Genomic DNA, 253,213 nt, shown 5'->3' on the forward strand with positions numbered 1-253,213 from the left:
CATCTAAGAATAACGGAGATACTGAAATGAGAAGACCTTTTTTGCTTCCATTCCAGCAAGCAGATTCTTTCTTGTAGTTACTGTCATTGCTTCACAGGAGTTGCCAGCTTGGTGTATTATTCCTTGTTCCTGACAAGAATCTGTACATATATTCCCCAGCAGGGCATTTCAATCACTTCTACTTGAAAATACAGCTCAAATAGTTTGCCCAAGAGAAAGAAAACAGTCCCAGATTCTGCTACATTCTTCTAAAATAAAATCAGTACACAAAACTCAAGCTATTACTATAGCCGAGACCTCTTTTGGCCTAGGTTTGAAATGGAACATAAATTATGTTACATTCCTTTATTTCCCAAATCATGCTTTTTCCATGCTTCTGGAAAATATTTTTTTTTAAAAAAAGACATAATATATTATTCTTCCTCTTGATTTTACATTTATTTTTCAACAACCCACACATGGCCTATTCTGTACAGAACAGAGCATGGCTGGGGCCAGAATATGTTTATATACAATGTATATGATACGCCAAAAAGATTTTCCCTCAAAAATGCAGATGGGCATTGTTCGCATATTCTGAGAAGAGGGTAGAAGTGACCTCAAGGAGGGTAGCCCATGTGCTATCAGAGTTAGGCTTAAACAATAAGACATGTATCCCGTCTCCTAGGTATCTAGTCTAAGATGTGATTGCAAAAACTGATGATGCTCATCTGAAATGCTGATTCCTATTCATCCATCTGGTAACAAATGATACCTGAAGGCTTGACCTCCAGTATATCAAAAGTGACTTTGTGACTTAGGACTCCATTGATGTTCTTCTCAATATTTCCTAAGGGAAAAATTGAAGCATAGATATAATCAACAAAGGTTTGGGTTTTCCATCAGTGTCTCAATGGGCTGCCCTGCAGAGACTGAAAACATCTCACCATGGAAGAAAAATATAGATAACAGTGGGCTAAGTAGGTCAGCAGAGCTTTAACAAAAATACAAAAGGGTTAGGAATGTATGGCAGAGAAATGCTCACTCAACAGGATCATTGCTTAATTCTGACCTCAAAATGAGCAAAACAGACAGTTCCATTTGAATGTTTATATTTTTTTTAAAAAAAGTCATGTTTTGCTTTATATTTATATCCTACCACAAACAAAACAGATCTTAGAGGTTTTACCTTATGAAAAGTTAAAAAACAGGAAGTTAGAGTGTTGCAAAGTAAAGAACTAAATTTCAACCCCGTTTTCATTTCAAATACATCCTTCAGTCAAAATGAATTCAACAGTCTTCCTTAACAAAAAAAAAATATGTCTATTTTTTCAGGCCTTGGCAATATGCCCCTCCAAGTATAATAGAGGTACTTCCTCTCTATTAAGTGGATCATTTAAACATTCCTGTACTTGACCGTGTCACTTACACCTGCTTTTAACTAGTCTGCAACATCTCCCTATTTCAAACATCCTTGAGTCATACCACCTTTCAGGGTGAAGCAATTTTTTTGTAGGCAATGCCACAAGCAGAGGCAGGAACTGGTCCCTGAGCAAGAACTTCTAATATATAGGCATTTCCCCAGAATTGGCTTGCAGACAAACAAGATTAAGAAAACTGAGAAAGGCTCACAGAAAAGTCATCATACCAATATAGGACGTTTGCGGGCTGGTCTGGACAGGGTTTTTTAAATTATTTTTTTATTTCATTTACATTCAACTTTAAATTAGCATTTAGGATTACTCTCCAGCCATGCATTAAATCATTCTGTCACATTCTGTCTGTAATGGTGTTTTTCAAACTTGACAATTTTAAGATATGTAGGCTTCAATTCCCAGAAGGAGGTCCACATATCTTAAAGTTGCCAAGTTTGAAAAACACAGATGTACAAATTGTGACAATAGTCAGAGGGCCTCTGTTTTGTGGGTTTTGTGTGACTCAGAGGCTTTAGGTCAAGGACAAAGCTCACCAGCAGATAAAAAATGCTGTTCCCCCTGTATTACCATTTCCTATGTCTGTGCCTTACCATTTAAACAATATGTGGCCTGCCAAATCAAAATGTATTAATAGATTTCTCACTGCAAAGTAGCATTTAGATGAGAATGCTTTGATTCTATTGCTATTCCATTTTATTGTTCCATAGTTCGTATTTATCTATATCATTGGCCATAAGATTACATTAGCAATAAATCTGTTCTGCTTCTTTCCTTAATTAGCATTCCAGAAAGATGTCTGTGTTTAACTGAATCAGTCCTTTTCAAAGGCAAGCAGCCACATCCTCTCTGCAGCTGATGCTTTTGTAAGGAAACAATATCCACTTTTTAATCACCAGTCTGAACGTATGATTGCATTTCTTGCTCTTTGCCTATAATTGCACTGTCTGCTGCAAGGTGCCTCATAGGGGACTGTGAAAAAGACACAGCTACTTGGGGAGACATATGTGTGCGCCAGCTGAAGTAACAATAAGACTTTTGATTGCAATTTTAGCGTGGTTGGAGTGATCCTAAAATGTCACTCATTCCAGGGGAGAAGACTTTTCAGCTGTTTTTAGACTAGCCAAAGTTATGACGTTATGACAAATGGATGAGCTCATTTTAGCAAGTTCACATAGCAGAGTGCCTAAGGCTTAGCAATACGGTAACTGAAATCTGAAGATGTTAGCTTTTTTTGTTCAAAGGCCTTTTTAACATCAAAAATGTTCTTACACTACAGCTTAACAATATGAAATTTAATTAAAGCTTGGAACCTCTGAGCTAATTCTTTTGGTAGGAGGGAGCGGAGAGAGAGGGAGAGACAGGGAGAGAGGGAAAGGGAGAAGAGAGAGAGAAAGAAGAGAGAGACAGAAAGAGGAGGGAGGAAATTTGATGGCATTTGGATGCATGCAGACACTGACAATCTTAGATACTTTCTCACAGGATAGTTGTGAGGGTAAATAGAGAGATGGTGAGGACCCCATCACTTGGTAACAACTAGTGTTATGTGAAGAGTCCAGTCAGTGATTAGTTTCACAAAACTTCAGCTGGGTTACTCCGTGAAAACAGATTTGCAAACAAAGCCTTCCAAAGCAGGATGAAAAGATCTGAAGTCTTCTCTACAATTTCTGAGGTAGTTTCAGGCAAACATGAGCTTAATTAGCTTTACACTTCCAAAATAGAATTGCTATTACATTCCACAAGACAACAGTGGGAAAAGAGAGAGAAACTCAGAACATTATTGGATTCTATATTAAATAAATTAAACAGTCTAATATTGCGCTCTCTATTAGGAATACAAATGGATGCCATACACAGATTCCAATTTCATTAATCGTTAACCTTTAAAAATATTCTGAATTATATTTATCACATATATGACTGCTATATATTTTTTGCTTCAAGGAATTGAGACTACACAATGAAATCTGTAAAATCAGGGAAGATTTGAAGATTTTCAAGTGGATCAATATAAAAAGTGTATGGAATTTTATTTATCAGAAGCTCCTAGTGAAGCTTAGTTGAATCAATGACTGCATTTCATTTTTAATGAGGCAAACATTTGAGTTACTTATAAGATAGGCAAGGATTCGATCCTGTTCTAATTATAGAACTATTTTCTTGATAAATATGTATGTTAAGATTTTAAGAACTACTACAGCCTATTGATTACAGAATGTTTATGGCAGTGTACTCAGCTCAGGCAAGATTTACACAGAGCTATCAGGCTTGTTACAATAACAAATTTTTCATAGACGTTCTTGCTTTAATTAGACAAGACCTATAAGCTACAGTTTTTGGATGCTGAGATAGCTGTTAATATGATTTCTTGGAAGTTTATTTGACTCAACATTGTAAAGACAAATCCATCTAGGTTTTGTGATGATTCAGTAATCATGAGCTGGAGAGTTTTCCAACTCAATTATGTGAATCTAATTTGTTCAATTTACAGCTGAAAGAATTTGATTGAATTCAATGAAATGCTCTCCTAGGGCCTTGAAATGCAAAATTGGAAGTTTGACTTTATATAAATTCAATTTTAGGTGCAGTGAAATCAAGTTGTTGAATAAGAAGGTAGGATTGGTGTTAACTAATTTCTGTGCAGCTTCCATAATGATTCATTGAGAGATGGCTAATAATAGAATTAGGATTCATGGGTTTGTTTGGAATCTGATCTTTAATTGCAATACTTCCAAATTACAGGTTTACACTTTGTGCTTCAATTTTTTCCATGCTGCATCATAATCATAACATTATCAAATATTAAATTTCTCATGCAGAACATTGACAATCATATAACACATGCAATATTAACTTTGGAAAGGGTGTCACTTAGCACGTGTCACATTTCCTTAACTGTAGCTGGCTGCCATTTTTGGCAGTGGCTAGTAGAGTAGAAACTGTCTGTTCTAGTTGGCAACAATTTTAAAGCATTTCATTTATCTTCTCATCTGTTACCTAGTCCTGCTATGTGAAAATGCCAAATAAATTTATTCATAGAAAGTACAGTATGTGTTCTATCATTGAACTATGATATTCATTACTGAGTGGCAGTTTTTAGACATGTGATGATGTTCATATCTACAGTTAACTGTAGGAAATATCTATGGAGATTCTCAATCATCCAGGTCATGGATGTCCCAAAGATGCTTTTCAAAAAATTTTCTTTGAAAACTTCTGTTTTCATCCAAAAACCTTCAGTTCTGGCTGAATGGTGGGGAATGGCAGGATTTATATTCTTAGCAGTCATCTATCATTAGCACTCTAAAGGTTGGTTATTATCTCTCTGAGAGTCAATGAGGTCACTTGGGGGTTCATCTGTATTCTCAAGATCACCTGAATCAGAGGGCAAATGGGTGTGAAACCTTTTTGGTACTGCTAAAAGGACTGCGTTGCAGACAGGAAATAGCTGGTGTCATCTCCCTCCACTTCTGTTGAGAAATGGCTGTTCAATTTTAATATAGATGGCCTCTTTGAGCCCTCTTTCAAACCAGCGAATAGGATTTTGCTATCTTTAATGTAGGAAATATCATAATTCCAAGGTAATCCACTGGTCTTGGTTTTCTCTGCAGTCTGGAATTTTACAAATGATGGTATTGATTAAATGTGTTTAATCACTGAAATATTAATTTATTTATGTCTTAATGATTTGTTGTACAGTGTAGGCACTTGATGGATGGTTTTATAATTACTACAGGTAGCTCAGTGAAAATATTCTAGGATTTATTCAACTGTCAAAATGAAGGTATTTGAAAATGTAATATAAAAAAAATCTAATTTACCTATAATTGCTTTTGATCTTTTATCCATTTGTGATAAACACCAATCAGTTTTGGTAGTTAACATTCAGCGTTGTATGGATTTTTCTTTTTGCAAAAAAACAACAAAAAAAAAACCCACAGGGCAGATTATTTTTGAATAATAGAAAAGCTTTAAAAAAGTATAAAATTATATCTTAAAGACTTGTTTTATATAATAACACTGAAATTGTTTCTATTGTGCTTTCTGGGTTCTATCATTAATTAAGAATCTATATTGTGCCAGAATAAACATTAAAAAAATGCTTTGCCATCCACTACCTTTTATTTTAAATGATGACCCATTCAGAAAGTCATAACTTATTTTGCTAAGCTTCAATATGATTTCATTCAAGAATAAGGCCACTTATTATGTCTTGTATTTTATTAATCTAAACTTTTCCTCTCTACTTCTTGAGAGGCACATTGATTTTTATGAATTTCCTCATACAAAATTGGTAACTGAGAAATTGATTGTTCAGCACTATCTCCATATTCTTGATTTATATAGCAACAGAGGTGATTTTTACCTGTGAAAGCTATCCAAATGAACCTCACCTCACTTTACCTTACCAATACAGTTTAAAATAACATAATAATTTATTTCCATGTTTAAATTGATGCATAAATGGACCCATATATACTGTATATATATATAGTTCATTTAAAAACTGAGCAGATGAATTTAGAAAGATTATTTGAGTAGTATCTTACTCATGGCATGTTAGTTTAGATTTTTATTTTTGTTATTGTATTTTGCTTGTTTATAAATGACACTGAATCCTGGAAGTGGGTGGTATAGAGATGTGTGTGTGTGTGTGTGTGTGTGTGTGTGTGTGTGTATGTATATTTTATTTTATTTAAAACATTTATGTAGCCTTTTAAAATCAAATCTGTGCAGCTCCCAATCAAAAGGGAACACAGCATAAAACCCATATTAAAACTATAAAATTGCTACCGGAGTCATGTCAGGAGCACCAAAGCATTTCCGGGTTGAAAAGATTGAATGGTGACATAACTGCTGCTATGGGGGAAACCCAGTAGGGGGATCCTTTCATATACTTGTTAAATTGCCTACCAAAGTGATACCCATCTATCTACTCACAGTCACCCACTTCCAAACTGCTGGGTGTGTGTGACTGGAGCTCATCCTGTCCCACAGCAGCAACTGGATCTCGAACACGAGCCTACCAATCATAAGCCCAACAACCTAACCTTGTGAGCCATAATACTCCTATAACTATATAACTAAAAACATCAAAATAATCAAAAGCAATAAAAACTTGGCACCAAATCAAACTTCTGTGCATCCACTTAATCTTATTCCAGTACTTGGGGGACAAACCAGGTCTTCAAAACTTTATGGAATGCTAAGACAATAGAGAACCACTGAACCTGAGGAGATGTACCATGGAGTGTACCATGGAGCAGGAGCTGCTATGGAATAGGCACACTTCCCAGTTCCCGTCAGATGGCAATATTTAGAGGAAGGAACTAGGAGCGTGTCCACCCTATCTCATCTGATAGGATGGATAGATATTCTTAAGGAAAGCCAGTCCTGCAGATAACCTGGCCCTGTATAATATAAGGCTTTAAATGTGATGTCCAGAAGCTTGAATTTAGGGAAAGAAACTGGAAGCAGCTCACATTCTTGGTCAGTTGAAGTTTCCAGGGAAATCTTAAGGACAGCCCTATGAAGAAGACATTGCAGTAATCCAAATAGTTATATTTGGATTACTGCATCTTGCAGATTTTGGTATTCCCTGTGGATGCTGCAACTGAATAATGCTGTTAATATAACCCATACATATCACTACGCGGTATCCTGATGAGATGAACATATATATTCAAAATCACATTATTCTTCAGCAAATGACAGTTCCTTTGCCTTTTTTCCATGAACCTAATGAGTCTTCACTTAGCTATCTTTATCTATAAAAAGATTTACAATACATGTTGTATTGTTGGTTTTAGAAATGGTCTCTCTGGTGAAAAAAACTTGGGGATGGGGATGGGAAAAACATCAAAATGGTGGCTGTAACCATGCAAACAAAGCCTTGCCCTTTTAATGTTTGTTGCATGCAAAAAGGGAGTGGGCTTTCATTGCATAATCACAATCTTGATTGTTTTGACTCACTGCTCAAATGATATCAGCATATATTTCTTCAATACCTTTTCCCTTTTGACTACTACAATAATATCTAAACCAGTGGTTCTCAACCTTTCTAATGCCACGACCCCATAATACAGTTCCCCATGTTGTGGTGACCCCCAACCACTTATTCATCACCGGGTGCCAGGGGCGTGGCCAAAGAAAAGGGGGAAAAATGGCGGACACCCTTGTTTGGCGACCCCCGTGAAATGTTCGTTCGACCCCAAATGGGGTCCCGACCCACAGGTTGAGAACCACTGATCTAAACCAACTGATTTGTTTTATTGTTGTGCATGGTTCACAGAGATAGCCTTTGTTGCCTTGCAGACTCAGCCATGGTCTTAAATTTCTTTCCATGTATTTAGTATGAATTGTATATTCATTAATTACATTTTTGTTCAATGAGCATTCCTTTTGGTATCTATCTCTTGAGGTCAAATGCCTTTACTGTGAAAAAAATGCACATACAGAGGAAAATCAATGGAATATACACTTTCAGTTTATATTTAAACAGTTTTGAGAAAAAGGAAAGGAGAAAAGAGCTGAACAGATATTGGCACTTGAACTGATTTCTCCAGACATCTGGATTGATTCAAAATGTTGGAAATGAAGGAGATGATATCATGAGGTTCTTCCTATTCCACAAGGTTGGATTGGAAATTTAATTCAGTTTTAAGAAACTATGATTCCCTTGACTACCCCTTTTTATATCTCTAGCCAACTAAGCTTTACTAAATTATTTTAGGGATTTTTAAAACTTCTTTCACCATAGAAGTGATGAGCAGATGGCTTAGTTGAACAAATTAAGTGGTTTACAGGGATTACTTAGTCTTGATTGCTTCAAACTAAGAAAAAAGAATTGATTACAAAAAGGGTGGCTGTTTTGCATAGATGCCAAATGCGAACTATTAAGCATCCATGAGATTATTATAGCTGGAAACTTGGCCTTGGGCATTTGATCAGCAGCTTTTGTTTTATGCTTCCACATAAAATGAGTCTTCAGTTACCTCTCCCTATGTCTATAGTCTCATCTCACCAAGCAAAATACTCATGTTTATTCATGAAAAAGTGAAGAACCTGTATCTTTTAAAATCAAATGATATATTTTTAAAGTAAAATTTGAATGAATAAAATTTAAAAATGTCTTATTTCACTAAGCACTTTATGCTAAAAAGTAGTAAATAATAAATAAAAAAGCTTTACATATGTACTGAGGTGAGCAATATAATAAAAAGGCATATATCACTTCTTGGGTTCTATTATTTTCAAATTCATTTGAATTTAGATTTAAGTGCTTCATTTCCTTGTGTTTAATTAGAACTTGCAGCATGTGTGTATTTGTGTGTTTATGTATATGTATGTGTGTGTGTACACACACACACACACACACACATACTCAAACTTTAAGAGGTTATACAGTAGAAAGATTAATATATACTAAGAGAGAAATGTGTTTGAGCAAGCAAATATTCTTAGAAAAGGAAGTGCTCCAAATTTGCCCAGTTATCAGGAGATAGTTCCATTTTATCTGCAGAGATATAATTAGTATGAAGTCCTTGGTTTTATCTCCCAAACCTGAAGCTGTTGTCTGCAAGCTGAAAAATTATAAGAATGAAGAGATGTAATATTTATGATATCATCTTATCATATGTGGGACTGCCACAATCCACAACTAGAACATTAATTGCATATGGCAGAGTTGGAAGACTATCTGGAACATTTATCACATCCAAGGAATGTGGCGGCACTATGTCAAATATCTATTAAGTCTGTAAAATATTTGTTTCCTGAAATAACCACGCAGAAGCCATACTGAAGCTAATATACAGTCAAAGCAATATCTTTCAATGTAATAGTCTGATAGGTAAGCAGTTTGAAACACTGCATTTACAATATATCTGCTTTGCCATGTTCATTTTATTTCACTCACATTGGCTCTGAAGAGCACTGAAACCAGTCAAACATAGTAGCTACAATGTGGTTTCTTTACCAAAGATAGACTAATATAACTAGCTCTAAGACTACTAATCATACAGTAGAAACGAATCGGAAGTTGGCATGTTGTACGATGGATAAAACCATACTTATAACATGGGGGAACATTAGAGCCCAAACATTAGGCAAGCTGAGCAGATTTTCTTATATAATAGCTATTAGAGGCAGAAAGTGGAGGGTGGGTTTGTGGGGAAAAAGCTATATATATTTTGCAGTCTGCTTTGAGCTTTCTAAGCTAGCCTGTTGCTTTTGGGTTGTATTAAACCCAGATTCAGTTGCCAGTCCAGTCAATTTATGTAGGTGAAATGGTAAGATATTAAGACAGCATTTTGGGCTGGTCCTGATGGCAGAAGGTTGTAGCTTAAATAAAAGTGCATGCTTCACAGCCAAAAGGAAGAAGCTAACCTACCGAACTGCAGACCTGATTTTTTTTACTTAATGTGCAGTTAGACACACTATTTGAAAAAAAATGGTGCACTGAACAATGTTTTTATGTAGTTGAAAACATGATGTGAATAAAAACAGGAGTTGTAGAAATATAAGAGAAATAAGTTAAAGAAATAGAAAGTGGCATTTTTGTTCCATTCTTATCTTGTTTTTTCCTTCTTTATTTCTTTATTAATTCACTTTTTTAATTTCAAAAATCTTTGGAAAGTACTTGTGGATTGGATTAGGCACTTTCTCTGCAGATGGAAGAAACGTCTGCTGTAGTTAATTTGAATTAAATAATTTATTGCTATGACTTCATAGGAAGCAATTTTGTATCTTTATCAATCAGAATTTAGCATCTCTTTAATCTTCATGGTATAAGCATACAAAAGACTGTCAGATAGTACTATTAATTTTTGAGTTTGGAAATTTGCTGAATATCTCTCAATAACAGTACATTGTATATTCTTTCTTTCCATTGTTATCATGTATTAATTTTTGGTTCTGTTGTTTTATAGTATATTACATTTATTTATATTTTTCTAATAACTGATTGATTTTTGTTATCTTTCAATACACATCGTAGCCACATAATTCTCTAGGAGTTACATGATGCAGTAAAACCCCAATGAAAAGAGATTCATAATATATGGTAAATTATAAAAATAAAACCAAACTAAAAGCAGCACAAAACACTAAACTATTAGGATTCAGTCAGTGAAACTAAATAGCTAATATAATTGTTCAAAAACAGATAAAAGAGGAGTTCAGTTTAATTGCCAACAAGATTTCTTTTAACCTGTTTCCATTTCCCAAGCCTTAGAACAAATAATTTTTTAAGATATGACTTTGGATGTACCTGGGAAAAGGGATTCTATCAAATAATTAAACCCTAAATCATAGGAAGTATTATAGATCCAAGCTTTTAAACCTAACTTGATCTTAATGGACTTATCAGTTGCATCTACTAATTAGTCAGGCTCGGGGCATTCTGCTACTTAGATACTGTGGTTCCTGTATGATCTGAGAAATTGATTACATGTCATCAGGTTGGTGTTGACTTTCAGCGACCACATGGATAGATTTTTTTCTAGAAGCACTTATTTTATCTATAACATTTCTAATACACACACAGAGATACATACAAACAAGCAAACAAAAATCACTAAGAAACAGAACTTATGCTAGCAGAAGTGGAGGTTTAGGCTTACAGGTGATCTACAAATAACAAACCAAATTAATGCAGAAAAGCAAGTGAAATTTAAACCTCTGTATCACACATTTAGTTATTTACAATGGGGTCTTTCTTATTAAAAGTGAGAACTATTTGAATTTGAAGATAATATAAAACTATTTGTAGAGTTTATTAAACACAAACACAAAGGAGATAGTGGAGCTTTCTAAGTAGTAATTAGAAGTAGCCGATGTGTGTCCAATGCTTTCTTCAGAATATTTTAAGCAGTAAATCGTGATCATGCATGTTGAACTTTCCTGTAGAGCTACAGAAAAGTACATATCAATGCTCTGTCAACAATAGTCACATTAGGACTGCAGAAATCATAGACTCTTAAAAAAAGATCCAATAATGTTTCTTTCACCATGTCCCTCTTTTTAAGAAGAAATGCACAGCTTAATTAACAGCAAGAACAAAAAAAAAGTTTTGTCTTCATCGTGTTATTTTAATATTACCAGAGCAACAAGAGAGATTGTATTTAATAGGATAAATTGGGTTCTTTTCTATATTTTATTGCTACTTACAGTAATTCATCTTTAGAGCATTAAAATATAGCTCATAGCTTACTGATCCCGTAAAGATTTCATCACACCTCAAGAAAAAGATGGTATCAGCGGTTCCGGTTCGCGGCATCCCTAGTCGCACATCGCGGCATCCCTTGTCTCCTTGTTGGCTAGTTTTCCCTCCTCCGGTAGACCCTTATGAGGGTTGAAAGTCGCCCTGGAGTGTGGGTCTTCTGTCAAGGAGGCTTTGCTCGGCTGTGGAGGAGCGGCGGCTCCTCCAGCTGTCCGAACTATCTCTGAGGGCCAACGTAGAAGATCGGCCAGTAAAATGGCCGATCACTCTGCCGCTTCAAACCTGCGTGGTGAATCCGGGTGAGACTTTTCCTTGCTACTATCTCTACTCTATTTTGTTTTTTCTGCCTGTAAGAGCCTTGTTAGAATTATTTCCCTGACTTGAAAAAGCAGCTTCTACATGTTTGGGAAGAAAGGCGTTGTATAAAAATAGAACAAAATTTTAAAGAGTATATTTTATTTCCATATTTTTGGGGGGTACAGAAATTTTTTCTTTTCTCTTTCTAAGAACTGTACTATCATCTTATGCTGGAAGATTATTTCTTTTTTCACATTATACTTTAAAAGATAGAAAAAAGAAAATGGTGTCTGGAAAAGATCTTTTTTTAACCTACTGAGGACATCTTGTGGCAAAAATGTAATACTGCAACTTCTGGTTACTCGTTGAAGATGGAATAGATCTGACCTTCAAATTATTTTTGAAGAGAAAAGATAAGCTGTGCAGCTGTGGGAATTGTGGGGGTGGATACTGCCTAACTTTTATTAAATATAGCCTGCACAAAAAAGAAAAAAGAGACTCTTTAAAATTACTTTCAAAATGGAGAAACCTCAGTTACAATTAAACTGTAAACTTATATTGGAAAAGATTTATGAGGCTACTGCAGAAATATGTGCTACAATGAAAGACTTTACTACAGAATTAAGATACAGAAATCACACTTCAAACATTCAAACTGATGTCCAGACTACATCTGACTATTCTATAAATCAAAACATACTAGAAGAGGAATCAACAGAGATAAAAGAGGAACTTATTCTATCTTATAAACTTTCCATCTGTAACTTTGAGGAACAGAAGAAGCAAAGACTGAGACTTGAAACTACAAAGCAACGATGCTTTAAGGATGAGAGAAATAGATGCCTAATGCAGAGGATGGGATTCCTATCCTTTCAAAGACCACTGCAAGCAACAAAAATAGATATACTGGCTGAAAGGGAAGGTTGGCACAGAAAAAAAGCCAGAATCAGACTGAAAAGAGAAATTTTAAATTGTGTAATGTATTAAAAGGCAATCTTGGATTTATGGACTCTTTTAAGGATTAAGACTTCGAGTTAGAAGTAAGAAAAAAAATATATAGGAGGGTGATTATTAGAATAGATATTTTAAATAGATTAATAATGTACCTTTTGAAATAATAGATTTATTTTGATGAAAATTATTATGTATTGGAATTGAAAAAATGTTGATTTTTTAGATTTGGATGGTTTCAATAATTAACTGAGTGTTTTAAATTAGTAAGATGACCTTTTTGTATGATAACATAGAAGTGATAAGGTATGATAATCAATTGGATGAAATTTGAATTTTGTTTAATGAATTAAAACGATTTAAGGTTTAACATTATTTTGTTATCTTAAAGAGATTGATCGATTGTGGGATTATATATGTATAGAGTAGATTAATATTTTATTTTAATTAGGATAGCTATTGTGTAGTGGAAGAAGAAATAAATGAGATTGGTGATAAAATGAGGAATGTGAGAGATTAAGAATTAGAATATATCTGGAAGGGATAACTGAACTGATAGTTTGTTGATTTAAAGTTAAATTTGATTATGGTAATTGTAAACTGATAAAGTTTTAAAACAGGTTTAGCAGTAATAGAAATTTAAATTAGAAATGGAATATTTTAAATGTATTGTGCTATTTGAGGGAAATAGAGAGGGGACAGTGAATGTATTGAGTTGAGTTGTTTATATATGTTTTCACTTTTGAATATTTGATTACCCAAACACCACGGTGTGTCCTGAGTACCTTTTCCTAAGAATTAAAAAAACCAATAAAATGTGTTTAAAGAAAAAAGAAAAAGATGGTATCAGACTGCAGTGACCAGATTTAACATTCTTTTCCTCTCGATAAAATGGAATATTCAGTACGGTATGTAATTAATAAAAAATAAGCTGTGTGAAACACATCCATGGATAAAATATATTACTTAATGAAGTAAAACAATCATGAAGTTCCCAGAGATTTAGCAATCTAAGTGGCCAATAATTATTTTAGAAATAAATGAAACACGGGAAAAAAAAAAGAATATTCTCTTTGGGGAAAAAATGTGAGCCTGGCTATTAAGAAAACAACAAAATTGGCAAGATATCAAACTGGTACATGATTTTTTTTTTTAAAAAAATAAAACATCTCTGAGTGTGTATGAAGTATCTAAGGGCCAAAGTAATAACATAACATGTGTCTACATTTAAAGTATACTTATTTAAAAAAATGCAAATAGCAGCTAGAGAAATGACAAAGAACCAGAAAACTGTCCTAATTATAATAGGAGATGAGGAAAGGATTTTAATTATTGGTAGATTTTTGTCCAATAAAAAATAATAGCTTCAAAGTAAAGGACCGTGGCAAGAGAGAAAAGAGTTGAATTTTCTAGCCCGAGTGCCATAAAACCAGTAATGAAGGTTTAGTTTGGAGCTCTAGAAGCTGCTATTATTTGCACAGACTAAAGAATTACTAAGATAAAAGTTACATCCTATTAATGAGAGCCAGTTCAAAACAGTGGAGAAGACAAAGTTTTATGCTAGGATTGGAGAGAGAAGTATTGAAATCCTCCTCCAACCATGGAAGATCATGAAAGGAAGACCTTTTTCCATTCAGCTTGATCTCACAGCATTGCCACTGCAGGAGAAAATGGAAGGAGAAGAACCATGTATCTGCTTGAGTTCCTGAAAGAAAAGTAAATTGCAACTCTTATGAATAAACAGATCAGAGGAAATTCTGTGAAATTAGTTCTGCTATGGACAAACATCTTGTCTTTGCTGCCAGGGAAAGCTAGATAAAAGGAGAATAAGTAGTATAAAGAGGATCCGAAACTATTACTAGTTGGCAAAGGTGCCAGCAGAGACAGGAGGAATGTACTGTTCCAAGGTATTCTCTTACTGATCTTTCTAAATAGAGAGGGTGAGGATTCATCCCGGGAGTGTTTGTGTGTCAAAAATGCTGTATCAATAGGTCACCTAGGCTTTTTCTCTGAACTCTGTTTAAGAGAACAATATGAATAAGCTGTAAAATAAAGACATACATTTGCTCATAATTCCTCCTTCCTGCCAGATTAAGTGATGTCTTACAAAGCATGGAAAAACAGTAAGTAGTAGTAAGTTAAAAAGAATAAAATCAGGAGATAGAGAAAAAAAGAAAGAAAATCTAAATAATTTACTTTATATCCACAGAGTACCCCATATTTTTTCTATCCTTGCAAGCCATCTTTGCTACCACCATGTCCATTACACCCATCCATAAATTCTTAGATTGAATTATGCTTTTTAAACTTTCACCTTAATCTTATCAATGCCATATAAATCTTTTTGCAGACATTGTTGTCTGCTGATAACCTTGATGATTATTTGTTGTTTTGGTTGTTGTGATTGTCACAGCAAGAGAAAAATGAAGAATGAGATCCATGCCAGGAACAGCACAGAAAATATGTGCACGCTAGAAAGACACAAGAGTAGAAAAAGATGTGTCAAAAAGAAATCGATGCAAGCTGCTCAGCAAGGAACAGACAGGATGATTAAAGCCACTTCCAAGAAAAGAGAAGTGACATCCTTGCCGTGCTATCATAATCTGTAGGAAATAAAAGCCTCTCTTCTTGTCTGAATCCATTTTGAATGTAAACATAATATAAGATCAGAAGGTGGTGAGAAAATGGCCATGAGAAATCTCTGGCCACCAATGGAAATAGAAATATGGTCTCCCAAGATCTTATCAGCAGATTGTATCCATTACAATACAATTTATTTTAGAATATACTAAAAACTTGGATAACCACTAAATGGCAGTAGAAGGATACATAAGATGCTACATCCAGTGGCTAGCAGATGTTTTGCAGTTCAGATTGAATAGAGTCAGACTGTAAATCTGGTACAATGAACCAAGACTATTTTAATAAAATGGAAGTAATAGATATTTTTGATTATTGACTATTGTTACTCTGTTGTCTTGGTACACTGAGACCTTCTGCACCAGAGACAAAATCCTTGTGTGTCTAATCATACTCAAGCAAATGAACTATTCTATTCTGTTCTGTTCTGTTCTGTTCTCTGGGATGGGTGGATGGATGGATGGATGGATAGATGGATGGAATTATCATTCTTCATTGTTAATATTAAGAAATCACAGCATTAATTCAGCAGTAAAATTTGATTTAAAGTGAAATGGACAAATTTCAGTATAAATAATACTTTGAAAAGAGGAACCTTTACCAGAATCATATTAATATTTCATTTCAGATATAAAAAGTGTGCAATGTGGCAAGTATAATAATCAAACTGCTTCAGCATCCATACAATATAACATGATGCCATTATGAACATTTCTAAAAGGGGGAAACTAAGCTATTTTAGCCATCCAGATATATATACGCATGTATACAAACATCCATCATATTATTATCTTTTGGGATAAGGAATATAGTGCAAGTGCAAAAAAGATTAAAAAGAAATTTGCAGAATAAAATGGATGAAGAGTTGACCTTTGTAAATCATTTGTTAATTGAAAGCTCAAAACTCAAAGAGGGCTTGATTAGATTCAAATTTCTAATTCTTTGATAGCAACCTTATTAGAGCTGAGCTGAAAGATTTGATGTGAAAAAAAATTGTTCATAGCTGGGCTGTTAAAATCCAAATGAACATTAGATGGCAACCCAATTTTTCTGAAACAACTCCCCTGTTCTCTAACAGCAATCCAAATTATTGTAACCAATATATAATCCATGGAGAACTTTAGCCATGCCTCAGGCTGCTTCATTTTTGGCATAATGTGTAATGGTATATGGGAATGACTTTGGGAGAAAGGAGGAAGATCTGCAGCCAAGACAACATTTGATAAATGAATTCTGAGTCTGAAGGAGGAATGGGGGGGACATGGAGAAAAAGTGTTTCAGAAAGGCCCCTCCTTAGTTTTGGGGACAATAAAACTAAAGGAAAGGAGAGGTTCTTTCAGACTTGCAAGATTTTGTTACTCTAATCTTACAATAAACTTAGTGTAAATACTCCTGGCTAGTGACTTTTGTCTAGTTTACTTGGGCTGACACCAATCAGTGTCTCTTCTTCCTGTGTCCCAAAGTCATTTTCATATACTATTCCCAATGACATTAATTCTGCCAACATTTCATTTTTTTTGTTTAGAAATGCTTTATTGATTTTTTACAATAACAATCCTTAGTGCCTAGTGTACAGTGTGTTGCCTTGGTTCATATATTTTGAAAAAAGCAATCAATAGCAGTTAATTAACAGTCAATAATAATTGATTTTTGTAATTCCATAATTAGTATATTAATTAATAGTATATTTCTTTGGTCTTTTTTCCTCTCAAATAATATTCTCCTTCTTCAACCTTAATCAAATATAATTCTTAATATTTTCAATGCATAAATGGCTAAATATAAACATTTTTTCAAGTTTGTATAAATAATAATAATGTCCATGTATGACATTATTTTTTCTTATCAACTTGTGTTGTTTTTATAAAAATCATCTTATTAGTTCACCATATATCCTATTTTCACAATTCTTATTTAAACTTTATTTTTCCTTAATATTCAAACAATTCTTATCAGTCATAATTTTATCAATATTAATTATCTAAATATCTAGATTTCCCATTTAGATACATCCCAATGTTTTCATATTTCATGCATTATAAAAAATATTATACTGCTTATCTATCTTATGACATCTACCTATAACATCTTTTCTGATCAGTTTATATTTCACTTATATTTGTAAAAGTTAATTTGTTAAATCACTATATATCCTATTTTCAAAGTTCTTATTTAAGCTTAATTTCCCCTTAATATTTCAATCATTTCTTAGTCCTAATTATCTTCAACTTAATTTACCTTTAAATTTCAAACTTTTCATTCACATCCCAATATTTTTACATTTTATATATTTTGAAATAAATATATTTATATATTTTATATATTTTGAAAAATACTATATTACTTATATCTCTTATCCCTCTTATTGTAAGGCCCCTTTATATACAAAGTTTTCTGTTCTTTTAACCGTATGCTGTCTTCTGAGAGTTATTAAAGTTCAAGGGAACAGATTATTCTTTATTTCTGGGTATCTTGCCAATTTCTGAGTTAGTGTTGTTAATAGTCTATGTTCTAGTTCTCCACTTAGTAGTTGTTTGTTTTCCAGTTTTTTCAGACAAAAAATATTATTATTTTTTATTATTTTTATAGTTTCATCAAAACTCTTTAAAGTATAATCTTAGCAGTTGTTTTTAATTTCTAGATTTATCCAGACTGTAGTATTTTAACTTTGATTTCAATATATTTATAATATATTTCAATATTCAATTTTGCAAGATGCAAAACACTGAATTATATAAGATGGGTGAGGAGATAAACAGAAGTACAGTTTTTTGGAAGAAGTAGATAGGCTCTTCCTGCCTGCAGATTTAACTTAATTAGCCACAGTTCTAAAGTTGTGGGAGGATAATACGAAGGGAAAGAAGCTAATCTGGGAGAGGGAAGAGAAAGAATTAGCTCAGAAACCTCCAACAGTTCTCTTGTCTCTAGACTTTACCCATCAGTGTGAAGGAATATGGAGAACCTGAGAGTGCCATAAGCCTCTTCTTTCTTTTCATGTAAACTTTGATGCCTGAATGTTTCCTTTATTGTTTTCTTCTCAATATCTGACTCTTTGCAAATGGAAATATATTTTTCACTCTCTTTCTCTAACACATACTGGTACAAACATACACACTGTACATTCAGGACTTAACTTTATTTCTTTTAAGCATTTGGTCTCCTATTGCCAATATGTTTATTGCATCTTCCATATCATTGACTGATGATATCACTTTCCTAATTTTCTTTTTCACCCTATCCTTGATTTCTATAAAATTCATCAACTAATAGCAAATTCTTTGTACCACCATCTTCAAATGCTTTTTAAAATATGCACCAATGCCAGCCTGTAATCTTTAGTTCTTTCTCTCAGCAAAAAGTTATTATTTATTGCAATACCCTCATGATTAGTTTATGTTGGCAGAGCCAAAAACATTATCAGCTACACAAATTTCCAACCATTTTTTTCAGCTGTGTGTGTCTCATTTGAACTTCTAATTTTCATCCCATTCACAATAATGTGATTAATAACACTCCTTCTCCATAATAAATAACATCATTTATTTTAATCACTTTAACATCTGCATGCATTCTTAATAGAATATTTAATAGGCAGCATCTGGAAAAGAGTGATATTGATGTTTTTTCAACATCAGTATCAAGGAAATTATCTAGATCTCTTCTCATATTTTCTTTTTAAAAATCCAGTATTTAGATTCTTTATCTCCCATAATTCCTTTGCACTGAATATAGTGCAAGAATATAGCAAGCAGAAATATCTGTTTGCAATGAAACAGTTTTTTACCCCATTGCTCAGTTGATTAATTCTGAATACACACTTTCCTTATCTATAACATGTATCTCAGTCCCCAAAGACTGGAATCTATAGAATCAGCAAAGCTCCTAAATCACCTCCAAAAAATTGTTTTCTGACCTGCCTTTCCGTTTAGCAGCTAGTCCATCAATACTGCACTTGAGAATAGTAGGCAAGGGAATTTGAAACAGATTTCCTGGAACAAAAAGGCTCTGTTTTTCAGTTGCATCAATGGGCAAACTGTTTGATGATGGGACTATATTTTAATCATTATCATCAACACCATCATAATCATCATCATCTTTGGGGGGGGGGTGCAGAGACTTCACTGCAATAGCAAATTGCAGTGCTGAGGCAGTGCTAGAAGAGGTTTCAGTAAAATGATTGAAAGTTTCAGTGGTGTCTTAATAGGCCTTGTTTACTATTTATTGGATAAAAAATGAAAAACTGTAGAAAATTGTATTAATGAATTTTGATGATTTGTCATCAGATTTCTGTGGCACATTTTTGATGACAGACTGTGTTAAATGTGGAGCAGAAGAAGGGCCAGATCTGCTGTTCCTATTTTTTTCCAGACCTTTGAATACCTGCTGCCTGAGGAGACTGCCTCTGTTTGGCTAATGCAGGGATAGGGAACCTGTAGTCCTACATATCTTGGTGTAACCCAATTCTCCATTATCCTGGCCATTGGCAATTCTTCTGGAATGTAGAGGATTGTAGTTCAGTGGTGGGATTCAGTCAGTTTGCACCACTTCGGCAGAACCAGTAGCTATTTTTTTGTTGCTCAGGCCCAGAATGGACTTCCAGAAGCGGCAATCACACAGAGAACCGGTTGTTCACATATTTGAATTTCACCACTGTTGTAATTCAACAACATCTGGAAGGCTACAGGGTTACCACCTTTGCCTGCCTATAGAAGTGGTTATAATTAAGATCAGAAGAAAAACTTCTTCCAGATTCCCAAATGTTATTTGCAGACCAGGGGTTATTTCTAGCAGAGGGATGCATCACAGAGAAGAAACCTCAAGGATGTCTAAGTGGATAATTGTGCAGTTGCACTTTATTCTGTTCATAGATACATTCTGCTGTTGTCAATGATGTCTATGTTGTTTCTCAACATGTAGGTCATGGTTGTTCCAAAAGGCCTTTTCCAAAAGGCATTTGGATCTTCTTGGCTTTTTCCTTTGAAAATATTTTGTGTCTCATCTGAGAAACTTCTTCAGTTCTAACTTAGAATTATTAAAAATGTTCTAACTATTCTAAGTTAGAATTGAAGAAGCTTCTTGGATGAAAAGTGAAATGTTTTCAAAAGAAAAAACTAAAAAGTCCTGTTGCCTTTTGGAAAAAGCACTTTGGGGACTGTTGTCATTGAGATTATTCCACTGAATTAATTGCAGCCTAGAATGATGAATTTGTCAAACTTAAAAATGTATAATTGTGAGAAAAATTATTTTTTCGTTAGGAGAATTTGGGACAAATGAAGTTCAGATCAAAAAACAGACTTTTATAAGGAAAGTGCCATCATTCCATCCTATAAGAAACATTTCCTCTTTTGATTATATAATCTTTGCTTGTGCAACATATATCAGTGCCGACTCTTCTTTTGAAGAAGATTGTTCTCCCAGCTTCTGGGAGCCAATTTCTTCTTAATGGGTCCCTGTGGTACACCAACTAGGGCAGTGTGCACCTTTTGATCCTAAAGTACATATGACCCACTGAAAACCTTGGGCTACTCCAGAAGTTGCTACTAATTATTATTTTAAATGTGACCAAAGGGGAAAAATGAATAAAGATATAGAGAGTAATTATATAAATTGTATTTAATTCATTTTATTCAATTCTAGTTTAAATTCAATAAAAATGAAATAAAATTAGGGAGTTTCATATGTTGATCATGGCATCCAAGTTAAACATCCGGTCAAATTTTGGATTAGAGGCATAATTGATGTTAATATTAAAAATGAAGGTAAAATTGTTACATTAAATATTATTTCTGTCTTTTTTCTCTGTGTTAAACAAGAAGCAAAGACTTTCAGAGTACTTCTACAGGTCTTCAATTCACTCACTTCTAGTGTAAAGAACAAAGGTTAAAATATAAAATTTCCCCATTTTTATTTCTTTACTTATACATTATTGTAAATAGAAAGACTTAGCTTTTAACATGCCCATTTAATTAAAGTTTACATTTCTGTAGAAAATTTGATCCATATTATTTTGTGATCTTTCAGCTTCCCAGCAATAACTTCTTCACTGACCAAGTAAGAGAAGTGAAGGAAGTCAGCCTTTTATTGCACTATATTCACTAGCCAGGCATCCAGTAATCTGATTTTTGCTCACGGATGCAGATGACAAAGAAAACATCTAAACTGACTTTATAAAATTAAATAGACTTAAGTTCAGAGCTGAAGCCTCATCTTCAAATTTCCCCAGTCTTTACTGGCAATATGAAAAATAGATTGGGGAGATTACTATGTAGTTTAGTATAGTCTTTGACCATATAGTCTTGGCTATCATTTTCACATTTACCCCTACCTTCCAAAAAACCCTCCATCCACACTGATAAGTTTAGTATCCAGCCATAAATATATTGCCCAGTATCTCAAGAGCCTGCAAAGGCCCTAAATAAGTGTATATCACTGCTGCTTTTGTGTGTGTTTTTTAAGTTCTTCATGTCTAAGCCCACTTATTGTGGCATTAAAGGTTATCAGTCAGATCCTGAGAGCTCTCACTTTATCATTTATTTCTATAGATAAGTGGCAAGTAAGAGGTTCAAAAGCATCAAATGAGATTTTTGCATAAAGAATGCAAGGTGGCTGAAGTACTTAAATATCAGCAATTATAACAATAATAGGGGATAAAATGTGTTTTTCTTGACAATCAGAGAAGACACTAATGTTCTTTTCTCTCTTCTTCAAAGGCAATTATTATTATTTTTTAGAAAAAAACTGCACACGTAAAGGATAAAATGAACACCTGCTGAATGCTTTTAGAGCAGGATGAATTTAATGAGAGTTGCAGGTGCTTAGCATCTCTCTGAGATTGGCCAGAAGACACCATAAACACTTCCACTTTGATCCCATGACATCTTTGCATCTCCATATCACAGCAAGAAGTAGGGTTGATTACTAAAACATTTAGTACTAACACCAGCATTGCCAAAGAAAAACAACCTTTTAAAAAGTTTCTATGTCTCTTGGTTTGCTTTTTACCCATGGCAGCAATCTTTTTGAAGGGCTTATCAGTGCTCATTGTGAAAAGCAGCCCTGCTCCTAGAAGACTGCATATTCTGTGAAATTGCTTTAAAAAATTTAAATGACTATTTGTGATTTGTGATTATTGTAAGACATTATCTCATTTCAATATGATAGCCAATTATAAATGGACATGTTTGTATGTCTCCTTCCTTCCTTCCTTCCTTCCTTCCTTCCTTCCTTCCTTCCTTCCTTCCTTCCTTCCTTCCTTCCTTCCTTCCTTCCTTCCTGGCAGGACATATGTGCTTTTCAAAGCTTCACTATGGGCAAAAAATCTCTCATCTTTGCATTAACCAAAGAGTTTAATGGAATCTACTGGAATGAATATAAAAGACATCAGAAATGAAGAAAAGAAACAGCTATGTACAAATGTGAGAAGGAATAATAATAAAAAGATGGTTTATTCAAAGGAGAAAATTCCGGTGTATCAGGATCACTGCGACCTTCTTCAGGGACAGTGTTTACAAATCAGTAAAATACTGGCTCAGTAGGTTATAGCACCTGACTGCAGGGGCATGCTTAAGGTGGGCTGGCATAAAAAAAGTCCAATTGTGCCTGTGACTGCACATTCAAAGTCCCACTACATTTTTTATATGTGTCATGCTCAATGCATGTGTAAGGGTGGTGGAGTTGCATGTCCATCTTAATTTTTATTGTTGTTGTTGTTTTTTTTACCTTGTCCCATGGCCACTCCTGCCTGGTTGACTTTAGCTCAGAAGCTAAACCAGGTCAGGCCTGCATAATATTTGATAAGAGATTGCCAGATAATTTCAGTGCCACAAACTAGACTGGGATTTAAAAATAAAATAAAATCCCAGGAATATGCTACTTGATACTATTATCAAGAAAAATGGCTGGATATCATAAAGTATCAGAGAATTAAGTTCCATTCAAAGAGGATTTTAATACTTCATGAAATCATATATGCAGAAAATTTATTTCACATTTATCCTACAGGGCGTTACGTATGAACAAACCAAAGGGACACTGATGGGGTCTCCCATCTTGGGTGTCATTGCGGAGGAGGTCCTACAGCAGTTGGAAGCTGTGGTGATAGCCAAGTACCGCCCCAAGTTTTGGGTCCAATACATGGATGACACGTTTGCAGTTATCAAGAAACAGGATAGTGCTAGCTTCATGGACGAACTGAATTCAGTGTATCCTGACATCCGCTTTACGGCAGAAGAGGAGACCCAAGGTGCTCTTGCCTTCTTAGATGTACTGTTCATCTGTCAACCCAATGGCACACTGCATACGACCGTCTACTGCAAGCCGACACACACTGATAGAACATTATATTACAGGAGTAACCACCCTGTGGCGCATAAGATCAGTTGAATCAGGACATTGTTCAAGCATGTCAGCTCACACTGTAACACAGGTAAAGCCAGGGTTGAGGAAAGGAGCCGCATTTATCAGACCTGTAGGTGTAATGGCTATCCTGTTAAGTTCATTAGGTGATATAGCAGGCCATATGAACCTCGTGGCAGTCCACAAGCCAGCATGACAACAATACGGATTACACGAACGACTGTCCCATATATTAATGGTGTGTCTGAAGCAATGGCACGGCTGTTATCTTCCTTTAATGTAAACATTACCCATAGACCAGATCAGACCCTGCGTACTAGGATCATGCACCTCAAAGAGCCGCTCACCAATGATGAAAGATCTTCTGTCATATACAGAATTAAGTGTAAAAATTGCCCATGCAATTATGTTGGGGAAACAACTAAAAGGCTCAAAACCAGGATCCATGAGCATGAGTTGGCGATCAGAAGACAACAGCAATGCTCACAGGTATGGGCTCATATGGCCAGCTATGGCCATATGTTTGTTCTTGCCAACGCTGAGGCCATATCCCGTGATGCCACCAAAGGTGGCCGACTGCTCAAGGAGGCCTGGCTATCTGACGAGGACTCGATTAATTGATGCATAGACCTACTACCTACTTACCAGATACTCAGGGGATGGGAGTGACAGTGCCGTAACTCACGACAAATGCAACCACCCCGTTCCTTGCAGGATCAGAACAGTGTGGCTGTAGATGAAACAACTGTGACCCCCAGGGAGGACAATGAATCTGTAGTGCGTCCTGAATTTAACTCTGGGATGGATGTTCAGGCTCAGTTAGAAGAAAGGGGGAAGGGGAGCAAAGAGCAAAAGCGGCTGGATAATCAGCCTCTGGGAGTTTGCACATGTGCTAAGAGAGCGACTGCGGGTAGGGGAACAGCTTGTGAACTCGCCAATATGCTGATAGGTACAGGACGACCAGGAGCATTCTGGCCGATCAAGGCAAATGGACCGGTGACTCACTCAAGGAGCAGGGCGCAGAAGCAGCTGGCCATATAAGTAAACTCCCAGATCCTTTACTTTCACTCTGACGATGTCAGCAGTTTGGCCGACGAAAGCTAAGTGGTTTATATTAAACAGTTTTGTTTATACTTTTATCCTGGTGCTTGATTTCTTTTGTTTTTCTAACATGCGTTTTTAATGCAATTAAAGACAAATATATACATATACATACATACATACATACATACATACATACATACGATATACATATACGTTCAATAATATACAATATACAGTCCTCGAACTCCGGGAGAATTTAAAACAATAAAAGCAACTATTTACAATACTATATGTGTGTGTATGTATGTGTGTGTGTGTGTGTGTGTGTGTGTGTGTGTGTGTGTGTATATATATATATATATATATATATATATATATATATATATATATATATATATGCTGGAAAATTTGCATAAAAATACGACTCCTGGGCATGTCTATGGTACAAATAAAATACGAACACCAGGAGAGTATAAATATAAAAATATACTTTACTAAAAGCTGCCAAGCTTTCGTTTGGAAACTCCAAACATCATCAGGGCTAAGGAGCCAGTAAACAATGATGACTTAAATGGGTTTTGCTGGCATCTGCACCCGGCTCATGGACCGCGTCACCAGTCCCGGCCGGTTAATTAGTGTTCCAGATGTTTCTTTATTACTCTCCTTGCGCTTCCTTCTATGATTCTTCTGGATCATTCCTTCCACTATCTCATTACTAACATTCATCTCCTCCACCACCCCTTTATCCTTATTTCCTTCCATAGTACTGACCCTCATCCCCTTTTTGTTTTCATTTTCCACCCTGGGGACATCCGTTTCTCCTCTATCAGTATTACAGGTCTCTCTGGGCTCACAGACGCTCCCACACACACACACACTTTTCTCAATCCCTGCTCCACACCCTTTCTTCTCACTCCTTCACTATCATGAGTAACTTTCATATGGGTGTTGTATATTTGGGGGTCTATGCCCTCCTCCTCCGTCCTGGCAATCTTCGTGTTGACAGTTCTCCACTGTTCCATTTGTTTGCTGCGTGATTGGGTGCTTACTCCACCTCTCAATTCATCGTCCTCCCTTCTCCCTATCACACACTCTTCCCCATTGGTGGTAGGAACGGCATTCAGGCAGACGCCAGGTCTCCGGATCTCTGCATTCTGATTCCCCGCGTTCTCACTCTCCTCTCCTGTGCTCGTCTTTGGAGGGACTTCAAAGTGTTTGTCCCAGGGGGAGCTGGATTATTGGTGCAAAGGGTCCAGGCAGAACACCGTGTCTCTCCCTTTCACCGTATGCCTAGGCAATCGAACCGTGCTTTCGTTCTTCTTCTCCTCCCCCCCTTTTTTCTTTTGATCTCCGTCGACATTCCCCACAGGGAACACAAGTTGGCCATAAGGAGAGGAGAGCAGTACTCCCAGATCCTTACGCATATGATGGACTTTGGGCACAAGTTCGATTTTGAGGGTGTGACTGTGGTTGCTAGCGACGTTACAAAGAGTGGCAGGTTGCTTAAAGAAGCGTGGCTTTCGCAAGAGGAGTTGATTAATCGGCATATAGACTTGCGCCCTGCACACCTAACATTAAGAGCGTGGGAAGCCCGTACCCATTCACTCCATTACTGGCAGCCCAGTAAAGATAACTTCACTCTACTGCCAGAAAGGACTAATATCCAGTCAAATGATAGCCGACGGCTTGAGACCCCCCGGAGCACCGCAATAGAAATGTGATCACTATGCCAAGAAACACCTGCCGAGGCTAGGGATTTAATTCCCGACACATTAGGCATCTTCTCCACCTCCTCAGAAATTCCCGGGATGACTAACACGCATGTCGGCCGATCAGAGATGCACTCACCTCCGTGGAGTATAACGAGAGCTCGGATTGACAGTTTGACCACACCCCCTATAGACATACGAGGAGAAGGCTACCGTAAACCCCCTGCTGAAGGAATAATCACACGATCTCAGAGGGCAGTATTACTAGCCGGGGTGAATGGTAGCATGTGCATTTCACCAGGATCCGCTTCGCGTTTTACATCACACCCCTCTCTGGGGAGAAGCGAGGAGAGCCGACCCACTGGAGTTTGCAAGCCAGCACCTTTGGAGATCTTGACTGGCCAACATGATTTACATTCCAACCCCCACAATGTGTTGGCAGCTGTTCAAAAAAAGGGGAGAACAACTGTTACGGAACCTAGTGAGGCTGGGAATACTGGGAAAATGGTGCATGGGGGAGAACCATGCAGTGAAAGCATAAGTACATTACCCAGATTGAGGCTTCATTGTAAAAAACATCATGATGTTAAGGGTAGATGTCAGAATGGTGGAGAAGGGGAGGGCCATAAACTCACAGAGAGTTCAAAGGAAGGGGGAAGGGGGAGACGACTTAGTGGTGGGGATGACATCTCGAGTTGGAATAAGTTCGAGGATCCTCCTAAACCACGGATATGGATGAGTGGAGAGTCGGAGGCTTGCTTAAACTCTGATAAGGGACGCGTGATACAAGTAGATGAGTCACTCAATCATGCAGCAATTGATTGGCCGACCTGGACCTATTACACGGTCCAGGAGTCAAGCACAGGCGTCAACTTACATATAAATGTTCACTCCCATTGATTTGTGTACGCCCTGATAAAGTTGGCAGGAGCCAACGAAAGCTAGGTTGCTAATTTTTTAAAACTTTTAATGTTTTTATTTAAAACTTCTGTTTTATATTAAAACTTTTAATGTTTTAACTTTTCCTGGTGATCATATTTTATTCTCACCATGTATACACCCAGGAATCATGCTTCTATTTTTAATATCCTTTATGTGTGTGTGTGTGTGTGTGTGTGTGCGTTTGTATGTGTGTGTTTGTGTGTGTGTGTGTCTTGAATGGTTTTTTTTTGATGCACCCTGTTTTTTTGATGGACTTTCCCAAATATGGGAAGATGAAATCTAAAGCATACACCCCACTTAGGATAGCTAACAGACAAAGTAAGAAAAACAGGTCAAAACCATAGAGTTCTACAACTGAAGGGGTTGAAAAGCCTTAGAAGTAAATAAGATAAACAAACAACTAAACAACTAGATTTTGTTTTGCCTGTGGAGTGAATATATTTCCAAATTAGGAACCTCTACACCAGTCAGCAAAGAGCAAACAGAGAATGTGTTAAACTGGCCTTCAGAAGAGAGAGGGAATTTCTGGCTGAGAAGCCCCTCCTCTTGTAAACCATCTATTTTATATTCTGCATACAGTAGACAGTCCACATGAAAATTAAATGTACATTATATACTTAACAGTCACAGTAGATAGTGTGACTGTTAAGTATATACATATTGCAATGTGTTTCTTCCCATACTAGTGTTGTCATACTGGAGTATGGTTTGCCTAATTAATCTTTCTAACAGAAGTGAAGGAAAGTGCTGATGTTATGGCACAAAATGGCAACAGACTTCTGCAATTCAATATTGATGTATTACTTTGAATTTGACTAAAGCCATATGACTCCTTTAATTAGTTATAGTAAGTAGATTTATACTACCTAAACTGGAAGCACTTTAAAAGATTTTTATATAGGAAGAGTTTCGAAGTATACCTACTAAAGTATAGAAAGAAATGCTCATATTTTTAAATGATGATCATAATCATACAGTGATAAATACTTATCACCACAGATCTACCAACTTTTTGCAACGGGGAACCACAACAGATTTATAAACATTTCAAAATCCAGAAAAATTATCAGATATCAACTGCTATTTCTTGTTCAGAGAGTACTGCTATCTATGTCTTTTGATCCCTTTATATTAATTGTACAAAGCTGCAGGATTAATCTTTAGCACTAGCAAAATATATGTGTAAAAGAGCAGAATGTTCCATAGATTCAAGACATTTTTTTTAAAAAAAAGGAAACTGCTTGAGATGAAATAATATGGGCTATCCACAAGTAAATTAAATGAAAACACAGTAGGGAAGAAAAGTGCCATTGTATGTTACTAGGTGGCCACACTAATCCTTTCTCATATCTTGGTAAATGGAGAAAGAAAAGAGCAAGACTTCATATGCTCTGTAAACACAATAGATCATGAGAATGAAAAGCACGTATTACAGAACAATAGAAACAAAGAGGTCCTGATCATTGAAACAACCCATTAGTCACAGCCTAGCCATGGGACAGCGGCAGGACTGCCAAGGAAATTGTTTGCACCATTGGCCAGAAGCCTTAGCCTGCTGCTAAGAAAGTAAAAAGCAAAACCAAATGTCATTCAACATTGTTAGCTGTGTGATATTTACTGCCCTTAGAGAATAAAAATAATAAACAGTACAGTAAGGAACTTCCCTGGGACTGGATTGCTAACAAATATATTCAACATGTTCAGCAAGGAGTGTTTCTGTGCTATTCCAATTGGACACCTGAATGAAACCCAACTCCTTTCTTAGTGAATTCCTTAAAACAATCCCTTCTAAGTTTCTACTAGCTGGCACTGTTTCTAGTATTCATGGATCAGTAGGAAGCAAGTAGAGTGCTTTACTTTATAATCTAAACAGCTGTTAGCAAGGCAGTCACAGCTGGAAGGTCTGTGCAAAGATTACATAGTGCCTCTTAAATTTAGCACTGGGACAGCAGATTGAGCATGCCCAGGGATCACTATGTCTTCCATCCTGTAGTGAGATATTGCATAGTTCAAATTACAGATAGTCCTTGACTTTTATTTGAAGTTATGACAGACTCTGAAAAAGGGACTTATGATCTGGATTTGAAATTCCACTATACAACAGCAACAGCAACATTTATATCCATTTGCAGTGCCCCACAGTCATGTGCCTGTGATTTACAACATTTTTGGTGGCAACTGGCCTTTACTTCCAATTTCCAGCAAAAACTGCCCCATAGCAAACAATGAATGTGCTTAATGACTATGACAGTCATTTAACAACTGTGGTGTTTGTTTTACAACTGCTACTGTCACTTAACAGACACTGCAAAAAAGTCATAATATCGAAAGCAGTCACATGTTGACCTGCTTTATAACTATCATGACCTAGGATCAAAATTGGGGCGCAATTACTGGGTATAAGTCAAGGACTATTCGTACATTTTTTTATATATGCACTTTTTCAACATCAGGCAACATAAACATTCATGTAATTTTCTTGGCAACAATAACAAAGTAGTAGTTAATTTAGGGAAAGGGGTTCTAAAGCAGGAGGGAAGGTAGTTTTTTTTTTAAAAATCAAGATGGTGGCAACTATATGATTGAAACACATTAAAAGCAGGTAGTTATTTATTTGTGTGGTAATGTCTGCCATGTTGATTTTTGTATATACATATCCTTTCCAACAGACACCCTTTTTCTCTCTCTGCTCTTGGTATTCCTGTTGGCTGCTTTATGTTATTGTAGACTGTTTTAATATTATTGTTAGCAGGAAATTAATAGAAATAAAGAGATAGTTATTTTCAACAAAATGAAAGAAGAAAGCTTGTTCTCTTTTATTAGGTTTGTTCTTCAGAGTTGGAACTGTTGGGAAGTTTGGTTTTGGAAGACCTAATGAGCTTTTGCAGACTGGCCTTCTAGTCTTCTGTCTTCTGCTTAAAAGATGTTCCTGTGAATGTGAGTCACGCTTATGACACATTTCCATAAACACATACAGAGATTCATAAAGAAAGACTATAATTATGGTAATACAGAGTAGATATTTTTCTCTCTGCCATTTCTCCATTGCGTTTTATATGATGTTGCTTGGTTTGAGTTTTAAAGGTTAGTACATGCTGAAACCTGACACAGTAGCTCATTTCATTTCATGTACTGTCACCATTCTCCCTCAGATAGTCTTATACATCTTTTTCAGTAGACAATCCTGGGACTAGTAAAAGAACCTTGTTATCTCCATTTTAAAAGGCCTTGATGAATTGATTGGATAGAAGTCAAGAACAGGCAAATTTGTCATCCCACTATGATAAGGCTGAATTATGTCTTCAGAGTCCTAGAAATCTAGTACCATGGAGCTAAATAATTTGTCAAAATAAATGAAATTGGACAGTTACAAGCTTCATTGCTCCTATATTAGCCAGATATTCAGATAGCTCTCTCTTTTGTAATCCCATACTTGTGGAACATTTATTGATATCATTTAGCTAGTTATATTCTTTTTCAAAAGTTCATTAATAACATCCATATCATAAATTACTAGATGGGATAAACAAATGAATTCTGAAGTAGATTCCTGACTTAGCAATATTTAACTGAAGCCTTATTTTGTCCAGCCAAACTGGCTTCATAGTTTCTAGCAATGTAGCTTAATATTATGCTACCATACTGTAACTATAATTGATCTGAATTCACAAAATCCTAAAATCATATCATTGTAGTAATCAGTCCTTAGTCATTGCAGGGTGCAAAGAAAATGGCTACTCACACGTAGCAGTTTATTGTTTTTATAGCAGATCACAAGAAGCAAAAGTTTCTGCATGACAATAGCATTTCATTGGCTAAACTCCTTGCCAATCCTCAAGAGTAAAAAGTGCAGAGGCCATAAACAGGGAATAGTTGGCAATCACATCTTGTTGTTTGCGAGCCAGCCGTTATCAAACTGGCCAAGGTCACACAGACCTGCATACTTCCACATCACTATAGTGATGTGAAGGAATGAGATAGATCCAGAAGGAGGGGTACACAGGCTTTGGAGGGGCAGTGTTCTGCACATGACCTTTGCCTGTCTTTCACTTCTACATCTCACTCTTTTTTGTTTTGTTAGAAGAAATATCGTCGTACATGGGGTTATCCTGGCAGTTGTTTATATAGGGCCAAACTTGACCCTGAGGCAATGTGGGAGAGAATTTGGGGTTAAAAGCTCTAATACATATATTGCAAAATGAAAGGAACACATTACATAAACAGCACCCACAAAGATCCTAAGATACCAATTTTCAAATCAGGCCAAACTGTGTAAAATATAAATCTGGTGCTGGATGGTTCGTGAATTATCAGAAATATTGAAACAATACATTTCTCAAAACTTTCACAACCCAAATGCTGGTGCAGAAGCAAATAACCAATTGCAGCGTGATTTTGCAAAATAGCTTTTCTCAAATTTTGCAGTTCATGGTTGATCACTGAAATAGTTGAAGAAGTAGCATTAATTGTTTTTGCCAAATTTCATGTAATAGCATTAATGTTGAAGTGAGCATGAACAGCAAGTCCTGGCATGCCCACTAGAGATATAGCCAATGCTACAAAGTAAGGTTGTCTCAGAGTCACAAGTACTGTCTAGTGTGACACCACGTGGAGAATGGTTCGTGTGAACTTGTTGTTTGGAAAGCAAAACGGGAATCAACTGGCTGAGGCAACATTGTACTTCATTAATATTAGCAGGAATATAATTTAAAGTTTCTTGACCACACGTAAAAAACCATCCTTGCAGTAGCCAAGCATGTCCAAAATGAAAGAAAGTCTCTATTGAAGCTGTGCAGTTTAAACCAGGTGAGCCAATGCGATGACAGTGAGGTTTTTTAAGCAATAACCTCCCAGAGTCAGTGAAGTTTTGAATTACTGCAGAAGGGGTGCAAACAAAGACTAAACATGTAGAAAGCAAATTTTCCATGTCATACATTTCAGATAAACAAAAGAAGTCATTTTGTGTGATGTTAGATTTTGCTTCATTCATTGCTCGAATGATTGTTTGAATGGGATGACAGTTGCTGTTGTCAAAGGGCAGATGTTAACAATCAGACATAAACAAATGATGGATAAGAAATTTGCAGTTGAAACCGCAAAAATGGCAGCACACAGGTTCTCAGGGATCAAGTTCTTTACATCTCCCCACATTACTGGCTGCCTGGCATTTCAGGATTGGATTGGTTGCTGTGCCATCTGTAGAGTCATCCTGGCCATTTTCGGGACTGGATCCAGGGACTGGTGCCACGACATCCTTGGCTGGGCGAACACAACGCGCTGAAATCCACACTGGTCCTGTTGGAGTAAGCACAACAGCATAGCCCCGCCCCCAAGTGATCAGAAGGACTAGTCCCAACCATGCTTTGTCTGGTAATGCCCGATAATATACCAGTGGTGGAGGCAAGCTTGTTTTCTGTTGAAAGTGTCTCTGATAAGCGGTCAAATTTTGAATGAAAATATTCAATTGGTGTAATATAAATAATACTTTTTGAACCTGTTGTATTACCCACGACAAATTGGGTACCCTAGATAATCCGTCCTTTTTTATTTGTTTGTGAAGGCAGTCCTTGAAGGACCGATTAGCACATTCCACGATAGCTCGATCCGTGGAATTATAGAGAAGACCATGAGTAAAAACAATATTTCAGGTTGTATAAAATTGTAAAAAGGCCACTGAAAAATAGGCTGGCCCATTGTCAGTTTTTAGGGAAGAGAGCTTACCCAGGGCTGTAACGGCCAAAAAAAAGAACAAAAATGAAAAATAACATGTGAAGCTGTTTCCCCTTGTAGAGGTGGGGGAAATTGTTCCTAAATACCTATTTATAAATATATTTCTAGGAAGCCAAAAAGAGAGAACATGGATAACATCCATTTGTCATAGTTGATTAGAGGCAAAACCACATAAAAGACATAAAAAAGACATACAAAAAAGAATTTAGGCCCAGGAAAGGAGGAGTGATTGTGTATATAAGAAACAAAATTATAAATGCTTTCATTTCTGGAGCAGCTGCTGCAAAGTTAAAAACAAAGTCATAAGATTGGGGTCAATCCTGGGTGTGATGTAAGCACCTGAAGGAGTAAAAGTAAGTTGGCACACATAATGAGAGTCAGAGATTAAGTTAAAAGACTGTTGAGAAAAGGTTTTAAAAGCTAAAATAACAGTAGATAATTCTGAGGATTGCATTGCAGTGTAGGACCCTTTCCAGGTATCATCATGAGGATCCTTGTAAGCAATTGCTCCTCTTATTCACCCTCCATCAGAAAAAGCAATAACTTGTGGCAAGGGAGAAAGAGGAAGCAAGCAGTGGCTGGACTGGAAAGGAAAGAGTCATTAAACAAGCAAGTCAAAGATCTTTAGGCAAATGATATGAAATACAGCCTATATAGTCAGTTAAAGCACATTAAAGAGATAAGTTATTTTTGAAAACAATATTAATAATAGTTCCTTTTTGACAGCAAGCTCTTGTGCATCCTAAGGTTATCATTTTAGCAACCACCTGGATAAAAAATAAATATTTTGTGATGGGATGTGGGATAAGTAAATATTATTCAATCCAATATACTTTCTGCACTTCTATTACAGTTAATACTCCATTAGGTAATTTACTAGTAGGAAAAAATGAAAAGTGTGGAATTCTGTCCACAAATTGAGTACTCATGATGTCATCAATTTGTGCAACTATATTTTTTCTGGGACTTATTGCAATCCTAAATCATTTTATATTTCTGAAAGCCAATTAAATAGTATCTTTGGTGCTTCAATTTAAGCAAAGTTCATTCAGATGGAAACAAATTTTATATAAATAGGTTAAACATTTATAAATCTTTAACAAAGTAATTCAGTTAGTTTTTTGGGTTGTTGGATATAAAAAAAATTGTCCAACAAGTACTGTTTCCTCTTTTGAGTAAAAATGTATTTGCCAAAACTGCATAAGTGAATGTTAAGTTTCAGATTCACTCCACTGTTCTCAGATTTCAATTCTAAGCAGAGGGAAAAATTTTGTTTTAAAATGAACAGCTCCCCCTCCTTCTGTCTCTCACTCTTTAAGCAACGCAGCCAGCCGAAAGAGACCGGGGGGTGGGGGGAATCTCACCACCAAAAAATAGCTTTCTCTCCTTCATATGCATTTTTCAATAAATTCTCTCATACATTCTCCATGAAATTCTTCTCATACAAATATTTACTATTATTTTCACAGTTTGGGAGAAAATGGGTGGGTTTTGAGGGCTAACACACACTTCAACAAATTAACTCATTCAGTTCCATACTGACTGTTTGCATAAAACCATTCCACATCATCTCATACTTTCTCCAGGCAAACCATATATTCTTAGCAAGGCTTTTTTGTATTGTTATTATCAGAGAGGGTTTTGACCCTCTTCCAAGTCTTGGAAATAACACAGAACAACACAGACAAACGTATATACACAAATACTGTTACAACAACATTTATTTAGACATATAACTTGTTTTGCAAGAAGCGAGAAAAATGACAAGGTGATTTCAACCAAAAAGTGGTTTTGAGGGCCCTTAATCATCTCCCATTTTTCTCACCATTCCAAGCCCAAGCATAATGTTCTGAGTGGCCACACATACACACATAACACAAAACACAACCAGACATTTGTCTGACAGGGTTGTGCTTAACAGATTGTAGAGTTTCAAAGCATTCCGATTGCTCAAAACACTTTACAGAGGGAGTACATTTTGATTTATGTCTCTAACTAAACAGCAAACGAATTAGCCTCTTCAGAAGAAGCTGAAGATCCAATTAAAGATGTTTTAGGAGGGAATAAATTTTACTTAGTTGCAAGCAGAAGGTGGGCTGGTAGTTAATTGCTGCCCTTCTGAAGTATTTTGAGCCATATCTTTTCCCCTTGCCTGATGGGACTGAATACTATCGATGTTTATACTGGAGCTCAAGGTTCAAGATGTAATTTATGCTCTATCTTTTAACCTAAGCGTCGGATGCTCAGGATTCGAAGAACACTGTTTTCCTATCTCCGCCCACCAGCTCCCTTGTGTCTGCCCCAGGTTGTAGGAGGAATCTGAGTTCCTCCATGCCTGTCTTTGCCTTTGCTGGGGCTGAGATAACTTGCAACCCATACCTATCACTGAGAGTGCACTTAGGGGTCTGTTCCAGATGATAGTAAATATGTTGGCAGCTGCTTCTTCCCGTAGGGGTCCCAAAACCAAATGTCCCTATTGATCGGGTGCCAGCTGTAGTAATCAGTCCTTAGTCATTGCAGGGTGCAAAGAAAATGGCTACTCACACGTAGCAGTTTATTGTTTTTATAGCAGATCACAAGAAGCAAAAGTTTCTGCATGGCAATAGCATTTCATTGGCCAAACTCCTTGCCAATCCTCAAGAGTAAAAAGTGCAGAGGCCATAAACAGGGAATAGTTGGCAATCACATCTTGTTGTTTGTGAGCCAGCCTTTATCAAACTGGCCAAGGTCACACAGACCTGCATACTTCCACATCACTATGGTGATGTGAAGGAATGAGATAGATGCAGAGAGGAGGGGTACACAGGCTTTGGAGGGGCAGTGTTCTGCACACGACGTTTGCCTGTATCTCACCTCTACATATCATATTTTAAGCTTTATTTTCTGATATATGTCAAATTTTACTATTGTTTGTATAACCTTGTCTTATATTGCTACTGTAAATTCTGATGATCATATTTAGAATAGAATAGAATAGAATAGAATAGAATAGAATAGAATAGAATAGAATTCTTTATTGGTCAAATATGATCAGATACACAATGAATTTGTTTCTGACGCATAAGCTCACAGGTCCTAAATCATAGTTACAATCGTTAATCCTAAGTTGATAAATCATAAGATACCAATAGGAAAAGACAGTAGGAAAGATGAGAAGATGAGAGAAGATGAGAATTGAGACGGCATTGTGGGAATTCAGTGTTCAGCAGAGTGATGGCACGGATCTTTATGTCTGATTGTTTTGGCATGCAATGCTCTATGGAGCATCCTGGGGGAGAAGTTGAAATAGATTATGTCCAGGATGTGAGGGATCTGTAGATATTTTCTCAGCCCTTTTTCTGATTCATGCAGTATATACTGTAGATTCTCAATGGAAGATAGGCTGGTTGTGATTGTTTTTTTTGTAGTCCTCTCAGCTGAAATCTATATCTGTCCTGTTTGGTTGATGTGTCAAACCACACAGTTACTGAAATACAAATGACAGACACAATAATTCCTCTGTAGAACTATATCAGCAACTAGATCCTTGGGCAATCTGAGCTATGGCAGTCAGATCCCAGAAAATCCAGCAAAGCTTGGACGTCAACCAAGGCCACAAGTGCAAGTGATCAGAAAAGTTGGATAGTCCTGCTCAAGTCTTGCAGGGTACAATTGCAAGACTAGACTAAAGGTTATTATAGTTCACAGTTGCGGTATTTTAATAGAGAAAGTTAGCAGTCCAATTCCTTAAAAAAAAGCATTCCTTGGGACAGTTTCCCTATAGTCCCTCATAGAAATATGGGGACTTTGAAGATCCAAAGTAGATTAGGAGAAATACCTGTTCTGTTTATAAGTATAAGCACAGGTAGTCCTTGACTTATGATTGCAATTGGTACCAGAATTTACATTTCTAAGCAAGGTGGTTGTTAAGTTGAATCCTGCCCAATTTTATCACTTTTTTTTGCTGTGGTTGCTAAGCAAAACACTGCAGTTGTTAAGTGAATCATGACTTCCACCCCATTGATTCTGCTTGTTGGAGGATGGCTGGGATGGTCACGAATGGCACAAATCCCATGACCCGGGGGGGATGCTGCAACTGTCATAAATACAGGCTGGTTGCCAGGCACCCACATTTTTATCACATGGACATGGGGACATTACAACAGCCACAAGTGTGAGGAACCATAGTATATGTCCCCATTAGTTTATATGCTTATAACATTTATTTTGGATAAACAAAACTCCCACATAGAGAGCTCTGCATTTTAAAGAATATTTTATCTATACTTGAATGACTGCCACAGAAATACAGTATTTAGATATTTGGAAGCAAAACATCAGACCTTTGGAAGATGTGTATTTTTACTTCTATATACACCCTTTACCTGTGGAGAACTGAATAGCCCTTGTATCCTCCCAGACGTACACAGCGTTGACAGGAACTGAAGATCCCGCCTGATTTTTTCTAATCTCAACTACCTTGTTGTGTACAGATGGGTAACTCTGATATGCCAAATTCCCTGATAAGATTGATGGTACAAATGGTGATGCCTGAAGCGTGGATGGAAGATCAGGTCTAGCAAAAATGTGACAAAACAAAAGAGTGAAAGTACAGCCAAGAGAATTGAATCTCAACTATATTAAGCTCCACAGAATTGTCTCTGCTTCTGTTTGAGGAAGGTTCAAGTCACAGAATAACAGCTCTATTCAAAACTAAGGTCAGAACAGTCCAAGATTATGTACATCAATTCCACTTAATTAGCTTCTTATGTGTTTCACATTTCCAATACATTAACTAATTAACAGCTCTTCCAAACCATTATTTCTATATTTCTCTGGAGTGAGCTGACTAGCTTGTAGTCCCTCATATTCTCTGCCTTGTTTTATGTAGTATTTAGCTTTCAAGACCCAATTCCCTCTAGGCATGCTATAGCTTTCCATTTAACATTCTTCAATAAAAAAATTTCCCAGAGAGACAATTAAATCTGTGAAATTAATTGGAGTTTATATAGTCCTCTGTCAGAATGACTGCTTGCACAATATTTGAACCCTTCAATTGAAATGTATACATTTTGTTTGCAATTTACAATATTCATGAATCATGATCTTCAAATTAAAAATAATGGTGTTTTTGTTGATCAACCCATTGAGGGGTATTTATGAGAATGTTTTACTCCTAAGAAAACTTATAATGAAGTGTCATTGGGTTGAGTTGCATTAAATAAGAAGCTTGGTAGATAGGATGCAGAGAACAGACATGAAGCTAAATTAAACTGGAGAATCTGCAGCTTCTTAGGAGTAAATAAAAAGTAACCATCATTTCTTAATTGCTTGAATATTATTTTTTGCTTTTCCTTCCCTCTAGAATTGAAAGTTGCTAAAAACAAAGTTTAAAAGCAACTAGCATTCACTAAGAAAAAATATTTTTTAAAAGGTAAGTTTGTATTTAATGTGTGTGTGTGTAAACATATATCCACGTTCCCACAGATATATCTCTAATGTTATTAATAGTCACAGATGCATGACAGTGCATTTTTCTACCACAGTGCCACAAGAATACATTGAGACTAGCATATAATGTAGGTAACACAAAAATGATTGTCAAGTGGCCAAGCTCAAAAGGGCTGCCCTGGCTGCCATTTTGCTTTTAGCCAAAAATTGGAGTCAGCAATCACTTAGAAAATAAGTCTTGGAGCTGCTGAGAGGGAGGCTCACTCTAGAAATTGTTGGGGAATATTCCTCTCCTTCAGGACAATTACTTCCCCAGAGTATTGCCTCTGAATAGGCAGAAGAGTTTAGGAAGGAAACTGGGCTTATTTTTCTTTCATTGGAAAGTGTAAACCCTCCCTTATTAGCTAATGAGACCAATTCTTACCAAATGCTTACATTTTTTCTGAATGTCTTTCAATTATTTTCTATCCACTTTCTCTGAAATTCTTTTTCGAACATAAGCATGGTCATTTAAGATTTAGCTGCATGCAGTACTATATACTGTTGCCCAAAAAGAAATAATGAGATTTTTTTTTAAAAAAAGAAATAAAATAAAACAGTTCAAGTCAATGACTGATGAAAATTATTGGTACTTTTTATCAGGTGATTCAAATTATTATTAGATTATCCTTTTGCACAGGAGGTATATAACTGTATCAATTGCACCAAGAGTATTGATATTAATCATGAGCATGATAAACTCCAACCATCATTCCACCAGGTCTCAGTAGACAGAAGAAAAGCAGGACTACCATAAGATCCCTAGATAAGCAATTCCATAAACCCTTTTTACCATTGTTACCCTTCCATCTCCATTTTCATCCCTTGTCTAGTTTTCTATATCTTTATATTGATCTCTAAGCCACCTGGTAGCCTTTCTATGTGAGAGGTAGGATGATTTTAAGAAAAACTTAACATACATTTCTTGTAGAGGATTGCCTTGAGATGCTTTTAAGGTACCTTGAAATTCTTTTGTGGAATATCTGAAATTAAATACAGGAAGATCTTGCTAATAGGGTCTTCATGCAGGGTACTTCCAAATCACAAAGATTAAATTATAAAGTGGAACAATCAGTACAATACAAAGAGAATTGTATTTCTTTTATATTTATGTCTGTGATAATTTTGTAAAAGTCTATTTTAAGCTACATTTCATTCAGCCAGCACTGTTCTGTAAATACAAAGCCTGAATTTTGTGCAACATTTTTTATAATATACACATGTATAGAGCTTTTATAAACTTTTTGTCAGGAAAGTTCGCACATATTTAGCTTTTTCACTCTTCAAAGGCCTTCGCCTGGCTTAAGACTCAACAAGATAAAAGAACTAGATGATCTTGCATTCGTTCTTCTTTGACTCATGCTTCAAAAACCAGTTTGGTGCCTTTTTGAAATACATAATATTACACTTAATAAACTCAAGTTTTTTAAACTCTTAGGGCATACTTGGGTCTTATCACTTGGAAGGCTTCCTTTCACATTGGTTGTTCAGTTATATTAAACACTCATGTCTATACTTTTTTTAGTATTAACACATTTGTATTAATTTACATTTCTTATTTAATGAAGTTCCAAAGGTGCTTTTCAAAAGGCAACTGGGCTTTCTTGATTTTTTTCTTGAAAGCGTTTTGCTTCTCATCCAAGAAGCTTCAGTCAGATGAGAAGCAAAATGTTTTCAAGGAAAAACCAAGGAAGTCCAATTGTCTTTTGAAAAGCACTCTTGGGACAACCAAGATGATTGGATGATTGAAAATCTATACAGATATTTAACTGAAACCTTATTTTGTCCAGCCAAACTGGCTTCATAGTTTCCAGCAATGTAGCTTAATATCATGCTACCATACTGTAACTATAATTGATCTGAATTCACAAAATCCTATTGTTTCTCTCATGTCATATTTTAAGCTTTATTTTCTTGTACATGTCAAGTTTTACTATTGTGTGTATAATCTTATCTTATATTGCTACTGTAAATTCTGATGATCATATTTAGACTAGAATGGAATGGAATGGAATAGAATAGAATAGAATAGCTTTGTTGTCATTGTGTAACTCACAACGAAATTAAGTGCTGTCCACAGTGCACACTACACAATAATAAAAACCACAAATAAGAACATACATTATATACATACATCCTTCACATTCTATTCACCATTGCACTGCCCCTAATATTGCACTTCAATGTCGCACTATACTGTGGTACTTAATATGGTTACAGCTCTGGGATAAAAACTATTTTTCAGCCTATTTGTCTTTGTTTTTATTATCTTGTACCATCTGTCAGATGGATAGTTAAAAAAAAAGTATGAGTCTTAAAGAATATTTTGAGCTTTCCTAAGACAATGAGAATTGTATAGTTCATCTGGCGGGTTGAGAGAGGGCAGCCAATAATCCTCTGGGCGGTGGTAATGACCCTCTGGAGCATTTTCCTATCTGCTACTGTGCAGCAAGCAAACCACACACAAATGCAATAGGTTAGAGTGCTCTGCATGGAGCAACAGTAGAAGGTCACCAGCAGTTTTTCATTCAGTTGTTGTTTCCTGAGAAATCTCAAGAAATCTCTGCTGGGCCTCATCTAAATTCTATTTGAAACAAAATCATCATCATCCTTTGATAGAGGATTTGCTTTTGAGGATTTGCAAATGGAGTTCATCCAGGGACATGCATGGTAGCCCTAAGCAGGTTCACCAAATCAGACATTAATCATTAACATTAAGTATTATAAAATATGCCGAAATCTATTTTAGGATTCAGATTAGGATGGTAAAAAAAATGCTCTAAAATGGCCACTAAAAAATGCAGAAAGATCTAATATGGCATACACTAGTGAAGAGAGATGAACTTAGATGTCTTGGAAAGACTTCTGAGGACATTTTAACATTTATGCTTTTCTCTCATTCTCTTTCATTTGTCAGTTTTATTCAACAGTAATAGAATATCTTCAATTGAGTCAGTGAGACTGTGCCAATAGATACAAATCCAGGACCCTGTAATTTGAAAGGACCTCAAACACAATGCCACATGCGTTCTTAAAAAAAAATAGCAACAATACAGGATTTCCTATTATGTAAAGATCTTCTTGAGAAACAAACATGCTAAAAAGAATTATAGCTTTGCTCTACAGTGGATCCAAGCTTTTATTAAAAAACAAAAAAGTCATGAAAGCAAGAAAAAAAATGATATTAAAAGGTTGTAAAAACAGAAGAAGAAAACATTCCAAGACTAGGAAAGAATTAAGAATGAAAGGAACAGGAGGGAAGACGGAATTTCCAGATGTATGCATAGGCTATCTTAAAAGAAAGTAAGAAATGCGTAAAATGAAAATAAAAAAGCCGTGGGCATATATGTTAGGACTAGTAGTAAGATGATAAGATTAAGATGGCATTCTTGAAAGTACTGCACATTTCCCCTACGAATATTTTCATTTCTATTTAAGCAAACTAAGGTAATCATTATGAAAATTGGATTTATATCTGAATAAATTAAATTTCAGTGCACTGAGGACATCGGAGTCAGTGTCTTCTCTTTAAAAATGTGAACATGCTGCTAGTTTCCTGACTAAACCTAAAATCAATCTGTAGAGGTATAGAAATATTTTCTATAGGAAAACATCTGTGAAAATACATTTTGGTAAATGTCAGAGATTTGTTAAACGTTGACATTTGTCACAAAGATTTGTATAGGCATAGTGGGAAATGTCAGGAGATTCTGGCATTTGCCAATAAATGTTATTTACAAACAACTGAGTACTCTTAGTAAATAGTCCAAATTTCAGATACATTACTATTATTTACTACAGAATATTATCAGTGTTAGGGCTGAACATATGAAAAATAATGCAAAAACATTCTCCATCAGGCCTTATACACAATAAATGTCTGCATTAGTTTTCTGGCATTTAAACATTAGAAGCATGCAGCAGGAATGTTCAGAAATCTTTTTACTTTTTACATTACTTTCAAATAATCCCATATTTGGCTCTTCATTCAGTCTTCAGTGTATAACATTATTCCTTCTTTCTGTCTTCAATGAAATCTATAGAATAGAATAGAATAGAATAGAATAGAATAGAATAGAATAGAATAGAATAGAATAGAATAGAATAGAATAGAATATTTTATGTGGCCAAGTGTGATTAGATACACAAGGAATTTGTGTCTGATGCATAAACTCTCGGTGTACATGCAAAACAACAGAGTAATAATAATCATAATAATAATACCAATAAGAGAAGATAGTAGGAAAATGATAATAGTAATACAGCCATACTACATTGGTAAATACTGTATACTTAGATATAAGACAATACTGTAGGAATTAGGTATTCAGCAGAGTGATGGCAAGAGGGAAAAAACTCTCTATGTCTAGTTATTTTGGTGTGCAATGCTCTGTAGTGGCATCCTGAAGGGAGGAATTGAAACAGTTTATGTCTAGGAAGTGAGTAGTCTTGAGATATTTTCTCAGCCCTCCTTCTGACCTGTGCAATATACAGGTCCTCAATGGAAGGCAGGCTGGTTGCAATTGTTTTTTCTGCAGTCTTAACTATTTGTTGAAATCTGTAGCTGTCCTGTTTGGTTGCTGTACCAAACCAGACAGTTATAGAAGTACAAATTATTCCTCTATAGAACTTTTTTAACAACTCCCGGAGCAGCCTGTCTGAAGAAAGCTGTAATAACTGTGAAATAACTAGAAAATTATTTCATACAAGTTACCTTGTATCAAATTCTCTTGGCATTCTCCAGCCTGCCAATATTTGCCTGTGCTCACTTTCATTATTCATTTGTGCTTTCTCATCTTGCTTTTACATATCCCGAGGGGACTACATTTTTGGTACACATATAAAGACCAACCTGGAGTACACAATATAGTTGCCCTATTATGGCCACAGTGAATATTCTTCTGCTTGTGCAGACATTTTCAATTTTATCTATTACAGGAAAAGCATTCACCTAAGAGAAATTATTATCAATAAAATATTTATACAGCACTACAACCCATGATCCATTGGGTTATCATTTCAGATATATTTTGTTACCTAAAGAGAGAAACAAAATAACCAGTGTGAGCCAAAAAAATCATGAGGAGAGGGAGAAACTTCTGATTTCTTTGGCTTTCCTATTGAATTTCCTTGTTGAAAGCTGGCAGTGAGGATCAGAAAATTTCCTTTCCTTTCCTTTCCTTTCCTTTCCTTTCCTTTCCTTCTTTCCTCATTCCTCCTTCCCTTCTAGCAAATAATTTGCTGCTACTGGGTAGGGGAGAGAGGTATGGATTGAACAAATGGCCAGGAACATATGAGAGAAAAATGAAAGGGAGATATCATATGACTGCAGTAGTGTGGCAATGATACTGAAGCAATAGCAGCACAGAAACATGGCAGAAGCCACAACTTCCCCCAATTTCATTATCATGGGAATAAGGGGTCCTTCCATTCTTTACATTAGCCCATTTGATGTACCTTAGTTGAAAAGCTTTTGCCCTATGATGCACCATTTGACTTAGATAAAGGTTACATACTTAAAAGTTTTACTCTTATGAATAAATTGAACTTTGTTCAATAAATACCAAATCTCTCTCATTCTCTCTCTCTTCTCTCTTTCTCTTTTTCCTCTCAACCTCCAATTTATTTATTTTCTCTATTGTATTTATGTCCTCATAGATTTATGTCCACACAGCAGTCATATGTCATTGCCACATGAAAATTATTCTTTTAGAGAACAACTAGAGATCTGAAAGCACAAAAATTGGGAGCTGCCCAGAATTGGTCAAAAGATAGGTAGGTAAGTCAGTCAGTCAGTCAGTCAATAAACAAACAAACAATTAAATAAACAATTAAATAAACTGTGTGAAATTTTCATTTGAATGAATAAAACTACCTGATTTAATAAAACCAAAGAATTAAAAAGAAAACTAACATGGGTTATGTTACAGCTCTACTATACACCAATAAAGTAAAGAAAAGAAAGTAAAGTAAGTAAATAAATCTTGCAATACAGAATTCATATTAATTATTTTGCAACATTACAAATATATAAAGTGAAACAGAAGCAGTGGTACTATAGTAGGCAACAAGTCAAATTAATTGAGAAAAATGAACACAGAGTCCCAGTATTCCTGTGTTCTCACAGTCAGCTCTTTCATACCATCCAATTACACCCAACATAATATAAAGATTACTTGGAACTAATTCGCCATTCCAGATAAAGCATCCAAAACATGAAACTGTCTGATCTTTGCCTATACTATGAACATTTGCATGGTTCACTTTCCAAATCCTGTAACATTTGGGATCTTTATCAGGAAATAAAGGTATATTAATAACAGAATAAACAGAGTTGGAAGGGACCTTAGAGGTCTTCTAGTTCAACCCCAGCACAAGCAGGAAACCCTATACCATTTCAGACAAATGGCTGTCCAATCTCTTCTCAAAAATCTCCAGTGTTGGAGCACCCACAACTTTTGGAGACTACTCGTTCCATTAATTAATTGTTCTGTCAGGAAATTTCTCCTTGTAGTTCTAGGTTGCTTCTGTCCTTGATTAGTTTCCATTGCTTTTTCTGCCTTCAGGTGCTTTGGAGAATAGGTTGACCGTCCTCTTCTTTGTGGCACCCTTTCAAGTATTGGAACACTGCTATCATGTCACCCTGTAGTCTTTCTTTTCATTAAACTAAACATAGCCAGTTCCTACAATCGTTCTTCATATGTTTTAGTCTCCAATCCCTAATCATCTTTGTTGTTCTTTTCTACATTCTTTCCAGAGACTCTACATCAAGCTTGTCAAACTCGCGATGTCATGTGACATGACGCGACATATTGGGACTTTTCCCGCATTGCCAGCAATGGTGTGGGCGCAGTTTTGGCATGACGCCTCTGGCCCACGGCCCAGCAGTTTGACATGCCTGCTCTACATCTTTTTTATATCGTGGCAACTAAAACTAGATGCAAGTATGGTCTCACCAAAGCATTATAAAGTGGTAATAATACTTCATGCGATATGATTATAAGACTGTAGTGAAAATAAAAAACTGAAAGGTGCATTAAAATGTTGTCTAGAATTCAGTGCTCTAGTTCAATGTTCCAGTCAGCCCATTTAGCTTTCATTCAGGTTACTCCATCCTATTCCCCACCTCTGTGGGTTTGCTGGTGTTACTTTTCTCAGAATTTTCTCTCTCATTTTCCTTCCTTTAAAATATCTTATGCTCACTCACAATCTAACCCAGTTTCTTAACCATTAGACCAAAGGCTCAAGTTGCCCTTCTTAAGGATCCAGGTTGGAACCAATCCTAGATGCTTCACGTTCCATGAGCTAATCCTATGCATAATTCTAACCTGATGTATTTTGTGCCCTGAAGAAGGGTCTAAGTTAAAAAGGCCAACACAGTCTTTCTGCATGTTTAACATGCCAATATCATTTTGTTCCTGAGACTTGAAGTAGATCATTTCACTTGGCTATATTACAGTACTAATCCTGACTGTGCAAATAGCAGCTATGGTGTAGGCCTGCCAGCTGTTAACCACAGATGCCTCTCAGTAAAAATAGTGTCTGTCTCAGAGGTTCACTCTAGTTTTATCTTTAAGAAATGTGTGTTAATAAAGTAGGTCAGGCAAACATGTTAAACATGTCCACCAATCCAGCCTCAAGTGACAGGCAGCTAAATCTATATAGCAATCTGGTTTACACATGCAAATGAGACATGTCTCTGAACTAGGAATAGCAGGGATTGAAATAAAATTATCCAGAATGAATCTTGTACAGATAAATATATACCACTGTGCTTGGAATGTAACTAATTTTATGGGACATCTTGCTGTTATCATCCAATTAGGAAGAAGTAGAAATATTTGTAAGCTGCTGTGAATGGGGAGTGGGTGGACAGAGCTAAAAAAACTTTAATCTTTTTAGGAAACATTTCAACCCATCTATAGACTCTTCCTAGTGTCAGCATCTATATGTATTGCTCCAGTTCTTCAATTGGTAGAAAGATATGCTGACAATTTGTGCTGTATCAATGATTTTGTGATATCTGCCTAAATGGCAAGGCTAGTGACTTAAGGGCCAATATTGGTAGATGTTTCTGGATGCACTTCTCTATCTATCAATTATGACCTGCTGCAGATGAAACATCCCCAACTGCTTAAATTGTGGTGAAGAGCTGGTCAACTTTAAGGGATGCTGGAATGGAATCTTTAGCTACTATTTAAGTTATTCAAGAGTTAAGAAGCTAACATACAATTTCTCTGAAGACAACTAGGTTCATGTCCAAAAAATAGACTTACTACACACATGCTATCCCACTTTATCTTGGCTCTTTCATTGGGTATGCAATCTGGAGAGTGTGAAGTAGGAGAGAGTAATGGCTGCAGGAGCACATGAGTTGCAAGTGAAGGGCCATAGCCAGTAGCATACATTTCAACCCATGCTCCTCAATTGCATAATGACTTGTCACCCAAACTGAAGAAGAACAGGGGAGAAGCCTTAGCAATGTCTATCCAAGAACCATGGACAGGAATGGTAGTGCTGCCACTGAGCAGCAGGTATAGGCAGCAGCACCCAAAAGAAATCTATATACAAAATGGCCTAGGAGAAGGCAAAACAATGTCACTTTCCCACCCACCAAACTAATACAAGTGATTGAAAATACTCCCATATGAAATTTTTTGTTGGCAGAAGTGGCAAAAAGTCTGAAATGTCCTCTTTGGGGAAAGAACCAAAATAGTTGACAGAAATAAATCAGCATAATACCTAGTAGGGGAGAGAGATCTATAGAATCCAAGTATCTGGCCCCTGCAACAGCTCAAGTCAAATTAGTCATATAGGGCAGTGACCAGAAACTAAAGGGAAGGGTGTGTGTATGTGTGTGTGTGGGGGGGGGTAGAATTTGCCTGCAGTTATCTCAAGTGGTGAATGGGCTCTGGACTTTTCTAAGAGTATCATCATCATCACCACCATCAACATCACCATCACCATCATCACTGAAACACTGCATATTATTCCTATGATAAAATGTATCAAAAGATGGAAAATTCTACTTTAAAACTTGAATGACTAAAAAGCAATTTCATCTTGCCTCCAAAGTAGGCTGAGGATTTATTTGAAGTATAGGGTGACTATTAACGAAAGACAGGAAGCTTCCATCTATCACTTGGCCAGTCTTATCATTAAATAAAGAGATCTCAGAATCTTAAAAATAAAAATTTCAATTTTGGATAGGTAAGTGGAAGAAAGATCTCTTAGCTCAATAGAAAACATATTTGTCAAAATCTGGGGTAGAGATTGTAAAACCAACTCTTGCAGTTCTTCCTCTTTATGTTTCAAACTTAAGAATAGGTTATCTACAAAAGACAGAACTTTCCTGTCTTGGCATCTATCCAAACCAGTATTTTTTCAACATGAAATGTTACCCCCAGGCAAGCACTAATTTTTAGGTAAGATCTCACTTTGACAGAAAAGGGAATTATTAGAAGAAAATTGCATCTTGTAATCTCAGGACAATTTTTTCTGCCCCTATCTATCTATTCAGCAACCATGTTCATTCTCTTTGTTGTTTTCCTTTACTTGATTGAAATAGATAAATTAATGGAAGAAAAGAGCCATGGAGGAAAAAAAGCAATAATTATGAATGGGAAGGGAAGAGGGAAACGATGGGAAAAAAGAGGGGACAAAGAGATGGGCAAAGTATTTTAAGAAGACTGATCTTCCTCTTTCAGAATTTCATTTTTTTTTTATTAGAAATTCTAGCTGAAAGTAAGGCTGGAAAAAAATTAATTTCAGTATTCTGTTCCATCTGATTATTTTTCTTTTTTATGAGCTTCTGAGGATCTTAGCTAAACAGCTCTTGATGAATATATTAATACTGCATTATCCCAGGTGTTTTGGGGAAGCGAGTAGAGGGGGAGTCATAACAGCATCCTATAATGAATGCTACATTGTTTCCAAGAGCAATAAATTGGGAATCATTAGTTTAAAAAAAGATTGATTTTAAGGAAGCCATTGGACAGCTTTATTTTTAATTTTATGACTTCAGAATCTGATTTGAAAGGTGATTGTCTATGCCCACTTTGAGAAAATGCTAAAATGTCCAGATAAAGGTATATGATTCTGGGTACATATCATGTTTCCTATGCATGTGGAGATTCTCAGTCATCCATGTCATAGTTATCCCAAAGATGCTTTTTCACGAGGCATCTGGACTTTCTTGTTTTTTCTTTAAAGACATTTCGTTTCTCATCCAAGAAGCTTCTTCAGCTCTGATTGGATGGTGGGGAATGAGTTTCCTATGCATCTTTTCCAAGTAGTAAGTCCCACACTGATTTGGTTAGGATTTTTTTCTGGGTAAAAATTGCATTCATCCCCATGATTAATAAACCTGAGAAATTGAGAGAAAATGAAATGGGGAAACCCAAATGTCCCAAAAGAGAGAAGAGTGGATCTACACTTTTATGAGTATCTCTGAAGCTGCAATCTCGGGGCTAACCTTTACTGTCAAAATGGATGCCTTAAAGCCCAGGTTTGTAGATGTAACCTTTAAAATCAGAATATATGAAGAAAAGATTACATGGGAGCCTTATCAGGGTGGAATGACACAAAGTATTCCAGATATTAGGCTGAATAACAAAGGAAGGCATCCAAAATACATTATTGTTGTCTTTCAGGGAAGAACACTCTAAGCTAGTAATCAAGATTGCTTTGACAGAATTCCTCCCCTTAGAGATTACAGATTAAGCAACATTACTAAATGATGAGGCAAAGAGAGGAATAATATGTATTTTTAAAGTTTCAAAATGCCCAAATGGGCACCATTAGAGAAGAAGGTCACTTTTAAGTTCAAAGGTATTGGCACAATCAAAAATCAGAAGGTTCCAGACAAATTAGATGACTCCCAGCAACTCTTCTCAATCAAATTCACATTATGAAAGAATGCTGCAACAATGATAATCATGGTTAATCATTTTGTACCACTTATAGCACGTAAATTGCTTTACAATGCTGCTCATTCATCTTCAGGCAGCCAAGTGGGTCATTAATTCTCCTGATGTTACAGATACAGAGAAGAGAGTGAGATTCGTCAAAGAGAGCAAGGTAGCAAAATAACAAATATAATTAACTTTACCCAATCTGAAGAAGCAATACTTAGATCAGAACAAAACAAAGCAAAACAACAAAAAAGGAAGGATCAAATCAAGTGGATTGTCTTTAACTGGGATTAAATTCCTATTGCCTAGGGCCGGGATTCCCAACCAGGGGTGCTCGCATCCCCTGGGAGTACAAGACAATATTCCAGGGGGTGCGAAAACTTGGGTTTTCAAAATTATAGTGTATATGCATAATTTGTTGCCGTTATTTTGAACTTTTGTAAGGGATGTGAGAATATATCAGAAGTGTTCTAGAGGCGTGGGATATAGAAAAGGTTGGGAACCACTGGCCTAGGGAAAATACATAGAAATAGTTGTGATTCGGTGGGAAAGTGTGTGCCTTGAACTGAAGTATGTAATCAATCTGCTCCTTTATATTTTTGAGTATGTTTTAAAAGCAGAACTTGCTTTTAAAATATATTTTCAAGACTAAATAATTCTGTCTGTTTTCATACAAGGACACTGCAGGCCTACCCACTAACTTACAGAAGGCTGTTAGAACATCTCTTTTAATTAATTACAAATTGAAAATATAAAATACACAATCGTAATCGTATGTACATAATTATAGTTAATTTATAAATTATGAATAATTTATAATTATACTGCAAAGCATATAACTATAAGCTATAACTATGATTCTGGAATTTGGGTGCCTGGATGAATTTGTTATATGATATTCTGTTGTCATAATTATACTAATCCCAAAGGGAATCTGCTGAAATACTGTTAAATTGCTTGGTTAATTCTAATAACTTAGTTAAAGGATTTTAACTGTCAGTGAACCAAGAGCAATATATTTCATTCAAAGATACATTCCTTTCAGCTCAGAATGATATTTATTGCAATAAATATGGGAACTGTCAAAATGTAAATTGTGTTAACATGTTCCTGTAAATATTGGTGAGAAAGATGCATTATTTATTTTTTTATTTAAACCAGTTTTCAATGATATATCAGTCTTGAAATGATCTAGTTGACCTCTCAAATATTTAATCAACAAAAATACTTTGTAGAGTGAAAAGATATTGGGGGAAGTCTCTCTCTGTCACTGTTTAAATTTTACTGAAGCCAAAGCAAGAACATGCACAGATAAGAAATGGAAACAACTAAGTAATAATAATAATAATAATAGTAAAGTTGGAAGGGACCTTGGAGGTCATCTAGTCCAACCCCCTGCTCGGGCAGGAAACCCTACACCATTTCGGACAAATGGCTGTCCAGTCTCTTCTTAAAAACTTCCAGTGTTGGAGCATTTACTGCTTCTGGAGGCAGGCTGTTCCACTGATTAATTGTTCTAACTGTCAGGAAGTTTCTCTTAGTTCTAGGTTGCTCTCTCCTTGATTAGTTTCCACCCGTTGCTTCTTGTCCTGCCTTCAGGTGCTTTGGAAATAGCTTGATTCCCTCTTCTTTATGCAGCCCCTGAGATATTGGAACACTGCTATCATGTCCCCCCTTGTCCTTCTCTTCGTTAAACTAGACATACCCAATTCTAGCAACCGTTCCTTATATGTTTTAGCCTCCAGTCCCCTAATCATCTTTGTTGCTCTTCTCTGTACTCTTTCTAGAGTCTCAACATCTTTTTTACATCGTGGTGACCAAAACTGGATGCAGTATTCCAAGTGTGGCCTTACCAAGCATTAAAGAGTGGTATTAATACTTCACGTGATCTTGATTCTATCCCTCTGTTAATTCAGCCTAGCACTGTGTTGGCCTTTTGGCAGCTGCAGCACATTGCTGGCTTCATATTTAAGTGATGTCTACTAGGACTCCGAGGTCCCTCTCACAGTTACTATTGAGCATGGTGCCACCTATGCTGTACTTGTGCATTTGGTTTTTCTTGCCTAAATGTAGAACCTTGCTTTTTTCACCATTGAATTTCATTTTGTTAGTTAGTGCCCAGTGTTCAAGTCTGTCCAGATCCTTCTGTATCTGAAGCCTGTCTTCTGGAGTGTTGGCTATTCCTGCCAGCTTGGTGTCGTCTGCAAATTTGATGAGTTCCCCATCTATCCCTTCATCCAAATCGTTGATGAAGATGTTGAAGAGTACTGGGCCCAGAACAGAGCCCTGGGGCACCCCACTACACACTTCCCTCCATATAGATGCAGTTCCATTGAGGACCACTCGCTGAGTACGGCCGGTCAGCCAGCTACGGATCCATCTGGTGGTGGTTCTGTCTACCCCACATTTTTCTATCTTGTCAAGTAGTAGGTTGTGATCTACTTTATCAAATGCCTTACTGAAGTCCAAGTAAATTATGTCCACAGCATTCCTCTGATCCACTAATTTTGTCACTTGGTCAAAGAATGCAATAAGATTTGTCTGGCATGATCTATTTTTGACAAACCCATGTTGGCTTTTAGTAATGACTTTGTTTGCCTCTAGGTGTTCGTTGATTCGTTGTTTGATTATCTTTTCCAGGATCTTCCCAGGTATTGAGGTCAGGCTGATAGGTCTGTAATTTCCTGGATCCATTTTTTTTCCTTTTTTGAGGATGGGAACTACATCAGCTCTTTTCAAGTCCTCTGGTAGTTCCCCTGTGTTCCAGGATCTTTGAAAAATATAGTTCAGTGGCTCCGATATCACATCTGCCAGTTCCTTGAGAACTCTGGGGTGTAATCAGTCTGGTCCTGGCGATTTGAACTCATCTAGGCTGGACAGGTGCTCACTAACGATTTTCTTGCCTATCTTAACTTGTGTTTCTGTTTTGTTTTTTATGGCACTATTTTTGATAGGTTGGTCTGTTTTTTCCCTTTGTGTAAAGACAGATGCAAAACACGAGTTAAATAGTTCTGCTTTCTCCCTGTGCTTGTCACCTTCTTGCCACTTCCACCCACTAATGGACCAATCGTTTCCTTCACTTTTTTCTTGTTTTTTACATGTTGAAAGAAGCTTTTTTGTTATTTTTGACTTTGGTCGCAAGCCTTAGTTCATTTTGAGCCTTAGCTTTCCTCACTTCATCTTTGCAGGCTTGGGCTATTTGCTGATATTCTGACTTAGTATTTCCCTCTTCCACTTTCTATACTTGTCCTTTTTATTCTTCTCAATGTCAGAGAGTCTTATGCAGCCATGCTGGTCGTTTGAGAGCTGTTATTTCCTCTTTGTTGGTATTGTGCTAGACTGTGCTTTTATTATCTCATTTTTCAAAATTTCCAAGCTTCTTGAGTTGTTTTCCCCTTGAGGATTCTCATCCATGGAATCCTTCCCAAGCCCTCTCTAAGTTTATTGAAATTAGATCTCTTGAAGTCCAAGACTCTAGTTTGACTGTGTTCTATTGGTTGTGCTTCTATAATGTTGAATTCTAATATTGCATGATCACTTCCTCCCAGGGTTCCTATGGCTCCAACACCGTCTATCATTTCATCTCTGTTAGTGAGAATTAGATCCAAAATGGCTAATCCCCCAGTTCCATTCTCTACTTTTTGGGAGACAAAGTTGTCTGCTAGGTTTGCCAGGAACCTGTTTGATCTTCCACTTGGTGCGGAGTTTGTCTCCCAGTTGATGTCAGGGTAGTTAAAGTCCCCCATTACTATTGTGATGTGCTTCCTACATACCTTAGTTAGCTGACTAGCAAAAAGTTCATCTATTTCCTCTGTTTGGTTGGTTGGTCTGTAGTATACACCTATGGCAATGTCATTCCCCCCCCCTTTTATATTGACCCAAATGCATTCAAGACAGTTTTTATCATTGTTGTACTCTATTTCTGTGAAGATGTAGTTATTTCGTATATAGAGAGCAACTCCACCTCCTCTTTTATTTGGTCTGTTTCTTTTAAATAATTTAAATCCCTCTAGCTGTGTGTTCCATGTGTGAGTTTCATCCCACCATGTTTCCGTAATGGCAACAATCTCGTATCTGCCCTCATTAACCTGAATTTCTAGTTCACCCTGTTTGCTGTTCATACTTTGTGCATTGGTGTATAAACATTTGAGTCCTTTGTGGGTGGCCCTGTGTTTCCTTTCTACATAACCTGTGTGGTGCCTGAGTTCCCCTATTGTCTTACCACCTATGTGGTTAGTGCACTTTATATGGCACTCGCTATTAGAGGCTTCATTTTGATTGGTAGCAAGGTGGGTATTCTTGTCCACACACACATCTGTGCTACATGGACTGATAGCCCTATAGTTTTTAAATTGCCGGGGACAGGGTTGTTCCGTATCAATTAACTCCCTGTCCCCGCTGTTTAGTTTAAATTTCCCTCCAGAAAATCTGTGAATTTCTAGCCGAGTAACTCAGTCCCTTTTTTTGATGGATGCAAACCATCTCTTTTGTACATCTTTTGATTGGACCAGCTACTGACATCGTGACTAATATATCCAAAGCCTTCCCCTTTACACCATTCCTTTAGCCACATATTGAATTGTGCTATGCGCTGGCCTTTTCCGTTTTGCTCCTTATACAATGGTAAAACCTCTGAGAAAGTAAGCCTACAGCCTATTCTGCTAAGTTCCTTCCCCAAGCTCTGGAAATCATTCTGCACAGAGAGTACATCTTTTTGGGACAGATCATTAGTGCAAAGGTGTACAATAGCCTCCACATCACAGTTCTTGCTGCCATTCTTGATTATTTTAGAAATACGCTTCTTGTCCCTACTGGCAGTAGCACCTGGAAGACACCTGACCTCTTCCAAAGCCTCTGTGTCCTTTCCTAAATTTACATCCCTTATAATTGAATCACCTACCAGAAGGTAGCTTCTCTTTTTGGGAGCCTTTCTATTCTTGCATGACTGATGTGCAATACCTGATTCACACTTCTCCCTATCAAAATCTATTTCTTCATCTCGGACCACAATCCCCTGCTTATTTGAGTTATCTTCACAAATACCTTTACCAGTCTCCTTAATGTCCCTATTAAGGTCAGCAAGAGCACTGTAGCTGTTGTGCAGGGACACAGCGAAAGCTTTGTGTTTATGGTTCACAGCTCTCACCCTGCCAGATCCCACGGTTGTCCACTCTGCCCTTTTCCTGCAGGATCTTTGTGGTAAAGGGGGCTGATAGCAGGGAGGCTTACTAGAGTAGAGGGGCTGAACTGGACACCTAATTTCTGCCCGAAGAGCACGGATTAAAGACCCTAGGTAAATGATCTGTCCTTGTAGGCTAGTGATTTGTTTACAGATAGGACAGTTTCCAAGTTTGAAAAGGGTACTGCGAAGGACGGCTGCAAAGCAGGTGTTGCACTGAACTAAGCCGGACATCTTAGATACAGGGGATGTCAGACACACTTGCCCTGAATGTACTGCTACTGTTTGTAATTTTTAGTTATATAGTTATATAATTCGCGCGCCTAACGGCGCGCGGGCCGCTACTTTCCTGGTGGATTCTCCCAAAACTTACAGTTTAAGCAGCAGCTGGTGGAATGTAGCACGTTCCAGCAACCCGATCAGAGTTGGAATGGGGTTTAAATAGAGTATAATACCCTATAAATATAATGGAGATCCAATCAGGGCCTTGCTACTTTCCTTGTGGATTCTCCCAAAACTTACAGTTTAAGCAGCAGCTGGTGGAATGTAGCACGTTCCAGCAACCCGATCAGAGTTGGAATGGGGTTTAAATAGAGTATAATACCCTATAAATATAATGGAGATCCAATCAGGGCCTTGCTACTTTCCTGGTGGATTCTCCCAAAACTTACAGTTTAAGCAGCAGATGGTGGAATGTAGCACGTTCCAGCAACCCGATCAGAGTTGGAATGGGGTTTAAATAGAGTATAATACCCTATATATATAATGGAGATCCAATCAGGGCCTTGCTACTTTCCTGGTGGATTCTCCCAAAACTTACAGTTTAAGCAGCAGCTGGTGGAATGTAGCACGTTCCAGCAACCCGATCAGAGTTGGAATGGGGTTTAAATAGAGTATAATAGCCTATTAAAATATGGAGATCCAAATCAAGGGCCTTGCTAATTCGGTGGATTCTCCCAAAACTTACAGGTAAGCAGCAGCTGGTGGAATGTTAGCACGTTCAGCAACCCGATCAGAGTTGGATATGGGGTTTAAATAGAGTATAAATACCCTATAAAAATAATGGAGATCCAATCAGGGCCTTGCTACTTTCCTGGTGGATTCTCCCAAAACTTACAGTTTAAGCAGCAGCTGGTGGAATGTAGCACGTTCCAGCAACCCGATCAGAGTTGGAATGGGGTTTAAATAGAGTATAATACCCTATAAAAATAATGGAGATCCAATCAGGGCCTTGCTACTTTCCTGGTGGATTCTCCCAAAACTTACAGTTTAAGCAGCAGCTGGTGGAATGTAGCACGTTCCAGCAACCCGATCAGAGTTGGAATGGGGTTTAAATAGAGTATAATACCCTATATATATAATGGAGATCCAATCAGGGCCTTGCTACTTTCCTGGTGGATTCTCCCAAAACTTACAGTTTAAGCAGCAGCTGGTGGAATGTAGCACGTTCCAGCAACCCGATCAGAGTTGGAATGGGGTTTAAATAGAGTATAATACCTATAAATATAATGGAGATCCAATCAGGGCCTTGCTACTTTCCTGGTGGATTCTCCCAAAACTTACAGTTTAAGCAGCAGCTGGTGGAATGTAGCACGTTCCAGCAAACCGATCAGAGTTGGAATGGGGTTTAAATAGAGTATAATACCCTATAAATATAATGGAGATCCAATCAGGGCCTTGCTACTTTCCTGGTGGATTCTCCCAAAACTTACAGTTTAAGCAGCAGCTGGTGGAATGTAGCAGCTGGTGGAATCTATCTATGTATATATCTACCTACCTATCATGTATGTATGTATCTATCTATCTATCTATCTATCTTTGTCTCTTAATATCTATATATATATATTTCTCTCATTTGTCTGTCTATCTGTCTGTCTGTCTGTCTATCTATCTATCTATCTATCTATCTATCTATCTATCTATCTATCTGTTTTCTGAGGTTTTCATGGGTGTTTGTATGTAGGTCTTTGGTTATTCGAGTTTTCTCCCGCGTAAAATTGAAAGTGTCTTGGCTTCCAATTTTACGCGGGAGAAAACCCGAATAACCAAAGATAGACAGACAGACAGACAGACCAGATAGATAGATAGATAGATTTCACCAAGGTTAATTCTAATCCCAGTTGTAGTCATAAGTAGAAATGAGAAGGCCTGGGGGGAAAAACAAACAGAAAAAAAATGGGGGGAAAAAACAGTGGTTTTCCAAAGTTGTTAGGAAAAAAAACAGAAAAAAAAACTTGCTTTTTCCCCAGGTTTTTTTCCCAATTTTTTTCCAGGCCTTTCCTAGCCCTTGTTCTGCGGCTCACAGCGGCTACAGGTGACCTGTCCAGTGAGGCTGAAATAAACTTTGATTAAAACTATCAAATACTTTCAAAATAACCTGGGAAGAGACGCACATCAGCCACAACATCACTGGAGCACAATGTCATTGGAAAGTAAGCGCCACACAGCACAGGAGCTGGGATTACAGTCCATACGCAGCACATCCCATGAGCGGGATAAGCCCAGTTGTCAAGTAAAAGCCTGTTCAGACATAAACTACGATTTGCCCATCCTTCAGCCAATAAGCTCCCATTCACAGAACCCAGGCCTGCTTCCCCGGGTTGCTGCATCAAGCCCACCATGCAGGCTGTGCTGCCAATCAGAGGCTCAGTTCAATCAATCAATCAATCAATCAACCAGAAGACAGCTGGAAGGGACCTTGGAGGTCTTCTAGTCCAGCCCCCTCCTCAAGGAGGAGACCCTCTACCATATCAATCAATCAGCTGGATGGGACCTTGGAGGTCTTCTAGTCCAGCCCCTGTTCAAGCAGGAGACCCTGTACCATTTCAATCAATCAATCAATCAATCAGAAAAGAGCTGGAAGGGACCTTGGAGGTCTTCTAGTCCAGCCCCTGCTCAAGCAGGAGAGCCTGTACCATTTCAATCAATCAATCAATCAATCAGAAAAGAGCTGGAAGGGACCTTGGAGGTCTTCTAGTCCAGCCCCTGCTCAAGCAGGAGAGCCTGTACCATTTCAATCAATCAATCAATCAATCAGAAAAGAGCTAGAGGGGATCTTGGAGGTCTTCTAGTCCAGCCCCTGTTCAAGGAGACCCTGTACCATTTCAATCAATCAATCAGAAAAGAACTGGAAGGGACCTTGGAGGTCTTCTAGTTCAGCCCCTGTTCAAGCAGGAGACCCTGTACCATTTCAATCAATCAATCAATCAATCAGAAAAGAGCTGGAAGGGACCTTGGAGGTCTTCTAGTCCAGCCCCTGCTCAAGCAGGAGAGCCTGTACCATTTCAATCAATCAATCAATCAATCAGAAAAGAGCTAGAGGGGATCTTGGAGGTCTTCTAGTCCAGCCCCTGCTCAAGCAGGAGACCCTGTACCATTTCAATCAATCAATCAGAAAAGAGCTGGAAGGGACCTTGGAGGTCTTCTAGTCCAGCCCCTTGCTCAAGCAGGAGACCCTATACCGTTCGGCTGTCCGGCCTCTTCTCCAAAGCCTCCAGGGATGGAGCACCCGCAACTTCTGGTGGCAAGCCGTTCCCCTGCTTCACGGGCCTCCCTGTCAGGAAGTTTCCCCTTCGTTCCGGCTGGCTTCGTTTTGCACGAGACCATTCACACGAGACGAGGTGGAAAACTCGCCCGCGCGAGGGGGGGCCACCGTGAGAACCCCTTTCCCCAGGCACAAAGTGGCCGTCTCCGCCCGCCCCGTCAAGCCCCCGCGGGCCGCCCCCTCCCTCGCGGCCGCCGCCCGGAGCCCCGCGGAGCCGCCGCCGCCTCCTCCCAGCTGCCCGGGCCTGGGCAGCCGCGGCCGGCGGGGCTCCTTCATCCCCCCGCCCGGGCTGCGGGGGTCGCCGGGCCGTCCCCGGGGCTCACCCAGAAGCTGTCCTTGAAGAGGGTCTCGCGCATGGCGGCGGCCGGGAGGGGCGGAGGGCTCGGCGAGGCTCCCAGCGCTTCTGGCCGTCCTGCCCGGGCGGCGGGGCTCCCCGCTTGCTCTCGCCGGGACGGAGGGAGGGAAGGAGGGACGGGCCGCCGGCTGAGTCTCCGCCCGGATGGCAGGGGGGTTGGGGAGGAGGTGGGGGAGGCTGTCGCTCCACCGACGGCTGGAGAAGAGGGCTCCGGTCTCCCCTGGGGGGGCAGGGGGGGCTTCCCCTCCTTCGCTGGACGGAGTGGGAGAGAGAGAGAGAGAGAGAGAGAGAGAGAATGGAGGGGCAGGGAGAGGAGGGAGAGAGAGAGAGAATGGAGGGGCAGGGAGAGGGAGGGAGGGAGGGGCAGGGAGAGGGAGGGAGAGAGAGAGAGAATGGGAGGGGCAGGGAGAGGGAGGGAGGGGCAGGGGCAGGGAGAGGGAGGGAGAGAGAGAGAGAATGGGAGGGGCAGGGAGAGGGAGGGAGGGAGAGGGAGGGAGAGAGAGAGAGAATGGGAGGGGCAGGGACAGGGAGGGAGAGAGAGGGAGGGGGAGCCAGAGGGGGAGGGACGGAGAGAAAGAGAGGGGGAGAGGGGGAGGGAGGGAAAGAGAAAGGGTGGGACGGAGGGAGGGAGAGGGAGACAGGGAAGGAGAGAGGGGGCAGGAAGGGAGAGAAGGAGAGGGAGCAACAAAGAGGGCGGGAGAGAGAGAGAAAGGGAGGGAGAGAGAAACGGACAGAGGGAGGAAGATGGAGGAGGGAAGGAGAAACAGGGAGAAGGAGGGAGAGGGGGAGGAGGGAGAGAGAGGGAGGGGGAGGAGGGAAAGATGGGGAGGGAGGGGGACAGAGGGAAGTAGAGGGGGCAGGGAGGGAGAGAGAGAGAAACGGAGGGAGGGAGAGGAGGAGGGAAGGAAGGATAGGGAGGGGCAGGGAGGGAGAGAGGGAAGGGGGAGGAGGGAGAGACGGGGAGGAGGGAGAGAGAGGGAGGGGGAGGAGGGAGAGATGGGGAGGGAGGGAGGGGGACAGAGGGGGGCAGGGAGGGAGAGAGAAACGGAGGGAGAGAGGAGGAGGAAAGGAAGGATAGGGAGGGGCAGGGAGGGAGAGAGGGAAGGGACGGAGACAGTGGGGGAGGGAGGAGGGAAGGAGAGAGATTTTAGAGGGAGGAGAGAGGGAGAGACGGGAGGGAGAGAGTGACGGGGACAGAGGGAGGGGAGGGGAGGGAGGGAAGGAGAGAGAGAGCAGGGAAGGAGGGGGGCAGAGAGGGACAGAAGTAGGGACAGACAGACAGGGAGAGGGGGAGGGAGTGACCTAGAAAGAGGGAGCGAGGGAGAGACAGAAGGAGAGGGGGAGGGAGTGATGGAGAGAGAAAGAGAGAGAGGAGAGAGAAACCAGGGCAGACCCCCCAAGGCACCCAGGCCGCTGGCGAGGTAGGGAGAGCCTTCTTCCTTTTGCGAGTCTTGCGGCTCGCTTTTACACAATCACTACCCATTCGGGGAATATTGTCGTTTACCCTTGACTCAGCAACCTGGGGATCAAGCCTCTGCGATTGGTAGTCGGTGGAGGTGGGAGGGTGGAGATCAGTGGGAAATCCCAGGGGCCGGAGATAAAAAAAAAAAAAAAAAAGTTTTAAAAAGTTGTTTTTTTTAATTTTAATTTTTAATAAAGCAGAATGTTTGTAGTTGAAAAGAGGGGCCCTTGGGGCTCTCTGAGCTTGGTGGTTTCCTTGCAGACATTTCATGACCCAACTAGGTTACATCATCAGTGCTTGAAGGGAATAGGCTATGCTTTTTGTTTATATACAGCACACTGTATGTAAATATTCTTAGCCCTGATGATGTGACCTAGTTTGGGTCATGAAACATCTGCCAGAAAACAAGCAAGCTCAGAGTGCACCAAGGACCCCTTAAATTTTTAAATTAAAATTTGAAAAAAAAAAAATTAAAAAGTTTTTTTTTAAATCCCTCTTCTACTTGAGGGAAGTTAGCCCAGAGAAAGAAATATTAAAAAGGGCAGAAAAATATATTTTTCCTCAAAAGGAGGAATAGAATAGAATAGAATAGAATAGAATAGAATAGAATAGAATAGAATAGAGAGCTAGCAAGAGCTAGCCCCATACAAATGCAGATGTAAAACCATCAGAAAGTTGGAGCCAGAGCAATCAAGAAGACAAAAGAGAAGATCTGCATCCCCCACCCAAACTCTAGGAGTCATTAGCCCCATCACCTGGGAAGCAGGATATGATCATAGGATTAAACCACAGATATCAAGGCCTAGACCAGGGGTAGGCAACCCAAAACACTCAAAGAGCCACTTGGACCCGTTTCCCACCAAAAACAAAACACCGGGAGCCGCAAAACCCTTTTGATATCTAAAATGAAGATAACACTGCATATATCCTTTTTTATTTTTATTATAGGTGTGTGTGTGTGTGAGAGAGAGAGAGAGAGAGAGAGAGAGTGTGTTTGTGTATGTGTGTGTGTGTATATACACACACACACACACACACACATTAAAAATAAAAGTAAAAATATGACTCTTGGGAATAGCCATACTATTAAAACAATGATCACCGAAAGAATGCTTTAAGAGAATAAAATTACATACACACACAGGTAAAAAAAAGGATATATGCAGTGTTATCTTCATTTTAGTTGTCAAAAGGGTCTCTCTCTCTCTGTCTCTCTCCCTCCCTCCCTCTCTGCCCTTGGTCTGCCACTCCTCTTCCCCCACTCTCTTTCTTTCTCTCTCTCTCCCTCCCTCTCTCTCTTTCTCTCTCTCTCCCTCCCTCTCTCTCTCTCTCTTTCTCTCTCTCTCTTTCTCCCCCCCATCTGCTGCTCACCTGACAAGCTTCAAGCTGTTGTCCAACAAGATCAGTGGTAGGCAACCACGTCTCTTTTATGACTCATGGACTTCAACTCCCAGAATTCCTGAGTCAGACTAGCTGGGCTAGCTAGCTCTCTCCTGCCCTTCCTGCTTCCTGCAGAGACGCAGCAAAGGGAGGAGCTCCGCCCAGTAAGCTTTTCAGCTCCTTGGAGAACACTGTGAGTGTGCTCTCTTTTACACACACACACACACACACACGCACACACACAAAACACACAGAGAGAGAGAGAGAGAGAGAGAAGCAGGGAAGCGCAATTGGCTCTCTCTGTCTCTGTCTCTCTCTGCAAAGGCAGAGGAGGCTGGGAGCCACAGGGGAAGGCTCAAAGAGCTGCATGCGGCTCCGGAGCCGCAGGTTGCCGACCTGTGGCCTAGACAAACATTCAGAAACAGCCTCAAGGTTCATGCCACAGGAACAGGAAACTGTTCCAAACAAAAGGCTAGAGGGGGTATAAAAACCTACTACACCATGTGCTCAGCCCTTCTCTCCTCTGCACTTTCCTGAAGAACCATCTTTCTGCAATAAACTGTAACCTTCTTCCCAAAGCGGTCACGATGTTTGCTTATTTATTCCCGGCTTGGATGAACCAGGATGAAGACTTTACTTCTAACATACTCTTTTTGCAAAGAAAGCCGCCAGGGTTATTGTGTCCAGGAGAATGTCTCAGGGATCCAGCTGTTTGTGGGCCTTGAGCCCCTCTCTCAGGGAGATGGGTGGTTTTAAGAAGCCTGAAATAGAAACCAACGAGCTTTTTCTGCCTCCAATCCCATCGGAGGATGGCATTTCCAAGAAGGGTGCCTCTGAACATGACTAGAATGCCAGCCAGTTCCAAAGGTGCAAGAGAAGAACAGGGAAAAAGTGGAAATGAGCCATAGTTTGTTTCATCAACCTGCCACCAGAAGCTGTGGATGCTCCAACCCTGGAGGTTTTTAAGAAGAGACTGGACAGCCATTTGTCCAAAATAGTATAGGGTTTCCTGCCTGAGCAGGGGGTTGGACTAGATGACCTCAAAGGTCCCTTCCAATTCTGTAGTTATAATTATTGTTATTATTATTTTGTTGTTGTTATTTACACAGCCCAGTTATTAGCGTTTGCTCAACCTCTGAGCAATAACTACTCTTATGCACAAAGTTGTACATCAGACAATTCAATTGAGACCGGTTTTAATCCTCTTTCTAATAGCTCTGATCAAAAAAAGTCCATCCACTACACACAAACGTTAGAATTATTATACAAAATACCGAGGTTTGGGGTTCATTTGCGTCTGCAGAATGTAATTAGCCCACAATTATGGTTTGTTTCGTCATCTTTTCCAAAGTCAGGTCTAAACTGCTATAAAATGGCTATAAATCTTCCGCCCCAAGGCAAGCAAGCTGCAATTTCTGATTCCAGTGCTGTCTTTCCACAAGGATAAATAGACTTCCACTAGCAAAACCTAATAAATAATATTCTGCGGTTATTCGAATCAGAATGGCAAGAATTATAACCTGTGGCATGTTCAAAAAGAATCAAGATTTTTAACCGAGTAGAGTTTGCAGGGCAATTTAAAGATAATATCTTAATATCTTTTAATAGCCCCCCCCCCCTCTCTCTTCCCTTTCTCTTTCCTCTCTTTCTCTCCCTCTCTTTCTCTTTTTCCTTTCTCTTTCCTCTCTTCCCTTTCTCTTTCCTCTCTTTCTTTTTCCTCTCTCTCTTTCCTCTCCCTCTTTCTCTCTTCCCTCTTTTTCTTTCCTCTCTCTCTCTCTCTCTCTCTCTCTCTCTCTCTCTCTCTCTCTCTCTCTCTTTTTAAGTGGGAGAACTTGCACAATTGGTGGCTGACTAAATACTTTTTTAGTATCTGTATCTATCTATCTATCTATCTATCTATCTATCTATCTATCTATCTATCCATCTATCCATCTATCCATCTATCCAATCCATCCATCCATCTTTCCACCCCATCTCTCTCTCTGTCTCTCTTTCTCTCTCATTATCCATCCATCTATCCATCTATGCATACATACATCTGTCCATCCATCTATCCACCCACCTCTCTCTCTCTCTCTCTCTCCCTCTCTCCCTCTCTCTCTCTCTCTCTCTCTCTCTCTCCCTCTCTCCCTCTCTCTCTCTCTCTCTCTCTCTCTTTTTAAGTGGGAGAACTTGCACAATTGGTGGCTGACTAAATACTTTTTTAGTATATCTATCTATCTATCTATCTATCTATCTATCTATCTATCTATCTATCTATCTATCTATCTATCTATCTATCCAATCCATCCATCCATCTTTCCACCCCATCTCTCTCTCTGTCTCTCTCTTTCTCTCTCTCTCTCTCTCTCATTATCCATCCATCTATGCATACATACATCTGTCCATCCATCTATCCACCCACCTCTCTCTCTCTCTCTCTCTCTCTCTTCCCCCTCTTCTTTCCAGGAGATAAAATCAGAGTTGCTCTCAGCAACAGTTTGGATTTTAATTTATAACTTCCCAAGAATTATGTGAGGAAATGATTGGGCAATTTTGCACAGGCCGACGGGCCCTTTAAAGCTGTAAATTTGCTTTACTGAACTGTTTTGCCTGCAGTTCAAAGACACTTCAGCAACTCCTCTTTCAACCTGCCACGGCCTTTCATCCATAACTTCAAAGAGTTCCTGCTTGACAGCTAAATTAGTCACTTGTGGGTGTGGGGCCGCATGTGTCTCCTTCGGGCGATTCTCACGCTGAGACCCACTGCAGTGTTACTGCCTGCAGGTAATCCTCGACTTACGACCAGAGTTGAGCCCCAATTTTCTGCGGCTAAGCGTGACCGTCCTTAAGTGAGTTTTGCTGCCAGGTCTTATTTTCGGGGAAAGACGTATATCAGCCCTGTTTCCCTTTGTTCCTAATCTACTAGTTAATGGATGAGAACCAGGGGTTCTGCCCCGGGATTGTGTTTGTGTTTGCTGCTTCTGACACAACAGCCAGGAACTGAGAAAAGCAAGCATTACAAATGTAATTAAAAAGACACAACACCCAGTGTCCATGTGCTTGCAATAGTCAGGCGCTTTTCTGCATTGTCCTTTGTAAAATCTGGAAAAGGGCAGGTCACAATTAGCCAACCACTCATTAGCATAGAATGGAAACTCTACTTGTCCTTCCTGTAACCAGGATTAGCAGGGTTACTAAATATACAGCCGAACAATGCGGAAGGTCGCAAAGGAGAAATTTTGGCTCCAGGGCAGGAGTCATCAGGAGGCGCTCCTTCTCCCTGGATAGATAGGATAGGATGGGATGGGATGGGATGGGATGGGATGGGATGGGATGGAATAGAATAGAATAGAATAGAATAGAATAGAATAGAATAGAATAGAATGTAGAATAGAATAGAATAGAATAGAATAGAACAGAATAGAATAGAATAGAATAGAATAGAATAGAATAGAATAGAATATAGGATAGGATAGGATAGGATAGGATAGGATATTGAAGGAAATAAAAGTTATTCTTTTAATAATTGTAGAAATAATTGTAGAAATGTAATGCCATTATATGAAACTGTCTCTTTAGTACAAATGTAATGCTGTAACACAAATGTAACAATGCAATGCCAATATATGACCAAATGTTTACTATATCCTGCCTAAAAATCTCCCGGACACAGGAATTTACACTTTGAGTGGAAATCCTACTATCAAAGAAGGGGATTTTAACCCAAAGTGAGAATTCCAAATAAACAAGATAACAGCAGATGGATGGAAGAGGTCAGGTTAACAAAGTACAACTTCAGAGAACACCATAAAGATGAAAGAGCTGTTTAGATGTGACAATGCATTGTAGGGCTATAAAATGCAAAACCTGAAACCAGGTCAGTATGCTCCTGGAATCCAATCCATAGGGAAGGATCCAGGGGGCCGCGTTTGCAAATGCTCCTCTCTTCTATTCTTTCTCTTTTCTCTTTTATTCTGTTTCTGTTATTCTCCAATAAACCTTTGTTTTGTTAACCAGACTTGTCTTCGTATTGTGAGTATAAAAATTTGGGGTTTTTACATCTCACAATAGGATAGGATAGGAGCTGGAAGCTCTTCTAGTCCAGCCCCCCGCTCAAGCAGGAGAACCTATGCCATCTCAGACAAGTAACTGTCTAGTCTCTTAAAAACCTCCAGTGATTGAGCGCCCACGATTTCTGGTGGCAAGCTGTTCCACTGGTTAATTGTCCTCACTGTCAGGAAATTTCTCCTTAATTCAATGTTGCTTCTCTCTTTGGTCAGTTTCCAACCATTGTTTCTTGTCCTTCTCCCTTTTGTGTCCTGACAAGCAAAGTCAAGGGGGGGGGAGCCGGATTCCCTTAACGACCGTGTTCTTCGCTGAACAAGCACAGCAATTCACTTCACAAATACGGCCTGGAAATGGAATAGGTTCTCCTGCTTGAGCAGGGGGCTGGACTAGAAGACCTCCAAGGTCCCTTCCAGTTCTATTCTGTTCTGCCTCAAAATGGGGCAAAACTCTCTTAACAAACGTCTCAGCGACAAAAATGGCGGGCTCAGTTATGGTCGTAAATGAAGGACTGCCTGTATGTTTAGACATCTCTTGTTGGGGGGAGGGAAGTAGGAGAACCCCATTTGAGGGGTGTTTGTCTGCTGGCTTCAAATCATAATATCGAAGTCTGGCTTTTAATCCCTTCCCCCTTAAACATTTCTCAATTTGGAATTTATTCGCTTTTCCAAAGATTGTGGGCCCGCCGGGGGCCTGCCGTGACAGATTTCTTCTTGTAAAGGATATTTTGGAGTGCGGTTTCGCTCCGTCAAAAGCCCACATCGCCTACTTCGCAAAGGCTGAGGGTGTCCCACACAAGCTCAGACAGGCCCACGTGCCTAGCAATTAAATTCTCCCTCCAAGTTGAGTGGTAGCTGTTCCTTACCTCCTTCGGCAAAGTTGTTTCCTTGGAGAACGTCCTTCCCGCCACCGAAAATGTACTCCGGGGTAACTCCATGCTTACTTTGCTGTCTTTTCTTCCCCCGTGCAGTGGAGACCTTGTGGTGGGACGTCAGCAACAGCTCAGGGTAACTTATCCAGCAGGAAAACACAACAGCTACCTCCAGTCGTGTCCATGGAGCAAGACTGGAGATGGGGAAAACCCAAACGCACTCCCGGCTTATAATTTCCTGCAGCCACTTGAATAATCTGCCAAACTTCCTCAATGTGAAGCACGTCCCAATCGAAACTGTGAGAAATCGTACAAAAGGGAGGCACCTTAAAAAGCAGCATTCCCCAGCCCATGGTGCACAACCAGGGAAGCATGCTGTGGCGTGTGGTGAAAACGTGGTGGAAATGCATCCTCTTTGTGATGTGTGTAAAAAAAATGGGGGGGGGGCTTTGATGGCATGGCTGTGGCCACCACTTTGACTTTTCTGACGCTTCTGACCCTTGATGGTGGTTTGTGTGGGTTTCCCTTGAGTCCTTCCAGAAAAGAGCCAACCGCCGCCATCTTTTTCACTGTGATGTTGTCGGTTGTTGTTATTAACACACAATCTGAGAGAAGAGTTGGTTATTTTTGGTGATCGAATCCTTCCAGAGAATCTGGGATAAAGGTATCGTGGGAATATATACGTTACTTACATATATATTATGGAATGTATATTATCGTGGCTGTGTTTGCTTGCGCTGTCAGGCTGATGTTTAGACTGGATTTGTAGTTTTTGTTTACTTATTGAGTGCCTCCCGATGACCTCAAATAGGCAGATTTTTTTAAATACTATTAAATGTTACATCACAGGATGTAAGCTTTTCCAGGTAAAGCTGCCTTTTGCAATTGACTGATAGCGAATTTGTCAATGCCGATGATGGTGTTCCAAGTGGTGCCCCAATTATTTTGGGATTGCACCCAAGCTGCTATTTGTAGGTCTTTGTATTTTGTGAGTTTCTCCAGTTCTTCTTCTTCGCCTCTGCTGTCTCCAGATACTACAGTGTCCACTCGGCAGACTTTTCTGACTTTCTTATCGATCCCTGGTTACATCATAGATGTTAGAACAATTAACCAGTGGAACTACTTGCCTCCAGAAGCGGTGAATGCTCCAACACTGGAAGTTTTTAAGAAGAGACTGGACAGCCATTTGTCCGAAGTGGTCTATAGCAGTGGTTCTCAACCTTTTTAATGCCACGACCCCCAACCGGTCGTAAGTTGAGGACTACTCAACCAGTCATAAGTCGAGGACTACTCAACTGGTGCAGCACCGTTTGCAGACTGGGACTTTTGGCGGGCTCAGCAGGGCAGAGACAGTCTGGACAATTCCTATTGGCTTTTGAAAGCCAATAGAACTAGACTCTATTCAAGAGAGTCTATTCTATTGGCTTTCAAAAGCCAATAGAATAAAAGGGAGTAGCACAGCTAAGGAAAAGGGGAAAAGAAAATGGCGGACTGTACTGTTTAGCGACCCCCGTGAAATGGTCGTTCGACCCCAAATGGGGTCCCGACCCACAGGTTGAGAACCACTGTTCTATAGGGTTTCCTGCCTGAGCAGGGGGTTGGACTAGATGATCTCTAGCATATTATTATTGGTTAGCATTAGATGGATTCCAAGGATTTTGGCCTGCATGGAGATAAAATAGCTCATTATAGGTAAGTCCTCGGCTTACAACAGTTCATTCAGTGACAGTTTGAAGTTACAACAGCACTGGGAAAAGGGACTTACGACAGTCCTTTGCCCTTAGGACCGTTGCAGCCTCCCCGTGGCCATGTGATCAAAATCCAGATGTTTGGCAACAGACTCGTATTTTTTTGACAGTTGCAGAGTCCCGGGGTCATGTGGCCTTCTGACAAGCAAGGTCAATGGGGGGAGCCAGCTCCACTTAACAACCAGGTGGTAAAATGGGGGCAAAGTTCACTTAACAACAGTCTCGCTGAAGAGGAGGAAACGTTGGGCGGAATCGCGGTCCTAACCCGAGGACTACCTGTGTTTGCAGCAGAGGTACTACAGTTTTAGCACAGGGAGAGAAAAAAGAGGGGGGGGGCATGTTCTCTTTTTTTCACTTAGTCCCTTAAAAAAGGCAGCTGGAACATTTGGCCCAGATTGTACCAACCGCAGCCCAGGTGAAAACTATGGAAAGATCTCTGACGTAACTTGAGCACGTAGCTGCCAAAGAAAGGAAGGAGGGAGGGAGGGAGAAAGGAAAAGAAAGGAGGAAGGAAGGAAGGAAGGAAGGAAGGAAGGAAGGAAGGAAGGAAGGAAAAGGCAGGGAGGGAGAGAGGGAAGGAAGGAAGGAAAAGGCAGGGAGGGGAGGGAGGGAGAGAGGGATGGATGGAAGGAAGGAAGGAAGGAAGGAAGGAAGGAAGGAAGGAAGGAAGGAAGGAAGATTAGAGCAAGGGAGGAAGGAAGGAAAGAAAATGAAGGAAGGCAGGCAGGAAGGCAGGAAAATGGGAGGGAGGGAGCGAGGGAGGAAAGGAAGGAAGGAAGGAAGGAAGGAAAAGGCAGGGAGGAGAGGGGAGGGAGCGAGGGAGGGAAGGAAGGAAGGAAGATTAGAGCAAGGGAGGAAGGAAGGAAAATGAAAGAAGGTAGGCAGGAAGGCAGGAAAATGGGAGGAAGGGAGGGAGGGAAGGAAAGAAGAAAAGAAAGGAAAGGAAAGGAAAGGAAAGGAAAGGAGAGAGGAAGGAAGATTAGAGCAAGGGAGGAAGGAAGGAAAATGAAGGAAGGCAGGAAGGCAGGAAAATGGGAGGCAGGGAGGGAGGGAGGGAGGGAAGGAAGGAAGGAAGGAAGGAAGGAAGGAAGGAAGGAAAGGAAAGGAAAGGGAGGAAGGCAGAAAAATGGGAGGGAGGGAGGGAAGGAAGGAAAGGGCAGGGAGAGAGGGAGGGAAGAAAGGAAGGGAGGGAGGGGAAAACTCGCTTGCCAGAACATGGAATGTGAATGTCAATGCTTTGCAGGGTGAGTCAATGGCAAGTTTTCCCCCCACACAGCTGACTCTCTTCACCTTTTGCGCTTTCATGCGTCATGTGGTCACTCCTTAAGCGCATGGCCTTTTGCTCATCGGTGGAGCCCCTCAGCGGTGACTTGAGTGGGAGGGGAGGAATGGCACAGCTGTGAGGAAGCTCTAAATTTGCACCCAAGGCAGAGAGAACCAGGCCTTTCCAGACCCTTAAACTCCCTCCCTTCCTTCCCAGCAGGAGCCGAGTTACCGGCATTTTATCTAGGCCAGGGGTCTTCAAACTTAGCCCGTTTATGACTGGTGGACTTCAACTCCCAGAATTCCTCAGCCAGGCACGCTGACTGAGGAATTCTGGGAGTTGAAGTCCACCAGTCATAAAAGGGCCAGGTTTGAAGACCTCTGGACTGGATCCAAGGCCTCAGTTTCATCAAAATGGCCCCTGATCTAGGTAGTCCTTGACTTACCACAAGAGCCCAACGTTTCGTTGGCTAAGGGAGACACTTAAGTGAGTTTTGCCTCATTTTATAACCGTCCATGCCACAGTGCATCACATGAATCCTGAGACATCAAAGGTGATCACATGAACCCGAGACACTGCAGCCATCATAAAGATGAACCAGTTGCTGAGCATCTGGAGATGTGGGGAAGGCTGCAACCGTCCTGTGAAAAAAAATGGATCACGAGTCCCTTTTTTCTGCGCCACTGTAGCTTCGGTCACTAAATGAGTGGTTCCTAAGTGGAGGAGACCTGTATATTACATTAAGGCAGAAATAAAACCCCATTACGGTGAGTATATGTGTAAAGTGTAAACTAGCTAAATGTGCGTACTAGGTGGTTAAGTGTGGGCTATTGTGATGCAATCTTGGAAATGTTTATCTAGTTGTTCTGTAGGGAGTGCAATTTGTCTGGCGGGAGTAGCGATAAAGATACAATAAAGTTGGAAGGGACCTTGGAGGTCATCTAGTCCAACCTCCTGCTCAGGCAGGAAACCCTATACCATTTCACACAAATGGCTGTCCAGCCTCTTCTTAAAAACTTCCAGTGTTGGAGCATTCATCGCTTCTGGAGGCAGGTGGTTCCACTGGTTCTGATGAACATCTGCGTGATTCTGGTTCCTTGCACCTAACAGCTATAGAATAACAAGTGTAACAGAGTTGGAAGGGACCTTGGAGGTCTTCTAGTCCAACCTCCTGCTCAAGTGAGAGACTATGTACCATTCTGGACAAATGGCCATCCAGTCTCTTCTTAGAAACCTCCAGTGATGGAGCACCTACAACTTCTGGAGGCAGGTTGTTCCACTGGTTAATTGTTCTAACTGTCAGGAAGTTTCTCCTTAGTTCCAGGTTGCTTCTCTCCTTGATGAGTTTCCATCCGTTGCTCCTTGTTCTACCTTCAGGTGCTTTGGAGAATAGCTTGACTCCCTCTTCTTTGGGGCAGCCCCTGAGATATTGGAAGACTGCTATCCTGTCCCCCCTCGTCCTTCTCTTCATTAAACTAGACACACCCAATTTTTGCAATCATTTTTCATATGTTTTATCCTCCAATCCCCTGATCATCTTTCTTGCTCTTCTCTGCACTCTTTCCAGAGTCTCAACATCTTTTTTACATCGTGGTGACCAAAACTGGATTCAGGATTCCAAGTGTGGCCTTACCAAGGCCTTGTAAAGTAGTATTCATGTGATCTTGATTCCATCCCTCTGTTAATGCAGCATATATGGCTGCCTTACCCAAAAAACCAAATACAAAAAAGGCTACGGTTTTCTCAGTATCCGTACGCAAATATAAAGCAAAACTCTTTCACACATTTAAATACTACAATAATCTAATTCCCCCCCCCCAAAAAAAACCAAATCAGAGCAAAGTTTCTATGATCTGTTAAGATTTTTATTTGTCATGTGGTTTGTACACAATCCTGCCAGCGGTCAACCAGATCCCATCGCGGTAAGGCCTATGGTCCTCAAGGGCTAGCGTGGAACCATCTATTTTCAGTGAGACCTTGTACACTCAACTCACACATATTTTTAAGTCTCTGGAAAAAGGGAACTCAAGCAATACCAGCAGTCAATGACAGAGGTATCCTGGCGCCCGGAACTGTTCTAAAGGTTTTACGCGTCAAAGGTAGACAGAAAAGTTGTGACAATCTCCTTCAACTTGGCGTCTGTTTGCTCAGATATCTTCCCTTCGGTCCTGTCGAAGTAAAAGAAGAAATAAATGTCAACTCTGGCCAAAACAAAGTGGGAGAGAGGCCTTCTCCAGACCCTTTGACATCCCACCACAGTCTGCAACCCGAAAGTCTTGCATGATGGGTGGGTACCAGGAAGCCAACATTTTTAATTTTCACTCCCCTTGTGTAACTTTCTCAGCAATCCACCCTGTCCTTACTTGATTGTGGTGAGCAGGGGTTGGTGGTTGCTTAGCACATGGGCCAGGAAAGCCTGCTCAAATTTGGTGATCTTGCTAGGGTCCAACTTGTCCAGATAGCCTCTGACCCCAGCATAGATGACAGCAACTTGTTCCTCAATCGCCATGGGAACTAAGAGAGAGAGAGAGAGATAGAGAACATCAAAGTCCATAGCAGCAAAACTTGACCTCAAAGCAGGAAAACCACATCCTTAAATGTGATTGGAACGTAAAAGGCGATACATCGTCAGGTGGAAATAAACAGGAATATTTGTTGAGTTCAAAGCTCAAGAGTTTATTGCTACCTATACCCAAGAATCTAGTCAACTAACAGTCCAAGCTACAGTGGCGCTAGGTAAGGGTCAATGGAATTCATGTGTGTGTGGGGGGGTTAGTTAGGTCTCTTGTGGCAATGCAATGATTTTATAATTTAAAATTTTTTATTAAGATGTAAAGTGTTGAAGGAAAAGTCTTCATCGTGGTTCAGTCCAAGCCGGGAATAAACAACATGGCAACTGCTTTAGGAAGAAGGTTGGAGTTTATTGAAGAGGAGAGCCAGACAGAAAGATGGCTCTGGAAGAAAAAGGAGAGCAACCACATGTAGGGAGTGGGTTTTTATACCCTCTGGGGCTCTTGAGGTTGTTTCCTGTTCCTGTTCGAGGCTTTGTTTTTCCTGAGTCATGTATTTTGACCTGTGTACCTTTGGCACCTGTGGGTTCATCCTATTATGTCCTGTCTTAGAGTTTGGGTGGGGTATATAGATTTTAGGTGTCGTTGTCTTCTTAATCTTCTAGCTTCAACCTTCCTGAATGGATTATCACATCTGCATTTCTGCAGAGCTGGTTTTTTGCTTGGGGGAGGGAGACTTGGGGCTATTAAGAAAAACTGGGCATGCTTTTCTGCCTCTTTAATATTTCCTTCCCTGGGGGGGGGGGCTGACTTCCCACAAAAGTAAAATACAAAATACAAAGCAAATAGAAGGATGGGGAGGAAAAAGGGAAAAGGGAGGGAGAGGGGAAAAAAAGGAGAAAGACTGACTTCCGACTTCCCCTGTTGCAGTAGCATTAATGTTGAGCCTTAACTGTTTACTTTTTCACAATAGTAAAAACTAGCCTTTTCTGTAACAACAAATCAATCTAGTTAGCGCAACCCAGAATCAAAGTTTCACATTTTTTTTCCTCCTCAAGCACAAAGTCCAGAAGCGGTCTCCCTATAGAAACGAAGGTATTCTTTTCTTCAATCAAAAGAGTCAATTTTGCCATCTCTGTCAGCTCCAGTAGCCCTTCGTCCATAGTTGGGAGGCAATGCAACCGATTGCAAACTGATGACACGTTTAACCCCTCCTTCCAGCTCAGCCTGCTCTTCTCCTACGTACATAATGCTCACAAAAGTGATCCAGGGGATACCCCGCTCTTCGTGAGCCTCCGTTTTCGTGCCTGATCCCTTTGCCGCACAGGTAATACAGAAACACTGGTAGCCAGGCTGTGTCTCATTTATAATTGCACAAACCCACAAGGCAAAAACCACAATTATTTAGAGTCCAGCGACATGCTAAGCCAGGCATAATAGTAGAGAATTGCACAGGAAGGATAAGGATTGCATACAGGTGGTCCTCGACTTACAACCCCAAATTTTCATTACTAAGTGAAAGTTAAACCAGGGGTCCCCAACCCCCCGGTCTGTGGACCGGTACTGGGCTGCAGCATGCCAGCAATCGGCCCACACAAACAAGCAAAGTCTCATTTGTGGAATGCAGGCAGCACACAAAACCACGCAGGAAAAAACTTTCTCCACAGAACTGGTCCCCGGTACCCAAAGGTTTGTGAACCTCTGAGTTAAATGATATTTGCTCCATTTTATGACCCGTTTCCTTAATAATCACTGCAGTTGATTAATAACGTGGTGGTTAAGTAAATCTGGCTCTGCCACTGACTTGGCTTGTCAGGTTACCAAAAGTGACCACGTGGCCCTTTGGACATTGCAACCGTCCTAAACACACGCCAGTTGCCAAGTGACCCAATTTTGATCACGTGATGCTGCAACGGCCGTTAAGTGGGAAAACGGTCGTAAGTCTCTTTTTTCTGGGCGACTGTAACTTTGAACAGCCAATAAGCGAACCGTTGAAAGTTGAGGACCGTCTGTACTCAAAATGTCCTGGGCTTGCTTGCACAAGTATTTTTTTTTTTTAAAGGCAGTTAATGAGGACTAGAATTCTGAACGGCAACTGGACACGGGAAACGCCAAAGGACTCCTCCTTACCGTACTGCCCTTGTTTAAGCAGCTCGGTCAAACGGACCCCACGGTTGAGCAGCTGTTGAGTCGCGGCATCCAGATCGGACCCAAACTGGGCAAAAGCAGCAACTTCGCGGTACTGGGCTAACTCCAGCTTCATGGTTCCGGCCACCTACGCGATAGGACGCACGTAAAGAGAGAGTTGCAGGCAAAATGTCAACGCTGCTAACATCGGACGTTTTCGCTTTGACAACAGTTGGAGATGCAACCCTTTTCTTCTTATGTTTTACTCTTACAGTTAGAGCAGTGGTTCTCAACCTGTGGGTCAGGACCCCATTTGGGGTCGAACAACCATTTCACGGGGGTCACCAAACAATGCAGTCCACCATTTTTCCCCCCTTTTCCTTAGCTGTGCTACTCCCTTTTATTCTATTGGCTTTTGAAAGCCAATAGAATAGACTCTCTTGAATAGAGTCTAATTCTATTGGCTTTCAAAAGCCAATAGGAATTGTCCAGGCTGTCTTTGCCCTGCTGAGCCCGCCAAAAGTCCCATTCTGCAAACGGTGCTGCACCAGTTGAGTAGTCCTCGACTTACGACTGGTTGAGTAGTCCTCGACTTACGACCGGTGGGGGGGGGGGGGTTGCGGCATTAAAAAGGTTGAGAACCACTGAGTTAGAGCTAGATGATGCTGGGAGGGGGGAGGGAATGTGCATGAGAGTTCAGCTAGACATAACAATACTGAACCTAGCTGTGAGAATCAAGGTTATTAAAATAAGAGATGATAAGAATTGTCTGGGCTGGAGAACTGAAGGGAAAGCCCATGCTTTAAACTAATTGGGGGAATGTGATTTATGACTGTTAATTGGAGGAGGGAATTGTGCTTTGATACTATATGCTCAAGGGAGGGGGGAATTCAGTTTTTGGCTCTGATTATGTAAGCGCTGATGTTATTGCTTTTCGAATAAAAGATTCTTTAAGGTCAACAATGCCTCGAAGTTCTTTTGAAGAGTTTCATCTGTCGGAACCATGGCAGATATGACCAGTTTGAATAGCTACCACTACTCCTGAATTGCTAGCTGGTTTAACCTCCCCATCAGTCTTTCCCAGCTTAAAAGCCTGTCCCTCTTGTTTCGGAACCGTTACCAAAAAAACAAACAAACAAAACAAAACAAAAAAAACCATTGAGTATGTTACATCTTCCTCGCTCAAAGTGTGTTTCAGGTTTGCCTAGAAGCCTCCATTTCTTCTTTTAGGGAAGCAGCTGCTACAAAGGGCATTGCCCCAAGTTTATTTATCAGAATGAGGACCATTCTTTTCCTTTGCTTAACTTTTTTTTTTTTTTACTGAGGACTCTTACTTGAAGCATAAAAGGCTGGCCTAAAATCACTCGTGTCGATTCTGGACAATTTTTATACGGTCCCAATTGTAAGAGTCTGGGAAATCTGCCTGGAATGTTTGTGTTATGTCCCAAATACATTAAGTGGGTGATGATGATGACAATAATAATAGTAATAATAATGAGTTGGAAGGAAGAGTTGGAGGTCATCTAGTCCTACCCCCTGCTCAGGCAGGAAACCCTGTACCAGGGATAGGCAACCTCGGCTCTTTTATGACTCATGGACTTCAACTCCCAGAATTCCTGATTCAGTTGGAGTGGAAGTCCATGAGTCATAAAAGAGCCGAGGTTGCCTACCCCTGCCCTATACCATTTCAGACAAATGGCTATCCAGTCTCTTTTTAAAAACTTCCAGTGTTGGAGCATTCACAGCTAACCGTGATCGTTTCATAGGTACCTGCTTCATGGCCCTTGTCTGGGCAGCCGAACCGACACGAGACACGGACAGACCCACGTTAATGGCTGGACGGATGCCTTTGTAAAACAGTTCTGTTTCCAGGAAGATCTGCCAGAAAAAAGAGATGTATTTATTTCATGCCCACCTTTTATTTTTTTTTATAAACAACTCAAGGTGACAAATATAACACATGCTCCTCCGGTTTTCCCCAAAACAACCCTTTGAGGGCGAGTTGGGCTGAGAAGCGACTGGTCCAAGGCTACCCAATCAGCTTTTGCAAGTAGGGACTAGAATTCACAGCCTCCCTGTTCCACCAATAATGACCAAATTGGCCAATTTATTTATCAGGTGCAACACACACACATCCTAGTTCAGGGGTCTTGAAACTTGGCCTTTTGATGACTGGTGGACTTCAACTCCCAGAATTCCTCAGCCAGCGTGCCTGGCTGAGGAATTCTGGGAGTTGAAGTCCACCAGTCATAGAAGGGCCAAGTTGGAAGACCCCTGGTCTGGATCCAAGCCTGCAGTTTCCTCAAAATGGCCGACTGAGGAATTCTGGGTGTTGAAATCCACTAGTCATAGAAGGGCCAAATTGGAAGACCCCTGGTCTGGATCCAAGCCCGCAGTTTCATCAAAGTGGCCGACTGAGGAATTCTGGGAGTTGAAGTCCACCAGTCATAGAAGGGCCAAGTTGGAAGACCCCTGGTCTGGATCCAAGCCCGCAGTTCATCAAAATGGCCGACTGAGGAATTCTGGGATTTGAAGTCCACCAGTCATAAAAGGGCCAGACTTGAAGACCCCTGGTCTGGATCCAAGCCCGCAGTTTCATCAAAATGGCCGACTGAGGAATTCTGGGACTTGGAAGTCCACCAGTCATAGAAGGGCCAAGTTGGAAGACCCCTGGTCTGGATCCAAGTCCACAGTTTCATCAAAATGGCCAAGTGAGGAATTCTGGGTGCTGAAGTCCACCAGTCATAAAAGGGCCAAGTTTGAAGACTCCTGTCCCAGTTTATGGAATGTAAACAACTGTTTAGTAGTTGATAAAATAATCTCTAGATTATAGTTCCAAAGAGGGGGTATAAAATATTGGGAGCAGGCATGCAATCAAAATGGGGTTTTCATGCTCTTATGGCAGAGTGACCAAAGGGTAGAATAACTGGATACTATTGTCTTTACCATTATATGGGGAACTGTATACAGCACTAAGCTAATCTACATCTTCCCTACGTGAGAACGATCGGATCGATCAAAGCTTATGATGGGATAAAACCACTGGCTTACTTATGGTTAGCTGCTACGATGCAATTATTGATCGCCAACGATGATGGAAGTATGTTGGTTTGAGGTGCAAGTATACATACTGAGCAATGAGTTTGCTTAATGACCGCCGTAAAAAAATATAGTAAAATTGGTTGATTCATATGAGTGACTGGCTGACCATTATAACTTACAACTTTAATGGACAGGTTTCATTATGGTTATAATTTGAGGACTATCTGTATATAAAATACAGTAGTAGCCAAAACTGTGGAAACCTTTTGGGAAAAGTGTATTTTTTGAGGTTGGATGGCTAATAACACCACTTTTTTTTGGAGCAGTACCATAAAATTATATATCAATGGAAAGATAATTGAATCAAGAACGTAATGCAACAAAGTTTGTTCAATTATCTGTACTGTATTCTATGAAAGGTTATAGCCGAATAACCAGAAAAAGGAAGCACAACTTGCTTTGGTTGATCTCAGGTAGCTTTCCTTATCTGATTGTAGCCAATGAGCGTGAGTGTTTAGAGAGCCAATTGGGTGTCATCTTGTTTTGGCCACAAGCCAATCAGATCACAGTAGGATGTCAAGTATTGAAGCTGAGAGGAGGACATTTGTCAGTGTGTTATGTGATGGCTATCAAGTCAGTTGGGTTTTTTTGTGTTTTTTCATTTAGCGAGCTTGCAAAATGGATTACCTGTATAAAACAGATTTAGCTACATTTCCCTTTAAAAAAAAATGTTTTTGACTTACTATTTCTTACTACCTTTGCATTAACAACGCCAAAAGAGAAGTAGCCCAGTGTCTATTGAGATTTTCAGTCATCTGGGTCATAGTTGTCCCAAAGATGCTTTTTCACGAGGCAACTGGACTTTTTTGTTGCAAGGAATCAATGACCTTTTTCTTGTAACTGCTGGTGGGATCAATCTTCAGAGTCTCAGACGCGGCAGTGTCCTTCAGAAGACTGCTCACCTTGGCATAGTCATAATAATAATAATAATAAAGTTGGAAGGGACCTTGGAGGTCATCTAGTCCAACCCCCTGCTCAGGCAGGAAACCCTAGACCATTTCAGACAAATGGCTGTCCAGTCTCTTCTTAAAAACTTCCAGTGTTGGAGCATTTACTGCGTCTGGAGGCAGGTTGTTCCACTGGTTAATTGTTCTCACTGTCAGGAAGTTTCTCCTTAGTTCTAGGTTGCTTCTCTCCTTGATGAGTTTCCATCTGTTGCTTCTTCTTGTGTTGCCTTCAGGTGCCTTGGAGAATTGTTTGACTCCCGCTCTTCTTTGTGGCAATATTCTATTCTATTCTATTCTATTCTATTCTATTCTATCCTATTCTATTCTCAGAGAACGCCAGAATAACAGAGTTGGAAGGGATCTTGGAGGTCATCTAGTTCAACCCCCTGCCCAGGCAGGAAACCCTATACCATTTCAGACAAATGGCTGTCCAGTCTCTTCTTAAAAACTTCCAGTGTTGGAGCATTCACAGCTTCTGGAGGCAGGTTGTTCCACTGGTGAATTGTTCTCACTGTCAGGAAGTTTCTCCTCAGTTCTAGGTTGCTTCTCTCCTTGATTAGTTTCCACCCGTTGCTTCTTGTCCTCCCTTCAGGTGCTTTGGGGAACACCTTGACTCCCTCCTCTTTGGGGCAGCCCCTGAGATCCTGGAAGGCTGCTATTCTGTCCCCCCTCGTCCTTCTCTTTGTTAAACTAGACATACCCAATTCCAGCAATCGTTCCTTGTATGTTTTAGCCTCCAGCCCCGATCCTCTTTGTTGCTCTTCTCTGCACTCATCTGTGTTCAGGATGATCGTGCAGCTTCCTTTATCAGCTGGCGGGATGGTGATGTTTGGTTCCCTTCCTAGAGATGTCACTGCTCTCCTTTCTTGAAGTGTGAGGTTGGAAGAGGGGTGTTTTGGCCCTGGCGAGGGCTGCAGATACCTTCACCCTTTACTGGTTCCGCCAGTTTATTGTCCCCAATGGCTGACGCTGTGACTGTGAGGAAATCTAGGATGGGTAGCTGTTCTGGTGTTGCTGCAAAATCCAATCCTTCGGCTAAAACGTTATTTTTTGTTTGGGTGAGTTCTCGGTCAGATTCTATTTCTCACCCATCAAGTCATTTTTCTGAGACTTGTCACTGCCCGTTCACTTGTCCAGTTGCCTCGTGAAAAAGCCTCTTTGGGAGAAGTAGCAGAGATTTTAAAAAATAACCCCCCCACTGGGCCCAACTGCTCCTCTTGCAGGCTTTGTGTTTCCCTTGGGACCCTACCTGCCCGTCGGTGATGGAGATCACGTTAGTCGGAATGTAGGCCGACACATCGCCGGCTTGGGTCTCGATGACGGGGAGAGCAGTCAGGGACCCCCCGCCAAAGGCATCGTTCATTTTGGCTGCCCTTTCCAGGAGACGGGAGTGGAGGTAGAAGACGTCGCCCGGGTAGGCCTCGCGGCCAGGGGGACGCCGCAGCAAGAGAGACATCTGACGGTAGGCCACGGCCTGTGGATCAAGAGAGCACAGTTGCCGTGTCTGTCTCGGAGAGACCCCGTCCCCTTGATTGGGAGTCTCCCCGTCCCCTTGATTGGGAGTCTCCCCGTCCCCTTGATTGGGAGTCTCCCCGTCCCCTTGATTGGGAGTCTCCCCGTCCCCTTGATTCAAAGACTCCCCCATCCCCTTGATTCGGAGTCTCCCCCTCCCCTTGATTCGGAGTCTCCCCCTCCCCTTGATTCGGAGTCTCCCCGTCCCCTTGATTCGGAGTCTCCCAGTCCCCTTGATTCGGTTGGCTCCCCGTCCCCTTGATTCGGAGTCTCCCCGTCCCCTTGATTCGGAATCTCCCCATCCCCTTGATTCGGAGTCTCCCCGTCCCCTTGATTCGGAGTCTCCCCGTCCCCTTGATTCGGAGGCCAAGCCGAGGTTCCAACCTGCTTGGATAAGTCATCGTAGATGATCAAGGCGTGTTTGCCGTTGTCTCTGAAGTATTCACCCATGGAACAGCCGGAGTAAGGAGCCAAGTACTGGAGGGGGGCAGCATCTGAGGCTGTGGCCGAAACCACGATTGTGTACTTCATAGCATCTGAAACAGAGAGATGACCAAGGTCAATGAAGAGGGAGGCAGCTTAGCCAGGAGAGGAATTCCCCCTCACCACGCACACCCAACATATCTGAACTTTTTGGAACAGAGGTCCAAAGATATCCACTGTTTCTTTCCTTTGCACTCAGCAGTGTTTCACGTTGTCACTGTCGGGCGCTGAGAATTGGGGCACCATTCATAGGCTTGCAGCACTGAATATTTATTCAAGCCTACACGGAAGAATCTGGCCAAGAGGCAATGGCTGAGAGCTCGCAATGTGACTGTGGGGCACTGGAACAAACTAGAAGACATACAGTTCAAGAATGTCTCCTCAGGAAAATTCAAAGCACCTGGGATGGGCTCACTGTGGCCACAACGTCACAGTGTCAGACCTTAGAGGTCAAATTGTAACACCTATCCCAGGGGTAGTCAACCTCGGCTCTTTTATGACTGGTGGACTTCAACTCCCAGAATTCCTGAGCCAGCATGGAGGAACTATAACCCCTTCATGACTTGTGGACTTCAACTCCCAGAATTCCTGAGGCAGCATGAGGGAACTATGGCCCCCTCATGACTTGTGGACTTCAACTCCCAGAATTCCTGAGCTAGCATGGGGGAACTATGGCCCCTTCATGACTTGTGGACTTCAACTCCCAGAATTCCTGAGCCAGCATGAGGGAACTATGGCTCCCTCATGACTCATGGACTTCAACTTCCAGAATTCCTGAGCCAGCATGAGGGAACTATGGCTCCCTCATGACTTGTGGACTTCAACTCCCAGAATTCCTGAGCTAGCATGGGGGAACTATGGCCCCTTCATGACTTGTGGACTTCAACTCCCAGAATTCCTGAGCCAGCATGAGGGAACTATGGCTCCCTCATGACTCATGGACTTCAACTTCCAGAATTCCTGAGCCAGTCATGCTGAGGGAAAAGGGAGAGGTTTCCAAGATGAGCTATGCTGGCTCAGGAATTCTGGGAGTTGAAGTCCATGAGTCATGAAGGGGCCACAGTTCCCCCATGCTGGCTCAGGAATTCTGGGAGTTGAAGTCCACAAGTCATAAAAGAGCCAAGGTTGCCTATCCCTGACCTATCCCATCCCATTGCAATTCTGTGTCTCCATATTAGGGACGGGGATAACTCGCCAGAGTGAACTTGCCACGGGACAACCCTCTGCGAAATGATTTAACAGTTCTATTCAATTTATTTAATAAATAAATTGGCAAGATGGCTATGACGAGTTGGCAACAGTGAATTGCCACAGACCCTCTATGTTATTGTCATTTTATTATGGTTTTATCCTACTCTGCTTTCTCCTAATATTGTACTGCCCTCTCTCTCTCTCTCACACACACACATACACATACACACACACACAAAATTTGAATTTTTGCCAACAAAGAGTTAAGGGAGACTAGTATAGCTATTTTGAGTTATTTAGCTCTCATCAGCTACCCATACTCTTCTGAGATTCGAACTTGGGCTGCTTGCATGTTAGGCAGATGTATTCACCTCTGTCCATTAGACACTTAATATATACATGCTGGCTGAGGCATTCTGGGAGTTGAAGTCCACAAGTCACAAAAAGGCCAAATTTGAAGATCCCCGGTCTAGTTAATCAGAACAATTACTCTCATGATTCGTTAACTACCCCTCTTCAACATTTTAATGAGCCCGGAAAGCATTATTTCATTACATAAATTAAGCCATCAACTAGATGTGTCCAACTTTTTTGGCTTGCCTGGGCCACAACGAACGAAGAGCAATTGTCTTGGGACACAGGTAAAAGATATAATATAGTGTGTGTGTGTGTGTGTGAATAAATTAAAGGTTTATAATCTTGCGGGGTCGTATTATTAGCTGCCAAGGCTGGATGTGGTACATAGGCCTCAGGCTGGACACACCTGTCTGATGACAAGCCAACCCGACAAAAAGTGAACTTTATAGGGATGTTTGAGGAATAATGCCAAAGGCAGGTCTTCGTAGATCTTTTATATTTAGGGAAAACTCAGAAGATCAAGCGCAAGGCTGCTCTGGACTACACGTTTCGGCAAGCCCAAAGTTTTGGGCAAACAGAAGGCCGGTACCTGCGTCAGTGAGCCTCTTCACCAGCTGAGCAACCGTCGATCTCTTCTGACCAATGGCCACATAGATACAGTACAGCTTCTTCTTCTCATCCGTTCCATCATTAAACCTTTTCTGGTTAATTATAGTATCGATAGCAATGGAGGTTTTGCTGCAAATCGAATACGTCAACAGTCAACATCTTATCGCCCCCAAATTAACTCGGCGGACTTTTTGAAAAAAAAAAAAAAAAAAAAAACTGGGGATTTTTTCAATGGAAAAGCTGAATAATGCCAAAGAGGGTTTTTTTTTCCCCTATTATTAATTTTGCAATTATGATTTGGACGCTTTTGAATCAAATGCCCTCAGGGATCCCCGTGTAAGGAAGATTCCCAAAGCTTAAATACGAGATAGTAGATATTAAGAGAAAAAGAGAGGAAGTATGAAATGCCGAAATAAGAGCAATTTTGGTCACTAAATTTAAGACATTTATTTATTTATGGGACTTATATACCACTTTAAGTGGAAGCACTCTCTAAGCAGTGTACACCAGTAAGCAATGTATATATATATATTTACATTGCCCCCAACAATCTGGGTCCTCATTTTACCTCCCCCGGAAGGATGGAAGGCTGAGTCAAACTTGAGCCGGTGAGATTTGAACCGCTGACCTGCTGAACACAGTCAGCTAAAGTGGCCTGCAGTACTGCACTTTAACTGCTGCGCCACCTCGGCTCAGAAATTAACAGAAAATAAGAACCTTATACTGCATTATTAATCAGTTGACGTAAGGTGGTGAGAAATAGAATATATTCAAATAGATAAGACGTGTGTCCTGAACATTAGAACATTTTGCGATGAGTTGTGATAAAGGGAACTGGGGTTACTTAAAACTTGGAAATTATAAATATTAAATTTAAATATTAATGGGAAACTAAAACTTGGGAAAACCGAACGAGGACATCGATTGTCTATCAAGATTGAATGTTAAAACAACTGGGAGACGTGCAACCTAAAAACCATTGATAAATGTAAGGAAGTTATTTTTTATTTAATCGACATAATAAGAATTGTATGAGTTTAAAAACGAGACAGTAACTATTAAGGCAGTGTTTCCCAAACTTGACAATTTTAAGGAATGAGGACTTCAACTCCCAGAATTCCACAGCCAGCAACGCTGGCTGTGGAATTCTGGGAGTTGAAGTCCACATGCCTTAAAATTGTCAAGTTTGGGAAACACTGTATTAAGGAGAAAGGAAACATTTAACGTGGTAGTTTGAGACTTATACTAACAGACACTTGTATGTTACTGAATCGTCGATTAATTCAGCCGCCACGTTGCTGTTTAAATATTTAAATGTAAATCAATAAAATGTTCTTTAAAAAAAGGGAAGAAGATTCCAAAAGCTAAGAATCTGCCGTAGCCAGGGCGACTTCTTTCTTACCCAGTCTGTCTGTCTCCAATGATCAACTCACGCTGCCCACGGCCAATGGGCACCAGGCTGTCTACAGCCTTGATCCCAGTCTGCATGGGCTCACGGACGGAGATCCTGGGGATGATCCCGGGAGCCTTCAAGCCGACCCTCCTGCGGGTTTTGGAAGTGATGGGGCCCTTTAGAAGCAAGGCGACAGGGTCAGGCCTTCCCATCCGCTCCTCCCCAACAGCCCCAGAGGTTAACGGCCACCTGCTTTCCACACCTACCTTTCCGTCGATGGGATTCCCCAGCGCATCCACCACGCGCCCCAGCAGCTCCTCCCCGACGGGCACGTCCACAATGGCGCCGGTTCTCTTCACAACGTCCCCTTCCTTGATCAGCCTGTCGTTGCCAAAGACTACCACACCGACGTTGTCAGGTTCCAGATTCAGAGACATACCCTAAGGAAAGAGGGAACTCATGTAGGAGGAAAACCCAGATGAGAGAGATCCAGTGGGACCACCTTCCCGATGATAAATATACATCAATATGATAAATCTTCAGAATCAGTTAAACCTACAATACAATGGGAACTAATTGAATAGAAAAAATACAGATGGTGAGAGTCAGAAAGAGATAACATTAAGGAAGTAAGATAAACCATATAGGTTAAAATAGCTGGGTCTGAGAAAGGAAGAGGGAAGTCATAAATTAGATAAATAGTTTTTTTAAAGGAAATGGCTAGCCAGGAAGTATAGGAAAATAGGAAACTATGCCAAATAAGATGAGAGGCACACTGAATTGAAAAGCAGGAAAAGAACTTATTGTTTAAAGTGGGGACATAAATATATACTGAGTTTAAAATAACCATTTACATGTCTAATTTTTCTTATTCTTATTGTATATGTGAATATGATTTAGTATGTTATCAGGATATGTGTATAGGCGGATGGAAAGAGTGTAACCTCATCCTACCTCAGCCAATGGGGAAAGAGGAGGGCTGTAGCGGCCGGTGATAGGGATGAATAAAAGAAGGAATTATTTGGGGTTAAAACTTTGAAGAGAACCAAGCTTAGAAAGCTTCTCTTCCGCTTATTGCAATAAACAAAACAAAAGGCCTTCACTGTGTCTTGGCTGGTTATTGGTCAGGCGAGCTTGCCTCTGGTCACGAAGGAAAGTAGCCAGGAGCACATAACACCGACAAGCCCAATTCATACAAAATGCGGTACGTAATAGGTAGTCCTCGCCTTGTGACCGTAATCGAGCCCACGTGTTTGGTTGCAAGTCGTGAAAGTTAGAAAGCAGGTCGCCGTTTGCGACCGTGCCCAATTTTGTGATCGTTTTGGGGGCGGGTGTTAAGCAAACCATTGTTCGCTTCGGGGAGTTCGCCCCCCCCCCCAGAAAGCAGAGGCAAATGCTAGTTTCCAGAAATATCAAAGTAGATTGCAGCCACGTGACCCCGGGATGCTGAAAATGGCCAGAGTGGAGACACACACGAAGGCCACAACTTCAAATCCAGGTCTTAAGATTTGTTTGCAGGATCTGTTCTAATGTGTAAGGGTCACTCAGCACTGATAAAAGGAGAATATTTGTAGTTCAGGGTTGACATGAGGGGTCCTTGGTGCTCTCTGGAGATTGGTGGTTTTCTGGCAGACGTTTAATGACCCAACTAGGTAACATCACCAGTGCTAGAAGGGAGTGGGGTGTATGAAGAGGAGGAGGAGGAGGAGGAGAATGACTGTGAGGTCTTTGGTGCTCTCTGAGCTTGGTTGTTTTCTCACACAGATGCTTCATTACCAGACTAGGTAACATCATCAGTGCTAGAAGGGAGTGGGGTATGTGGAGAGGAGGAGAATGATTGTGGGGTCCTTGGTGCTCTCCGGAGATTGGTTGTTTTCTGGCAGACGTTTCATGACCCAACTAGGTAACATCATCAGTGCTAGAAGGGAGTGGGGTGTATGGAGAGGAGGAGGAGGAAAGGACTGTGGGGTTCTTGGTGCTCTCTGGGTTTGGTTGTTTTCTTGCAGACGTTTCATGACCCAACTAGGTAACATCATCAGAGCTAGAAGAGAGTGTTATATGTGAGGAGGAGGAGGATGAGGATGAGAACTTTGGGGTCCTTGGTGCTCTCTGAGCTTGGTTATTTTCTCACACAGATGTTTTTCATTACCAGACTAGGTAACATCATCAGTGCTAGAAGGGAGTGGGGTATGTGGAGAGGAGGACAATGACTGTGGGGTCCTTGGTGCTCTCTGAGCTTGCTTGTTTTCTTGCAGATGTTTCATGACCCAACTAGGTAACATCATCAGTGCGCTAAGCAATCAGTCATAAGTTAAGGCCTACCTGTCCATTGTAAAATGTCAGCGAGCACTGCCATGAGGATATAGTTCCGCAAATATATTCTGCATATATTGTCGAATGAAAATATGAATGGTTAGCAATCAGAGATAACCACCAACACCAAAAGGCACCTTGAGATGCTAAAGGGGCCGAGCACCTCCTTGATGCGTTGCTTTAAACGGCATTTCCATCACTCATATCCTACCATATGCTTTCGCACAGGAATAAAACGGGCAGAGAAAAACCAAATCGTTACAGTTAAGTTTCATTAATGCAGACATGGATATGGAGACTGACCTTCAACCCGGACGAGAATTCCACCATTTCTTCCGCTTGAACATTTTTCAGACCGTACACGCGGGCGATGCCGTCACCGATGGAAAGCACGCGCCCGGTTTCCTGCAGCTCGGCCGATACGTCGGCCCCCAGAATACGTTCCTCAAGAATGGAAGATACTTCGGCAGTGCCTGGAAGAACATAGGCCGATATTAAGACGGTCTTTTTAAACAGCCCTGGTTCAAATCACAAGTTTTGTCAGTCAAGTGACAGGCAGTTCCACCCAACAAATTAAAAAAAAAAAAATCAAAATTCAAAGTTGCAAGATGAAAAAGTTTCTACAGCAGGCAAAAGGGGGAAGTTTACAGAGCACGTCCTGTTTCCTTTCAAGCAATTGTTTTTACAAAATGTGAGAACTGAAGATTTCGTGTCTCTCTGTCCATCTCATCAAATTATATAGCTTCAATAAAGGTGCACATTATGCACCTCTATGAAAGCTACATACAGCTACTAAAATGAATAAGCTAATTGAGATCATTCTTATTTACACCCAAAAATATATATATTCCAATTCGGTATTTTCAAGACAACCAATTTCTCTACAGAAGACACTCGAATGTAGAATAAAAGCAAATGTGGGCAAGCTGAATAGAGTACTTAAGCTAATAAATACTTTATTAGCTTTATCTCTTTATTAGCTTTATCTCTTCGGTCTACAAAGCTCACAAGTTATCAGTAGTGCTCAGGATGTATTACAGTATTTTTGCCTTGGTTAGCTTTAAGAACTGAAGTATTATCTATTCAAGCCAGAAATTCAAATAAATTCCAGCAAACCGTGGGATGGTGAACAATTAGCCAGTGAACACAGCATGGCAAATTCTGCTTTGCTTTGGTCATTTAAAAAAATAAGTTTCATTTCACTCTTGCTGGGACATGGATCCAAGTAGCAGCCATATTCTGCAACGTGATAGGGAAAATCATCTGGTTGAATTGGGCAGCTATAGAAATTGAACGAACAAATGAATAGCAAAATGTCAAACAACTTAAAAAGCTGCAGGAGAAACACCTTTAATTTAGAGATAAAGCCAGGAGTTATGCGCACTGTTTACCAGTTTTCTGTAGAGTTGTTTGGGAGGCATGGAAGTTCCTTGTTGCTACAAATGACGTGCCCAAAGCATTCCTTGACACCTAAGACAAAGGAAAAAAAAACCATAGGGTCTCCAGTTTGAAACTCCAATCTTATTTTTCTGGCAAAATTTTGAGTTAAAAGTTATCAATGAGCTCCTTATTGCAATACATTATTTATATACAAAACTACACAGTAAACACTCTTTAAAGCAGCTATGTGTTTTATGAGGCTCATCTGTTTGTCTTCTGCCAAGGATCCCTGGAAAAAAAATGAGGTGATTTTAAAGAGGGGTAGTCAGTTAGGGTTTCTCTCCAAAGCCGTTTTTAGGAATCAGAAGAGATTAAAGTTGTATGCTTTACTTTTAAAAAACAGTGTCTCCTGTTTCTGCAAAAGCGTGGGATCAAAGCTTTGGTGAATTTTTTCCAAATGCTGCTCATTCAAAATCCTCATCCTGCAGAAGCTTATTCATAGCCCTCGTTCTCTGCATTAACCTTCAGGGAAAAATCTTACTAATGTCCAAACAGGAATCTTAAGGCTACTACTTATGTCTAAAATCTAAAGTGTACCTGTGCAGTTTTTGCTGTGCTCCCATTTAAAATGTATTCCAAACATTTGCTGCTGCTTTAACAATGTCAAAAGTAGTCTTTTTAGAGACTAACCAACAGTTCAATATACTATGTTATTAGACTACTAGACCAGTAGTTTTCAACCTGTGGTCCACACATCCCTGGGAGGTCACAATGTCATCACATAAGGGGGGTCCGCCATTACCCCTGAATTGTATCTGAAGAGGGAAGAAAGGAGAGAGAAAAGAGTAAAGGAGGGGAGAAGGAAGTAGGAAGGTTGGAGAAGTGGGGAGAAGAGTGGTGAAGGAAAGAGGAAGAAGAGGGAAGTAGGGAAGAGAAGGGAGAACGAGGGTAAAGAAGGAGTGTGGATACTGTGAAAGGGGAAATGGGTGAGCAACACCAAAAGTCATGTGTATGTATTTATTTCATTTTATTAAAAGTATCTTATATATGAACATAAAAAGAATGTATGTTAACATCTGATAAATATCACGGTATATGTATGGGGTTTATTTTTTTGGAAAAATAAAAAAATATTAAAAGGGGGGGGGTCCGCAAAGGCTTGATATAGTCTAGGCTAGGGCTTTAAAGTATTTAAAGGAGGGGGGTCTGTGGCAAAGGTCAGCAACCACTGGAAGAGTCCAATAACATAGTATATATTGAATTAATGGTTAGTCTTTTAAAAGACGCTACTTCTCCACTGCAATAACTGGAGAAAACAGGCTTTAAAGTCATGGCACCCACCTGAAGGGATACCCCTAATAAAACCCCACAAAAACAGACTAAATTGTAGCAGCAAAGTCATCGTTGCGAATACTGCGTCAAAATTGCACCAAAAGACTGAACTGAGGACAAATGCAGACCCATCTCCCACCTCCCACTGCAGACAAAAAAAAATTCATTTCATTAGAAAATGGGGGTTATATATGATCCATAGATAATGAATGGCAACAGCAGCAGGTCCTCTCACTTGAAAACCTCCAAGGTCATAAAAACACCATCCGGCAGTGTTGTGGCTGGTACAGGCAGTCCTCAACTTATGGCCACCACTGAGCCTAAAATGTCTGTTGTTCAAGTGAGACATCTTTAAGGGATCTTTGCCCCGTTTTACAACTTTTTCTGTCACTGTTGTTAAGTGAATCACGGCCATGGATAGATTAGTAACCCGGTTGTTAAGTGCATCTGGCTTCCCCCAATGACTTGATGCTCCTCAGGTCGCCAAAGGGGATCACGTGACTTTGGGATGCTGCAAACTGGCGTAAGTCTGAGTCAGTTGCCCGTCCCCAAAGGATGACAGTTATTGAGATTTTGCACCTTTCTTTCTACAGTTAAGTTAGTAACACGGTTAAGTGGTTTGATTATTATGGGATGGACTCAAGGCATTATGGGAGTCACTGTGACATTCCCTGCTTCAACTTTGCCATTCTGTATATCAGAGGTGGGAAAACAAAGGACTTTTTATGACTTGTGGGTTCCAATATCTCGGGGGCTGCCACGAAGAAGAGGGAGTGAAGCTATTTTCCAAAGCGCCTGAAGGCAGGACAAGAAGCAGCAACGGATGGAAACTAATCAAGGAGAGAAGCAACTTAGAACTAAGGAGAAACTTCTTGACAGTCAGAACAATTAACCAGTTCTTCTTCTCCAGAAGCGGTGAATGCTCCAACACTGGAAGTTTTTAAGAAGAAAATGGACAACCATATGTCTGAAATGGGATAGGGTTTCCTGCCTGAGCAGGGGGTTGGACTAGATGACCTCCAAGGTCCCTTCCAACTTTTTTATATTAGTATTAAGTGAACCTGGCTTCCCGAATGACTTTTTGCTCGTCAGAAAGTTGCTAAAAGGGGATCTTCATGTGACTTCAGGACGCTGCAACCGTCGTAAGTATGAGTCAGTTGCCAGTCCCCAAACGATGAGCTATTAAGTGAGATCTTATGATCTGTCTTGCTACCGTTACGTTAGCCACCCGGTTGTTAAGGGAAACCCTCCAGTGATTAAGTTAGCACCATGGCCATTAAGCAAATCTGGCTCCCCCCCCCCAATGATTTTGCTGGTCAGGTCGCCAAAGGGGATCTCGCGACTTCGGGAGGTTGCAAACCGTCGTAAGTCCGAGTCAGTTGCCGGGCCTCTTCCTTTGGATCACGTGACCACAAGGGGATGCTGCAAAGCAGTGGTTCTCCACCTGTGGGTCGGGACCCCATTTGGGGTCAAATGACCATTTCACGGGGGTCGCCAAACAACGCAGTCTGCCATTTTCTTTTCCCCCTTTTCCTTAGCTGTGCTACTCCCTTTTATTCTATTGGCTTTTGAAAGCCAATAGAATAGACTCTCTTGAATAGAGTCTAAATTCTATTGGCTTTCCAAAGCCAATAGGAATTGTCCAGGCTGTCTCTGCCCTGCTGAGCCCGCCAAAAGTCCCATTCTGCAAACGGTGCTGCACCGGTTGAGTAGTCCTCGACTTACGACCGGTTGAGTAGTCCTCGACTTACGACCGGTTGGGGGGGGTCGCGGCATTAAAAAGGTTGAGAACCACTGCTGCAAAGGGTGAAAAACAGTCCTAACTAAGTCGCATTCCCCCCCCCCCGTGCTGTTGTTAACTTTGAACGGTCCCTAAATGAGCGGTCCTAAGTCGAGGACTACCTGGACCAGACACACACACACACACACACACACAGAGAATGGAAAGTCTCCTTTCCTCCAGCCAGGTAGCCGGGAACACAACGCCCATCAGCCACGGCCAGAGATCAAAACCGGGGCAGCCCCCAATGAGGCTGACCTTCCTCTGACAGACACGCCGCAGAGACCCCACCCCACCCCAGAAACGGCCCCGGGGGAGACGAGCAGGCCTGGCCCAGGCTCTAAGCGGGCTTCTCCCTCCCGCCCACCGGCCGGCTGCAGACCGATGACCTTGCCGGCGTCTCCGCCAGGCCGAGGCCCAAGGCCCCGGGACGCAGCGAGGCCCAGAAACGGCCCGGCCCGCGCGGGAAGAGGCCGCAGGGGAGGCCCGGAGCAGCCACGGAGGACACCACCGCCGCCGCCTCAATGTCACCGCCAGGCCGGAGCCCAAGATGGCGGCGGCGGCGGCGGCAGCGGCATTAGGAGCGGCCTTTCCCGCCCCGTCGCTCACCAAGCCGGCCTGGCGGGGCAGGGTCCGGGCGAGCGCGGCCACCACGCGCACGGAGAGCATCGTCGCGGCGAGCCGGGCGGAGGAAGAGACTTCGCGGACGGTCGGCTGGCGCTGAGGCAGAAAGCAAAATGGCCGCCGCTCCGCCCCTTCTCGGCGGCCGGGTTTACCTCACGCTCCCCAGGCCACGCCCCTTCCCTCCCCTGAAAGTTGCCGCGGTGACGACTCCGCCCCCCTCTCTGCGGCCGGGTTTACCTCACACTCCCCACGCCACGCCCCGTTCCTCCCCTGAAAGTTGCCGCGGTGACGACTCCGCCCCCTCTCGGCGGCCGGGTTTATCTCACACTCCCCAGGCCACGCCCCTTCCCTCCCCTGAAAGTTGCCGCGGTGACGACTCCGCCCCCTCTCGGCGGCCGGGTTTATCTCACACTCCCCAGGCCACGCCCCGTTCCTCCCCTGAATCTTGCCGCGGTGACGACTCCGGCCACCCGGCCGTCGGGTTTACCTCAATCTCCCTCAGGCCACGCCCCTTCCCTCCCCTGAAAGTTGCCGCGGTGACGGCTCCGCCCCCTGGGGGGGTCAGGTTTATCTCACTCTCCCCGGCCACGCCCCTTTCCTCCCCTGAAACTTGCCGCGCTGACGACTCCGCCCCCCCCCCCGGCCGTCGGGTTTACCTCACTCTCCCTCAGGCCACGCCCCTTCCCTCCCCTGAAAGTTGCCGCGGTGACGGCTCCGCCCCCTCTGGGGGGGGTCAGGTTTATCTCACTCTCCCCGGCCACGCCCCTTTCCTCCCCTGAAAGTTGCTGCGGTGACGACTCCGCCCCCTTCGGGGGTCAGGTTTATCTCACACTCCCCAGGCCACGCCCCTTCCCTCTTCTGAAAGTTGCCGCGCTGACGACTCCGCCCCTCTCGGGAGTCGGGTTTAACCTCACTCTCCCCCAGGCTACGCCCCTTTCCTCCCTGAAAGTTGCCGCGGTGACGACCCGGAAGCACTTCCTTTCCCCTCTTCCTGCTCATGTCCTCCGACCGCGCTTTAAAAAAAAACGCTGGCGACGATGTCTGTTTCACTTTTTTTGTTGGCTTCAAAGTGAGGGAAGGAAGGTTTTTTTAAAAAATAAAAATAAAAAAATCTCAGCTCAACATCCCAGGCATCAGCTTGGTTTGTGGAATGAAAATAAAGTTTTTTTCTTCCATCTTCTATTCCTCCCCAAAACCTTGACCTAAAAAAGGGGGGGGGGAAGAGGGGAAGGGAAAAAAAAAAAGGACTCTCCCTTTCTTTTCCTCGAAGGGGCTATTTCAGCCGGCCTACGACTCCCAGGAGCCCCTGCTCCCGATGACGTCATTGGGCAGCGACCGAGGCAGGGAGCGGGAAGTTTGCACTGCAAGCGAAGCCAAGGAGTCATGGAGGAAAAGGTAGCGAAGGTGAGCGGGGCTGGGAGCCTTCGGGGATTTGTCCTAAGAAAGAATAATAATAGTAACAATAATAATAACAACAACAAAATACAAAGACCTACAAACAGAAATAGAAAGACTGTGGCAAAAGCAAGCAAGGGTAGTACCAATAGTCATAGGCTCCTTGGGTGCAATCCCAAAACAACTGGAGCACCACTTGAACACAATTGGCATTGACAAATTCGCTATTAGTCAATTGCAAAAGGCGGCCTTATTAGGAACTGCTTCCATCCTGCGACGATACCTGTAATACCATCAAACATCCACATCTGCCTATCCCAGGTCCTGGATAAGGACTCGATAGGTAGACAAAATGACAAATCCAGTCTGAACATCTGGCTGACTGTGCATTGATCAATAATAATAATTATATAGGTAGACAAAATGCCAAATCCAGTCTGAACATCTGGCTGACTGTGCAGTGATCCATAATAATAATAGTAATAAGAAAAACCTTACAAGGATCGGAAAGGTTTTCCCGAAAAGATACCCTCCCACCCCCCAACTCTGCTCTCTATTTCCTGGTTTGGGGCTAATTCTCTGCAACTTAAAGACTGTTGGATTCTGCAGCTCCAGATAATAATAATAATAATAGATGATGATGATGATAATGATAATAAAGTTGGAAGGGACCTTGGAGGTCATCGAGTCCAACCCCCTGCTCAGCCAGGAAACCCTACACCATTTCGGACAAATGGCTGTCCAGTCTCTTCTTCCAGCTTCTGGATAACAGTTAACAGATTACAGTATTTAGCAAATAACGCCCTGTGAGACTCAAAGCTTTTTGGGTAAGATCTGTGGGGATCTAGAAGATTTATCTTTGTTAGAGGAGCGATCTCCGTGTTCCCTTCTTCCTTATGCTGGCTGGGTGACTTTGGGCCAATCACTGGGAGACGGTGAGTTCTAGTCCCGCCTTAAGCATGAAAGCCATGACTTTGGGCCAATCACCAGGAGAGGGTGAGTTCTAGTCCCACCTTAGGCATGAAAGCCAGCTGGGTGACTTTGGGCCAATCACCAGGAGAGGGTGAGTTCTAGTCCCGCCTTAGGCATGAAAGCCAGCTGGGTGACTTTGGGCCAATCACCAGGAGGTGGTGAGTTCTAGTCCTGCCTTAGGCATGAAAGCCAGCTGGATGACTTTGGGTCAATCACCAGGAGACGGTGAGTTCTAGTCCCGCCTTAGCCATGAAAGCTGGCTGGGTGACCTTGGGTGAATCACCAGTAGATGGTGAGTTCTAGTCCTGCTTTAGGTATGATATCCAGCTGGGTGACTTTGGGCCAGTTACTCTCTGTCAGCTCAATCCACCCCACCAGGTTGTTGCAGGGAAAAGAGAAGGGAGAAGGGGATATTATGTATGTTTGCTGCCTGGAATTCTTTATAAAAAAAATAAAATAAAGGCAGGATATGAGTCAATGCATTAATAAAAATTCTAAAATGCCATGACATTGAAAGCGTGCCTACTCGCTTTTTTGAAATACGTTCGTACCCTGGAAGCAGAATGGAGGAGAAAGGCTGTTATTTTTTTCCTTTCTGCGGCAGGTCACTTCATGGTTGAAGAAGCTTTTTGGGGACCAGCCGGTCCCTCTTTACGAAGTGAACGCCCGGACGGTGGACGTCTTGCATGAGCTGGCCGAATGCAACGAGTCCAGAGATGGGGATGTCCGCTTGTTAATTGAAGATACGAAGCAGAAAGCAGCGGAGTATGAGTCAGATGGTGAGATTTATTTATTTCCCGACTTTTTTGGTTTGGATACATAAACTGAAGATGGTAAACGTACTTCATTTTCCCATTTTCCCCCTAACAACTCTCTTGTGAGGTAGATTGGGCTGAGTGGCCCAAAGTCACCCGGCCAGCTTTCGTGCCTAAGGCAGGACTAGAACCCACCGTCTCCTGGTGATTGGGATTAGAAGAAGTTGCCTGGTTTCTAGCTCTAACTACAGGTCGTCCTCAACTTACAACCATTTGTTTCGTGACTGTTCGAAGTTACAACGGCAGTGAGAAAAGTGACTGTTTTTCACACTGAACGACCATTGTATAATATTATTCACATGTTACATATGAGTAACATATAAATATTAACCACTGTCCATGTATTCAAGATGGACAGTGATTAATATTTATAAGTTACTCATATGTAAGAGTATATAGCAGGGGTCTTCAGACTTGGCCCTTTTATGACTTGTGGACTTCAACTCCCAGAATTCCTCAAGCCAGACACGCTGAGTTGAAGTCCACAAGTCATAAAAGGGCCAAGTTTGAAGACCCCATACATACGGCTGCGGGAGAGAGGGAAAGAGGAAAGAGAAAGATAGAGAGAGGAAAGAGAAAGAGGGAAGAGAGAAAGAGAGGGAGAGGAGAGAGGGAGAGGAAAGAGAGAAAAGACAATGTTTAGAGAGAAAGAGGGAGAGGAAAGAGAGAGAGAGGAAATATAGAGAGAAAGGGAAGAGAGAAAGGGAAGAGAGAAAGAGGGAGAGGAAAGAAAGAGAAAGAGGAAAGAAAGAGGGAAGAGAAAGAGAGGGAGAGGAAAGAGAGAAAGAAAGAGGGAAGAGAGAAAGAGGGAGAAGAAAAAGAAAGGAAAGAAAAAAGAGAAGGAAGAGAGAAAGAGAGAGGGAAGAGAGGAAAGAAAGGGAAGAGAGAAAGAGGAAAGAAAGGGAAAAGAGGGAGAGGAAAGAGAGAAAGAGAGAGGAAAGAGAAAGAGAGGAAAGAGAAAGAGGGAAGAGAAAGGGAGAGAAAAAGGAAAGCATAATCACTATGCTTTAATTATGTTCAATTCGTAACAATGAAAATACATCCTACATATCAGATATTTCCATTACGATTCAAAACAGTAGCAAAATTACAGTTATGAAGTAGCAACGAAAATAATTTTATGGTTGGGGGTCACCACAACATGAGGAACTGTATTAAAGGGTCGCGGCATTAGGAAGGTTGAGAACCACTGCTGTAAGGTTTCCTTAAACCACCTGCTGTCTTACCTTTGTTTCCCCAGGCCTCTTCCTGCAGGAGCTGTTAATGGAGAGTCTGAATCTCTCCCCCAGCAGCCTATCGAAAGCCAGCACGAGCTACCTAAACAACCTAGTGGATATTGCCGTGGCTCTGGAGACAAAGGACACATCTCTTGCCAGGTGGGGTAGCTCTCTTCCAAAGACCTTTCTGAAGGCTGCAGGGCCAACTCTGAGGAAGGCATTGCAGGCCCTTCATCATCATTCATGTTTTTTAGAGAGCAAAGTTGGAGAAAATTTAAGCACTTCCTTCCTTCTGTCCTTCCCTCCTTCCTTCCATCCATCCATCCATCCATCTACTGTATCTATCTATCTATCTATCTATCTATCTATCTATCTATCTATCTATCTATCTATCTATCTATCTATCTATCTATCGTCTATCCATCTATATCTATCTATCTATCTATCTATCTATCTATCTATCTATCTATCTATCTATCTCTAATCTATTTATCTATCTCTATCTCTATCTATTTCTATCTCTAATTATCTATCTCTAATCTATCTATATCTCTATCTAATTATCTATCTATCTCTATCTATCTATCATCTATCTATCTATCTCTATCTCTAATCTATCTATCTCTATATCTAATCTATCTATATCTATCTATTTATCTATCTTTATCTCTATCTATTTTATCTCTATCTATCTATCTATCTATCTATTATCTATCTTTATATCTATCTATCTATATCTATCTATATCTGTCTGTCTGTCCGTCCGTCCATGTGTCTGTCTGTCTATCTGTCTCTCTATTTGGTATATATCTCTCACTCACCATCCATCTATCTATAACTAGCATCTATCTATCTGTTTACCATCCATCCATCATTCTCATTCTCTCTCTCTCTCTCTCTCTCTCTCTCTCAACAGTTCTAGCTTTCAAACTTTATTGAAATTCAGATAAGCTCTGGTACGGCATTTGTTTATTGTTTCAACTTAGAGGTTGAAATCACTTTGGTAGAATCTAGCACAGATTTATTTATTATCTGTTTCCATTTATAGGCTGTCTTTCTCAAAATGGTGGCCTATACTTTAAAAAAATAAAGAACAATAGAGGAAAAGAATAATCTTCATGTTAGTCTTTTAACTGCTTCTTGCTGACCTCATGAATGAGATGAGAACATCTGGTTTTGCAAGCGATTCCCAATTTTTATCTGTTTATTTATTAGACTTTTATGCGGCCAATCTCACCTAAACTCCCTCAGAATCTAATTGTGACTAGTCGCTAGATACTCTGACAGCTCTCGATGTCAAAAAACAAAAACAAATCCTGATTAACTGGGCTTTTTGTCTTTAGTTTTATTCCTGCCATCAACGACTTGACTTCTGATCTGTATGGAGCACAGTCCAAAAACAAACAACTCGAACTCGAACTCAGCACCCTGAGGAGAAAGCTCACATCAGCGCTTGTGCTGGAAAAACGCCTTCAGGAGTAAGCATGTTTGGCGGTTTTTCTTTTTTTGCCTTGTCTTCCTTTCTTTGCTCCCAAAGGCTTTTGCAGAGTTTCAGGCTATAGAGCAGGGGTCTTCCAACTTGGCCCTTTTATGACTGGTGGACTTCAACTCCCAGAATTCCTCAGTCGGCCATTTTGATGAAACTGCGGGCTTGGATCCAGACCGGGGGTCTTCTAACTTGGCCCTTTTATGACTGGTGGACTTCAACTCCCAGAATTCCTCAGCCAGGCATGCTGGGAGTTGAAGTTCACAAATCATGAAAGGGCCAAGTTGGAAGAGCCCTGCTCTAGAGTTTCAACTATATTGAGTTGAATCCGTCACAATTAAATGGTGTGCTGCCTTTTTTGATTTCCAAATGTATGCCCGGTATGCATTCTGGGTTCTAGTGATTCAGATGGCATTGCAGAACCAAACAGAGGTGTTAGTATCAGCTCAGACAACAGATGGAGGATACTGCTTCTGAAAGCACCCGGCATTGGTTGCTAGTGCTAGCAATGTCAGTGATGTTACCTAGTTGAGCAGTGAAACATCTGCAAGAAAACAAGCAACCTCAGAGAGCACCAAGGACCCCACAGTCGTCGTTGTTCTCCTCCCTCCTCCTCCTCCTCCTCCTCCTCCTCCTCCTCCTCCTCCTCCTCCTCCTCCTCCTCCTCCTCCTCCTTCTATGTACAAGTGGTTTGCCCTGCCAGTATTGATGGAGGTGTGCTTCCTTGGTTAGGCTTGTTTATTGTTTGATTGTTTATCTGAATTGGTAGTTCTTGGATTGGGGTAAACCACTAGTCTTTAAAAATAGATCAAATCCCACTCCCTTCTAGGACTAATGATGTTACCTAGCTGGGAAATGAAACGTCTGCAAGAAAACCAAGGATCCCACAGTCCCCCCCCCCTCCACCTCTTCTTCTCTGCAAACCCCTCTCCCTTCTAACACTGATGATGTTACCTACTTGGGTCATGAAACGTCTGCAAGAAAACCACCAAGCTCAGAGAGCACCAAGGATCCCATAGTCCTCCTCCTCCTCTCCACAAACTCCGCTCATTTCCAGCACTGATGATATTACCTAGTTGGGTCATGAAACATCTCCAAGAAAACTACCAAGCTTGGAGATCATCAAGGTCTCCATAGTCCTCCTCTTCCTCCCCCCTCCCACTTCTCCACTCCACAAACCCCACTCCCTTCTAGCACTGATGATGTTTCCTAGTGTACAATTGCTTCTCACACCCTAAAAGTTATGCTGTGCAACCGGAGTCTGTGCCCCACATTCCCGTCTGCCTTGCTTGGTCTCCAAGGACAGAGAGGATGTGTGAGATTGAGTAAGGAAGGAAATGAGTGACTCGTCCGTGTATGTTGCTCAGAGTCGGCTTGAAGTGCCAGATGGGTAGCAAATAAATCTATTGATCCTCCTCTTCTTCCTCCTTGCCCTTCGAGCACTGATGATGTTACCTAGTTGGGTTGTGGAACATCTGCAAGAAAACCACCAAGCTCAGAGAGCACCAGGACCCCACAGTCCTTTCCTCCTCCTCCTCCCTCCCAACTCCATTCCCTGCTAGAACTGAAGATGTTACCTAGCTGGGTCATGAAACGTCTGCAAAAAAAAACCTCAAGGACTCCACAGTCCTCCTCCCACAATCCCTCCTCCCTTCTAGCACTGATGATGTTTCCTAGTTGGGTCACGAAACGTCTGCAAGAAAACCACCCAGCTCAGAGGGCCCCACACTTCCACCCTGAGCTGCAAATACTCTGTTCTGTTGCTACTTTTGCAGGGACTTGGTGAAAACGGAAGATCTCCTGTTTGTGGAAAGAGCAAAAACGGACAGCCGCAGGCAGTACATGAAGTTCCTCATTGAAAAATCAGAAGACATCAAATGCCAAATTAAATCCACTGAGGTAAAACGGACAAGACTGCTGAGATTTCTACTGATTAACCCTGTCAAAGACTTGCTAAAGCTTGGAGTGTTATTGGGGGCATCCCCATCGTTGTACCCATCCCTTCCCTCAACCCTATCCCGAATTCCGTTACCTATAATTATCCTTGTTTTCCCTTACCCTGATAAAACTTAATAAAATATTGGGGGGGGGGAAGACTGCTAAGATTTCTGAGGAATGAAATTGATATTTTTGGGGGGAACTGATTGAGTGACTTTAAAAAGTATTGTTTAAGTTCCTGCAGGTCCCAATCCCACCGTCTGAAATTGGGTAGGGAACATCTGTTTAAAGGGGATCATGAAAGAGAAGAAATGGAGGACAAATGATATCCTATCCCAGGGGTAGGCAACCTTGGCTCTTTTATGATGCGTGGACTTCAACTCCCAGAATTCCTGAGCCAGCCATGCTGAGGGGAAAGGGAGAGGTTTCCAAGCTGAGCCATGGCTGGCTCAGGAATTCTGGGAGTTGAAGTCCACCAGTCATGACGGGGCCCTAGTTCCCCCATGCTGCCTCAGGAATTCTGGGAATTAAAGTCTGCAAGTCATGAGGGGGTCAAAGTTTCTCTCATGCTGGCTCAGGAATTCTGGGAGTTGAAGTCCAGAAGTCATGAAGGGGCCATAGTTCCCCCAAGCTGGCTGAGGAATTCTGGGAGTTGAAATCCACGAGTCATAAAAGAGCCAAGGTTGCCTACCTCTGGCCTAGGCCGCTTTATGACTCGTGGACTTCAACTCCCAGAATTCTTGAGCCAGCCTGGCTCAGCTTGGAAACTTTCTCTTTCCCCTCAGCATGGCTGGCTCAGGAATTCTGGGAGTTGAAGTCCACGAGTCATAAAAGAGCCAAGGTTGCCTACCCCTGGCCTAGCTCTTACTTGGATTTTGAAGGAAAAAAGTACAAAGTGACAGTAAAAGTACTTTTTAGGCTGTAATCCTTTAGACTTCGCTTGCTGGGAAGTTCCTCTGCAAAGGAAAAGCTTCATGTTGGAAAGAACATGTTCTCTCCATTAGAAAGGGTTAGTCTCAATGCCTAGTGTCTGTATACGTGCATCCAGACTTTTTTTTTTTTTTTGGCAATTTTATGGACTTTTTTGGGGGGGAGGGGGCAATTTTTATCCCAGCCAACTACTATCTGCTTCTGATTCTTTTTAGTTTTCAAACTTAGACAATCGATACTTTGGGATTGAACTGTGGGATCCTCTCAGAGCTTGGTGACTTTTTTGCAAATATTCCATTACCCAACAAGGGAACATCATTAATAATGCTCAGAGAGTACCAATGGCTCCAAAGATTAACCCTAAGCTCCAGATAGTCTCTTGTATTGTGTTTCCTTTCCCTCCCCTTTCCCTCCCTCCCTCCCTCTCTTCTTCTTTTTCCTTCCTTCCTTCCTTCCTTCCTTCCTTCCTTCCTTCCTTCCTTCCTTCCTTCCTTCCTTCTTCCCTTCCCTTCCCATTTTCCTTCCTTCCTTTCTTCCTATATTTTCATTCCCTTCCCTTTTTCCTTCCTTCCTTCCTTCCTTCCTTCCTTCCTTCCTTCCTTCCTTCCTTCCTTCCTATATTCTTTCATTCCCATTCCTTTTTCCTTTTCCTTCCTTCCTTCCTTCCTTCCTTCCTTCCTTCCTTCCTTCCTTCCTTCCTTCCTTCCTTCCTATCTTCTTCCCTTCCCTTTTCCTTCCTTCCTATCTTCTTCCCTTTTTCCTTTCCTTCCTTCCTCCACCTGCTCCTCTCCTTTCCCTTTCCCCTTCATCCATCCGTCTTTCCTTCCTTCCTTCCTTTCCCCCCCCCCTCCCTGCTTTTTCCAGTTCTATAGGAAAGGATAGAAGGGGCTTTTACATCTCTCCGTCCGTTTCCTGTGAGTAATCCTCTTTGCTTTTGCTCTACGTCTCCCCTGCAGGAGCAGCTGTCTGCGAGTGGGCTGGATGCTTCCCTGACACACGACTCACTGGTGACTCTTTCGGAGGTGGGTGGGATGCCACGCGTGTTGCGGTACGACACCAGCTGGCTGGTATTTAACCTGGGCAGCTGGAGGAAATGATATTCAGCCACATGGACCTGGGATCCAAGTCTGCCGACTTTAAACTTTAAAGTGTCCGGTGTTCCGGGGGGGCAAATGCGTCTTCTGTCCAAATTCCTGCAGTCAGATCGGATGCTGAGCGAGAGAGGGAGAGAGGCAATAATTGGATGGAAATACTCAAACAAAACGAAAGAAAATAAAAAAAAGCCAAACGGAACGGAAAGGTTTTCCGTTTCTAACGGAAAGCGGCCAGGCAGTGCTCAACTTCACCACCATAACTGGGATCAGAATTCCTGTGACTGAGCAAGGCGAGCCTTGAGCGAGGCAGCCCGATCGTACTACAGGTAGTCCTCAACTTACAACCGCTATGGAGACCCAAAATTGACGTTGCTAAGTGGGAAATGAGTTAAGGTTAGAGTTTTGCCCCACTGTACGGCTTTCCTCGCCCCGTTTATGAAGGGAATCGCTGCATTCGTGAAACTAGATGAGATGAGATAACCTTCGTTATTTTTTTCCCTGGCTGGCACAACGACACACATTAAAAACAAAATTAGACACACAAGTTGTAAAGGGAATCTGGCTCCCCCCCCATTGGCTTTGCTCGTCAGTTGTCAGCGTCCGAATTTGGATCACGTGACTCTGGGTGATGCCGCAACGGTCGTCAGTATGAAAAATGGTCGCGAGTCGCTTTTTTTCAGTGCCGTTGTAACTTTGGACGGTCGCTAAGTGAACTGTCAAGGGCTACCTATACGGCTTTTACCCATAGGTCAGTGGTTCTTAACCTTTTTGAACGAATTGCCCCCTTGAGCCAATGAGGAAGTTGTCATCGCCCCCTCCCCCAACATAACCTCTCAATCACAACCTAGGAAATAATTCTTCAATTTATGCAAACGCTTCTGTTGTTTTCTTTAAAATTGCCATCAGGACATATCGATGCAAATAATTTATTTCCAGTCTTTTCCCCATATCTCCCATATTCTGGCCAATGGTGCGCCACTGTACGGGTAGAGGCTGCTGCGCAACGCACATGAAGATAAGCAATGCATATTCACATATGTACGGCATTCTGTACTGAAGCTAGCTGGAGGAACATTTCAAAACACAATTCAATCCACTAATAGCGAGCGATCTGATGTTTTTGTACGACAGATATGCAGCGATTCACTGTACGAAAAAGTCTCAAAAGTGTCCCCAAAACTTCTTGCTCCATCGCCCCCATATCGCCCCCTTTTCATTCCTTCGACCCCGTGTCGCCCGTTTTTGTTCCATCGCCCCCCTGAAAAACAAAATTGCCCCCTGGGGGGCGATATCACCCAGGTTAAGAACCACTGCCATAGGTGTTAAGCCAATCCAGCTCTTCCCAGTGATACGCTTGTTGGAAACTCTGGGCTGGTTAGGATGCTGTCACCCTTGTAAATAGGCATGTTGCCGGGCACTCCAATTTTGATCACGTGACAGCGGAGATCTTGGAAAAGTTGTAAGTGTGAGGACTGATTTTAGCTTTTTTTCAGTGCCGTTCTGACTTGGAACAGTCACTAAATAAATGATTGCGAGGACTACCTTATATGCCAGCGTATTAGGCGACCCGGCGTATAAGACGACCCCCGTCTTTATCGCCGAGCCGCATTGCTAGAACGTCGTCTTATACGCCGGAAACTACCAGTATTTCCGGCGTATAAGACGACCCCCGTCTTTGGTGCCGAGTTCAGCGCTTCCGGAAGTCATCTTATACACCGGCATATACGGTACCTGTAGATGACCTGGGAGTTCAAGTCCACAAGTCTTAAAAATTGCCAAGTTTGAAGACCCCTGGATTAGGGGGAATAGCCATTTGTTTTACTAAATATACTTGATATTGTACATTGCCCAGAGCTGCTCTCTGGGGTAGGTAGACTGTTAAGAAATGGAAAGTATAAATGAAATGAAATAAAATAAAATACAGGTAATCCTTGACTTACAACAGGACATTTAGTGACCGGCACTGGATAAAGTGTCTTATAACCATTTTTCACACTTATGACGGTGGCGGCATCCCCGTGGGACACATGATCAAAATTCAGAGGCAACTCTCTCACATTTATGACTGTCGCAGGATCCTGGGATCATGTGATCCCCTTGTACGACCTTCTGACAAAAAGTCAATGGGAAAACCATTAACCAGTGGAACTCCTTGCCTCCAGAAGCTGTGAATGCTCCAACACTGGAAGTTTTTAAGAAGAGACGGGACAGCCATTTGTCCAAAATGGTGTAGGGTTTCCTGCCTGAGCAGGGGGTTGGACTAGATGACCTCCAAGATCCCTCCCAACTCTGTTATTCCCTTCTAACCATGACACTAACTTAACTACAGTGATTCCCTTAACTGTAGCAAGAAAGCTCGTAAAATGAGGAAAAATTCACTTAACAAATGTTTCACTTAGCCACAGAAATGTTGGGCTCCATCTAAGTTGAGGACTACTTGTAAAATGATAAAATAAGATAAAATGAAATAATAAAATAATTATTTCCACAGAAACTGGCAGATTTGAAGAAGCAGGCAGTTCCTTTAAAGAAGAAACTGGAGTCTTATCTGGATCTCACACCGGTAATTTCCTTCCTTCCTTCCTTCCTTCCTTCCTTCCTTCCTTCCTTCCTTCCTTCCTTCCTTCCTTCCTTCCTTCCTTCCCTCTTTCCCTTTCCCTTCCCCGTTGTCTTCCTTCTTTCCTTCTCCTTCCTCCTTCACTCCCATTTTATCTTCCTCCCTCCTCCCTCCCTCCTTCCTTCCCCGTTGTCTTTATCTTCCTTCCTTCCTTCCCTCCCTCCCTCCCTCCCTCCCTCCCTCCCTCCTTCTCTTCCCTGTTGTCTTCCTTCCTTCTTCCATTCCTTCCTTTTTCCTTTCCCCTTCCCCGTTGTCTTCCTTCCTTCCTTCCTTCCTCGTTCCCCTTCTTCCCGAGCCTGTCCTTCGTAGACAGGTGTCCTGCACCCATTTTATGGTCACTACAAAGTGAGGCTAGAAAGGAAAAGAGATGAAGATGGACCAAGGCGATCTGGGTTCAAGGAAACCGGGGAATACAGAAGCAGAAAAAGGAGGGATGGCAGCATTTTTAGTAGGAAAGGTATGGCCCTATTAGGAGTTCTGGCACAGCGCAGCTGCCTGGGGGATTCTGGGAGTTGAAGTCCACACATCTTAAAGTGACCAACGTTGAGAAACAGTGAACTAGAATGTTCGGTATTTAAGCAATGCAGGGAAGCTCTCTGATTTTTTGGGAGGGACACCCTGACTGTGGTGTCTGGAGGGAATCCTGGGTGTGTCTTTACAACTGTTGTCTTCTTGTTCTTTCCAGAATCCTTCCCTTGCTCGAGTGAAGATTGAAGAAGCCAAGAGGGAGCTGGTAGGTCTTTCCCTTGGCATTAGAACTGGGAGGGACCTTGGAGGGCATCTAGTCCAACCCCCTGCTCAGGCAGGAGAACCTTATACCATTTCAGACAAATGGCTGTCCAGTCTCTTCTTCAAAACCTCCAGTGTTGCAGCATTCACTGCTTCTGGAGCAGCGGTTCTCAACCTGTGGGTCGGGACCCCATTTGGGGTCGAACGACCATTTCACGGGGATCGCCAAACAACGCAGTCCGCCATTTTCTTTCCCCCTTTTCCTTAGCTGTGCTCCTCCCTTTTATTCTATTGGCTTTTGAAAGCCAATAGGATAGACTCTCTTGAATAGAGTCTAATTCTATTGGCTTTCAAAAGCCAATAGGAATTGTCCAGGCTGTCTCTGCCCTGCTGAGCCCGCCAAAAGTCCCCTTCTGCAAACGGTGCTGCACCAGTTGAGTAGTCCTCGACTTACGACGGGTTGAGTAGTCCTCGACTTACGACTGGTTGGGGGTCACGGCCTGGAGGCAGGTGGTTTTAGAAACTGGAATTAAATGCTGGAGACAAAACCTTTCTTAGAAACCTCCAGGGATGGAGCGCCCACGATTTCTGAAGGCAATGTCTGTTCCACTGGTTAATTGTCCTCACTGTCAGGAAGTTTCTCCTTAATTCCATGTTGCTTCTCTCTTTGATCAGTTTCCAACTATTGAATGGAATGGAATAGAATAGAAAATAGAATAGAATAGAAAATATGGACTAAAATAGAGCTGCAAGGGATCTTAGAGGTCTTCTAGTCCAGCCCCCTGCTCAAGCAGGAGAACCTATACCATCTCAGACAAGTGACTGTCCAGTCTCTTCTTAAAAACCTCCAGTGATGGAGCGCCCACGATTTCTGGTGGCAAGCTGTTCCACTGGTTAATTGTCCTCCCTGTCAGGAGGTTTCTCCTTAGTTCTAGGTTGCTTCTCTCCTTGAGTAGTTTCCATCTGTTGCTTCTTGTCCTACCTTCAGGCGCTTTGGAGAATGGCTTGACTGCCTCTTCTTTGGGGCAGCCCCTGAGATATTGGAAGACTGCTATCCTGTCCCCCCCTCGTCCTTCTCTTCATTAAACTAGACAGACCCAATTCCAGCAACCCTTCCTTATATATGTTTTAGTCTCCAGTCCCCTGATCATCTTTGTTGCTCTTCTCTGCACTCTTTCTGGAGTCTCAACATCTTTTTTACATCGTGGTGACCAAAACTGGATGCAGGATTCCAAGTGTGGCCTTACCAAATTACAGAAATTCGGGCTTTCTTTATGGCTGTTCATTAAGAGCTCCCCCCCCCCCGTTTTGTGCAAATAACCTTATGGATGCTGTTTTCCCCTTTGCAGGAAGCACTGGAGGCCGAGTTTTCGAGGAAATTGGACATGACTGCACTTTCAGTAACTTTACCTACCAAGCGAGCATTTGTGTAACCGTTCTGGGGCAACAATTGTGGGTGCGGTCAATGTTGGTTTCTCTATTCCCTGAACAGAACAGAACCGTATTCTATATAAATTCATTTGTCTCCCTCCCTAGGACTATGTTATAGTAGTCAGTCTTTCTGAATAAAAACTTTAACATAAGCTTTTGTACAAGCAATTGGGTCAGGCCATTGCCCCGTTGCATGCCTGTGAAATGTTATCGTATCTAACTCCTTCGTAGCAAGATGACTGTTAAGTATCTCATTCTTGACAATACCCCTCGGTAACTGAACGGCTTATGTTGTTAACGATAAAACTGCATAAAATCTAAGGATATCAATACAATACCATAAAGCAGTGGTGGCGAACCTAGGGCACGGGTGCCAGAGGCGGCACACAGAGCCCTCTCTGTGGGCATTTGCGCCCTTGCCCCAGTCCTAGGCCTTCAGCTGGGTTTTATAAAACCTTTTCGCTTTAGGCCTCCGCCACCGTGTGCAAAAAAAAAAGGTTCAATCAATCAGTCAATTTCAACTTCTTGCAGGGAAAAAAAAGATCTTGCAAAGTTGGAATTAATTGATTGATCTTTTTAGTCCCACCCAGTCTGCCATTATCACTGCGGCCATGCCCACCCAATTGGCCACGCCCACTCCATTGACCACACCCAGCTAATGGGCCACACCCACCCGACACCCGACGATGGATAAGTGGGTTTTGGGTTGCAGTTTGGGCACTCGGTCTCTAAAAGGTTCGCCGTCACTGCCATAAAGAGTCAAACTTAGCTAAAAAGAATTATTAGATTATTAGAATTAATTATTCTGTTAATAGAATTAATCATAAAAAAAAGGTATTGAAGGGAGGGGAATAGTTTGTAAAAAGTCCAGAATAGACTATCTTCCGTGGTAACTTTGGGTGGCTTACAATATTTTAAAAAAAGGTATAAAACCTTTTTATCAAGGGTCTTCCAACTTGGCCCTTTGATGACTTGTGGACTTCAACTCCCAGAATTCCTCAGCCAGGCAGTGCCTGGCTGAAGAATTCTGGGAGTTGAGATCTACAAGTCATCAAAGGGCCAAGTTGGAAGACCCCTACTTTTTATGAGATAAATACAATGCTCTAAAAATCAACTTAGCTAAAAAGGATTATTAAAATTAGAACTATTAATAGAATTAATCATATTGACAATGGAGGGAGGGGGAATTGTCTGGAAAAGTCTAGAGCAGGGGTCTTCAAACTTGACCCTTTTATGACTTGTGGACTTTAACTCCCAAAATTCCTCAGCCAGCGGGCTTGGGATGTCGACTGGTCCTAGGGGCCTGAGAATTGCAGTGCTGCCACGTCGACTGGTCCTAGGCGTGTGGGAATTGTAGTGCTGCCACATTGACTGGTCCTAGGCGCCTGGGAATTGTAGTGCTGCCACTTCGACTGGTCCTAGGTGCATGGGAATTGCAGTGCTGCCATGTTGACTGCTCCTAGACGCCTGGGAATTGTAGTGCTGCCACTTCGATTGGTCCTAGGCGCATGAGCATTGCAGTGCTACCATGTTGATTGGTCCTAGGCACCTGAGAATTGCAGTGCTGCCACGTCGACTGGTCCTAGGCGCCTGGGAATTGCAGTGCTGCCATGCTGACTGGTGCTAGGCGCCTGGGAATTGTAACGCTGCCAGTAGACTGGTCCCAAGCAATAGGAAGAGCACATTAGAGCTGACCAGTATCCTAAATTGGCCCTGTATGCAAGATTATTTCTCTCCATCCAGTGGTTTACTCCCTTTTTGTTTTTTTTTCCGCAAAGGGATCCCAGGCTGATAGTCTTGTTCACACAACTCCTTAATCCGGGTCAAGCAAAAAAAAAAAAAAAAACATCTTTAATCCCGTCCGCTTCCTGTCTTCCCTAACGCGCACGCGCAGTCGCGCCGCGAGCCGTTGGAAGCCGAGCGCTGGCGCCCGCCCCTTTCCCCCTCGTTTTCCCGCCCTTGCAGGAGCGGCCGGGAGCCGGCAGGGGGCGCGCGCCGCCTCGCGTCCCCCGCCGTTCTTTCCGGCCGCGCGCCCGCTTCCTCCCTGGCGCACTTCCTCCGTCGGGGAGCGCCGCCGCCGCTGCTGCCGGAAGTGACGTCCGGAAGGCTCGAGCTGAGGCGATCCCAGCGGCCTCCCTTCTGAGGTGACATTTTTTTTCTCTCCTCCGCTCACCGCCACCTTCCTCCGGCTCCTTCTTTTCGGTCCCTCCTGCCCGGGCCGAGGAAGCGGCGCCGGCCACGCCGGGGGAGGAGAGAGGAGGAGGAGCCCCGGCCCCTCATGCTCCAGCTGGCCCTTCCCGCGGGGCCTCAGGCCGGGGAGAGCCTCAGAGGCCGCGGCGGCGACGACTCCGGTGAGTGCCTCCTCTCCCCTTCTCGGTCGTTTAAACTTCCCGGAGCGGCTCGGCCTACGAAGGCTGACCCCCCCCTCTCCGTCCAGGGCTCCCCAAAACCGGTCTCCGGCTATCCGTGGGGGGGGGCTTCCCTTCGGTCGCCTCGCTCGGCCCCCCCTGCTGAAAGAGACCCCCCCCACGATCCCCCCCGGGCTTCCTTTGCTGTGTTCTCCCTCCCTCAAAGCTCCCGGTTCGGATCGCCCCATCTGAGGCCTCAGGAGCCTTTCAGGCAGCGCGTTGGGCCGGCCGGGAAACGGGGAGGGGGGGGGAGGAGAGGATAAGGGCACAAACCATGGTTAGCTTAAGAATGGGTGAGCGTGTGGTGCGAATGAGTCACGGGAAGGGCGGCGTCGCCGGGTCTGCTCGCGACGGAAGGGCCGTCTGTGGTCCAGTTAGGGCGGGGGGGGTCGTCTTCATTCAAACTTGGCCCTTTGAGGACTGGTGGACTCCAACTCCCAGAATTCCTCAGCCAAAAGGAATTCTGGGAGTTGGAGTCCACCAGTCATCAAAGGGCCAAGTTTGAAGGCCCCTGAGCTAGAACATAAACAGTTGGAAGGGACATCTTGGAGGTCATCCAGCCCAACCCCCTACACAAAGCAGGAGGGTCTATACCAGGGGCCTTCAAACTTGGCCCTTTCATGACTTGTGGACTTCAACTCCCAGAATTCCCCAGCCAGCGTGCCTGTCTGAGGAATTCTGGGAGTTGAAGTCCACCAGTCAGAAAAGGGCCAAGTTGGAAGACCCCTGACATAATGTGAGGGAGAAATAACGCTAACTCAGAAAGAGCTAAAGCAGTGTTTTTCAACCCCGCCCATTTTAAGAGGAGTGGACTTCAACTCCCAGAATTCCCCAGCCAGCGTGCCTGTCTGAGGAAATCTGGGAGTTGAAGTCCACCAGTCATAAAAGGGGCCAAGCTTGAAGACCCCTGACATAATGTGAGGGAGAAATAACGCTAACTCAGAAAGAGCTAAACCGGTGTTTCTCAACATTGGCCATTTTAAGAGGAGTGGACTTCAACTCCCAGAATTCCCCAGCCAGCTATGCTTTGTCCCCAACCTGCTCTTCCACCTTGTGGTATCACATAATGCAGGGGCCTTCAAACTTGGCCCTTTGATGACTGGGGGACTTCAACTCCCAGCAGACACAGAATTTCTGTGAAAATAAGTTTGCGACTTTCAACCTTTCTCCCTATGGAAACAGTCATGCTGCTAAGCGATTATGCCAAACTCGTTGGAAAAAAAGAATCTTCCATAAGAAAAGTCTTGCTTGAATTGCGCTCAGTGCTTTAAAACCTTAATCTTGGTCATCCTTGTTACGCAGTGAGCAACTGAGCAAGCAAGCAAACGCTTACGTTTATTTGCTCCCAAATACAACAGCCAGCTATGCTTTGTCCCCAACCTGCTCTTCTACCTTGTGGCATCACATAATGTAGGAGTCTTCAAACCTGGCCCTTTTATGACTTGTGGACTTCAACTCCCAGAATTCCTCAGCAAGACACGCTGGCTGAGGAAATCTGGGAGTTGAAGTCCACAAGTCATAAAAGGGCCAAGTTTGAAGACCCCCGTGTTGGGTCTTTATAGGTATTGGCATTAGTTAGCCCCTTGAATTGTTCCTGGAAGCTTATTAGCAATCAGTGCAGCTCATAAAATGTGTTTCATGGGCACAGCTAGGCTTTGCCTGTTGCTTCATTCTGGGCCAGTTGTGGCTTTTGAATGGTCTTCAGGAGCAGTGTAGACCCCATTGAAGTGGTTCACTCATAAAGTGATGGAAGCATGAGTAGCTGGAAGGTCTCACAGTCCAGGCATGATTGGTACACAAGTGGGGTTTGTGTAATAGCTTTCCTGGGCACCAGCTGTTCACAAATACTTCCCCTCAAGCAGGTGCTAAGAGTTTAGGAAGACTAGCAGATTGTCCATTAGACCTGAAAGGGAAATGCAGCCCATTTAAGGATGAAGATCCCCAAAGGAAGCAGCCATAGCCACTCAGTCTTCCTAGGTTTGAGTTTGTACTTGTGTTTCCCTACTCAGACTTCCAACAGCCCCCAAACGGTGAGGCAAGTCCTCCACATACTGATATTTGACTCCAAACTGAAAAATTACTTCCCCGAGGGACTCTGTATAGGTATTAAACAGGAGGGGTGAGAATGTTGACCCCTATAGCACTTGACAGGGCAAGGATTTCAGACCCAACAGTAACTTGAATCAGCCACAGTTATTCCTATCAATCCTATTTCCCCACAGCTGGTCCAGAATAATACTGCTAAAAGATCAAGGAGGGCCAGGAGAATGTGCCAGCCTCACCTTGGCTCCCCTCTGGGTCATTCACAACTGCAGCCAGTGCTGTATCAGTACTGGACTACAGGGATCCCCAATCTTGGTAACTTTTAAGACTTGTGGACTTCAACTCCCATGGCTGGTTGGGGAATTCTGGGAGTTGAAATCCACGAGTCTTAAAGTTGCCAGGGTTGGGGACCCCCGTTGTACTACACTCTGCCTGAAACTCAACTGAAAAAGGTCTAGCAATCGTTCACTAGGATGGTCAACTAATTTTTAATTTAGTTAAGTTACTGGACAAAAACCTTGAGAATATGCTAGGGCCACGTATGAACAAAAAAAAAACCTTATGCGTTGGCAATAAATAGGGGTTGACTTTTGCTTACTAGTCTCACAGCTCTTTTTATTGCATCAGGTGCAATAAATCAGTGATTTAGAAATGGATGTTTTGGGGAAGTTAGAGAATTGCAGCGGAAGTTACAGCAATGTAGACACCAAAGGCAAACTCCTTGGGGTGACATATTTTCTTGTTTAGGAGTGACAACCCTAACCTGTCAATTTGCATTAATGAGAGTCGGAGTGGTGAAAGTGGTAAAAGTGCCTGGCTGAGGAATTCTGGGAGTTGAAGTCCACAAGTCATAAAGGGGCCAAGTTTGAAGACCCCTGGATTAGGACAACTCAGGTTCACGTTTAGCCTTGTTCATGGAAGCTCTGTGGGTGAAACAGGTATAGTCCCTATCTCAGCCTAACATCTCACAGAGTAAAACTTGCAGATTGTATATTGTACAGTGCAGAATGTTTTGCGTTAAAATCCTAGGAAAAGGTATTTAAATTTAATAACCTCTGTATTGCTAGATTTTGCTCCTTATTCAGTGTTTGAATGATATTCAGGCTTCTAATTTTGCTGTGGATTTCTTTGAGACATACTTTTGAATAATTGATGCAATATTTAAGAGAAATTAAGATTATTTCTATAAAGTTTAAATTTGGGTAATGGTTCAGTTTGAACAAACATTGCTATTCCGGACAGTCAAGAGTCCACCGAAGTGGAACAGCTATAAGAAGTCAAATAAAATTAGTGAAGGTGTTTTATTTATGGTTACTATCTTAATAAGTCGTTTCAGTTATACTCTAGCCTACATTCCTATATTTTCAGTTGCATATCCTCAGTTGTGTGATATTTAGTGTCCACGGCACAGCATTAATCGTTTTCTATCTCAGAAAGAGCCACTCAGTAGATTTATTCAAGAACGGCAAAAATAAGCTTGAGCAATATTTTCATGGGTGGAGTTCATTTGCCGATGACTTTGTGTAAAAGCTTTCTTGATATGAAATCAGTATGAAAAACAGATACACGTAGAGCTGATTTGGCACCTGTGACCTTTCCTAATGATTGTGTTTTTAATATAAGAATGGATAATATTTTTGTTGTTTTATACAAATTGGTTATAGAATTTGGGCAGCATTTAGAACAACAGATAGATAGATAGATAGATAGATAGATAGATAGATAGATAGATAGATAGATAGATAGATATAGATATAGATATAGATATAGATATAGATATAGATATAGATATAGATATGGATAGATATAGATATAGATATAGAGTGTGTGTGTGTGTGTGTGTGTGTTTTCTGAGGTTTTCGTGGGTGTTTGTATGTAGGTCTTTGGTTATTAGGGTTTTTACGCGGGAGAAAACCCGAATAACCAAAGACCTACACACACACACACACTCACACACACACACACACACACTTTACTAAAGTGGACAGATATTAAAATTGAGGAAAAATTTGGAAGAAAATTAAGGAAAGTTTAGGACACGGGTGTCAAACTCGCCACGTCACATGACGTGTCTCAACCTATCGCAACTCCTTTTGCGTTGCCGGCAGTGGGGTGGGCGCGGCTTCGGTATGATGACACCGCCCCACGGGGCCGGCAGTTTGACACCCCTGGTTTAGGAGCTCATTAGTTAATATATGGATAGCAAATAATACTTTTTTTTGTAACTATTTTGCTATCTAAATAACTAAAACATCTACTTCTTCATTCTAATCCTGATTTTTTTTTGTTGTTTGCTTGTTTATCAAATACACGACCCATCTTTCTGAAGGACTCTAGGGAGTTTATAGATTAGAACCAGAAAGCCATATCATAAGGGAGAGCATTAAAAACAGAGCTAAAAACAAAATGGTAGAAAGAGTTCTCTCCAGCCACCAGGGTTGCCTACCGTTGTTGGATCTGCGTGCGAGTTGAGAGAGCCAGTTCTTAATGCTCTGCTGGAAAGCCAGATGAGTGAGGGCCAGCCTCACCTCTGGGGCCATGTATTCCATTTGTCAGGGGCCATGAAGCTTCCTCCTTCCCTTGTGTATTCAAGATGGAGAGTGATTAATATTTATATGTTACTTATATGTAAGGGTGTAGGTTAGGGGTAGGCAACCTTGGCTCTTTTATGACTCGTGGACTTCAACTCCCAGAATTCCTGAGCCAGCATGGCTCAGCTTGGAAACCTCCCTTTCCCCTCAGCATGGGGAGTTGAAGTCCACCAGTCCTAAAAGGACCACATTTGAAGACCCCTACATTATGTGATTGCCACAAGGTAGAAAAACAGGTTGGGGACAAAGCATAGCTGGCTGAGGAATTCTGGGAGTTGAAGTCCACCAGTCCTAAAAGGGCCAAGTTTGAAGACCCCTGAAGTGTAGGCTTCAGTCAGAAAAATATGCTGTTGTATTTGGGAGCAAATAAACGTAATCGTTTGCTTGCTTGCTCAGTTGCTTATTGCGTAACAAGGATGAATGACCAAGATTAAGATTTTAGAGCACTGAGCACAGTTCAAGCAAGACTTCTCTTGTGGAAGGTTCTTTTTTCCAACGAGTTTGGTGTAATCGCTGAGCAGCCTGGCTGAGTCCATAGGGAGAAAGGTTGAAAGTCGCAAACTTATTTTCACAGAAATTATGTGTCTGCCTAACATCGCCCGGCCTGGGTGTAGCAGCTGGAAGTAACTCCCTGTCTAGATAGGCCCCTCACCTGGCATCCTCCCCCATGGGCCCAACATAGTTGGGCTCCCATAACCAGTGGTGCTTTTCTGGCAGACTAAAAAGAAAAGAGAATGAAATTTTTAAAAATCTACAGTTGCGCCTCCTAGCCCTGAAGTGTTGAGGCACCCAGCTAGACAAGCCAGCTCTTCTTTTTGTCCTCTTTGGGATACAGACCAGTCTTCTAATAAGAGGTCAACAAAATCAAAGGCATTGAAATAGTGTAAAAATTCCCTTTTAACTCTAGGTAGATTCAACACTGGGGAAATAATAAAATCTGTTCAAATCATATATTGTAACCTAAAAGTATTTCCCATAGGAAAATATAAAGCTCCATGTAAACCACAAACTCTTGCTAGTCATTCCTAACCTCTACCATAAAGGAATTCCAAGTGTAATAAAACATGGAGTTACTCAGTTTGTACAAAGAAAATAAATATCAGAGGCAAAATAGTAGATTTAGGTGCACTTAGCAACTGAAATTAAACTTAACACATAATTCCCAGCTAGACTTCTTTGTTATTTTTTAGAATAAAGTGCTACTTAGATGTTTCCTGCTAGCTTTCTTGGACTTTTTATCTATCTTTCAGATATGTATTGTACATTTTATTGTATAGTTCTTCTCAGTCCCCATACTTAGCTTCAAAAGGGATCAAAACATTTCTGTGTAGCATAAAAGGAGTGGTTTGGGAATATTCTGTCTGTCCACAAGATCCCAAGCCAATACTCACTGGAGAACATTATGCAGCAACAGAGCAACATGCATTCCTTGCCTGGAAAGCAAGCTGTTATTCCTGGCAGTACCAGGTGGCATCACAAAAAAAGGGCACTGCTGATAAAATTAAATTTAAATGTCAGATGAATGTAATAGATTCTGGGGGAAATGATTAATCTATTGTCTTTGTAAATCGTCAGCAATGGATTGACTGATTAAGTGCTGTTTCTCAAATATTTTGATAGCGATCTATTCTAGCTTGGCCTCTCTGCACCATGTTCTCATTTCCCCCCCCATTCATTTCTGAATTATAAGAACGTTGCAGTTTTCGGGATGCGTTAAGTAGCAGCCACCGTAGGTAGTTGGAGATACCGTATTTTCCGGCATATAAGACGACTTTCTAGGCATGGAAATCGGCGCCGAAGTCGGGGGTCGTCTTATATGCCGAGTCGCCTTATATGCCAGAAAATACGGTAATTTGGGTCTCCTTAAATTTAACTTTTAAAATGGTGTGAAATGGTGAAAAAACCTTTAAAACTTAGGGCCCAGTTTGATACACCATTTAGAGGCAAGAGAGCCTCTACGTAATTGGTGCAGAATTATACCTGTCTTCTTGTAGCTGTGTGTTTGTACAGATCTAGTTCATTCTCTTAACTGAATTTTGAAAAGGCTTTCTGGCATTTTATGATTGATTAGGCCAGGGGTAGGCAACCTTGGCTCTTTTATGACTGGTGGACTTCAACTCCCAGAATTCTTGAGCCAGCATTGGGGAACTATGGCCCCTTCATGACTTGTGGACTTCCAGAATTCCTGAGCCAGCCTGGCTCAGCTTGGAAACCTCTCCCTGTCCCCTCAGCATGGCTGGCTCAGGAATTCTGGGAGTTGAAGTCCACGAGTCATAAAAGAGCCAAAGTTGCTTACCCCTGGATTAGGCAGTTAATTCCACGTTGTTTCAGAAATTATGGCATTCCTTTTAGCTAGCATTCATCGTTTGATGTGATGGTTTGAATCTTTTGTTCGTTAGGTGGTTTTCAGAGTTTGATACGATGTTATCCAAGGAAATGCAAAAAGGCTGGAGTGAAGGCTATATGTAAAGGGTATATAGCAGTGGTGGCGAACCTATGGCACGGGTGCCAGAGGCGGCACTCAGAGCCCTCTCTGTAGGCATGCGTGCCGTCGCCCCAGTCTTAGGCCTTCAGCTGGGTTTTATAAAACCTTTTCACTTTAGGCCTTCACCGCCGGGTGCAAAAAAAAAAAAGGTTCAATCAATCAGTCAATTTCAACTTCTCGCGGGAAAAAAAAGGTCTTGCAAAGTTGGAATTAATTGATTGAACTTTTTAGTCCTACCCAGTCTGCCGTTACCACTGCAGCCACGCCCACCCAATGGGCCACGCCCACCCGGCACCCGATGATGCATAAGTGGGTTTTGGGTTGCAGTTTGGGGACGGTCTCTAAAAGGTTTGCCGTCATTGGTATATAGCTTATCTTTGATGAGTTGGGTTTGAAATAGCAATAGCACTTATATACCGCTTCACAGTGTTTTATAGCGCTCTCTAAGCGGTTTAGAGAGTCAGCCTCTTGCCCCCAACAATCTGGATCCTCACTTTACCGATATTGGAAGGATGGAAGGCTGAGTCAACCTTGAGCCGGTCAGGATCGAACTGCTGGCAGTGGGCAGAGTCAGCCTGCAATACTGCATTCTAACCACTGCACCACCACGGCTCGGTAGTTTTATTATTATGTGAAATGGTAGTTTTATTATGTTAATTAAGAAACACGCACACATATTCATCCTGCCTGAAATTAATGAAATGAGATCCATGCCTAATTCATTAAGCATAAGTGCTAAAAAAAAATAAGAGTCAGATCAGGGAGCCTTCTTATGTTTGCATTATTTCCAAAAAAAGATCCCTGCAGAACAACCAAGAGTGCCGTCTTTCGGGGTGTTTTTTAAATTTCTCGATTTAGAGTACAACCCTGAAACAATTATATTTCCCAGAAGCGTTATTGTGATAATGGAAACACTGGCCGTCTATAAAATAGTTAACACAGGTAATATAATTAAAATGCAAAGCTTTGTAGTTTGAACCATAAACATAAAGCTGGGTTGTTACTGAGTAATTTTCCAACTTGTTACTCAGTAATGTGAACTTTTGTGATTCGGTTTGGAAAGCTAAAATGCTTTTGCAGTGAGTTTCGAATGCTTTCCTTTTTTTCCTATTTTTTTCCCTTTTATTATGGTTATAAATCTTGATATATTATATTGCTTTAATACAAATACAATAACATCTGTAGAGTATTAAAATATTTCCCTTTCTGATGACCCATCTGGGCCTCTGAAGAATGCAGGACATTAGTAGCAAATGATGCCAGTAACATTTCTCCCCAGCACTTGTATATTGCTTATTTATCAAATTCACAGCTGTTCTCTGTAAGTAGACAGGTGGTCCTCAACTTATGACTCAATGGACCCCAAATTTCTGTTGCTAAGACAGTTGTTAAGTGAGCTTTGCCCCATTTTATAACTTTCTTGCCACCGTTGTTAAATGAATCACTGCAATTAAGTTAATAACACAGTTGTTAAGTGAATCTGGTTTCCCATTGGCTCTGCTTGTCAGGAGGTCTCAAAAGATGACCACATGGCCCCCGGGACACACTGGGACAGTCATAAATACATATCAATTGCCAAGCGCCTGAATTTTGATTACTTGACTATAGTCTTAAGTTTGGAAAATGGCGATAAGTCACTTTTTTCAGGGCTGTTGTAACTTCAAATGGTCACTAAACAGTTGTAAGTCGAGGACCACCTGTGTCTAACACAGTGGTTCTCAACCTTTTTAATGCCGTGACCCCCAACCGGTCGTAAGTTGAGGACTACGCAACCGGTCGTAAGTCGAGGACTACTCAACTGGTGCAGCACCGTTTGCAGAATGGGACTTTTGGCAGGCTCAGCAGGGCAGAGACAGCCTGGACAATTCCTATTGGCTTTTGAAAGCCAATAGAATGAGACTCTATTCAAGAGAGTCTATTCTATTGGCTTTCAAAAGCCAATAGAATAAAAGGGAGTAGCACAGCTAAGGAAAAGGGGGGAAAAAATGGCGGACTGCGTTGTTTGGCGACCCCCGTGAAATGGTCGTTCGACCCCAAATGGGGTCCCAACCCACAGGTTGAGAACCACTGGTCTAATATACACACCTCTACCTGAAGAGACTTGGCCTCTCCCTTTGAGGTTTACCTCCTACGTTTGTATTTCTCCTATCTGGAGCAGCCATAATGAAGCTTGAAAAAGTATACTAAAAAGCAGAGACATCAATCACCCTGCCAACAAAAGTGTGTATAGTCAAGGCCATGGTTTTCCCAGTTGCAATGTATGGCTGTGAAAGTTGGACCCTAAGAAAGGCTGAGCACCAAAGAATGGAAGCCTTTGAACTCTGGTGCTGGAGAAGAATCCTGCGAGTCCCCCAGACTGCAAGGCGATCCAACCGGTCAGTCCTGGAGGAGATCAACCCCGACTGCTCTTTAGAAGGCCAGATCCTGAAGCTGAAACTCAAGTCCTTTGGCCACCTAATGAGAAGGAAGGACTCCCTGGAGAAGAGCCTGATGCTGGGAAAGATGGAGGACAAGAGAAGAAGGGGATGACAGAGAACGAGGTGGCTGGATGGAGTCATTGAAGCAGTAGACGTGAGCTTAAATGGATTCCAGAAGATGGCAGAGGACAGGAAGGCCTGGAGGGACGTTGTCCATGGGGTCGCGATGGGTCGGACACGACTTCGCCACTAACAACAACAAGCCAGGGATAGGCAACTTTGGCTCTTTTATGACTCGTGGACTTCAACTCCCAGAATTCCTGAGTCAGCATGGCTGGTTCAGGAAATAAAAGAGCCAAGGTTGCCTACTCCTGCTCTAAAGCTAAGTTAGGGGGTAGGGCAAGTCTTTTAAATAAATCCAGGTTTATTACTAAGCTGACGGGAGCAAACCTGGGTGTCCTGTTTGGATCTGTGGTTTGCTGGTGGTATATTATTCATATGCTCTTACATGGAAATTACAGGAACCAAGAAGCGATGTTCTGTACAGATTTTCTCTTTTAAGTTTGTAGAAAACTGTTCATGATACCATTTTTCATTTTTCCTTACATCATTGGGGATATATTGTTTGAGATACATTTGAAGCGCATCTAAACTTGCAAATTTCAGTCCAAATCAAATAATGACTGTGCAAGTTGCTGGCTCTGAATAATATACAGGTAATCCTTGATTTACGACTCTAATCGTAAACTCTGATGAGCCGAGGGGGCGCAGCACTTAGAGTGCAGTACTGCAGGCCACTTTAGCTGACTGTGTTCAGCAGGTCAGCGGTTCAAATCTCACCGGCTCAAGGTTGACTCAGCCTTCCATCCTTCCGGGGTAGGTAAAATGAGGACCCAGATTGTTGGGGGCAATGTAAATATATATATATATATACATTGCTTACTGGTGTACACCGCTTAGACCAGTGGTTCTCAACCTTTCTAATGCCGTGACCCCATAATACAGTTCCCCATGTTGTGGTGACCCCCAAGTGGGTGTGGCCACCAATAAGAGGGAATAGGACAGCTAGGGAAAAGGGAAAAAAATGGTGGACAGCGTGGTTTGGCGACCCCCGTGAAATGGTCATTCGACCCCAAAGGGGTCCCGACCCACAGGTTGAGAACCGCTGGCTTAGAGAGTGCTTGCACTTAAAGCGGTATATAAGTCTCATAAATAAATAAATAAATAAATCCCTGCTCTCCCTGTTGCAGTCTTTCAGTGTGCCTCAGAAGTGGAAGAGGCCCTGAAGGCCTAGTGTAGGCCCAGGCTGCAGCACCTGCCGTTCACATGTGTCTTTTTAACCATTATCAAACAAGCCAATTTTGCACTTTTTTTCTTCTTCTTCCCAGCAATCTTTAAGTCCCATATATCAAATTGTTAACTTCAGGGTTTTTTTTTTTTTGGTTATCATTATTTCTCAAAATCCTTGTCATCTTGATCAAGTTCCAGTTTGTACTTTGAAGTGTGGCCTCTCCAGTAAAGTCTCTCCTATTTTAATTTTAATAAACAATCCATGACATTCTTTTGGGTATCTCTGTTGTTTTTAAGCTGTCCTCCAGTTCAACCTGTAGATGCAGTATCTCCATCTCTTCCTTCCTCTTCTTGTGCCCTATCCTTTATCGGACGTTGGCGATTATGTTGGCGATCCTGTTTTTATCAGTAGCCGCACAAAAAAGTGCTGCTGAGTTTTGTCCCAACCAGTCCCTTAGATTTTGAAGCCACGACGTTCTTCTTCTTCTGCCTGGACCTCGTTTGCCTTCCATCTTTCCCTGGAGGATTAAGTGGAGTATGCCGTATGTTTCTGGGGGTCACATCACATGTCCGAAATATTCTAATTTTCGTTTTTTAATTGTTTTGATGATTTCCCTTGGCTTTCCCAGGCGGCTTATCACCTCCTCATTTCTGATCTTATCAACTCAGCTTATATGTAACAGCCGCCTGTAAATCCACGTTTCAAATGCTTCTAGTCTCTTCAGGTGGCCTTCTGTCAGAGACCCTCTACTTCAGTGGTTATCAACCTTTCTAATGCCGCGACCCCATAATACAGTTCCCCATGTTGTGGTGACCCCCAACCACTTATACATCACCGGGTGCCAGGGGCATGGCCAAAGAAAAGGGGAAAAAAATGGCGGACTGCATTGTTTGGCGACCCCCGTGAAATGGTCGTTCGACCCCAAATGGGGTCCCGACCCACAGGTTGAGAACCACTGCTCTACTTCATAGAGCAGGGTAGAAAAAAATATAACATCTCACAAGACTGATTTTCAGTCTTAGGCTGAATCCTTATGGATTATAATTTTAGAGTCCTTTACTTTATGATATCCTTTTAAATTTTATTCAGAGCAGCCTGGTTCTCTTCAACTTTTTTGGGTTGCAGTATAGCAGTGTTTCCCAAACTTGACAATTTTAAGGCATGTGGACTTCAACTCCCAGAATTCCACAGCCAGCATTGCTGGCTGTGGAATTCTGGGAGTTGAAGTCCACATGCCTTAAAATTGTCAAGTTTGGGAAACACTGCAGTATAGAGTTAACTAATTCACATGGTTGTAAATCTTTTTTAACAAGGCCATCTGGCCTTTTCGAATGGGAAGTAGCCTTCTCAGCAATTTATAAACAGAGACACCCTTTCCCACAAGATAAGATATTTTTAGTCGACTTGCACCTCTTTCCATAAATCAGTTTCATCCGTATTCTTAGTATTTACAAGCTAAAACAACACGATAGTCCCCTGTGCTGTATATTACAAAAAAAAAAACCCCTTAACAGTGTTGGGAGACAGGTATATTTTTTCTTTCTTTTAAGATAGATTAACTCACCCAGCAAATACCAGTGTGACAACTTTTGAAAGCCTTTCCATCTGGAAGAAGTAGTCAAAAGAAAATTAAACTCCAAAGTGATTTAAAAAGTGAGGCTTGGGCAAACGTTGAGTCCTTAAAATATTAAATATTAAAATATTAACGGCGCAGAGCCTGATGGAACCTTGATTTGTTTCTGCTGCTGACTCACAGACCTTCTCTTCCCCCCCCCCCAGCTGTTTAGAACAGGGGTATCCAAACATGGCAAACTTTAAGACTTGTAGACCAACTCTGGCTGCCTGAGGAATTCTGGGAGTTGTGGTCCACACGTCTTAAAGTTGCCAAGTTTGGACACCCCCGGTTTAAAATACATGGAGATGATGTCAATCTCTTTCCTCCCGAGAGAATTATCAGTTGCCTGGATTGCACCCCAAGCTACCTTTTGGCCACAATATCCTCTACAAAATGCAAAGCCCCTTTTCCTCCACTTTTTTTTTTTATTATTATAAAAATTTTATTGGTTTTTTTTTTTATCGACATACGTTAATTTTTCCAATCAACAAGTTGTCTGGAGTTCGCTATGCTAATACATATTTAATTCCTAATCCTTCATTCTTTTCTCTAGCCAAGAATAAAATAAGTTCCAAATTTGATAGTAGTCTGTATCTTCTTTATCTTTCAACCTCATAGTTAATCTGTCCATCTTTGCATATTCCAATATTTTCCTGATTATTTCTTCCTCTGATGGCTCCTGCTGGTGCCCCTGGTTCTCCCGCCCGTCGTGCTCGTCGTCTCCTCCACTTTATGATAATCCCCAAATGCATTTTCATTCTGTTGTTGTTCGTTGCAAAGTCGTATCCGACCCATCGCAACCCCATGGACCACGTTCCTCCAGGCCTTCCTGTCCTCTACCATCTTCTGGAGTCCATTCAAGCTCACGCCTCCTGCTTCAGTGACTCCATCCAGCCACCTCATTCTCTGTCGTCTCCTTCTTCTATTGCCCTCCATCTTTCCCAGCATTAGGCCCTTCTCCAGTGAGTCCTTCCTTCTCATTAGATGGGCAAGGTACTTGAGTTTCAGCTTCAGGATCTGGCCTTTTAAAGAGCAGTTGGGGTTGATCTCCTCTAGGACTGACCGGTTGGATTGCCTTGCAGTCCAGGGGACTCGCGGGACTCAATTCTGTACCTCACCCCATTTTGTATAAACTAATCTATCAGTCTTCAGCTCTCCTCATATGAATCGTCAAAGGTCCAATAAAGATTAACAGGCATACCTAACAACATAAGCATGTACCTTTCCATTTAATTTAGCATAAATCCCTCTCACTCCTCTCTTTAACAATAAAGTCTAATTCCATTTAACAATTCACGCAAAAAATGAATTAAGCATTGCAGGAAATAGTCATTGCTTATTTACATGCTAAAAATACTGTAGATCAGAGCTTTTCAACTTTTTCACCCATTGTACCACTTTTAGGATACGGCAATATCCGAGTACCACCCGTCACCTAGCAAGGTGTCAAAAACTTGATGACCCCCCCCCCCCAAAAAAGGAAAGAAGTGATGAAGTACAGTAGTCCTCGACTTACAACAGTTCGCTTAGTGATTGTTCAAAGTTACAATGGCACTGAAAAAAATGCCCCCCCCCCAAGCCACAGCCGAGCAAGACCCCTGCCTGCCCGCCCGGCGGCGCTCTTCCTCCTGTCCGAGGTTTTCATTGTTGTGAGCATTTCTGTTGAGGATTGGCAGCGGTGGGGGGGTGTTTGGTTTTTATTCCCCCCATCTGCTGGGTGGTTGCAGCAGGTTTTGGTCCCTTCCCATGAACCTGGGACACTGTGACCGTCATAAATATGAATCGGTTGCCAAGCCTCTGAATGTAAATCACAAGACCCTGGAGAAGCCGCAACATTCCAGCTGATTGGCGCTTCTTCTGGACTCAGCAGAAGCGCCAGGATCAGCGCCGAGCTCCAGCTGGAGCCTGGTGCTGATCCTGGTGCTCCCGCTGAGCCCTGACAGCCCTGAAGAAGTGCCAATCAGCTGGAAAGCGGCACTCATACTGGCGCTTCCTCTGAGCCCTGAAAAAGCGCTGATCCTGGCACTTCCGCTCAGCCCTGACAGCCCTGCAGCTCCAGCCGTCTCTCGCTCAGGCTTGTGCGGTGCTGCCACCGGTTCAGCTCATTCCCCTCCCCCGCTACCACTTTTCTAGAGTGATGTTGGAACGGACCTTGGAGGTCATCTAGTCTAACTCCCTGCTCAGGCAGGAAACCCTATACCATTTCGGACAAACGGCTGTCCAGTCTCTTAAAAACTTCCAGTGTTGGAGCATTTGCCATTTCTGCCTCTATTTCTAGATTCCTTCCACTGGAGCCTGGTGCTGATCCTGGCGCTTCCACTGAGCCCTGACAGCATCAAAGAAGCGCTGATCCTGGCGCTTCCGCTGAGCCCTGACAGCCCTGCAGCTCCCGCCGTCTCTCGCTCAGGCTTGTGCGGTGCTGCCACCGGTTCACATCATTCCCCTCCCCCTCTACCCCTTTTCTAGGATGGTCGCGTACCACCTGCGTACCACTGGTTGAAAAGCCCTGCTGTAGATAATGCAAATAATCCATTCGCCCAATTAAACATTTCCATAAAATCAAATAAAAAAACCCTCTCCAGTCAAGATGACCATTAAGCTTCAGACATAGCAATTCATTATTTAACCATAATCCGATAAACCAATTTTATATTCTTCTTCCATCCGGCCATTTGTAAGTCCCACAGATAACATTCTAACTTCTGTGGGTTTTTTTTTTTCTTCTTCTCTCTTCCTCTGAGCAGAGTTTAACTGGATGGAATTAATGGTAACCCTGCATTCGGTATCTGTATGGGTAGTCCTCGAATTACGACCAGAATTGAGCCCAAAATTTCTGTTGCTGACCGAGACATTTGTTAAGTGAATTTTGCCCCAGTTTACGACCTTTCCTGCCACTGTTATTAAGTGAATCACTGCAGTTGTTAATGTTAGTAACGCGGATGTTAAGTCAATCTGGCTTCCCGCATTAAATTTGCTTGCCAGAAGGTTGCAAAATTTGATCACATAACCCTGGGACACTGCGACCGTCATAAATATGAGTTGGGTGACACTGCGACCGTCATAAATATGAGTAGGGTGACACTGCGACCATCATAAATATGAGTCAGGTGACACTGCGACCGTCATAAATATGAGTCAAGTGACACCGCGACCGTCATAAATATGAGTCGGGTGACACTGCGACCATCATAAATATAAGTCAAGTGACACTGCGACCATCATAAATATGAGTCGGGTGACACTGCGACCGTCATAAATATGAGTCGGGTGACACTGCGAGCATCATAAATATAAGTCAAGTGACACTGCGACCATCATAAATATGAGTCAAGTGACACTAATAAATATGAGTCGGGTGACACTGCGACCATCATAAACATGAGTCGGGTGACACTGCGACCGTCATAAACATGAGTCGGGTGACACTGCGACCGTCATAAATATGAGTCAAGTGACACTGCGACCGTCATAAATATGAGTCGGGTGCTGGGCATCTGGATTCTGATCCCGTGACTCTGGGGGATGCTACAGCCAGTGGTCATAAGGGTGAAATACGGTCATAAGTCCGTTTTCCACTTTTCTTCCAGTGCCGTCGTAATTTTGAACGGTCACTGAATGAACGGGACTACCTCTCTTACTCATACTTTAAAAAGGCTTGGCCATTTAATTTCTAGTCATGTGCCATTCCTGAACTGCAGGTTGTCCCTCCTCCCCTCCCCCCCAAGGCTGAACTTGAACTGGCTGGGATTTAGAGGAAGAGATTATCCTGAAAAAGCAGATAACTCCTCCTCCTCCTCCTCCTCCTCCTCCTCCTGTGTCATCTCCCCTGTAAATGCTCCTCCGGGTCAGAATTAAGATATTTTGTATTGGCCATATTGAGTAAGATATTGATTTTTTTAAAAAAGGATGCTTGTTCAAGAAATGCCCCAAAGATGTTAGCTATACGTTACAGGTAGTCCTCAACATATGACTACAATTGAACCCAGAATTTATGTTGCTAAGTTGCAGCTGCCCAAAAAGCCAACACAGTGCTAGGCTGTATTAACAGAGGGATAGAATCAAGATCACATGAAGTGTTAGTACCACTTTACAAGGCCTTGGTAAGGCCACACTTGGAATCCTGCATGCAGTTTTGGTCATCACGATGTAAAAAAGATGTTGAGACTCTAGAAAGAGTACAGAGAAGAGCAACAAAGATGATCAGGGGACTGGAGGCTAAAACATATGAGGAACGGTTGCTGGAATCGGGTCTGTCTAGTTTAACGAAGAGAAGGACGAGGGGGGACAGGATAGCAGTCTTCCAATATCTCAGGGGCTGCCCCAAAGAAGAGGGAGTCAAGCTATTCTCCAAAGCGCCTGAAGGCAGGACAAGAAGCAACGGATGGAAACTCATCCAGGAGAGACGCAACCTGGAACTAAGGAGAAACTTCCTGACAGTGAGAACAATTAACCAGTAGAACCACCTGCCTCCAGAAGCTGTGAATGCTCCAACACTGGAAGTTTTTAAGAAGAGACTGGACAGCCATTTGTCCAAAATGGTACAGGGTTTCCTGCCTGAGCAGGGGGTTGGACTAGATGAGCTCCAAGGTTCCTTCCAACATTATATTATTATTATTATTATTATTATTACTACTACTACTACTACTACTATTATTATTATTATGTGAGAAATTTGTTGAGGGAGTTTTGCCCCATTTTACGACTTTTCTTGCCACATTTGTTAAGCGAATCACTTGCAGTTGTTAAATTAGTCACACAGTTGTTAAGTGAATCCGGCTTCCCCCCGTTGATTTTGCTTGTCGAGAGGTCGCAAAAGGGGATCACACAATCCCCCCCCCCGGGGACACTGCGATCGTCATAAATATGAACTAGTTGCCACTTTTTTCAGCGCCATTGTAACTTTGAAGGGTTGCTAAATGAACTGTTGTAAGTCGAGGACCACTTATAGATAATTCATTTCATCAACATTTGCAAGTTCGTCTTCTTGTTATATGATTTTTTTCCCCTCAGTTTTAAATAATATCTTTCCGAAGGCAACGTGAGCAACTGTTTTCAGTCTTGCTTCCCAGCCTAAGACTAACACAACTAAACGGCAGAGTTGCTGGTTTCCACGTGTCTCATTGCTACGAAATATAATCCTCCGTGTATTTATAGCACGTTTTCAAAAATAGAGGAACAAATCGGGGTGAAATAGGTTTACCTAACCTAGTTATTTATTTCCTGCAGTAAAAAAAATTTAAAACACCCATTGAAATAATTGTGTAGGATTACAAACGTTGCACAGTATCTTGAGAAAATGGGTGTAATTGTATGCAATCGATCTGGGATTAATTAGTAAGGGGATTCTCCTTCTTTCTGTACCAGCACAAAAGCAAACCACTTAACTTAGCTTTAAATTACAGAGTACAGGTAATTTATAAGTGTAGCTGTTTTTATACCAGTGACGGCAAACCAATGGCACGGGTGCCAAAAGCGGCACCCGGAGCCCTCTTTGTGGGCACACGTGCCGTTGCCCCAGCCTTGCCTCCCCCCCGTGACCCCCTCCTCACCAGCAGCCCCCCCTGGAGGAGAGTCGCCCCTGAGCGTGGCCCATGCGGAGCAGCGCAGCCAAGGACATGGCAGCCAGGCAGTGTAGACAAGAATCTGGTCTCATGCTCCATCGCGCACAGATGATGCTGTGGGGCGCGGGCAGAGGGCGTGGCCGCCATGGCGCTGCTGGGCTGCCTGGGCGATCTGCGGCGGACCTTGGAGGTAGTAGGTGGCCCTGCGGGCAGGCGGGGTGCGGGCGGGGCAGGGAGCGGGGGCGGGGCCAGTTTTTGGACACTTGGTCTCTAAAAGGTTCGCCATCACTTGTCATATACTGAATTTGCACTGGTGACTTGCAGAAGATATAGCAAACTCTGGCTTAGAGTTGTGGACAAAGTTTTGTCCTTTACATTCCAGAACTTTTGGTCTCAGACTATTTTAATAACAACAACAACAACAATAATAATAAGTTGGAAAGGACCTTGGAGGTCATCTAGTCCAGGGCTTTTCAACCTTTTCACCCATTGTACCACTTTTAGGATATGGCACTATCCGAGTACCACCAGTCGCCTAGCAAGGTGTCAAAAACTTGGTGACCCATAAAAAAAGGAAAAAAAATGATGAAGTACAGGTAGTCCTCGACTTACAACAGTTCACTTAGTGACTGTTCGAAGTTACAGTGGCACTGAAAAAAGTGCCCCCCCAAGCCACAGCCGAGCAAGACACCTGCCTGCCCACCTAGCAGTGCTCTTCCTCCTGTCCGAGGTTTTCATTGTTGTAAGCATTTCTGTTGAGGATTGGTAGCAGGGGTGGGGTGGAGGTGTTTGGTTTTTATTCCCCCCGTCTGCTGGGTGGTTGCAGCAGGTTTTGGTCCCTTCACATGACCCTGGGACACTGTGACCGTCATAAATATGAATCAGTTGCCAAGCATCTGAATGTAAATCAGAAGACCCTGGAGAGGCTGCAACATTCCAGCTGATCGGCGCTTCTTCTGGGCTCAGCAGAAGTGCCAGGATCAGCGCTGAGCTCCAGCTGGAGCTGATCCTGGTGCTTCCGCTGAGCCCTGACAGCCCTGCAGCTCCAGCCGTCTCTCACTCAGGCTTGTGTGGTGCTGCCGCCGGTTCAGCTCATTCCCCTCCCCCACTACCACTTTTCTAGGATGGTCACGTACCACCTGCCAGGTGCCAATGTACCACAGGCGGTACCCGTACCACTGGTTGAAAAGCCTTGATCTAGTCCAACCCCCTGCTCAGGCAGGAAACCCTATACAATTTCGGACAAATGGCTGTCCAGTCTCTTCTTAAAAACTTCCAGTGTTGGAGTATTCACCGCTTCTGGAGGCAGGTTGTTCCACTGGTTAATTGTTCTCATGGTCAGGAAGTTTCTCCTTAGTTCTAGGTTGCTTCTCTCCTTGATGAGTTTCCATCCGTTGCTTCTTGTCCTGCCTTCAGGGGCTTTTTCTAAGAGTGCTATTGTCAACGCTGCTAACATTGGATGTTTTTGCTTTGACAACAGATGGAGATGCATCCTTTTCTTCTTATGTTTTACTCTTAGAATTAGAGCTAGAGTTAGATGATGCTGGGGGGAGGAATGTGCCTGAGAGATGATGATGATGATGATGATAATCCTGAACCTAGTGTATGAACCAAGGTTATTGAAATAAGAGATGATAACAATTGGTGGGCTGGAGAATTGGAGGGAAAGCCTGCATTTCAAACTAATTGGGGAATGTGATTTATGACTTAATTGGAGGAGGGGATTGTGCTTTGATACTATGGGCTCAGGGGAAGGGAATCCAGTTTTTGGCTTCGATCATGCCACGCTTCTCAAATAAAGATTCTTTAAAGTATTGCCTCGAAGTTCTTTGAAGGGTTTCCTCTGTCGGAACCATGACAGTTACATTGTTTTCCTTTTTGAGAAGAAGTAGTCAACTTGGGCGACTCTCCCTGTATTTTCAGTTCTCGTCATTTTCATTGGCTGCCTCAGAGATGAGTGCCGTGGCCTGTGTATTAGTCGTAATAGGAAAGTTTGATAAATTCGATGCCGATTGTAAACGCTTCAGATCAACTGAATGCTGCCTTTGAAGGCTGAAGTTCCACGTTGCTGTAAACATTTGCCTACTTTTCATCCTTATAGGTTGTTGTTGTTAATTGCGAAGTCGTGTCCGACCCATCGCGACCCTATGGACAACGTTCCTCCAGGTCTTCCTGTCCTCTACCATCTTCTGGAGTCCATTTAAATTCACACCTACTGCTTCAGTGACTCCATCCAGCCATCTCATTCTCTGTCGTCCCCTTCTTCTATTGCCCTCAATCTTTCCCAGCATTAGGCTCTTCTCCAGTGAATCCTTCCTTCTCATTAGTTGGCCAAAGTACTTGAGTTTCATCCTTATAGGTTAAGCTTACCTTATTTTATACTCTCAAAGTTATGAAATAAAGACTCGCAGTCGATGCCGATTCAAAAGTAGGGGTTTCATTTCATCGGCTCAGCCAGCCCCAATCGGACTATCGCACTTTTGGAAATGCTATCTTTAAAAAAATTAAGAAATACATTGAAAAACGGTGCAGTTGGTTATCAGTTTGGCAGACACCTAAACTCTAAAGGTTTTACGCATTCATGAAGCTATATTTGGGCTTTCTCCTGCAAAACTGTAGCCGTTGTCCACGTTGCCTTATGCTTCTATATTGCTTCTATATTGCGGAAAACTACAACTGATATTTATTGTAGTTAAAATGTTCTTCATAAACCAGGGGCACTTGGATTCATTCCTCCCAGGGTGGATTTGATTTAAATCAACTCGAGGTTGACTCAGCCTTCCATCCTTCCGGGGTAGGTAAAATGAGGACCCAGATTGTTGGGGGCAATGTAAATATATATATACATTGCTTACTGGTGTACACCGCTTAGAGAGTGCTTGCACTTAAAGCGGTATATAAGTCTCATAAATAAATAAATAGGAAAGGACCTTAATAGTTGGAAATAATCAAAAGCAGTTGGAAAAGAGGCAAACAGAAGACAAAATAATTAGATACCATCATAGATGACATAAATACAAACTGATACAATTCAAAGAAGCAGTTATTGACCAATTTTCCCCAATAATAGTAATAATAATAATAATAATAATAATAATAATAATAATAATAATAATATAATAATAATAATAAAAAAGTTGGAAGGGACCTTGGAGGTCATCTAGTCCAACCCCCTGCTCAGGAAGGAAACCCATACCATTTTGGACAAATGGCTGTCCAGTCTCTTACTGAAAACTTCCATTGTTGGAGCATTCAACGCTTCTGGAGGCAGGTTGTTCCATTGGTTAATTGTTCTGACTGTTAGGAAATTTCTCCTTAGTTCTAGGTTACTTCTCTTCTTGATCAGTTTCCATCCGTTGCTTCTTGTCCTGCCTTCAGGCGCTTTGGAGAACAGCTTGACTCCCTCTTCTTTGGGGCAGCCCCTGAGATATTGGAAGGCTGTTATCATGTCCCCCCTCGTCCTTCTCTTCATTAAACTAGACTTACCCAATTCCAGCAACCGTTCCTTGTATGTTTTAGCCTCCAGTCCCCTGATCCTCTTTGTTGCTCTTCTCTGTACTATTTCTAGAGTCTCAACGTCTTTTTTACATCATGGTGACCAAAACTGGATGCAGTATTCCAAGTGTGGCCTTTGGGTCACAAAGAATTGGAAGCTACAGAAGGACTTGAACATCAAAAACAGCAAAGCTGCTTCCAAAGATCATCATTATTCGATACACCATTATATGTACTTCAGTTTTATAAAGCACCTCGAAAAGAATATAGGTTTTGAAAACAGATTTTGACTGTAGTATATACATTTATACTTTTTTTTTAAAAAAAAAAATTCATTCCATTAACCAGAATAGTAGCAGGCTCTAGTAACAACAGATCCTATCTCCCCTCCCCTCCACCCCTGCCCCTCCCCACGTGTCATCAGAGTTTAATGTTTAGTTTTAATTTAATTTATTTATGTTTTAATGTTCTGTTTAAATACATTTTTATGGCTGTCAGGCATCCAGAATTACCCTGTGGCAAGAAGAGAAGCCAATAACTAAATGAATGAATGAATAATTTAAATAATTTAAATAAATAAATTAAGGATTTCCTTTTTTTCTCCCCAGTTCAGATGTTATTACTCCTATACTCTGCTTTCTCTTCAGATTATATAAGTATTTACCCTGTTGTATTGTACTATCTACCATAATACGGTTCTTTTCACGCTGCCATCCCCCTGTGTATCTATCACTTCCTCATACATTTTCTTTACTATATTCTTTATATATATATATATATATATATATATATATATATATATATATATATACATACACACACACACATATATATATATATATATATATATATACATATATGTGTGTGTATGTGTGTGTGTGTGTGTGTTTTCTGAGGTTTTTGCGTGTGTTTGTATGTAGGTCTTTGGTTATTCGGGTTTTTTCCCGCGTCAAATTGGTATATGGTTCTTTTTTTGTACTAATTTAACAAAATTATCATATGCATCATGTACAGCTCTTTTTTTGTTTGTGAAACTCTGCATTTACTATTGGGGAAGTTTTGGTTTGTGCTTTCCTTAACTAAAGAGCAAGTCTTGTGCATATCTGCTTAATGTAACAGGGAATTAGATTGAAATGCATGGAATCTTTTGTAGGTTGCAACACTGTTTATTCTTACCTTACAGTGGCATTATTTAAATTGAATGTGTTGTAATTTTGAACAACACCATTTATAGTACGGAGTTGACTTACAAGGAAGAGAAATTAATTTGTGCCGAGTTCTGCACGTAAGCAAAGCAAAGAAGGGAACATGTAGAACTGCCTATGTCTTTTCTGCAAATTTTGTTTCCTCTATATAAAATAGGAGAAACATGAACAGCACTCATAAGCACTAGCTAAGTCTTCCAGGTGTATTTATCTTTAGAACATTTTTCTAAGTTAATTTATGTGTTTGTTTGTTTAGAGAATTTGGTGGGAAACAGCCAGAATGACAACTTTGGACACTCAAGTCTTCTGTCGACAGAGCAGTGACAGCCGAGGCTGAAAAGTAAGGAATGAATTCAGCAATATATTCATATTTAAATACAGGCGACATTTCACTTGCAAAAGCTTTTATTGGTTCACAGTTAATTTAAGGGCAATCATTTGGACGTGCAGATACGTACGTGCGTCTGCCATGAATCACTAATTAAGTAATTGCTTATCCAATTTAGTCACCGCCCATCTCGCTCTCAGAATTAACTCTGGCCAATGTATAGCTAAAAGCACAACACTCCGATAAAACTAAAAGGGCGTCAGTAAAATGGGAGCTGGGTAAAACAAATATGGAATAAGTTAAAAGTTTAAAAAGGCTGGGAGGGGGCACCTTCAAGGTGCTTACCACAACCCCAGAGGGTTACATGCCACTCTTGTGAGCCCCCCTCCCATGAGTTGGCAGCATGGATAATTCAGTTAATCAGTTGCTTCCCACCATGCGCCAGCCATTCCCTCTCTCACAGAGACTGGAATTGAATAATAACTTAATTGTACATACTTCTCTCAAGCAAAACAAAAGCAAACAGGCTGATGATGGGATATAGCAGTGGTGGTGAACCTTTTAGAGACCAAGTGCCCAAAAACAGCCCTCGCCTACTCGGCCCCGCCCCGCCTGCCGGGCCACCCACTGCCTCCATGACCCACCGTAGCAGATCGCCCAGGCAGCCCAGCAGCGCCATGGCGGCCATGCCCTCCGCCTGCGTACGGCGGGGCGCGAGAGCGGAGTCTGCTGCCCAGCTGCCATGTCCTTGGCTGCGCTGCTCCGTGCAGGCCATGCTCAGGGGTGACTCTCCTCCAGGGGGGCTGCTGGTGAGGGGGCTGTGGTGGGAGGCGGGGCTGGGGCAATGGCGCGTGTGCCCACAGAGAGGGCCCTGAGTGCCGCCTCTGGCACGCGTGCCATAGGTTCGCCGCCACTGGGATATAGGAAGTAGCGGCTGCCTTGGAAAGAAAAAACGTGGGGAAAAAAACTGGAACACACATAATAGAAGAGGTAACTTCATGGTGGGGGGGATGTTTAAGCATTATTAACCGGATTAAAATTCAGAAAGTAAGTCGGAGGGATGAATGCCATTTGTAAATTATCATGAGCTGATTTGCTCAAGAATAGAAGAAGGGTATCATGCACGGTGGTGAATCATAAGAGAGAACCATTGCTACTGTTGAGACTGCTGTCAGGGTTCCGACAGATGAAACTCTTCGACAGAACTTCGAGGCATTGTTTACCTTAAAGCAGTGGTTCTCAACCTGTGGGTCAGGACCCCATTTGGGGTCGAACAACCATTTCACGGGGGTTGCCAAACAACGCAGTCCGCCATTTTCCCCCCCTTTTCCTTAGCTGTGCTACTCCCTTTTATTCTATTGGCTTTTGAAAGCCAATAGAATAGACTCTCTTGAATAGAGTCTAATTCTATTGGCTTTCAAAAGCCAATATGAATTGTCCAGGCTGTCTCTGCCCTCCTGAGCCCTCCAAAAGTCCCATTCTGCAAACGGTGCTGCACCAGTTGAGTAGTCCTCGACTTACGACTGGTTGGGGGTCGTGGCATTAAAAAGGTTGAGAACCACTGCCTTAAAGAATCTTTATTTTGAGTAGCATAATATCGGCACTTACGAAGCCAAAAATTGGATTCCCCTCCCCTGAGCTCATAGTATGAAAGCAGAATTCTCTCCTTCAATTAATAGTCATAAATCACATTCCCCAATTAGCTTGAAGCTTGGGCTTCCTCTCCAGCTCTCCAGCCCAGCCAATTCTTTATCAGCTCTAAATTCAGTAACCTTGATTCTCATGCTAGGTTTAGTGTTGTTATGTTTAGCTGGACTCTCTTTTACATCCCCCCCTCCCAGCATTATCTAACTCTGAAAGCAAAAGATAAAAGATGGCTGCATTTCCCTTTGTTGTCAATGCAAGAACATCATCCAATGTTAGCAGCGTTGACATCTGCATTTCCTTAAATTTAATCTAAAGGAGGCCACTTGGTTACTGAGATTGAAGAGGTAAGAGGCAAAAGTGAGAAGAGACCAGTGAATGACAACAGGTAGTCCTTGAGTTATGACCACAGTTGAGCCCAAAATTTCTGTGGCTAAGTGAGACAGTAGTTAAGTGAGTTTTATGACTTTTCTTGCCAAAGTTGTTAAGTGAATCGCTGCAGTGGTTAATAATAATAATAATAATAATAATAATAATAATAGTAATAGTAGTAGTAGTAATAATAATAATAATAATAATAATAATAATAATAATAATAACAATAATAATAATAATAACAATAACAATAATAATAATAATAATAGTAATAATAATTTGAAGGGACCTTGGAGGTCATCTAGTAACCCCCTGCTCAGGCAGGAAACTCTATACCATTTCAGACAAATGTTTGTCCAGTCTCTTCTTAAAAACTTCCAATGTTGGAGCATTCACCGCTTCTGGAGGCAGGTGGTTCCACTGGTTAATTGTTCTCACTGTCAGGAAGTTTCTCCTTAGTTCTAGGTTGCTTCTCTCCTTGATGAGTTTCCATCCGTTGCTTCTTGTCCTGCCTTCAGGGGCTTTGGAGAATAGCTTGACTCCCTCTTCTTTATGGCAGCCCCTGAGATACTGGAAGACTGCTATCCTGTCCCCCCTCGTCCTTCTCTTCATTAAACTAGACATTCCCAATTCCAGCAGCCGTTCCTTATATGTTTTAGCCTCCAGTCCCCTAATCATCTTTGTTGCTCTTCTCTGCACTCTTTCTAGAGTCTCAACGTCTTTTTTACATCTTTGTAGGAGCCCCTCAAATATTGGAAGATGCTATCATGTCCCCCCTCATTCTTGTCTTCATTAAACTAGACATACCCAGTTCCAGCCACCGTTCCTTATATGTTTTAGTTTTAGGTTAAGTTAGTTGTTAAGTGAATCTAGCTTCCCCATTGACTCGGCTTCTCAAAAGGTCACAAAAAGGGGGTCACGTGACCACGAGACGGTCACAAATGCAGTTGTCAAGTGTCCGAATTTTGATCGTGTAACCTTGGGGATGCTTGTAGCTGTTGCACGTATGAAAAATGGTCATAAGTTACCTTTTTTTTCCAGTGCCCTTATACCAGTGGTTCTCCACCTGTGGGTCGGGACCCCATTTGGGGTCGAACGACCATTTCACGGGGGTTGCCAAACAACGCAGTCCGACATTTTTCCCCCCTTTTCCTTAGCTGTGCTCCTCCCTTTTATTCTATTGGCTTTTGAAAGCCAATAGAGCAGACTCTCTTGAATAGAGTCTAATTCTATTGGCTTTCAAAAGCCAATAGGAATTGTCCAGGCTGTCTCTGCCCTGCTGAGCCCGCCAAAAGTCCCATTCTGCAAACGGTGCTGCACCATTTGAGTAGTCCTTGACTTACGACCGGTTGGGGTTCGCGGCATTAAAAAGGTTGAGAACCACTGCCTTATACCTTTGGTCACTGAATGGATAGTTACAGGTCAAGGACTTCCTGTGTGTCCATCCCATATTCTTTTCCTTCTTTCTGCCAAACAGTGAAGAGATATATTGCCCTTTCCAGCAATCCAATCTGCTGCAGAGGAACTTTGAAATTAAACTAAAATCTGCAGGTTGGCCATCCCTGCTGGCCTATAGAGTGTGGTCTATGTTGAGTCTCTCTAAATGCCACTGAGGAATCCCGATGAGCAATATTAGTCAAAACATTTTTTTTATTATGAAATACTTTGACAAATGGGTAGTGAATTGGAAGGGACGGGGTTGTTTTTGTTTTAGATTTTTGGCAAGTAGAGAGAAAGCCTACTCAGCCCCACGGTGCCTCACGTCTACACATTTCTTCTCAAAACCCTTTTCTGCATGTGATATTATATAACAGTTGTTTCTGTTTATGTTGCTTGAAAATAATTGTAATTGATGAACAAGGTGTCAGGGTTCCGACTAATGAAGCACTTCAAAGAACTTTCAGGCATGTTTCCTAAAGCCTTTATTACAGAGCTACAAATTGCCGGTCACCATCATGGACGTTTTGATGCCAGAATCTGACTTCCTCTCGCTGGCATCAAACTTTTCTTGCTAAACCCCTCCCTTATCTTGCAGTCACAAGTCACAATATCCAATTAGTGTGAAGGTCAAAAGTTTACTTCCTCTTTCTTTCCTGGGCTTTTTACCCCCCCCCCTACTCTAAGCTATGTATTAACCCAGTAAATACCAGACAGTTTTGCATATTGTCAAAGCAAGAATATACAGTATTTGCAGCATTGACACAAGGAGTGGTTGCAATTGGCAGAGAAGACAAAGGCCCCCCTGTTCTTGTAGCACCAGCTGGGGGGTCTAAAAGGACTCCCAAATTGTGCACCAAACCTATACGGTGGAGGGTTACCCTCCCCAGAGTCCGGTATGTTAATTCTCCAGACCCGAAGGGTCCAAAAAACTAGAACTTCTATGTATTGCTAAGCTTGAGTTGCAGCTGGTTGCTCTCCATCCAGATTCTTACAGCCTCCAAGCACTGACCCAGTACCCAAATGGCATCCATTGCCCAACATGGCGTAGAGAGATGTCATTGGGTATCATCAGCATATGGATGATACCAAACCCTCTGCCAGTAGATGTCCTCTCTCAGAGGCTTCGTGTAGATCAGTGGTTCTCAACCTTTTTAATGCCGCGACCCCCAACGGTCGTAAGGCGAGGACTACTCAACTGGTTGTAAGTCGAGGACTACTCAACTGGTGCAGCACCGTTTGCAGAATGGGACTTTTGGCGGGCTCAGCAGGGCAGAGACAGCCTGGACAATTCCTATTGGCTTTTGAAAGCCAATAGAATTAGACTCTATTTAACACATGATTTTCAGCCTTTATGTTGGACTCCTTTGTTCATGATGTCATCATAAGACTTTTCTATTTTTACAAATCTGGGGTTCTCTCAGCTTAAAAATATCTCTCCATTAATTGTCTGTAGCTCCATTTTAACTACATATACCACTATGACATTCTCTTAACTCAACATTAAGAAAACCAGAAAACCAAAATCATGGCATTCAGCCCTCTCAATTCTTGGCAAATAGATGGGGAAGAAATGGAGGTAGTGACAGATTTTATTTTTCTGGGCTCCAAGATCACCTCAGATGGGGACTGCAGCCAAGAAATTAAAAGACGCTTGCTCCTGGGGAGGAAAGCTATGGCAAATCTAGACAGCATACTAAAAAGCAGAGACATCACCCTGCCAACAAAAGTGCGTATAGTCCAGGCCATGGTTTTCCCAGTTGCAATGTATGGCTGTGAAAGTTGGACCATAAGAAAGGCTGAGCGCAAAAGAATTGAGGCCTTTGAACTATGGTGCTGGAGAAGACTCCTGCGAGTCCCTTGGACTGCAAGGCGTTCAAACCGGTCAGTCCTAGAAGAGATCAACCCCGACTGCTCTTTAGAAGGCCAGATCCTGAAGTTGAAACTCAAGTACTTTGGCCACCTAATGAGAAGGAAGGATTCACTGGAGAAGAGCCTAATGCTGGGAAAGATTGAGGGCAATAGAAGAAGGGGACGACAGAGAATGAGATGGCTGGATGGAGTCACTGAAGCAGTAGGTGTGAATTTAAATGGACTCCAGAAGATGGTAGAGGACAGGAAGACCTGGAGGAATGTTGTCCATGGGGTCGCGATGGGTCGGACACGACTTCGCAATTAACAACAACAACACCACTATGACCAGATACCTGAAGTTAGATTTGGGGACTGTTTACTAACTCAATTCAAGAAGCAATTGTAGCTTTATTATTAGCTTTAATTCTTCTGTTTTACTTGCCTTATACACCTGAGTTGCAGCGTTTATAGCTCTTTCTTCTTCTGGTGGGTGCTTCAGAAGACTTGACTTCAACTATATCCACTTTATATTTTTAGGCCCCCTTTTTGCGTTTGGCAAAACGGTATGCAAAAATTCCCCAAATTCAAACCATAGCATTTTAAAGCAAAGGTAGAAAACAACACTGCCTGAAGCTTGGAATGTATTTGCCAGTGACAATAAAGTTCCTAAATAAAGTTTGTTGTGATTATTACGACAGTATAGTCAAGGAATAGTTGAGACAGGAACAAGTCGCACTGAAAACAAACAAACAAAAAAATCCGAATGTCTATCTGCTTTTATCACGTCTGTGTAAGTGAAGATTTTCTTCTCAATACAACGTGCTGGCATTGCCAACAATAAACCTAGAACAGTGGTGGCGAACCTATGGCACGGGTGCTAGAGGCGGCACTCAGAGCCCTCTCTGTGGGCACGTGCACCGTCGCCCCAGTCCTAGGCCTTCAGCTGGGTTTTATAAAACTTTTTCGCTGTAGACCTCCGCCGCCGTGTACAAAAAAAAAAGGTTCAATCAATCAATCAATTTCAACTTCTCGCGGGAAAAAAAAGATCTCGCAAAGTTGGAATTGATTGATTGAACTTTTTAGTCCCACCCAGTCTGCCATTACCACTGCAGCCACGCCCACCCAATGGGCCACGCCCACCCAGCACCCAGTGATGCATAAGTAGGTTTTGGGATGCAGTTTGGGCACTCGGTCTCTAAAAAGTTCGCCATTACTGACCTAGAATGTCACGTCTTTTGCCACACAGCAAAACAAGATTGTCTTTACATTTTTAGCATGTACTGTGACAGCTTATCATCAGCTACCCAATGAAGTTAAACTAATTTTTACACTGGTAACTTACCACCTGTGAACAGTTAAAAAGAAATCTAAAAACCTCAATAACATTATTAGTAGTATTTAAGTAATGCATGTAGTTCTCTCTCTCTCTCTCTCTCTCTCTCTCTCTCTCTCTCTCACACACACACACACACACACACTTTGCATACACCCAGTCAATACCCTACAGTTGTGCTCTGGGGACCAATCAAAGGCGGGTTACAAATTACAGAAATAGAATGTAAGAAAGTAGAAGCATAGTTAAAAATTATTTTAAAAATTTAGCATTTTAGTATTTTAAAAATACTAAAACCTTTTAAAATACAAAAATCCTAGCAAACTTTTAAAAAGCAGCAAGGTTATCTATATGGCAGACAAGAACTTTACAAAAACATCCTATCTTATATAGTATATAGGCATTCATAATTCTCATGCCCCATCTACGTGGTTATTGTAGACAGGCGTGTGAACTTTATTGCATTGATTGATCACACTTGGAAAAGACAGCATGCTCAGTTCTAAGACGTTGAGGCCTCTGTGTAGTTTTGAGCCATTCTGTTGCTACCTTTTTCAACAGGGTATATGGGATAACTTTGTGACTGACAGATTGAAGATGGGTTAGGACTGGGTGAACCATTCTTTGATTTCTTACGCCACGATCTGGAAAGAACAGTCCCTCTGAAGCAGATAGGTGGTTTCAAAATGCAATAAATAAATAAAAATAAACAGAAGTACTCGGATCAGTTTCCAGTTTTATATCAGATGAGAGTTAGGTGTATCGATCCAAATGGTTTAACAGCTTCCATTGTTCACTTTTCTTTCTTCTATCTAGGGGGCCTAAAAGACCAAGGTTTTTCCCTATTCTGCTTTCCAAATGCTCCTGGCTAGAGAATCTAGGCTATTGGTAGGCAACCTTGGCTCTTTTATGACTCGTAGACTTCAACTCCCAGAATTCCTGAGCCAGCCATGCTGAGTGGAAAGGGAGAGGTTTCCAAGCTGAGCCATGCTGGCTCAGGAATTCTGGGAGTTGAAGTCCACGAGTCATGAAGGGGCCATAGTCCCCCCCATGCTGGCTCAGGAATTCTGGGAGTTGAAGTCCACCAGTCACAAAAGAGCCAAGGTTGCCTAGCCCTGGTCTAGCTGAATGTAACCCCTAGCTGAATGTATTAATATTATTATTATAACATTATTATAATAATTATAATGCTATTATAATTATTAATAATAACTTATTAATAGTAAATAAATAGATTAAAAAGGAAACATAAGACAAACTTGAAGGACATTTTGATGAAACTGCGGGCTTGGATCCAGACCAGGGGTCTTCAAACTTGGCCCTTTTATGACTGGTGGACTTCAACTCCCAGAATTCCTGAGCCGGCCATGCTAAGGGGAAAGGGAGAGGTTTCCAAGCTGAGCCATGCTGGCTCAGGAATTCTGGGAGTTGAAGTCCACGAGTTATAAAAGAGCCAAGGTTGCCTAGCCCTGATCTAGGCTAACCTTAATTTCTGCTTACAAATTGCCAAAACTAGAGCCTATGAAAATAGGCATCATGGATAAATTATAATTTTTTGAAATGAATATCTGACAAACTCATGGGCTATTTAGAGTCCAGCAAGGAGGGACAGTGTTTTTTCCTAGTTGTAGGTTTCCAGTTAGCTCCAGGGAAACTGAATGGAATAGCTGACAGTACCGTACAACTTTTCAGTGGCTGTGCATGAATTTGGAATAGACTCACCTGATGAAATGACAAAAGCAATATGTTTCTTGACTTTTAAGCACCACTCCACCCCCATTGTAAAAATAGAGGTAAATGGAGAGTCAGTATTGAAAGTATACACTGTCGAAACAGGTCAGCAACAATCAAGAGAGAGGAAGTATTAAATGTGGAAATAAAAGAAATTTTGGTCATTAAATTTAAAATTTTAAGGTACTTGAGAATTATTAGAAAATAAGAACAACTTTATTGCATTGTTAACTTGTTGATGTAGATGGTGAGAACTTATAATAGATAAGATGCGTATCCTGAATATTAGACTTTGAGAGGAATGGCGATAAAGGAATTGGGGTCATCTAAAGTGTGGAAATGATCGTTAATTAAACGTTACATTTAAATATTAACGGAAAATTAAAATTGAGAAAAATTGATCAGGTCATTGTCTAAAGACTGAAAGTTAAAACAACTAAGATATATGTTAACTAAAAATTATTGATAAATGTCAGAAAGTAACTTTCTGTTTGATTGACAGAACAAGAATTGTATTAGTTAAAATAGGAGACAGTAGATATCAAGGGAGAAAGAGAGGGAATGAGTACAGTTTGAGATCTGTATTAATGATATCTATGTGTAATAGAATTATTGTACCCAGCCGCCACGTTGCTTTCAAATATTTAAATGTAATATTAGAAAATCAATAAAAATTTACAAGAAAAAAAAACAATCAGAACTGGGAGGCACCTGAGCTACATTTCAAATGCTGTTGCAAAGAGTCTGAATACTTACGCCAGCGTGATATTTCATTTCTTTTTCCTTTTTAACAAATGCATAGACATTTCTAAAATTCTGTTTTCACTTTGTCATCATGGGAATTAACGAGGGAAAAAAATTAATTTCAACCAATGTGGAATCGGGCTGCAGCATAGCAAAATTGACAAAAGTGAAGGGGGGGTCTGAATACTTTTCTTTAACGCACTGTACATCCTCTGACGTAAGATGCTGAGAAATAGAATATATTCAAATAGATCAGACGCGTATCCCGCATATTAGACTTTGTGATGAATTGCGATAAAGAAAATTTTGGTCACTTAAAACTTGGCAATTATAAATATTAAATGTTAAGTTTAAATATAAATGGGAAACTAAAAATTGGGAAAAACTAATTAGGATATTACTGATTGTCCATCAAGACTGAATGTTGAAATAACCAGGATATGTATAAGCTAAAAATTACTGATAAATGTAAGAACGTTATTTTTTATTTAACTGATATAACAAGAATTGTATTCGTTTAAACGTGAGACAGTAAATACTAAGGGGAAAAGAGAGGAAATATTTAATGTGGTACTTTGAGATATTTGTATATTTGTAAGATCACGTGAAGTATTAATACCACAATGCCTTGGTAAGGCCACACTTGGAATACTGCATCCACTTTTGGTCACCACGATGTAAAAAAAATGTTGAGACTCTAGAAAGAGTACAGAGAAGAGCAACAAAGATGATTAGGGGACTGGAGGCTAAAACGTATAAGGAACAGTTGCTAGAATTGGGTATGTCTAGTTTAACGAAGAGAAGGACGAGGGGGGACATGATAGCAGTCTTCCAATATCTCAGGGGCTGCCATAAAGAAGAGGGAGTCAAGCTATTTTCCAAAGCACCTGAAGGCAGGACAAGAAGCTACGGGTGGAAACTGATCAAGGAGAGAAGCAACCTAGAACTAAGGAGAAACTTCTTGACAGTGAGAACAATTAATCAGTGGAACAACCTGCCTCCAAAAGCAGTGAATGCTCCAACACTGGAGGTTTTTAAGAGGAGACTGGACAGCCATTTGTCCGAAATGGTGTAGGGTTTTCTGCCTGAGCAGGGGGTTTATTTATTTATTTATTTATTTCTAAAATTTATATGCCGCCCAATCCCAAGGGACTCAGGGCGGCGTACAAAATTAAAACAATAATCTGACAATAAAACAGTAAAATAAATACATTCATACAGCGTGTCCGATCATATCCCGGCCTCCAAGGTCCCTTCCAACTTTACTACTACTACTACTACTACTACTACTACTACTACTACTACTACTATTATTATTATTATTATTATTATTATTATTATTATTATTATTATGTCATTGAATTTTCGATTAACTCAACCGCCACCTTGCTTTTTCAATACTTAAATGTAAAATTCGAAAATCCATCAAAAACGTTAAGAAAAAAAAAAGGACTGTACATCCTCACAGATCTACCCTGCTGTGTGGGATGATCAGCCTGCTGCTTTTGTGCTTTACAAAACTCTTCGTGAAATTATTGTCCAAATCTTTATCTTCATGACCAGCTCAGTCACGTGCTGTGTGTGTGTGTTTTTTTTCCCGCCCTTTAGGTTGCTTTCCTGCTGAAGCCCTAGGTGAGGTTGCCCTTCCCCAAGGCTCTGGGTCTATCCTCTGAGACCAGGAGAGACTTAAAACTTTGAAATGAAGATGGAGGCGGCGGACAGAACAGAAGAACTCCTCCACTCAGAAATCCCACCCAAACTCACCGAGAAGCCGGAGCCAGCGCTAGGGGAAGAGGGATCTATAGAACTGGACCTGCCTGCCCCGAAGGAGAGCCGGGCGCCCGGCGAGGATTCCACCGTGCTCGCCTCCATGCCTTGCTTGCTGATGGAGCTGAGGCGGGACTCGTCCGAATCTCAACTGGCCTCGACGGAAAGCGACAAGCCGACGGCCGGCCGCATCTACGAGAGTGACTCTTCCAATCACTGCATGCTGTCCCCTTCGTCCAGCGGCCACTTGGCCGACTCCGACACGCTTTCCTCGGCCGAAGAGGCCGCCCCCGGCCAAGCCGAGACGGCGGCGGTCGAGGGGGATCCCTCCGCCGTCTCCCTGTCGACTCCGGCGAGGAAATCCAGGCGGTCCCGGTCGGAGAGCGAAACCTCCTCCGCCATGGCCGCCAAGAAGAACCGGCAGTCGAGCGACAAGCAGAACGGCCGGGTGGCTAAGGCGAAAGGTCACCGGAGCCAGAAGCACAAGGAGCGCATCCGGCTGCTGAGGCAGAAGCGGGAGGCCGCCGCCCGCAAGAAGTACAACCTGCTGCAGGACAGCAGTACCAGCGACAGCGACCTCACCTGCGACTCCAGCACCAGCTCCTCGGAGGACGACGACGAAGTTTCGGGGAGCAGCAAGACAATCACGGCAGAGATACCAGGTAGAGGATGTTTTTTAAACTGAACTGGCGCCAAAAAAAAAAAAAAAAACCAAAATAAAAAAAAGCTCCTTCCACCGTTTTCTCTCTCGCTGTTCTGCTAAATTTAGAAAGGAGCCCCCCCCCCAAAACCCCACAACCCCGGTAAATAAATAAATAGGAGAAAACAGAGAGCTCTGTGTAAAATAGGAGGGCTGCGGCGTTATTTAGAACGTGACCTTTTTTCGCCCCCCCAAAGGCGGGTAAAGGTTTTTTCTCGGTCTCTCTGATTTGCACGCTCGTTCGCCTTAAAAAAAATAAATAATAATAATAACAGTTGTTATCCAGACAAATCCTGGTAATGTTGAGTTGTCCGTTGTTGGCATTAGCGCATCTTAGAGTGCGATCTTTGAAAGAAGTCTCCTGTGCTGCTATTTCATTCTGACCGGGCCCGTTCTCAAACGCTGCAGATGTTTCTCTCCCTCCTCTACTATAAGCCCTCCTCCTTTGTTAAACGTTGCACTTTCCAGCTCCCTTTCAAGGCACGATAAAGCTTCCGCTGCAAGTAATCTATTATTATTATTATTCCAAGGTTATTCCAAGGAATATTTTGCACACAAGATTGCAAATTCGTACCCCCCCCCTTGCTATCCCGCAGTTTCAGAAGAAGAGGTAACACGTTCTGCTGTGTGGATTGCACAGTTATCAATACGTATTTCCCTCCCACCCACTCCCAGACACCCCTGCTGCATCTAAATTGAGAAGAAAAATATTTTGGCTGCTCTCATAAAAGAACAGAAGGTGTGTTATTTAAAAGAGGGGGGAAAAAACACTGTTAAGGCCTCCATTATTCCTCTAGCTGAAAAATAGCATGATCCAGGAATGTGTATCCAAGTACTCGGCGTATGGTATTCTAAATAATTGCATTTATAGCAACCTTAAAATAAAAAGACTGTTTAAAAATCCTTTGGTTTGCTAATCTTTTATGGGCGAGCACACGTTTCTTCCTTTACACAAAAGGAAGTGAATTTTGTAATTACAGTCGATGTTCTACGTAAATCTGTTTCTGTGCTGTGTAGGTAGACGTGGAAGACTACAATTGTGAGCTCATCACACATTTGATGGATTCTGCCTTTGCACAATGTGTGGAGGATCCTGCGTGTTTGTTGAAATGGTTATTTATTTGATGACAGGCTATCCAAGTCTTTACAGTAGTCTTGATTAGAACAGACTAGCATAGTGTATCTCTTGCTGGGCTTCTACTATTTCAGATTGTAAGTCACATAAATGGTTGGTAATGCAACCAGTGGGGTACAGTCTCAGATGTTACACCCCATCGCAAATAAAATTCAGTATGGCTCCTGCTGGACTGGTTTTGTTTGAACATAATTCAGTGTAGCCCTTCATTCAAATTACAGGTCAGGCTAGCTAATTTTCTCTTTGGTTACGTGCAACGTTGGCGAGGTGTAATAAATTACGTGCATCAGAAAATTCCGAATAGGAACAGAGATAATAATTTTTTTTTGCCACTGAATAAGGGACTCTATTCGAACCTGTTTATAAGACAAAAATCTATATTCATTTGTTCATTTCTAATAAGCATACAAAACAGACATCAAAACCTTTTTCAGAGTAATATTCTGGTAGATAAAACTACCTATCATTCTGTACTATTTCGCTTAGTTGATTAAACCTTAGCAAACCTGCTTAATATATATTTTTTTCTCATTGGCAGATTCAGAAATAGTCCCCTTGCTTTTGTTTTTTTTTTTTTAATTTCTTTTACATGAAAACTACAGGTGTGATTGTGATGTTCTTAGAAGTGTAAGTCTATTCCAGGGGTAGGCAACCTTGGCTCTTTTATGACTTGTGGACCTCAACTCCCAGAATTCCTCAGTTGGCTGGCTGAGGAATTCTGGGTGTTGAGGTCTACAAGTCATAAAAGAGCCAAGGTTGCCTACCCCTGGTCTATTGTATGGAGAATTGTTTTGTTGTATAACAAATAGGAGATTGTAAATCTAAACAAATGTTAGCAGGCAATTCAAAGAAACACGCCACTGCATCTTAATACTATGTTTTACATGCTATATTTTCAGCATATGAAGAGACTCACTTCACGGGATTGAGCAAGCCGCTGCCACTGAGAGAAATGAAATTGGGAAAATAAAAGTGCAAAAAGCACATAATCTATACCTATTCATTTACATTTTAATATTTTGCCTCTAAATAGGAAAAACGTCCCGTCCTCAAGTAATCCTGATTAGATTACATTTGAAAAAAAAATTATAAAAACGTGCATGTTTAGTTTTTGATGCTAATGTGTTATCTCCTGGTGAGGTCTGTATAATAACGCTAACACATATTTTTAAGGACTAAACAAGTTGTGAGTTTTGACAGCAGCTAAAACACGAACAACAGTGTTAATATGAACTAGTATGCGTTGCTTTCATCGTGCAGGGTTTTATCAGCTGGTAGAAATTAGGATGGATAGCTTATACTGCCCTTGGTACAAATAGAGAAATGAGTCTGCGACAATTTAGTGTTAAATAAAATGACATTTTAAATGAGAGAAAACATTTAGCAACAAGAAAATAGCCAGAATTCAATGCTGTCATTTGGAAGCTTCGCAGCCTCGCTCAGAAACATGGAAATCTGCCAAGGGGATGCTAGGTATGTGTGCATAATGACAACATGGGCTTCTTGTTACCGTTATATAAATGCCACAACCTGTGTCAGGCCTCTGACGCCAGGACTGAGCGTGGCATTTGGGCAATAACTTCATTGCGCTCACATCATCATTTTGGCACCATTGCAATTTGTGTCACAGCTCAGGAGGGGTGGATAGTTGCGGGCTTGATCTGTAGTGCAGGGAAGATGGAAACAGCACTGACAAGCGTGCGTAATGTTTAGCCTTCCAAGTCCAAGTTAGAGGGAGAAGCCTTCCATCATCTTGGTTGTAAATTGGAATACAGGCCGTGGTGGGATTCAGCCAGTTCGCACCACTTCGGCAGAACCGGTAGCTAATTTTTTCTTGCCAGGCCCAGAACGGACTTCCGGAAGCGGCATCCACACAGAGAACTGGTTGTTCACATATTTGAATCCCACCACTGCTTCCTTCCTTCCTTCCTTCCTTCCTTCCTTCCTTCCTTCCTTCCTTCCTTCCTTCCTTCCTTCCTTCCTTTTGTCTTCCTTCCTTCCTTCCTTCCTTCCTTCCTTCCTTCCTTCCTTCCTTCCTTCCTTCCCTCCCCCTCCCATTTGTCTTCCTTCCTTCCTTCTTTCCCTCCTTCCATCCACCTGTCTTCCTTCCTTCCTTCCCTCCCCCTCCCATTTGTCTTCCTTCCTTCTTTCCCCCCTTCCATTCACCTGTCTTCCTTCCTTCCTTCCTTCCTTCCTTCCTTCCTTCCTTCCTTCCTTCCTTCCTTCCTTCCTTCCTTCCTTTTGTTCCTTCCTTCCTTCCTTCCTTCCTTCCTTCCTTCCTTCCCTCCCCCTCCCATTTGTCTTCCTTCCTTCCTTCTTTCCCTCCTTCCATCCACCTGTCTTCCTTCCTTCCTTCCCTCCCCCTCCCATTTGTCTTCCTTCCTTCTTTCCCCCCTTCCATTCACCTTCCTTCCTTCCTTCCTTCCTTCCTTCCTTCCTTCCTTCCTTCCTTCCTTCCTTCCTTCCTGTGGTGGGATTCAGCCAGTTCGCACCACTTCAGCAGAACCGGTAGCTAATTTTTTCTTGCCCAGGCCCAGAACGGACTTCTGGAAGTAGCATCCCCACAGAGAACTGGTTGTTTGCATACTTGAATCCCACCCCTGAATACGGGTAGTTCTCGACTTATGACAGTTTTTGTTTAGTGACCATTCGAACTTACAGCGGCACTGGAAAAAAAAGTGGCTTGTGACCGTTTTCCACACTTAAAACCATTGCAGCATCTCCGTGGTCACAGGATGCAAAAATTCAGATGCTCGGCAGCTGAACTCATATTTATGACAGCCGCAGTATCCCCGAGTCTCGTTGGGGTCCCCTTTTTGCGACCTTCAAAGTCAGTGTGGGAAGCCCGATTGGCTTCACAACCGTGTTACTAATTTCACCACTGCAGCGATTCACTGAACTATGTCAAGAAGGTTGACCCAGATGGGGCAAAACTCACTTGACGGTCTCGCTTAGCAATAGAAAGTTTGGACTCCATTGTAGTCGTAAGTCGGGGACTACCTGTGATATTAAGATGACAAGACAGCAGGAGGCCTTTTTTGTGTGTGTGGGGGGGTACATGCTAGCAGAACTGGGGCATTAGCGCCGTTGCAGACAATGAGACAAGGAAACTCTGCTTACAGTTGTGGCCAAAATTGTGGAAAACTTTTGGGGAAAGTGTATTTTTGAGGTTTGATGGCTAATAACACCACTTCTTCTTCTTTTTTTTTGGGAGGAGTACCATAAAATTACATATCAATGGAAAGATAATTTAATCAAGAACGTAATGCAACATAGTTTGTTCAATTACCTGTATTCTATGAAAAGTTATAGCCAAATAAGCAGAATAAGGAAACACAACTTGTTTAGGTTGATCTCAGGTAGCTTTCCTTCATCTGATCGTAGCCAATGAGCATGAGTGTTTCGAGAGCCAATCGGGTCTCATCTTGTTTTGGCAAGGAGCCAATCAGATCACAGTAGGATCCAGTGATTGATGTCCTGTATTGAAGCTGAGAGGAGGACATTTGTCAGTGTGTTATGTGATCGCTATCGAGTTGGTTGGGTTTTTTGTGTTCTTTCATTTAGTGAGCTTGTAAAACCTAATAAAATTAAAGGAATGGTGCAAAGAGTTGACTGGTCACCCAGAAAGCGATGTAAAATAGTGTTATTAAGTGAACAAGGCTGCAGTTGTAAAGAAATTAGAAGAAAAATGGGTGGAAACTTAGCCAAAGGTGGCATTTCTACTGTACGCTTTTCCCAAAAAGTTTCCACAATTTTGGCCACGACTATACTTCTGTTATCTTTTGAATGAACAAATGGAGGGGAGGTAGAGAAAAGGCTTATACCTGAGATGTAGTTGGGACTTTTGCTGACTGATGGATGTCAGTCATGCCTTCCCAGACCTTCCGCTAATTCTTATCAGGAAAGGGAGGTTTGGAGGCAGGTGTTAAAACATGGCTTGTTCAGCTGGGACACAAAGGTTGCCTATTATCAAATTGGAATAGAGAAGGATATCGTTTGCCTTTGATTGGGTGTGGCCAACAAGGCTTGGTTGACCAGCTTGTTTAACCCAAATTTGTAAACCCCTGAAGATTGGGGTGGTTACCCCCAGAGGCATTTTGAGGTGTGTATCCGTGAACTGAAAGAGAAATAGGAAAATATGTGGTTCTTTTACTCTCTGCCTTGTGCCAAAAGATAATTCAGAAGAGTGAAATACAAACGCATAACGGAAGGTTTAGAACAGTGGTTCTCAACCTGTGGGTGGGGACCCCATTTGGGGTCGAACGACCATTTCACAGGGGTCGCCAAACAACACAGTCCGCCATTTTTTCCCCCCTTTTCCTTAGCTGTGCTCCTCCCTTTTATTCTGTTGGCTTTGGAAAGCCAATAGAATAGACTCTCTTGAATAGAGTCTAATTCTATTGGCTTTCAAAAGCCAATAGGAATTGTCCAGACTGTCTCTGCCCTGCTGTGCCCGCCAAAGTCCCATTCTGCAAACGGTGCTGCACCAGTTGAGTAGTCCTCGACTTACGACTGGTTTAGTAGTCCTCGACTTACGACCGGTTGGGGGTCGCGGCATTAAAAAGGTTGAGAACCACTGGTTTAGTCGGTTTAGTTTCCTACAATTTTTCCTTTTTTCTCTCTCTCGATGAGCTAACTTATACAAAATTACATTTGTGTTACGTTTCTAAGACGTGTTCCTTTTGCAGACTGAAGTTTTGTGGTTGGGATTAAGGTAGAATTGTGTCTGCGTGCTCTGTGTCTTTGCAGAGAAATCCAAGGTTGACGCTTTCTTAGTTTTTGTTGTCTGAATACAGCAGCAAGGCTTTGATTTTGAATTCAAAACAGAATGCGATGATCTGGATTGTTCATAATTTTTTTCTCTGAAATACGTATCGTGGTTTCAGGAGCCATCTGAAAAGTGTGCCTAAAATGCTCCTGGTATTATTAGCTCAAAATGCATCCTGGTTCAACAGTAGTTTTCTAGATATGGTTGGAGTGTAGTTTCATTAACTGTGAATAATAATTTGCTAGTTTGTCTCTGGGGAGTTACATTAAAAAAAACCCAACACCCTTGGGGGGGCTACAGGTTAGGGAAGATTGAAAAAAAAACATTTCTTGTAACATATCAACCTTTTGTTGATTTCCTAGGTGCTTTCATGCAATTTTATTGGTAGCAGTAGGGAAAGGTTTGTCATTGGTTTTTACCAAGTTATTTTTTATTTTTCAATCTATTCTACATCTTGAGATTTCTCTGTAGTCTCCTATTGTTAATTATTCATTCTAACCATCTTTAACTTTTTTTGACAAGACCAAAGTTGACTAGATTTGCTATGGCGTTAGTCCTACATGGACATGTCTTTACAACTGTATACTGCATTAATTTATTTTTGCCTTCTATTAATGCTTTTTTGATTCCTACTTTAGTCGACTGCCCTATATTTTCGGAATGGAATGGAATGGAATGGAATAATAACTTTATTGTCACTTTAAATATATACTAATCAGCATACATAAAAATGAAATTTCTTTGCCTTCCATTCCATTCAAGTCCTGATCAGGCCTTGTTTAGTTTCTGAGCCAGATAAGTCAGCCAGATACAGTTATTTGCTGATTACCCGGTTGCTAAATTTGCATGCCTACATCTTGCCCATTTATTTGATAAAGTTACCTTTATATTAAATGATATATTACCATTTGACACACACACCCTCAAAGTTCATCTAAATAACCCAGTTCTTCAGTTTCCATGATTTTCTGGTACATCTGTTTAATGGACAATGTACTGTATTTGCTTTAACATCTGCAGAAGGCTGTAGCAAATTCAGCTGTAGATTTATGTGGAAAAACACATTCCTCTGCCTTGACTATCATGGCTTTATTTTTTATAATAGAGAAGGTTAGATATTTAATGTCCCTAAAACAAAAAGGTTAGGCATTACTGTCTCAGATAAAATATGCAGATGGTATGTATATGAAGCCCACACCAAAAGAATGCTGGAAAATAATTTATAGTAACCACTGGAAATAATTAGTGTATTTCCATTTTTTTCTTCATTGTTCACTGTCTTGTGTTCCTCCTAATTTTTCTCTGTACCCATGTGTATCTGCTCTGTCCTTAGTCATTTTATTCCCTGACAAAATACCATGAATTTTTGGCAAAGTTCTAAATATCACCAGTAAACAACTTGAAAGTTAAATTTGTTTACATTTCTGTGAGTATGATATTAGAAAATTGCACCAGACTGAGTCTTATTTAAAATCTTGATTTCAGTGGGCATATTCTAACTGTGCCTTAAGTCTGGACTTTTCCAAAGTGTTTCTTTGGGATCATCTACAATTGTGTAATTGATAACTTATGTGGCATAATAATAAATAACTGCCTGCAGGAGCAGTTTTTCCCCCAATGAAGTCCACGGAGCAGGTCTCCCAAGATTTGGGATTTAAATTTTTTTTCCCATCAGAGTGGCGATGGCTACCAAATTAGAAGCTTTTAAAAGGGAATTAAGCAGTTTAACAGAAGCTGTCAAAGACTGCTAGTTGTGATGAGGTAGTTGCTGAGAAACACAATTGGAAGGATAATTTCTTGTCTTCGTCATAAGCTACGAAGGGATATCTGATGGGCCTTGGTGAGAACAGAATGCAGGACTGGATGGGCTTTGGGTGTGAATGTCTTACTTTCTTTTTAAAGCAGTGTCATGAAAATTGGTTTGACCTAATTGTGTACCGCTTCTCTTGTGGATAGTTAAGCCTCTTTTAAATCTCAGAGGCCTAGAGAAAGACAGTGGCTGTAAGATGAACAAAACTGTCATGTTTATGGGTAATACGTTGAGGAACAACCAGGAGTGGCCTGTCACCCTCAAGACATACTAACTTCCAAAGATACTTACTAAGGGATTAATGCAGGGGTCCCCAACCCCGGTCCATGAATCAGTACCAGGCCACAGCATGCCAGCAACTGGGCCGCACAAACAAGCAAAGCCCCGTCTGCGGGATGCAGGCAGCAGACAAAACCACGCACCCTCTGGTGCGCGAAAAAAATCTCTCTCCACGGAATCGGTCCCTGGTGCCCAAAAGGTTGGGGACCTCTGAATTAACGGATGTGGAATGCTGAACTTGATATCTCTGATCTGCTTTGGGAGGGGTACTTTATGTTAAGAAAAATACGCATACAACCTAGATTTGAAGTTGTTCTATTAGAATAAAATAGAGTAGAAAAGAATAGAATTAGAGTAGGGTAGGTAGAGTAGAATAGAATAGAGTGGAGTAGAATAGAATAGAATAGAATAGAATAGAATAGAATAGAATAGAATAGAATAGTTAGAGAATGGAATGGACTAGAATAGAAAAAATGGAATAGAATAGAATAGAATAGAATAGAATAGAATAGAATAGAATAGAATAGAATAGAATAAGAGAATAGAATGGAATGGAATGGAATAGAATAGAAAAAATGGAATAGAATAGAATAGAATAGAATAGAATAGAATAGAATAGAATAAGAGAATAGAATGGAATGGAATGGAATAGAATAGAAAAAATGGAATGGAATAGAATAGAATAGAGAATAGAATAGAATAGTTAGAGAATGGAATGGAATAGAATAGAAAAAATGGAATAGAATAGAATAAGAGAATAGAATAGAATAGTTAGAGAATGGAATGGAATAGAATAGAATAGAATAGAATAGAATAGAATAGTTAGCGAATGGAATAGAATAGAGAATGGAATGGAATGGAATAGAATAGAATAGAACTGGAAGGGACCTTGGAGGTCTTCTAGTCCAGCCCCCTGCTTAAGCAGGAGAACCTACACCGTCTCAGGCAGGTGATTATCAAGTCTCTCTTTAAAGATCTCCAGTGATGGGGCGCCCACGATTTCTGGGGGTGGTATTATTATTATTTGCTTTCTGTAACGAAGGCTTAAACCGTATATGGGAATGGTGTTCATTTTGCTTTCTGAAAATAATTTCCAAAAGCCAAACGGTTCTTCCTTAGCGTACGGGTGGTTTACCAGCGCTTAACCGACGCGGTGGCGTCTCTGAGACAGTGTCCCTCGATCAGCTAGAGCTAGCATCTGACCAAGCGTGTGTAAGCTGGTGCCTACGGATACTCTCGCATGCCTTAATGTGTGTGGATGTGATGTCTCTCCCTTTAACGCTGTCTCACGCCATGGCCTCCATGTCTTTCAAGCTGGCTTCCGTCGTGCTGGGGGATCTGAAGGAGCGGCCGGGGAAACCCCTGGATTGCTTGACAGGGGCACCGTGTGGGATAGGAACTGCATAGGCAGCGTCCTGGAAGAGGCCATGAACTGCTTTGCCGAGATGCAGAGGCAGACGGAGGAGAAGTTCCGCATGTGGATAGAAAAACTCACCCGCCTGGACACCGACGAAGAAGGCAAGCAGCAGCTGGAGTCCACGGGGGCCAAAGGGCCCTTAGATGGCCAAAGACCCGCCTCCACGCCCCAGGCGGGGATTTTTATGCAGGTGCCGGATAGCCAAGGACTTCCGCCGCAGCCCTTTAACTCGTCTTACGCCAGCTGTCAAAATGCCGAGATGGCTTCAGAGGCGCCAGAGACCTTGAATAACAATTTTCCAGCTCTCTTCCCCGAAAACGGGAATATTGTGGAATCCAGCTTGAACCCGTCGCCAACTTGACGAGATCCTCCAGCAGCTGCAGTTAACCCAGATCTCAGCGGGGAAAAAGCTTGACCGTTGTAAACAAATACACCATTTTTTTTTTGGGTACCCCCCTTTAGGCTTTTTAGCAGAGTTTGCTTTTTCCTGGTCACCTTCTTGAGAAAACAGACGTTATTCGGGTTTTTTCTTTTCCCCACCGGGATGCTCTTCCTGACTTTTTCCATCAGCAGAGCGTACACCTTCGCAACCTTTTTTTTTTGGTGTGTCTTAAGTTGTAGGGCCACTCCATGTATCCCTCATCTCCTTTTGCATGCCAGAACTGTTTATTTGTGAAAAGAAAAACAAAACAAAAAAAAAAACAGAATTGAAATGGAAAGACTCGTGTACCAAATCAGTGTGTCCTGTAAATATTTTCTTAAAAACAAATGCTAAGTGTGCATCTTAAAACAGAATTATATACTGCTTGCCATGTTTGGTTCCTCCATCCCTTAGGGCAGAAATGGGCTGATTTGTGAATTGGAAAGTTTTTTTTTTGGTAAACCATTCACTGTTCTCATTCGCTTTCATTCAAGTTTTTATATTCACGGTATTTATGTTTAGAGCAGTGTTTCTCAACCTTGACAATTTTAAGGCATGTGGACTTCAACTCCCAGAATTCCACAGCCAGCAATGCTGGCTGTGGAATTCTGGGAGTTGAAGTCCACATGCCTTAAAATTGTCAAGGTTGAGAAACACTGGTTTAGAGGAATCTTACGTTTTGTAAAAAAAAAAACAAAACTGACTAATCCTAATAGCCAGAATTGGAGAGAGAAAAAATAATAGATCTATCTCTCCAAGGGTTAAATTGATTTGGGAAAATGGAATGAAAGAGATTAAGTGAATGTTTACCATAGAAGCATGCTTAACAACATATACCACCTGTCAAAACAGAATAATTTGTCGGTGTGGACGTGTTTCGTACAATCAAACTGTAATTTTATGCTATCCATTCTGGACTATGTTGTGAAATAATAGCGGGACTAGTCTTGAAATTTGGCCAGGTGTAAATTACAGATGGAAAGGAGTTGTCATTTGCAGCCCGTAAAATATGATCAGCCACTCATGAAGGAATTCATAACATGATCATTTTGATTGCTTTTCTTTTAGTCAACGTCTTTTTGTGCTCCATAACAAGTTCCTTCCCTGCTTTTCTAATCTTGATGCCAAATGACAGTTTGAACGATTCAAGCATTAACAAATGTTATCTTCCTCCTTCTGTGGTGTGGTTTATGATTGACATCTTGGGTTGTTTTCCCGGTACCTGCATTGGGTTCCACGTTGGTTCAAATAATGGTAAAAATGTGGACTCTTAAACCCACTTAGGGTAAATTATCAGGGACACTTCTATCTATACATTTAAGGCAGGGCTGTCCAAATTTGGCAACTTTTAAGACTTGTGGACTTCAACTCGCAGAATTCTGGCTGGGAGTTGAAGTCCACAAGTCTTAAAAGTTGCCAAGCTGAAAACACCAGCCTGAAGATAACGAATGGGACTTTGTCGAAACGTCGCCAAGACACTTCCAATTTTACGTGGGAGAAAACCTGAACAACCAAAGGCCTATACATACATACATACATACATACATACATACATACATACATACATACAAGCACTCTTTCATTCTGCTAAAAGTTAAAAATGATGTGTGTAGCTCAATCTGGTTAAATTTGCTGGAAGACTGATTTCATCTTTCCACAGTTAATGAGATCCTAAGTATGTTTACTCAGAAGTAAATCCTACACAGGTCCCTACAGCTTTCTGGGTTTAGGTTTGCAGTCTAAATTTTCAGTTGTGAAAGTTGACGGAGAATTAACAAATTGTTTTGAGTACCTCTGTATGACTATGCTGTGTGTTTTTCTGAAGGCTGCTCCTACCACGTGGAAAGCAATCTGAAACCAAAAGGCCCTTTGAATGCAGTTTGAAATGGCATGCAGTGAAATGATATAAGCATTCAAAAAAATTCAAAAAAGATCTCTAAGATTGTGATATTTTAAAGCAATACCTTGGATGCAATATCTTCAGCTATTGCTCATTGATCCACCTTGTTAATTTTGTCTGTGAATGTTTTCTTTTTTTTTAAAAAAAAAGCAATTTTTTAAAAAAATTAAAAATATGTAAACTGGTTTCCTACCCCTCTCTTCTACATAAAACTTAGGAGAAAATAAAGCAGCTTTTTAAAAAAGCTGCGTTGTCAGGGTATCTGTTCAAAAGGCTATGCAGGAAATAATATGTCTAAACAAATGTGAATGGTTTCTAAAAATAAGTTTGGTGTTAATAGTTTTCCATGTATCATATTGATATGGATGTGAATTTGATACCTTCCTAACCTTAAAAAAATGTATACATTTAACTGCATTGGTTTTAAACAGTAGGAAATCTCTTTGGTATCTTTGACAGGTTGGTTTGGTTTCTGTTCTGTCTTGAATAAAGCATAAATTTGCCCTTCTTTTACAAATGAAGAACGTGTAGTGTTTATTGTATTGTAGTTGCTTTGTGTTGCTCTTGAGATACAGGTAAGAATTTAGGATTATATTCAGATGGGGCTGCCAGGTATATATGTCTTCTCAAGCATGCAGTGTCCTTGGTTTAATACCATTTTATTGCCTTAATCATGTTCTGAAACATTAACCAGGAGTATAAGAAATTAGATATGGTTTTTTTTCGCAGTATATAATTTCTGATTGGATTCTAAACTAACATTCGAAAGAAGCACCTCTTGATATAAACTTTCCAACTCTTACCCTCTAAAACAGTGTTTCTCAACCTTGACCATTTTAAGGCATGTGGACTTCAACTCCCAGAATGCTGGCTGTGGAATTCTGGGAGTTGAAGTCCACATGCCTTAAAATTGTCAAGGTTGAGAAACACTGCTCTAAAAACCTTTGCAAAAAAAAATGATTCTAAAATGTAAAGTTGGCTTAAAAGTCATATTTGCTTCCCACAAGGCCTGTGTAATATTCCTGTTGGTCCCAGTGAACTGGACTTTGTGAAAATGCCGCTGTACAGGTAGTCTTTGACAGTTCGTTTAGTGACCGTTCCAAGTTACAACATCATTGAAAAAAGTGACTTGGCACATTTTTCACTCTTTAACGGCCATGGCAACATTACCCAGGGTCACATGATCCAAATTCAAACGCTTGGCAACTGGCATGTACTTACGATAGTTGCAGTATCCTGGCATCCGGTTCTACATTTAGGCAAGAAAAACCAAATGTACAGGTATAGTGTAGGTGGTACCTTGCTCAATAGTAGTAACTGTGAGAGGGACCTCGGAGTCCTAGTGGACGATCCCTTAAATAGGAGCCAGCTGTGTGCTGCAGCGGCCAAAAAAGCCAACACAATGCTGGGCTGCATCAACAGAGGGATAGAATCAAGATCAGGTGAAGTATTAATACCACTTTACAATGCCTTGGTAAGGCCACACTTGGAATATTGCATCCAGTTTTGGTCACCATGATGTAAAAAGGATGTTGAGACTCTAGAAAGAGTACAGAGAAGAGCAACAAAGATGATTAGGGGACTGGAGGCTAAAACATATAAGGAACGGTTGCTGGAATTGGGGATGTCTAGTTTAACGAAGAGAAGGACGAAGGGGGACATGATAGCAGCGTTCCAATCTCTCAGGGGCTGCCACAAAGAAGAGGGAATTAAGCTATTTTCCAAAGCACCTGAAGGCAGGACAAGAAGCAACAGATGGAAACTCATCAAGGAGAGAAACAACCTGGAACTGAGGAGAAACTTCCTTACAGTGAGAACAATTAACCAGTGGAACCACCTGCCTCCAGAAGTTGTGAATGCTCCAACACTGGAAGTTTTTAAGAAGAGACAGGACAGCCATTTGTCAGGAATGGTATAGGGTTTCCTTCCTGAGCAGGGGGTTGGACTAGATGACCTTTAAGGTCCCTTCCATCATCATCATCATCATCATCATCATCATTATTATCTTTTGCAAGTTCTGACAAGCAAAGTCAATGAGTAACACTTAGCAACCATGGTACTAACTTAACCAGGGCAATGATTCACTTCACAATTATGGCAAGAAACCATATTTGAAGCAGAATCTTTCTCCTTCTCGTTCTTTGGGGCTGGGGAGGCGCAGAGAAGCCGAGACCCCAATAACGAGATCTTAATTTCAAAGGGGATCAGCTGATTGCATTAGCAGCCTAAAATGGGACTCGTGAGGATCTTGTCTGCCAGAGGCAGAGTAGCAGGTGAAACAACCACTCTTGGTTAATCTCTGAGATTTTGTGAACATGGAATGTACTATAGCTAATGGGGTTCAGATGATGAATTAGAAACAAACAAGTAGTTTGCCAGTTTAGCTCCAAATATCTTGAAGTCTGATTTCTAAAGAAATCTATATTTTCTATACCAGGGGTAGGCAACCTTGGCTCTTTTATGACTCATGGACTTCAACTCCCGGAATTCCTGAGCCAGCATGAGGGAAACCTTGGCCCCTTCATGATTTGTGGACTTCAACTCCCAGAATTCCTCAGCCAGCATGGCTCAACTTGGAAACCTCTCCCTTTCCCCTCAGCAGGGCTGGCTCAGGAATTCTGGGAGTTGAAGTCCACAATTCACAAAAGAGCCAAGGTTACCTACCCCTGGTCTAGGCCTAGGCCACTTTCTGACTCGTAAACTTCAACTCCCAGAATTCCTGAGCCAACATGGCTCAGCTTGGAAACCTCTCCCTTTCCCCTCAGTGTGGCTGCCTCAGGAATTCTGGGAGTTGAAATCCACGAGTCACAAAAGAGCCAAGGTTGCCTACCCCTGTTCTATACAGTCATTTTTTTCCCCCTACCTTCAGAACTATGGCTTATTTTCACCAATAGTTTTCCTTTGTCTTCTGCAAATTCCTCTTTGCTTTGTGTGTGTGTGTGTGTGTGTGTGTGTGTGTGTGTGTGTGTGTGAGAGAGAGAGAGAGAGAGAGAGAGAGAGAGAGAGAGAGAGCTGTTTGGCATCTCACTTGAGCAGCCTCAGAAGATCAAGATCGTGAAAGAAGACCTGGATGCAGACCCTTCTGAATTCATCCCCCCTCCCCAAATGATAAAATGTTTGGAAGGACCCCCATCCAGATTTTTTTTTCCCTGTTGTCTGACATTACCAAATAGCCATGGCCAGCTTTTACAGTGACATTGAAGTCAGTAGCGGCTTACTTCTGACTAAATATAAAGTTGTCCTAGTAAGCCACAAGTCAAGAACAACACGGAGATGCTATTCAAATGACAGGCCCGGCTTTTTTTTGTAATTAACCCAGGAAGTTTTATTTCATTGAGTTGGGTTCAGAGACAATGGATTGTCTTTGTTGTTTTGGTTTTGTGTGAATCCAGCCAGAAGGACTTAAGTAACTGGAAGGGAGCATCCTGCATGATTCACCCCATTACCAGTTGCCCAGTCCTGTCACAAGTAGGATTGTTCTAGGAAGCCAAGTCTGGTTTATGATGATTAATTGGAAGAGTCAGTAGCCCAGTAAGAAACTTGATCCCCCCCCCCCCCCGAAAAAAAAGAGTTGAGACACAGATCTTATCATGCTGAGAAATGTTTTTTGTGTTGCCTTGGCTCCCATACTTCACTTAACTATTAATTGCTTTAACTGTGATTTGCTAGTGAGTTACAGTGACTGGTCACACGTCACACAAAGCTGCAATTTGGAGTAATTTTGGCTTTGCGCGAATCTTGACATAAGCTTTGTAAGCTGTGGCTTAACACAAAGTAGGAACGAATCCAACTCGTTTACTCGGGAAACTACCATACAATGTATGTACTAAGCCATTGGTTGGGTTCATGCATCACACTAAGCCAGGGGTCTTCAAAGTTGGCCCATTTATGACTTGTGGACTTCAACTCCCAGAGTTCCTCAGCCAAGATTCTGGGAGTTGAAGTCCACAAGTCATAAAAGGGCCAACTTTGAAGACCCCTGCACTAAGCCATGTCTTATAAACTATAGTAGCTGGGGTGAACAGATTGCTTTAGTCCCAAAGGAAGCTAAAGTATGGTTTATTTTTTAATTATGCTTGATTATTTAAAGCACGCTTTGTTGGAGTCATATAATATGGTAAGCCCTAAATCACGGTTTGTTAATGACAGTGGCTGAGCCTACATAACTTACTGTACTAAATTTAAAGGGGGGGGGGAATCACATGGTTTAGTTCAGTACGCAGATCTAGTTATTGTCTTATTGTCTGCTCCTGACACTTTTCTGCTTTTGCATGCTGAATATAGTTCACAGCAAAAGGCCTTTTGGAGATGATGGTTCAAAATCCGATGATCCCCAGCCACCCAAGGTTAAGACTTGCAAATGTATTATCTCTCTATAATTTTCACATTTAGCATTATTAGAAACATAGAACCCTGACAGCAGAAAAAGATGTAGTAGGCCATCAAATCTGCCCTTTGTGTTTGTTTGTTTGTTTTGTTTTCTTTTCTTTTAATTTGTTCCTTCTAATTATTATTTTTATATTTTCTTTTTCTTTTATTTCTTTATTTTTTAATTTTTGTCAAGCGATGGACATGTGTTTATCCAAAGCATGTTTAAACTCAGTTCCCAATGATTCACCCATTTACCTTGCCTGGAAATTGATTCCAAACCTATTTCTATCAGTGCTAACGTGAAATAACTGGGATGTTTATTTATTTATGAGACTTATTTATTTATGCGACTTATATACCACTGTATTAATACTGTTTGAGTCCTTCAGGAAACATGTACAGTTTCTGCTTGTCTTAATTATATCATGCTAATAATTTGTATTTGTGAGTCTTTTTTTTTTAAAAAAAAAATCTGAACAAATGGGAACACGGAGAGTTCTATCTGGCAGAGCCCTCCAGATAAAATATTTCCTAGTTTCTAATCATGTTGTTAAGAGTTGCCCGCCTCAAAATCAAATTTTGATTTCCTCCCATCATCATCTTTTCCCATTCAGTTAAATCTTTTTCACGGATTTGTGTTACCTCTGTGCCAAAGGTAAGGCAGTTTCAAAGCAAATTTAACAGCTAGCCGTAATTTAAGTTTAATGCAGTGCAAACTTTCCTTCCCCCCCCCCCCAAAAAAAAGGGAAATAAGTGAAGAGCACAGATTTCCGGAAACATCAACACGGAATATCCTAAGTAAACCCAGTGGTCAAGGTTACGCGCACTCTCTCTCAAATGTCAAGATTTTACAGGCACAGTGAGATAGGCGGCAAATAAACAATTAAAAAAAGCTGGTAAATTATGGAAGTGCATTTTTTTTTTTTACACCTCAGCTAGGTAGCTATCCTGTACCTTTCGCTTCGTATCATCATCATTGCTTTCATTCGTTGCTGGAAAAGGTCGTCACCAAATCAAGATGTCCTTTCCATTTTGCCAGTTAGCGTAGATACTTTTTTTATATATAGTGAATAAAAAGGTAAAGGTCTCCTTGTCGTTCCTATACAACTCTGGGGCACGATGCTCACCTCCAAGGACAGTTATCCGAGGACAATTTCCGTAGTTCTGGGGCCAGCAAGACGACATTCCAAAGGCATACGGAACGCTGTTACCTTTCCCACCGAAGTGGTACCTATTAATCTACTCGCATTTGCACGCTTTTGAACTGCTGAGTGAGCAGGAGCTGGAGCAAGGAACGGGGGCTCACCCCCTTGCGCAGAGCTTGGGTCTCAAACAAAGTTGGCGTCTTTAACCACTGAGCCGTCACGCCCCCTGATAACTGAACATCCCAGTGTAAATCGCTGTGTCCTACCTCCGCAGGTATACCTCCATCCACCAGCCCCATGGCTAAAAAAAGAGAGAGAGAGAGAGAGAGAGAAATTGCCCTCATTTCTATCACCCTGTGTAAATGAAAAGTGGGTTCATATATCTGGTACCCAAAAAAGTGCGTTGCATGAGAATGCTTGTTGCTTCTGAGGATCAACTCTCCCTGCTAAGGTTGGTGAGAATTAGAAACCCAAGAGTTGTGGGACTGCAGCCCTCCTTGGGGTTTGTTCTGAATAATAAAAATAATAATAATCATAACAACAGCAACAGTCTTTCTATTTCTATTTGTAGGTCTTTCTTTGTTATCTTCTCCAGTTCATCATCATCATCATCATCATCAATAATAATAATAAATAAATAAATAAATAAAAAGTTGGAAGGGAAGACCTTGGAGGTCATCTAGTCCAACCCCCTGCTCAGGCAGGAAACCCTACACCATTTCAGACAAATGGCTGTCCAGTCTCTTCTTAAAAACCTTCCAGTGTTGGAGCATTCGCAGCTTCTGGAGGCAGGTTGTTCCACTGGTTAATTGTTCTGACTGTCAGGAAGTTTCTCCTTAGTTCTAGGTTGCTTCTCTCCTAGATGATTTTCCCTCTGTTGTTTCTTGTCCTGCCTTCAGGGGCTTTGGAGAAGAGCTTGACTCCCTCTTCTTTGGGGCAGCCCTTGAGATATTGGAACGCTGCTATCATGTCTCCCCTTGTCCATTAAACTAGACATACTCAATTCCAGCAACCGTTCCTTATACATTTTAGCCTCCAGTCCCCTAATCATCTTTGTTCCTCTTTGCACTATTTCTAGAGTCTCAACATCTTTTTTACATGGTGGTGACCAAAACTGAATGCGGGATTCCAAGTGTGGCCTTACCAAGGTCTTGTAAAGTGGTATTAATACTTCACGTGATCTTGATTCTATCCCTCTGTTCATGCAGCCTAGCACTGTGTTGGCTTTTTTGGCAACTGCAACATACGACTGGCTCCTATTTAAGGGATTGTCCACTAGGACTCCGAGATCCCTCTCACAGCTACTACTGTTGAGCCAGGTACCACCTGTACTATACCTGTACATTTGGTTTTTCTTGCCTAAATGTAGAACCTTGCTTTTTTCACCATTGAATTTCATTTTGTTAAATAGTGCCCGGTGTTCAAGTCTGTCCAGATCCTCCTGTATCCTAAGCCTGTCTTCTAGAGTGTTGGCCATTCCTGCCAGCTTGGTGTCGTCTGCAGATTTGATGGGTTCCCCATCTATCCCCTGGTCCAAATCATTGGTGGTTTTTCTTGCCTAAATGTAGAACCTTGATGGACAGCTGACTTCAGCTGACCCATGAGTAAGGTTAGGACTTCTTCATAAAAGTGTTGGAAACGGTCCGGACATCACAAGAGGTTTTAACGTGTCGTGTGCTGAGGAAGCCCGGTTACGGCATCCTTATTCCCATCTTCAATGTGTATTCTACATCTTTTTCTCTCATCCGAACGGGCAGGATAGCCAGCAGGTGTTAAATACAGATAAAAATACAAAACGAGGAATGCAGACAGTCCTCAATGGATCCCAACATTTCTGTTACTAAGCAAAACGGTTGTGAATTGAATGTGTGTCGCCCCATTTTGTGACCTTTCTTGCCGTCATTAAGGACATCGACGCAGTCGTTAAGTCAGTTACATGGTTTAGAGAATCGGGCTTCGTTTGACCAAAGACCCCTACCCATGGTCTAGGGTAGGGGTCTTCAAACTTGGCCCTTTCATGACTCGTGGACTTCAACTCCCAGAATTCCTGAGCCAGCCATGCTGAGGGAAAAGGGAGAGGTTTCCAAGCTGAGCCATGCTGGCTCAGGAATTCTGGGAGTTGAAGTCCACGAGTTATAAAAGAGCCAAGATTGCCTACCCTTGTCCTAAGTCCTCCTGTTCTAAGCTGCGAGCTTCATAGACCAGGGATAGGCAACCTTGGCTCTTTTATGGCTCGTGGACTTCAACTCCCAGAATCCCTCAGCCAGCATTGCTCAGCTTGGAAACCTCTCCCTTTCCCCTCAGCTTGGCTGGCTCAGGAATTCTGGGAGTTGAAGTCCACAAGTCATGAGGGGGCCATAGTTCCCTCATGCTGGCTCAGGAATTCTGGGAGTTGAAGTCCACAAGTCATGAGGGGGCCATAGTTCCCTCATGCTGGCTCAGGAATTCTGGGAGTTGAAGTCCACAAGTCTTAAAGTTGCCTAGTTTGAAGACCCTTGATCTAGGCGCAGGGGTGGGGAACCTTGGCTCTTTTATGACTCATGGACTTCAACTCCCAGAATTCCTGAGCCAGCCATGCTGAGGGGAAAGGGAGAGGTTTCCAAGCTGAGCCAGGCTGGCAGAGGGAATTCTGGGTGTTGAAGTTCACGAGTCATAAAAGAGCCAAGGTTGGCTACCCCTGGCGTAGGGAGCCTAAAACTGTCATAAATACGGGCCAGTTGCCAAGCGTCTGAATTTCGATCAAGTGATGAGGATGCTGCAATGATTGTGTGTGTGAGACACGGTCGCAAGTCAGTTTTTTCCAGTGCCGCTGTAATTTCAAACCACCACAAAACTAACCGTTGTGAAGTCAAAAATCTACCTGTAAAACAAATTAGTAAAAAATAATAATAATAAAAAAATAACAGTATCCCTGACGGCCATTCCCTTATGGTATTTTTTGGGGGGGGGTCGTTATTTTTTTCACCTAATGAGAGATTTCAACAAACCAACCGAGCCTCTGTTGTGTCACGAATGCTTGTCTCTTTGGACTGAAGGAAATCATTCAAGTGGGATTGGCAACCACAGGCTGTAAAATTGCCTTAAATAAGAATATTACAGCATTCCAAAGGGTAGAAAGCCACATCATCTTGGTGTGGGGAGCTGAGCCTAAGTGATTTGACCCCCAGAAAATGTCTCTCAGGTTTTCTCTTTTGTTGTTAACTATGTTGGTTTCCCCTGTTCTCTGATTTGTCATGGTCACAACACATCTTTTGATTGTTCCCACTTGGGATTGGGGATGAAAGAAGCCTCGGGATTTATTTTTTTATTTATTTATAAAATGTATAGTCTGCCTGTTTTAACTTCAAGGGAACTCTGGGCGGCTTACCCAAGTATTACTCACATTTTCCTTCCTTCCTTCCTTCCTTCCTTCCTTCCTTCCTTCCTTCCTTCCTTCCTTCCTTCCTTCCTTCCTTCCTTCCTTCCTTCCTTCCTTCTTTCCTTGCCTCCTTCCCTCCCTCCCCTTCCTTCCTTCCTTCCTTCCTTCCTTCCTTCCTTCCTTCTTTCCTTGCCTCCTTCCCTCCCTCCCCTTCCTTCCTTCCTTCCTTCCTTCCTTCCTTCCTTCCTTCCTTCCTTCCTTCCTTCCTTCCTTCCTTCCTTCCTCTCTCTGTTTCTTTCCTTCCTTCCCTCCCTCCCTCCCTCTCTCCTTCCTTCCTTCCATCCCTCCCCTCCTCCCTCTCCTTCCTTCCTTTCTTCCCTCCCTCCGTCCCCTTCTTTCCTCCCTCTCTCTTTCTTTCCTTCCTTCCTTCCTTCCTTCCTTCCTTCCTTCCTTCCTTCCTTCCTTCCTTCCTTCCTTCCTTCCTTCCTTCCTTCCTTCCTTCCTTCCTTCTTGTTCCAAGGCATGGACACTAATTTCGTGTCAGGAGAGGTGATGCCTGCAGCACATGCAAAGTCCTGCAGAAGGAAACAAAGGCAGTAATTATCGGCCAATTCCCCTTGAAGAGAGATGGAAGTCTATCCCCTTCCTTCCTTCCTTCCTTCCTTCCTTCCTTCCTTCCTTCCTTCCTTCCTTCCTTCCTTCCTTCCTTCCTTCCTTCCTTCCTTCCTTCCTTCCTTCCTTCCTGGAAACATTGAATTATTTGAGAACTTTCCTCCTCATGAATGGCTGATGACTACATAGAGGTGCTCTGATTTAATTGCATGGGCCCACAGGACGAGTGGGGCCAGTCCATCCCCTGCAGATTTTTCCTCTCCTCTGAACAGCCTAAGGTCTGTGAGGGTAACAGAATGACAGACTTGGAAGGGGCCTTGGAGGTCATCAACCCCCTGCTCCAGCAGGAGACCTGTACCAATAATAATAATAATAATTATTATTATTATTACTTAAAAATTTGGAAGTGACCTTGGAGATCATCTAGTCCAGCCCACTGCTCAGGCAGGTAACCCTATACCATTTCAGACAAATGGCTGTCCAGTCTCTTCTTAAAAACATCCAGTGTTGGAGCATCCATAGCTTCTGGAGGCAGGTGGTTCCACTGGTTAATTGTTCTACCTGTTAAGAAATTCCTCCTTAGTTCCAGGTTGCTTCTCTCCTTGATGAGTTTCCATCTGTTGCTTCTTGTCCTGCCTTCAGGTGCTTTGGAGAATAGCTTGACTCCCTCTTCTTTGGGGCAGCCCCTGAAATATTGGAACACTGCTATCCTGTCCCCCCTCGTCCTTCTCTTCATTAAACTAGACATACCCAATTCTAGCAACCGTTTCTTATACATTTTAGCCTCCAGTCCCCTAATGTCACTTCCTTTTATTTTCTCAGGAAGGCTGTTTTCCTCTGGCCAAGTGACTGGGGAATTGTCATCACACGGGTGATTTGATTGGGCAACAGGAAGAGAGTTTGGGAAAGGCTCTTTTAGGTTTCCTGAATCATTTTATGAGCACCAGTTCACTTGTGAAGCGCCACAGAAACATGTGGAAGACTAATTAGCTTCCTTTGGCAGCATCCTGGATTTCTTCTTATTATTATTATTTTCCCCAACTCTCTGGCATCTTTTCAGAGATCTCTTCCAAAGGCAACTGGAGGTCCTTGATTTTTTTTGTGTTTTGTTTTTTATTTTCCCCTTGAAAAGATTTAGCTCAGTGTTTCTCTACCTTGACAATTTTAAGGCATGTGGACTTCAACTCCCAGAATTCCACAGCCAGCATTGCTGGCTGTGGAATTCTGGGAGTTGAAGTCCACATGCCTTAAAATTGTCAAGGTTGAGAAACACTGCTTTTCGTTCAAGAAAATTCTTCAGCTTCTGTGAGTACGTTCACTTCAGCTTTCTGTCCTGCAAGAAAGATTTATTCTGTGCAGTTCAGAGTCGTTAGCACATTTTGAAGGAGACATCCTATCAGCTACGTTCAGAATGAGAGAGAAAAAACTGCAAATCCGAAAAAGTTGGCTTGTGGTACGGCCGAAGGAAGCCATTTTGAGAAAGTGCTCAACCAGTACATTTCAGAATCCCAGCATCCAAACCCATGTGTGTTTCCTCAAAACAGGAATAATCCCCAATTACTACAGTAGAATTATTCTATGGTAAGGGTAGCCTTGAAATGCACTATAGGTAAGAGAACGCTACAAATAGAATATTCCAAAGGCACCATTCACAGGTATACACGATTCCCTGCAAACAAAAGGCTTATTGTTAAGTTTCCTGCCTAGGTTTTATTGAAACCCCCCCCCTTTTTTTTTTAAACTGGAGAAACATTTGTGCAGAAAAGTAATGATGATCATGATGATGATGATGAAATAACAACAACAACAATAATAATATAAAATGATAATCTCCAGGGGATCTTGGAGATCTTCTAGTCCAACCCCCTGCTCAGGCAGGAAACCCTATACCATTTCAGACGAATGGCTATCCAGTCTCTTCTTAAAAACTTCCAGTGTTGAAGCATTCACAACTTCTGGAGGACTGGACTAGACTAGACTAGACTGGACTGGACTGGAATAGACTAGACTAGAATAGAATAGATAGAATAGAATAGAATAGAATAGAATATGAAATGGAATAGAATGTGGAATATGGAACCTATACCATTTCAGACAAGTGACTGTCCAGTATAATAACAACAACAACAACTTTGGTTGCCCCAAAGTTGGAAGGGGCCTTGGAGGTCATCTAGTCCAACCCCCTGCTCAAACAGGAGACCCTATACCAGGGGTAGGCAACCCAAAACACTCAAAGAGCCACTTGGATCCATTTCCCACCGAAAACAAAACACTGGGAGCCGCAAAACCCTTTTGATATCTAAAATGAAGACAACACTGCATATATCCTTTTTTATCTTTCCTCCCTCCCTCCCTCTCTCTTTCTCTCTCTCTCCCTTTCTCTCTCTCTTTCCTTTCCCTCTCTTTCCTCTCCCTCTCTCTTTCTCTTTCCTCTCTCTCTCTCTCTTTCCTCTCTCTCTTTCTCTCCTCTCCCTCTCTCTCTTCCCTCTCCCTTTCTCTCTCCCTCTTTCCTCTCCCCCTCTCTTTCTCTTTCCTCTCCCTCTCTCTTTCCTCTCTCTCTCTTTCTCTCCTTCTCTCCTCTCCCTCTCTCTTTCCTCTCCCTCTCCTCTTTCTTTCTCTCTCTTTCCTCTCCCCCTCTCTCTTTCTCTCTCTCTCTCCCTCTCTCCTCTCCCCCCTTTCTCTTTCCTCTCTCTTTCTTTCTCTCTCCCTCTTTCATCTCCCCCCTCTCTTTTTCCTCTCCCTCTCCTCTCTCTTTCTCTCCCCCCCTCTCTTTCTCTCGCCCCCCCTTTCTTCTCTCCGATCTTCTGCTCACCTGGCAAGCTGGCTTCAAGCTGTTCTCCAACAAGCTCAGGGGTAGGCAACCTCGGCTCTTTTATGACTCATGGACTTCAACTCCCAGAATTCCTGAATCAGCATAGCTGGGCTAGCTAGCTCTCTCCTGCCCTTCCTGCTTCCTGTTTCCTGCAGAGACGCAGCAAAGGGAGGAGCCCCACCTAAAAAGCTCCTGGCAGAGGAGACGCATGCGGCTCTGGAGCCGCAGGTTGCCGACCTGAGCCCTATACCATTTCGGACAAATGGCTGTCCAGTCTCTTCTTAAAAACTTCCAGTGTTGGAGCATTCACCGCTTCTGGAGGCAGGTTGTTCCACAGATTAATTTGTTCTCACTGTCAGGAAATTCCTCCTTAGTTCTAGGTTGCTTCTCTCCTTGATCAGTTTCCATCCGTTGTGCCAGATATTCCAGTCTTGTGCTCCTCTCTGCTGTCCGTTTTCAGCTTATTTTATCTCCCTCCAAGAGGAACTAAGATTTTCTCACGTATTTTCACCTTACTTGCGAGTCAGAATTTTAAAAAGGCAACATTTTTCGTTCCATTCACAGTGTGAAGGCATGCATTTTGGTTTCTTTCCTTGTTTTTTAATTGAAAACTTGAAAAAAAAAGTTATTTTTTTTCTTAACCGATTAAGCCTTAATTGTTCAGCATGTGAAATTGTCACTGTTTTATGTATGCTAAATTTAAGCTAAGCTATAAGGTTTGCGAAGTGTGGAAGTGTGGAAGATACAAGAGTTGGCGCCACAGATAGCAACTTTATGCTTGTATTTCCTACTGATGAAGACTTTCACCCAAGTTACTCTCTGGGTAGGTGATCAAGACTATCACTCTGCATGTATATGCATTTTATTCCACCTTTTTGCATGATTATACATGTTGAAGTGGTACAATTTTGACTTGGTTCCGATGGTTAACTAAGCCTAATTTGGCCTCCATAAATCTATTTGATTCTACTTTGGATCAGAAGTGCTGATAATTATAGACAATCCATTGAGAAATTGATAAAAGGAATTTACGAACAGCACCATCCTTGGCTAGGTAATAAACAGTCAATATTGTACTTAACCCTCGTATCTTCTGCACTTTAAACCTCTTTTTTTTAAAAAAAAATTGATCATGCAATGCCAGTTGAAGCCCAGTTGGCACTGAACTCTGATGACTCGCCAAGGGGAGAAATAGCTTTTGTTTATTCAGGTTACTCAAACCAGCAAGCCCATCTGCAACCTCAAGTATTAATTACTTCGATATAGCTGCATGCAGCATTTAGACAGCGAAGATTGAAATGCCAATTTTTTTTAAAAGCCTTCTCCGACACTTTATAGTCATCAGCGTTTATTGCAAAAATCATCGTGTTTTCAATCATCCCCAACTCCACACCTTCTCATATTTAAACATTCATTTATCCTTTTAAGCAAAATGCTGTCATTTTTGAAGGGCATATTTTCAGAAAACCGTGTTTGGAAAAGAAGTGACATTTGACTTTTTTTTTTTCTGTACCTTTCCTTAGTGTCAATTGGGAAACTGATTTCAGACGTTCTGCGCGTCGTTTTGTCCCACCCAGAATTTTTTTTTTTTTTTACCTGCCAAACATTTTAAAAGGGACCGGCAAACTCTGGATTAAAATTTTGATTCTTTTTTTTTTTTTAATTCGTCAGCTAGATGGAATGTCAATGTTTACAGGTTCTGTGTCCATATATCTTTTTTTCTTGAAGGAAAGGGCTTTTGGGGGTAGTATAAAACCCATGGTGGCGCAGTAGTTAGAAGGAAGCGTCGCAGGCAAACTCTGCCCGTTGTCAGGAGTTTGATCCTGACCGGCTGAAGGTTGACTCAGCCCTTCGTCCTTCCAAGGCCGGTAAAATGAGGACCCAGATTGTTGGGGGACCAACAGGCTGATTCTATAAACCGCTTAGAGAGCGCTGTAAAAGCACAATGAAGCGGTATATAAGTCTAAGTGCTACTTCTACTGCCCCTTGCTTCCTTCCTTCCTTCCTTCCTTCCTTCCTTCCTTCCTTCCTTCCTTCCTTCCTTCCTTCCTTCCTTCCTTCCTTCCTTCTTTCTTTCTTTCTTTCTTTCTTTCTTTCTTTCTTTCTTTCTTCCCTTCCCAGTGGTTAGAATGCAGTATAGCAGGCTAACTCTGCCCATTGCCAGGAGTTCGATCCTGACTCAGCCCTTCGTCCTTCCGAGGCCGGTAAAATGAGGACCCAGATTGTTGGGGGCAACATGCTGACTGTAAAACGCTTAGAGGGGGCTGTAAACCAATATGGAGCAGTATATAAGTCAGAGGTCTTCAAACTTGGCCCTTTTATGCCTGGTGGACTTCAACTCCCAGAATTCCTCAGCCAGCTGAAGTCCACCAGTCATAAAAGGGCCAAGTTTGAAGACCCTGGTTCAAGTGCTGTTGCTCTTGGGTCATCCTCTACTATAACAGAGAAAGGACTTTGAGTTGATCCAGTAGATCTTTAGCCTTCAAGCCCTTTTCTTATAACACAGTTTATTCTTCCTATCCTCTCTAGTTATATCAGGCTGAAGCTTAACACCGCATGCAATACAAAAAGCCCGTAAAAGTTTTGTTTTTAAGTAGGTAGTCTTCAGCTCACCGCACGTCATTTGGTGACTGTTTGAAGTCGCAACGGCACTAAAAAAAACCAAAAAGTGACTTAGGACCACTTTTCATATTTGTAACCTTTGCGGCATATCCCCCCGGTTTTACGTGATCGAAATTCAGACGCTCGGCAACTTAACGACACGTTTAGCGTCCCGGGGTCATGTTATCCTCCTGCCAAACTGGGGGAGCTGGGTTCAGTTAAGAACCGTGCCGCTAACTTAAACAGTCGCAGCGATTCGCTTAAGAACTTGTGGGCAGAAAAGTCGTAAAACGGGGCAGGATTCACTTTTAACGATGGTCTCGCTTGGCGACAGAAATCTGGGCCGATCGTAAATTGAGGGCTGCCTGCCCTGAATCAGTCTGAACCCAATTCTGTGTTTCTTTCCACCCGTAAGCGATTCCCTAAAATGTTAACAACAACAACAACAATAATAAAGTTGGAAGGGACCTTGGAGTTCATCTAGTCCAACCCCCTGCTCAGGCAGGAAACGTTCCATCCTGCGACGATATCTGTAATACCATCAAACATCCACATCTGCCTAGCCCAGGTCCTGGATAAGGACTTGATAGGTAGACAAAAATGCCAAATCCAGTCTGAACATTTGGCTGACTGTGCGATGATCCATAATAATAAAGTTGGAAGGGAGCTTGGAGGTCATTTAGTCCAACCCCCTGTCAGGCAGGAAACCCTATACCATGTCTGGGGAATTCTGGGAGTCAAAGTCGGCAGGCCTTAAAGTTGCCAAGTTGGGCATCCCTGATAGATAGATAGATAGATAGATAGATAGATAGATAGATAGATAGATAGATAGACAGACAGACAGACAGACAGACAGACAGACAGACAGACAGACAGACAGACAGACAGATATGCAGGTCTTTGGTTATTTGGGTTTTCTCCTGCGTAAAATTGGAAGTGTCTTGGTGACGTTTCGACGAAGTCCAATTCGTCATCTTCAGGCTGATGTGCTTCGAGGAGCATACACACACACACACAAACACACACACACACACACACACACACACATAGGTCTTTGGTTATTTGGGTTTTCTCCCATGTAAAATTGGAAGTGTCTTGGCGACGTTTCGACGAAGTCCCATTCGTCATCTTCAGGCTGGTGTTTTCAGCTTTGTGCTTCGAGCAGCACGAAGCACGAAACGTCACCAAGACACTTCCAATTTTACGTGGGAGAAAACCCGAATAACCAAAGACCTACATACAAACACCCGTGAAAACCTCAGAGAACACACACACACACACACACACACACACACACACACACACACGTATGTATGTATGTATGTATGTATGTAATAAAACGTGAGCACCAGGAAGAGTTAAAACATTAAAAGTTTTATAAAACGTTAAAAGTTTAAATATAAAACATTTAAAAGTTTTTTAAAAAGCAGACTTAGCTTTCGTTGGCTCCTGCCAACGTCATCAGGGTGCAAATGAATCAATGGGAGAGACATTTATAAACAAGCCAGCCCCTGCGCTCGACTCCTGGACCGCCTAACAGGTCCCAACTGGCCAATCGCTGCACCTGTGTCAATTGCTACACAATTGTTCAGTTTGTCCTCATTCCCCCCATCTACATGTGTACTAGCTTTCATTTTCCCACTTCTCGGCATCTGTGACTCAAGAGGGCATAGTCTTTCTACAATCCAGCGTGTGTTCATCATCACCAAGTTGCTTCCCCCCCTCCTCTCCCTTGAAACCTTCTGCACAGATAGATCTCTTCCCCCCTCCACCCTTTCGACATCCATCACCATCATGTTCCTGCTCTCTATTCCGAGATCCTATTACAAACATCCTGCACGCACTCGCACTAATCTGACTTCCCTTCACACTCGGTCTTTCTAACCACCCTCCTGCTGTAATCCTTGACAGCATCAATCTCCTTATATTTACATATTTACATATTTGAAGAGCAACATGGCGGCTGAGTTGGTTCGTAATTGAATAACTAAATTTCTTTAGTACAGATCACAAACTATTACATTAAATATTTCCTCTCTTTTTCCCTTAGTATTTACTGTCTCACCTTTCAGTTAATACAATTCTTATTATGTCCATTTAACGCAGTGGTTCTCAACCTTTCTAATGCCGCGACCCCATAATACAGTTCCCCATGTTGTGGTGACCCCCAACCACTTATACATCACCGGGTGCCAGGGGCGTGGCCAAAGAAAAGGGGAAAAAATGGCAGACAGCCTTGTTTGGCGACCCCCGTGAAATGGTCGTTCGACCCCAAATGGGGTCCCGACCCACAGGTTGAGAACCACTGATTTAACGCAAATGGCTTTCTTAAATTTATCAATCATTTTTAGTTTAGACATATCTCAAAGACATTTTAACGTTCAATCTTTTTAGACAACCCATGTCCCTGCTTTAAGTGCTTCGGACTTCTTAACAAACACATCACTCCTCCAACAGAATACTTTACGCTTCTGATGAAGAAACGCGTGTGATCATGGAAACTGGAGTAAATTAAATAAACAGAAAAACTCCACCTTCCTCTTGGGGACTATCCTAAGCTGAGCATCGATTCCCCAAATGGGTTTCTGAACCTCAAAGTGATTGATGACCTCTGCTGGGTGTTGGGTGAGGATTAGAAAGTCTCAAGTGTACATTAAGTACCGTATTTTCCGGCGTATAAGACGACTGGGCGTATAAGACGACCCCCAACTTTTCCAGTTAAAATATAGAGTTTGGGCTAAACTCGCCGTATAAGACTACCTCTCTTCCAACGCACACCACCTAAAAATTACCCAGTATACAACAACCAGCCAATCACGGCAAGCAATGTACTTTACCATTGATTGGCTGGTTGTTGTATACAAAGCCTGCTTGGATTGGGTGGGCCAGCTCTCCCTGCCTGCCCACCCTTCCGGTCTCCAAGACGATCCAAGCGGTAGCGCAATGTGATAGAGAGCCGGAAGAGAAGGCTGCTTCAAGGGAGTCTGTCCCCTGATCTGAGCGTTTTAGACCGCTCAGATCAGGTTATAGACTGCTTTGGCCACATTCCAAAAGTACCATACCTTTATTAGTGCTGTCCCTTGCCGAGATCTTCCATAAAAGACTTACGATGAGGTCTGGCAAGTGCCCAGGGGCAGCGTTAGTGCAGCAAGAGCAGCGCTGTGCCCAGAAAAACACGCCTCTTTCACCCGTCTGGCCCACCCTTGCAGCACTAACGCGCCGCAGATTCTCCAGTCTGGCTCGGTAAGTTTCAGCACCTGCCCTATAAGATGACACCCAGCGTATAAGACGACCCCCGACTTTTGAGAAGATTTTCATGGTTTAGAAAGTCGTCTTATACGCCGGAAAATACGGTAACATTGGGAATAAAAAAGGATAAAGGATTCTTCCGTCCAGTTATGTCCGACTCTAGGGGACGTTGCTTTATCTCCATTTCTCATTTTCCAAAGACACTTCCGTGGTTGTGCGGCCGGCGTGACTATACACCATAGTGCACGGAACGTTGTTACCTTTCCCACCGAAGTGGTACCTATTTATCTACTCGCACTTGCGTGCTTTCGAACTGCTAGGTTGCCAGGAGCTGAGCCAAGGAACAGGAGCTCATCCCGTCACGTGGCGCTCAGCTCTCAAACACGGGCTGCCAGCTTCCTAGCTGACAAGTTCAGCGTCTTTAACCGCTGAGCCGTGGCAGCCCTTGAGATTAAAAACCGTCCCTCGGCCCAATTCCCTTTATAGGATTGTTCTGAAAATAACACCGGAAGGGGGGAAAAAAGGAAGGTATTCCATTGGGAATTCCCAGAGAATAACGTGCATCCAAATAGACTTCGCGAAATTGTTGGATTTGGGTTCAGATATGATCGCTATAAGGGGGGACATGATAGCAGTATTCCAATATCTCAGGGGCTGCCATAAAGAAGAGGGAATTAAACTATTTTCCAAAGCACCTGAAGGCAGGACAAGAAGCAACGGGTGGAAACTAATCAAGGAGAGAAGCAACCTAGAACTAAGGAGAAACTTCCTGACAGTGAGAACAATTAATCAGTGGAACCACCTGCCTCCAGAAGGAGTAAATGCTCCAACACTTGAAGTTTTAAAGAAGAGACTGGACAGCCATTTGTCCGAAATGGTGTAGGGTTTCCTGCCTGAGCAGGGGGTTGGAGTAGATGACCTCCAAGGTCCCTTCCAACTTTACTACTATTGCTATTGGGCAGCCCAGATTATCTCCATGCTTGCAATGCTCACTCCATTCGTTCACTTCCCTGATAACACGGAGATGTCCCTGACGAGCTAACAGCAATTGCTTCCAAATGAGCAAACTGTGGTTATTTTTTCTTCTTTTTTTCTGTTTTGCAAACTATAGTTTAATAAGTCCATTTCAAAGGAAAGTTTCCAGTTCTAATTTTTCAAATAAACTATGACAAATGGGAAGATAATTTCTGGGCACGTTCCCGGAAATGAAAAGATGCAGAATAGAAGAATACACGATCTTAGAACATATTTCTGAGAGCGAATTTGGCCATATCGAACACGATCTTAGAACATATTTCTGAGAGCAAATTTGGCCATATCTGAATTGGACCCATTTAATTGCTCCCCTTCTTCTGTATCAATAGATCATTGTTATCAGCCCAGCTAATTTGGAACAGGCCTGTTGTGTTCCGCTTCAGAATTTCACCTACAATTTTATTTTACAGTCCTTCCATTCTAAACAACAAATACTTGGGGGGGGGAGGAGAAATGGGATCAGATTATTCTGTCAGCGCGCGTAGATGAATGCCCTCAAAAATGACGATTTGCCCATTATTTGTCCTTCAAGACTCTGACAGTGTTTCTCAACTTTGACAATTTTAAGGCATGTGGACTTCAACTCCCAGCAATGCTGGCTGTGGAATTCTGGGAGTTGAAGTTCACATGCCTTAAAATTGTCAAGGTTGAGAAACACTGCTGTAAGATGTCAGATTGATTGTATGACGTGTTGAATATTAGGGTTCCATTTTTCTACACGTAACAATCTGAAACCAAAATAGCCTGCAGGATAGTCACGTATCAGAATACGTTCAGTATAGACATAACGTTTGAAATGTATTAAATTTCACCACCCCGTTTTCCAAACAAATATGCCTACGCCATCTTTTTTCCCCCCTTTTTTTGGATAGAAATCATCTAATTATCTAATTCCCGTGAACAGAATTAGGGATCTGTGGTTTGATGGGAAGGATAACTTGTCTTGTTTCATATATTCATTTCCTAAGTTTTTACGTTGAACATTTTATTCATGTATGTATGTATGTATGATATGTATATATCATTGCAACAGTTCATGTCGGTGTTCTGTTTATTTTGAAATGCTCGTGTCAAACTGCGGTAGATCTTTCCTGCGTGATGTCACTGATCTCTGTAGGTTTCCTTTCCTTTCCAGATGGACCTCCGGTCGTGCCCCACTATGACATCTCAGACACAAACTCAGACCCCGAAGTGGTGAACGTGGACAATCTTTTGGCAGCCGCAGCCGTTCAAGAGCACAACAGTTCGGCCGTTAACCAAGACCCTGAGCCAACATGGAGGTCCAGGGGTCTGCTAGAAGAGCTGAACGCTGAGACAAGTGGGTAGAACGCATTGCACGGGTCTTGCTGGGATCATGATTATAAGCATGATAATATTATAAGTATCAGTACCGCTTTATCAAACCCTAGTGAGGCCACACCGGGAATACTGCAGCCAGTTTTGGTCACCACATCACAAAAAAGATGTTGAGAGTTTGGACAAAGTTCAGAGAAGAGCAACTAAGATGATCCAAGGCCTGGAGACTAAAACATACGAAGAACGGATGCGGGACTTGGGTTTGGCTAGTCTAAAGAAAAGAAGAAACAGGGGAAAAATGATAGCAGTATTCCAGTATCTGAGGGGCTGCCACAAAGGAGGGGGTCACGTTATGCTCCAAAGCACCAGAGGGAAGGACGAGAAACAATGGTGGGAAACTGACCAAAGAGAGAAGCAACCTGGAATTAAGGAGAAACTTCCTGACAGGGAGGACAATCAACCAGTGGAACAGCTTTACCCCCAGAAATCGTGGGTGCTCCATCACTGGAGGTTTTTAAGAAGAGACTGGACAGTCACCTGTCTAACATGCTATAGATTCTCCTGCTTGAGCAGGGGGCTGGACTAGAAGACCTCCAAGGTCCCTCCCAGCTCTATTCTATTCCATAGCAGCCTCTGATACTTCCCTTTCCATGCGCAATCACATGATCCCGGCCTACCTGCCCGACTAATACCTGCAGAGAAAGACATCTGTCTACCTCAGGGGTCTTCAAACTTGGCCCTTTGATGACTGGTGGACTTCAACTCCCAGAATTCCTCAGTCGGCCATTTTGATGACACTGCGGGCTTGGATCCAGACCAGGGGTCCTCCAACTTGGCCTTTTTATGACTGGTGGACTTCAGCTCCCAGAATTCCTCAGTTGGCCATTTTGATGACACTGCGGGCTCGGATCCAGACCAGGGGTCTTCAAACTTGGCCCTTTTAGGACTGGTGGACTTCAACTCCCAGAATTCCTCAGCCAGCTATGGTGGCGGAGGAATTCTGGGAGTTGAAGTCCATCAGTCCTAAAAGGACCACGTTTGAAGACCCCTGGTCTACCTGCAGTACAGGTAATAATTGACCAGAATTGAGCCCCAAATCTCTGCTGCGAAATGAGATGGTTGTTAAGTGAATTCTCCCTTGCCACAGTTGTTAAGTGAATCCCAGGAGTTTCAGGAAGTTCGAATGAGCCTAAAGATTTATTGCAAGCTTAGGATCTCTACAAGAATCTGACCGACTAATGGTCAAGGGGCACGAGCAGGAGATAAGAAAGGCATTCAAGGTGGGCTGGACAGATGAAACTCTTCAAAAGAACTTCTTGAGGCATTGTTTACCTTAAAGAATCCTTTATTCAAGTAGCTTGAAGCCCTCCTTTATCACTCTGGGCTCAATAACCTTGATTCTCATGCTAGGCTTAGTGTTGTTATGTCTAGCTAGACTCTAATTCACATTCCCCCCATCCCCCAGCATCATCTAACTCAGTGTTTCTCAACCTTGACAATTTTAAGGCATGTGGACTTCAACTCCCAGAATTCCACAGCCAGCATTGCTGGCTGTGGAATTCTGGGAGTTGAAGTCCACATGCCTTAAAATTGTCAAGGTTGAGAAACACTGATCCTAACTCTAAAAGCAAAAGGTAAAATATGGCTGCATTTCCTTCTGTTGTCAATGCAAAAACATCCGAAGTTAGCAGCGTTGACACAGATCTCTTGCGGGCGCTTAGGGACTAGTGACTTATGCTGCATTTGACTTCCTCCCTTGGGCTAAGCCTGGTCATCTCCTACAGTTAAGTCACACAGTTGTTAAGTGAATCTGGCTTCCCTCATTGTCTTTTCTTGTCAGAAAGGTCACAGAAGGGGAATCACAGGACCCCGGGACACGGGGACCGTCATAAATATGAGTTAGTGGCCGAGCATCTGAATTGAGATCATGTGGGACCAAGGGGATGCTACAACAGTTGTAAGGATGAAAAACAGTCATAAGTCATTTTTTTTCAGTGCCGTTGTAACTTCCAACAGTCACTAAATGAACCGTTGTAAGTCAAGGGCTATCTGTAAATTGGCATGTCTTTCAACCCCAGAAGGTGTGAGTCATACAGTTCCATACTGTTGAATGCATTCAACTCATTCAAGGCTGAAGGCTGTGACCTCAGAATGACGTTTGTAGTTCAAAAAGAGGAAGAAATTCAAGGGACCCTGAGTAGAGTAGAGTAGAATAGAATAGAATAGAATAGAATAGAATAGAATAGAATAGAATAGGGAATGGAGTGGAATAGAATAGAATAGAATAGAATAGGGAAAGAATGGAATAGAATAGGATAGAATAGAATAGAAATAATAGAATAGAATAGAAATAGAATAGAATGGAATGGAATGGAAATAGAAAAGGGAAAGGGAATAGAATAGAATAGAATAGAATAGAATAGAATAGAATAGAATAGAATAGAATAGAATAGAATAGAATAGAGAAAGGATGGAATAGGATAGGATAGGAAGAATGAAATAGAGTAGAATAGAGAAAGAATGAAATAGAATAGAATATATAATAGTAGGAATAGAATAGAATAGAATAGAATAGAATAGAATAGAATAGAGAAAGAATGGAATGGTTTAGAATAGAATAGAACAGAACAGAATAGAATAGAATAGAATAGAAGTAGAATATAGAAATATAATAGGAACAGAATAGAAAATAGAATAGAATATAGAATCAGAAATAGGAATAGAATAAGAATAGAGAATAGGAGTAGAGAATAGAATATAGAAACAGAATATAGAATAGAGCAATAGAATGGAATAGAGCTGGAAGGGACCTGGGAGGTCTTCTAGTCCAGCCCTCTGCTCAAGCAGGAGAACTTGGATCTAATTGTATAATGAAATTGACAAAAATATAGTTAAATATGATCCTCGCCTGTACTTAATCATCCCTTTGGTCACGTTAAAAAGTGACCCTCTGGCAGAAACAGTTTGGAGGACCTCCAGGGGGCTGCAAAAGAGATCCTGGCCAGTCCCCCCACCCCCACCCCGACTCTGCCGCTTTAGTCCAGACATGGAGTAGGTTTGCTTCAGACCCTGAGCTGAGTATGTGTGAGGGAGGACTGTAGGTTTCTTCCCTCACTTTCAAGGCAGCGAGCTCCTCCAGGCTTATCTGGACATATATTTGCACCGGCATATTTCTGCTCACGGCTGCAATAACAGGAAATACCAAGATTATTTTAAAAAGCAGGAATGTCCTTGAGTCAACCTAGGCCTATTATGCCTCTTCTGTCGAGCTTTCTTAACCCACTGCCCTCCCCTGCGGCAGAGGAGAGGCAGACATAGCAATAGCCCTTAGACTTATATGCCACTTCACAATGCTATACAGCCCCTCTCTAAGCAGTTTATAGAGCCAGGGTCTCGTTCCCCCAACCATCTGGGTCCTCATTTTACCGATCTGAGTCAACCTGGAGCCCCCTCAGGATCGAATGCCAGACTGTGGGCAGAGTCTGCCTGCAATAACTGCAGTCTAACCACTGCACCACCAGAGAGGGAGGGAGGGAGGAAGGAAGGAAGGAAGGAAGGAAGGAAGGAAGGAAGGAAGGAAGGAAGGAAGGAATAACTGCATCCTAACCACTGCACCACCAGAGAGGGAGGGAGGGAGGGAGGGAGGGAGGGAGGGAGGAAGGAAGGAAGGAAGGAATAACTGCATTCTAACCACTGCACCACAAGGGAGGGAGGGAGGGAAGGAAGGAAGGAAGGAAGGAAGGAAGGAAGGAAGGAAGGAAGGAAGGAAGGAATAACTGCATTCTAACCACTGCACCACCAGAGGGAGGGAGGGAGGGAGGAAGGAAGGAAGGAAGGAAGGAAGGAAGGAAGGAAGGAAGGAAGGAAGGAAGGAAGGAAGGAAGGAAGGAAGGAAGGAAGAACTGCATTCTAACCACTGCACCACCAGGGAGGGAGGGAGGGAGGAAGGAAGGAAGGAAGAAAGGAAGGAATAACTGCATTCTAACACTGCACCACCAGAGAGGGAGGGAGGGAGGGAAGGAAGGTCTCGCAATAGCACTTAAGACTTATATGTCGCTTCACAGGGCTTTACAACCCCTCTCTAAGCGGTTAACAGAGTCAGCCTATTGTTCCCCCAACAATCTGGGTCCTCATTTTACCCACCTCGGAAGGACGGAAGGCTGAGTCAACCTTGAGCCCCGTCAGGATCGAACTCCAGACTGTGGGCAGAGTCTGCCTGCAATAACTGCATTCTAACCACTGCGCCACCAGGGCTCTTGAATGGTGAAAACCACATCATGCACAGAAAGCCATACCTTTTTATTTTATAGGGTGGTGCTTATATTTGTATGTGTGTGTGTGTGTGTGTGTGTGTGTGTGTGAGAGAGAGAGAGAGAGAGAGAGAGAGAGAGAGAGAGAGAGAGAGAGAGAGAGAGAGAGAGAGAGAAAGAAAAAGAGTGTGTGTGTCAAAAGCAAGAATATACAATATACATTTATATCTCTTCGACTGTCAGTTGCCATACGTCAAGCCTCCTACCTGAAGGTGCAGGCAGATGTTTTCCCTTTTACCCTTCCAGGTTGTCCTCAAGATGGGGGATGCTGCAGTTGGCATCCTGTCGCCTGTCTCGGTCATAGATCAGTGGTGGCGAACCTTATGGCACGGGTGCCAGAGGCGGCACTCGGAGCCCTCTCTGTGGGCACATGTGCTGTTACCCCAGCCTCGCCTCCTCCCACGACCCCCTCCTCTCCAGCAGCCCCCCCAAAGGAGAGTCACCCCTGAGCGTGGCCCACGTGGAGCAGCGCAGCCAAGGACATGGCAGCCAGGCGGCGCAGAAAGACTCTGCCCTCACGCCCCATCGCGCACAGTTGATGCTGCAGGGCGCGGGCAGAGGGCGTGGCCGCCATGGCGCTGCTGGGCTGCCTGGGTGATCTGCGGGAGGCTCTGGAGGCGGTGCGTGGCCCCGCGGGCAGGCGGGGTGGGGCAGGGGGTGGAGCGGGGGCGGAGCCAGTTTTTGGGCACTCGGTCTCTAAAAGGTTCGCCCTCACGGTCATAGATTGTATGAGTTCATCAAGATGCGATAAAGATGACAGATCAAAGGCGAAGGATTTTGTGGTTGGATATTTGCAAAGACATGGAGTATTCTGAGTGCCGGGCGTATCCTAGACCAGCGGTTCTCAACCTGTGGGTCGGGACCCCATTTGGGGTCGAACGACCATTTCACGGGGGTCGCCAAACAAGGCAGTCCGCCATTTTCCCCCCTTTTCCTTAGCTGTGCTACTCCCTTTTATTCTATTGGCTTTTGAAAGCCAATAGAATAGACTCTCTTGAACAGAGTCTAATTCTATTGGCTTTCAAAAGCCAATAGGAATTGTCCAGGCTGTCTCTGCCCTGCTGAGCCCACCAAAAGTCCCAGTCTGCAAACGGTGCTGCACCAGTTGAGTAGTCCTCGACTTATGACCGGTTGGGGGTCGCGGCATTAAAAAGGTTGAGAACCACTGTCCTAGACCATCTTGCGTTGTTTTTATAGTAGAATAGACCACTGCCAGCAGTTCTTCCACTAAGTGCAAGAATGATTCAAATTAGAAGAACGATTAAAAATGGTTAGGGGGCTGGAAACTAACACGTACAAAGAACGGTTACAGGAATGGGATATGTTGGGTATAATGAAAAGAAGGACTATTGGAGACACGATCGCATCCTTCCAAATCATTTTTCCAAAGCACCAAGAGGCAAAGACAACAAACAATGGAAACTAAGGAGAGAAACAACCTAGAACTAAGGATAAATTTCCTAACGGTGAGAGCAATTAACCAGTGGAACTCCTTGCCTTCAGAAGTTTTGGATGCTTAGTCACTGAAGGCTTTCAAACAGAGACTGGACAACCATTTGTCTGAGCAGGGGGTTGGACTAGATGACCTCCAAGGTCCCTTCCAACTCTGTTATTCTGTTGTCCTTCCTTCCTTCCTTCCTTCCTCCGTCCCTCTCTGCCTCCCTTCCTTCCTTTCCTCCCTTCCTTCCTCCCTCCCTTCCCTTCACTGGAAGTTTTTAAGGAGACTGGATAACCATTTGCTTGAAATGGTATAGGGTCTCCTGCCTGAGCAGGGGGTTGGACTAGATGACCTCCAAGGTCCCTTCCAACTGTGTTATTCTATGTTCTTTGTTTTTGTTAACCATTAAGTTGAAAAAAATGTCTTCTCTCCACATCTCATCAAAGGCGTAATGTCAGACTGTGTTGTTTCTCTGTGTCATATAATAATATATGTGGGTATAGGCATATTTATTTATTAATTTTTGTCATATTTATGTAGTGTATATCGGAGGTGTATGAAATGAAATATCATTTTAATGTATGCCAATTAGTGTACATCCAAAGTGACAATAAAGTTGTTATTCTATTCTATTCCATTCCATTCCATTCCATTCCATTCCATATTTTCTATTCTATTCTATTCCATTCCATTCCATATTTTCTATTCTATTCTATTCTACTCTACTCTACTCTACTCTACTCTACTCTACTCTACTCTACTCTACTCTGCTCTACTCTATTCTATTCTATTCTATTCTATTCTATTCTATTCTATTCTATTCTCTATGTATTCTATTATTTCTATTCTATTCTATATTCTATTCTATGTCTATTCAAGAAAAGAGCTAACTTAAATTAAACATATTTAGTATGAGTGAATATTAGCACCTACAATATTGTTTAATTATAATTTATATAACGAAATCCTTTCTTAATTGTCCAGGTGTCATGCAAATCATTATGAAACCACATGGATAGTCCTCGTGTTTTTTTTACACAGTGCAGCATTAGTGCAGTACCAGCTTTTAGCCAATCCTGGCTGATCTAAAAAAAAAAAATTAGAATCAAAGGTTATTAATAATGGGGATGGAGGGTGGGAACTTAACTAAGAAATCTCAAGAAGTCGGGAAAAACCAAAATATGATATTGTTCCTCACTGTTGCCAAAATAAACTATATTTATGAGTCTATATCAGGGGTCTTCAAACTTGGCCCTTTTGTGACTTGTGGACTTCAACTCCCAGAATTCCTCAGCCAGGCGTGCTGAGGAATTCTGGGAGTTGAAGTCCACAAGTCACAAAAGGGCCAAGTTTGAAGATCCCTGGCCTATATAGGCACTATATAGGCATTAGCACAACTCAAGAGAGTTTTTACATTTATATACAAGATTATACTTCTAATGCAGCATTTTTCCAGTGTGTCTTGGTGGTAAAACCCTCCCGAAGTACATTTTTATGAGACCTATCTGGCATGTTAACTATGATCAGATCAGAGGTTGTCTCAATTTATTTAAATGATCTTTGTAGGGCATCATTGTGTTCAGATATATGCTTACCCGTAACATGATTTGCTGGCTTTCTTTGCTTTGGCCATTACTGCTTGTAGACTGTGATGTATATTTGTCATGTTCTATGAAGCCAACCTATCGGGGCTGATTGAACAAACCACCATTAAGCATGTAGCATAGTGCTCAGACTGGTCCTTTGTGGCTTACCCAGGACGACTTTTTGGAAGTTTTCAATTCATCCTAACGTTCGTTGCCTGTGGGTTTGTGACGGCCCTGATTCTTTTAGAACTGGTAGAAGGGATATCTGTAGAACAGTGGGGTCCTTGGTGCTCTCTGAGCTGGGTGGTTTTCCTGCAGACGTTTCATTACCCGGCTAGGTAACGTCATCAGTGCTAGGAGGGAATGGCATTTGTGGAGAGGAGGAGGAGGAGGAGGAGGAAAGGACTGTGGAGTCCTTGGTGCTCTCTGAGCTTGGTTCTTTTTTTTTGCAGACATTTCATTACCCAGCGAGGTAACATCACCAGTGCTAGGAGGGAGTGCTTTTGCTCTTCGTTAATAACAGTGCACGTATACAAGTAGTCCTCAACTTACAACAGTTTCTTTACTGACCATTCAAAGTTACAACAGGACTCAAAAAAATTGTGACGTGTGATTGTTTTTCTCACCACCATTGCAGCATCCCCATGGCCATGTGACCTAAATTTGGATGCTTGGCAACTGATTCATCTTCATGAGCAGTGTTTGCTCTTCTTCTTCTTGTTGTTGTTAATAATAATAATATGAAGAAGAAGAAGAAGAAGAGAAGGAGGAGGAGGAGGAGCAGCAGCAGCAGCAGCAGCACTGTGGGGTCCTGGGTGCTCTCCGAGATGGTTGTTTTCTTGCAGACATTTCATGACCCAACTAGGTAACATCATCAGTGCTGGAAGGGAGAGAGGTGTGCAGGGAAGAGGAGGAGGAGGTGGTGGTGGTGGTGGTCATCTAGTCCAGTCCCCTGCTCCGCCAGGAAACCCGATACCATTTCAGACAAATGGTTATCTAGTCTTTATTATATACCAATCATCATCTTTAGAACAATCCTCTGCTGATTGAACAGATAAGGGTGCTATAAAGTTGATTGAAGAGTAATTAAAAAGTAAGATTTTTGTGTCATTTCCTTCAACGCAAAACAGTTGCTTTAGGTGCCCCAGTCAGTGACTCCAAGAACTTCCGACTAGTATATCAATTCATAAAGCAGGGATAGGATAGAATAGAATAACACGAGTTGGAAGTTACCTTAGAGGTCATCTAGTCCAACCCCCTGCTCCGGCAGGAAACCCTAGACCAGCGGTTCTCAACCTGTGGGTCGCGACCCCATTTGGGGTCGAACGACCATTTCACGGGGGTCGCCAAACAACGCGATCCGCCATTTTTTTCCTGGGGCGGCACATGGGGCCGCCGCGGCGCATGCACGCTGCGCAGGGGCGGTGCATGGGGCGGCGCTGTGCATGCACGCTGCGCAGGGGCGGCGCCATGCATGCGTGCCGCGCAGGGGCGGCACATGGGGGCGCCACGCATGCACGCCGCCTGCTTAATACTGGGGTCGCCTTATAAAAAGGTTGAGAACCACTGCCCTAGACCATTTGGCTGAAAATTTATTAATATATATACCAATCATTTGCCCTGTCAACAGTTGGTGGGAGTGATTTTGGTTGCTCCTTAGATTAGGCTGTTATTCATTGTTAGTTTGTTTGTCTGAGCTGGTAGTTCCTTAATTGGGGTCTAAACCTAGCCTTGCTGATATTATCTAGTTTGGTAGCGAAATGTTTGCAAGAAAAGACCCAAGTTCGGAGAGGATCAAAGGCCTCTTTTGTAAGCCTCCACCACCCAGTGCTGTATCTTCCTTCCTTCCTTTCTACATCCGACACTGAAGTTTATTTCTTAATTTTTTGCCACGTATCATCCTGCTTTGATTTTTCTAGGGCTTTGGAACTTTTTCACTAGGGAGACTCATTAATGTAGCTAATTAGAAGAAAACCATAGCTTCAGGTGACAATTTGTTTTAAATTTCATATTTGTAAGCCACAATACGTCCAAAGTGGAAAAATCTGGCTGGGGATTTATTTAAATTAATGCCAATGCTACTGCTGTGCTGAGCTGTATTTTTGGATTTGTGACTTTCCCATCAGTTGAAGGGAAATAGCAATAAATATCTCTTCTTTTCAAAGTGTAATGCAATCCGACAGTGTTCCGTTTGCACTGGATTGCAGAAATACTGTTAAAACATCCTTCTGCTTGGCAGCAAATTCTTTTTAAGAGTTGCTGGCGGTACATAAATTTTATATTTGTCGGCTGCTATGGTTTTCAGACAGACAGCACCATCCGTCTGCTGTTCTCTATCGTCTGGAGACTCAGATATACAAAAAGAGACACGAGTTTAGAGCTTGCATTGATCACTTTCTCAAATAGAGATTCCCTTGTACTCCCCTGTCACTTTAATAATAATAATCATCATCATCATCATCATCTTGGAAGGGACCTTGGAGGTCATCTAGTCCAATCCCCTGCTCAGGCAGGAAACCCTAGACCATTTCAGGCCAATGGCTGTCCAGTCTCTTCTTAAAAACTTGGAGCATTCACCGCTTCTGGAGGCAGGTAGTTCCACTGATTAATTGTTCTGACTGTCAGGAAAATTCTCCTTAATTCTAGGTTGCTTCTCTCTTTGGTTGGTTTCCATCTGATGCTTCTTGTCCTGCCTTCAGGCGCCTTAGAAAATAGCTTGACTCCCTCTTCTTTGGGGCAACCCCTAAGATATTGGAAGACTGCTATCATGTCTCCCCTCGTCCTTCTCTTCATTAAACTAGACATCCCCAATTCCAGCAACCGTTCCCCTGATCATCTTTGTTGCTCTTCTCTGTACTCTTTCTAGAGTCTCAACATTTTTTTTACATCGTGGTGACCAAAACTTTGACTTAATGATCTTGGGTTTACGACAGCTACTGGGATTGTCTTGCTAAGAGACACAGTCCCATGATGTCACACTCTGTGGCAATTCTGATCCCAGTTACCATCAAAGTGTGAGGACTATCTCTATTAGGTATGTTGGTTGCCTTGATAAATACCAGGGCAGTTCGGGAAATAAACCTCCATTTGGTTATCAATGACAGACACTCGCAGATACAGAACTTTTATTGTACCCATTAGGAAACTACAACATGACTTTACTTTTCGACGCAATTTCCTGTCAACGCTGCTAACATCGGATGTTTTTGCTTTGACAGCAGTTGGAGATGCAATCCTTTTCTTCTTATGTTTTACTCTTAGAGTTAGAGTTAGATGCTGTTGGGGGGAAGAATGTGCATGAGAGTTCAGCTAGACATAACAGTACTGAACCTAATGTGCTGAACCAAGGTTATTGAAATAAGAGATGATAAGAATTGGCCGGGCTGGAGAACTGGAGGGAAAGCCTGCATTTCAAGCTAATTGGAGAATGTGATTTAAGACTGTTAATTGGAGGAGGAAATTGTGCTTTGATACTATGTGCTCAGGGGAGGGGAATTCAGTTTTTGGCTTCGATTGTGTTGGTGCCGATGCTGTGCTACTCAAATAAAGATTGCTTAAGGTAAACAATGCCTCAAAGTTCTTTGAAGAGTTTCATCTGTTGGAACCATGACATCGTCATTCAAATTGAGGCCCTTGTCGTAAGCTCCTACAAGGTTTGAAATGCCTTAGTAGTTGTCGCTCAGCGCCAAATCTGGGCTATGGGGTGGGGGTGATCAAAAACATCCCGACGGAACTGCTTCAAAAGTTCCTGGGTGCGTCTAGCGGTGTGCGGGTGAGCATTGTATCGTGAACCAACACTACACCAGAAGTGTTGCCATAGAAAATCCCGCCAAGTGGGAAGACGCCAAAGGAGTACGGCTAGTGAAGTTCATGGAGCGTGATTGGACCATCAATTCAGAAATCTACTGTGAAATGTTACGAAAACTCAAGACGAACCCTCCATAACAAGCTTCGGAGCCTGCTGACTTCCGGTGTGGTGTGGATTCACGACAGTGGTCGCCTGCACACCACTAGATGCACCCAAGAACTTTTGAAGCGGTTCTGTTGTGATGTTTTTGACCACACATACACACACACACACACACACATAGCCCAGATTTGGTGCCGAGCGATGACTACTAAGGCATTTCAAACCTTGTAAGATGTTAACGACAAGGGCCTCAATTTGAATGACGGTTATGTCAAAAAAGTAATGTAATGCTGTAGTTTTCCAATACGTACAATATAATAAACGTTCTGCATCTATGAGTGTCTGTCATTGATAACCAAACAGAGGTTTATTTCCGAATGGCCCTCGTACATAAAAAAGGCAGGATAAAAATGTAATAGATAGTCCTTACAACCATAATTGAGCCCAAAAGGTCCTTTGCTGAGCAAGGAAGTTTGTAAAAAGAGTTTTGCCCCCTTTTTACAACCTTTTTTTAATTATTTTTTGCCACAGTGGATAAGCCAGGGGTAGGCAACCTCGGCTCTTTTATGACTGGTGGACTTCAACTCCCAGAATTCCTGAGCCAGCTGTGCTGAGGGGAAAGGGAGAGGTTTCCAAGTTGAGCCATGCTGGCTCAGGAATTCTGGGAGTTGAAGTCCACCAGTCATAAAAGAGCCGAGGTTGCCTACCCCTCCTCTTGGCTATTGTAACTTTGAAGGAAAGGTTGTAAGTCTGTAGTGGCAGTGGTGATAATGTTGATGTAACAATGTGTAAACAATAGAGAATAGAGCTGGAAGGGACCTTGGAGGTCATCTAGTCCAGCCCCCTGCTCAAGCAGGAGGACCTATACCATCTCAGACAAGTGATTGTCCATTCTCTTCTTAAAAACCTTCAGTGATGGAGCACCCACGATTTCTGGTGACAAGCTGTTCCACTGGTCAATTGTCCTCCCTGTTAGGAAGTTTCCCCTTAATTCCAGGTTGCTTCTCTCCTTGATCAGTTTCCAACCATTGTTTCTCGTCCTTCCCTCAGATGCTTTGGAGAATAACTTGACCCCCTCCTCTCCTTTGTGGCAGCCCCTCAAATACTGGAATGTTGCTATCATGTCTCCCCTGTTTCTTCTTTTCTTTAGACTGGCCAAACCCAAGTCCCGTAGCCATTCTTCGTATGTTTGAGTCTCCATGCCTTGGATCATCTTACTTGCTCTTCTCTGAATTTTTTCCCAAACTCTCAACATCTTTTTTGTGACATGGCTGCCCTAATAAAAGTTGGGATCCACCTCTGAGAAACGTGTTTTGCACTGTTTGTAAAACTACGCCCTGTAAGTCAGGCTGTTCTAGATTTACCAGCGTTGCAGCTGTGCTCTGCGGAACAAGATCTTTTGATTTACCTGAACAGTGAAGCTGTTCCAGCTGCTGAGTCTTGAGTTGATCGATGCCTGTTGGTTTCTCTCCCGTAGATCATCTGGACGCGGAGTTCCTGGCCAGCAGCAAACTTCCCACCAGCCACGCCCAGGTCAATGAAGAAATTAACGTGGCCTCCTCGGATAGCGAAGTGGAGATTGTGGGAGTTCAGGAGCATGCAAGGTGCCTGTTGGATTTTTCTGTTTGCTTTTTAAACTTGGACTCTGATTCAGAAGCTGGAATGAGTTTTCAAAAGGGAGAACGTTGGGCTTTGGGGATTGTGTTTCTGTTGCCTGCAGATGGCTTTTCCCAAAGGTGCTTTGTCAAGAGGCAAATGGACTTTCCTGTTTTTTTTTTCTTGAAGGCCTTTCGTTTCTCATCCAAGAAGCTTCTTCAGGTCTGAAGAGTCAGAACTGAAGAAGCTTTTGGGATGAGGAGCGAAACGCCTTCCGCGAAAAACTAGGAAAGTCCATTTGCCTCTTGAAAAAGCACCTTTGGGACAACCAATTACCCAGATGACTGAGATCCTCCATAGACATTTAGTAGTAGTAGTAGTAGTAGTAGTAGTAGTAGTAGTAGTAGTAATAATAATAATAATAATAATAATAATAATAATAATAATAATAAACAACTTCAGAATTCAAACAGACAAGCACCTGCAACATAACACCCCAGACTTAACAATTGTCGATAAGAAAGACAAAAAAGTCTGGATAGTGGACGTGGCAGTGCCTGGAGATAGCATAATAGAAGAGAAAGAACTGGAGAAGATAACAAAATACAAAGACCTACAAATAGAAATAGAAAGACTGTGTCAAAAGCAAGCAAGGGTAGTACCAATAGTAATAGGCTCCTTAGGTGCAATCCCAAAACAACTGGAGCACCACTTGAACACCATTGGCATTGACAAATTCGCTATTAGTCAATTGCAAAAAGCGGCCTTATTAGGAACTGCTTCCATCCTGCGACGATATCTGTAATACCATCAAACATCCACATCTGCCTATCCCAGATCCTGGGTAAGGACTCGATAGGTAGACAAAATGCCAAATCCAGTCTGAACATCTGGCTGACTGTGCGATGATCCAATATAATAATAATAATTGTTGTTGTTGTTGTTATTATTAAAGTTGGAAGGGACCTTGGAGGTCATCTAGTCCAACCTCCTCCTCAGGCAGGAAACCCCATACCATTTCAGACAAATGGCTGTCCAGTCTCTTCTTAAAAACTTCCAGTTTTGGAGCATTCACCGCTTCTGGAGGCAGGTTGTTCCACTGATTAATTGTTCTAACTGTCAGGAAGTGTCTCCTTAGCTCTAGGTTGCTTCTCTCCTTGACTGGTTTCCATCCGTTGCTTCTTGTCCTGCCTTCAGTGGCTTTGGAAAATAGCTTGACTCCCTCTTCTTTGGGGCAGCCCCTGAGATACTGGAAGACTCTTATCCTGTCCCCCCTGGTCTTTCTCTTCATTAGACTGGACATACCCAATTCCAGCAACCGTTCTTTATATATGTTTTAGCCTCCAGTCCCCTGATCCTCAAATGTGTGTCATGTATGTGTACACTCTGAGAGCAAGCAACTACATTTCATTTTTGATGTGTGTCATTGTGTCCAGAATGAAAAAAAACGACAACAAAAGGTTATCTATTCCCGCAAGGGAGCCCCCCCCCCCAAGGGCATGTTCACGAGCGTGTCTCCCTTTGCTTTCGATCCCAGATACGTCCATCCTCGTGGAGGAGTGATCCAGAGGGTGTCTTCCCGAAAACACGGCTCAGGACTGCAGTGCCCCCGGCAATCGGAAACATGGACAGGTGTGGCCTCTGCACAGAATTGGTCCTCGCCTCCTGAAGTGGTCGATCTGACGCTGGACGACGACAGCCGGCGGAAATACTTACTGTAATGCAGTAATTTTTCACTGTGGGGTTATTTTTCTGTTTTTGTTTTTTCTTTCTTTCTTTTTTTAGTTCTTTAGCCCTTTCCCTTTTGCGGCACAGAAGTTTCCGGATATCTTGCCCCGGTGTCCAAAGCATCTATCTGCTCCGGGTGTTTTGGAAGTCAGACTCCCTCGGGAGATTTTTTTTTTTCCCCTTCCGCCCCCCCTCTCTACCTCTGCCCCCCCCTCCTGCCTGCCTTTAGAACTGCAAGGTCACGGGACCCTCACCCTAATCCTTTCTCCGAAAGAGCGAGACTGGGCTGAAAACAAAGGGAGCTTCCCCGTTGGCGGGAAGGGGGAGCGCGCCGATCTTCGGAGACAGGCTTCCGCCTTTTTCACTCCTCCGTCTGTCCGTCGGAGTACGGGGGGGCTCGTGGTCCGGGGAGCCACGATACCTGCTCCGTAGAGAGAGCCGTACAGCTGCTTTCAAATGCGCCGCGGAAGCAGAGAACGCGGCCAGCTGCCTTTCCTTCCATCTCTTGCAGTGTAAGCATTAAAACACACTGCTGGCCCAACAGGCTCCTGGTTCTGAGTATCCTCATTGTGGCATAATTTGGGGCTGGTGGGGGGGGGGAAGGAAGGAAGCTTGCAAGCGGTGAGCCAGGACCAGGAACCTCCGGGTGGCCAACAGATTCAGCGATAGAAGGACCAAGGCTGAGTCCACCGAAGTCCACCGGCCTCCACCGAGCTGCTTCCTTTTTTAAAAAAAAAAAAAATCAGGAGTTAATTTTCCGCTGCACTCGGATTTGAGTTTTAGAGTAGCGCGTTTTCTTATTCTTTCCTCCCACCCCCCCTTCTTCTCCTCCTCCCCCCCCCCGAATACTACTGTATTCTTACTGGTCACTTGGCTTGTTACGGCCTTTTTTTATTTTTTTATTTTTATTTTTTGGTCTTTTAAAACGAAGAAGCACAAAGAGCAAAAGCCGTCAGGATCTCCTTTCCGATCTCAGCTGCATTTTACTGCTTACCGGTCCCGGGTTTGTAGCTACAACCCCCTGTCTGTGGGGTTGCAGGTACAAGATTGTAGGGGGTGTGAGAGCCCTTAAACCAGTGGTTCTCAACCTTTTTAATGCCGCGACCCCCCAACCGGTCGTAAGTCGAGGACTACCCAACCAGTCATAAGTTGAGGACTTTCCCTGCCCGGGAACGCCGCGCATGCGTGGTGCCGCCCCCTGCGCCGGCCGAGGCGTAGCTGGCAAGGGGCAGTGAGGGTGCAGGGCGACCACCGGCTGGGCCACCAGCTGGCCAGCCCAAGGAAGGTAAGGCACCCGCCGGGCCCCACGTGCGCCAGCAACCCTCCCTGTGCCCGCCAGCCTCCCACCTCCCACCCCTGGCCCTCTTTTCCTTACATTTTTAGTAGTTGCTCAGCAGGGAGGGATGGAAGCTTCCAGACAGCTCGCCTTCGCTGCAGACAACTTGCAGCACCGTTTGCAGAATGGGGCTTTTGGCGGGCTCAGCAGGGCAAAGACAGCCTGGACAATTCCTATTGGCTTTGGAAAGCCAATAGAATTAGACTCTATTCAAGAGAGTCTATTCTATTGGCTTTCAAAAGCCAATAGAATAAAAGGGAGTAGCACAGCTAAGGAAAAGGGGGGAAAAAATGGTGGACTGCGTTAAAAGCCAATAGAATTAGACTCTATTCAAGAGAGTCTATTCTATTGGCTTTCAAAAGCCAATAGAATAAAAGGGAGTAGCACAGCTAAGGAAAAGGGGGGAAAAAATGGTGGACTGCGTTGTTTGGTGACTCCCGTGAAATGGTCGTTCAACCCCAAATGGGGTCCCGACCCACAGGTTGAGAACCACTGCCTTAAACAGTCGCCCGCTTCCAAGTTCAGCTCTTGCTTAGTGGGAGACGGAGGTGCTGAGCACAAATTCCGCTTCCAAGATTTTTTTTTTATTCTTCCGTGACTCGTTCCTACTCAGGGTAGCGCTCTGTAAATGGGAACCGGGGAGGAAAAAAAAAAAAAACGGGGAAGAGACTGCGATGCTTGCACACCTAGCACATCGGGACGCATTGGTGTGGCACCCCTGCAGGGACACAGTGCAGTGCTCCTTTGGCCTGTATTAATTGGAATGTTTTCTCGGAAAAGCGTTTGCGGGACGTGTCGGTTGCACAAACAGATAACCAGAGGAAGAACGTGTGTGTGTGTGTGTGTGTGTGTGTGTGTTCATTTCAACACCTTTTGAGAAATGACCTGCAGCCTGTTAGCATACATTTGCTTTTATCAAGGATATCAAGTTTTACTCAAGTCCCTTCGGATGCTCTCCATAGTTCTTGGCCACCAATTTGAGAACGAGGCTAGGTTCTTGTTGGACCTCTCCCGCAGACTTAGACTCTGTTGTCTTCTGCAGAAGTTCACTTTGGCTTCCTGGTGAGGTCCACCTTATTCCCTCAGGGGGGTAATAGAGGCACTTATCCTGTGCCTAAGGGCTGTGGTCTTTGGACAAGCCGGCTTCAGATGCTCACAAGTGTCAGGAAACCGTAGTACAGGCGTATCACATCCTTGACACCCGCAGACACATGCAAAAAAACCAAAACAAAACAGCCATTGAATCTTCTGACAGCTTGCATGCATGACCAAGAGACTTGGGAAAGCACTGTGAAGAGAAACCACCTTAACCTTTGCTCAGGTTAAAAAAAAATAAAATAAAATGTAAAAAAAATAATAATAATCCTGGAACATCATCCCGTCTCCTGCTCACGTTCAGAAGTGTGTGCTAAAACACGCATCCAGACATACACACACACACCCCAGGTAGATCCAATCCATTGCATGTCGCAAGACTGTTCAGTTAAACCAGTGGTTCTCAACCTTTTTAATGCCGTGACCCCCCCCCAACCGGTCAGAAGTCGAGGACTACTCAACCGGTCGTAAGTCGAGGACTACTCAACTGGTGCAGCACCGTTTGCAGAATGGGGCTTTTGGCGGGCTCAGCAGGGCAGAGACAGCCTGGACAATTCCTATTGGCTTTGGAAAGCCAATAGAATTAGACTCTATTTAAGAGAGACTATTCTATTGGCTTTCAAAAGCTGATAGACTAAAAGGGAGTAGCACAGCTAAGGAAAAGGGGGAAAAAAATGGCGGACTGCGTTGTTTGGCGACCCCCGTGAAATGGTCGTTCTACCCCAAATGGGGTCGCGACCCACAGGTTGAGAACCAATGAGTTAAACGTTCTGTCGGATGTAGACATTGAGGAGGATTCGTTCATCCTAAAAAAGGACGAACAGAATGGTGAGATTTAACAGCGAGAGGTGGCCAAGGAACAATTTTAACCATGGGAAGGACAAATGGCAGCCTTCCTAGTTGCATGTGTGTGTGTGTGTGTGTGTATGGGTGGGGGTCTCTTCGAATTGCTAACTTCTCATCTTGAGTTGGCAGCTTTTGCTTTGACAACCCTGATGTGGTGAGGCCATTATATCCAATGTTAAGTGGAAGCAGGACGTGTTGCTAGGCCAGGGGTCTTCAAACTTGGCCCTTTGATGACTTGTGGACTTCAACTCCCAGAATTCCTCAGCCAGCGTGAAGCATGCTGGCTGAGGAATTCTGGGAGTTTGAAGTCCACAAGTCATCAAAGGGCCAAGTTTGAAGACCCCTGTGCTAGGCTAACCATACCCAAGCACACGCAGACATCCTTGGAGAAAACCAAGCTCCTTGTGGGATTCTCCACCCCCCTCCTGTTTACACTAGAACCATACTCCCCCCCCAAGTTGATTTCAGGGTGCAAAATAAGTCCTAAACCAGTGTTTCTCAACCTTGACAATTTTAAGGCAGGTGGACTTCAACTCCCAGAATTCTGGGAGTTGAAGTCCACATGCCTTAAAATTGTCAAGGTTGAGAAACACTGTCCTAAACAATTTGGGACAAATTGAAATCCCACATTTCTTGACACTTAAGGAAGGTTCTCTCATTCCCTTAAGCGGGCGTTGACACCTTGTGAGACTTGAATCTTACTTCCTACAACAAATAGGGCAGGAGGGTGTTTATTTTCTCCCCCCCCCTCCATTCAAAAGAGACCCTGGCCTTCCTAGGGACGACAGCACACAGCTGCCCAGATGTGGCCCCAATGCAGTTTCCACAACCCGCACAAGTAGCACAACATCCAAAAGGCCTCCACCCCATCCTTCGTCTTGAGGTTCTTCAACCCGCCGTGTGTCCAGACCAGCTTCTCTCAAGCCAAAGAACCAACATCTTTTTTTTTTTTCCACCCAAGGGTTGGTTCCACCTCTTCCCAGCAGACAATTCCATAATTTTCACACAGGGAACACCCCTTGTCGCGATAGCTTGGGTGGCTATCTCCTTAAACGTGGGCCACGTCTGAAGTAGCCCCGAGTGTGACGAGGCCATAACGGTCCCTTCCCAGTTGACGGTCACCATAGCTGAAGAAGAAGGTCCACCTCAAGGGAGAGGAGGTCCACACAAATATTGCAGTTGTGTCTCTTGTCAATTTTCCCACTTGGAACGGTCACACACCACCAAACTATGCCGGGGTGGGGATGCAGATCTGATTGGGGTGTCTGAAAAACCGAAAAATCTGGCTTAGAGCAGCTGCTTTTTTCTACTTTTAATTGAGCTTCTTCCCCCCCCCCCTCCAAACCCAGAAAAATGGGGGATTTTTTTCAGGTTTTTTCTTTTTTAACTAAGGAAAGCTACATCTCTAATTGATCTACTGATTGAATAAATCCAGTATTTAGTCTCTTCGTGTCGTTGGCCAGTATCCGAAGCATCGGGGGGGGGGGGGAACCATGCTGGTGGATCGTTACGCTTTAAAATGAAGAGGGGGATGGGTGGGTGGGGAAGGAAAGAAAGAAAGAAAGAAAGAAAGAAAGAAAGAAAGAAAGAAAGAAAGAAAGAAAGAAAGAAAGAAAGAAAGAAGCTTATTTTTTAGTTTGTCTTTGCTGTGACTTCCATGTACATATACATGACTGCGTTCTAACCAAACTTCTTCCAATTGTGCACTGTGTTTGTTCTAAAAGGAATCATGAGGGGTTTTTTTTGTGTTTTTTTTTTAATGAAAAAAACACTACATTTTTTTCCCTCTCTCCCTCGAAGGACTTTAAAAAGTAATCTTTTTTTTTTGTTTGTTTGTTTTAAAAAAAGACGAGGAAGAAAAAAAAATACAATCACTGGATAGCTAGAGAATTTAGAGTTTGATTTTTTTTAAAAAAAATTTCTGTTCTTGTTTTATTTTTGGCAGAGCTGTTTCGATTTGCCTTTTTTTGCTCTATGGAAATAAAGTGAGATTGTAGCCATTGTATGGTTAAGAATCAATGCACTTGGTAATTTTAGCACAGGCTTGCCAAACCGTTGTCAGCTAAAATTTTCAGTAAAGTTGGCATTTTCTGCTGCAAACCCGCTTCCCCCTCCTGCCCCCCCCCCCCGATTTCGCTATAAGCATTTGGGAGCAATCTCCTAATTTTCTTGACAGGCTTGTTTTTAACAGTTCTGTTCACATCTTCTGCAAGGAAGATTTTTGTTTGTTTGGGGGGGGAAAGTTAGAATTTGTTTGTGTAACTGCTGAGTTTAAAAAGACAAAAACACACACAAAAAAAATTCCTTTTAACACACCTTCTTCTCTCCATGTAATATTTAATGGTCTGGAGAAAAAAAAATAGAGTGATGCTGAAATATATATATATGAATATATATATATGAATATGTGCGTATACGTAGTATATGCATATTTGTGTGTGTATGCGTGTGTGTGTGTGTGTGTGTGTGTGTGTGTATATATATATATATATATATATATATATATATATATTTAGGTTTTGCTAAATGTAAAATGATGTCGCAGTTAGTGACTGCTGCTTGTGGATGGCTCTAGATTGAGCTGATACAGGCAAAAGAAAAGAAAAGAAAGAAGATTTCTTTCTCCCATATCTGGGCTGACAGGGTGTTCATTCAAGGTAAATATATATATATATATATATATATATATATATATATATATATATATATAGATATATATATATGTAGGTCTTTGGTTGTTCGGGTTTTCTCCCACGTAAAATTGGAAGTGTCTTGGCGACGTTTCGACGAAGTCCCATTCGTCATCTTCAGGCTGGTGCTTCAGCACAGCACACACACCACACAACACAAACACATATATACAACACACACATGCGCAAGATGAGATTTCTGGGGAATTTGTTTTGTTTTTTTTGAAACAAGTCTGTAGCATAAAGTTTAAACTATTTTAAAGGAAAATAATAAAATAGAGTGAATTATTTAAACAATACTTTACTTGGTAGCCCGTGAGGGTTTTTTGTGGCGACGTGTTTTTTCTTTGGGGAAAAGTTTTCTGGGATCTTTTCCATGTAAAGCAGGGAGGGGGGCCGACGGCCCTTTCGGAATTGATGGCCCTTGTGGACTTCAACTCCCAGAATTCCCGGGCCAGCCAGGGTCATAAAGGCATCCAAGGGCCATCGTTCCCCACCTCTGCCATAAAGGCTGCAGGCCACAGCCATTTCCCCCTCTTTATTTCCAACCAAAGCGTCGCCAACGCGTTTGGGCTTCCGTGAAGGGTCCAGATCGACTCGCTTCCCTCGTCCGTCCAGTGGAACTGGAGCTCCATGAAGTTAACCCTAGAGGTCAGATTTGCCTTGGGACCATTAGTGCGATACCATTGGGATCCACCCTCTTTGCAAACTTGATCGTCACATTTTTCTTCCACTCTATCACTAACGGATAGCTGTGGGGTCCTTGGTACTCTCCGAGCTTGGATGTTTTGTTGCAGATGTTTCATTGCCCCAACTAGGGTGACATCAATGCACTGATGATGTTACTTAACTTGGGTCATGAAACGCCTGCGAGAAAACACGCAAAACGCCTGCGAGAGAGCACCAAGGACGCCACAGTCGTGGTCGCCACCATCCTCCTCCTCCTCCTCCCCACAAGCACTGTTGAGATTGCCTAACTGGGCAATGAAATGTCTGCAAAAAAATGATTAAGCTCAGAGAGCACCAAGGACTCCACAGTTCTCTCCACCACCACCACCACCACCACCTCCTCCTCCTCCTCCTCCCTTCAAACCCCACTCCCTTCTAGCACTGATGATGTTACTTACTTGGGTCAGGAAATGCCTGCAAGAAAACAACCAAGCTCAGAGAGCAGCAAGGACCCTACACTTCAACCCTGAGCTACAGATAATCTCTTATATTGCTAATAAACAGCTTCTAAGCATACGGATAACCCTGTCAGCATAAAGCGGAATCCGTTCAATCAATTTAGTGCTGTTCCTTTAGTGCAGTGGTTCTCAACCTTTTTAATGCCGCAACCCCCAACCGGTCGTAAGTCGAGGACTACTCAACCGGTCGTAAGTCGAGGACTACTCAACTGGTGCAGCACCGTTTGCAGAATGGGACTTTTGGCAGGCTCAGCAGGGCAGAGACCGCCTGGACAATTCCTATTGGCTTTTGAAAGCCAATAGAATTAGACTCTATTCAAGAGAGTCTATTCTGTTGGCTTTCAAAAGCCAATAGAATAAAAGGGAGTAGCACAGCTAAGGAAAAGGGGGAAAAAATGGCGGACTGCATTGTTTGGCGACCCCCGTGAAATGGTCGTTCGACCCCAAATGGGGTCCCGACCCACAGGTTGAGAACCACTGCTTTAGCGGTTCAGTCACTAGCAGGGTGCTTCCCAACCTCGGCTTTCCTCAATGCAGGGGTCCCCAACCCCCGGTCTGTGGACCAGTACCGGGCTAGGCATGCCAGCAACACAAGCAAGCAAAGCCCCATCCGGGGGATGCAGGCAGCACACCAAACCACACACATTCTAGTCCGTGGAAAAACCTCTCCATGGAACTGGTCCCCGGTGGCCAAAAGGTTGGGGATCTCTGCCTTAATGGACAGAAAGCACCCCATTTCCTATTGCTGCGATGGAAGGAAAGGATTTCAAAGCATTTCTCATGCAGCATCTCCGCCGTATTAAAGCCAAGTAGCCTAGATCAAGGGTAGGCAACCTTGACTCTTTTAATCACTGGTGGACTTCAATTCCCACCCATCATCAAAGGGCCAAGTTGGAAGACCCCTGGTCTGGATCCGAGCCCGCACTTTCATCAAAATGGCCGACTGAGGAATTCTGGGAGTTGAAGTCCACCAGTCATCAAATGGCCAAGTTGGAAGACCCCTGGTCTGGATCCGAGCCCGCAATTTCATCAAAATGGCCGACTGAGGAATTCTGGGAGTTGAAGTCCACCAGTCATCAAATGGCCAAGTTGGAAGACCCCTGGTCTGGATCCGAGCCCGCACTTTCATCAAAATGTCCTTCAAGTTTGTCTTATGTTTCCTTTTCAATCTATTTATTATTATTAATAATAAATTATTAATAATTATTATAGCATTATTATTATAACATTATTATTATTAATAATAATACATTCAGCTAGGGGTTACATTCAGCTAGGCCAGGGATAGGCAATCTGGGCTCTTTTATGACTGGTGGACTTCAACTCCCAGAATTCCTGAGCCAGCCATGCTGAGGGGAAAGGGAGAGGTTTCCAAGCTGAGCCATGCTGGCAGAGGGAATTCTGGGAGTTGAAGTCCACAAGTCATGAAGGGGCCATAGTTCCCCATGCTGCCTCAGGAATTCTGGGAGTTGAAGTCCATGAGTCACAAAAGAGCCAAGGTTGCCTACCCCTGTCCTAAGTCCTCCTGTTCTAAGCGGTGAGCCTCCTAGACCAGGGGTAGGCCACCTTAGCTCTTTTATGACTGGTGGACTTCAACTCCCAGAATTCCTGAGCCAGGATAGCTCAGCTTGGAAACCTCCCTTTCCCCTCAGCATGGCTGGCTCAGGAATTCTGGGAGTTGAAGTCCACCAGTCATAAAAGAGCCAACGTGGCCTACCCCTGGCCTAGATCAATATTCCACCCGTATTAATGATGGAATTGGAGAAAAAAATGGCTCCTGCCATCATCTGGAGAGACCTCCTGGCAGAAGACTCTGAGGTCCGTTGACTCGCCCTTCAAATCTCGCCGCCGTGCTCCCTCACTAGTGGCCGCCTGATGAAAATGCTTTGTAAAGGCCTTTGGGAAAATGGCCCTCCGAAATCCCAGCCGTGGCCTGGAATGGAGTCCACAAAGTTTTCCAGTCCCAAATGAGGTAGACTGGATCTCATTCAATCGAACACCTTCTGGCAGTGGGAACGATCAAACAAGGTGAAGCGTTCTAATGAGGCCTGATGCCCTCAGAGGTGAGAAAACACTCAGGGTCAAAAGATGGCGGAAGTGGAATGGAGTGTCCTGGAAAAGGGTAGGAGTGGAAAGCCGAGCAGGGACATTCCCCATGGGGCAGCACTGTACAATTGCATTCATCGTACCTAATGCAGCTAGTCCACTTCCTGGGTAGGCCGTTCTACAGCAATAACAATACTAGAGTTGGAAGGGACCTTGGAGAGGTCATCTAGTCCAACCCGGCCTCGGCGACAGTGACCCAAAAATAGAAAAAAAAAATCTGATAGCACCTTTTCTGACTACTGTAAGACATTTTATTAAAAGGTATAATAATAATAATAATATAAAATAAAAATAATAATACAAATAAAAGTTGGAAGGGACCTTGGAGGTCATCTAGTCCAACCCGGCCTAGACTACAGTGACCCAAAAATAGAAAAAAAAAATCTGATAGCACCCTTTCTGACTACTATAACACATTTTATTAAAAGGAATAATAATAATAATAATAATAATAATAATAATAATAATAATAATAATAATAATAATAATAATAATAATATAAAAATAATAAAAATAAAAGTTGGGACCTTGGAGGTCATCTAGTCCAACCCCCTGCTCAGGCAGGAAACCCTATACCATTTCGGACAAATGGCTGTCCAGTCTCTTCTTAAAAACTTCCAGTGTTGGAGCATCGTAACTTCTGGAGGCAGGTTGTTCCACTGTTTAATTGTTCTGTCAGGAAGTTTCTCTTTAATTCTAGGTTGTTTCTCCCTTTGATGAGTTTCCACTTTTCGCTTCTGGTCCTGCTTTCTTAATGAGTTTTGTCCCATTTTATGACCTTTGTTCCCACAGCTGTTAAGTGAATTGTGAGGTTAGTAACCCAGTAGTGAAGTGAATCTGGCTTTCTCCCCCCCCCCCCATCGACTTCCCTTTCAGCAAGTCAGAAAAGGGGATCACACAACCCCAACAAACACTGCAATTGTCATGAATAACAAGCCAGTTGCCAAAGCATCTGAATTTTGATCAATGACCCATGTGGCGCCCCTACGCACTGGGGTTTTTGTGGTGCAAATAGGAGGATCGAGTATTTATTATTATAGTATTTATTATATATATTTATAGATAGATGATAGATAAATAGATAGATGATAGATAGATAGATAGATAGATAGATAGATAGATAGATAGATAGATAGATAGATAGATAGATAGTGTTGTGGTTCCGGCTAATGAAACATTCCAAAGAATTTCCAGGCATTTATTTTCCTAAAAGTCTTTTATTGTTACAAAATGTCGGCACAGGCACAACGGAGGGATGCTAGGATCTACGTTCTTTTCCTCTGAGCAGTTAAATTATCAGCATGTTCCCTCCCTAAATTAGCTATCCTATCTCACATTATCCAATTAGTGTGAAGGTCAAATGTTTTCTTCCACTTTCTTTCCCGGGCTTTACCCCCAACCCCCCTTCTGCTCTGTATTAACCCCATAATTACCAGACAATTCTACATATTGTCAAAAGCAAGAATATACAATATTTGCAGCGTAGATAGATAGATAGATAGATAGATAGATAGATAGATAGATAGATAGCACTACCTTGACGTGGTTGTGGGGCTTGTGTACTCTGAGGAAGATGAGAGCTATGCCAGAGGTTCAACCATACTGGACAGGTCTCATCAGAGGAGTCAGACAAAGAGTGTCTCTCCCATAAAAAATATGGTGAGACGTAAATTTCAGAATGCCATACCGGCTCGGACGTCGCCCGGGTTAACAAGGTCCGCGCTAGATATTGGAGTTCCTGGATATCTGGTGAAAAATGGGTTACAGGACTCAGGACTGTTGGCTGAGCAACCAGGGCCAGCAGCTGCAGAACTACTGGAAGAAAAGGTGTTTACCCGTCGCAGATACACAGTGATGGAAAACAAAGAAATAATGATCTGTTACTACAGATCAAGTCCAACAAGAAGAGGATATCTAAAACGAATGCACCAGTTCTGGAAAGAACAACATCCAGAATCAGAAATAACAGAACAGAGACTAGCAGATCAACGCCGATTTATAACACGAAATAAAGTATTCACAGAAACAGAATTGGACGAACTGCAAAGGTTTACCCAGGGCAAAGAAATCAAAGCCTTACCAGAAGTAATTCAGAATGTAGAGGCAAACCAGGGGGAGTTGGCAGTGAAGGAATCCAGTAGAGATATACAACTGTTCTCATTTGAAACCAGGCACCTCTACCTCAGGAAGAACAAAACCCTCTAACTAAAGAAATAAAAGAATTGAAACAAAGAATAACTGAGCATCTAGAACAGCACAAAAACAACAGAATAAGGCTACCTGCATTGAAGCTTGTTCCAAAGAAACAGCTAGCACAAGCATTAAAAGATGCAAATACTGCAATAGCAAGTATAAGCACCAATTCACTGCAAGAAACAAACCAACTAATGTACAGCACAGCTGCAGTTATAACAGAATACCTGGGATGCAAAATCAACAAAAAAGAAAAACAAACAAACAGTGCACCACAAAAATGGAAGGTTAGACTAGAAAATAAGATCAGCAAGTTAAGATCACATGCAAGCAAGCTAGAACAGATGAAAGAAAAGAAGCTGAAGAACAAGAAGACCAAAGAATACCTAATCAAGAAATACCACTTAGAAACAAGGAAGATCAAGGAAGCACTGGAAATAATAAAGCAACAAATAACAGCTATAGCCAGGAAAATCAGTAGATATGAAGCTCGAATTGCAAACTATAGGCAGAACCTCCAATTTCAATCCAATCAGAAACGTTTCTACCAATCCATCAATGGAGAAACTGCAAGGAATCAGTCAGTACCTGACAAGGAAGAAACAGTGCAATTCTGGAAGCAGATATGGGATAACCCAAAGAAATACAACAAGGATGCGGCTTGGTTAAAAGAGGTGGATGCAAATAAAACAGAAGTTGAAATGAAAGAACTAGTAATAACAACAAAAATGGTAGAAAAAAGAGCAAAGAAAATCAAAAATTGGTCAGCACCAGGTGAAGATGAACTGCATGGGTTTTGGTTGAAACATCTAACTGTTATACACCCACTCATTGCCAAGCAGTTCAACAATATACTACAAGGAGGAGAAATTGAAAAGTGACTAACAACTGGGAAAACCTACCTAATAATGAAAAATCCAGCAAAAGGGGCAACACCAGGTAACTACAGGCCAATTACCTGCTTACCAACAACTTTCAAATTACTAACTGGTGTGGTAGCTGATGCAGTACAACAGCATCTAGTTGAAAACAATCTCTTTCCACCTGAGCAGAAAGGAAACCGCCCCAATAGCAGAGGAACAAAAGATCAACTCCTAATAGACAAAATGATCTTGGAAAACTGCAAGAGAAGGAAGACCAACCTGAATGTGGCATGGATTGACTACAAAAAGGCATTTGACTCTCTGCCACATGATTGGATAATCAAGTGCCTAGAAATAACAGGAGTCAGTAGAAACATCAGAAAATTTGTGCAAAGATCGATGGCACAATGGAAGACACAGTTGCAAATCAATGGTGAGAAGCTGGGAGAGGTTAATATCAAGAGAGGAATATTTCAAGGAGATTCATTATCACCATTACTATTTGTTATTGCACTGTTTCCTCTGTCAACAATACTGAATAACTCAGGACATGGTTATCAAACATCAAAAACATCTGCTAGACTATCCCATCTCCTTTACATGGATGATCTGAAGCTGTATGGAAAAACATCATCTGAAATAGAATCGCTGCTCAACACTGTCCGTATATATAGCCAAGATATTGTAATGGAGTTTGGCTTGGACAAATGTGCCACACTTACTATCAAACAAGGAAAAATAGTGAAAACTGAAGGAATCAAGATGCCCCACGAAAATAACATTAAGAGTCTGGATGAGGAAGATTACTACAAATACTTGGGTATCCTTCAAGCTGACAACATCAAGCACACTGAAGTCAAGAAAAAGATTAGAGGTGAATACATCAAGAGAGTGAAGAAGATCTTAAAGTCCAAACTCAATGGAGGAAATACCATAAAGGCAATCAACACCTGGGCAATTCCAGTCATTAGGTACACAGCTGGAATAGTGGACTGGACTCAAGCAGAACTAAAAGCAATGGATAGGCAGACCAGAAAAATAATGACAATGAATCATGCCCTTCATCCACGCAGTGACATTGATAGACTTTATCTACCAAGGCAAATAGGTGGGCGTGGAATGCTACAAGTACATCAGATGGTTGAAGAAGAAAAAATGGCTTTGGAAGAATATCTGAAGAACAATGATGAAGATGCACTGAAATTAGTATATCAGGAAGGCTTACTAACTACTGGAGAGACCAAACTGGCCTACAAGAAAGACCAAATGAAGAACAGAATAGAGGCATGGGAAGACAAAGCACTACATGGCCAATACATTAAAAAATAGCTGGGAAAGCAGATAATAATAAAACCTGGCAATGGCTAAGAGCAGGAAAATTGAAGAAAGAAACCGAAGGATAAATTCTGGCTGCACAAGACCAAGCTTTAAGGACAAATGCATACAAAGTCAAAATTGAGAAGACAGCAACAGACAGTAAGTGCCGCCTATGCAAAGAAGCTGAAGAAACAGTGGACCACTTGGTAAGCTGTTGCAAGAAGATTGCACAGACTGATTACAAGCAGCGGCATGACAAAGTAGCAACAATGGTGCATTGGAAGATCTGCAAAAAATATCATTTGCCTGTAAGCAAAAACTGGTGGGATCATAAAATAGAGAAAGTCATAGAAAATGATAAAATTAAACTGCTCTGGGACTTCAGAATTCAAACAGACAAGCACCTGCAACATAACACCCCAGACTTAACAATTGTCGATAAGAAAGACAAAAAAGTCTGGATAGTGGACGTGGCAGTGCCTGGAGACAGCAGAATAGAAGAGAAAGAACTGGAGAAGATAACAAAATACAAAGACCTACAAATAGAAATAGAAAGACTGTGGCAAAAGCAAGCAAGGGTAGTACCAATAGTCATAGGCTCCTTGGGCGCAATCCCAAAACAACTGAAGCACCACTTGAACACCATTGGCATTGACAAATTTGCTATTAGTCAATTGCAAAAGGCGGCCTTATTAGGAGCTGCTTCCATCCTGCGACGATACCTGTAATACCATCTAACATCTACTTCTGCCTATCCCAGGTCCTGGGTAAGGACTCGACAGGTAGACAAAATGCCAAATCCAGTCTGAACATCTGGCTGACTGTGCGATGATTGATATAAAAATAATAAAAATAAAAGTTGGGACCTTGGAGGTCATCTAGTCCAACCCCCTGCTCAGGCAGGAAACCCTATACCATTTCGGACAAATGGCTGTCCAGTCTCTTCTTAAAAACTTCCAGTGTTGGAGCATCGTAACTTCTGGAGGCAGGTTGTTCCACTGTTTAATTGTTCTGTCAGGAAGTTTCTCTTTAATTCTAGGTTGTTTCTCCCTTTGATGAGTTTCCACTTTTCGCTTCTGGTCCTGCTTTCTTAGTGAGTTTTGTCCCATTTTATGACCTTTGTTCCCACAGCTGTTAAGTGAATTGTGAGGTTAGTAACCCAGTAGTGAAGTGAATCTGGCTTTCTCCCCCCCCCCCATCGACTTCCCTTTCAGCAAGTCAGAAAAGGGGATCACACAACCCCAACAAACACTGCAATTGTCATGAATAACAAGCCAGTTGCCAAAGCATCTGAATTTTGATCAATGACCCATGTGGCGCCCCTACGCACTGGGGTTTTTGTGGTGCAAATAGGAGGATCGAGTATTTATTATTATAGTATTTATTATATATATTTATAGATAGATGATAGATAAATAGATAGATGATAGATAGATAGATAGATAGATAGATAGATAGATAGATAGATAGATAGATAGATAGATAGATAGTGTTGTGGTTCCGGCTAATGAAACATTCCAAAGAATTTCTAGGCATTTATTTTCCTAAAAGTCTTTTATTGTTACAAAATGTCGGCACAGGCACAACGGAGGGATGCTAGGATCTACGTTCTTTTCCTCTGAGCAGTTAAATTATCAGCATGTTCCCTCCCTAAATTAGCTATCCTATCTCACATTATCCAATTAGTGTGAAGGTCAAATGTTTTCTTCCACTTTCTTTCCCGGGCTTTACCCCCAACCCCCCTTCTGCTCTGTATTAACCCCATAATTACCAGACAATTCTACATATTGTCAAAAGCAAGAATATACAATATTTGCAGCGTAGATAGATAGATAGATAGATAGATAGATAGATAGATAGATAGATAGATAGATAGATAGATGTTATCATATATATTATATTAGATTTATAAAATGGTAAGTGAGCACCTGTCCAGCCTAGACGAGTTCAAATCACCAGGACCAGATGGATTACACCCCAGGGTTTTCAAGGAACTGGCAGATGTGATCTCAGAACCATTGAACTATATTTTTCAAAGATCCTGGAGCACTGGGGAACTACTGGAGGACTGGAAAAGAACTGATGTAGTTTCCATCTTCAGAAAAGGAAAAAAAAATGGACCCAGGAAATTACAGACCTATCAGCCTGACCGCAATACCTGGGAAGATTCTGGAAAAGAATCAGCAAACACCTAGAGGCAAACAAAGTCATTACTAAAAGCCAACATGGGTTTGTCAAAAATAGATCATGCCAGACAAATCTTATTGCATTCTTTGACCAAGTGACAAAATTATTGGATCAGAGGAATGCTGTGGACATAATTTACTTGGACTTCAGTAAGGCATTTGATAAAGTAGATCACAACCTACTACTTGACAAGATAGAAAAATGTGGGGTAGACAGAACCACCAACAGATGGATCCGTAGCTGGCTGACCGGCCGTACTCAGCGAGTGGTCCTCAATGGAACTGCATCTATATGGAGGGAAGTGTGTAGTGGGGTGCCCCAGGGCTCTGTTCTGGGCCCAGTACTCTTCAACATCTTCATCAACGATTTGGATGAAGGGATAGATGGGGAACTCATCAAAGTTGCAGATGACACCAAGCTGGCAGGAATAGCCAACACTCCAGAAGACAGGCTTCAGGTACAGAAGGATCTGGACAGACTTGAACACTGGGCACTAACTAACAAAATGAAATTCAATGGTGAAAAAAGCAAGGTTCTACATTTAGTCAAGAAAAACAAAATGCACAAGTACAGCATAGGTGGCACCATGCTCAATAGTAGTAACTGTGAGAGGGACCTCGGAGTCCTAGTAGACAATCACTTAAATATGAGCCAGCAGTGTGCGGCAGCTGCCAAAAAGGCCAACACAGTACTAGGCTGCATTAACAGAGGGATAGAATCTAGATCACGCGAAGTATTAATACCACTCTTCAATGCCTTGGTAAGGCCACACTTGGAATACTGCATCCAGTTTTGGTCACCACGATGTAAAAAAGATGTTGAGACTCTAGAAAGAGTACAGAGAAGAGCAACAAAGATGATTAGTGGACTGGAGGCTAAAACATATAAGGAACGGTTGCGAGAATTGGGTATGTCTAGTTTAACGAAGAGAAGGACAAGGTGGGACATGATAGCAGTATTCCAATATCTCAGGGGCTGCCATAAAGAAGAGGGAATTAAGCTATTTTCCAAAGCACCTGAAGGCAGGACAAGAAGCAACGGGTGGAAACTAATCAAGGAGAGAAGCAACCTAGAACTAAGTAGAAACTTCCTGACAGTGAGAACAATTAATCAGTGGAACAGCTTGCCTCCAGAAGCAGTAAATTCTCCAACACTGGAAGTTTTTAAGAAGAGACTGGACAGCCATTTGTCCGAAATGGTGTAGGGTTTCCTGCCCGAGCAGGGGGTTGGACTAGATGACCTCCAAGGTCCCTTCCAACTTTACTATTATTATTATTATTATTATTATTTACTTGGACTTCAGTAAGGCATTAGATAAAGTAGATCACAACTATTACTTGATAAGATAGAAAAATGTGGTTTGGCAGCATCACCACCAGATGGATCTGTAGTTGGCTGACCGGCTGTACTCAGCGAGTGGTCCTCAATGGAACCGCATCTACATGGAGGGAAGTGTGTAGTGGGGTGCCCCAGGGCTCTGTTCTAGGCCCAGTGCTCTTCAACATCTTCATCAACGATTTGGACGAGAGGATGGATGGGGAACCCATCAAATCTGCAGACGACACCAAGCTGTCAGGAATAGCCAACACTCCAGAAGTTACAGGCTTAGGATACAGGAGGATCTGGACAGACTGGAACACTGGGCGCTATCTAACAAAATGAAATTCAATGGTCAAAAAAGGAAGATTCTACATTTAGGCAAGAAAAACCAAATGTACAGGTATAGTAGGGGTATCTTGCTCAGTAGTAGTAACTGTGAGAGGGACCTCGGGATCCTAGTGGACAATCACTTAAATAGGAACCATCCTTGTGCTGCAGCTGCCAAAAAGGTCAACACAGTGCTGGGCTGCATTAACAGAGGGATAGAATCAAGATCATGTGAAGTATTAATACCACTCTACAATGCCTTGGTAAGGCCACATTTGGAATACTGCATCTAGTTTTGGTCACCATGATGTAAAAAAGATGTTGAGACTCTAGAAAGAGTACAGAAAAGAGCAAAAAGGATGATTAGGGGACTGGAGGCTAAAACATAATAAGGAACGGTTGCTGGAATTGGGTATGTCCAGTTTAATGAAGAGAAGGACAAGGGGGGACACGATAGCAGTGTTCCAATATCTCAGGGGCTGCCCCAAAGAAGAGGGAGTCAAGCTATTCTCCAATGTGCCTGAAGGCAGGACAAGAAGGAACGGATGGAAACTAATCAAGGAGAGAAGCAACCTAGAACTAAAGAGAAACTTCCTGACAGTTAAAACAATTAACCAGTGGAACAACCTGCCTCCAGAAGTGGTGAATGCTCCAACACTGGAAGTTTTTAAGAAGAGACTGGACAGCCATTTGTCTGAAATTTGTATTTTGTATTTATTTTGTATTTAATTTTATTTATATGCCGCCCAATCCCAAAGGACTCAGGGCGACGTACAGAGATTAAAACAATCATAAAACAATAAAATAATACAGTCATACCGCGAGTCCGATCATATCCCGCCCCCCCCGGGACATCAGCCCCAGGCCTGCCGGAACAGGAGAGTTTTAACGGCTTTCTTAAAGGCTGGCAGGGTGGGAGTAATTCGAACCTCGGGGGGAAGTTGATTCCACCAGGTCGGAGCCACCACAGAAAAGGCCCTTCCCTGAGGGCCCGCCAGCCGACATTGTCTGGCCGACGGGACCCGAAGGAGGCCCGCTCTATGGGACCTCACCGGTCTCTGGGAACTGTGCGGCAGAATGCGGTCCTGTAAGTAACCTGGCCCTATGCCATGAAGGGCTTTAAAGGTGATAACCAACACCTTGAATTGTGTCCAGAGATCCACAGGAAGCCAGTGCAGCTCGCGGAGGATAGGTGACACGTGGGCGTACCTTGGCGCGCCCACAATCGCTCTCGCGATTGTGGGCGCAAGAGCGATTGGTATAGGGCAGGGATTCTCAACCTTGGCAACTTTAAGACTTGTGGACTTCAACTCCCAGAATTCCTTAGCCAGCAAAGCTGGCAGAGGAATTCTGGGAGTTGAAGTCCACAAGTCTTAAAGTTGCCAAGGTTGAGGACCCCTGGTATAGGGTTTCCTGCCTGAACAGGGGGTTGGACTAGATGACCTCCAAGGTCCCTTCCAACTTTATTATTACTATTATATAAGAGAAATAGATATATAGAAATAGATATAGGTATATAGATTAGATATATAGATAGATAAATAGATATAGATATTGTATTCTTATATTATCATATATTATATTTATATATAGAGAGAAATAGATATATAGATATAGATATATAGATTAGATATATAGATAGATAAATAGATATAGATATTATCTTATATTAATATATTTATCTTATATTTATATTACATTATATTTATATTTATATAGAGAGATAGATATAGATATATAGATTAGATATATAGATAAATAGATATTATATTATATTTATGTTATAATATTTATGTTATATATTATATTATATTATATTATATTATATTATATTATATTATATTATATTATATTATATTATATTATATTATATTATATATATATTCACCACCTTGAGTAATTGATAAGAATAATAAAGGTGGGATTAAAAAATCCAATCAATACAGTATCTCTTCTCTTGGTGCAAGCAGAATTCCTAGAGGCAAAAAACACACCCTTTCTACATCCTTCTAGTTGCACCTGAGCCCAACAAAGTGAGAGCATCCGGCTAGCAAAAGACTGGAGGGCCACGAAAGCAAATAGCCGTGGCATCGGACCTCAGCTAACGAACTACTGCCTGCTTTTGGACCCCTTTTTTTCAGCCTGCATTTCAAAGTATCCGGGCCCAGGCGTCTCTTGTTCGACGCGCGTTTAGTACACCCAAAATCTCCCGTTGCTAAGCCAGACAGTCATTAAGTGAGTTTTGCCCCATTTTGCGACCTGTCTTGCCACAGCTGTTATGTGAATCCCTGCGGTTTTAAAGTGAATCGTGCGGTCCTTAAGCCAATCCTGGCTTCCCCCGTTGACTTCGCTTGTCGGAAGCCGGCTGGGAAGGTTACCAGGATGCTGCAACTGTCGTGAATATGAGCCAGTTTCCGAGGGTCTGAATTTTGATCGTGTGACCACGGTCGTAAGTGTGAAAAACGGTCATGAATCCATTTTTTTTGCTGCCGTCGTAGCTTTGGACGGTCACTAAACGAATGCTTGCAAGGGGAGGCCTACCCATATAAGTTCACTAGGGGGCGCCAAAGTTTGAAATGTTGCTAAAACTTTGGAAACCTCCATGGAACTGAAGCCCTTCTGTGTAGGAACAAGCAACCTGTGTGGGTTAAATCAAAGAAAAGATTAAATTAAAAAGAAAGTCATAAAAGCGATGCGGATGGTATACCAGGAGGAGGGTTAAAATATAGTGTATTTGTTTAGAGAGGGTTGGAGACAGTTATTTCCAGGAGACATTTAAAATTCTTGCTAGAGAATCCCTAAGTCAAAACACCGACTTGAAAACTTGCAAACAAACACAACTTTTTTTTTTTAAAAAAAAATTCTTTTATTGCTTTTAAAGTAATGACAAAGAAACAAAAAGAAAAACAACCCCACAAAGATAAAAATACATGCATTATCAAAAACAAAAAATAAAAACCTGCGTAGAAAATGTTTTCTTAAATGAAAAAAAACCACAATAAAAGAGAAAAAGCGTGTATATATATCATTTTCAGCTGTAAATAGTTACAATTCCATAAAAGCTATTTAATGTAACCATTATTCATGAAGCTGTCTATTGCTCATCCATTTATATAACTGTCCTTTTAAAAAATAGTTATGTTAAAAAAAAGGGACTTAATACATACGGGAAATCTGCAAATGTTGCCCTTTCTGTAGATTTAGGGAAAAATACCCAAATTGCAAGACACCAGAGGATTAATTTGTTAACTAAGCCTGGGCAAATGTTTGGCAGAATTCTAACTGAAAAGGTAAAAAGAGGTGAAAATCAGCAAAAATATACTTTATGCCAGACAAGATTAGATGTTTGTTTTTCAGCAATCCGGTGGAAAAAGATATGAATGCAACACAGAAAGGTTGGTATAGATTTGTTAATTTGTTAATTTAAGTTAGTGAATAGTTAGTAAATGGAATAGAATACGTCATCAATGTGAGATATTTGCTTGGTTTTTTAATATATTAATGGAAAATGATATTAAGGCAAGCTTGGGATGAATTAGAGTTGGTTTAATTGGAAATGTGAATGTAGTTGAACTTCTGGGTGCAGATGACAATCTGCTTTTTTTAATGATTAAAATTTTTATTAAAATTATCATAATATAACTTATAAATGGGAACCAGTTTGGTCTAGTGGCTAAGACACGAGGCTAGAAAGTTGGAGATCATGAATTCTAGTCCTGCCTTAGCCATGAAAGCCAGCTGGGTGAGTTTGGGACAATCTTTCTTTCTCTGTCCAACCCACCTCCTAGGGCAGTGCTTCTCAGCCTGTGGGTCGGGACCCCATTTGGGGTCGAACGACCATTTCACGGGGGTCGCCATTTTTCCCCCTTTTCCTTAGCTGTGCTACTCCCTTTTATTCTATTGGCTTTTGAAAGCCAATAGAATAGACTCTCTTGCATAGAGTCTAATTCTATTGGCTTTCAAAAGCCAATAGGAATTGTCCAGGCTGTCTCTGCCCTGCTGAGCCCGCCAAAAGTCCCATTCTGCAAACGGTGCTGCACCAGTTGAGTAGTCCTCGACTTACAACCGGTTGGGGGTCGCGGCATTAAAAAGGTTGAGAACCACTGTCCTAGGGTTATTGTAGTAGGGAAAATAGGAATAGGAAAGTGTGTGTTGGATGTGTTTTGCTGCCTTTGAGACGTGTATAAATAATAAAAGCAGGATACGAATAAATAAATTCCTGTAAATAAATCCTCATGTCATTAGGGCCTTGGGTTGGAGGTTAACAAGCCGATGTTCAAGACCTCCTGGTTAATTGTTCTCACAGTCAGGAAATGTCTCCTTCATTCCAGCTTGGTCCTGTCCTTGATCAGTTTCAAACAACAACAATAATAATAATAATAGTAATAATAGTAATAATAATAATAATAATAATAATAATAATAATAATAATAATAATAAGTGCCGCCTATGCAAAGAAGCTGAAGAAACAGTGGACCACTTGGTAAGCTGTTGCAAGAAGATTGCACAGACTGATTACAAGCAGCGACATGACAAAGTAGCAACAATGGTGCATTGGAAGATCTGCAAAAAATATCATTTGCCTGTAAGCAAAAACTGGTGGGATCATAAAATAGAGAAAGTCATAGAAAATGATAAAATTAAACTGCTCTGGGACTTCAGAATTCAAACAGACAAGCACCTGCAACATAACACCCCAGACTTAACAATTGTCGATAAGAAAGACAAAAAAGTCTGGATAGTGGACGTGGCAGTGCCTGGAGACAGCAGAATAGAAGAGAAAGAACTGGAGAAGATAACAAAATACAAAGACCTACAAATAGAAATAGAAAGACTGTGGCAAAAGCAAGCAAGGGTAGTACCAATAGTCATAGGCTCCTTGGGTGCAATCCCAAAACAACTGGAGCACCACTTGAACACCATTGGCATTGACAAATTTGCTATTAGTCAATTGCAAAAGGCGGCCTTATTAGGAACTGCTTCCATCCTGCGACGATACCTGTAATACCATCAAACATCCACATCTGCCTATCCCAGGTCCTGGGTAAGGACTCGATAGGTAGACAAAATGCCAAATCCAGTCTGAACATCTGGCTGACTGTGCGATGATTGAGAATAATAATAATAATAATAATAATAATAAGAAGAAGAAGAAGAAGAAGATTGGAAGGGACCTTGGAGGTCATCTAGTCCAACCCCCTGCTCAGGCAGGAAACCCTATACCTTTTTAGACAAATGGCTGTCCAGTCTCTTCTTAAACGCTTCCAATGTTGGAGCATTCATGGCTTCTGGAGGCAGGTTGTTCCACTGGTTAATTGTTCTAACTGTCAGGAAGTTTCTCCTTAGTTCCAGGTTGCTTCTCTCCTTGATGAGTTTCCATCCGTTGCTTCTAGTCCTGCCTTCAGGCGCTTTGGAGAAGAGCTTGACTCCCTCTTCTTTGGGGCAGCCCCTGAGATACTGGAGCACTGCTGTTCTGTCCCCCATCATCCTTTTCTTCATTAAATTAGACCTACCCAATTCCAGCAGCCGCTCCTTATATGTTTTAGCCTCCAGTCCCCTGATCATCTTTGTTGCAAATCCTTGGCAGTAACACATTAGACAGATGCCAGAGCGTGTCTTTTTCTAGGAAGACGTGCAAACCACATCTGTGATGCTCTACAAAAGCCAAAGTTGGACTCTGACGAAGCGGGACAGGAAGACCACGGAGGCCTTTCGTGTGTTGATGATGCAGGGCAAAATACGCAAAGACCTGTAGGTGCTCCTTTGGGTGGGTGTTTCTGCCGACTATGCCTGTATGCCTGTCTCCCCCTCCTCCTTTCCCACTTTGATCTCCCGAGGAAAAGCAAAATCTTGCAAAATCCTCGGTGGATTTTTATGCGAACATTTTTAGCACTTACGTAGCATCCCTGCCGCTCGGTTTATCTCTCCGGGCTTGGCGTGGCACTGAATTGGCGGACGCTTCTCTACCCCTCAGTGGTTTTATCCTTTCCACCTCTGCTCCTCAGCTGACTCAGCTGGGACCCCTTGCCGAGAGAGGGAATCCCGTGGGAAACGGGCCAGAGAAGGCACGACTCAGCACCCCACAGCACTTGGAAAGAAGTTAGACATTCAACTCTTTTATCTCCCGAAGGTTTTTTCCCCACGGTTCTTTTTTTCATCTGCAAAAAGACAACCGAAGCACGTGAACCACAGAAGACAAGGACCAGGGGGAGACATGATAGCAGTCTTCCAATAGTTGAGGGGGGTCTCACAACGAGGAGGGGGATAGCCTATTTTCCAAAGTTCCTGAAAGCCAGGACAAGCAACAACGGGTGGAAACTGATTAAGGAGAGATTCAACCTAGAAATAAGGAGAAATCTTCTGACAGTGAGGACAATCAATCCATAGATGGTCTTCAGAGGTTGTGGGAGCTTCATCTCTGGACGCTTTCAAGGAAAGACCGGACTGCCATCGGTCAGAAATTTGTCTGAAATGATATAGGGTCTCCTGCATGAGCAGGGGGCTGGACTAGAAGACCTCCAAGGTCCCTTCCAACTCTGATGAAGTTCTATGTTCTAAGCTACTTAACCTTGGCCTCCTCTTTTGAGGTGAGCAAAGCTGTTAGGTTAAAGGAAGAGGTTTAATTGTAAAATTCCATCACAGAAGGACCAAAATAATGGAAAGGTGAGTCTCTCAGGTCCATTCCAGCTCTTCTATTCTATTCTAAAAATGGTGTAAGGTCTCCTGCTTGGGCAGGGGGTTGGACTAGATGACCTACAAGGTCCCTTCCGACTCTGTTATTCTATTCTAAATCAAAGCTATATATGTTCCTCACAGGTGATGCATGCAACTGAATTGTTATTTAATGACAGGAAGCAAAGGGAAAACATATTGATGAATATTTGCTGGATATACATATACTGTAGATATAGACATATAGACATAGATAGATATAGATAGATATCGAGATAGAGATAGAGATAGATAGATAGATAGATTTAGATAGAGATATATAGAGATAGATAGATAGATTTAGATAGAGATATATAGATACAGATATAAATACAGACATAGACATACAGTAGATAGATATAGATAGATAGATAGATAGATATCGAGATAGAGAGATAGAAAGATATAGATATATAGATTTAGATAGAAATATAGATAGATATAGATAGATACAGAGATAGATAGATATAGAGATAGATAGATTTAGATGTATAGATACAGATAGATAGTTATATATCTATATCTATATCTTATCTATATCTATCTATCTATCATCTATCTATCTATCTATCTATCTATTTATCTATCTACTGTATCTATCTATCTATATCTATGTCTATCTATCTATCTATCTATCTATCTATCTATATCTTATCTATCTATATCTTTCTATCTCTCTCTCTCTCTCTAACTATATTTATATATCTATCTCTATATCTATCTATCTATCTATCTATCTATCTATCTATCTATCTATCTATCTATCTATCTCTCCCTCTATCTATCTATCTATCTATCTATCTATCTATCTATCTATCTATCTATCTATCTATCTCTATGTCTATCTATCTATCTATCTATCTATCTATCTATCTATATCTCTATCTCTATCTATCTCTATCTCTATCTCTTTATCTATCTATCTATCTATCTATCTATCTATCTATCTATCTATCTATATCTTATCTATCTATATCTTTCTATATCTCTCTCTCTCTAACTATATTTATATATCTATCTCTATCTCTATCTATCTATCCATCCATCCATCCATCCATCCATCCATCCATCCATCCATCCATCCATCCATCTATCTATCTATCTATCTATCTATCTATCTATCTATCTATCTATCTATCTATCTATCTATCTACCTACACTAGCTCAGAGTTACCCTGTGGTAAGATAGGCAGCTAATACATTTAATAAATACATATTATATTGAATCAAATGTTTCGATTTTGATGTATCTCTGTTGAATCAAATGGCCGATGCTCTTGGTGTTTGTAGTAGCTTTAAAAATTGCAGACACGAATGAAAAATGAAGGCAGTGACACGGCAAAGAAAATACGAATGAAAAACCGAAGACAATAACATGAGGTAGAAAAATAGAGATTAATTGTTTCCGGTGATGGAAACGCCTCTGTTTGGCTGAGTTGAACGCAATAAAAACACCAAGCAGATCTTCTGAGGAAAGGTGTTGCAAGAAAGAAAAGCCTTCGTAAGAATTTATGTATGTATTTATTTATTTTTAAAAAAATTATATGGCCGCCCAACTGAATCACAGTGACTCGACAGCTTGCAAAGATAAAACCCTACTAGAAAAAAACCAATAAATCCTCATGCTCTGATGACCACAATCACCCCAACCATTTGATGGGCTCCATATCACCTTGGGAGGTCTCCAGACCCATTGGCAAAACCCTGTCTTCTGGGCCTTTTGGAAGAGTGTCAAAATGGGGACCAATCTTATTGCCGCAGGGGTAGAATAGAATAGAATAGAATAGAATGGAATAGAATAGAATAGAGCTGAAAGGGACCTTGGAGGTCTTCTAGTCCAGCCCCCTGCTCAAGCAGGAGGATCTCGGAGTCCTAGTGCACGATCCTTTAAATAGGAGCCAGCCGTGTGCTGCAGCTGCCAAAAAGGCCAACACAGTGCTGGGTTGCATTAACAGAGGGATAGAATCAAGATCACGTGAAGTCTTAATACCACTTTACAAGGCTTTGGTAAGGCCATACTTGGAATCCTGCATTCAGTTTTGGTCACCACGATGTAAAAAAAGATGTTGAGACTCTGGAAAGAGTGCAGAGAAGAGCAACAAAGAGGATCGGGGGACTGGAGGCTAAAACATATAAGGAACGGTTGCTGGAATTGAGGATGTCTAGTTTAATGAAGAGAAGGACGAGGGGGGACATGAGAGCAGCCTTCCAATATCTCAGGGGCTGCCCCAAAGAAGAGGGAGTCAAGCTATTCTCCAAAGTGCCTGAAGGCAGGCCAAGAAGCAACGGGTGGAAACTAATCAAGGAGAGAAGCAACCTGGAACTAAGGAGAAACTTCCTTACAGCCAGAACCGTTAGAACAATTAATCAGTGGAACCACCTGCCTCCAGAAGCTGTGAATGCTCCAACACTGGAAGTTTTTAAGAAGAGACTGGACAGCCATTTGTCTGAAATGGTATAGGATTTCTTGCTTGAGCAGCGGATTGGACTAGAAGACCTCCATGGTCCCTTCCAACTTTTATTTTTATTATTATTATTATTATATTATTATTATTATTATTACTACTACTACTACTACTATTAATATTACTATTATTATTATACCTTTTAATAAAATGTGTTACAGTAGTCAGAAAAGGTTCTATCAGATTTTTTTTCTATTTTTGGGTCACTGTCGTCTAGGCCTGGTCTCCTCCAATGATTGCAGAAAGCTAGAAGACCTCCAAGGTCCCTTCCAGATTCTATTCTATTCTATTCTTATTCTATATTCTATTCTATATTCTATGTTCTATTCTATTCTATTCTATTCTATTTTATTCTATTCTATTCTATTCTATTTCATATTTTCTATTCTATTCTATTCTATTCCATTCCATTCCATATATTCTATTCTGTTCTGTTGTGTTCTATTCTATTCTATTCTATTCTATTCTAATTCTATGTTCTATGTTCTATTCTATATTCTATTCTATTCTATATTCTGTTCTATATTCTATTCTATTCTTATTCTATGTTCTATGTTCTGTTCTATTCTATATTCTGTTCTATATTCTATATTCTATATTCTATTCTATTCTATTCTATTCTATTCTATTCTATTCTATTCTATTCTATTCTATTCTATTCTATATTTTCTGTTCTATTCTATTCTGTTCTATTCTATTCCATATTTTCTGTTCTGTTCTATTCTGTTCTATTCTATTCTATTCTATTCCATTCCATTCCATTCCATTCTATTCTATTCTATTCTATTCTATTCCATTCCATTCCATTCCATTCCATTCCATTCCATTCTATTCTATTCTATTCTATTCTAAATGTTCCACAGGGAGGGAGCCACCATGGAGAAGGCCCTCCTCCTTGGTCTCACCTGATGGACTTCCTTCAGAGCAGGACCTATAACATCCCCTGCCTCCCACCTCCGGTGGGTCAGGTAGATACTGCTGGGCAAAGAATACCAGTGGACCCTGAGGCTGGATCAGGCTGAGGCCACATCTAATCTGGGACTCTGGTGTCACGCAGTGGACAAACAGATGCATCCAGAACAGACACAATGCTGGACAAAAGGACAATAACCCTCTTTTGCAGTTATTCCCTAGCAGCTGATCTTCACTGGCCGGCCATCTGTGGTTTTATAAGGGGGGTAAAGAGCCATCAAGTTGAATAGCCTCTTTCCCCAGAGAACATCTGTTGCCTCTCGCTGTGAATCCTGAGATATTTCATGGCACCAATTGGTCCCTTCACACACGGCCAGGGCTTCCCTTTGTTGTCGTGTTACTTAGGCTTCCCGCTCTCCTCCTTTGAGCTTCCTTATTATCATTGAATGAATAATACCCTATATCGGAAGAAAAGCAAGAAGAACCAGGAGACCGTATCAATAGACGGAGGGAGGCAGGCTCCATGCTTGCAAGAGAGATTCATAGAAAGGAGCGTTTCTCAACGTCAGCCATTTAAAGATCCCTGGACACCCACTCCCAGGATTCCAGGGGGCTGGGGGAATTCTGGGAATTGAAGTCCGTGCAACGTAATAATGCTGCTCCAGACCAGGGCTTTCCAAACCTGGCGACTTTAAGACTTGCGGACTTCAACTCCCAGAATTCCATGGGGGTGAGGGAATTCTGGAAGTTGAAGTCCACGCATCGTAAAACATTGTTCGAGGACCAGGGGTCTTCAAACCTGGCCCTTTGAGGACTGGTGGACTTCAACTCCCAGAATTCCTCAGCCAGCGTGCCTGGCTGAGGAATTCTGGGAGCTGAAGTCCACCAGTCATCAAAGGGCCAGGTTTGAAGACCCCTGCTCTAAGGACCAGGGTTCGCCAAGCTTGGCAAGGTTAAGACTTGTGGACTTCAACTCCCAGAATTCCTCAGCTTTTGAGACTTTTTCGTACCGTGAATGGCTGTATATCTGTCGTACAAAAACATCAGATCGCTCGCTCTTCGTGGATTGAATTGTGTTTTCAAGTGTTCCTCCGGCTAGCTTCAGGACAGAACGCCGTACATATGTGAAGACGCATCGCTTATCTTCACGCGCGTTGCGCAGCAGCCTCTCCCCATACAGTGGCGCGCCATTGGCCAGAATAGGGGAGATAGGGGGAAAAGACTGGAAATAAATTATTTGCATCGATATGTCCTGATGGCAATTTTAAAGAAAACAAAAAAAAGTGTTTGCATAAATGGAAGAATTCTTTCCTAGGTTGTGATTGAGAGGTGATGTTGGGGGAGGGGGGGCGATGACAACTTCCTCATTGGCTCAAGGGGGCGATTCGTTCAAAAAGGTTAAGAACCACTGGTCTAGACTAAAGACCCTAGCTGCATAGAGCAGTGCGAACATACTGGAAGTGGGACATATGAAATCTAGCAAAGACTTAACAGATCTCTTTTCTTACGTTTTGGTGCCAAAGAAATATAAAATTGAACCTCCGAATTTTCGAAGTTTCCCACTCAACGTTTGGTGGCGTGATCTGTAGGGTTTAAGGGAAGACTTTAGAGACCTTGACAACTAAGCTTGATTGAAAGGAAAGCTAATTAGCGCTGGCCCTCGCAAGGAAGCACGGTCACACAGAAACCAGCTAACGCTTTTGGCTGTGTCGTTTTAGGATTAGCAGCTCGCCTGGAAGAGAGCCCAAATCCCATCCTTAAGCAGGGAAATGGCGGGTAGATTCTGTGGTGATTGGGAACCAACTATGGATGTCTCCAACTCAAACAATCCGTGGCCATCATAAAATCGGCATGCCTTTTATAGGCCTTACTGGCTTGTAAATAGCAATTATAAACAAGGATTATAAAATCGGCATGCCTTTTATAGGCCTTACTGGCTTGTAAATAGCAATTATAAACAAGGATTGCCGTCCACCCATCAGTTGGGTCTCCCCCTAAAGGCCCCTGGCTCCAGCATTCACCATCAGAAGGTGTTCGGTTCCTTCCAGACAAATTGATAAGTCCTGCCTTGGGCATGAAAGCCAACTGGGTGACTTTGGTCAATCACCAGGAGACGTTGAGTTCTAGTCCCGCCTCAGGCATGAAAGCCAACTGGGTGACTTTGAGCCAATCACCAGGAGACTGAGAGTTCTAGTCCCGCCTCAGGCATGAAAGCCAACTGGGTGACTTTTAGCCAATCACCAGGAGACGGAGAGTTCTAGTCCTGCCTCAGGCATGAAAGCCAACTGGGTAACTTTGAGCCAATCACCAGGAGATGGTGAATTCTAGTTCCACCTTAGGCATGAAAGCCAACTGGGTGATTTTGGTCAATCACCAGGAAACGGTGAGTTCTAGTCCCACCTCAGGCATGAAAGCCAACTGGGTAACTTTGAGCCAATCACCAGGAGATGGTAAATTCTAGTTCCACCTTAGGCATGAAAGCCAACTGGGTGATTTTGGTCAATCACCAGGAAACGGTGAGTTCTAGTCCCACCTTAGACGTGAAAGCCAACTGGGTGACTTTGAGCCAATCACCAGGAGACTGTGAGTTCTAGTCCCGTCTCAGGCATGAAAGCCAACTGGGTGACTTTTAGCCAATCACCAGGAGACTGTGAGTTCTAGTCCCACCTTAGACGTGAAAGCCAACTGGGTGACTTTGAGCCAATCACCAGGAGACTGTGAGTTCTAGTCCCGCCTCAGGCGTGAAAGCCAACTGGGTGACTTTGAGCCAATCACCAAGAGACTGTGAGTTCTAGTCCTGCCTCAGGCATGAAAGCCAACTGGGTAACTTTGAGCCAATCACCAGGAGATGGTGAATTCTAGTCCCGCCTTTGGCATGAAAGCCAACTGGGTGACTTTGAGCCAATCACCAGGAGACGGTGAGTTCTAGTCCCGCCTTGGGCATGAAAGCCAACTGGGTGACTTTGGGCCAGTCCATCCATCTCAGCCCAATCCACCCCTCAAGTTTGTTGTTGTGGGGAAAAATAGAAAGAAGAAAGGGTATTACGTATGTTCGCCGACTTGAGTTATGATATAAAAATAATAGGCGGGAAAGAAAGAAAGAAGGAAAACAAGAAAGAAAGAAAGACAGAAAAGAAAAACAAAGAGGAAACAGAAATAAAGAAGGAGGAGGGAGGAAAGAGAAGAAGGAAGGAAAGGAAGGAAGGAAGGATAAAAACCTAATAAATAAATAGAGTAAATATTTAATGAACAAATATTTCCTTCCCTTTGGTTCATTTCCATTGAGTGACAAACCCATAACGTTCTTGAGGACAAACCAACCGTTATTAGGCTATAAAAATCTGGCCTTGGGGTTGGGGTGTAAGGAGGGGGGCTTCTGACAGACCCCCCCCCACATGTTCTTTTATTAGAGTCCTCAAAGCAATTGGCGAAAGGGGGAGGGCGGGAAAAGAGGCAGCCCCCCCCCTGGCAAGGCTGAATAGCTCTCCTTTTGCAACAGCTGCAGGTTTAGGAGCGTCTCTTCTATTCCAAGGTCTCGGCTCTAGAGAGAAACTTGATTCCCGAATCGCAAGGAGTCTCCTGGAAATCTGTCCCAGCCCCAGATCCACTTTCAGCTGCCGAAAAGGGTCTCTGTGGCAACTTTCTATTTGCTCTTTGTATTAGTCTGGAGAAGCTGCTTCTTTTGATAGAGTGAGAGCTTTCTATTCTCACTCTCCCTTCCCCTCCCTCTTCCCTCGCCCTCCACTCTCCTTCCTTCCTTCCTTCCTTCCTTCCTTCCTTCCTTCCTTCCTTCCTTCCTTCCTTCCTTCCTTCCTTCCTTCCTTCCTTCCTTCCTCTCTGGTATAGGTTATCCTGCTTGAGCAGGGGGCTGGACTAGAAGACCTCCGAGGTCCCTTCCAACTTCTATTCTATGCTATTCTATTCTATTCTATTCTATTCTATTCTATTCTATTCTATTCCATTCCATATTTTCTATTCTATTCTATTCTATTCTATTCTATTCTATTCTATTCTATTCTATTCTATTCTATTCTATTCTATTTCTTTTATTCTATTCTATTCTACTCTGTTCTGTTCTATTCTGTTCTATTCTACATTCCTGTATTCTATTCTATTCTATTCTATTCTATTCTATTCTATTCTATTCTATTCTTTCCTTCCTTCCTTTTTTCATTTATAATTCTCTCTCATTCTCATTCTTTCTCATTTTCTCATTCTCATTCTTTCTCATTCTCTTTTTCTCTGTTGTTCTCTCTCTCATTCTTTTTCTTTCTTTCTTTTCCCTTTCTTTTTTCTTTCTCTCTTTCTCTCTTTCTTTCTTCCCTCCCTCCCTTCTTCCCTCCTCTTCTTTCTTCCTGCCTTCTTTCCTTTCTTTCTCTCCCTCATTTTCCCTCCTCCCTTCCTTTTCCTTCTTTCCTTCCTTCTGCCCTCCCTCCCTCCACTTTCCTTCCCCTCCCTCCTTCTTTCTTTCTTTCTTTCTTTCTTTCTTTCTTTCTTTCTTTCTTTCTTTCTTTCTTTCTTGTTCTCTTTCTCATTCTTTCCCTCGCCCCCATCCCAGTCTCTGTCTCTCTCTCTCTCTCTCTCTCTCACACACACAAACACACACACCACACATACAAAAGCACCCGAGAAAGTTACTTTTATGGCTCCTTGTAAAATCTTCCTTGGCTGGGCTTATCCATTAACCTCTTTGAAAACAGAGATGTGCCAAGAATTAGTCAAAACCTCAATGTCGATAGTGCCTTAAGCTTTCTACAACTATTTCGATCTTATGACCTTTTTCGCAGTGATTGTTAAGCGAGCACCATGGCTGTTACACAAACCCCTGGGTTTGCCATAGATGCGGTTTTGCAAAAAACAAAACAACCCCCCCCCCAGAAGTAACAGCTGGTTTTCAGCAAACCAGGGTCAAACGTGGTCATGTGTGTGTGGGATGCTGCAACTGGCTGTGAATGTGTTCACACGACTGCAGTGGGATGGGGGGGGGGAAATGTGGGTGACTGGTTCATCCAGTTTGTCAAGTAATTGATTTAGGGACTGAAAATTTTTTTTTGTAGCCGACTTTTCATTTAGTGACCGTTTGAAATCGCGACAGCACTGAAAAAAAGTCATTTACGATGGTTTTTCACAACTGACGACCCTTGCCACATTCCCCCCCCCCTCAGGTTCACATGATCAAAATTCACACGTTTGGCAACTGACTCGTATTTATGATGCTTGCCGCGTCCTGCAGGATGACATGATCCCCGTTGGCAACCGTCTTTCAAGCAAAATCAATGGGGGAAGCTGGATTCGCATAACGACCGTGTTCCTAACTTAAGGCCTGCGGTCGTAAAATGGGGTGAAGCTGACTTAACAAATGTCTCGCCTAGCAACAGAAATTTTGGTTGTTAAGTTGAGGACGGCCCTTACTCGGGAAAGTTCCTTTCTTCCATTGCACAGTATAGATACGTCTGCACCAGGAGTCTTCAAACTTGGCTCTCTTATGACTGGTGGACTTCAACTCCCAGAATTCGCATGCCTGGCTAGGAATTCTGGGAGTTGAAGTCCACCAGTCATAAAAGGGCCATGTTTGAAGACCCCCGGTCTGGATTCAAGCCCGCAGTTTCATTAAAATGGCCGACTGAGGAATTCTGGGAGTTGAAGTCCACCAGTCATAAAAGGGCCAAGTTTGAAGACCCCTGAAAGTCTGGATCCAAGCCCGCAGTTTCATCAAAATGGCCGACTGAGGAATTCTGGGAGTTGAAGTCCACCAGTCATAAAAGGGCCAAGTTTGAAGACCCCTGAAAGTCTGGATCCAAGCCCGCAGTTTCATCAAAATGGCCGACTGAGGAATTCTGGGAGTTGAAGTCCACCAGTCATAAAAGGGCCAAGTCTGAAGACCCCTGGTCTGCACGGTCCTATCCTGGTTTGATATGAAGGCATGGCATTCCACCAGTCCAGTGGAAATATGGACCCAACTCTCTTTGGTGGGCAGTTATCCTCGACTTATGATGACAGTTTTGGGGACAAGAGTTCTCACTGCCAAAGTCAGTTGTTTAGTGAGTGGCAGCCTATTGCATGACCTTTTTTTTTTTAACCACAGTGGTTCAGCAACTCACTGCAGTTGTTAAATGAATCATGTGGGTTGGCTGGGAAAGTCTCCAATGGTGCCCCCCCCAAAAAAAAAGACAGGCTTTCATTATAACATAGCTAGCAGATCTGCCAAACATTGAAAAAAATCAGTCAACGGTTTTGGAGGGATTGAACAAGCGGAACAATATTAAATGTGGGATTGTTGCTTGTAACTTATGATTGATTATTGTAACAATGATTTATCACCTGTGACCTATTACTTGTGGTTTATATGCATGCTGTGAGCTTATCCACCAAAGACAAATTCCTTGTGTATCCAGTCACAGTTGGTCAATAAAGAATTATATCTCTACTCTACTCTACTCTACTCTACTCTACTCTACTCTACTCTACTCTACTCTACTCTACTCTACTCTACTCTACTCTACTCTACTCTACTCTACTCTACTCTACTCCACTCCACTCCACTCCACTCTACTCCATATTCTATTCTATTCTATTCTATTCTATTCTATTCTATTCTATTCTATTCTATTCTATTCTATTCTATTCTATATTCTATTCTATATTCTATTGTTTATTCTATTCTATTCTATTCTATTCTATTCTATTCTATTCTATTCTATTCTATTCTATTCTATTCTATTCTATTCTACTATTATATATCCTGTCCTACCCTACCCTACCCTACCCTACCCTACCCTACTCTACTCTACTCTACTCTACTCTACTCTACTCTATTCTATTCTATTCTATTCTATTCTATTCTATTCTATTCTATTCTATTCTATTCTATTCTATGTGTTGAATTTATCAATTTCCTGGCTAGGCAAATCATGAAAAAACTACTGCCATGCTTTTTTTCTTTTTCTTTTTATAAAGATGATTCTCAAAGAAAGCCAAGCAGGTTTTTTTTTTATTATTTCTGCAGCTCCAGAAGGAATTTTTCACCTGTTATTAATAACTGACAAATTTTGAGACGGAAAAATAATTGAAAGGGTGCAAAGCACCCTGCCAGAGAAAAAGCAGAGAAGGAAAAAAAAATCCATTTCTAATTAAAACTCTTTTTGGAATTCCGAGGAGTCAAAATTATAATTACTGGTCCTGGATGCTGTCCAGACATTAATAGAGTCATTTTAACCTTGGAGAAACATTACAGGAGATTTTTTAATTATGTGCAGTTTAGATGTTGAGAATTTAGAGGCACTGCAGAAAGTAAAGTTTCTTCCAGCTCTTTGAATTTGGGGAGGGGAGAAAAGGAAGGAAAGACATAATAATAATAATAACAATAATAATAATAATAATAATAATAATAATAATAATAATAATAATAATAATTCTGGCTGCACAAGACCAAGCCTTAAGGACAAATGCATATAAAGTCAAAATTGAGAAGACAGCAACAGACAATAAGTGCCGCCTATGCAAAGAAGCTGAAGAAACAGTGGACCACCTGGTAAGCTGCTGCAAGAAGATCGCACAGACTGACTACAAGCAGCGGCATGACAAAGTAGCAACAATGGTGCATTGGAAGATCTGCAAAAAATATCATTTGCCTGTAAGCAAAAACTGGTGGAATCATAAAATAGAGAAAGTCATAGAAAATTATAAAATTAAACTGCTCTGGGACTTCAGAATTCAAACAGACAAGCACCTGCAACATAACACCCCAGACTTAACAATTGTCGATAAGAAAGACAAAAAAGTCTGGATAGTGGGCGTGGCAGTGCCTGGAGACAGCAGAATAGAAGAGAAAGAACTGGAGAAGATAACAAAATACAAAGACCTACAAATAGAAATAGAAAGACTGTGGCAAAAGCAAGCAAGGGTAGTACCAATAGTCATAGGCTCCTTGGGTGCAATCCCAAAACAACTGGAGCACCACTTGAACACCATTGGCATTGACAAATTCGCTATTAGTCAATTGCAAAAGGCGGCCTTACTAGGAACTGCTTCCATCCTGCGACGATATCTGTAATACCATCAAACATCCACATCTGCCTATCCCAGGTCCTGGGTAAGGACTCGATAGGTAGACAAAATGCCAAATCCAGTCTGAACATCTGGCTGACTGTGTGATGATCCATAATAATAATAATAATAATAATAATAATAATAATAATAATAATAATAATAATAATAATAGACATGAGCGAGTTGCTAAATTAATCCACTGGGCATTGTGTAAAAAAATATGACTTGCCTGTGTCCGAAAAGTCGTGGGAACATAGGGTGGAAAAAGTTGTTGAGAATGAGAGGGTGAAGATCTTGTGGGACTTTCGAATACAGACAGATCGCCATTTGGAACACAACACGCCGGATATCACAGTTGTAGAAAACTGAAGCATACAGCTGATTGATATCGCTGTACCAGGAGATGCCAGAGTCGAAGAAAAAAAAAACTGGAAAAAAATTACAAAATATCATGACCTGGCCATCGAAACTTCGCGATTATGGATGAAACGTGTAACGGTGATACTCATTGTCATCAGAGCACTGGGAACTATGTCCAAAAACTTGGCAAAATATACATCAAGAAACTGCAGCTTCCTGCAACAATTCCAGCAATGCTGCAAAAAACTGTGCTACTCGGAACATATATTTTGACCACATTGACCACAGGGATGTTGCAAGAGTTGTGAGTGTGAAAAAGGTTCACACGTCACTTTTTTTCCAGTGTCGCTGTACCTTTGCACAGTCACTAAATGAACCGTTACAATTTGAGGATTACCTGTTTGGCATCTGTGCAGTCCTGAGCTCACACCGCGTTGTATTTTTTTAGAAGTGCCATATGTGGAAAGGTAGGTAAATACGTGGGTAATAATCAGATCTTCTGTACAGGTAAACTGTAGTTAATGAAATGTAATTTTCAGCAAGATTAAATAAAACTGCTGGCTCCCCACTGCTTTTTCTTAGCCTTGACAACTCTGAGGAGGATAAATTCCATCGGGGGGGGGGGGGAACACTAAGGCTTCACCAGCGTAAAAACAGTTGACAGGGTGACCAAATTAATCCATTTTCCGAGTTCACGCACTACTTTCTCCTGGATCTTGAACGAATGAAGCAGGCTGAATTCACAAGCACGCATGAAGCTGCAAAAAAGAAAGAAAGAAAGAAAAAACTGATCAAGGTTAATACCAATTTTACCATGAGGTGAAAAACACGATCTCAAAACCTTTCATGGATGTCGAGTTAATAATAACAACAATAATAATAAAGTTGGAAGGGACCTTGGAGGTCATCTAGTCCAACCCCCTGCTCAAGCAGGAAACCATTTATAGCATTTCAGACAAATGGCTGTCCAGTCTCTTCTTACAAACTTCCAGTCTTGGAGCATTCACAGCTTCTGGAGGCAAGTGGTTCCACTGGTTAATTGTTCTCACTGTCAGAAAGTTTCTCCTTGGTTCTAGGTTGCTTCTCTCCTTGATGAGTTTCCATCCATTGCTTCTTGTCCTGCCTTCAGGGGCTTTGGAGAAGAGCTTGACTCCCTCTTCTTTGGGACAGCCCCTGAGATGTTAGAAGGCCGCTATCCTGTCCCCCCTCGTCCTTCTCTTCATTAAACTAGACATACCCAATTCCAGCAACCGTTCCTTATATGTTTTAACCTCCTCATCTTTGTTGCTCTTTTCTGCACTCTTTCTAGAGTCTCAACGTCTTTTTTACATCGTGGTGACCAAAACTGGATGCAGTTAATCTACAGCCAAATTTCTGTTGCTCAGCCAGACAATTGTGGAGTGATTTTTGCCCCATTTTGCGACCGTTTCTTGCCTCAGTTTTTTGAATGAATCACTTCCGTGGTTAGTAACACAGTTGTAAAGTCAATCTGGCTTTCCCATCGACTTTGCTCCTCGGAAAGTCACAAAAGATGAACACGTGACCTCAGGACATTGTAACTGTCATAAATGGGATCCGGTTGCCAAGCGTCTTGAATTTTGATCCCGTGACCCTGGGGATGCGGCAAGGGTCTTAAGTGTGGAATAGGGTCACAGGTTACTTTTTTTCATATTTTTCATACTGCAGCCAATTTTGGTCACCCTATTACAAAAACAGGTGTTTAGACTTTGGAAAAAGTTCAGAGAAGATGATCAAAGGCCTGGAGACTAAAACATACGAAGAACGGCTGCAGGACTTGGGTTTGGCTAGTCTAAAGAAAAGAAGAAACAGGGGTGACATGATAGCAGCGTTCCAGTATTTGAGGGGCTGCCACAAAGAAGAAAGGGTCACGTTATTCTCCAAAGCACCTGAAGGAGGGACAAGATGCAATGAATAGAAGCTGATCAAAGAGACAAGCAACCTGGAATTAAGAAGAAAATTCCTGACAGAGAAGACAATCAACCAGTGGAACACAAGTTGCCTCCAGAAATCATGGGCGCTCCATCACTGGAGATTTTTAAGTAGACAGTCACTTTTCTGAGATGGTATAGGTTCTCCTGCTTGAGCAGGGGGCTGGACTAGAAGACCTCCAAGGTCCTTCCAGTTCTATTCTATTCTATTCTATTCTATTCTATTCTATTCTATTCTATATTTTCTATTCTATTCTATTCTATTCTATTCTATTCCATATTTTCTATTCTATTCCATTCCATTCTATTCTATTCTATTCTATTCTCAGTTCTGTTTTCCCCACAAACCATTTATCACTCTGGAAAAAGAGCAGACCTCTTTGGCTTTAACTTTGTTGGTAGCTTTTCATCATAACCTTTGGGCAAAACATCAGATACCAGCCCGGCTTTATTTTTATAAAATGCTTTGGATAGGAAGGCCTGTTGAATTATTGTATTATAAAGATTGAACTCACCTAAGGGAAGTATGGGGAGGATAAAGCGAGAACAGTTAGAAACAGCAAGGATGCAAGAGGAACACAGGTATAAGACAGATGTGTTCCCAGCCCTAGTTTGAAACAGAACCAAGTAACTGTAAATCTATAGTCAGTCAGCTCAGCTAAGCTTAACTCAACACAAGTCAACTCAGTTCAGCTCAACTCAACTGTATTCAACTCAGCTCAAATCAGCTCAACGCAATTCAGTTCAGCTCAAGCCAAGTCAACTTAGCTGAGCTCAGCTCAACTCAAGACAGTTAAGCTGAACTCAAGCCAAGTCAGCTTAGCTTACCTCAGCTCAGTTCAGCTCAACTCAAGGCAAGTCAACTCAGTCCTGCTTAATTCAGCTCAGCTCAACTCAAGCCAAGTCAGCTTAGCTCATCTCAACTCAAGACAGCTCAACTCAAGCCAAGTCAACTCAGCTCAAGCCAAGTCAGCTTAGCTTAGCTCAGCTCAGTTCAGCTCAACTCAAGTCAAGATAGCTCAACTCAGCTCAAGCCAAGTCAGTTTAGCTTAGCTTAGCTCAAAACAGCTCAACTCAAGCCAAGTCAACTCAGTTCAGCTCAACACAGCTCAACTCAGCTCAATTTAACTGAACTCAACTCAGATCAGATCAGATCAGCTCAATTCAATTCAACTCAACTCAACTCAAGGCAGCTCAAGTCAAGTCAGCTCAGGTCAGCTCAAGTCAAGCCAAGCCAACTCAGCTCAGCTCAGCTCAATTCAGCTCAGCTGAGCACAGCTGAGCACAGCTCAGCACAGCACAGCACAGCTCAGCTCAGCTCAGCTCCTCAAATCAACTCATCTCACCTCAACTCAACTCAGTTCAGCTCAATTCAATTCAATCCAATTCTACTAAACTAGCTCAGTTCTGCTCAATTCAACTGAACTCAACGGAACTCAAATCAGGCAGCTCAAGCCAAGACAGTTTAGCTTAGTTCAGTTCAGTTCAGCTCAAGCAAGCCAGCTCAGCTCAGCTCAGCTCAGCTCAGCTCAATTCAATTCAATCCAATTCAACTCAATTCTACTGAACTAACTCAGTTCAGCTCAATTCAATTGAACTCAACATAACTCAAATCAAGGTAGGTCAAGTCAAGTCAGCTCACTTGGCTCAATTCAATTCAGTGCTTTTCCACGCTACTCCTCTGTCTACACATGCAAGAACCAGATAAGAAAGCTATAAAGTTAGCTGTAAAATTAGCTTAGCACAGTTTATGAAGGAAATGTGTGTGGTTAAGTAAAATTGATTTGTGGAAGACAAAACAGTGGGATATGACCTTTTAAATCATGGCTGATGGGATAAAGACAGCATCACAAACAGGGAGTAACACTGAATTCTCCAAATTGGAAACAATGGTTGGAAACTGACCAAAGAGAGAAGCAACCTGGAATTAAGGAGAAACTTCCCAACAGTGAGGACAATCAACCAGTGGAACAGCTTTACCCCCAGAAATCGTGGGTGCTCCATCACTGGAGGTTTTTAAGAAAAGACTAGACAGTCACCTGTCTGAGATGGTATAGGTTCTCCTGCTTGAGCAGGGGGCTGGACTAGAAGACCTCCAAGGTCCCTTCCAGCTCTATTCTCTATTCTATTCTATTTCCTAGTTTCTATTCTATTCTATTCTATTCTATTCTATTCTATTCTATTCTATTCTATTCTATTCTATTCTATTCTATTCTATTCTATTCTATTCTATTCCATTCCATATTTTCTATTCTATTCTATTCTATTCTATTCTATTCTATTCTATTCTATTCTATTCTATTCTATTCTATTTCCTATTCTATTCTATTCTTTCTATTCTATTTCCTATTCTATTCTATTCTTTCTATTCTATTTCTTATTCTATTCTATTCCATCCCATCCCATCCCATCCCATCCCATCCCATCCTATTCTATCCCATCCCATCCCATCCCATCCCATCCCATCCCATCCCATCCCATTCCATTCCATTCCATTCCATTCCATTCCATTCCATTCCATTCTATTCTATTCTATTCTATTCTATTCTATTCTATTCTATTCCATTCCATTCCATTCCATTCCATTCCATTCTATCCAGGCGATGTTGAACACTGCAAGTGAGGTTAAGCCACTGCCATGTGTGGGCCAAACCCTACTTAGCAAATTTCTGTTGCAATACAGCAATTTAATCCAGGGGCTACAGAAGACAAATGGGTAGGAGTGGGGTCTAATTTTAACCCATCTGTGTTCCTTTGGCATCTGACTGTAACTGCAAATTATGTCAAGGGCTCTTATTGCAAAGGAAGAACGATGCGCAGCTGGGAAGGGAGGGAGGAAGACACAGGCGGAGGGAATGTCTTAGGAGAAAATCCAAGACAACTGAGGCTGTCACAAGTGGGCAGCTGGCTACAAAGGCTAACCAGCTCTGGTCAAACCAGCATGTGTCATGAAGCATCAGAGGAGAGAAGCAAGCTTCCAACTGCATAGGAAGCAGCTGTCAAGAAGGCAGAGGAGTTAGTACATGGAATCAAGTTCATGTGCAGTGTTAGTGCCACTGAATAACGCCTTGGTAAGATCAGACTTGGAATCCTGCATCCAGTTTTGGTCACCACGATGTAAAAAAGATGTTGAGACTCTAGAAAGAGTGCAGAGAAGAACAATAAAGATGATCAGGTGACTGCAGGCAAAAACATATCAGGAACGGTTGCTGGAATTGGGTATGTCTAGTTTAATGAAGAAAAGGTTGAGGGGAGACATGATAGCAGTCTTCCAGTATCTCAGGGGTTGCCCCAAAGAAGAGGGAGTCAAGCTATTCTCCAAAGCGCCTGATGGCAGGACAAGAAGCAATGGATGGAAACGAATCAAGGAGAGAAGCAACCTAGAACTAAGGAGAAACTTCCTGACAGTCAGAACAATTAACCAGTGGAACAACCTGCCTCCAGAAGTGGTGAATGCTCCAACACTGGAGGTTTTTAAGAAGAGACTGGACAGCCATTTGTCTGAAATGGTATAAATGGTTTCCTGCTTGAGCAGGGGGTTGGACTAGATGACCTCCAAGGTCCGTTCCAAATATGTTATTCCATTTCTATGAGGTCAGTTAAGTCACGCTGAGGAAGAAGAAGAAGAAGAGGAGGAGGAAGAAGAAGAAGAAGAAGAAGAAGAAGAAGAAGAAGAAGAAGAAGAAGAAGAAGAAGAAGAAGAAGAAGAAGAAGAAGAAGAAGAAGAAGAAGAAGAAGAAGAAGAAGAAGAAGAAGAAGAAGAGTGAAGGCTAAAAGACTTTAGGAACTTTCTGGGTGTGCTTTGAAGAATCCACAAAGGCCAGCTTGTAAATGAAGAAGGAATTTAAATCCTTTTAACAGATTTTTTTCTTTCTTTCAGTGATTAAACCGACTGGGCAACCTTTGTGGAGAGGAAGAGAAAAAAGGGAGTTGAATGTTTTACCCACATGATACCGTGATCACAAAGCACAGGGGGTCAAATAGCAAAATAAAAATACGCCTGGTTCATTTGCTTTGCCTTTGGGGCATCAAAATTGTTTTATTTTTTTTAAAAAGCATCTATATGGGAGAAAGGAAGGAAGAGGGAAAAGGAAGAAGAAGAAAGAAAAATAGGGAGGGAGGGAGGAAGGAAGGGAGGGAGAAAGGAAAGAAGGAAGGAGGGAAAGGAAGGAAGGAAAGGAAAGGAAGAAGGGAGAGAGGGAAAGAAAGGAAGGAAAGGAAAGGAAGAAGGGAGAGAGGGAGGGAGAAAGGAAGGAAGGAAGGAAAGAAAGGGAGGGAGGGAGGGAGAAAGGAAAGAAGGAAGGAGGGAAAGGAAGGAAGGAAAGGAAAGGAAGAAGGGAGAGGGAGGGAGAAAGGAAGGAAGGAAGGAAAGAAAGGGAGGGAGGGAGGGAGAAAGGAAAGAAGGAAGGAGGGAAAGGAAGGAAGGAAAGGAAAGGAAGAAGGGAGAGAGGGAGGGAGAAAGGAAGGAAGGAAGGAAAGAAAGGGAGGGAGGGAGGGAGGGAGAAAGGAAGGAAGGAGGGAACGGAAGGAAGGAAAGGAAGGAAAGGAAAGGAAGAAGGGAGAGGGAGGGAGAAAGGAAGGAAGGAAAGAAAGGAAGGGAGGGAGGGAGGGAGAAAGGAAAGAAGGAAGGAAGGAGGGAACGGAAGGAAGGAAAGGAAGGAAAGGAAGAAGGGAGAGGGAGGGAGAAAGGAAGGAAGGAAAGGAAGGAAGGAAGGAGGGAAAGGAGGGAGGGAGGGAGGGAGGGAGGAAGGAAGGAAGGAAGGAAGGAAGGAAGGTTCCCCATTGACAGTGGAGGCCATGGGTATTGTTTCAAGGAATGGGATCCCATTCAACAGGACGTAGTACTTTGGGGGTGCACCTTCTTTCAAAAGTGGGGCAGCTGTCTTTCAGAGTTTTTCTTCCAACTCTATTATTGTTATTGTTAAGTCATTTAGACCCAAACAATCTGAGTTATTAATTAATTATCTGGGTGAGCTGGATAAGGGTGTTTGCAGAAGTATGCTGCACTCCTTATTGACTGAGTTAATTAAGATGATGCAAGCACAAGATTGGACAACATAAGTTTCAGATTAATTCTGGGTATTTGCTTTATTATAAAAAAAGGTTGTTTTCAAGCTGCACCTGCATAATTGGCTAAGCTCGGTTAGAATTAACCTTGATTAGTTTATTGTATTGAGTGAATTGAAACTGTTTGATTCGTTTATTGTTCAAATGCATTGTGTGAATCCAGAACATGGGTTAATTCAGGGAGCAGCTTAAGTGTTGTGTATACGGAGTTAAAAATAAATAAATACTTGCCCTACACTGTTTATTGCAACACTATGCCACTGATTCCGTAAAGACAACTGAACTTTAACAGCAACCAAAATATTCACGGTAAGAAGATTGAAGCCATTTACACAATTACAATGCTTTGTTGCATAAAACAACGTAACTACTAATCGGAAGAGTAGTGTTTTTAATTTAGTCACCATCCAGGACCAAACAGAATTCAATAATAAAATTACAGCCAGTTTGTTTGATAATAATCTATATATACTGAGAGAATCTAATCCAAATACTGAGAGAATCTAATCTAAAGTCTGTAGATAATAACACAAATTTTAAAAACATGATACCAGTACAATTACAAAGACAGGACAGAACACAGCGGAATATAGATTTATATAATTTGTCTGTTAACGTCTGAAATTATATGAAATAACTAAAATAGTTAAGAATAGTTAACATGAAACATACAAATATACAATCATTATCTTATTACAAACTACACCCATAATATCAATGTTGTAATTATATAAATCTATAAAAGCATGGTGTAAAACACAGCAGTACATGTATAAGAAAGGAATATCAATAATGAAAAAACTAAATAATGAAAACAATGCAAATGTATGAGCGAAGTCATGCTTTGGCAAGATAACGAAGAAATAACTATTTACATTTATAAAAACAATAGATAAATTCTTCCAATTAACCAGCCATGGATCCTTGTTCAAAATTCTGCCCTTCTGAGATTCTGACTCTATATACACAGCACACAGATAAGGTCATGAAACATAAATGTGTATTTTGTGAACACACACACAGGCAACCCACTTAACAAACCCATAGTGCGTTAGATTTAGCTCCAAATAGGCCTGGTTTTGTTTATGAACAAAGGTCACTTCCCCAAATTCAATACTATGAATTTACAGTAACGGACTCTTCTTGTTAAGCAGATAGATGCAAAATCCTAGAGTGGTCTCATTTTCATGGGTCCTCCTGGATCCTCTAGTTAGTTTTCGTTTCATTGAGGGATGAAACCCAGCTTGATGTTGTTGTGAAGGTGCTGGACTATAAACTAGTAGACAAGTTCTAGTACCGCTTTAGGCTGGGTTACTTTGGGCCAATTATCAGGAGACGGTGAATTCTAGTCCCGCCTTAAGGCATGAAAGCCAGCTGGGTGACTTTGGGCCAATCACCAGGAGGTTGTGAGTTCTAGTCCCATTTTAGGCATGAAAGCCAGCTGGGTGACTAAGGGCCAATCACCAGGAGACGGTGAGTTCTAGTCCCACCTTAGACATTAAAGCCGGCTGGGTGACTTTGGGCCAATCACCAGGAGACGGTGAGTTCTAGTCCCACCTTAGACATTAAAGCTGACTGGGTGACTTTGGGCCAATCACCAGGAGACGGTGAGTTCTAGTCCCGCCTTAGATGTTAAAGCTGGCTGGGTGACTTTGGGCCAATCACCAGGGGCTGGTGAGTTCTAGTCCCACGTTAGGTGACTCTGGGTTGGTCATCCTCTCTCCGCCCAACCCAAAGGGTTATTGTGAGGAAAATATAAGGTAGAAGCCTTCGGTATAAACACGATGTATTTCGTTGTTTTTTTTTTAATTTTTTATTTAAATTTTCAATACATATATACATTATATAAAAAGCGATTCATTTATGCATTGCACAAAAGACAGCATAGGCAGGATGTATTGTGTGAAGGCAGTCTGTGTGGAAGAGCCCTTAATAAGGCCCTAATTTCTCTGTACACGTACTCCTTGACCTACAACAATTCATTTAGTGACCATTCAAAGTCACGATGGCACTGAAAAAAGCGACAACTGTTTTTCACAGTTACGACCTTTGCAGAATCCCCACGATCACGTAATCACAATTCAGGCGCTTGACAACTGACTCGTATTTATGACGGTTGCAGTGTCACGCGATCCCCTTTTGCGACGTTCCGACGAGCAAACTCAACGGGGAAGGCCAGATTCACATAACAAGTGTTTTACTAATTTAACATTGCAGTGATTCAAGAACGATGGCCAGGAAGGCCATAAAACGGGGCAAAACACACTTCAGAATTATCTTGCTTAGCGACAGAAATGTCGGACTCCATCGTGGTCATAAGCCGAGGACCCTCTGTATATTGTGTGAAAGCAGTTTGCATTGAAGAGCCCTCAAAGAGGCCGTCACGCCTCTGTTAATTCCGTAACTTCAAAGAGTTTAGGCACATCCTTTCTCATTGTGACCCCTTCGGCGAAACCCGACGTAAAGAGGGACACTGTTGAAAATCAGCTATTTAAAAGTTTGTACAATTTTTTTGTGTGTGTGTGGTGGGATGTGTGTGTTACGGAAACAAGAACAAAAAATTTAATAACAGGGAGAAATAATCTCCCCTCCCAAACAGAGACAAGCAAGATGATCCAGGAATATAATGGAGCCCAGGATTTCTGTCCTTAAGCAAGTTTGGCTCCAGTGTACGACCTTTCTCGCCGTCGTTAAGCGAATCACTGCACTCGTTAAGTTAGCAACATGGTCATTATGTAAATCCAGCTTCCCCCATGGACTTTGCTTGTCATAAGGTCCCAAAAGGGGATCTTGTGACCCCCCCCAGGGACGCTGCAACCGTCATAAATATGAACCACTTGCCGAGTGTCCGAATTTTGGTCATGTAACGAGGATGCTGAAACACTCCTAAGTTTGAAAAACGGTCACGTCACATTTTTCAGGGCTGTTGTAACTTCGGTTGCTAAACAACCTGTTGTAAGTCGAGGGCTATCTGTAACTTTGAATGGGATGCTGCGAAGGACGGTCACAAGCCACACTTTTCAGGGCCGTCGTAACTAAACTGTTGTAAGTCAAGGACTATGTAACTTTGGGATGCTGCAAAGGATGGTCGTAAGTCACAGTTTTCAGGGCTGTCGCAACTTCGGTCACTAAACAAATTGTTGTTGTCAAGGACTATCTGTAACTTTGAATGGGATGCTGCAAAGGACAGTCGTAAGCTGCATTTTTCAAGGCTGTCTCAACTAAACTGTTGTAACCAACCTAGAACAAAGGAGAAACTTCTTGACAGAACAATTAACCAATGGAACAACCTGCCTCCAGAAGCGGTGAATGCTCCAACACTGGAAGTTTTTAAGAAGAGACTGGACTGCCATTTGTCTGAAATGGTGTAGGGTTTCCTGGCTGAGCAGGGGGTTGGACTAGATGACCTCCAAGGTCCCTTCCAACTTTATTATTATTATTGATCATCACATAGTCAGCCAGATGTTCAGGCTGGATTTGGTATTTTGTCTACCTATCGAGTCCTTACCCAGGACCTGGGATAGGCAGATGTGGATGTTTGATGGTATTACAGATCTCGTCGCAAGATGGAAGCAGTTCCTAATAAGGCTGCCTTTTGCAATTGACTAATAGCAAATTTGTCAATGCCAATGGTGTTCAAGTGGTGCTCCAGTTGTTTTGGGATTGCACCCAAGGCGCCCATGACTATTGGTACTACCCTTGCTTGCTTTTGCCACAGTCTTTCTATTTCTATTTGTAGGTCTTTGTATTTTGTTCTCTTCTCGGTTCTTTCTCGTCTATTCTGCTGTCTCCAGAATATTATTATTAAGTTGAGAACTATTATTTATTATTATTATAATTCAAGAACTATTATTATTATAAGTCAAGAACTATTATTATTTATTATTCTAAGTTGAGAACTATCTGTAACTTTGGGATGCTGCAAAAGACGGTCACAAGTCACACTTTTCCAGGCCTTCCCAAACGCAGTCGCTAAACCAGCTGTTGTAAGTCGAGGACTCCCTCACGTTGTAGCCCCCCCCACCTACCCCTCCTCTTTTGGTGCCCCCCTCACGGGTCTCCCCCAGCCCCTTTTCACCCCTTTGCCCTCAAGCTGCGTCCCGAGGGAGCCTCCTCGCTTCTCCCCCACTCGCCGGCCAGGAACGGGGCGCCTGCCCCCCCCAAGGACGACTCTTCCCCACGACCTCCGCACCCCCCGAGCCACGCTCGCTCGCCCGCCCGCTCTTCCCCCCAGCTGCTTCAGGCGCAGCTGCCCGACGGGACTGACCGAGCAGCTGCAGCCGCCGGGCTTTTATACCCAGCCGCTCCGGCGCACCGCCCCTTCCCACTCCTGAGAGGGTGAATGGGCGTGGCCTCCCGCCCAGCGCCTCCCCTGATTGGGCGTCCCCCTCCCGGGCCGGAGGCGCGCGCCGACGCCGCATCCCTGGCTCGACGCCGAGCCGCGTCGGTCATTGGCTGCCGCCCCCTTTGTCAGGCGAGCAGCTGCGGGCTCAGCTCCCCATTTGAATGGAGCGAGGGGAGCGGCCAGGAGCCGCGTCCAGGGGCCAGCCGCCTTCCCGGAGCCCCCCGACGCCGCCGACGCCTCTCCCGGAGCAGCAGCCGAGCCAGCGCCGGGCCCCGTCGCGGGGGGACGGCCGCCGCCGCCGCCGGGGCTGCTAGCTGAGCGCCGCCGCGGAGGAAGAGGAGGAGAAGGAGCCGAGCGGGCGATCAGCGCCGGGCACCGTACCGCCTCGCCTCGTCGTCGCCGGGCAGGATGGTTTTGGTTCACGTCGGCTATCTTGTTCTTCCAGTGTTCTCTGTGCGAAACAGAGGTATTCTCGCTTTCTCGTGTCGTTCCTTTGGCCAGCCTGCCAGACGGCCGGGGCTGGGTGGGCAAGCGGGGCTCGTGTGAACGCCTTCCTGGCGGGTCAGAGGGGAGAGGGGGAGAGGTCGAGGGGGCGGGGAGGGGGAGGCAGAGAGAGAGAGAGAGAGAAAGGAGGGAGGGAGAGGGAGGCAGAAGGAGAGGGAGAGGAAGAAGGGAGGGAGGCGGAGAGAGAGAGAGAGAGGAAGGGAGGAAGGGAGAGGCAGAAAGAGAGAGAGGGAGGCAGAAAGAGAAAGGAGAGGGGAAGGAGGGGGAGGCAGAAAGAGAGGGAGAAGGACAGAAAGAAGGGAGGGAGGCAGAAAGGGGGAGGCAGAGGGAGAGAAAGGAGAGAGGGAGGGAGGGAAGGCAGAGAGGGAGGGTGGGGAAAGGAGAGGGGGAGGCAGAAAGAGGGAGAGAAAGAAGGGAGCGACGGAGGGAGGGGAGGCAGAGGGAGAGAAGAGAGGGAGGAAGGAAGGGGAGGCAGAAATAGAAGGGAGGGAGGGTGGGGGAGGCAGAAAGAGGCAGAGGGAGAGAAAGAAGGGAGAGAGGGAGAGGAGGGGGGGAGGGGAGGCAGAAAAAGAGGAGGGAGGGAGGGTGGACGAGGTAGAAAGAGAGAGAGAAAGGGATAAAGGAGGGAGAGGTAGAAAGAGACAGGGAGAGAAAGAAGGGAGAAAGGGAGGGAAGAGAGAGAAAGAAGGGAGGAAGGGAGGGAAGAGAGAGAGAGAGAGAGAGAGAGACGGGGAGGAAGGGGAGGCAGAAAGAGAGAGAGAAAGAGGGGGGGGGAGAGAGGGGAGGGGGAGGCAGCGAACGCGTGTCTGTCTTGGGCAAGGCGAGGGGTCCCGCGGAAGGAACAATACGCCCCCTCCCTCCCTGCCTCTCCCCCCTCCAAGGCGAGCGAGGGGGCGAGAGGGAAGCCAGGGGGAGGCTTGCAAAGCAGGATCTGGGGACAAAAGGTGCGAAGGGGGTCGTGGGGAGGGGGCGACCCCAGCCTTCTGCTGCTTCTGCTGGAGAGGCGGGGGAGGATCCGGATGGAAGGATCTCCTAATCGGGGATCCAGGCGGGGCAGAGGAAGGCGGATCGAGGAAGGCGGGGGGGGGGGAAGAGGAGAAGAGATCCACCGCCCTCCCGGGTGTGGGTGTGTGTTGGCGGGGGTGGGGTGGGGGTCTTGAGCTTCGGGGGCTCCTCCTGGGTTCGGGAAGAATGGGCAGCCCCTCCCCTCGTGCTCCCCCCACCCCCCTCTATTTTCTCTCTCCCGGTGGACCCCTCCCACTGTTTTCTCCCCCCCCCCGGCCTAACAATAATCGATTCCCTCCCTGCCTCGATCCTTTTTCTACGACCCAGATCGTTACCAGCTTCTTGGGGGGCTGGGGGGGGGCTGGCTGGCGGGGGGGGGGGAAGCGGAATTGTTTTTTGGGGGGGAGGGTCGAGCAGGCATGCCCTACCTGCTGCCCCCTTGGGAGGGGTCGTTCCGTGCAGGAATAAGGGGGTGGGGGGGGGTCTCTGCAATGGATCCGGATCCCCTCGGAATCCGGAGGAAGCTTTTGTAAGGGGGGGGGGAAGCGCCTCTCCTACCTATTTCCCAGCCCCCCCCCTTTTTTTCCCTCTGCCTCCTTGTGAACTCTGCTTAACCCCCCCCTCCTCCCCGGTCGGGGATCTATTTTTATATTGGCTTCTCCAGCGAATTTGATTCCTTTTGGGGGGGGGGGGCTGGCTGGCTGGCTAGGTGGGTAGGTGGGTGTCAAGGCTTTGCCCCTCCTCGTTTTTGTTCCGGTTATGGTTTCCTAACGAGGTGCATTCTCTCTTACCCCTCCCCACCAAAGACCCCCCCCCCTCCCCAGTGATCTCTGCTTCTCCTTTTGGGATTTCCACCTGGCCATCCCAACTCTTAAGCCGAGATGCCCCCACAATTCCCTGGAGAAATCCTAAACCTCTGGCTTAAAGGGGGGGTCTCTCTCTCTCTCCCCCCCCCTTTCCCTGATTCCAAGGGACTTTTAATATGGGATGTGTATATCTCTGCATATTCCCCCCCCCGCGCATATATTTCTCCATTCCACCCGTTTCCCACAAGCAACACAAAAGGACTGGAGTCTTGATTCGTGCCTTCCATTTGGCTCTGTTCCTTCCCTCCCCATCCTTTTAATTTCCTTCTCCATCCGGATCCAAAAACTGGCTCTTCATCATTCTTTCCTTCTCTCCCCCCCCTCCTACCGACCCCCCCCTTGAGATTACAGACCCTTCTAGAGTGGATGGACTCCCCCTGGACCCTTTTTTTTTTAACTTTTAAGAAGCTGATGATAGAGGTTGCTTTTACTGCACCCAGCCTGGGAGGGTCATTTCCACCAAGGTGGGGTGGGGCTTAGAAAAGGGGTCCCCAATTCCCCTAGGCTGTGGACCGGTACCGGTCACGGCATGCCACCCAAGCAAGCAAAGCGCCATCCCGTGGGATGGAGGCAGCACACAAAAAAACCATGCGGAAAAATCTTGGAACCGGTCCCTGGGGCCCCAAAAGGTTGGGGACCTCTGGTTTAGAGTCTCCTGCTTGAGCAGGGGGTTGGACTAGAACAAGGGTCCCCAACCCCCAGTCTATGGACTGGTACTGGGCCGTGGCATGCCAGCAACTGGTCTGCACAAACAAGCAAAGCCCCATTCATGGGATGCAGGCAGCACACACAACCACACATTCTCCGGTCCGTGGGAAAACCTCTCTCCATGGAACCGGCCTCTGGGGCCCCAAAAGGTTGAGGACCCCTGGTTTAGAGTCTCCTGCTTGAGCAGGGGGTTGGACTGGAACAAGGGTCCCCAACCCCTGGGCCACGACAACCGGTCCACACAAACAGGCAAAGCTCCATCCGTGGGATGTAGGCAGCACACAAAACCACGCATTCTCTGGTCCGTGGGAAAACCTCACTCCACGGAACCGGTCCCTGGGGCCCCAAAAGGTTGAGGACCCCTGGTTTAGAGTCTCCTGCTTGAGCAGGGGGTTGGACTGGAACAAGGGTCCCCAACCCCGGGCCACGACAACTGGTCCGCACAAACAGGCAAAGCCCCATCCGTGGGATGCAGGCAACATACAAAACCACGCATTCTCCGGTCCGTGGGAAAACCTCTCTCCACGGAACCGGTCCCTGGGGCCCCAAAAGGTTGGGGACCTGTGGTTTAGAGTCTTCTGCTTGAGCAGGGGGTTGGACTAGAACAAGGATCCCCAACCCTCGGGCCACAGCATGCCAGCAACCGGTTTGCACAAACAGGCAAAGCCCCATCCCTGTGGGATACAGGCAGCACACAAAACCACGCATTCTCTGGTCCGTGGGAAAACCTCTCCACGGAACCGGTCCCTGGGGCCCCAAAGGTTGAGGACCTCTGGACTAGGAGAGGAAAGCTTTAAATCCAGGAGCAGAATCCTGTCCCTTCACCTGGGTAAACCTTTTTGACAAACCCTTTCCCCTTTTGAAAGCTCCCCCCCCTCTGATCTTGGCTAAAAAAAGGTGGGAGGCTGGCCCTTTAAGACAGCCGTGTCAGCTGGAACTCAAAAAGACCCCAACATTGTTCAATTTCTTGCAGTTTTCTCCCACCCTCTCCCGCCCTCCTGAACGAGGATGGGACGGGAGGGGGGGGGTGGCTGCTTCTTGCATTGATCCAAACTTGTTTTTTTTTCCTTTATTGTTTTTGATTTATTTATTGAGTTTTTCTTCATTGTGTAGATCCGTGAATGGTCCACCTGCTGCCCTGTGTTGCCTTGTAGTTCTCTGGCTCTGCATTTTAGCTCTAATGTTGACACCCCTTCCTTTAACCATTTCCTGTACCCATCTGAGAAAACGCAGTGGCATTTTAAGTAGAAGTATCCTCTCTTCTGCAGATCTAAGGGGCAAAGGGGTGGGTGGGTGAGTGGGTGGGTGGGGGCAGGAAAGCAAACTTAAATTGCTAAGCCTTTTAAACAGTGGGGGAGTGAAATTCCTGCTCTTTCTTGTGTGGCTTCGAAGTGGGGGGAAAAAAAGACAAAAGATTAAACACAAAGAAAGAAAGAGAAAAAGAAAGAAAGAAAGAAAATGGTTTTCTGAGATTTATTGATGAAGATGCAACCTTCATCACAATCATGCTTTTTTTAAAATAAAAATAAATGGGCAGGATATAATTTCAGAATGAGTTCTTGTAAATTGGGGATGAAAAAAAATCTGTTCTGCTTTCTTTCTTTTTTCTTTTTAAAAAAAATGCTTTTGTTTCGGAAGAGACGGCTTCTCTGCTCTTTGGGTTTTGTTAAGTACACAACACACCCACTGAGAATCCATTGCAAAGGCATGTGGCATTGGAATTATCCAAGTCTTTTTTTTGAGAGAGAGGATACTGACGCTTAAAACCGAAGCCCTGAAAACCACCAAGCTTCTTGTGAAAAATAAAAATAAAAATAAAAAAAAATAGCAGACAGACCTGATTGTTCAATCGTGTTTCTCTTTAGCTGTCATTGTTGTAGATTAGGAAAAAAAAACCTCAAAAAAAAAAAAAACCAAAAACCCAGGCCATTTTCAATATAGCTGTAGTTTTATAACGCCATTTTTTTTGTATCTTCATCCTGTTTAGAGGAATACATTTGCACTGTAAATTCCTGTTCAGTGGATTCATTTTGCTTTCGTTTGGGGTGCTCGCTTGGATCAACACTACCCAAATCTTCCTGTTTTGCAATGCACAATAGCTTTCCAGTTTAAAGAAATCCTGGCTCTTAAAAAAAAAAAAAATTGGATTTACAACGTGGCCATTAAGAGCAGGCACACACTGTGGCTTGTGCCAAGCTTTATTTAAATTTATTTCCCGGTGCACACAAAAGGATTCCGCACCTTTGCACACTGCATGTTACATATGAATGCCACACAGACGGGGAACATATACCCCAAACCAGCATCCTTGGCCACAAAATTGGGCTTGCAATATTTTCATAGAAAGCTGGTCCCCAGCCCCCCCCCAGTTTGGCACCCACTATTTATTTGACTGCCCTCACTGGGCACTCTAATCCAATGGTGATATTTGGGGGTCCTCACAGGCTGCACCCAGGGTGTGGGGGTGACACAGGGCAGGGGAAACCCCAAACCCACCCAGCCACCCACCCCTGCCCCAAAAGAGGCCAGAGAAAAATGGATATAACGCTTGAGCAAAATGATCCTCCATTCAACAGGGATAAAACATTTCTTTCTGCTCTGCTGGATTTTTGACTTCCTGTTCTTATTTTGTGGGTAAATTTTTTTCTGTATCCAGATATCCTTTGGTTGTGTACCCCTTCCTTTTTGTTTGTTTTTTTCTTGTACTAAAAACTTGGAGCATGGTCTGTATTTTTTTACATTACCTAGTTTCCTCCTGATTGTAAATTTCTCTTTTGTAGAGACACACTTGCTGAAAATGTAACGTGCCGTAGCCTTTATACATCTACTCATTTTTATGCTGCTTCTGTTTTGTTGGCATGGTTGGGGCTCCTGTTGCCTTTTTTGTATTGTGTGCATGACAACATTGTTACGACACAGTTCCACTAATACTAATCTACAATCTCTCAATAAAGAACTAGTTTTCCTCTATTAACCCTAGTGTGCTTTTTCTATTGCTGTTTACCCTCATTTATCGTTGTATTCCTGCTGTTTTAGATTTATTTATTTTTCCCCTCCCCTCGCTTTCCCATAGCCTTACCTCCTCCCATTTGAGTGAATGAAAAGACATTATTATTATTTTTGGAGGGATGTTATGGTGTGAAGTCTTGGGTGCCCATTTCTCTATCCCATTCTCAATACACATCCTATATTATGATGGGGATTGTCCTCTTCTCTGGCCAGAGGTGACTGTATCCAGGCTAAACCACAGAATTTCTATTTCTGCCTGTGAAATGAAAATATAAACACACACGTCAGTGCCCTATTTGACGTGTTAAAAGGCCTCCCTATTTTATCCATCTGTTAAAAGGACTCCCCATTTTATCCATCATGACACCGAGGTGGGGGGTGACCAAGGGAAGCGGACATCCTGAGCGAAAGGCAGGTAATTCTCAACTTGCGACCAAAGTGGAGCCCAACATTTATGTCGCTAAGCGAGGCAGTTAAGTGAAGTTGGCCCCATTTTTGCCACGTTTCTGGCCACACCTGTTAAGAGAATCCTCACAGTTATTAAATTAATAACGTGGTAGTGAAGTGACTTTGGCTTCCCCCATTTCCAGAAGGCCGCGAAAGGGGGGAATCACGTGACACCCTCCCTAGGGGACATTGCACCCGTCATAAATACGAACCCGTCCGAATTTTGATCACCTGACCCCGGGGAGGGGGATGCTACAATAGTCCCCAGAAGGAAAAAACGGTCCTCCTTGGTGATGTTTATTTCCCCCCCACCCAGTGCTGTTGTAACTTTGAATGGTCACTAAAAGGAACGGGTCGTAAGTTGAGAACAACCTGTACTTCATGGACATGGAGGCACGGGCCCTTGAAAAGTCTGGTTTTTGAATGGGTGTGTTGGCCCGGTCCTATGAATCAAACTTCCCCCCCCCCCCGGACTCGGGAGTGTGCGGGGGGAGGGCATGTGTGCATGCACGCAACATGTGCATATACATCGAGGCAACGACACGGATGCTAGGAAAATAAATACACAGCTTGGGATCCATTCTCCAAAGCTTGATTGCAGAACCAATACACGGATTCCTTTGGGAATGGTTTTTTTTTTTCCTTTCTCCATGAGGCGTGTCTCCAAAAATGGGGGGGGCAGTCCTAGAAGATGGGACTCCCCCCCCCCAGATAGGCACTCGGGGGGGGGGGCAAAAGGCCTCTGGATTCTTTCGTTTGTAAAGGGCTCCTTTTCCCTAAACAAAATGGAGAAATATAAAAGCTGTAGGAGATTCCTTTGCCCCCCCAACTATCTCTCTCTCTCTCTCTCTCTCTCTCTCTCTCTCTCTCTCTCTCTCATTCTCATTTCTTTCTTTTTCATTCTCTCCAATTATTTTTCATTCTCATTCTCATTTCTCTTTCATTCTCTCATTCTCTCTCTTTCATTCTCTTATCTCTCTCATTCTCCCAGTCTCTTTTTCATTCTCTCTTTTCTCTTTTTTTCTCTCTCATTCTCCCCAATTCTCTCCCATTCTCTTTTTCATTCTCTCTTTTCTCTCTTTCTCTTTTTCATTCTCTGTCTCTCCTTCTCGCTCCTTCTCTCCAATTCTTTTTCATTCTCCTCTCTCGTTTCTCTTTTTCATTCTCTCCTCCCTCTCTCTCTCTCTCCTTCTCTTTCCCATCCTCATTCTCTCCTTCGCTCCCTCCCTCTCCCTCTCTCTCTCTCTCTCCTTCTCTTTCCCATCCTCATTCTCTCCTTCCCTCCCTCCCTCCCTTTCTCTCTCTCTCTCCTTCTCTTTCCCATCCTCATTCTCTCCCTCCCTCCCTCTCTCTCTCTCTCTCTACTTCTCTTTCCCATCCTCATTCTCTCCTTCTCTCTCTCTCTCTCTCTCTCTCCTTCTCTTTCCCATCCTCCTTCTCTCCTTCCCTCCCTCCCTCTCCACTCCCATATGTGGGATGGAAAGCAACATTCACATCAGCATCTGCTCAAATGTTCCCCTACGATTGACCGCCTTCCTCTCTGTGAATTCCGGTGAGTCAGGGGGAGGCAAGCACAAACGTGGTTAAATTTAGGTCAGTGCTTAAAGCTAGCTGCACAAACTCAGGGCCTTGGAATCCTGGCCAATGTCTCTCCTAGGTCAGGGACCACCGCCCTCTTTGGACCCTTTTTCCCCACGTATCTGAGCGGCGATCCCAATTTTTGACCACACACACACTAGACACTTTCTCCTTTCCTGGACAAAGTGCCCCCTCCTCAAAACCCCCCAGGCTTAGATCTCGGCCCACACCAACAACATCATCATCATCACACACGTTAGCTTGCATGTAGTGGGAGAACATGCATGCCTCTGTCTGGCCACGGAAGGATCTGCTCATCCTTCAACGATGTGACTTCTTCTTCTCCTCATTTCTCCCGCTTCCCCTGTTTGTCTGCTCCTTCCATTCTCTCGCGGAGAAATAATTTCCTTGGGGGAGGGGTGGGGGGAAAGACGATCAACCATAAAGCAAGCCACTCAACCCAGACCTATTAGATCCCGGATCCTGGCCAAGGAAAATATATCACCCCTTGGCAGCTGTTTCCCCCCCTCTCTCCGCCACCTCCCTTTGCGAGAGTTCCCGTTCGTTCGCTGCATCGGCACGCAAGTGTGTCCAGATCTGCTCCTCGAGAGTTAATGTTCACACAGATAACAACTCTGGAAAAGTAGCTTTGGGTGCTCTGCTAAGTCCAGAAAAATCTGCTGGGTTAATGGGGATGCCTTGCTTAATCATTTGTCATCGCTATTTGGGGATTAACCTGCCTTGGAAGCGCACCCGTGTCACGCCTTGCCGTGTAAATAATCGGAGGTCTCCATAAATTCATCCCTCGTTGAGAAATGCATTCCGTGCCCGGGTCTTGGGAAACGATGAACAGGCTGTCCTCTTTGTGTTCCACTGGCCCAGAGCTGCTGGACACAGGCGGTCCTCGACTTACGACGGCCCCAACTCTGTCGCTAAGCGAGGCAGCGGTGACGCGAAGGTTGCCCCGTCTTTGCCCCCTCCCGTCACCGTTGTGAAGTGCATCGCGGCAGTGGTTAAGCCAGTAACCCATTTGGTAAGTGAATCCACTTCTTCCCCCCCCCATTGACTTTGCTCATCCCTGAGGTCGCAGAAGGGGATTCCCGGGACTCTGCCACCGTCATAACTATGAGTCTGTTGCCCAGCGTACGAATTCTGATCAGGTGACCCTGGGGGACTCTGCAACCATCAGAAATAGGAGTCGGTTGCCAAATGGCCGAATTCTGATCAGGTGGCCCTGGGGATGCTACAACGGACGTAAGTGTGAAACATGGTCCTAAGTCACTCAGCGGTTGTAAGACGAGGAATTACTTTTGCTTTCTCAGGGAAAAAGTTCTGGGCGGGATGTGAAGGATCAGTCATGCTTATCTGGTTAGGGCTTCTCTGAAGCTACTGGTTTTCCCGTCACCTGTTCTGGATTTCCTTCCACGTGCCACAGATGCGAATCCTGGCCGATAAGGAAAGGTTGCTGGAATTGGGTGTGTCTAGTCCAGGGGCAGGCAATCTTGGCCCCTTCATGACTCATGGACTTCAACTCCCAGAATTCCTGAGCCAGCATGAGGGAACTATGGCCCCTTCATGACTCGCGGATTTCAGCTCCCAGAATTCCTGAGCCAGCCATGCTGAGGGGAAAGGGAGAGGTTTCCAAGCTGAGCCAGGCTGGCTCAGGAATTCTGGGAGTTGAAGTCCACGAGTCATAAAAGAGCCAAGGTTGCCTACCCCTGGCCTAGTTTAATGAAGAAAAGGACGAGGGGGGACATGATAGAAGTGTTCCAGTATCTCAGGGGCTGCCCCAAAGAAAAGGGAGTCAAGCTATTCTCCAAAGCGCCTGAAGGCAGGACAAGACGCAACGGAGGGATAATCAAGGGGAGAAGCAACCTGGAACTAAGGAGAAACTTCCTCACAGTGGGAACAATCAGTGGAATGGTTTGCCTTCAGAAGTTGTGAATGCTCCAACACTGGAGGTTTTTAAGAAGAGACTGGAAAGCCGATTGTCTGAAATGGTATAGGGTTTCCTGTCTGAGCAGGGGGTTGGACTAGATGGCCTCCAAGGTCCCTTCCAGATTCTATCCTATCCTATCTTATCCTATCCTATCCTATTGGACTAGATGACCTCCAAGGTACCTTCCAACATCATCATCATCATCATCATCATCATCATCATTATTATTATTATTATTATTATTATTATTATTATTATTATTATTATTATTACGAGGTAAAAGAAAGGCAGAGAGCACGATCCATCACTACCTTCATTATGGAAGCACAAAACCAGGGACCGGCTGGAAAATTACAGGCAGGCAGTCCTCGACTTAACCGTTCATTCAGTGACCTTTCAAAGTTACAGCGGCACTGACAAGAAATGACTCAGGACCGTTTTTCACACTTAATGACCGTCGCAGCAATCGCCAGGATCACGTGATCAAATTTCTGAAGCTCGGCAACAGACTCATATCGATGACGGTTGCTGTGTCCCCGGGGGGGTCACGTGATCCCCCTTTTGCGACCTCTGGCCAGCAAAGGTCAACGGGCAAATCCAGATTTCGCGTAACGACCGTTAGTAATACGATTGTTAAGTGAGTCTGGCTTCTCCATCGTCTTTGCTTGTCTAGAAGTGGCGGCCATTCACTTGGCGACCAACAAGGGAGGTTCGCGAAAACGGAGCAAAATTCGCTTCACAGGTATTTCGCTTAGCGACGGAAATGTTGGGCTCCACGGTGGTGGCAAGCCGAGGGACCACCTGCATCGCAAAATCTTCCTTTCTTGTTTTGGAGATCATTAAATGCTCGATCTCTGGCCTAAAAGCTGGAAAGGAGACCAAGTGTGCAGAAAGCTGAGCTATCACTGTACGACGGTGCCATCAAGACTCGGCCATGTTTAAATCAAGGGCGATTGGTTGTCCAATCTCTTCTTAAAAACTTGGAAAGCGTTATCCTATTATGAGGATCGGCTCTTCTCTCTCTCTCTCTCTCTCTCTCTCTCCCTCTCTCCCCTTTCGCTCCCTCCCTCTCCCTCTCCCCCTCTTCCTCTCCTCTCCCTCTCTCCCTCCCCCTTTCCTCTCTCTCCTTCTCTTCTTTCTCCCTTTCTTTCCCCTTCTCTCTCCCCATCTCTCTCCCTCTCTCTCCCTCTCCTCTCCCCTTCTCTCCCTCTCTCCCTCCCTCCCTCTCTCTTTCCCTCCCTCTTCTCTCTCCCCATCTCTCTCCCCCCTCTCCCTCTCCTCTCCCCTTCTCTCCCTCCCTCTCTCTCTCCCTCTCCTCCCTCTCTCTTTCCCACCCTCTTCCTCTCTCCCTCTTCCTCTCCTCTCCCTCTCTCCCTCCTCCTCTCTCCTCTCTCTCCTCTTCTTCCCTCTCCCCCTCTCTTTCCCTTTCTTTCCCTCCCTCTCTCCCTCTTCTCTCTCCCCATCTCTCTCCCCCCTCTCTCCCCCTCTCTCTCTCTCTCCCTCTCCTCTCCCCTTCTCTCCCTCCCTCTCTCTTTCCCTCCCTCTTCTCTCTCCCCCCCTCTCCCTCTCCTCTCCCCTTCTCTCCCTCCCTCTCTCTCCCTCTCTCTCTCCCTCTCCTCCTCTCTCTCTTTCCCACCCTCTCCCTCTCCTTCTTCTCTCTTCTCTCTCCCCATCTCTCTCCCCCCCTCTCTCCCCCTCTCCCTCTCCCTCTCCTCTCCCCTTCTCTCCCTCCTCTCTCCCTCCCTCCCTCTCTCTTCCCTCCCTCTTCTCTCTCCCCATCTCTCTCCCCCCTCTCTCACTCCCTCCCTCTCCTCTCCCCTCTCCCTCTCCCTCTCTCTCTCCCTCTCCTCCCTCTCTCTTTCCCACCCTCTCCCTCTCTCCCCATCTCTCTCCCCCCTCTCTCCCTCTCTCCCTCTCTCCCTCCCTCTCTCTTCTGTCCCTCAATCTCTCTTTCCCCTGTCCCACTCTTCCTGATTCTGGTTGGTAACATAAGACCCATTCTGTGCCCTTTCTCAGATTTCCTAATCTTTGCAAGCCAAGCCCTTTCCAGGGGCTTGACTGAGACGGCAGAAGAATTGAGGCTTAACATGGTCAAATCAAGGGACAGCTTGCCGGCCGAGCGCTGTAGCTTCCCGACAATGATTTTGCTGCTTTTTGTAAACCAAACAGACCTGAATGTATTTCCGTGCCCTAAAAAAAAAAAAAAAAAAAAATTACACTGGCTTAGCAACCACGTGACTTTAGGCAGAGTCGTCTCTTGACAAATATAGGCGTTGATGCTTAGGAATAATTCGTCCCCAAGAAGATGCGGTCAAAAAAAACCAAACAAAAACGAAACCCAAAGCAAAACAATGCAGCAGCATGGCGAAAGACAGAATGCCGGGCCATCTGTAACCAAGTCAGTCAGGATTTCCAGAGGTGTGAAAAAGTGTCACAACTAAAAGATGATCTAAGGTCTGATCGGGGGTATCTTTTATAGCCTATGAAGTCTTGGAGCGTTGGCGTGTTCTTAAACCATGAAAAATGAGTGGAATTATTTAGTCAGCTGGAGCTATATAAATAGATTAGATTGGACTAGACTAGACTAGAATAGAATAGAAAATACGGAATGGAATGGAAAATGTGGAATGGAAAATAATAACAACAGTAATAATAATAACAATAACAACAACAACAATAATAATGTTGGAAGGGACCTTGGAGGTCATCTAGTCCAACCCCCTGCTCAGGCAGGAAATCCAATATACCATTTCAGACAAATGGCTGCCCAGTCTCTTCTTAAAAACTTCCAGTGTTGGAGCATTCACAGCTTCTGAAGGCAGGTTGTTCCACTGGTTAATTGACTAGACTAGACTAGACAAGACAAGAATGGAATAGAATAGAATAGAATAGAATAGAATAGAATAGAATAGAAAATATGGAATAGACTAGACTAGACTAGACTAGACTAGAATAGAATAGAATAGAATAGAATAGAATAGAATAGAATAAAAAATATGGAATGGAATGGAATGGAATGGAATGGAATAGAATAGAAAATATGGAATGGAATAGACTAGACCAGACTAGACTAGACTAGAAAATATGGAATGGAATAGACTAGACTAGACTAGACTAGACTAGACTAGAATAGAATAGAATAGAATAGAATAGAATAGAATAGAAAATATGGAATAGGATAGAATAGAATAGAATAGGAATAGAATAGAATAGAATAGAATAGAATAGAATAGAGCAGAATAGAATAGAGCTGGAAGGGACCTTGGAGGTCTTCTAGTCCAGCCCCCTGCTCCAGCAGCCAATAACATTCCCATGGTCTCTCTGTGTGTGAGTGTGTGAATGACCTTCATCTTTCAAAGCCAGGTCTGGCTGAGGTTTCACCGTTTTCCTTCAGCTGTCTGGCTCCACTATTCTTGTGCCAAGCAGGTGATCCTCCACTGTTATGTGCATTTAGCCAACGTTCCAATTTACAACGGCATTGGGAAAAAAAATGACTTGTGACTGTTTTTCACACTTAGGACCGCTGCAGCATCTCCTACGGCAGGGGTGTCAAACTGCCGGCTAAGCAAGGCGGCCACTAAGCGAATGTTGTCCCGTTTTACGAACTTTCCTGCCATGGTCGTTTCAGCGAATCACTGCCGTTGCTAAGTTAGTAACACGGTTGTTAAGCGAAGCTGGTTTCCTCCTTGATTTTGCTTTGTCAGAAGGTCACAAACAGGGATCACGTGACCCCGGGGATACCACAACCGTCATGAATGGAAGTCAGTTGCCAAACATCTGAATTTTGATCATGTGACCATGCGGGGATCCCGCAAAGGCCCTAAGTGTGAAAAGCGCTTGTAAGTCACTTTTAACCAACGTTACAAGTATAAAATTGACCAACTATACAGATATAAACCTGAAAACACAAGGGCAATGGATAGGGAGACATATACACATATATTTATGAATGAGGGTGTCAGTTCTAAAGACCCTAAGAAGGATAAAAGTTGGGTTTGATGGTTAGGGAAGGGAAGTTGTAGAGTGGAATAGCAACAGCAATAGCACTCAGATTTATATACTGCTTCACAGTGCTTTACAGCCCTCTGTAAGCGGTTTACAGAGTCAGCCTATTGTTCCCCCAACAATCTGGGTCCTCATTTTACCCACCTCGGAAGGATGGAAGGCTGAGTCAACGTTGAGCCCCGTAAGGATCGAACTCCTGCAGAGAGGGAGGGAGGGAGGAAAATGGAGAGAAGGAAGGAAGGAAGGAAAAGGAAGGTAGGAAAAAGAAGAAGGTAAGGAAGGAAGGAAGGAAAAAGGAAGGAAAGGAAGGAAAAGGAAGGTGGGAAGGAAGGAAGGGAAGGAAGGAAAAAGAAGAAGGGAAGGAAGGAAAAGGAAGAAGGGAAGGAAGGAAAAGGAAGGTGGGAAGGAAGGAAAAGGAAGAAGGGAAGGAAGGAAGGAAGGAAGGAAGGAAGGAAAAGGAAGAAGGAAGGAAAGAAGGAAGGAAAAGGAAGGAAGCAAAAGGAAGAAAGGAAAGAAGGAAGGAAAGAAGGAAAAGGAAGGAAGGAAAGAAGGAAGGAAAAGGAAGGAAGGAAGGAAGGAAAAGGAAGAAGGGAAGGAAGGAAGGAAGGAAAAGGAAGGAGGGAAGGAAGGAAGGAGGAAAGGAAGGAAGGAAGGAAGGAAAAGGAAGGGAAGGAAGGAAGGAAAAGGAAGGAGGGAAGGAAGAAAGGAAGGAAAAGGAAGAAGGGAAGGAAGGAAGGAAGGAAGGAAAAGGAAAGAGAGAAGGAAGGAATAGCAATAGCAATAACACTTAGACTTATATACCGCTTCACACTGCTTTACAGCCCGCTCTAAGTGGTTTACAGAGTGTATTGACCCCAACAATCTGGGTCATCATTTTACCGACCTCGGAAGCATGGAAGGCTGAGTCAACCTTGAGCTGGTCAGGATCGAACTCCTGGCAGTCAGCAGAATTAGCCTGCAATGCTGCATTCTAACCACTGCGCCACCAGGGTTCATGTGGAATCAATGCTTTGTTTAGCTTCATAATTAACATAGCAAGAGTTGGGAGGGACCTTGGAGGTCTTCTAGTCCATCCCTCTGCTCAGGCAAGAGCCCCTATATCATTCAGGAAAAATGGCTGTCCAGTCTCTTCTTAAAAACTTCCAGTGTTGGAGCATTTACCGCTTCTGGAGGCAGGTTGTTCCACTGATTAATTGTTCTCACTGTCAGGAAATTTCTCCTTAGTTGTAGGTTGCTTCTCTCTTTGATTAGTTTCCATGGATAGTTCCAAACAACGGCTGGAAACTGATCAAGAAGAGAAGCAACCTAGAACTCAGGAGAAACTTCCTAACAGGGAAGACAATCGACTAGTGGAACAGCTTGCCACCAGAAATCATGGGCGCTCCATCCCTGGAGGCTTTTAAGAAGAGACTGGACAGTCACCTGTCTAAGATGGTAAAGGTTCTCCTGCTTGAGCCGGGGGCTGGACTAGAAGACCTCCAAAGTTCTCTTCTCTTCTCTTCTCTTCTCTTCTCTTCTCTTCTCTTCTCTTCTCTTCTCTTCTCTTCTCTTCTCTTCCCTTCCTTTCCCTTCCCTTCCCTTCCTTTCCCTTCCCTTCCATAGTCCATTCCATTCCTTCTGGTCCTGCCTTCAGGTGCTTTGGAGAATAGCTTGACCTCCTCATTGTGGCAGCCTCAAATAGATGCATATTTTCATCATTGACCACGAGTGTGAACTTCTTTCTTGGTGTGAAATGTAGGTGAGCTTGATGAAGGCCTTTGCAATGTGTTTTTATTTCTTGCTTGGTATGAAATACGAGGTGCTGCAAAGGTTCGTGATATAAATAGATGGGGTCTTCTGATAGATTTTTTTCCCCTGCTACCAATGTAGCCTTCACCATGTCTTGAGGCACAATATTGTCAAGGCATAACCTCCCTGTGCCCTGAACTGCAGTGTGGGAATTCTCTCTCTCTCTCTCTCTCTCTCTCTCTCATCTATTATCTGTCTGTCATCTCTCTATCATCCCTATCATCCTTCCACCCACCCATCCATCATCTATTTATCTATTTATTATCCATGTCATGTTTATCAGTCTCTCTCTCTGCATTATCTATCTATCTATCTATCTATCTATCTATCTATCTATCTATCTATCTATCTATTTATCTATCATCCCTATCCATCCTTCCACCTACCCATCCATCATCTATTTATCTATTTATTATCCAT

At 42.6% G+C, this 253,213-nt stretch overlaps 4 protein-coding genes across 8 annotated transcripts in view; 3 read left to right on the forward strand and 1 right to left on the reverse strand.

The window, feature by feature from the left end:
* Window positions 1-71,377: 71,377 nt before the first annotated feature.
* On the reverse strand, window positions 71,378-91,339 carry ATP5F1A (ATP synthase F1 subunit alpha). Its single transcript, XM_039338639.1, has 12 exons — window positions 91,180-91,339; window positions 87,470-87,548; window positions 86,382-86,551; window positions 84,032-84,205; window positions 83,775-83,941; window positions 82,353-82,501; window positions 80,117-80,268; window positions 79,470-79,694; window positions 75,942-76,049; window positions 74,175-74,319; window positions 71,898-72,048; window positions 71,378-71,702 (listed from the first exon to the last, which is right to left on the reverse strand). The coding sequence occupies exons 1-12, from the start codon at window positions 91,237-91,239 to the stop codon at window positions 71,621-71,623; spliced, it is 1,662 nt and encodes a 553-aa protein (XP_039194573.1). The 5' UTR covers window positions 91,240-91,339; the 3' UTR covers window positions 71,378-71,620.
* Window positions 91,340-92,174: 835 nt separating this feature from the next.
* Window positions 92,175-105,970, forward strand: HAUS1 (HAUS augmin like complex subunit 1). Of its 2 annotated transcripts, none has more exons than XM_039338640.1 (9): window positions 92,175-92,598; window positions 94,166-94,340; window positions 95,617-95,752; window positions 96,937-97,071; window positions 98,855-98,978; window positions 100,904-100,969; window positions 103,533-103,604; window positions 104,344-104,391; window positions 105,737-105,970. In XM_039338640.1, exons 1-9 carry the CDS (start codon window positions 92,578-92,580, stop codon window positions 105,818-105,820), a joined length of 861 nt encoding a protein of 286 aa, XP_039194574.1. In that variant the 5' UTR covers window positions 92,175-92,577; the 3' UTR covers window positions 105,821-105,970. The 2 variants fall into 2 exon arrangements, with proteins under 2 accessions (XP_039194574.1, XP_039194575.1); XM_039338641.1 differs by having other exon boundaries at window positions 92,175-92,589.
* Window positions 105,971-107,889: 1,919 nt separating this feature from the next.
* Window positions 107,890-190,361, forward strand: CUNH18orf25 (chromosome unknown C18orf25 homolog). Of its 4 annotated transcripts, none has more exons than XM_039338643.1 (6): window positions 107,892-108,169; window positions 131,186-131,269; window positions 141,984-142,804; window positions 174,873-175,073; window positions 187,773-187,899; window positions 189,429-190,361. In XM_039338643.1, exons 3-6 carry the CDS (start codon window positions 142,075-142,077, stop codon window positions 189,610-189,612), a joined length of 1,242 nt encoding a protein of 413 aa, XP_039194577.1. In that variant the 5' UTR covers window positions 107,892-108,169; window positions 131,186-131,269; window positions 141,984-142,074; the 3' UTR covers window positions 189,613-190,361. The 4 variants fall into 4 exon arrangements, 3 of the variants coding, with proteins under 3 accessions (XP_039194579.1, XP_039194577.1, XP_039194578.1); XM_039338644.1 differs by having other exon boundaries at window positions 107,894-108,169; window positions 174,891-175,073; XR_005556162.1 differs by lacking the exons at window positions 174,873-175,073; window positions 187,773-187,899; window positions 189,429-190,361 and adding exons at window positions 152,149-153,188; window positions 153,318-154,024 and having other exon boundaries at window positions 107,890-108,169.
* Window positions 190,362-237,070: 46,709 nt separating this feature from the next.
* Window positions 237,071-253,213, forward strand: part of RNF165 (ring finger protein 165) — a 96,500-nt gene continuing 80,357 nt past the window's right edge. The window contains exon 1 of the mRNA XM_039338646.1: window positions 237,071-237,410. Coding sequence (XP_039194580.1) covers window positions 237,353-237,410 — 58 coding nt within the window. The 5' untranslated portion in view covers window positions 237,071-237,352. The remainder of the gene's footprint in view (window positions 237,411-253,213) is intronic.

The sequence above is a fragment of the Crotalus tigris genome, unplaced genomic scaffold (genome assembly GCF_016545835.1).
Source record: "Crotalus tigris isolate CLP2741 ecotype Arizona unplaced genomic scaffold, ASM1654583v1 scf7180000017710.2780689, whole genome shotgun sequence".
Taxonomy (NCBI): Eukaryota; Metazoa; Chordata; class Lepidosauria; order Squamata; family Viperidae; genus Crotalus; species Crotalus tigris.

Excerpts from the sequence above, each read along its gene's own strand:
- HAUS1 (XM_039338640.1), top strand. The coding sequence starts at position 92,578 with ATGGAGGAAAAGGTAGCGAAG. Across the intron at positions 95,753-96,936 it reads AAGGACACATCTCTTGCCAG|TTTTATTCCTGCCATCAACG; the intron begins GTGGGGTAGCTC and ends TTTTGTCTTTAG. Across the intron at positions 98,979-100,903 it reads GCCAAATTAAATCCACTGAG|GAGCAGCTGTCTGCGAGTGG; the intron begins GTAAAACGGACA and ends TCTCCCCTGCAG.
- CUNH18orf25 (XM_039338643.1), top strand. The coding sequence starts at position 142,075 with ATGAAGATGGAGGCGGCGGACAGAACAGAAGAACTCCTCCACTCAGAA. Across the intron at positions 142,805-174,872 it reads AATCACGGCAGAGATACCAG|GTTTCCTTTCCTTTCCAGAT; the intron begins GTAGAGGATGTT and ends TGATCTCTGTAG. Across the intron at positions 187,900-189,428 it reads GGAGTTCAGGAGCATGCAAG|ATACGTCCATCCTCGTGGAG; the intron begins GTGCCTGTTGGA and ends TTTCGATCCCAG.
- ATP5F1A (XM_039338639.1), bottom strand. The coding sequence starts at position 91,239 with ATGCTCTCCGTGCGCGTGGTGGCCGCGCTCGCCCGGACCCTGCCCCGC. Across the intron at positions 79,695-80,116 it reads ACGATGACTTATCCAAGCAG|GCCGTGGCCTACCGTCAGAT; the intron begins GTTGGAACCTCG and ends CTTGATCCACAG. Across the intron at positions 71,703-71,897 it reads CCCCTGCTCACCACAATCAA|GACCGAAGGGAAGATATCTG; the intron begins GTAAGGACAGGG and ends TTACTTCGACAG.